This window comes from Polypterus senegalus, chromosome 16 (assembly GCF_016835505.1).
Source record: "Polypterus senegalus isolate Bchr_013 chromosome 16, ASM1683550v1, whole genome shotgun sequence".
NCBI lineage: Eukaryota > Metazoa > Chordata > Cladistia > Polypteriformes > Polypteridae > Polypterus > Polypterus senegalus.
Window position 1 is genome coordinate 103,896,870 of NC_053169.1, and position 288,358 is coordinate 104,185,227.

Here is a 288,358-nt window from a genome sequence, read left to right on the forward strand (position 1 = left end):
AAAACGAACAAAGCAAACCGCTTGGATGAGCACACAGGAATTGGGCGACCTTTAAACCCCATCGCCGGGGATCACGACCCTGGGGGACACACCCCCTGGTGACAGGGAAGCTACCTAGACAACGGAATACAATGTGGTGACCAAGATGGAAGCAAAATATCCAAAATATGTAACATCTGGTCGTAAATCAAATCAGAAAAACTTTCAGGCAGCACAAAAATGGTGGGCATGACACCAATTAATAAGTGAGACATACGGGCAGAGGGATATGAAAGGTGCTGTATAATAGACAGACATATATGAAAGACGCTATATCACAGACAGACAGATAGACGGATATGAAAGGTGCTGTATTACAGACGGATGGACAGACAGATATAAAAGGTGCTATATAACAGACAGACGGATGGACAGATATGAAAGACGCTATATCACAGACAGACAGATAGATAGACAAATATGAAATATGTTATATAACAGACAGATGGACAGAACTTTATTTGTCCCTCCCTGTTCAGGTTCATTGACTGAGATCCTGAAAGGCCTTCAAGCCAGTTAAGCTGCACAAGGCTCCTTGCCGCCGGCCCCCCACAGCCCCCCGTGTTTATCTCCTATGATATATATGCATTATAATAACTTCTAGAAATAGGGCCTAATACACTTCAAACGCACCGGAGGCACTGTTCTCCATAAATATGCATAAATACATTTTTAGAATGTTTTCTGAGTTCCTAACACCAGACGAAAAGGAAAGGTCAAAAAAAAAATCAAACAAGTAATCTTCAGCGAGTACAAAAAAACAAAACAGAGACGCGAAAGAGAAATGCAATGAGAGCCCACCCAGTGCAGAAACCTCATTTCTCTTTTCTTCCTCAGATCCTGTTTTGTGCTTTAAAGAAAAGCAGGGCCTGTGTGGCGTGTTTGATCAGCTGGGACACACACACACACTCACACACACACACACACACACACACACTCACACACACTCACACACACACACACACACACACACACACACACACTCACACACACACACACACACACGCATGTTTAATGGAGGGGCTTTAAAGTCAAAGAAATTCCAACAAGCTGGCGACTTTGACCAGACTGTCTTATTAGTCAAAGTTAAGCGTAAGGTCACATAAAGCTGTCATGAAGGCCACACAAACTGATTCTGTACGACCAAACCTGAGTGGAGGCTGATGAGAGAAGCAGATTGTAGTCTCGGCAGTGTTGGCGGCAGGCAGGCCTTACAAGGACTCTTGGGTATGAATTAGCATGTGAGACCACCACCTCTTCTGCTCCTCAGTGTCCCCCCATTCCTCCACACACTCCTATCTGCCTGGTCCTCTGCCGCTGGCTGGCACTGCGGACTTACGCCAGCCACCTGAGGTCCATGGAAGTGCCATCTGCTTGGTGAGCCAATCCAAGGCAGGATCCTCTGCGAGGCTTGTTGGTGCGAGTGATCGGGGAGTGATCTTCGTGTGATCTTTGTGTGATCTTCATGTGATCTCCGTGTTATCTTTGTGTGATCTTTGTGTGATCTTCATGTGATCTCTGTGTGATCTTCATGTGATCTCTGTGTGATTTTCGTGTGATCTTAATGTGATCTTCATGTGATCTTTGTGTGATCTGTGAGTTAAGTTCGTTAACCAGTGGGATTTGTACTTCAGCTTTGTGGGTGAATTGATGCCCCCTCTGCCCCCCCCCCATGTGTCTACTGTCATGATCTTTGGGTTTTTATTCATTTTTGTGGGGTGCCTTATACATGTGTAGACAAAATAGAAATCCGTTATTTAGGGTCAAGATTTTTAAAAACATTTTAAAAATAACCAAAGTATCAAAGTCCAAAATAAATAATGCATTTTAAATTAGATACTAAATATTCAAAGAGAACCAAACCTGACAAAAAGATAAAGCAGAAAATCTGAAAAGTCACAAAAGTCTCAAGCGGTAGATCCAAACGAGGCCAACACGGAGCGGAGCGGAGCGGCGCAGCGGAGGCACTCGGCTTACTTTGTAATTGTGGTTTATTTCACGATATTTGAGTAAAACTCCTGGGCAGCACATAACTGGACGAGCGTCAGAGGTTCTCCTGAGTGTTTCTGATCCTGCTGCCATCTCCATAGACCCCAATTCTATCAGAACTTTGATTCCCTTGTTCAGCAGGAAATCATGAGATTCAAAATCTCAATCGTCATATAAAAATATCATTTCTGAGCGGCGTATTCCTTTAAGTGAGATTTCCTCTAATTGTTTTGTTTTTTTTTTAATCTCATTTTCTGTTTCCTGGGATTCTTAAGTTAACGTCGCTGCTTTTTCAAATCATTTAATATTCTAAAAACCAACCCAGCGTTATTTTTAGTGGCTGCTAAGAGCTCTAGAGGACAGTAAGAAACGTCAGATAATCTGACTTGCTGTCCAAGTTTTCTTACAGCAGATACTGCATATACGTTCAGTCATCTACTGTAGTTCTGCCAAGAGGATGTCGATGGCCCATCTGGTGCCACATTGCAGGCGTCGGCGCATGCCAGTGCTGCTCAGTGTGAGCCGTCCAGCCGCACTTTCCTGAACGAATGCTTCCTTGAAAAGCGAGCGTTTGAAATTTTGGCTGCCAGAAGATTCCATTAATCTCTGGAATGCGCATTTCTCCGCTCAAAGCCGTGTGTGTAGTTAAGCCTATTTTCCACCGACACATGGTATACTTGGCATGTAAATTTGTGTAAATTAAGTACACGTTTGAGAAGTGAGAACAATGCGGCCTTTATTGAAATATGACTTCATGCATTCAAAGATTTCCACCTCTTTATCCTGCTATTTCAGTAACAACCGGGTGGTCCCCCATGTTTGCACACACACCATACACCCAACAGTCACGCAGTGAGTCGCCAAATGTGCCCGTCATGCCAACAGAGGGCATAGGCACTGTAAACTCATTAGCTACGAATGACGGCATGGACACCGTTCACACGTGTGAGTCGAGGAAGATGAAGATGTCACCAGCTAATGTTGTCGATGCCACCCGCAATCGGTAAAATGCAGGAGCAGAGCCAGCATTCAACATATGTTAATGCTCAGCAGGCCCAGGGCCGCCTCTTCATGTAACACATTCAAACGTATGCGCTGAATCTGTCAAGAAGAGAAAGAAAGAACATGCAGCAGATGACAGTGGTGGTGCGGCAAACGTGCTACGTAAAAGACCCTGTCAGGTGCCTTCCCTCTTTATATTAGCGGGCTAAATCATTCAATCATCGCAGAAAACCTGTCAGCGGGCGAGAGACCCACGCCAGGCGGCGCTTCCCCTGGGATTTCGCTCATATACACTTGACTCCTATTTTTAGCCAAAGTGACTTCATCTTGTGGGGGCTTTAATTATGAGGTGGGTACTTCACCACTGAGACAACAGAGGGACCAGTCCATACTGCTCTCGGCTTGTTCAGCATCCAAGTAAAAACGGGTGAAGTGGGATAAGAATAATCTGTAGGTCCATGGAGCCCCCCAGAACCAAAGTGCATTGAGGCTCCCCTGGCCTGACGCCATCTTCTGTTACCTCAAGACACCGGGATGTCTGTTTTATACTCAGTAGACGAGCCGGAGGTTACTAAGCTGCAGCCCAAGGAACCTCGGTCAGTGGATTCGGTCGGTTTTACTACCCAATTGCCACCTCATCAATGCATTTTTTGGGTAATGTTCATAGTACTTCTACAATTAATAGATAGATAGATAGATAGATAGATAGATAGATAGATAGATAGATAGATAGATAGATAGATAGATAGATCTATCTATCTATCTATCTATAGATAGATCTATCTATATCTATAGAATTCAGATAGATCTATCTATCTAGATCTATAGATTTTAATTTAGGGGAATATGGCTTTTAATTAAATTTAATCTATCTATCTATCTATCTATCTATCTATCTATCTATCTATCTATCTATCTATCTATCTATCTATCTATCTATCAATCAGTCAATAATATTTTTAAACCGTGCCAATGGACAAAGCCCTCTCAGTTAAACACCAGAATGACTAAAGAGGATGAGAAGCCCGCCACCCTCATTGTAAATCCATTTCTAAGTTGACTTTGTTTTTTTCCAGCTTTACAGCCGGTGACATTCCATGACAAAGAACATGTGAGTTTGAGAAGCCAGATGACTGTAAAGCCGTCAGAAATACATTTTGCTTTAGAAGTGAAATATTTTGGAGCACAGACGAGTTGCTCTCAAGAGTTTCTCCTGGTAAACACGAACCGCTCAAGACGTGGTGAAGCGGGACAAATGAACTCTACAGAAATGCCTTATGCCTTTATCATATTACAGTGGTGCTGTTTCCTTTCTGATAATTCAGGGCCGTTTGGCCTTTTTGTAATTGTTTATTTCTATCACGTTTTTACCGCTCAATTGAATGATTACCTGGAAGTGGAAGGCAAACTGCGGAGGGTGAGCTGCGGAGGGTGAGCTGCGGAGGGTGAGCTGCGGTGGCTCTCTTTGTCCTAACTGTCACATCAAACGTTTCTGCCGGAGCCTCAGCTCCAGCCGGGTGTGAACGTTCAGTTTTCTATCAGCCGTAATTCTCAATCGAAGTGAGACGTTGGAGCAGAGCAGACGGACGGTGGCTCAGACTTCTTTTCTGCCTGTTTTCTCTTTTTTTTATTTTTTTGTCATTTTATTTTGCCTTGCTGCTGCCTTTCCTTTTCTTCATGGATTCAAGATGGCTGCAGAGATGTGATGTTACAGTGGGCGTGGTCTGTTGCTCTGTGGGGCGTGGCGGCCATTTTCCTTTTCTATTCGAGTGCATGTTGGGCTCTCAATTTAACTTTGATTTGTTTCTTTCTTTCTTTATTTTTGAAAGTGTAGTACTTACGTACGTTTTATTTTGTGTTTGTGCTATTCTGCCAAGCTAATTTAAAGTGAATTTTAAAACAAAGGGCTGAAATGAGGCGTCTCTGCCGAGTTTAACGGCGGTCAGCCAACACGACAAACTCCGATGTTACCACCGATTCAATTCTTGTTGCGCTTTGTTGGGCTTTGGAGCGTATTTGTTGGTTAAGTTCTGCAAATTCTGTTTGCTTGACTGCATACAAGTTACTCTGTTAAAATAAAAGAAAATAAAACCAATCTAATTTTATGGCCCTCTTCAAGCATAAGTCTTATTCTTTCACTGCTGTGTGATTTCATTGGAGGGAGGGAGGTGACGCCATTAATTACAGCACTCTCTGAATGCCAACTGACCGGTTACTGTGAGACGCGGCGGCTAACTGTCTGTAAAAAAATCAGAAATTCTTCAATCGCGCGTAAAGCTACAAAGTGCCGTGCAGTGGTCTGTAAAAAGTGCACATTCGCCCCCTGCAAACGCTAAAACGGGTGGCCGTTGATGACGAGGACCTCAGACTGCCAGCTAATCCTCCGGGTGTTCCATCAAAACTACGATTGGCCGACTAAAGTCAAAGTCTTTAAAACCTTAACCAATGAAAATTACCGGGTCCACCGTGGGGGGTCCCCCTGGCTTTGGAGCGTCATGCTTGTGTGACACTTGAAATGTAAACTTCTGTTTAACGTTGGTTTTTATGGCTCTCAAAATCTCATTGGGGTCGTGTAGCGAGGATATTTGATGTATCGTGTCCTTGGGCATCCCGATGGGTACTTTTAAATAAAGTTTATTGTCACTTCTTCTTCTTCTTCTTTCGGCTGCTCCGTTAGGGGTTGCCACAGTGGATCATCTTCTTCCATATTTATTGTTACTAATATTAATATTCTTATTCAACAGCAGGCGCAATGCAAAAGGGCAATTGTCTTAAATATCGAGTCCTTCACTGAGTTGGGTTTAATAAAAGCAGAAGGTGATGATTGTCGAGAAATCCCTGCTGAGAGACGCATGCGTACGAGAAAGGAGAATCGCGTGCACCTCTTCGAAATATGGAGACTCCAGGACACCTCAAAAAATGTCAAGCCAGGCTTACTGTCACATCTCCTCAGTGGAAGGAAACTCATCATTGGACGTCTCCTCAGAACAGACGACAAAAATACGATACAAAGAGTTTGTATGCAACACATACATCAAAATAACACGAGCCGATTTGAATTTGCCAGCATTCCCGCTGCTCAGTTCTCATGAGTGGGTGGCACGAGGGACAACGGCTGGACGGGAGTTCTGAGTAAGAAACGCGAGTAGGCAGGTTAGCCCACTTCTCTAGTTGTCCCCCGGCAGGCATTGGGCGCAGAAGGCCGTGGAGTCGCCATTTATGAAGTTGGAACAAGTCGGGGCGGCGCCTGACGCTTAGGCCAGGGTGGTCCGACAAACCAAAGCAGATCCAAAGAAATCATCTCATAATCCAATAAACCGATATCATGCACTGCTTGTAATATAAAGTCACAGAGAGCACATGTAAAGCTTTGGAGTTGCGAAGCAGCGCCCAAATGCCATTAACGCTAAGTGAATGTTGGTTTTTGTGTGCAGCGTAATGTTCGATCGGGTTCCGTGTGTTTTTTGTGTTTTTAATTTACTTCCTCAAAGAGTCCTTTGATTGCCACTGGGAGTCACCGCCGGGTCTGCTCAGATGTTTCCGTGGTTTTGGCTTCTTTCTGACTGCTTTGACCATTGTTGCCGTTTTACACATATAATTATTGTCAGTCAGTCAGTCATTTTCCAACCCGCTATATCCTTACACAGGGTCACGGGGGTATGCTGGAGCCAATCCCAGCCAGCCCAAAGGCACAAGGCAGGAACAAACCCCGGGCAGGGTGCCAGCCCACCGCAGGTTATTATTGTCTGGTAAGGAATTTCTTGTTGGCCGTCGTCTTTGGCGCTCGCCTCTGACTCTGCCTGCCCAAGATGAGGTCCACGGAGATCACAAATGTCAAATTCTGATGTTTCCTCGGGATGGGGCTCAGCTCAGCTCTTAACACAGGTGACACTTTGGGCATGTCGGTCATGGTGGGACGATAATGTTCTCCCAGGGGTCACCAAGTTTCCTTCATTTTCTACTCACATTTCAAAGGGAAGCTGTTAAAGAGGACTGGGGTTTGAATTGCATGATGGGAAGATGTCATTACAAATATAAATCATGAGAGGAAATGAAAGAAGCAAGGCAACAGTCAATGACGTCACATCCTACAAAGGGATCTTCGTACTTCTCCTCCCACCACAAAACCTCCACGTGTTTTAATAAGTGCAGCACTGTGGACACGTGCTGCCTCTGTTGAAGGCCGTCACCCTGGTCACCCAAGTGTAATGTCCTCAAGAGCCGAATGGAGGTTGGCAGAAATGAAAGTGTGAGGGCCCTTCAAGAAGTCACGCCCTGTGATCTTTACACTGCATGTTAATATTAACATCGCTTACGCTGTGCACGACAGACACAGCCGCCAAGCGGCAACACGTTTGGCTTCAGATATCGACATCGTTACCGCTGATCTCAAAGCCAGGATTTTAAAAACGTAACCGATAAACCCTTTTTAAAATAAAAGTAAAATGTTCTGGAATGTAAACGGTCGATACATCAATAAAATGGCAAGTCCTCCGTATTTCAGGGGGCGCGTGTTTCTGCCTCTTTAATGGTGGACATTTGAGAAGATCCACACAAGAATGGATGGTGGCAATGGGCAGCAGTGGTCCACGCTGGCACCTCCCACCACCTCAGCCCAGTCACTCGGGCTCCTTAAACTCCCGATCATATTTACCCTCGAGTTCTTAAGGAGGCCAGCGAGTACAGACAGAAACCTCTGACACATACTCGTAGAAGTCACTGCACACTGGGCTGAGTCCAAAGGACTTCAAAATGGCCAATATGATCCCATTCTATAAAATGGCTGACTGGGCAGACCCAACTAGAGGCCAGTAAGCTTAACGTGCCTGACAGGAATTATTAAGGAGAAGACTGAGCAACACACGGCGAGTGCAGGAGTTTTACTGAACAGTCAGCGTGGGGTTAGACGAGGGAGGTCGTGGTTCACTAACTGGCTGGAATTCTATGAGGAAGCCATTAAAGGGTACAACCAGAGTGGAGCAAATGATACGATTGATCTGGGATTGATAAGGTACCACATGAGAGATTGGCATCAGACTAAAAGAAGTGGCACTTCAGGCTGTAGATGGATGCAGAATTGGCTCAGACACAGGAAGCAGGAGGTGATGGAGTGAAGAGCCTCATCAGAATTGGGAGAAGTTAAGAGTGGTGACCAGGAGGGGGCAGTGCTGGAGCCAGTGCTATCTTTAATGTAGAGATATATCAAAGTTTTAGATAGGAATAGAAATAACAAGCTGGTTAAGTTTGCAGATGATGCCAAGGTAGATGCACCGGCAGATAATTTTGAATCCTCACGGAGGGACGTGGACAGCAGACAGGCTTGGGCAGATGAGAACGAAGGTCCGTCAAAGTAATGTATTATACGTAGGAAGTGCACAGAGCTGAGCCTTTACAGGAGATGAAGAGGAGACCCGACTGAAGTGTTTAACATTATGAAATGAATGAGTCCAGTGGATTGAGATGGTGACTTGAGTTCATCAAGAACACGGGGACACTGCTGGAAACTTGTGAAGGGGGAAATTTGAGGAGTCCAGCACACATTATAACTGGGGATAAAATAAAAGTAACCAGCTACATCTAAAAAGTTGTCCATCACCCTGGATAAAGGCGTCCATCAAATAATCAGCAATAATAGCCGTGACTTCAGCAGCGAGACATCGCAGGCTTAGGAATTTATGATACGCGATGACATGGGAGAAGAAAACAAAATCGTCGATTCTCTGTCGTCGGGTAATGTGCTGCTGGTGAGAGAACCGAGGTTCAGGGTATGGTGGGTCTGCTCATTAGTGATGTGCAGAGTCTGTACAATGGACAATAAGGGGCCTATAAAGTGACAAACCTGTCATAGCTGACATCCCATCCGACACGTTTCTGTAATTTCTGGACCAGAGATGGGTGCCGAATATGATCTAAACGCAGAACAGAATCACAGACACCTCCGTTGGCTTCCAGACTTTTGTGGGGACTCCGAGGAGCGAAGCTGCCACCTCCTGCACCGTGTAGGCCGACCATGGAGAATTTCCAAACCGTTTACAAATGAAGGAAGCGCTCACACGGCCGCACGGCGTGGTCAGAAGGTTCACGGCGCTGCGTCTGTACCAACGAGGAGAAACGCGCCGCCGCCACCGTTGGAGTTCACAATAAGACACTGCAGAGGGACAGCAGTCAAAAGTGGAAGCTTGTTTAATATTGCTCTACCATCATCCTGAAAGGCATAATCGGAGTTACACATCTCATTTGATTGGAGTTACAGAATCATAGTTTCTCTTTTTCATTGAACAATATATACAATGTAAAATAAATACATTACACAAATGGACATCGTATTATCGGAACACACTGTATGATACACGTCACAAAAATATACATACAGGTCATTGTTCACCGATGTGGCGCACATCTACATCTACAGACATGGTTCTCACTAAGTTGATTTGCTCAGCAACTCCTGGATCCTTTTGAAGCTTTTAGTTCTTTGTATTTTACTTTATTTCATTTATTTATTTTATTTTATTTTTTTTTTTTTTTTTTCAATATATTCTTTCAGATTTTCATGTAAAGACTGCCATTAATTATTTCATTTTTGGCAGGAATACACATATGCATAAATAATTTAAATAGATCCACACCAACACCCATAATCTCTTCTATAAGAAAAATAGCAGTTGTTTGTACACATTTATATTATTATATTTATTATTAATATTATTATTATTATTATTATTTTTTCTATTAATTTAAACGCAGAATAGTTGAATAAATACAGCACTTTGATCTAATTGAAATACAAGTGCAACTAGTGAACGTTGCACAGTCATATTGCTTTAAATAAGAAGATCTACAAAACCCAGAAATGGACGAGAGATCGTTGAATATGGCGACGTGACACCTCTTTACAATGGAACTCGTTTTTGGTGTAAAACAAACACAGGAAAACAGGCAACTGAACCACTGAGCAGGATTTAAGCCGAGTGAAAGGAGATTCCCAGACTCGCAGATTCCTGCTGGTGTCTCATTATGTGATTTCCTTAAAAACAAAACAAACAAATCAAAAGAGCCAACGGAACGGATGGCTTTCAAACACAACGTGCAATGGAAGCGGACGCGGGTTCCTCTGCCACAGCTTAAATCCTGTCCACAAGGGCTGGCCCGTCTCCCCAGAAATGAAAAGCCAAGTGGAATTTCCTAACAAAAGCAGCACCTTTTATTCCCAGGAGTTGTCCATGGAATTTCATGGAAGTGCCGAGGTGGCTCGCGCCACAGCTCCGAGCACCTCATGAGTTGCTATGCATGGTTATAAAGTTCTAGAATCACAGTACGGTCACTTCTCTACTGAGAAACCACAAGCTACAATATCATCGACGTTTGCAGAGCTAATGAGAGATACACAGTATTTATAGACGGACGGACGGACGGACAGACGGACGGACAGACGGAGAACCCGCACCCTTTTCTCTTTACTTTTACATTTTTCTTATACAAGCACACAAAGTTCAAGCGGTAGTTTTGGAAACGGGTCTCTGCGTCAAAAAAGTCTTTGCAACTACGCCGAGCAAAGTCAATCTATCGACAACTGAGATGATTGAGGGGGTAAGGGTCGTGGGCGATTATTTACAGCGGTTCTTTAAAAATGAGACTTAACCGTTTGGAAATATTCAAAGTCCTTTATCGCTAAGATATACATTGTTATTCTACAATAAACTGTGACACAGATGCCTGCTGAAGTTCTCGTAGTTCTTAGGAAGAGCCTCGAATCCCGTGAGCTACAGGATGGACTAGTGGAATCTCCTGAGGAATGGTACATCCATTACTGTCTCTAAACCTACCCTGTGTCTAAAAAGAAAACGGGAGCAGAAGGAAAAATCAAGTAAAGCAATAAAGAAGCACAAGAACACCACGAGAACAAGAAAGACGACAGGCCTCGAACGCGACGTCCAACCAAAGAGAAAACAGCGACAGATGGTGACGACGACCGTGCCAAAGGAAAAGGCCGGAGAAGAAGCAGAGCAAACGTGAAACATTCAGAAAGCAGGAGTACGATATTTCCTTTTGTTCCAATGCGCGGCTTCGGCTTGGCTTACAATCTTTATTTTCCGGCAAGTGCACACACGCTAAGGGAGGGAGCCGACAGAAGGGGGCGCTCCTCGCCTGCTGCTCGACTGACGTATTCCAGATTATTAAGATCACACCACCGGGACCGCCTGGAAGGTGCTTGGAGGGGCTCGCTTCGCACAAACACGGCCGCGGCTCCGAGTGCTCGCCAGCCTGGCCAGTGCCATCGCCTTAACCGATCCATGTTGTCGTCGTCGCCGTCGTCCTCCTTGATTCGCGTGCGTTTGTGTGCGCGTTGCGACGTCGGCGTAATCTAACAGTGGGATTCAATCTCGGAAGAAGCGCGTCTTTATTTAGAGAAATGAACAAAAGGAAAAACAAACAAACAAACAAACAAACAAACAAACTGCGTCCTTGACTAGACTGGCACACAACGAAAATTGCATATCGCTTCATATGCACCTTCCCTTTTTTGTTTTAAGAACTATTGCTCAAGAAGAGAAAATTCACACAATTAATAAAATGGCTGAAAGTGTTAAAGCTGTTACAAAAAATCTCAATTAATTATCAACAAAATATTATAAAAAAATCTTTCTTAAAAGTTTTTTTTATTACTATTTTTTTCTTCTTTTTTCTTTTCTCCTTCATCATTGTTCTTCATTGCTTATGCCGCATTGAAAAAGAAATGCAGTATATTCGTTGTCGTTGTTCTTGTATTGCATGAGTGAATAAAGCTTAAAGTATTCCCTGAAAGAGTACCGATAAGTCACGAAAACCGATGAAGGATCTGGAAGACTTGAAAGAAAACAATGAAGGAATCGAATGGCTGTAACTGATCTAGATGGAGAACACAACGATAAGAAACAGCCGACTGACACGACACTCGGTCACCGAATTAGAGACTGCTCGTCGAAAACCCGCGTCTGGTCGATGCGCCACGCCCGACTGCAAGGTGAGACGCCTTCAGCTTGATTCCTTTCGCTACGTGGGGACGTTAGTGGGAAATTCGCTGGTATCCATGGCATGGACTTCCATCCTTTGGCAGGGCTGGCTTCCTTCTTGCGTCATGTAGAGACAACTTTCATGGAAAAAAAAAAAAACAAGTTTCAGAAGAGCACAAAGGTGCGTTCAAGTCCGACGAAGAGAGAGTCGAAAGCTGATTCCCAGTCTTACCGCTGAACACTCAGTGCAGTCGTTAGTTAATTGTTTTAAAGTTGCTGTTTGCTTAACAAAAAAAAAAAATAATTCTAATAATAAAAACCCAAAAGTTTCCATTGTCTTCAAGTTGTCTAACTTTGAATGTCCTCCCCTTGGAAGCGGTGGCGGTGGCCTGGCTCGTTCTCTGTGCGTGACAAGCGGAGGCCGGGGACCTCCAAGTCAGACCTTGGCCTCGAGCATTTCTAAGAAGAGTTTGTGCATGGGCACCTTGCCCTCCAGTTTGATGCTGTAGAAATGCTGCACGGCCTTGGTGGACGTCTGCCGCAGCAGCGGGAGGGTCATGAGCAGTTTGCCGGCCCGGCGGGGGTCCTCCACGTGCTGACTGGCCTCATAGTCTTGAAGGGCCTCGTGTAAAACATCCTGCAGTTTCTGAACGGCCTCCACGTCTTCTATGTGCATTGAATCTGCGAAGGGGAAAGGAAGGAAGAAGAAGAAGAAGAAGAAGAAGAAGGTTAGGATTAGCAGGCGTAAGACAGAGACCAGCAATGGGCAATGGCAATGGGTTGGCAGTGCCCACCCGCTACAAATGCAGTTGTGGCCTATTTTGGCATTAGTTGCATTACCCGCACATCCCCCGGGATGGCATCCTGGAAACGACGCTGACCGTAGCAAAAGTGACTCGATGGAGGCGATGGACAATTTCTAGCTGGAAACAGCGGCACACGTACGTCACAACTACAAGTCTGCCCTGCCGTCCTCAAGCAGGGGCACCCGAGAGTACCCTGCACAATTACATCCACTCTCTCAAACTCTCTCGGCTGCTCAACAAAAAAGTAGGAAGTGACAACGTGTGACACCGAAAATGCCCCCAAGTGACGCCACCCCAGCACATTTACCTTGAAATCGTCTTAAGGCCACGCCACATGAGCCGACTTTTCCTTCCTTTATGAGTCAGAAGTGGCTGGCAGCAGTCGACTAAGGGGTTAGGCTTGGGGTCTGATGTCTCGTGTACCACAATAGAATGGAAAAAAGAGCAAAAGAAAAAAAGGGCAGAGCAATGCCAGGCACTCCAGATGTCGAGTAAGAGAGGCGAGAGACAAGGCACTACAAGGTGTGCTGGTCCTTCATTGACTAATGGGACCCGCATCTCCATTTCTGTGGAAACTGTCAAATGTAGAAATACAGAACGAATGTTTGACGCGAATGGCAGCGAGCCGCAGCTGAGGCTGGCATGCAGGGCAGTGCCGCTGCTGTTTGGCACCAGAGTGGACCCCTGACTCGTCCCTGGCTGTACTGAGCTGGCGTGTTCTACTGTCCACGTCCTAAAGACCTGAATATTACAGAGGTAAGCTGGTCCGGGGTGGTGGAGGGTGCCCTGAAGGGGGGCTGGCACTTCCTCCAAGGTCTCATGAAAATGGTGTGGTTTTACCCTGCCATCAGAAATCAGGGTATGCGGGTACAGCCGTCAAAGACGTTCTTTGTTTTATTGCACAGCCTGTGGGAAGAGCTTCACTGTACACTGTACGCAGGAGCACACAGGCGCTATAAAAGACAGACACACGGCAGACAGCACGAGTGGGCAAAGGAAAGAGGAAGAAAAATGCCTGGAGGACCAATGAGATCCCATCCGCTAGCTGCAAAGCCCCGCCCCTTCTGGCAGGGGAGATCTCGGCCCCTCAGAGGGACTCGCTTTGTTTTTTAATTAAAACGTGGCATCGTATGGGACCCCACCCCTCATTCTTTTGTGCTCTGCCTTTAATAATGCACTGAAGAAAGGCACTATATAGAATCGGTGGGAGACGTGAAGGATTGAGTGTGCTAAATGGATCTTTCAGATCGAGATGAAAGAGGACAGCAAATAGAAAGGAGAGAAGAACAACACATGTGCCATGACTGATGGGCATGAAGAGCACAACATAATCAATACAGGACCGATGTGTAGGGTGAAAGGCACTGGATGACATCTGGACTGATGTGAAACGGGCCATGTATGTAAAAGCGCACTGTGGTGAGCGTGACAAGGCTGCTGCTGCTGCTGCTGATGATGATGATGATGGTAGATTTGTGTTTATGACATTACTGTCTATGGGGGCCACGTGATGAATTGGACATGAAACATCAGAAAGTACAAATCTCTCCTTCTCTTAATATATAGCGCCTTTCACTTCTACCTGTCATAGGCCACCATTGTCACGTGCACTGAGCTCCAGTGAAATTCTGACTTGCGTTTATATAGCGCCTTCTCTCTCACGGCAGCAGGATGCAGGTTGACACCATGTTGACACTCGTGACAATCTTAAGCCTCAATAAGAAAGTGACAGCACGAGGTGATCTCGAGCCGATCGGCCAGCGCGTCGCCTCCCGGTATGAAATGCCAAGCGCCTTTCGTCTGCGCCTCGTGTCCTTAGGGTTCCTGTCATTAATTCGCATCTGGGGAATTCATTAATGATGCTGCCCTTCAGAATGCAAATGTTATTTTTGTTGTCCTCAGCTGCATGGCGGCGGCCGGCCCTCGGTGGGGTCTGCCGCTTGGCGCTCTGAAAACACGTCCCCTCTAACCGGTGCCAAAACAGGGGGGAAAAAAAATACACACACTCAGGCCCCGTGTCTTGACAAGTCCCTGGGGAGCTATAAAAATAATTGGGAAATCATCTGAGTGCACGTTGGAAATACGGAGCGGGATCAGGGAGCGGAGAGGAAAGGGAATGAAATCGTAGATCACCGGCGGTGGCGGCAGCTCATCTTCTCGGCTAAATGTCGGCGCGGACCGGCCGCCCCACCACACTCATTTCTCCTTAGTCTTTCATCTCCATGTTTGTGAAGGCTTTTTCTATTTAGCCTAAGATGTCGTCTGCGTTCTTTGCCTTTTCAATGTGCTAATAAATATTCTGAATCCAATCAGCTTGTCTTCAGAGGCCAAATGTTCACTTTGTATGCAAAGCAGGACACTTAAATATAAATAAAATTTAAATATAACGGATGAGAAGGCCTGACATCAGAGAGCAGCCAGCCGCACTCCTCCAGGCCTGACTTCACGTACCAGAGCGGGTGCGTCCCGCCATCTGCACACCGTCTCGGGGCCCTGGGAGCTATATGAAATGGGGCAAGGGGGGTTATTAATAATGAGGGCACCTGATGACTGAGCAAAGGGCTCAAAGGGCCGAACGGGCACAGGGCGCTACATGAAGCGAATGGCCGAATGGGTACAGGGCGCTACATAAAGCGACTGGCCGAATGGGCAAAGGGTGCTGCATAAAGAGACTGGCTAAATGGGCACAGTTCACTACATAAAGTGACTAGCTGAATGGGCACAGAACGCTACATAAAGCGACTGGCCGAATGGGCAAAGGGTGCTGCATAAAGAGACTGGCTAAATGGGCACAGTTCACTACATAAAGCAACTGGCCAAACGGGCACAGGGTGTTACATAAAGTGACTAGCTGAACGGGCACAGAACGCTACATAAAGTGACTGGCTGAATGGGTACAGGGCGCTACATAAAGTGACTGGTTGAATGGGCACAGGGCGCTACATAAAGCGACTAGCTGAATGGGCACAGGGTCCTACATAAAGTGACTGACTGGCTGAATGGGCATGCTGAACGGGCACAGGGCGCTACATAAAGCAACTGGCTGAATGGGCACAGGGCACTACATAAAGTTACTGGCTGAATGGGCACAGGGCACTACATAAAGCGACTAGCTGAACGGGCACAGAATGCTACATAAAGTGACTGGCTGAATGGGCACATGGTCCTACATAAAGAAATGGATTCATCCAAAGGCCCCAGATCTCTGCATAAAACGGTGTGCTAACTAAAATGACTGAGGAAAGGGGCACCATTTGAAAGGGTTAATTGGAGGGGCACCATTTGAAATGTCCTGTCTCAGCAGGGCTGCCCCTCTGGCCGTGTCTCGTCTCCCTTTTCTTCATTTTTCATTTGCTTATTTCTGTTGATTCCATTCCTCTCTTTCGGTTTTGTCTCTAAGTATCCTTTGCCCTTGCTTTGTTCCGTCTGGTTGGTGGGCGGTCCCCCAAGAGGCAGGGCCACCTGCCAATCACCGTCAGACCCTATCAATCCGGGGGTCTCTTCCACAGTTCTGGGCCGTTCATTTTTGGTGGGTCTGCTTGTGTTTCTTTGCTTATTGCTCCATTTCGGACTGCGTTTCTGGACTCGGCACCTGCCCTCATTACTACTAGCTGGGGCTTCACGGTGATATCCCCCTCTAGTGGAAGTGCTCTTGGAGTTTTCTGGGATTTATGTGCTTTAGGACTTCCAGTTCACAGCATAAAATGATTAATTGATTAAAAGCGCATACGAAAGGCACTACATAAATAAAAGGACTTCTTACTGTTATTAAGATGATTGACTACGTGAGTCTAGCATGCTATATATTTGACTGAATAAAAAGGCATATGGCGCTATATAAAATGACTGAGATGAAGGAAGTGATTGAATTAAAACCCTCACACTGAGATAATTGGAATATGGCAGGAGTCTGGAGCACCCGAAGAATGCCCACATGGCAATTGAACCCGCACTCACGGGGCACAGTGGCATTCCCTGAACGGTTTAGCAGGGTAAGGACTGACTGCAGACATCTTCTGCCCTCCAATCTGCCTGATCCCACTCAGGGTCTCAGGGGCTCTAACCATGACTGGGGTGCCATGCTTTCTCACACAACTAAATGTCAGCAGCAGACGGCCGTGCCAACTGCTGACTGCTGGGCTTGGGATTTGGACCCGAGTTACTTGGTATATGAAGTGTTGCACCGCTGTGCCACACTACTTGGGATTGAAACCCCCCCAGTGATGACGAGGCCACTGGCGAGCCCAGCCACAGCAGTAAGATGCCACACTCTACCCACCTTATTTAAGAGGACTGCAAATGGACAGCCTGAGCCTGCAAAGCAGGGAGCGGTTCGATGTGAGAGTGGGCTCGGGGTCACTTACTGAAGCCCAAGATCACCCGCCTGCCTCTCTCAAGCCGACTCGCCTCCCATCGTCCAGGAGAAGAACCGTTAATTACAAAATCAATTAAAAAAGAATTCCTCAAAAGAGTCACGCGCTGCGGTTCTCGCGGGTGCAATTTGGGCAGAAGGACTCATCTGACTCCGGCTGGCCAGACTGGGTGCCATCATCCGCAAGCAAGCAAAAGCAATCTGGTTTTTCATTTTTCAGCGTGGCTGAGCCCAGCCTGAGATTGATCGTCACATATGGCCCCAGAAAACAAACTGTCAATACCGTGAGCGCCGCAGAATTGGAACAAATAGCCGGCCGCCCATTCGGGCCGCTCATTGCGACCCATTTAACAGATTTTATTGACAGTTTCCTTCTTGTAATTAAAGGGAAAACCACTGGCCGGCAACCAAGATAAAGTTCAAAGATGGGGTCAACACAAAAGGAGATGGAGGGCCGTGGCGGGCCTGTCAATGGCGCGGCACGTCAGAGCACCTCCACGGCTAATGACCGGGATCTGCCTCATGCAAATGCAGGACAAAGGGGCCGGGCGGGGGGCTACGGCTCGCCTCACTTCGGCTGTTTGATTGGAGGACGGCTGTGGGGAGAAGAGACCACCCATGAGCGATGGGGAGATGGGGCGGGGGGGTCATCGTCACAGGTGACGGCGTCTCCTTAAAATGAATGAAAATGACAAATTTGATGAGGAAACGCAGCACGCCGTCTGACCTTTGTGATCAGCTGATGTGAAAGGCGCTATAAAACGTAAGCGATAGAAACTCGCGAGGGGAGGCGCGTCCATCCGTTTGCCAGCTGAGAGCCAAGTGGGCCCAAATCTCTCGACATACGACAGCCTAAAAATGAGGACACAACGGAGCACAAGCGGGGAATGGCGCTATATAATATGGAGTGGGAGGCTCGATGAGACAGAGGCAGACACGTGAAAGGCGCTATATGACCACACAACTGGAAATGGCACATTAAAGTACTGAAGAGAGAAATGACCTCTAAAGTGGGCTACAGATGATGGGCACCCAGATAAACTTGCAAGGCACTATATAACAGAAACACTAATAAAGCCTCCATGGCCGCTGCACCCCTCATACACAGAGAGGGATGTGAAAGGTACACAGAAAGATGGCCGGGGAAGGCGCTATATTATACATTATACACTACATTATAGCGCCTTTCACATACATTTAACTAAGAGCAGTTTACACAGAGACAGCTGGACGGATATGAAAACCAGCTGGATCATCAACTCTAGTGGTTCAAAGCTGCCGAGCTGCCCATGGCGGCCAGCGCCCACCGTGAAACGCAACAGACATCGAGAGCATGCAGAAGTGCCCACCTGAGTTGGCGAGTGCGATCGCCTTGAGGGTGACGAATTCCTCCTTTTCCAGCTTCATGCTTTTGTATTTCTTCACCAGCTGCAGGATGGCGTTGTTGAGCTCCAGGAGGCCGGCCAGCTTGGACTGCTCCTCATCCATGATGTAGTCCTCGGCGTAAACCAGTTCGTCCTCAAAGGAGAGGGAGCGGTAGACGACCCCGAGGATGAGGATTTCCATCCACGCACTTTGTAAAAGGCTCATCTGGTCGGCGAGGGACAGAGTGGAGAATCCTGTGGAGAGAACAGAAGAGAGCACAGCCATGAAGGAGAAGTCCACCAGGGTCCGGGGACGAGGACTTGCCATCGTGTCATCCACCTCGTGCACTTTGTGCTTTGGAAACGTCCAGACAATGCGCTCGAGGGGGTGCGAGGGGGCACGAGGCTCAATACGCTTTTAAGATATTCATTCAGTTCAACTCTGATGTGCCCAGACAGGAGTTTGAGGGGGCATTGGCACTTTGAAGGGCCCGTGGAAGGCACCGCTCAGCCGTGCCATGGCGACGAGCACAGACACATAGTACAATGGTGCTGAAGCGTGGCGTATAGCGCCTTTACCGTCTCTAACGAGCTTCACAAAGAGCCCACCTTCACGCCTTTGCCTGTCCTGACCATCAGAAAGTCGGCCTCCCCGCTTCTCCGACTCGAGCTGATTTTGTGCTGACAGGCTGGGGATCTTCGGCACCATCTGAACATTGAAATTCAGATGGCGCGATCTCCTATAAAGTGTGACTCGGGGCGTTCGTCTCGCCCACCATTTGAAGCTGGGATGTTTCTGCTCTCGGGGAAGGCCTTATCTTCCGCAGCACACAGCCAGAATCAATTTCCAGCGTCACATTGCCGGATGAAGTCGCCGGGACTTGGGCTCCCTTTTTTGGGAGGTCAAATTAACCTTTTAAAGGCCATCAGACGTGGAGGGGGACAAAGGAGCAGCAGCAGCAGGAGGAGGAGGACGGGTCTCCATTTAATAAGATGTGCTGCGCTCATTGGCACGGACTGAGAGAGGAGCCATTCTCGACATTACAATGAATATGTTCATCCCGAGCAGGCCATTGTGGGGGCTCAGCTCTGCACCCTCGCACTCCCCTCATGGTTTTGTGTCCAAGTGTGACTCCAGTGTCACCAGTCAAAGTCACTGGACCAAGACACAGGAGGACACATGCGCCACATACATTTACATGCAATGCACACACACACACCCCTCCCGTGGATAAGAGAGTCACGTTTGGGGGCTGATTGACCAGCAGGCCAAGTGGAGTGGAATGTCAGGACAGAGCAAGTCCCGCGAGTCGTGAATCGGCCAACTTGGACCAGCGGTTTTCATTCGTTCTGAATTGTGGACCGGCTAAAGTCTGAGAAACTCTTCACGGGACCCCCTTTTGGAATTTCAGGCGTCCAGATTTCTTAACATAAGATTGGAGAGCAGGGAACGCTGAAATACAGGACCTGCCCGATCTTCACACCCGATGGTGGTACGCAGAGCGGTGGTCCACGGAGAGGCCGATGTGGATGATTGCTTTCTTGACTCGCCGGTGTCCTTTCTGAAATCTCCCTGTGTGTCAACATTCCTTCATTGTCACTTTTGTTCATCACTCATTGCAGCATCTGACGTCGCCTGCACAACTGCTTCAGGACATTCTGGCCTCCAATCTCCTGCCTGCTGTTTGCCTGACATTTCAGTTTTTTGGGGGTATTTGGACTTTGCCTCATTTCTCAGTCCTATGTATTCATTCTTATTGTTCTGCTCGTTTTCCTAAAAGTACCCCACCAAAGACGAGTGACGTCACTGCTTGTCCCCAAAGACTCCTCCCCTTCCGTTTCTCGATGACATAAAGCAGGATGGCAGCAGGAAGTTGTCATCATTTGTGGATTGTGCCGTTCAGCTTTTAGAGATTCCTGCCCACCCGAGCCAAACGGAATCGAAATGTGGCGTCCCCTGGTGGGAGATCAAGTCTTTATTCATGGGTATCACCTCTTATCGTACTCTGTGTGTGTGTGTGTGTGTGTGGATATCGACATATCTCTCTATACATACCGTACAGTCACACATGTCCACATAGGGAGCACCTGATGGTCAGACCCCTGACACATAGCCTGAGGGGTGGCATTTTTCACTGCCATCTTCCCTCTCACCCGCAGCCACCACTGTTGTAACTTAGAGGGTCCCACTTCTTCCACCCCACAGTTATTTAGGAAGCAGTGGCACCAGAAGTCATCTTTCAATTGAGAAGCTGCGTTCAAAGAGCTCGGAGCTCCTCGGAGAAGACGCCACACACTGGAGGGGCTCGAGGGTCACGAGGCGCCCACGATTCCCCTCGGGACTTTTCTTCTCTTTATTTTCTTCTATTAAATGGAGTACCTGGGTGGTCTTTCCTATGTATAATATGAGGACTTCCCATCGGTGACAAACAGCTGCTTTACAAACACCTGGGAGCACAATGAAAGCCTCTTCATCGACCTTGTTTATTTATTTGTTTGTTTGTTTTCCTTTGTTTCTTGTTTTGTTGTTTTGTTTCATGTCACAATGAAGCGAGATTTTCACCGTTACAACGACTAAGTGTAGGGCGATGTTCAAACACACGCCACTAGCGCATCATGGAAAGGGGAGGAGACAGGTGCGGTGGGGCGGGGCCAGATGTTGTCGATGCCCCCTCCCAGAACGTGTGCAGCGTTCACATGGAACGCTCCGCCCACTTTCACGTGTGTTGCTCATTTGTCTGCTCACATGATCGTGAGCACCCGCCCCCTAGAAAAGCCCCCAAAAGTTCAAAAGTTCAAGTGAAGAAGTGAGCTGTGCAGCCTTAGTAGGTGGGCTTCGTGATGATGGCTCCTGTCGTACTGGTCACCTTATGAGGGGGCATTCAGGAGAAACCAACGCGTGTGCAGTGTGTGTGTCACGTGTGTTTGTGTCATGTGCAGTACGTATGAGTGTAATGGGGACACGCACACGTGACACACACATAGTGTCAGCTATGAAAATGTTTCTTCTTCCAACAGATGGACTATTCAGTAACGTTGCCAAATGTGGATAGATGGCATCTCTGAATCGACTGGCATTTGTGCCAGTGGTCCTGGATGCAGGAGTAACATAGGTGACTCTGCGGGATGGCCGCCTTCTTTACACAGTCGTCATTGTCGATGGTCTTCATAAGGCTGACAGCGCTGTGTGTGTCCTGAACAGAAGGCCGCTGAGTGCCACCACCACATGACACTGGGTAGTGCCCCGTGACCCTGGACTGAGCAGGTGCTCAGCCAGTCAGGACGGACTCTCCTGTTGAGCTGAAATGGCCGCTCCAGTGGCTTTAGGGCTACTGAGGCCGACAGTCTGACTTCTGCTTCCTGCAGTCGCCACCCAGCTACTCGATCTTCCCGCTACTAATGGTGAGATTGTTGTCTGGGCACCACTGTGCCAGCCGGTAGACCTGCTCTTGGTTGCTGTGTCATTATTATTGGTGACCCGGCCTATGATGTTGGTATCACTGGCTGATTAAGAGTTGGCCCCGTGTCTGTCCGCGCACCACCCTGTGCAGTGCCAGCGTTGGTGTCAGGGAGGAGGATGCCAGCCCTCCCATTCCTGTAAGCCCATTGGCTCAACTGCTGACCGGTTTGCCGTGAAGATTCGCCATTCGAGGTGCTCTAGAATTGAAACGGTCAGCCCCGATCACCGGTGGTCCCAATAAAGTGCCTGGGCAGGGAGTGCTTGACGTGTCCATTGAATCCAACAAATGACGCCAATTCAGTTAATGGCTCCTCAGGCGAAAGATGGAAGCCAGCGACCCCCCGAGGAGAAGCCTTCCCAGGTCGCAGGTCAGAAGGGAGGAGGAGGAGGAGGTTTGAGGATGGATGTCGAGAAGGAGGGTGGAATCCATTGGTGAGTGGGCTCGTTCTTCTCCCTCCCCGGCTCATTATGTGTGTGTTTCAGGCTATTGTTTAGAACAACTGCTAATTTATTATCCCAAACTGTTAACATCGCTGATCTCATTAGGAGCGGGAGAACAGTGCCGAGCTTTCTGGCCTGCTGGTAAAATGCAAACAGAGTGCCAGTTGGCAGAGCCCACCACTAGTACTTAATAAAATCATCAAAAGGGATTAGTCGAGGTGTTCTTAAGGGGGTCTTAAACACGTGTCTGTGGCCAGCTCGGGAATGTGGCCTCATGCCATTGAAAGCGAGACCCCTCTGCACCTGCCGCACGGCACGTGTGGAGAGACGTTAATAATAATAATAATAATAATAATAATAAAATAATATAGAAGAATAAAGAGAAGAGAAAGGAAGGAAGGAAGGAAGAGTGCGAGGAGAAGCGGCGTGTGGCGCTGCGGTGTGTGTGTGTGTGCGCGCGCGTGCGCGGCTGTGTGTGTGCGTGTGCGCGCGCGCGCGTGCGTCTCCCAGCAGCGGCAGATGGAGCGAGCCGATCGCCCGAAGCGTCTTCCTGTGACAGAGCCATTCTTCCCTGGTAGACACCGCTGTTAGTAAATAATTAGATTTACACATTCCCCAATCTCCACACATCTTTCCGCCGAATAATTAAAAGCGGGATGATTAGTTTATTGAGTGGAAGGAGGAACTTTTTTTTATTGAGGTCCATCAATGATTTTATCAGGGGCAGCACTTTTACGGTTGTCATGCGAGTGCAGGCATCCAATTTTTCTTATCTGCCTGATTAATACAAACGCTGTTTCAGGACGCATTAATTAACAGATACAAATCTACGTTCTCATGGAAGGATCAATACGGAGAAGAAAAGAGGCATCAATGTGAATTTAGTGCTGATGATGGAGAAGGTACTCTATTGACATTTACGTGCATGGAAACTTGAAAGTTCACCCGGGCCTTTTTGTCCTGTTATTTCCTTTTAAAAAATTAACTATTTTAACCTTAATTACATTTCACATCTCCTGCTCCTTCGGTAAAAGGATCTGAAAGCAGCAAATTAACGCCGCGGTCCGGGACAACAAATGAGTTCCTCTTCTGCTTATTTATTTATTTCCACAATTAGCTGCCTTCTTTGCGCCATTCCTATAGAAAGGGCCTGCCAGGCGCTTTTATTTTTTTTTTTATAAATTTAATTCTCTTATCTATTTAAATGCCCCCTCAAACAATGCCAGGTTATCCGCTCGATCTCCCTGCTCCCGCCGTGTGAATGAGTAAAACACCGCAGATGGGGGCTCGATGGGCCGCTCCCGGGCGCCCGTCCAAAGCCCCCCGCTTTTCCATTCTGGTTTGTGGGTTGGGGGGTCCGGGGGGATAAACCGACGCACTTTGCAGTCAGCTTCCCGAAAAGACGAAGCATTCGAAAGTGTGAAGGGCGCGCGCAGAAAACGAGTCTGACGGCCGCTCCTCAAAACTACACTTTTGGCTCAAGAAGAATACACAGAAAGAGCCATGTGGGGTGAAGCTGCCAACCGGGCACTCGTGTACCCTGCAGGGTACGAGGGGGTCACCCGACCGCTCATTCCAAGCTGAAGCGCTCTGTCACCGTGCTGTCCATTTTACTGTCCCACCAGTGTTGAGCTGGGAAGTGAAACGCTGCCACAGTGCAGTCAGGGACAGAGCCAACCTGATGAAGACCCCCAGTGAGGAGTCAGAGGAGCTCAAAGTAAGGGGCGAAGTTTACGTGGTGGTTGATTTTTACTTAAAGGGCCGTTAAAGGGAGTCTTATTGGCACTGCCCTATGATGGGCACTACGTTCAGGACTGGTGCCGATGCTGCTGGGGTAAGCTTTGTCCCACTGTGACCCTGAATTGGATTAAGTGGGATTGATGGTGGGATTTTCAAGCTTACTCGACAGGATGCTACTCCATCATATGGCTTATGCCACCTCGGCTATTCCCATCGAGATGGCTTAGTGACAGCTGGGGGCGGCAATGACCAGGATGAGGAGGAGGAGGACATGCGGACTTCAAAGTGTAGCCACCCAAGGACAGCAGAGAGGGATTTTTAGAACCTCTACTTATTTTGTTTCCATTTTTTGAACGGAACTTTTTTTTTTTTACCTTCTGTTTATTTCTGTGGATGGCGTCATTTTGGTTGCCAAGGGGTGGGGTGGCACCAGAAATCCCTGTCCCATGATGTCATCGGCATTGTGGGAAACGATTTGCCCAGAATTGTGGATGAATTCTTGAAACAAGTCAACGTGTGGCAGTTTCTGGGTCATGGACTTGTGTTTTGGGTTCGGTGACACGTTGGTTAGTCCTTCCATTCTGTGACCTTTGCTGGGAGGTCCTTGTTCTCCTGCCATATTTTATCTTCTTGTTCTGTTGATTCTGCCAGCTGCTGTCACTGTTTCTTACTTTAACTGCTGAGGGCAGATGTGCCAGGCACTGTGAGGGACTGTGGGGTGACAGATGTGTCACCGTGTGAAGTGACCGCAGATGTGGAAGCGAAGAGCCTGCCTGGGCTGGTGCAGGAGGTGAGCGGCTCATGGGGTAGTGTGAGATGTCGACGACTACATCAGCCGATGCGTTTTAAAGAAAAGACGTCAATGACCCTCTGAAATATCGAGTCAGCAGCTGCCATATTAAAGGAAAGAACACAATGAGCAAAAGCAAAAACGTCCCCCTTCTGTCTACTGGACGTCAGTTCGGCCATTTCACCGCACGCTGCACCACAGTCGCCTCGGTGGAAATCCTCACTCAACACTTCAGCTAATTTGGGGGCTGAAGGTGAACCCACCATACCAATACTAGGCCAGTCACACTGGTCCACCCAGCACTATTCATAAAGGATCGAGCTCTTCAGGGGTCCTGAAGGTCTTCACCCAGCAGCGCCACAGTCGATGGACCCCATAGTGGACTTCTTTGTTCAGCTAGCAGCCCTTTAATGTTTCTTCTCTTACTGTACATTTCTTAAACCTGCTAAAGTGCAATAAATGTCTGTGCTAAACTGGCAGGGGTAGCTGGCAGTGCCCAGGGTGGGAGCACCAAGTGAATGTCGGAGAGTATGGTGCTAGACTGACACACTCGGTCTACAGTCGGGAATCCCTGCTAAAGATGGTTTGCCTGGTACAGTACACCACAATTAGAGATGTTAGGCTCTGTCCTATTAGTTGTGCTCCCTTAATCGGACCCAACAATGAGAATTAACAACAAGCAAAGCAAACAATACGGAGAGCAGAAAGGAAAGGGTTCGACTCCCTCGGCCATGTCAGGACACCTGCTGATCTTAAAAGGATGAAATGTTTTATAAAGAAATACCCCTTACACGCCAATAAAAATGTACAAACTCCCCTCTTTAGTAACACCAAGGCGCAGGACCCGGGAAAGAGCGGCGTCATCACCAAAGACGGAAGTCGAATTAATAGCAAAGGGACGCAAAACTGCAGCCAGGCACAGGGCTGAACCTGCCAGCCTTTAGTGAAAATGACAATAAAAGGTCTTAAGGAATAAATACTGGTGCTCTGTTACGGTTCAAGGTTCGAGAATATTACAACATTTTGATGAAAATCCACAACTTGATATAGAGGATCAGCTTCGGTAGGACAGACGGTCAGATGACTGCATGAAGAAACTCCCAGTCGAGTTCAGGTGGTCGTCCGTTGGTGCAGACCACCATGCCGTGGCTCAGTGTGCCTTCCCCGAGAAATGGGGGCTCACGGCTTCATGTTTGAATTTGACCCTGTTAAGCGCGCACCTCGGTAACTCTGAGGACGCCCAGGCCGGCTCTCTCCAGTCTGGCAGATTAGCGGCATATGTACGCATCCGGGATCGTTTTGGCCTTCCTTATCATTTCTTTAAGTCGGCCCAGAGGAGTGAAGTGCCGAAGGGGCCACACTGGAACATTTCTGGATGGCCCAGTAAAGGTACCCCACTTAGACACCTAAAGGGGCCAACTGCTTTGTGGAACTTGTGGTGGCACACCGATCAGCCGAGTTTAAAAATGCCACTGAATGTCGGCCAGCCTGCCTCGATCAAATGGTATCCTCTTAAGCCTTTGTCGAGGAATCCAGGAGTCCTGAGGTCGGAATACCTGGGCGGCATACGGCACCTTGCCAATCTTTACATTTGCCCCCGGGAGCGGGATGTTGCTTCACCAACTAATCACTAGTCTGAAAGAGCCGCTTGATTCTAATACACCTAATTAGCAATCGGCAGACTCTTAATTGCATACATTAGGACCAATTCGTAGTGGAGATTAATTCTAAATATACCCAAGCAGCTGGTTAAGATGCCACGGATTACTGTACGGACTGTACTTTTCCACTTAATTAGATATCAAAATTAAGCGGCAACAAGCAGTTTGACATAACGGGGGATTGAACCGCTGCTTGGAGTCCCAGGGCTACACTAAAGTGACCGCCAAACAGAGCCGCACAGATGGAGTGATATTAAACACCGCACTGGAAAGCAATTTCAAATAATAAAATATCAATATTTACATTTTAATTACCCCATCTGAGAGCTGCTTTGTCATTTCCACCGTTGCCACTGCAGTGCGGGGCGGCAGCAATGACATTGGGGCCTGGCCGGTGAATCTGCTTTGGCTCCGGCGTTTGCGTCCATCGAGCGCTCGGCCCACCACGGGGGCTCTCTTCTCTTTGTTCTGTTTGATCCTGAAGGATTTTCTGTTCGACTCGTGCAAACTTCCGTTGAATTCCCCGGGGAAGCCGCATCCAAGCAAACAAAAGTGGAACAGAGCTCTGCCTGGATACTAACAACCTGACACGCGGCGGCGGTGGCGGTGGCGGCGGCGGCGTCTTCATATCTGTGATAGATGAGCGTGTCCACATCGTGCTCAGGCTGCACAGGACGGGGCCAAACCTTTAAAAATTCTGGAAGTTCTCTCCCAGTACCAGTGCCAGTCCATCTGCTCATGTAAAGGGCTCAATGTTTACGGGCACAAGTTAAGGATTAAGGACACGCCATTTGAGGGAGTGGCGCCCCCTTTCTGCCCCTTGTGGCACTGGGTGCCATTAAGCTGAAGTTAGAAGATAGCGCCCAGCCCAGGCTCTGAACGTGAGACATGGTGGCACGACAAGCTGATGATCCACTGGTAGGTGAAGGCCCAACACACCCGGACTGTGAAATAAAATGGCCAAGCCACAAAATGTTTAGGCTTTGGTGCTTTGTCTGGGTCCGGCGAAGGCTTCGTTTCAGCTGGTGCCCCTCCTCGTGTTCGCCGACCAAATGGACATTCAGCGATTCCTACGGTGCTCGACTGTGGAACAGGAGGCCTCGACATGACCTCGCAGCGCGCAGCACATTGGATTTAACGACTCCAGTGGTGGAATCTGGTAGCCTCCAAAGGCACCCAATTACTCAATTACAAGCCACAGGGACGACTGCATACACGACTGCCCTGTGACCTTTCATCAGGGCCGTGTTACGTTATTTTGACACGGAGAACACTGCAATCTCGACCCGCCTTTGTTCTTCAACCACAACACTAAAATTCAGCGAGCCGAGCCTCCATTGGCGCGGTCCAGCTCACCTGCTTTCCTTGTCCCTGAGGCCACCATTCTCTCTCACTCTTTTAGGACACTCGACTCCTTGTACTTCAGTGGTTGTTAATGCCAATCCACACAAGAGCCCACACTTATGAGTATCAACTCTTGATGGGGGTGAGACATGGCACCACTAGCGCTAACTAGTTGCTGTGATTTTCTAAAGATTAAGTCAATGAAGGTTACGACTGAAAATCGTTAGAAAAGTCGGCGGTAAAGAACGTCTAATCAACAACTCCTCGCTTTCCGAAGGCCACCACCATGAACAGCCTGCCACAGGAGGAGGCAGGACAGATGGCACAATCGATTCAGAAATGCTAGCAATCTGAAGAAACATGTTGGTGAGGTACACAAAATGTCAAAGTCACCGTCTATGCATTGGAGAAGGACAGTAAAATGGCAAATGTCGATCCGGACCCCGCACAAGTTTTAATGGTGGGGAATAAAAAAACTGCACAAAAGCAAAGCATCTGCTTGTAGCTGGCATTTTAGTGACATGTCGTGTTTGGGCCGTCAGGGACCTGGACCTCTGGTGAGTTGTGCGAGTAACAAATCCACCAGCCCTACTGGCACGTTCGACTAGCAACACAAGGCAACGTCCACAGAGGTGGGCTTGTTGAGAACAGGGTGGGGGGCCAGCAGCGTATGGTGTTGGTGCCCATTTAAACTTTATGGCACAGAGACCTAATTGGGCAATCCGAGGGAACAAAAGGAGATGGCGAGCATGGAGCAACGGGGACAAGGCACAGCAAACATTCAAGTCCAGAAGTCTCCTCGACACCTGAGGAAAGAAGCTAAGGAATGGACTGAAAAGATGAAAAGCCCGGCCAGATCCACTCTGGCTGAACGAGTTTGTGTGCCAAGAGTGGGGCATAAAGCAAAGTGAACCCGAGCTAGAAGATGGCAGAACATGCTGGCAGAGCTCTTAACGTGTCAAGTTGACTGAGACCACTAAAACAACGAGGCCAGAACCCGGGCAGGCCCCCACCCAAAGGTTCACGTGCTCTCATAATGTCAACTTCATTCTTCCATCCATTTTCTAAACCACCTTAATCCACTTGCGGGAGGCTCAGGTCTACCCCAGCAGCATTACATGCCAAGCAGGACCCTGAATGGGACACCAGTCACTCATCAAGGTCACCACCCACACATCCCAATGCCCACTCAGTTTAATGTCACCTGCGATGGTGAGCTGCAGTGTCTGAAAATCATAGGAAAAGTCATGGAGGGTGACAGTGACTTTCAAGGACAGCCAATGCCCACCTTGAATGCCAGTGAGTGAACTCTTCTCCCATGAGAACACAGATGACCCGACCAGAACAGGTGGCACGATGAATCTGAATGAAAGGATGGGTCAAACTCGACACAGAACCAGAGACACTGGGTCAGGGCCAAAATGTGGGGACAGCAGCACCACCAAGGCACCACACGTTCAACACTGGGGTGCCACATGGACCACTTTCAATGGCTATTGTCACACTGAGTGCCCAGTTGGGCAGCACAGTGGGTCAAAGGTCCTGGTGGGTGAAGGTGGCACATTCTACCCACTCAAACTATTAATCGGATTCAGTGGGCCAACACCATGTTAAAGGTTGGCACTTGCCTTGTGCCCGAGGGTGCCAGTAGAACCTCTGGCTCAAGAGACCCTGACATGGATTGAGATTTTGGTTCATTTCCCTTTTAACTGATCTCCCCCCAAAAGACAAAGGGTCACGTCAACCCTTCAAACACAATCCGGGGGTCCACAGACTAAAAACAAGCCCCCACAGCCGGGCCCATCGCTGACAGCAAGTGAAACTGAAAGACAAGGCCCCTTAATGCCTTTAGAAGACAAGACACTTCCCCATTTCACAGCAATAAGCACCTTTTAATTTCTGAAAAAGCCATGGCTGAAAATCTTAATTAATTGTTCCATACAGCTTCAGGATCATTATGCAATGTAATAAAGGCCGTGTAATTATGAAATTTTACAGCCATTACCAGGGCTGATAGCTCGTATTTCATCATCAGCTGGACCCAATGGCTTTGGAGGCATTCAGCTTCCTTTGATGAACTACAGAGAGATCTATCAGGCCCAAACAATAACCGGGCCAGGCAGCGGTAATAGCCACCCCCAGATGAAGCCATAGATAAAGATAAACTGTAAATCTTGGCACAAACGCCACGCCGCAGCACCGCGCCACGGCCAGACGGGAGGAGCAGAGCGAGGAAGTGATGGAGGGCAGCTGCCAGCCAAGCACTCGGACCCCCTCGGCCGCTGGCCTTTCTAGTGTGACACCCGCGAGGGCCTCTTCAGACGCGCGAGGTGCTCAGGGAGTTGAGAGGGGGACGATGGCTTCAAATGACTATCCTAACCATCTCCTCCATGAGGGTCTCGCCCTGAGCAATTACGCTACAAGATGCAATATGTCACCGTGCCACGCTGCACTTCAACAGGTTCTGCAATCAGATTTCGCCGCTTCCAAGTATTTATCTTACACGAGGCAAGCGACGCAGGAAAGCCGGGCCTCTTTATTCTGCTCTCGGAAGGGAATTTGAAAACCTCCCCGAGTAGGACGTTGATGTATGAGGTTCAGCATTTGGAGCCCCTCTTCGTCTGGTTCATGGTGGCAGTGGGGCCCCAGACACATTTTGACAGAGTTCTAAGATGGGAAGTGAGGAGCCTGAGGACATTGAGGGGCCTTTTATAGGACATAATGGAGATGGGCTCGGCCCCCCAGCTGGCTCCTCACATTAGCTTAGGCTTATGTGCATCACAGACCATTCAGTGCCAGGATTGCTCATCTGGTTGGCCAACTATTACGTTTTCAAGGCTTCCGCTTGAGCTGCACAACTCGGTGGTTTGTTTCAAATCCCCACAATTCTGCGTAAGACGTGTGTCCTGACTTAGGCCGGGGGTGTACTTAACGCTAAGTGACAATAAGTCACATGACACTGTGACACGATGTGACGCGTGCACTTGAGGACGCTGATGCTACGCAAGCAGTGCACTGACTTTATGTAAATCTGGAGGATTCCAGCAGGTGGCAGTGTGAGAAATCATCGCGGTGAGAAAACGACATCCGTGTTCACCGTGTTGTGCGTTTAGGGAAGAAAAATGTTGAAGATGAAAATTCTTTGCATTCTGATGCTGTTAGAAAGGTGCAAAAGAAAAAATGAAAAAGATGGCACCAGTGACACAGAAGATGGTATGTGAGACCTTTAAGTGTATCGCGTCATTCCGATGGGCAATATGTGACGCTCGTACCGCCTGTGCAAGTAAAGGATGAAGAAAAGCAGCACAAACATTTTGGCATGAAGTGTGATTATTTGAGTCACCTCATCGGTGATCCTGTGGGGTCTGCCATGCGGTTTGTTGTCACATGTTGACAGTAAATGACAACGCTGACATTACCCATAGCGTTACTGGTACTGGCGAAGGATCTCGTTAACTTCGGACGACGTGCTCAAAATAATGCTGGGAACGCCATGATGCGTGCGTGTAACTCAGGCCTTAGTCTCCACCAGCACACGAATCACTGCTCGACCAACGCCATCGTAGTGTCACCAGCCAGAGCCACTGCTTTTATCTGCTCACACATCACTACACTTACTTGCTTTTTCTGATACTTTGTAAATGAAGGTAGGACATATTATGAGGGGCGTCTTCTGGGAAGCCCCATCTGTATTGGCCTGCCATTGTGACTTCATTGCTACATTTCTATGTATGGATGAGCAGAAGTGCGTGGCGTGTGGCGTCACCATGGCGACGGTTTAAAAGTCGGCGCCAGCCACTTCGTGTTATCCGTGATTGCGGATCAGGACTCAAAGCTTTGATGTGTGTGTGTTTCGTTTCAATTATCTGAATCACGACTTCGACATTCTGACTACGGTTGTGTTGTCTGTTTTCGACGTGACAGAAGAGACGATCGACTCTTAGCGTTGGTTATCTAGAGACGTCTCATCTTCTGCCCCTTTGCTCCGGTGGCACGTTGTTTTTCATCGGCTTGAGAAGTGCTGAATGTTTAAAGCTCAAAGCAGAACCTGAGCGACCGGCTCCCCAGACCGACGGCTGCACGTTGTCCACAGTACTTCACTTTTAGCCGCAGACACACAGCCCACCAAAAAGGCTGAAGACACGGTGGGACACGGCCAGAGAGTCACATCAGTTGAGGTGTAGGGTTCATGGAGCGTGATAAGTCGTCATCATGCCGCACCTCCTAGGGGGTCCTCCTCTGCCGATGTCGATTCAGAAAGTGGGGTAACGTCACAGTGCCGGTCACCTGCTGTATTTTGGACGGTCAAGTTCCCCCGTGGCTATCTGATAGCCGGCCACTTGCCCTCACTCTTATTAATGAATGCATACGAGCTTTGGCTGCAGTCCTTCAAGCAGCGGATTGCCGAACGTTAAAAATAAGTTTCAGGTTAGGGTCCGATGCGCCACTTTAAGAAGAAGCCCACCCACACAAGCCTGAGGCCACTTAGTCCACAGATGAAAATTGTGAAGTCCTGTGTCGATGTCACGAGTGCTGTGTAGCTAACGACTTATTAAGTGGTGACGCCATACTGCCCCTCCTCGTGTTAGCGAGGCGGCCTTTGCTCTTTGTCTTCTTTTTCTTGCATCTCCCCTGACGTTCCCCAAATTGGGATCTTCTGGAAGTACTTGGCGGTGTGTGTGTGTGTGTGTGTGTGTGTGTGTGAGCGTGTGTTGTGTGTGTTTGTGTTTTCCTGCCTCCTTTGTTAAGCCACATCAGCAAGTTATTTTTTCTTTCTTGTGTACCCCAGGAGTGTGACAGTTACAAATGTGTTGAACTGCGGGAATTCTCTTTGTTAAAAGTGAGACAGGGGAATACGCGGCGTATCTGAGCATCATAGCCGCTCTTAATGATTAGAAGCCAGGGATCCCCCAGTGGATTTCTGCCATATATTCATTCTAATGACTGCTGAACTCCAATGGACTTAAAAAACAAGAAACTCCAAATACTAAACGTTAGAACGGGGAGGACGAGGAGGAGGAGAAGGAGGAGGCTGCCAGACCACAGGCTCTTTAATCATCTCAGCTTTTCCACTTTCCTCTCTCAAAGCAGACTGGAGACCCCGATTTTGTTGTAGTCGCGCCAGGCTGAGTGCCAAGGTGAGGAATTGTAAATCGGAGCCAAAGGAGACGTCGCTCCCGCCATTTGTTTCCCTTTCGTTGCGGTTTGGGGTAGGTGGGCTTACCAAATGGACGGATGGGCTGTTGGTCGAGACATTTCTCTCGACTGTCATTTCGAGGGGCCCAAGGTGCAGCTGAAACCAAATGCCAGAAAACCCCTGAAGGGGTCCCGAACGTCTGTACTTGCGTGCCGTGGCCCCCTCACCTGCAGATAAAGCCAGAGGACCACTGGCCCCGCGAGACAGGAGTTCCTTTAGGTGCGCTGCGTGCGCGTCTGTGTGCCGGTGTTTACGGCCAAAGCCCACGGCATCTGCTCGTCTGCTAGGAGGCAGAGACCCCGTTTAATGGGCTCAGATCCGGTCCGATCCCGTTTGGGCTGGCTGGCCATTTCGTGCTCGTCTGTGAACTTTGCATGAACCGCCAGAAATAATGCAGTGCGCTGACAGGCCCGTTATACCTTCCACTACATTTGCTGTCTGGAATGAGTTGAAATAGTGTTTGGTTTGTGTAATTATGTCCATCTATCTTTATATTCCAGCAGCATATCGCAAATTGAAAATACTAAAAATTGACTGTTCATTCTGATATTTAATGATTGCCGAAGACACACCAATGATTTATTGGTTACTTACCGATGTGACACATTTGCATCTTATTAGATGGAGATTACTAGGCCTTCAAATTGCGGACGCGGCCCTATCGTGTCTGATGGATTGATTTGATTTGCAAATGTAATCAAACTAATAAGAGGGAAAAATGAGCAATAATGCCTTGTTTTTTCAACTGGCAATCACACCCCAGTCAACAAGGCTGATGGCCGTGACAAATCTGGCAAGCGGCTCCCTCCGTGCACTCAGGCGGGCGCCGGGCCCAGGGGCTGATGGCTCCGAGGGCAGTGAAATGGGCGCCACATCAAAGGCTGTGCGGTGACATCTTCAAAGAGAGTGGCAGGCCGTGGTGACACAGCAGCTCTCGGGGTGACCCAATTTAAAGCAAGCATTTCAACTGGGGGCCATGTATAGCGCTGTTTCACATGCCCCCCCTAAATGGATACCTGCTAAGTAACAGAACCATGAAGACTAAGAAATGGAGTTGGCCCCGGGACCCCCTGTGACTGCAGCTTTTGGCTCCAACCATTGACGATGATGATGGACCTCATTCAGTCAGCTGGGCTTTCTCTCTCTTCTCTTAGCACAGCAGTACGACGTTTACACTCCTTGGCATTCACAAATAGTTCTGCTTTCTATGGTGGTCCTGTCATTTTCTCCTGTTCAGGCCCCTTCATTGTATCCTAGTAGTGACAATTTGAAACGAGCAGAGCAGACGCCCGGTGATGAAAGGCAGCAGCTGCTTCAGCATCAGACCCTCCAGTTAGCCAAGAATGGAAATCAGGAGGACATTAACACACACGCACACACACACACACACACACACACACACACACACACACACACACACACACACCATATCACTCATCAGAACACACTCACTTTGGTCATTTCGTCATTGACCCCCAAATCATACAAACTGGCAAATATCAGCCCCCTTAATTAGGCTAGAAACTAAATCCTGCAACCCCAGGGGGTCCCCAGGGCCGAGTTAGGGGACTTACTGATGCAGGAGACACATCAGTGGGGAGCTGAAGAGAAATCAGTCCGTGCCAAACCACTAAACGGCCAAGCGGAACGTTCTGCTGGACCAGGCAGCCTTACGACGAGCTCGGCCCGGAGCTCACCCGGCCGCTCTATGGGTCGACTCAACGGGGATCTTGGGCAGAGTCGACCCCCGGACCCTGAGGATGCTCTTTTGGATTTGACACCAGTGGAATACTGAACGAGTGACGGACTTCAGTGGCTTTACTCCGAGAACAGGGACAGCAGGGACGTACGAGGAAGTGACAAAGGGACTCAACATAAGGACCACACGAGCAGCTTTGGCCCTCAGATCCTCTTCAAAGGTTCTCCTCCAAAGCTCGACAGACCCCATTGGACCCCTGCAGTCACTGGGACTCATCTAAGGACTGGGCCTTTTTGAATTTTTATTTTTTAATGGCGTCTCGTCCAGTTTTTGACTTCAGAAGGCACCTCAGACAATTTATGGGTTAATTGAATTCCCTTGGTGGCCATTTCTTCTGACACTCACTTTCTTTATTTCACAGAAAGGGAAACCCTCATATTTTTCCTCGGATGCAATTATTTAATGCACCCTCAATAAAGCTAAATACTTGGGGCCATTAACGTAAAGCAGATTACACGATTTGTCCGCTGTTAATAAAAATTACTAGGCAGTGTTTTACACAAGCTTTTATAGCCTGGTAATGGATATGGATGTGATCTTTTCCATCATGAAAATTTTCCAAATAGGTTTTGTCATCGGTAGTAAAGGATTTCCTCAAGATGAGCTTTGAGGGTGCGGGTCCTCCGACTGGGCCAGGGTGGGCCGCAGCGTCTCCTTCGAGTCACACCGGGGACCATTTGGGTTGTTTGTCACCACTTGCTTGCTTGCTCGCCACTGCTGATCTTCGTCATTTTTAGCGTAAACCGTTAAACGTCCTTTTGACTTTCGACGCAACTTCACGTACAACTAAAATACTGGATTGGTGAGTGAGCCCCCCAGAACTGACGTCAGCCATTAGTCGTGTGTGCGGATTGTCGAAGTGAGAGCTCTGTGATGGCCAATGGACCACCTGAGAAGGGTCTGACGTGACAAGCTGGTGCTCTTCATTCTTGGTCGAGGGGCTAACACAATCAGCCCACTGTTGATGTATTGTGGACTTCGTCTTCACTTAACCAGCTAGCTAAACCCACTGTGGGGGGGCAACGCTGCATCCCTCCCTAATTATTAAGATTTTTTTACATCGATTTTGGGGTTCGATTTGGACATCCAGTTGTGGCGATTTCTCCTTCGTTGTCAAGGTTAATCATGTTTGGTCGGTTTTGTCCTCCTCTTTGGTGTTCACGCTTGACGCCAGTTTGGAGCTCCTGTCATTTGGGGCAATGTGCCCGATGTTAGGGGTCTGCCCTGGGAGGTTGTGAGACGACAGGCGATCACAGAGTTGTTGATTCAGAACGCTCATTTCAAGTCGCTCCCTCAAGTTCTTTCCACTTACTGATCTTTGGTTGCTCTTGTTTCTCATCCCTCGTTTCGTCCTCGCCGCTCGTTCTTTCTGCTCTGCTGCTTTGGTCTCCTGGTACCCTCCGAAACTCAGATGTGACACTAGTGATGGTGCCCGCCTGTGGTCCTCCCTGTACTGACATGGAGAAGGAGTGAGGAGGCTCAGTGGCATGGACTGGCATACCAGGAAAACCCCCCAAACACTTTCATCTCCATATGTTAGAGAAGACAAAGCACACAAGGACCCTCTGCACACAACGCCAGGCTATGGTGTTGTCCTCTCTGCAGTCCCCACCCCTCCAGCGCTTTGACCAATCATCAACAATGTCACCGTCATGTGTCGGGCATGCAGCTAGCACTGTTTTTGGGGGGGGTGGTGTGGTGGGGGTCTCGCCGGTGGCATGGGACCTTTATTCTCTTGTTGATACTGAACATTTCTCATCAGGTGATCCCTCTTTTGTTTTTAAAAAGAATGAAAAACGATTTACAGAAGAACAAAGTCACTTTCGGGGGTGGGGGGCAAGCTGGGATGTCCAAGAGGTTCTTCAGCTTTCATTTTGCCTGTTGTGACATCATTTTGTCCCTCCAGACGTGGTTTTACAGTGCCCAACGTGGCTCCCCATTAATCCTGTTATGGGCCATGGAGGGCCGGCGCCAGTCTGGGTAGCACCAGGCGTATGACCAGAAGGAGTCACATAATCCACGTGTGCTGTTAAAGATCTGCCCTGGTCACATGGAGAGTAACTGGGACTGCCATTCTGGGCGCTCGGCATTATGGGGCTGTCATTGTCCACGCCGGTGCTGATCGACATGCCACACGTCACAACTCTCTGGTGCCACCACTCTCTGTGATTACAACTACATTCTGCATTCCCTAACTTTAAATGGATTTGATTGATTGTTGTCATAAGATCTTCATCTGAGTATCCGTAGGAGTTCGTCTGGCCAGGGAGGTGGAAGTCGCCCCGTGATCAACGGTGGGCCCTAAAACGAGGAGCACAGCCCACTGTGTGGCGCCACAGGGTGCGGAGAGTCGTGCGACTTCGGTCTTCTCTGCGTCTTCTCCCGCCCGTCTGCAGTTCCGTTTTCTGTTTTTCTCCCCATCTCAACTGGCGTAACGTGATCCACAGAAAATTGGCTCTGTTTTTGAATCGGGTTGTCTAATTCCGGGGAAGGCCCTTTTATCCCACCTAACTGTTTAATAAGCTTACTAAAGCTAATAATACGGTCAGGCGTGGATCTGGAAAAGTCGATATTTTTATTAATACAAACCGAGGATCATCATTAAGAATATACAGGAGACGGATAGCACCAGTAATGAAATTAAGTGTCACATTTGCTAAATCTCTTCAAACAAAATGTAATAATTGAATGTAAAACCTATGATTATGATAATTATACACCCATCACGAGTTCTGTCATAAAAAATATGCCTTATTATCATGTCACAGAGCATTAATGCTTTTAAATGACAGCAAATGAGGAAAAAAGTCATTTTCCCTTTGATAAGCAAACTGCAAGTTTAGCAGCGAGGGAGCCAAACCGTGGAGCTTCAGCGTTCTCGATATGACGACAAAGCTCAGCCACCGCGGCGTGCCTGCAGTGTCACCGGGGAGAGAGCTGTCCCCACGGCCGCACCATTGTCACCCACCGCCTCACTTTCACTGGTGTCTCAAGCACAGCTCTCTGTGGAAACAAACTCTCCTCCTAATGCGGGTTAAGTGGGCGTGAAGCCCACTCGAGCCACAGGGACATGCGAGCGAATAAAGAGAGAAGGCGCCGTGGGATTAGAAGCGCCTGCTTGGGTTGGATGTTTGTGTCTTGACGGCGCCAGGTCAGAAGAGTCGGGATGCCCACCGCAGCCACGCTATAAACGGCCTCCTCACAATCGCACACCACAAACCCCCTTTCTCTGTAGTAGAGGGAGACGAGTTTTTGGACTAAAAACGCTGCTTGGTATCACTGATGCCACAGCAGATTGGCACATGCATGGATTTCCAATCCCTGGTCGTTATCCCCTTTCCTACCCACTACATGCCAAATTCGTGTCCATTTGGTTAATATGGCAACTCCAGACAAGCCCCCCTTGGGTGGGTGTGTGCGAGTGGTGGCTCTGCAATAAGTGATTCCCGCCCAGTGTTTAGACAATGTCATGCTAAGGTGACGGTCCACTTTAAGGAAAGGGTCCCGGGCCTCCTTTCCAGATTCATTTTATTTCCTGCCTTTTCTCAGGCCCCTTTTCTCAGTACTGCCTATTCAAGCCACTCTGGATGCCTGTAGGGGGCGCCAATGCTCGTCTTTCTGGATGGGGGAGGAATCTGAAAAAACCCCAGGGGCAACTTGGAGGACAGGCAGTGGTGCCAGGAGGGCTCGTCCCTGGGCCTCTGTCCTTTAGTGCTGTCCCTGCACACTTACACACTCACACCCACACTCACTCTCACACATTCACACACTCACACACTCACACATTCACACTCACACACTCTCACACAAACTCACACTCACACACTCACACATTCACACTCACACACTCTCACACCCACACTCACACACACACACACACTCACACTCACACACTCTCACACTCACACACTCACACATTCATACTCACACACTCACACACACACTCACACTCACACTCACACAAACTCACACTCACACACACACTCACACTCACACTCACACTCACACACTCTCACAATCTCACACTCACACATTCACACTCACATTCACACACTCACACACTCACACACACGTGGCCATAAGACAGATGTCACGTCTTTGTCTCCGATAACACACACACAGTTGGGCGCAGTCTTTCTCAAACTTCACAGTTTGCTCCTCTCCTCTCCGCTCCAAAGCCTTTGCTTTTCCAGCCATTTTGCTCGAGTGTCAAAGTTAATTTAGTGTGTTTCACTTTGCTGAATAAATCAGGAGAGAAATCCTTGCTAAAAGTGAAAATTTGATTTGCTAAAAGGAGCTTAGGGCAACTATTAATCAATATTTCCAGAGTGTCAGGCCGAGGCGTGATAGACGTGCGCTCATTTGAAGATTGGCTCTAACAGATAAGAGCCAGCCGGCTGCAAGCAGAGGTGACAACGCGGGGCTCCGGGACCCAAGCGGCCAGCAGACGGGCCAGCGCGCCACGACCGCCCGCGCTCGTCTCCGAGAATTACAGCCGCCGTAAATAACAGCAATGGGAAAATCATCGACTTACCTTCATGGAAATGGCGAGCGCTACTGGCCGCCGTCACATGCACAACAATGAAAGGCCACCGTGCAAAGGAAGTCACGCTAAAGGGTCCTCGACTGAGTTTCAGTGTACAGGTGTGACGTTTCACTCGCCATCTGCGACCAGTGTACGTGTTCTCTCGGTGTCCCCGTGCCTGTGGTTTTTCTTCTGATTTACCCGGGGAGAGTGAGCGAGTGTACCCTGTGGTGCCCAGCGCTGCCAGCTCCTCCTGGCCACCGCGTCTAGGTTTGTGGCAGGAAAACCCACCCAAACATTGCAAAGTACCAGCCAGGCCAAGGACTGAAGTGCAGAGGGGTGAGGCGTTAACCCGAAGCACTGAGCACCCCAACGCATATCACTCAGGGGGCCCATAGTATCTCCATCCATTCTAGAGTATGTGGGTGACATGACGGGTGCAGGGCTGCGGTGGCACCCCTGAGCCTCACCGGCCAGCCAGGGCCACAGCTCAATCAGCAGGCAGGCGAAGGCGGCACCTCCAGCGCTTTGTTAACGAGGTTCCATGTGAATATTCTAATCCGACACTCGGCACAACAATACGCCTGACCACTGAGCTGATAATCTCCTTATCACGCCCCCGTGAAAACTAGCTGCGGTGTTTGACGGAGCTCCCGTTACGCGGCAGCCCATTCCGCACGCACCTGCCTGACAATGGAGAAGGGAAAGAGACCGAGCCGAAGGAAAGGGACGCAATGAAGTGGAGTGTGCGAGTGCCTCAGTATCTACATAAAAGAGATTAGAGGCGACAGGGTTCCATTTTACAGCTCAATCATATTGTGTTAGAATGCGCTTATCCGAGCGCAGACGAAAATTGAAAGAGAAATAAAAAAGAGCCTGGCAGATAGGAGAAGCGTGAGCAATTTCTAAGAGCATAAAGGCTACTAACCGGAGGGACCCTGTCACGCTAAAAAGGGGACGTCGGGGCGCCGCCTTTCATTCCTCTACCTGCTCGTTTCCATAAAGAAGTCAAGTGCTGCCGGCTGCCATTGTGCCTTTCTCTCCCAGATAAGGGACCCTCGCCCGCCCGCTCTCGGCTCCGCTCATTTATGCAGGGTTTGTGTCGTCAGACGGCCGTCGTCTTCACCTTTTGATTTTCTTCAATGCCCCCCTTCCCTTCCGTCGGCAGGGCATCCGAGACCGCTTAGGCCGAGCCTGTCTGGGCAGCGCTGGGCACGAGGCAGGGCCAGTCATAAGAACAAATAGTACATTTAGAGTGGTGTGAGAAAGTAACTGCCCCCCGTTGACTTTCTTAATGAGGCAAACAGTAGCTACAGATAAAGGAACGCTCGCCTTTTCAGTCATTTACTGTACTCGACATTAAATTATCAATAAGCCGAATGCTGGGGTGGCCCACCAGTGGCGAGATGTCCTGCCCATTTCAACATTTCAGTTGGGCGCTTTGGTGACACCAAACACATCAATAGCAAAGAGAGCCTCGATGTCGGGGGTCCATCTGCAACATCCCTAATCTGCTTGACCGACTTCTCATGTCATGCATCTGAAGATGGAGGGGTGGACTTGCTTTGCCAAATCTGCACTTGGGTTCATTTCGATTATGAGCAGGAAGGAACAGGCCATGTCAGTGTCCTCTGCCATTTGTTCACATACATCAGGTCAACCATGAATTCTGCATGGGCTCAAAGTGGGCTTGAGGAGAATGTGAGGCCATCAGTCCAGACGCTGACGCTGAACACAATAAGGACGTGGAGCACACTGGCAGAATCAGAAATGGAGGATTGTGGACTGGCCGAGGGTGGGCAGGACATGCAAGGAGACCCCGAAACGTCTTACAAGCGGAGATGTCAGAGAGTGCTGGGCAGTTACACAAAGTGCCAAGGGTGGCCCTTCATTCAGGCGGACCCCCTCAGTCTGTCGACTACTGGCAGGCGACATGCGGCCGTTGCACTGAGTACCCCGACATTGACCCGACATAGCCAGACAGGGCCCTCACGCACGCACGCACACACACCCTGATTCCAGAACGTTCCCCAAAGCTTTCAGGACCCAGAGGCCAAATAACCAACAGACCAATAAACGGCCAACCCCCCCCCACCCCGTGAGGCCTTCTCCAGAAATAAAGAAGACGGGCGTGCGGGCGGGCGGACGGGTGGGCAGGTGGCTCGGCTGAGCCCAGGCGGCAGCAGCAGCAGCAGCAGTGGCAGCAGCCGGCCGCTTCATTATCTGCTGGGTTGAGGCCTACGCGCCGCTGTAATCCTGAGTGATGTTTAAATTAGTTTACAATTTTCCTGTTCTCTGGTAGAACTGATCTTAAGCGAATGCGCTCAGAAATGTCAGCCGCGCTCCTAACCACTGTAACAAATTGTTGCTCGAACGCTGCACACCTAATGACTTCAAATTAGCTTCACTGCGATTGCCTGACAGTTCGTTACGACTGTTAGCAACATAGCTGCCGTATCATGACCAATAAATTGGTTTCAGTTCTCTCCGGGAAAGGGGGCCTCATCAATTTGATTAAGAAATTACTGTACCATACAGAGAGGAGAGACAAACTAGTTTAAGAGCAGACAAATAAGTTAAGCAAACCGCAGCCAAGTGCGGCCAGACGCCCGGGACGGGGCCACCCTGCGTGACGTCAGACGTCCGTTCATCGGAGGGGCTTCTCGTGCTCCACAAGCCCGGAGAGACCCTGGGGCAGCCGTAAGCCATCCGTCGACCACCTTCGGGTGGTTTGGTAGGTCACGTAAAGCTAAGGGTGGTACGGTGGACCCACGTTCAGCTCGTCCGCAGTCTAGGCTTGAACGGGACTGGCACTTTAGGAGCGAGGACTGCTGCGAATGTGCGTGGGCACCCCGTTGTCTCCAGCTCTGAGGACCCCGTAAAGTCCAGAAAGTGACGGGGCTGTGTGGAGCTTCTGCCAATGTATGGGTGGGCTTTGTCCTGGGATATCAGGAGGCTGAGTGTATTGTGTGCATGCGTGCCCTTCCATGGACTGGCACACCCGCCAGTGCTGCTTCCTATCAGAAAAGAACAGAACAGGCCACACTGCGGCAGACGGATGGCACGATGGAATCAAATATGGCAAACGATTACACTTTTATCAACTTCTTCTTTCTCACAGTGAAGGAAACTGGAGGATTAAAGCAGTCTTATAAATAAATAAATCAAAGTCAGGCTCTCGACATTTCTGTCAATATCAAAATTCTTTGAGTCCCAGATAGAAAATCCAAAAAGGAGCATAAAATCTCAAGCAAGGTCGGCCATCAGTGCCACCCCAGCCTCCCATCCCATGAGGCACACCCTACCAGGGCCCCCGAAATCAGATAAAAAGACAACGCCCAGAGGTCACCCGAACAATTCCAGACAGAGGAGAGCCGAGCGGGCGGGCAGGCGGCGGGCAGCCAGATGCTCACCTGGGATATGCTTGGCCCACCCGATGATGACGACGAGCTCCCTGTCGGCCAAGTCGCAGAGCGTCGTCAGAGCCTTGATGTCGCTGTCGGGGACCGTGGGGTCCGGCATGGCGTAGATCTTCTCTGGCTCAGCCACCAGTAAGTGGGACACAATCTTGTTATCTGCAAGGCAGCCAAATGGGACTGTGTTTGAACATGAACAGAAAAAAAGAGCAAATGGGTTTATGTTCGTATGCGGGCAAAGAAACGGCCGTCCGCCACACACTCTGGGCTCAGTCACTGGAGTCCATCTTACATGTGGCACCGCGCTTACAGTACACCGATGACAACGGCCACAGCTCTGCAAAAGCAACAGAAATGATATTGACATCAAATACAGTGAATGACACTTTACAGCGAGCAAGACGAGGGCTCGTCACCTAACACGTGTCACATGCTGCAGGCAGAGAGAGCTCGCCACGAGGACAAGCTGTAGCATTAGGACACGTGTGACGAACGACTCGTATCACCTGGACACAAGTCACCATTACTGGGATGAGCCCATTTCTCCCCCCAACTACACACCCGCTGGCTTCTCTGAGAGATGAGGTGGTGGCAGCCGAGAAGCCGACTGCTGCGTCCTGCTTTATGAAGTGACATCAGATGACTTCAGATGACAAGAGATGCTGAAGGCCCGGGTGAGAGGCGGCCATCTAAGAATAATATATCAGAGTGTACGTACTGCGTATAAATCAGTCGCTAAGTATATGTACAGAACGTGAGGCCAAGGACATCAGCCCCACAAACAGCGAGGATGAGAGCATCACGCAGACGGACAGATGGACTCGTACCTTAGCCATCCCACCAGCATGGGTAAAGTGGCATCAAGCTGGATCAGAGGGGCACTCACATATCGAGTCACGCACGCCATCGAGGCAGATGATCTCAGATGAGACGCCCATGCAGGAGTGCGGGGTACGGTGAGCTCTACTCAGACGGTCTTCGAGATGTCCAGATGACGGACCACCCGTGGGCTCCCCCTCTACAGGCCTGCACCGCACACACACTCCTATAACGTTGGCTTTTCCTTTTCGTGATTGAATGAATGTTTTTTGGGGGTCCAGGCAATTCCTCGGCTGACTGTGCGACTTCATATTTTCGGCATTAGAAAAGGTAAACAGGAGGCGCGGGTCGATGTGGACGGCCCCATCACTCAGGGGATTAAGGAACTGTGAACATTATCTGCTGGTGGATCTTATTTAATGTTTCCCTAATTACAATCAATAAGACCCAATTTTCATCCCCGATGACTTTGTTATACTTAAATAATCAATCAGGGGCCAAGGGAAACATCGCAAGCCTCCCTGTGGTCTTTTATGGACGCCACTGGAAACACCGCATAAAAACATGGGCACGCCGAGGGCGGCCACTCGCTGCCCGCATGTTAAGAGGGCACAAGCCATTCCTGGCCGTTTCCTTTTTCTGTACTGCAGCGTAATGAGAGATGAATTTCTAAAATCACAACGTCTAAGAAGGCCCACCTCTCATTTTACCTCCCAGCTGAGCAGTAAGGTGGCACACCGGGCGCTCGGTGACTCAGCGTCGCTCATTCTCACCTTATCGGCAGGGCATCACTTGTATAGTGACTTGGAACAGTAAATGCTAAACGATTGAACCGGCTGCTCAAACAGAGACCACCGTTTTACGTGGAATGGCCCCCTGAGCCGTCCCCAGTTTTTATAGTCCCACGGCGACTCAGTGACTCGCCGGCCTCCTGGTTTCCAGCCCAAGTTCATTGCCATGGGGCTCCACTGCCAGCCCAACAGGCCGTCACTGTAATCTAAATCAAGAGTGACAGGTCTGTCACAGCACATGGACTCACGAGTGCCATGCTAACGGCAGCTAAGCAGGTCAGGATGCACGAGGCCGAGGGGACTCGCGAGCGACACACTTGACGACATGAGGTCCGCTGTGAAGCAGTTCAGCGTGCCCACCCCGAGGAGCCCCGGCATGAAGAAGTGGCATGCTTACATGGCTTTTTGGCCGGCTGCACCAGCTGCGGGTTCAGGTACGGGCTGTTCTCTGCATCTATCCGTCGCTTGTATTTCTGACGGCCCCCTCGTACTCTGTCTAGGCGGACTCCTGCAAAGGAAAAGAAAAGAAGGCAGTCAGTCGAGAGAAGGATGACACGAGATGCCACCAGGCGGCCGCACCTCCCCGATGGCCGTCCTCAATGACCGCTCACCAAATGGATCCTCCGAAGACACAATGGGCCTTGGGTGGGGTTCTGTGCTACCATAGGAAGCACTCGGGCACACATCACCACCCGCATTTAGAAGTGCCAGTTCACTTAACAGAGTAGCCCAGGGGTTCACACTGCTGCCTCGCAGCTCCAGGACTTGGGTGCCAGACTGTGCCAGGTCACTGTCTGTGTGCTTGACAGTGGTGACTAGCGCCCTCTATAGGGCTCTTGCCTGCTTTGTTCTGTTGTGCCCAGGACCCCGTAGCCCCCCTATGGACCTCCATCAGAGGGTGACAAATGTCGAGAACATTGAAGCACAGGTGTCATTATTTCAAACACCTGATGCAGCTATTCACGTTTAGGTAGGTGGCCTTCTACCTCGCTAAGTAACCGCTTACAGATCGTACAGTATGAAGACCCTTCAATATCTCACAGACTAACCCAGTAACCTAGGGGGCTTATATAGCGCCATTTCTTTATTTTTGGTCTCTCTGTGGGGGCCCATCCTTGACCCAAGTGAGCAGCAGGCCATTGAGATGATGGTGGCCGTCATTTTGTCTGCCTAAGCAAACTGAGCTCATCACAAATAATGGCAGGCAGAGGAAGATGATGACTGGCATGGCGGCCAGCAGGCAAGGCCCCCCAAAGCCATCACGGGTTGAGTACAGCCCACCACCACTGCAGCTAGGTGGGAGTGAGCGCCTGCAGCCATTACGAGGGGCTGGGAAGAGTCCGACTGTCTCGAATTTCACCAGTAGACCGACGTGTAAGAAATGTCCGCCAGGCCTTCTGTTTGAATACGTTGGCACACACACACACACACACACACAAGCTCATCGCGGACATCCTCACTGATGTCCTTTCTGTGTCACTGCTGTGGGGGCAAAGCTGTCATCTGGTGTTAAAAGAAAAGGCAAAGAAGAAAAGGCGCCGGGCGCTGCTCTTATAAATCGTGCCGAGATTACGAGGCCCAACTTTTACTGTTTTAATTAAGCCTGAAGAGAGGCCCATTGTTACGGCGCCATTAATGCAGCGCGGCAGCCATTGAAATTCTCCTCCTTTTTTACTGGAACTCCACAGATGATCATAAAACCTTACAAGGCTTGTTTTGAGTTTCATAGGTGTCGTGGAATCCTGCAAGGCGTCTGCTGGAATTTATGGGGACTCGGTGGCAACAATCAGGATGCGAGGTCTTCTCTAATTAAAAGGCGGGTGATTAAGTAGACGATGCACCCCGAGCCTTCGTCATCCTCACCAGTTAGGCAAAGCCGCTTTACTTCTCCTTAGTGCCACCGTGGCCTTGGCAGCAGCCGTTGGGCTGGTCAAGATGAGCCCGGCAAACTGAGTTGGCACTTATCGAGCTGCCACTTACTGCAAAGGTGTACAGGAAATGACAGCGGGGCAGGGGGGGATAACATGGGAAGGCATTGGTACTGGTGCCCCCAAATGTGGTCCAGACTTGGAGGGGTGGCTCACCAGCCCTTTCCCCTCTCATTGCTGGCACACATTATAGTACTGCATTATATTGTAGCAGCCTTAGGGGTCCCGGCCAGAGAGGGTTACAGACCACTTTGATCACGCCTCATTACGTTGGTGTCAGCAGTGGGATAAGGCCGACCAACAACCCCTAGATGGAGGCCTGGTTGAGCGCTGCGGACCCCTCTTGATGGCGGAACTCTGGAGCTGAAGTGGGTGCTTTGTTTTGTAGAGGAGCCCTCGTGACGAGGTGCCTCCTGAGGGTCTGTCCTTAGTAACAGTGGAGTGCGGCCTTTACCACGACAGCGTGACGCATTATAAACTAAATAACAAGAACGTTCATATTCTTCTCAAACGAAAGAATTCTTCCATAACGCACACGCTCGTCTTGATTGCTGGATGAATATTCTCAATTAGGACATCAACGTGGGATGTCTAAGGTTTACAAATTCATCAACTCTCGCGTTTTCATGACACGGCGGGACTCGGCGCTTTTTAAAAGTCGACGACTGGGGGCTCTGAGGGGGTCGACGTCTTTCAGAACGCCGGATTTTCGGGTTACTTTCCCTTCCCTACCCCACAGTCAGTTGTCCTTCTTTTTAGCTGTCATCTGTTGTTGTGAAATGAGATGGAGGCGGAAAGCCAGCAGAGCCCGGAAGGTGTCCCCTCACATCGGGGAGTCGGAGGTGCATCTCCACCTGATGGCACTGAGCCCTTTGATTTTACCCTGGCAGGACGAGACATTCGATGTCATTCATCCATTCGTCCTGGCGGATTATGGAGGTCCATTAGCCACTGGGTCCAGAGGTGTTGTCACAAGGCAGGGGCCGACGCAGGGTGGGTGGAGGTCGTTTTGTCACTGGGCACGCAGAATGCTCTTCACTTCTGATTTACAGTTCACCTAAATTGAAACTGGCATTAAGATGTTCAAAGTAGGCAGCTCAGAATGAATGGGACAGCTGCCTTATCCAGTCGATGACAAGGACGCCATATGACGACGCACCAGTAGTACTCGAGAGTTAGAGGCCACCAGTGCAGCTTGGGGGGCTTGGTGACGTCCCATTCACCAGTGGATCTGCCTAATGCTCCTGCCACCAACTTTGGAGTCAGAAAGATCAATGGACACGACGCAGTAAGTGTCATGTAAAAAGATGACGAGGTGACGCAGTCCTGCGGGCCAACTTGTGCTTAGCAGACACATTCCATTTTCATGAAATGTTTCAAGAAGATCACTTTTGGGCGTCAGGGCCCACCCCACCGCCAGCCCAGACCATCCGTCTTCTAAGTGAAAAGGCCTGGGAAACGGGGGGGCACCGCTAAATGTGTGCTGAGTGCCCGTGACGTGAGGCGTGTTTAGTGCGCCAGTCTGCCTCGAATGCTCTCGCTTTAGCCTGATGAAGACCACCACCAACGAGCTTTTCATCTCTGCCACCTCACCTCACCCCCCCTGCCCCACTTGATGGGTCTCCTGCTCTCAGCCTGGTGGCCTACAAGGCCTTCAACAGCCGACGCCGGGCATTCAGAAAGGATTTGAATGAAGCTGGCAGTGGAACCCTGAGAGCGGCGACTCGGTGAAAAGTAAAACGCAAGGGGGGCACCAGTGAGGAAGACGGAGCCAAGTGGTAGGTGGGCCGCTGCTCCCAGAGGGCCTGTGCCCCGGCTGTGGGGCTCCGAGTCTCGATACGCTGACATTCAAAGGCAAAAAGACGCAGCGGGGGCAAGACACGGACCCCTTCTTCAAGACCGTCAATCCAATCGTGCCTCACGTCTTTAAATTTATAAAGAAACAAACACAATAGATAGTGCCCACTTTATTAAGGGGGCCAAGAAAAACATGCAGACCTGTTAGTCTCTTTCTAGTGGTGGTCTGAAAATAAAAACCACAGTGACGCAGTCCTGGGGTACCACAAGGATGGATTCGAGTAGATGACACTCCTGCTCCAACTGCTCAGCAAAGGACTTCAGTGCGTGAGACCCCTAGAGCTGAGAAGAGGGGAGGAGCCAACACAGTCCTCAGGTCAACTGATAGGCCCATCGATGACAAACTCAAAAGGCTCCTCCCACAATGCCAAATGGAGTTTAGGCGGGTGGACGCCACCCACTAAGCCGTAGAAAAACATTAGGGGGCCTCACAGAGCGATCGGTCACCGAATGTCCCCCACAAAGAGAGACAAACGGTGGAAGAATAAGGACAACGACAGACAGAAGAGGCTCAGCACCAGCAAGTTACCATTTAACAACGAGCAGCAGGCACCATGGCGGGGGGGCATATAAAGGCTGTCCACGATTAGGTCCATGATGTCATACAAAGATTCAATAGGTGACATCAGAGGGGACACCAAAGGGACAACTCACAAGGCCAGTAGGTCACCACACACCCTACTGGTGGAAGAAAAGCCCCCCACAAGCAATGACTGACAGCAGGACAGTACAGGGGGCAGAGAGGACGAGAATGAGAAAACTACCAGGGACACTGGAATTCCTTTGGTCATTCGGTCAAAGGCTCTGACCAACGTGCCATCTAAAGACTTCCCATTTTGTGTATTCAGGGGGCAATAAAAGGGGCAACTCCTGGAGTCCAAGAGACTCCCCAGTGATGGCTGACAGCCCAAAGACCACTAAAGGCTGGCAGTCTAGGAGGAGATACGATGGCCCACTGAAGAAAAGGAGAGAGAACAAAATTTTAAATAGCAGAGACCACTTGAGAACAACAATGGAGAAGATGGAGTTGGAAAGAAAACCCGTGATAGGCAGGGTGGTGGCGCAGAGGTGGGCCGACTACAGGACAGGCGGTGGGCCTCAGAAAGCCATGGATGAATGGCCTTGGGGGGCATCAGGCTGTCACCGCTAATAGGCCCAGAGTTGGGCACATTCCGAGTGGTAGCATAATGGAAAGATGGCGGGCAACAAAGGAGTCCTGCAATTGATGGGAGGGAAAGGAAGCTTTGTGGCTTCACACAGGGCTCCATGGTCCCCACTGTACTGGACTGACGACTCCAGACTGGCGCAGCTCTTTAACTGCCAGCGGCTCAGAGTTGTCAGGCACATGCCAGGGGGCTGGAAGGAGGTCTAGAAGAGCAGCGTCCCAAACCCCCAAGGACATGACTACTGGCTGGGACCAGAAAGGACCCCATGGATGACTGGAGGTTGGGGGCAGAGGGAGGAAAGTGAGACAGCCAGCCGGCCTCCTTGACTGACAGGGACTCTGCATTTTGTCTCATTTGTCACCCTTGGCCTGTCCCCTTCTGTTATCTTCATTTTTTGGTTATGTGGCTCTTGCCTTCTTTTCTAATCCAGCAATGTCAGTTTGGTGGCAGCTCACATGCACCCCTGCTTCCCCCCATAGAGCGCTGTATTAAGATTATAGAGAGTGGACAGGTGCTATAAAAATCAGCAGAAAAAAAAGACACTATACAAGAGAGGATAAATGGGAAAGGTGCTATATAACAGTTGAACAGAAAGAGACCTGAACTCGATACACTAGGTACACAGACAGATAGACAGACAGGTCAATGTGAAAGGCAATATGTAACCGAGGGCTAGAGAAGAGGATGTGAAAGGCGCTATATAGCAAGGTCGATGTGGAAGGCACTATATAGCAAGGCAATGTGAAAGGCGCAATATAGCAAGGGGATGTGAAAGGCGCTATATAGCAAAGCGCTATATAGCAAGGGGATGTGAAAGGCGCAATATAGCAAGGGGATGTGAAAGGCGCAATATAGCAAGGGGATGTGAAAGGCGCTATATAGCAAGGGGATGTGAAAGGCGCTATATTGTCCACACGCAGCCCTCCAAAGCGCTGCACAGTCGACAGACATAACAGATTGAAGAGCGGTCGATCAAATCTCTTTCACATTAAGACTAATCAATTTGGTCTCTAAGGCCGGCACTTCAAATTCCTGATTATGCACAAATGGATTTCCTTCAAACCCCCTCGTCTGCTCCTGAATTTGCATTTTCTGGAAGGTTGTTGAGGGGCTTCCTGCAACACAACCAGGCAGCTTCATGTCGTGGCCATTTCTCAGTGGTCCGAATGGCTGTCCCGCTGTGCCCCGGGTGGCCTTTGCCAGTTGTTTTATGCTGCTGTTTGGACCCTTTGTCAAAATTTCAAAGTGGTCTTTAAACTGGCAGAAAGACACCAAAGATGCCAGGAATGATTCAGGGCTGGACAGTCAAGGCACTACACAATTATACAATGAGCAGGGAGGACGGACAGACAGACACTTGGATGCAAAGGGGGCTGTGTAGTTTAGACACAGGTGGATCTGTGAAAGGCGCTATATGACTGATTGATATGAGAGGATGAGACATTACAGTGCAGCGTTGTGTGTGTGTGTGTGTGTGTGCCATGAAGCAGACGGGGGACTCCAACAATTTGAATGTCAAGGCAGACACGGGCACGTGTGAAAGCTGCCAGATGTCCATGCCCAGTTCAAGGTGACCATAAGCTGGACAACCTGGGATGGAATGATGGAAGGCCAATACATAATGGAGTGGGTCAGTGGAAGTTGGCGCAGTGTGCCATTGTGCTGATGGTATCTTTTATTTTTTCCAGCTCTCCATGGCCAGTCTGCACCATTTTTGCCACTCAGATGCCCTCTGGCTGTCTGTTATTCCAAGTGGCATCCGTCCCTCCATCCACCTTCAAATCCACAGAACCTGAGCTGTGGGGCAGGAACAACCCCTGGGCAGGGTGCCAGTCCATCAGAGAGTGAAGACAATGACATCCAAACACACATCAGGAGCCAATCCAGCAGTGCCAGTTCGCCTAACCTGCATGTCTTTGGACTGGCTGACATGGGGGGAGAACCCGCAGCTGGCACGCAGAGGTGGATGCCAGTCTCCAGTGCCATCCACATCCGGCCACTGTGCAGGTGGGGTTGGCTGGCTCTCCTTGTGTCTGTGTGGGATTTCTGCCAGTGTCCCTCGCACATCCTCAAAGCACGTGCGCCAGCTTGATTTGCAATTCTAAATCAGCCCAGGCGTGCGTGCAGAAGGTCAGAAGACCAAAGACAAGATGGCGAGGAGGACATTAAGAAGTAACAGCTTGGAGAAGGAATGCTGCTGAGTGGTGATAAATTAGAGAGGAGGCCAAGGCCCATCAAGGTGGGCCCTGTGATGGACTGGTGTCCCCTCCAGCCCACCGTGACTCAAAACTGGAGTAAGCAGATCTGAAGGGGTTACAAAATGAAGAGACTGAGCTGAGGAAGACGCAATGGTGGGCTACCTAGTGACATCCCAATTAAAAGGGACCTTCTCCAGCTTGCGGATGAATATTAAGCCGTTGACTGCACAGAAGGGCGGGCGGCCACTTGTGCGATGGCAGCGGATCAAAATGAAGGGAAAAGCGAGAAGCTGGCGCGGGCGCAGCCTTCAAAGCGCACGTCTCTCCTCGCGCCGCCGTACAAAGAGTGTACTTAATAAAGCTCAGCCTTAACAACCTCATTTATTTTCCAGAAAATTAACTCAGTTTCATCCCTGATTAATGATTTAATCTAAATGAATCAAATTAAAAATTGAAAATTATATTTCCAAAGCTCAAGAAAAGATTGACCATTTCCAGTTAATAAATGATCCCTTCAAATATTAAAAGATGACCACAAGCAGCCTGGGACCCTAATGAAATGTGTCTGAGTGGGGGCGGGGGAGGGGAAGGGAGGGGCGCTGTAAAATGTCCCCATGAGGAATGCCCCCCCACAACACACACACACACACACACACAGACGTGAGCGCGCGGCCTTCTGCTTTAATTATCGCGCCGTCGCTGTCACTTCACGGCTTACGCATCTCGTCGTCCTCTCGCCGTCTCAGTGCCAAAGCCGGACGCAATAATCGAAGGAGCCTCACGTGGGGGGCTCACTGGCCACAAATCCCATTGTGAGCTTTTGACAAATTTTGCTTGGATGCAATTGGCACCTCGATGGGAATTCCATTGCGTTTAATGGTTTATAAATGCACTGCTGGCAAATTGGCTTCGTCCTTAATGTACAAATTGATCTGCAGAAATTACAATTTTGACTCTGGAAATTATGCTGAATCGCGCTCTTTTCTCTTTTCTCTTTCTTTCTTTCTTTCTTTCTTTCATTTTTTTTTTTTTTGGCCTGACCTGATGATTAGATCAGCATTCAGCTTTTTTTATTTTTTATACATAGCCGACCTGCCGGGGGGTGGGGGGGGGGTCAAGGATTTAGATCTGAGGGTCAAGCACCCCTGAGTGCCACCCTGGCTCTCACTCCTCATCTCAGTCTGTGCTCTGCAGCTCCACTTATCTGACGCAAAGTCAGGAAATCCCCCCGTGGATGGATGCCGGCCAAGCGGTGGGTGGGCAGCGTTGTCTCTCCGAGGCCTCAGCTTGCTTTGTGATTTGTTCACCTCAAACCGGAGCAGGGTGCCCATGGGGTACAAACTCAGGCGATGGGTTAACATAGGGTGGGACAGCACTCACAATACCAAGTCACCCTCACCATCGGTGCCACTGCAGTGTTGGCACCATCCACATGTGGCTGTAGGTGGACAGCGGCAGGGTGGCTCTCTTTGGTTTTTACTGAAAATGCCCGTCCACCTGTTTTTAGAAGTCCGCTCTGGAAAGGATGCCCATCCATCACACCAACACCAATCAACTTTCCTGGCACATTCCTGGGACGTGGGAGAAAAAGCAGGCTACGTGGACACAGGGGGCTTATTCCGACCACGACTATGACCATGAGTGTCCTGGAGACGTGACGCCCCAGTGAAAATGACAGAGGTGTCACATTGTGAGCTCACTCACCCCTACAGTGGTGGCAATGGCTGCCAGGGCTGGGAGACTTCCAAAAAAGAGCCTCATCCGGCTGCCAGACCTTCAACGGCCATACGCAGAACATCATCAGGCCTCGTCAAACAATTTGCTTCGTTTTTTACAACAACTAAACACAACGTAACATTCTTAAATCCAATTCTGGGAATTTTAGACAACAACCCTCAATGGCACTCTCAGTCCTAATGAAGTTCTTTATTTTATGGCCACCATTGTTCACTGCATGTGGCATCACAAGATGATTTACAGACGACAACGCAGCGGCCAACTTTTATATGGCGACAGAACCAGAACCCTGGTCACCACTCGGGCACAGTGGGAGACTGGGAGTGTTCCCCGAGCATTGTGGGATTGATGCACCCAAAACCGGGATGGTTTTCTAGATTGTTCTCCACCCTGCGCGTTTCTGTCAGTGATTCTCATTCATAAAGGAACATCTCCAACGTTCTCAACTCACTATCTGACCCTAACCCTAACCCTAAATGTGGCTTTGATGCCCTTCGGTCCAGGAGAGGAGCACCGCATCATCACGCAGGTCCATCCGGTCCTTCAAAGGGCCAAAGGTGGTCATCGTAGTTTCTGTTACGTATCCCAAATCGTTTGTAGTGATGGCCAAGATAAAAAAATCCTCAATTTAATGAACATCAATTGGAGCCAACAGTGGTACACGAAATCAAAACGTCCGCGGAAAAATGTCACATGAGTCGTGTTGCATAATCTGCACGTCACCTGTTTAGTCGTATCCCCCAAATGTGCGTTTCTGTTGGAAAAGAAAACCCTCTGGGGGGCTTCTCAGACCGAGAGGGGGCCGAGCGCTTGACCTGAAGGCCTGCTTACCTCCTCGCTCGTGGGGCACTAAGACCACGTCCACATGCTTTATTTTTAAACAAACTGATGTCCCCCCGCACGAGCCCTTTGACATCGCATGCGCCACTTAAACGCCCTAAAAATGCACGTGACGTAGCCATTGGCCTACAAGCGCACATCGGTGCAAATTGAAAGAGGAAGCAGCGCCATTCTTGAAGAGGCAGGAACGTCACCAGCCACGGGATTCATCACATAAATTATGAGCCTCTCTACGCTTGGACTCAACGTAATTTAGATGTTTAGAGGTAAGCAAAACAGCAAGTGCCATGGAGCGCAGCTCCTCTTTGTCCGCCATGTTTGGAATGCGGGAGTGTGGCCAATCAGAGGAGGAGACGTCGTAAGGAGCAGATCCAATCAGGGAGGGTCACATCGAGGGCACAGACCAATGAGAATGTGACACACACGCTTAAGAGGCCCAGTTTTACGGGGCAGTCTGGACGAATGGCGAGGCTGGTGTGGATGCCACGGTGAGAAGTGATGTAGACGAAGCCACGGCTCGGGCCCTACCAGCAAATTGACCTTCTGCTTGTTGAAGAGGCTCAGATATGACGGCGACTTTCGGCTTATTTCGGTTTTCACTCGATGACCTTTGGCAGACCCCCACTGTAGAGGGAATGGCAGCCAATAAAATGAAAATGAATGAGCAGGAAGGCGGGTCTTCACTTCAGGGCACCCCTGAAGTTCTTTTTAAAACGACATTTTAACAGAATGACAGGAGGGGACAAGTGGACTGTGCCTCACATGTCATCGTGTTCAGTGTTGGCCCCCAGTAAAGGCCATCCCATCGAGACTTTTGACATCTCTGCCCGCCGCGTTAACGTGAGACTCAAAGTCTTTGTCGCTACAAACATGGAGTAGGTAAGAGAAAACAAAATGACTTCTGTCACTTTAGGCTTTTACTCCACAAATCAAATGATTGGCTGGGAAAAGTGGGCAGCACTCCAACGCCATGTCGGCACTCCGTCTCGTACAACTGGCAGTCAGTCAGTCAGTCGGTCATTTCCAGGAGGCGCTAAACTGCGATGGCTGGCCGCCTCCTCCCGTCTGTCTGTCTGTCTGGGCCCCCTTATCATTTAGGCACACGTGTGTTGCGTCTTTCCGGTAATTTCCAGGCCCATTCCGTACTTTAAACAACAAGTGGGCTCCACCCCCTGGTTTGGTTTAAGAGATTAATTTCATGTGAATTGTTCCAAATTCATTCTTTTCACTTTTACTTTACAACTTTAGTAAAATCAATCTTTGGAATGAACTTTTCTTCAAGATCGCATTGAATTTTGAGTCCGTGTTTGGACTTACATTGTGACAATGCAGCGTATATCTGCCTGTCAGTGAATATCGTTTCTTTCTCTCTAATAAATAAAATGACTTTCTCGAATGTTTGTCCACGCTCTTTCTTCTTCGCTTAGTCGTTGATGTGTCATCTTGAACTTATAAAATGATTGTCCTGATAAAATTTATAAGAGCTAAGCGAGCAGGACGTGTGTCTGCCAAAAGCATTCACATGACGATGACGGTCGTCTTGTCTGAAAGTAGTTGTAAGTTGGGCGTGACTTGAAAGAACCTCTCCGTCTCATGGGACTTCATACCGCGTCAACGTTTTTGGAATCTTTTAATTCTCGCTGGCAACGTAAATGAGATGATCTACAAGTCTCCGGAAATATACTCGATATAATATATTCGATCTCTTTTCGCCGTTCCGTTATTTCACCGAGTAATAATTTCCACTTGTTTGCGCTAATGCGATCTTTACTATCATTTTTTTGAGACTTTCGAATTTTCGTACTTCCATTATCTCTAACTTGCTCTGCATGTGTACCGCACCAACATTTTTGATTTCTTTAGGACATTCTACTGTGTCATCTACTCTTTGTCTTTTATTTCCAGCCCCGGGCCTGGTTAAATCTCTTCCTCGTGGGACATTTAAGTGTCTTTCCGAGAAAATCACGTCTCGTCTCTCTCTCCTTCCAAGATTTTTTTTTTCTAATAGAGAGACTAATTTGACATTGTTTTGTGTTTTTCCACTGAGGCAGCCAAGTAGTTTCCAGGTGCCTTGACGTGACTGTGCCAATGCGAGGTGAGAGTCGTGGACCGGGAGATGGAATTGAAATCAAGAAGTCGAAATGGAATCACAACCCAGGAAAACGAACTGCACACCAAATCCGAAACCCTTTGTGAACTTGAGACCAAAATTCACTCCTGCCACAGTGACAGCGGGCACATTTGTTTGTGATGCCAATGTTAATCAGGGCATGATCTTCATTTTGTTATCCAGCAAAACACACAATTAAAGAACAAAACCAATCTATTTGAGTGCCACGTAGTTGGCGCATGGAACAGAAAATTCTTTGTGCAGTGCCATAACCCAGGCAGTTCTAACAAGTGACGTCGCCTCCATTTGAAGTTCTAGTGGTGAGACGCCAGTCCCAGAGAGACACTCTGATGCTTGTGCTACCACAGGTGGGATTTCTTTTGGTGTTATCCAAACTAACTGAAAGCCAAATGTTCTGTTGGGTGACGTTGTGCTGATTCCTTTCTCAGCCCCCTGAGGTTTTACCCGCCATTTCCACAGATTTGCTCGTCCAGCCACAGTTAACTGGTAGGTGGCATCCATCTACAGAGTGCCAGCTGTGACTTAACTCGTATTTAGCAGGCAACATGTTAACTGATCCATAAGGTACGGAGGGTCAAGACGTCAAAGTCACAACTAAAAGCTCAGTAATGGTAACAACTACCCAGAATGCTTGCTGAGCTCCTGTTCTGAATATCCACAACCTCAGACTACCTGGAAGTGCACAGCACTGACCCAAGTGACGGTGACATTAATTACAGACATTTATGCAGCGCTTTTCTAACAAACTCAACGCGGCTCACATAGACAGTGGGGGTCCACTTCAGTCACCACCAACATGCAGCGTCCAACAGGATGATGGGACGGCAGCCATTCTTGTGCCCGTGTGCTCACCACAGATTAACTGTTCCGGAGAGTTCCAGAATTTGTGGGCAGGACATCGGGATCTCTTATGACCACCGATTGTGTGCCTGTTACCACACCAGGGCATTGGGATCCTCACCCAGACCATAGCATCAGCGCCCCCTGTTGACCTCACCCACAACTCTGTCAGCAGCAACTCAAGCTTTCCTGGTCGGTCTCCCTTCCCAGTGCTGGGTGGGCCCAAACATGCTTGGCTTCAGGTGGACTACCTGTTCTGCGGTGCAGGTGGCATGGCTGCTGGCAGGGATACTTGAAACTGCCAAGGGAGGCTCTGGGTAGACATCCTCAGGGGTGTTTATGGGTCTGAGGACCAGAAGTGACCCCAGAAGGATTCACGGATCAGACTTAAACTTGAATTTGGGAGAGGAGCAGGTATCCAGAGCCCACCAGCTCATGATTGTGAACAGGGATACCAGTGTCTGAGGAGGTCTGGTTATTTTAGGTCATGGTCTTGATGCCCCTCTGTATGGTACGTCACCCTGAGCTGCCGTTCTCGGTTACCTGGACCCCCTCAGACAGGCGGTTGCCATTAGCTCCCTACAGATTCCACAGGCTGGTCTCACAGTCCCACCCACACTGACTAGTCCACCGTCACCTGTCAGATAAACCTGACCATCTGAAGGGGGTCTGAGGCATCAAAAAAATCGAGGAGAAAGCCCACATAGAAGTGGAAAGAGGGAGAGGAGAGCTTGGAGCGTCACCCCGGTTATGGCTGCCCCTACTGAGGAAGATGGAGGAGACGGAGGGATCCTGGGGCCTGAGTTAGCCAGCAATGCCCGGTCTGCAGAGGGAAGTCCCCGTCTGGGTCGGAGCAGGGCCGCCGCGTCTTTGATTTTATTTGAAGAGAAATAAGCAGCCGTTATCTGTGCTCCTGCAGAGGCTCCCCATTGTAGATTCAATAATACGAGGGGCCGCTTATCGGCGGTCCAGGTGACTGATTGACAGGGCGATACGCTGAGACAATGCAGCGCGTTTAAGTGAATTTAGCCGAGCCCCGGCCGGGCCACGCCAGTAAATGCAAGAGACTAATGGCGAATTAAACATGTACAATGGACTCGCTCTGTTTGCACTCGCCGCCAAACTGTGTTTAGTTAACTTGTTTAAAGTGACACTCCATCTTTTTTTAATGGCACTACATCTTAATTTGGCCTTTAGAGCTCGAGAAGATTGAATCTCATCGAGGCCGCTTTATTCAATTTAGTTTGGCTTTGTTTTTTTTTCTTTCAAGGCAGCTTCTTTGCTTTCTTTGAAAGAACAAAAGTCGAAATCGGGACGTGTGGCGCTGCATCAGGCAAATGCAAATGTCAAGAAAGAAAGAGAGCAGACAACGAGGAGTGACGGTGGGCCGAGGAGCACTGGTAAAGCAGGGGCTGGAGCTGGAGGGAGCAAGCGTCACTGGACACGTGCCCTATTTACGTGGAGTGCCCCTCAGACTGCGGGGTCACGACTGTCCGAGCCCAGAACCGAAAGACCACCAAAAACCTGGATGGAACGTCTACAGAGTGCCGGCTATGACTTAGCTCGTATTTAGCAGGCGACGTGTTAACTGACCCAGAAGGCAGGGCGGGTCAAAGCCCACGCCCTACAAGACGTCAAAGTCGTAACTAAATGGTGGGTCCCAGCCACACTTCCTCTCTGCTTCCCTGTTGACCGCACCACAGTGACCACAGTGGCCGCATTCACACACTCTCTGTGGGGGGCACAGCGGCCACCACAATAAGACAGCTAGAGTGGCCGTGTTAGTAAACCAGTCAAATCCAGTGCAGTGACCACACCCCAGCCCAGCATTGACCGCAGTGGCCACACTGGCTGATCAAACCACCATAGAGCACAGTGAATCAATCTGTTTAAAGCTCCAGTCCACCAAAGCCTATGGTGGCCACCCTTGCTGAGCGATCGATCACAGTGACCACCCTCACTCACTCACTGCTTCATCTTTGGCCAGTCCACCGTACTCTACAGTGGCCACCCGTGCTGACTGATCAATCACATGTCACTTCGGCCTCATTCGCTAATCAGTCCAGTCCACCATCGAGCATTGCTCCCCAGACCACAGCGGCCTTATGTGCACCCCAGTCCAGTCCAACATTGGCTACAGTGATCACACTTGCCCATTACCTTGGCACCACATTGGCTCATCACTCCAGTCTACCTTAGAGCACAGCTGCCAGACTCACTAAAAGGTCCAGTCCACTTTAACCTATGGTGGGTCTCACTTTCTGACTGACCCACCGTAGACCACATTGACCTCACTCACTCACTGCTTCGTCATGGACCACATTAGTGACATTCACTTACCAGTCCAGCCCACCATCACTCACGGGGACCTCATTTTCTGACTACTTCATCATGGACCACAGTGGCCACATTTGCTCACCAGTCCAGTCCACCACAGACCACCGTCTAACCTGAACATGTAAGGTAAAGAAGGGAAAAGCCACCGAGATGCAGGGAGGACATGTGAACTCCATACAGATGGCATTTGAACTTGGGCACCTGGAGAGGGGAGGCAGCCGTGCTAACCAGTCGCCCACCCCAAAGAGAAAGCCATGTGTCCTAGGAAATGACGACATGGGCCAGAAAAAGCCCAAAATATGTAAGGACCTTGCATTGGTGTCCTAACAAGGGTGGCCCTGGGCACAGGTGGTCACAGAACTGAGGTGCGAACGAATGAATTTAGGGATGTCCATGCTTCACTATGTCTACACGTTTGGTCTCAGAGGTGGAAGTCAGACGTGTAAATGAAGCAGGACCGAGAGTGGAATGGGTGCCTCTTGTACAGAGCGTCCTTCGTGGTAAGAATCACCAGACCCGAGCGTAACTACAATTCCGATGCACATACTGTTGGACGCGGAGGAAGCGCACAGTTTGGGTGTCGTCACGAGACAACTTCTCCTAAATTGTCTGCACCACTCCATCTTCCTCGGGTGGAGGATTCAGAAAAGCTGCCAGCTCGGAGATAACCGAGAATTCTCCGGAGGCCTGCTAGTTTGCTCATTTTGGCACAAATCTTCAAAGGGGATTTCCTGGAGGGATGGGCTCGCTTTGGACCTCCACATTCAGAAGGAAATGGACGATCAGCTGCGCACTTTGTATTATGCCGCGGCCTTAGCGCTTGTACTGAAGGCTCAATTAGCAAACAAAAAAAGAGTGGACATCAGAGTGCGAATGCAGATGGCTTCGCGGTCAGAACATGAAGAGCCTCCTCTCGGGTTTGGGGCCAATGAAAAGGCTGCTCGCTTTATAAAGGGGACGTCGTCCTGCTCTGGCTGGGCCTCTCCCGCCATCGCTGAAACTCAAAAGGGAGGAAAGAGAAGAAAAAAAAAAAGCAGTCGCCCATTTCTGCAGGATCAAGGGGAGACGATTTATGCTTTCATCCCAACTGACGGGCGATTAAATTAAAACAGATCAGTGCTGCAGTCTGTGGGCAGGTGCTGTCGGCTGGCGACGGCCTCAGAGCGATTAAATTGCGGTGGAGATGGAGAGCCTTCCGCTCCCGTTGCCGCACTTACAGATCAAACGGTGACAAATGAGATGTTACTGCTCTTGTAAAGCAAGGCTACAATCTGTCAAAGTACAACATAATTTGTGACCTGATGTGGCACCCTCTCTCTCTTTTTGACGTCTGAATGCGGTGATTGTGGAGCAGTCGAGTCCACTTAAAAGAACACAGCCAGTTCTCTCCAAAGAATTACGGCTTGTTAGTTTAAAATGTGCTTAACTTCACGCTGTTGATGAGTTACGCAGGTCACCCGCAGAAATTAAAGAGGCACACGCCGCCTTCCTGGGCTTGAATTAACGGACGACTGGCATCCCTGGAATCAAACGAAGACCAATGCTCCGATAATGGCTGTCGATGGGTCTGACTCACCGCAGAAGAATAAATCTGCGACCTCCTTCGAAGAGCAAGCAAGGGTGGCAGGGGGCGATAGTAGAGAGGACAAGCCCCGCTGTGGCACACGGAGATGCCAGGGCCGAGGTGAGTTGAGCAGGAAATGTGCCATCAGGTCTGGTTCAGCAGATTCGGGTCTCATGTCATTGACCTGTTTATAGTACCCGATTCTAAAGCCGTGCTTTAGATGAAGACCAGCCTCCACCTCAAAAGCCCCTTTTACATGGCTGTTCCATCTATCTGCCTCCATCTTAGTGAAAACCCATGGAAGTAACCCCATTCATGGGCAGAGGGTGTGCCACAAGCAAATCTGAGGTTCATGGGGGTATCATGACCGAGTCCACAGTCACAAGTAATTGGGGCCATTCTAATGTTAGCTGGTCAGCTACCAAGGCACCAGGACGGGCATCTACCCACAATGCCCTGGCAGCAACGAGGTGATCAAGCCATTCAAGGCAAAGGTCATGGCCGCCTGAAGTGTCAGAATGTGAGCTCAGCAAATCGGCTAATTGTGATGGGCAGCTCCAGTCATCTTTTCAAATTTGTGCCACCATTCGAGTTCATGGCACAAAACAGTTCACTCCACGGCCTCCTTGTTGAACTGCCGCATCACAGTGAGCCGTATCCTGTGCTGGCATCGTCGAGGCAACTCTGAGCTCCAGGAGGTCGGGATTTATGGAACACAACAGAATTCTTTCATAAAGAATTTGGAAAAAACCTTTCCATAAGAAAACATCATCAGAGTTCTCAAATGGAGTCCATCACAGATGACCACAAGCAGAGGTCATGGTGTGTGTCAGAAAGGCGACACGTAGCGTTATGAGGTGTCCAGCAACCGTTCTGACAATGATAAGTGGATCACATTTAAAATGCTCTGAATTCTGTTGATCTGCACTCTTAGACCGGCAATGTCCAGGCTTCCATTGCAACTGTAGCAGCAATCGCGTTAACAACTTAACTGGTGCATCAACCTGAAAGTCCAGGACATCCTCTGAGGAGAACTTTCAACAGATTTGGCCATCGGTAGACAGGATATGGCATGCAGCCATCTGGCAGGAGATCTCTCCACTGGCCTGGAAACAGGCAGCCGTCACCAAGGAGAACCTGGACAGAGGGCCACAGGAACAGAATCAGGAGACGAGAGGAGATGAGCCAAGTCTCCAATGCTCTTCCTGCTGGACCCAGAGGATGCACTCGTTTGGTCTGAATGGCCACAGAAGGTCGACCCGCATGGAAGTGCTGCTCGCTTTCTAGTTATTGTGCTATTCGTGGTGAGCTCCTCACCCTAAACTGTTCTCGTTTTATTTCATTCTCGACCTACTTTATGGGTTTTCATAAAAACGTTTTTTTCTAACTTACCACTGGAAGATTGTATCAAATGTTTTCACATCCTGAAGTTTTGAGTGTCATTGTACCCCTTCACACAAACTGGGCACCACATAGGTTTACCATATGGTTCCCCCAAAATATTAATCACGGAGATGTAATGGTGGGTGCCTCCAAGTTTGATACAGGAGAGGAGAAATGGGAAAAACACCAGGCTGAGCGGCACAGGCGGCAGAACTCTAGGCACAGATTTCATAGCTGGCCAGGCTAATGTCCCAAGCTGAAATGGGCATACATTCTAAAGTTCAAAGGTTACGTCCTGAAAACACGATCAGTGAGATCAAACACGGGCCTAGGGTTAGGTTAGGGTTAGGTTTGGTTTGGTTAGGTTAGGTTTGGTTAGGTTAGGTTAGGGCTAACCCGTCATATTTGTTGAGTCACCAAAGACCTGCGGCCCCCTTTACCCCTGGACTTTGTGTGTGGATATCATTCTGTACTAACTCAGCAGGGTGGGACCAGAATTAAGTAAATAAGTAATCAATAAAGAGCTGAATCACGGTTTTATTAAAGGTCAATACCAGGAACATAACATTCTAATAAATAAACCTGGGACGAGAGACCAAAAACGTAATTCAAGGCGTCTAGCGGAGGAGTCAACAACCAAAAGTCATTTCACGCAACCAAAGCCAAAATGTAAAATGAAAGTCAATTCACAAAAGGATCTGCTGCCAAAATCAGATCAAAACACTAAGAGGAACTTTGAGTCTTTTCTTTGCTGAACCCACAGACGTGGACCACCAGGAGGTACACAAAACTGATCTTTATACCTTTGATCCCATCACATCACATGAGGCACACTTCGGCACAAGAAGGTCCTAAAATTGTGATGCCCACAAGAGAAACAACACGGCACAAAATGTCTTCAAACATCAACTAAACGGAACCCCCAAAACCCCACAAATACTATTAAAATAATTTGAGAAGACCGATGAATAGCTGCAGAACTCAAAATGAAAAGCCATCTCAGGACAGGTTCATCCAGCATCTGCAGACCTCCAGGTGGATTGCATTTACCGAAAACGCATGTCAGTGCCAACTGTGCCAGGACGAGAGAGTATGAAGCAGCAGTGGTCTCTCCTGTCATGTCAGGCAGCAGCTTAGCTCAAGAGGACCACCAGGAACGTTCAGTTCAAGTTTAGAAAGTCGGGCCACTCCTGCATTTGCTCACCAGCATACTTCACGCATTTTTACAAATTCAACTTTCACACAACACCACATAGTATTCATTAAGACCCAGGGGGGCGAACAAGACGACGGCTGCCATACACCGGTGTCGCCCCCTTTTAAGATCTCCGACGGTTGGCATCAGGCAGTAAATAGTGGAAATGAAAATGAATATTTCAAGCTGGCCGCCTGCAGCTGGGTGAGCACAGGAATGTTCGGCCTCCACCCTCCCACACAGCCGACCCTCGCCGCTCCGAGATTACCGTTATCTTGGCTCTTAAGCGGTCCTCGTGGGCAGCCAAAATTAGACTTTCATATCGCCAGCTGGGCTCTGGGACAATCAGCTTTCTTTTTTTGTTTCTTTTCCCTTTCCAAATATGAGCTTATAGGGGCGCTTACACGCACTTCACACGTCCTTTGTTGCACAAGGGTCCGTCAGGGGGTGACTGTCAGTAAAGAGCTGGATACGCCGGACACGTCACGTGAGAGAGTGTGCCAGGCGATGGACTGGCATCCTGTCTGTGGCTGCTGCTGCAGCGCCAGCGGTGGACTAAGCAGATTCAGACAAGAGGTGGACGAATGGATGGACACCTCAGTGGGTCCACTGAGCAAGACTGTAACAGCGGGCATCGTGTCACATCAGTTCAACAGAACATGCTGCGGACTGTAAACAGCTCTCCATTTTATGAATCTCCCATCCTATTAGGAGGCCAGGAGCATGCGAATGGACCAGGAGGGACTCCTGCCATTCTGTGCCACCATCCCACCCTATAGTACATAAAGAGGAGTATTGGAACTATGTGAGCTCACGAGGTGGCCTGGTCACCACATGTTCTCCTGGTGTCGAGTGCCATCCAGTGCTCTTCTACACTTTACCAAATGCCTGGGGACAGTTTTGGCCAGAGCTGGTGGGCTACGAGGCCCACCTCTAAGGAGAGGCAGAAGTCATCGTGGTTGAGATGTGCCATCTTAGCTGCTATGTGAGCGGCGGGGGTTCACAGCTCGTTGGCTCAAAGTGAAAGCTGGCATTGCGTAATGCAGCCGGCCGAATCCTGACACGGCGATGATTTATGCTCCTCGGCAGAGGCAGGCAGACAGCGAGAAAACCCCACGGAAAGAGGGGCCTGACAGAGACAGAGGCGCAGGAAGACAGATGCTCTCTGCAGGTCGCGGTCCACAGCCGGGCTCCAGCTGACCTCCACGCTCGCACGGAGGAAGAAAGGAAAACTCCCAACACCGATCCATCACAGGACAAAGGGAAAACCGAGACGGTAAGGCCCTCGGGAGAACCACCGGAGCACCTCTGACACAAGGCTACAGGTGGGCGGGGTGGACGGGCCCACCCAGCTGAAAATCGCTACAAAGGAAGTGTTGGCTTATTTGATGCCCACACTCCCAGTGATGCCGGTTCAGGCAAAGAAATATAAAAATGTGGCAATGAAATTGAATGGGATTCCAAATAGCGGCTTTGAGGTTCCAAACTGCACCTCTGACCAGTCTTGCCAATCATCCACTTGGAGAGAAAGCATTTGGGAGTTTTAATGTAATGGGGGGCACCACTGGGCTCAGTGCCCATTTGTTGTGCGGCATCTGTTGTTCTCTACTCATCTATGGGTTCTCTCCCACACTAAAAGGTGGGTGCAAGGACGTGTGCCCCAAACTGGCCCTGCATCCTGTGTTAGATTTGCTCTTCTGCCCAATGGTGCCCTGTGACCCCAGTAACAGAGTGCATGGAGGAATGAATGGCAGTCGCCAACAGAGTGCCTTATTCCTGATGTGATTGACCCTTCAGTCAGCAGTTGGCACAAGAGGATCCCGGGGTTACCCATTTCGGTGTACCCGATTTACTTTCTAGATTCCTCAGCTCCATCTTGGGCCCCTTTGCTTTTCATACACACACAACCATAAATTAAGCATCTCCCTGCTACAACCTTAGACGGGATGCCAGGCCTTCACAGGGCACACTCAGGCCACAAGCCAGAAAAGAGAGAAAAAACAGACAGCCATAGGAGGGAAGGTGGACGGTTGAGGGGCATCAGCGCCAACTGCTGTGCCATTCAATCCAAAGGGCCCTGTCACTGAGACGAGTCAAAGCATGTGGCGGCTCTGAGCCCGACATCCACATATTCTCACACATAAGAATGCAGGCTGGCATAAGGGGCGCGTCAGAACCGCTAATGGCACTCGTAACGGCCGAGCCTTTTGTGGCCGCGCTTCTCGAGGCGGCTCTGGGAATCCCTAAACTCTCCGTCTCTCGCCTCTAATCTTTTTCATATCGGACAGATGATACCAGGGCCAGCGAGTTATTTTCTGTCAGTTAAATCTGGATTAGTGGCATTGCGGCTGCCTCCACATCACCTCGCACTTTGACAGAAAACTGCAATATCAAAGTCCCTGAAGAAATTGCCATTTTCTTTTTTTTTCTCTCCTGAAACACAATAAGATTTGTGGTGATGGACGCAGAAGGTTTGTGCGACTTGCCTTGCAGTGGTGATTCAGTACCAGCACTGGCATGCCATGCACCGTGTGACATGAGGGTGGCGCTGTGGAGTCAAGCCAATGGCTGATCTTGAACGACAGCACAAGATGGGCAGGCACGCAGCGGGAGCAAATCAGGAATGAAGCTGCTTGCGTGGGCCGGGTGCCAGCTGCCAGATTTGGAAAGGAACAAGAGCAAGCACCAAGTAGCAGAGGAGAGCGTCAAAGAAAGCGTGTGTACTGTAGGGTGGCACCTCGCAGCTTCACGGGGCCAGCCCAGTCTCCGTGTAGTCAGGTTTTTGGTCCAGATCGGCCCAGTATGCGTGAAGGTGGGCTGATGTGTGTGGAATGGCCCCCCATAATAGCCCGATGTTCACCTTTGACACAGTGCCATCCAGCCACAGCATCCCTAAAACCTGATAAAGTGAATGTGCAGACAGACGTAGTTACAGTCAGCTGTCGTCTGCGTGTGCGAGCCCACCACATCTGGCACTCAAGCTTCCCTCCACTTCAATGAGGCCCTGGCAATGGTAAAACGTGCCCGAGGTGTCAGATTGTAGGTTTCTGCGTGAGTGTGACCATGCGTTAAGTTGGCATCCCATCCTGGCATGGGTCCTGCCTCAACCCCAGTGCCGTTAGGATTGGTTCCATGCTCCCAAACGGAGAGCAGCAGGTTGGTAAGATGGATGGGTGGAGCCTGCTAATTAAGTGACAAACTCTGATGGCCTCATCAGTGCATTGAAGTAGCGCTAAGGAGTCATCGTCATCGTCTGTCACATGACCATCAACAGCGCGGTGAGCAAGAGGTTCATCGATTAAGAGCAGGAAAGGTTCGCTCAGTTGAACCCCCCAGAGAAGGCCTTGCAAGTAACCAATGAATGGACCAGCCCACCGACCAATCAACTAAGAAACTAATCAACTGATCAACCAATGATTCAGTGCGCCGACCAGTCGAACCCATCCACTAATTAAATAGTCAGCCAATTAACTGGTCGACTTGGCCCAATCGGCTCAATGATCAATCAACCATTCCAAGCAACTGTGTCGCCCTCCAATAAAGTTCAAGTTCAACCCTACTAATCAGCCAATCAAATTCTCCAATTAATCAAACAACCACTCAATCAAGTAGTCAGACAAGTAACAGGTTGACTAATCTCTCCATCGATGATCGATCAATAAGCCCACTGACCAGTGAATCGGCCAATCAATTGACCCACCATCTAATTACTCAGTTGACCAACCAGCCAGCGAAGTTTACTTTACATGGCACCATGCCCATTATGCACCAACATAAGGAGCCAATACAATAAAGGAGGCAGCCCTAAAACATGAGAGCCAGTTTAGACTGGCATCCAACCACATGGCCTCTGATGCCAACAAGCTCCTTATATAAAAGCTCATGCAGCCAAATGTGCCAGCCCACACTGCAGACGCCCAATGCTCTAGGCAAGGTGAAGGAGCCCATTATCCTGTCTCACACATCGGGGGCACGGACACACAATGGTGGTCTTATAATACCCTCTCCGATACCCTGAGACACTCCATGTCAGTCACTGGAGAGCTTCATATTTTCCTGGCACAGAGACCCATGCCATGTCTAACCAAGGAGTAAAGCAGACAGGGTGCCCATGACAAGATTTGCACAGCTGCCGATTTCCTAGATAGTTGGTTAACTCTTTAGAAATTAACTTCATGCCAGCTATGAAGCTCGTGTGGTCTTTTGAACAGAAGATCAATGCCAGCACAAGCATAACTGGTCAGAATGGCTGTGAGACACCTGCACACTATGGGCACACTACTGGCATGGTAATTTATAAACCCCTTCATTTTTTTGTTTTGGGGAGTCAAAGCCATGCCAGCAGCATTGGGCACAAGTGCCAAGCACGCTTAGGTTTGCTTTTTTCATCCCAAAGACGTGCATGTTGGGTTAACTGGCTACACCAAAGTGGCCTTGTATGAGTGAGTGTGGGTATGCGGAGGACTGGGACCTGCGACTAACTGGCACCCTCTCAGGTCCACATTGACAACGCACAGAATATTTTTTGAATTGACTTGGTAATAAAAACAAAATAAATAAATCCTATTTGCATGTGGCACACGTCACTTGGTTCCAACATAACATGCCATTTGGCCCCCTTTGACAGGGAATGTCCTACGATGGACTGGTCATGTGCCAACCCAAAACTGAACGATGGCTTCTGTTGCTTAGACATGTTTGTATTGACATCCACAAGACAAATGAAAGTCCTTTTGCCAGCCCTGAGTGGGCAGGCCTCCCTGGTAAGACCACAGCTGGCAGAGCTGGTGGGTGATGGCGAAGCAGTCGCTGGTTTATCCGTTTTATACTCCACTCTGGTGTGTTTGCCTGTTTTTTAGCTGCATGCCTCCCTCTGCTTGGGTGTTTGGTTTGCCGTTGGCACAGCTGTGTTAACCCTTTGCTTGCCAGGCTTACTGTACTACATGCTGTATGTTCGTGTGTGTTTACTGTATATACTGTACATTGTATATATTGATATATACATTTGTCATTATTATATGGCCTTTATTAAGATACAAACTTTCAATTTATTCTCGGCAGAAAACTGCAGGTGCTGAAATATAATTAGGAGATGCCATAAGCAAGTGACAAACGGCACCAAGGCCCTGCAGGACCAGGGCCAGGGTTTTCTGGGTAGCACTCATAGCGTAAGAGCGGCACAAAAAGAAAATTGATGAAACAATTTCCAAAATGACCCTTATTCATATGTAGAGAGGGACCTCTGTATTAAATTCAAGCGCTTCCCAACAAATGGCAGTGCCAGGTTGATGTATGTGTGTATGGGTGGCTGGAAGCAAGAACAAAAGGCTGCTATTTGTCTGGGGGCTCCTGGGACAGGGTGCCATATCAAACAGAGCGCCACATCCTTCAGACCTGTCTGTGTCTCCCTCCGCCACCCGCGACTCTTATCAATTACCAGCCTGTCATCTTAAAGCGTCGCATACGCAAATGCCAGCGCACAGAAACAGGCGGCCGGCATGTCGTCGCAGAGATTCCGGGCAGTGGAGGGGCCTGCGCTTTGTAAAGAGGTCATCGCAGCTGTCTGTGTCACAATGGCCAAGACAGAAACGTGCCAGGCAGGAAGGAAGAAGGGAAAAAGTCAAACCTCGTTTAACCTTTGGGACAATCGCCTGCCTTCGTGTAATCAAAGTTCCACTGAATTTCAAAGCCTTCTGCTCAGGAAGAGGTGGCCGTGACTCGGTGGTGACGGGGACGAGTCACTTTGGTGCTCAACAGGCAGACGGCTGCCGCAGGTGACTCATGGAGAGCTCTGACTTCGGTGGCACCTTTTGCACAAACGTTTCCTAACGGCGGTCAGGCAGTGAAGTGCTCAGTGCCGTTTGCACCCGTGTCTGCAGTGCCCACCGCTAATCAGCAGCATCTGGAGAAACGCAGACAGCAAACTCTACAGGAAGGAGACGCCAAGCTGTGGCGAAGAATGCAAAGAAGAACTTTGTCAGGATAAGCGAGTGGGTGGGATAAACACCTGCAGCTCTGGGGGTCCACCGTACTGGCAGAGGTAGCGATGAGCGACTTTGAATTTGAAAACCGGTGTTTCAATTCTCAACAGATGTGCAAAATAATAATAACCATAATAGTAATCATCATAATAATAGTGATAGTAATCATCATCATCATCATCATCATACCTTTATTTATATAGCGCCTTATCATACACTAACTGGCAGCTCAAGGTGCTTTCCACAGATTCATCAACAAGAGCAGTAAAGATGTGCTGTCGCTACTTGGATATTACCATTAATTAATATTACAATCATTTCTAAGTATGTCTGTAATGTAAGAATACGAATAATAATTCTTTGCATTTATCTAGCGCTTTTCTCACTACTCACTCAAAGCGCTCAGCAATTGCAGGTTAAGGTCCCAACAGCGCAGAGTCCCTTTTGGCATTTATGGGATTCGAACCGGCAACCTTCCGATTGGCAGTGCAGATCTCTAGCCTCAGAGTCGCCACTCCGCCTAAATTAGAGTCCATAAAATCTGTAAATATTAAGCCAAATCCATGCAATTCAAGTCGGCTGTATCCACGAACTATACGTATAATAAAAGAAATATAAAAACACAAGAAAGTGTAGAATTAAGGCGAAGTTTGCGAAAAGTGGCGTTAACAGGGAGAAGCGGCAGCTAAAGGCGTGCGCCAGCGTCCCCTCACCTGCTAAGTAGAAAATCAACCCGCACTTTGTTTCTGGCGAACGTCGTGCCGTCCTTGCAGAAGGAAAGGCGTTGAGCCCCCCGTCCTGCGATAATCCCACATGCGTCTGCTTGTTGCTGAGTATTTCAAGCACAAATCACCGTAAGTGTGCATATCCTCAGCTAGGGTACGGGGGTCTGTCGGTGGGCTGTGCGTTCGACTGCGTGTTTGTGTGGAGACTGAGCCGCAGGTCGCGTGGTCATGTGATCGAGGGGCCTGCAGAGCACAGGTGAGTCCGCATGTGTGAATGAGGCTTCAGGGGCCAGCGTTCTTTGTTTCTTTTGCTGGGTTTCACATTCAAAGTTAACGTGACACCAGATTTGTGCGTTTTGTCCTCGCTGGTCCAAAGGAATGTCAATTCTTGCTCCAGAATTCGCTGAGAGCCGGGAGCGGACCGCTCGGGTTCGAGAATCACACACACACACACGCACGTCTTGCTGCCTCGGACTGAAGTTGCGGCGAGGCGTCTTACAAGTTGAGGTCACTACACGATGTTTCAAGCGTATTTTCTTTCACCCAAGTGAAGGTTCGGCCTCGACGCTTGTTGTGGAAGGCCGCTCAGTCCCACTGATTCTCCCTGCGGTGGTCCTGCCCATTGATGCTCCCCCCCTAACCTTTAGAGTTTCTACTTGTGGGCCTCCTCCCTGATGTCCTTCATAAGGCTGCTCGGCTGTTCCAAATTTCCCATCGGAGTCAATGGCTGAGAAGAGCCACTCGGGGTGGAAACCTCGATTTGTGGAGCGATAAGCTTCTACTAAAGTCTCTGCTGTCTCAAACGATACGTATCGATAATAACTTTGGACGACTTCGCTAACCGATATTTACGGGTGAACTCGTTCCCCATGTCTTTGTTGTCACAATTTCACCTCTTTAGCATCTGAGATCTCTTGCTCTGTTAGTGTGAGAGGCTGATGTGAATGTAGACGACAATCTAATTACGTGTTATAGACGTCAAATTGTAAAAATTCGGAAGGACGTTTTCTGAAAACAAAACCTAAATAAACAAGACGGCGGCCATGTTGAAGTCCCAGCTGAATTCTGCACTCTGCCTGCATGACTTGGAGTGACAATCCAGTGGGGTGACTGCAATGGGCCCCTCGTGACAGAAGAGTTCAGTCTGCTGTGTGTTCGGGTCAAAGGTCCACGTATGTCATAGATGTTGAATTGCCACGCACAGTACACACATAATTGAAACCGGTGACCAGAAACCACACAGCGTGGTGGTGGTGGTGACGTCTGCACACTTCCTGCAGTCACAGCACAAAATGGCAGGGCCCTTCATAACCAAACGACTACACAAAAGAGAATGGATAAGAATATGAAACCCCTCAAGGGAAGGAAAAACTGTGAGAAACAACACAAAACGAAAGGAGAAAGAAAGTGAAAGTGTGACGGAGGAGTGTGTGTGCACATCGCGAGTGACGTCACAGGAATGGCGGAGTGCAGCTCCCTCCTGACGCTCCTGCACTTTGATTTGTCGCTCAATGGCTTACTGGGCTCCGGTCCCAGCCGCTTATACGGGAGCGTATTTGTGGTGTCCGGAAGTGGCGCGTGCTGCATGTCGGTTACGTTTCTTATCGTCTCTTATTGATAGTTCTGATTACGCTGTCAAATCAAAACCTTCTCTATTTGAGAGAGGCAATGCCACCGAGCTCATGGATGTTGTCACCAACTCCACAGTACCAATCAGCACTCAGCAAAGAGAGAGGGACAGACGTGACATCGCTCACCACTTGCCATTCTAATGCTTCCTGCCTGTCCCTTTGTCTCCTAATTATTTTCTGCATAGTTTTCCAGATTTCGGAGACCAGGGAATCCGCGGGTCACGTTTATTTATTTTTAATGTTGTAACTGCATTTTGTTTTTCCGGTGGGTGCCACCATTTTCTGGTCCCATTGCCATACTGCACTGGCTGGTTGTTGGGGGCGTGTCTCTGAAGTGACATCGGGTGACATCTTCAGTGTGACCACATATAAGCTGGACCTGAACTGGGACGCTTTGTCCAAGATTGTGGCTTCGCCCCGTTCTCCTGGTGTTTGTTCTTTTGCTGCCCGCCGATTTGGAGTCACCCATTAGCGGACCATTCACCTCTGCGGTGATGTGGCAGGAGAACTGGAACGCCTGACAGAAATCCCTCACAGGCCCACCACCCAGATTGAACCCAGGATGTTGAACCTGCGAGACCACTGTCCGATGGCAGAGTGCTGACGACTGCCCCATCCTGCCACCCTGTCACTAAAGCTGTGCTTTTCAACACATGTGTGCCAATGACAGAGGGTAACAGACTCCCTGGTAATGTATTGAGTGAAGTAGCAGTAGGGTCCATCTGTCCCATAGCCCACACTCTAATTAGGTGGGTTTGAAACTGGATGGATGGGTAAAGCTAAAGGGCACTCTGAGCAAACTGACCGCACTGTGGTAGGAGAGATGTGAGATGCCCATGAGAGGCCAGGCGTGTGCTGGAGGAGAACTCAAACACGCACAGCCCGGTCTCCTCCGTGATGGTCTTCACAGTCCCTCATGCCCTGGTGAGCATGGCACCGCGCCTGCTATGGTCCAGATCTACATGAAGATAATCCATGTAACACCTTCAGCAAGGCTACGCAAATGTAAACTGTGCCGTCATGTGTTTACCCTGCTACTGCCTCTAGGTGCCCCTGGCACTTCAAACCTGCGCCTGTCACCTTTCATTCAACACACTGAGGCAAACATGAGGTGTGCCAAGTCACCCGACACGGCCGATGCCCGCATTCAATAAAAGAGAGCCACAGATAGGATGTCCACGGGACAGGAGCTGTGATGTCACCCTCCGGGCTCTCCTCACCACCTCTCAGCAGCTCTGCCCCCCGCCGCCCCCTCAAGGCTGAGCCCACCGATGATTACATGGCGTTTCAGACTCAAAGACCTCTTACCTTCCTTCATCATCCCGACTTTTAGACACTTCATGAAGCGACAGGCCTGGCAGGATTTGCGCCTGCGCTTCGTGATTTCACATTCATTGGTGGCCGGACAGCTGTACTCGATGTTTCCTGTGGCACAGAAGGGGAAAAGCCAAAGTTACTGAGGGGCTGGCAAATATGAAATAAACAAATCTGAACAAGAGCAACAACTATCATCATCATCATCATCACCACCACCATCATTGTGAGCCTCACGGCCATGGCCATGGGCAGCACTGGGCACAGAAAGTGGCCCAACCCACCCCACACCATTTAGGCTTTGCCTGTTGAGTCATGGAGACTGCCACATTGGGAGGTAATATCACCGTCCAGTTGCCCCCCTTCATGCCACTCTCAATGTCGCCTGCTGCCACTGAAGCAGGTCGAACCTCACTGAGTAAGTAAGGCTCTGGGATTGGCTGAGCTTCTTACATGACAAACAAACGAGAAGAGACCAGCAGGTGGGCAGGAAGTGCCATCACCAGAGAAAGGCCAAGTGGATGATGGAGATCCAGGGCTGGTTTAAGGCCGCCAGTCCAAAGCAGCATGTTGACTCGGGACCACCCAGGGTGACGCAGATGTGCGCCCACTCCCAGATTAGTCTTAGAATTATTAAATACACTTCAGCGACACACTCAAAGGGCATGAGACATGAACCTGGCACAGCACGGGGCACTAAGGCATATTCCTATCTGCCAGGATGGACTCTTCCCCTGAGCCCTGCACTGGCTTGGGCAGGTGGCCTCAGAGGTCAGCAGTCCCATGCCCACTTTGACCTCTTGGAGACTACAAGACAAGTGGAGGTGCCCAGCGAGATGGCGGCACATCGCTATCCTCGGCCCTAGTAATGTCCAAGGAGTGGAGGTTCATGTAATTAACATGGCGTCCGCGGGGACGCGGGTGCTGATGAGATATTTCAGACTTAATCAGACTTTGTAAACACTGATGTGTATTGACTTCCCTTCTCTTGGCCGGTGCTTCCTCATTAAAAAGCAGATTAGTGGGAATGTGCGAGCTGCAGGGCGCTAATGCCACACGCGAGGTCGGCCATTCAAATGGAGGCACAAAGCCAAACGTGTCTTCAGAACAACTCGCCGGGGCGCCCAGCCCATGCCCTGCCAGCACTCGAGAGTTCAGCCACAGGCGCCCGTCTCCATCCATCTGGTAACACTGGGCACTGCCATGTGGGCACACACTAGGCTGACCTAGGTGGGCAAGACGCCTTGTCAGTATATATTAGGTGGGCCAGAGAGGAAGACGCAACGACCAGATCACAAATGGAACGAGGGTCACCTCAGCGCTGACAAATGTGCCACCCTGCGTGGACTTTAAAGGAGAACAAACTTGTCCAGACATCAACTCAGTCCACTCATTGCAAACAGGTAGTGGGGGAATGGGCAGCACTGGAGACCCCCCAGGCCTACCTGGACCGATCAACTGGCCTGTGGGGTTTAGGTGGTCAGAAAGTGGAGCAGAACCCAGGACTGTGCAGCTCTACTCACTGTGCCACCAGGCAGAACCTAAAAGAGACACACATCGGATTTATCTGTCACAGGAGCATCAGGTGCAAAGCAGGAATGGGACCTACGGTGGGCACGTGGACAGACACCCCTCTGGCCCAATAAACACTCTCCTTGCATGTATTTGGACAAAACAATGTAGACGAGAGAACAGGCAAACGTCACACAAAACTGCCTCACTAACAGCTGCGCCGCCTTCCTCAAGACTTCTACGAGAATGAAGGTGTTGTAACATCAGGCCTATTCACTTAACCAAATACTGCTTTAAACAGCAGCGGCATCGGGCACAAGGCTGGAATCAGCCCTGGACAGGGCATATGGATGGGCACCCACTGGGCAGACACAACCGAACTTGCGCGTCTTTGGGATGTAAGAAATAAAACTAAAACAAAGGAGCAGGCCGGGACTTGAACCCGATGCCAGCAGAACGGACCACGGGGCTCATCGAAACTGAAATGAAACGGCGATATAATGCGACGGCAAAAAAGGGACCTGCCATTACCAAGCACGAGGATGACGAGGCGATGGAGTCAGTGGCTTCAGAGGCCGCGGCAATAAATGAAGAAGATGGCGTTCGGCGGCACCGCCAGGCATGTGCAGGAAAATGTAAACAGAAAGTCTGAGGGGAGACAAGGAGCGGCGTAACCTTGAGAGGAGATCTGAAGACGACCTGAAGGATAATCAAGCGCACGATTCCTCAGGTCATACGCAGACAATTCAGCATGAAATATGGCCGACACACACGCCCGACTCAATTCTTGCATACATTTCCAAACGGCTCTGAGATGTGACGCAGCGAGCGAGGGTCTGCGTGCTTTGCCGGTGCAGGAATCGGCTAATCCTGTGACAGCCATCACCACAAAGTGAAGGAGACAGAAGGCACAGCCACACGGCCATGTCCTCCTCGTGACACTCCCTCAAGGTGACCCCAAATGTCAGGTGTCACTCGCCACAACGTCGACGGAGTTGGGGTGGAAGGCAAACATGCAGCAGGAGCTTTCGGCCAATGGGCAGGCAAATCCACGCCCTCCTCGCTCTGTGCAGGAAACGTCTCAACTTTTACCCTCCCAAAAGGTGATGCCCAATGTCAGCATGCCAATGCACACCAACCCTGGCATAGTAGTGTCAAAATGACAAGAGCCCTTTCAGTGGCAGGATTCACCGGGCGAATCCCCCCCAAGACCCTGGCATTTCCCGACTGCGATCTCGGCAGAGGAAGGGGACGCTGAAAAGAAAAGATGGAGAACAGAGAACAGCACCCTACCTTGAATCGTCCGCTTGAAGAAGGCCTTGCAGGCTTCACAGGAGGCGACCCCATAATGGTAGCCGGAGGCGATGTCGCCGCACACCAGGCACAGGCGCTTGGGCATGGAGTTGAGCATGTACTCGCACTTGGTCTGGGAGTCCTCTGTGATGGTGCTCGAGCAGTCGTCGTACCGCTTCCGGGCCGCCCCGTTGGCCCCCAGGCCCGTCGTGGGGCCATAGAGCGTAGGCGAGTCCAGCCCGTTCTGGTGGCCGTTCATGGTCGAGCTATAGCTGCCGCTGGCATCCGACGAGCCCCCGGGACTGTGCTGGTTAATGCTGTCTGTGAGTGAGGCCGGACTGGACGGTTCAGTCTTGATGTACGAGGGACAGCTGGAGTCGATGTGCCGATCCTTGCTGGACATTCTGCAGAGGAGCCTTCGGAGAGAAAGGGGGTGGGGACAGAGACAGAGAAGAACAATTAAAAACACGGCATGGAACACAGGGGGACGCCACAGCAGCAAAGTGTCATCACCAGAACACATGCAAGGTGCAGAGCACGAGACCACCGTCGATTTTAACAGTGCAGCCAACAACAAGGGCTGGAAACAGCCAAAGAGAGTCGACCGAGCAGTTTAAGACGTCCAATGAAGAGTCAGTGAACCCCAGGGCCGCGTGTGTCACGGAGTACAGTGGGATTTAAGAAGGTGAAAACAGAGAGATATCGAGACATGAACACGCAATTAAAACGAGACAGGACATGATGAGAGGATGAAAAAAGGAGAGATAGATAGATAGATAGATAGTGTAGTAGGCAGGATTAGATAGATAGATAGATAGATAGATAGATAGATAGATAGATAGATAGATAGATAGATAGATAGATAGATAGATAGATAGATAGATAGATAGATAGATAGATAGATAGATGTGAAAGGCGCTATATAATACATAGACTGAAGGATAAGGAATGACAGGAATGGCTCATTTCTTACTTTCTAGAAATGCCTTTTGGATTTGGTGAAGTGGCTGCCCCCCTTTCTGAATTTCACAGACAGACTATTAGACAGATGTGCGAGGGGCTGTATCACATGAAGGAGAGGGGCTATATAAGACAGAGCTAATCTACACCATATATTAGGTATCTAGAGGACACCACTTGCCATGCCAAATCCTCTCTCCATCATCAGTGTTGGCTAATTTAATATCCCAGAATGCATTTCTTCAGTCCAACATAGATGCGCTCGGACTAAAATTATAATAAAGAGTAAAGAAAGCAGCAGCACTTTGGGCCTTGTTGATTTCGCTCTGTTGTCGCACATTTCACATGACCACACACATGCAGCACAGAAATGTCACGTTCTTTCTGCTAAGTCATTCAATAACGCAGCTCCAGGACCCCGAACGCATGCATTACTGAGCCGCGTGGTTAAAGATGGCTATCCTTAGGGTCTTACTGGAAGGGACACGCAGAGCACCAATCATCCTTCATTTACACGTCAATATCGACTTGTTCTACATGGTAATCGGCGCGAGAGGATGTCAGAGCTTTATCATGATCCCGTACAAGCAGTCAACAAAGCATTTACAAGGAGCGGTCATTCTCCGCCGTCACTGGCCACCCCCAGACGCTCTGGCATTTGAAAGATGTAAATGAGTCCTGTTAAAATATAGAAAAACAGCACTGGGGAATTATTTAGTTGAGATTACCACGTGAAAAGCGGCACTTCTGTGCATTTGTTGGAGGCGTCGCCATGAATGACTCCTGTAATTAATAGATCTTTCTCCCTGGTGACACCAGCAGTAAAGGGACAGGATTCTGCTCGTCCCAAGTTGACATTCGCTCAGCCGCTCTGTGTGGTCCATTTTTACTATGGGGTGCCTCTGACGCTTACGGTGGCTCCATGGCCTTATTGTCACAAATGAGTGGCAGTGGGTTGGTGTGTGCGAGACGGGACACACTGAGACAGGGCACGATCAAACCACGCTCATACCAGGCCCGACTTGGTACAACAGCTTGTTTTTTGTTAAGAAGTGTAAAAGAAACCTGCTCAGGTGATGTACCTGTGTGCGCATCTTCTGTTACTTTCCGTGCATAATGAAGACACATTGAAGCCTTAAACAGTATGGACGACAGAGCAGACAACAGCAGGGAGACCACAAAGCAACGAGGATCTAAAATCATGAACGCTGCCATCTGTTAGGGTGGCCTGATCGCTGCTTGACATCACAGGTGTACATGAGACGAAGACACCGCAGCACGTCGTGTTGTCCACAAGTACTCTAAGACTGCACCCTTCTCCCTCAATCCGAGTTTCCAAGTTCCGGTCATTTCAAGACATTTCTCAAGTAACGTGTTCTTCAGAACTCTCGAGGTCACTGCAGTTGGTCTCTGCGTAATCGCTAGTCCACTCACTTGTATCGCTCGCCCTTGGTGTGTGTTATGTGAAGATGTCCATGAGGTTTGAGGCTTCGAGTTTTGTCCCCAGTTGTACTCGTGTGGATGACTGAGGCCACCATCGTTATCTTATCTCTTTCTGCTCTTGAATTATGTAAAGAAAGATTTCTTGTGAAGGCTGAAATGACCATGTGACCTCGTCTACTTCAATGACATGCATTCAACAGGACAAATAAAGTGTTGGATTGGACACATTTTGTAGCGGTTTGCAGAGATATAAGGGGGTCTTTCACTTTAGCTTAGGCAGGAGAATCGTCATGGTGGGACACAGAAGTCATCAGGATATGACAACAAACCCAAACCTGAAGCCAATACCAAATGCCACGCAGAGCCCCTCACTCTTTGTGTGAAACCGTGACGCTGTGTGCCACCATCTTCTCACAGCGACCTCATACAATGCCAAGTCTGTGGCAGCGTTTTATCGGGGAGAATGCCAGCTCCCATAAAAAAAAAAACAGGGGTAGACGAAATCGGTGAAAGCAAGACGTCATTGGGAGGACAGGAACAAACTGAAATAATCAGAAATAAGAATGAAAATGAAAATGAATTCTTAATGTACTCCTGGCACACCAAACGAATGCAACAGCACAGGCAGGTCAGAGTTCAGGGTGCACGAGTGACCACCAAACTACAACCCGTTAATCTGCCATTTCAGGTGCTCCTCCTTTGGTCGCAGTTTGTAGTGGGCACATCAGTGGGCAGAGCCAAAGCAGCCAGACCCCCAAACTATTTATATAAAACACAGCAATGGTCGTGTTATGGGAACAACCTGCCCGTGAGACTTAGAGGTGCCCTCTGGCCCTTCCTGCATCTGGGCACTAACCGGCCTGACAGTCCTGAAGAAGAGGTGCTGTGGAATAATAAAAATACTTGGAGGTGAATCACACAAAACGGATGAGCGAGAGAAAAGGCCATTAGGTGGGCTCTGTAAAGTGTAGGAACAAGAGAGTCGGCGGCAAAGGTGGATTTACAGGCCACTGTGATTCTGGGCACCCTGGGCACAGTGGGCTTGAGCATGGCATGACAAAAAGCACAGCAGGGGGCAAAAATAATGGCGTCTTGTGCAGGCAATGATGGAGCGCCTATGTGTTTAGACAGAAAGATAAGCAGGGAGCGAACTTACAGTAGGTGGCAGTAGAGGTGCCCTCAACAGAACACTTGGGCCAGGTGGCCCCCCCAAGTCTGTCAGGGTCTTTATCTCTTTACGGCGGTTTGGAGCTGGAGAGTCTGAGATTTTAGGGCATTTCTGGCCTGGGTTTAGAGGCTCACTCCATCCTAATTGCTAAGTGATTTGATAGTTTGGATGTGGATTGAGGGACACTGAGGGACATTGAGGGACACTGAGTGACAGGCTCACCTACGCAGCTGAGAATGAACACGACGAGGACCAGAGACGCCATCTGTAATTCGTCGGGAGGAAAGTGAACTGATTTTGTATTACCCTTAACGGGTGCCGCCATTTTCACATCTCCATTGTGCAGATGCAATGATTGGTTGCTGGGGGTCCAGTCCTTTCCCTCAGAAGTCACAGAACTGGCATCATGCAGGCAAACACCGTCCAGTATGTGGCGTCCAAGATTACGGATACATTCTCTCCAGAACGGTTTTTAGTTTTGACAGTCGTGCTCTTGACTTCTTGTTTCTCATTTTGCCACCCCGCCGGGGACATTTTCTTGACCCCACACTCGGAACCATATTGAATTGCTGCGTAACATTCTCGCTTTCTCCAGTATGTCCTTGCGCTTTTCTTACCAATTTTAAATAGCTTTGATACATTTTTTCTTCCAAGCTGAAGTGGTCTGACATTTTCTTCACCATAACCGCACTTCATCCTGCCTTCTCATGGAAGCATGCCACTCTGAGACCACCTCAAGGAATCTCTTACAGGTCTTCTGTGCTACCAAGGCTTTCATTTGGAACAAGTTAAGAACGTGAGGGGCCATAGAGAAGAATATTAAGGTTTACCTGAAAATCAAAGAAGCGTAGAGCGAGGCCTGCCACACGTGTGTAGCCGTTCAGTGGCCGCACTCCGCACACTCTCACGCTGGACACGCGGCGCACACGCCGGACACTCCTTCATCGTGGCCTGTTAACGAGCACACGTCGGCGGCCTCCGAGCACTGAATGAAGAGACGGGTCTCGAGATTCTCCTCCTGTAGTAAGCCACACGTCGCGTGAGTTTAATCCCAAAGCCCCGCGTGGGGGTCCCTGTGTCAGGACCGGAGAAAATGTCCATAAAATGGAGCCTTGGGTTACGCACTTTCACAAAGCTGTGAAGTGTGCAGACTCGACAGGCCAGGACTGTTAGGGCCTGCCGCTTCCTGGGGTCTTCATGTTGTATGTTACAATTCAACTTTTATTGCACTCGTTCCACCAAATTAGATTAATGGCATCTGGCATAGTTATGGTAATCAAGTAAAGTAAGACCCCCGTGAGCCGGAGACGCGTTAGAAGAACAGGCCGACATCCTCTTAGCTGTAGGTAGACAAGCACAACAAAGCGCCGCACCGTATGATCTAATTGTTGTGTAAGTTGTGTATCTGGACTGGTAAATGCGCATTAGACTCAATTGATTCATCGCCTCCCTCCCTCCCTCCCTCTCTCCCTCCATCCGCCCGCTCATTGTCGTAATCCTCTTATCCTCTGCAGGCCTCTGAGAAGGGGGGTGGCAACGCATCACCGCCAATACAACCCACCACTCGCGAAGCGTCGCAACACCAATCAACCTGGCAGTGTGTCCCCCCAGTACGAGCTCTGCCCTCGGCGCCACACCAAATATTAAACTCCTGCGATGACGAGTCTGATCTCAAGGCTTGGGGGTGCAGATGTAAATCCTGTTTGCCCCCACAATTGGACGACATATAAAACGAGCCAAGTGTCATCAAGCGTCAGCGTTTTTAAAATATTCTCAGCAGGACTAAAACTGCCCAGCATGAAAGAACAAAACACAAAGGTGTGCCGTGTGGGGGTCTGAGGGCTCTGGTGGCCGGCCTTGTGTCGAGTTTCAGCCTAGGTGGGGTCTGCCATCCAAACATATGCAAGTAAACTGGTCCAGACTCAGAGGTCTATTACTCACTCGATCGTCACTGCCATCTAAGACGACATGTCAGTAATTGGACAGTACAAAGTTACAGAGGACGACATCTCCTCCATTTTCAGAACAAGGAGCCCATTGGGTAAGCTTTCTACCGCAACGCTACCAAGCAGTGCATCCAAATGCTGTGCTCAGTAGAAGCGTCCGGAATCCAGATACAAAAGATAGGGCTGACGCAGCCCACAGGGAAAAATCAGAAGGAGCGAAAACCACCAGGAATCAGGATGTTTGTAAGAAATGTAAGGATTTACGTCATGAGGTAGAAGGACCGAATAAACAAGAAGAACTGAAATATTAAAATGTGGGCTTCAACTCAAATGGTCCAAAGCTAAATATTCCCAACTGTGTCACCCTCTGACCCATCTGTCTATGAGGGAATTACAAAGGATCGATAATCACCAGCCCTGAAATAGTCCTTCTAGGAGAGGCTCTTTGGGGGCTCAGAACCCCTGGTAAAGAATCAAATCTCATTAGCGATCAGCAAGCCTCGACATCGGCGAAATTAGCGATCCCCATTTTCGTATTGACCCCTGGGGTCTGCACAACTTTTGATGAAGGCTCCTATCAGTCTACTCTTTGTCATAAGGATGTCATTTACTGCACAAAATATCATCCAAAAAACCAGGTCTAGAGGGACAAACGTAGGGGGCATCTCCAAAGAGCTCAACGTTCTGCATAGCCAGATATGAAGACGGGTCTGACGGTGGTACGCCATATGTGCACATCTCTCATCTCGAGTCAGGAGGCGCCAGACAGCAGAGACTTCAAAGAGTACAGAAGTCATTCTTAGGAGCACAACAAATGGCGGAGATGATAATCCCTTGGAAAGGCCAGGGTGCTGCCCCCTTTACCGAGGTACTCGGAGCTGGCACCCCGTTCTCCACTGAAGCCTAGGATGAAGCGGAGAACTTCCCAGGGGTGTCCACCATGGTGCTCTGCCGGCCGTGGGTGCGCGTCTTTGTCTTTTGATGATCTGAAGACGACAAGGCAGCCGCCTCTCAGGCCGCACACTCGACAGACCGTGGAGTGAGTGGAGCGAGGAGAGGCGCCAAGACATAAAAGAGGGCCTGCTGGTCAGTTTACAACTTTTAAGTTATTTCACAGCAGAAATGATGGCCTATAACTTTGGGTGAACGTTATTAGGCCCCCCGTCTCCCCCCAACACACTTTGAAATTCTATGACTCTATTAATCCAGGCCTGCAATATTCACAACTATCTATAAATTCAATTGTCAGATGGTGGGTTTTATTCTGGGCCACACTTGAATCTAAAATTAGAGGCACTAAAATTCACATTAGCTCTAAGAGGAATGGAATTCTAAAGCCTATATTTTAGAAGAAAAGAAAGCCTTTCTGACAGAAAAGAGGCTATTTAAGAGGTAATGATTTTATCTGGTTTCGCCAAGCTGAATGGGCCCAATTCCACAGTGTGCCGTTAAGGCAGAATTTTTCTATGAAAAATGTTGAAATTTAGTTAGGGTTTATGAATGGAAATAATAATTGTCAAGCTGAAAAAGATGTACTACAATTCATGTTAGGGATTATCCATTTGAAAGTCTATGGTACAAAAAAATAAATAAAGTAACCTAAAAAATAATAAGTGACAAATGCTTTTGTGGTTTGATGAATCGAGGAACACGTGTGAATTGTGAGGCAAAGGCGGAGGACGACTTTCAAGCCATCAATGGAGAGCGGAATGGCGTTGAGTACACAAGCGGGTTGTGCGATTACAAAGGATGAAATGTACACATTGGGAGACAATTCAACGGCGTGAACCTCGAAGCCCACCCAAGCACGCCATTACAGCCAAAGAACGACGCCGTGCACGTTCCCCAAGGCTCACCCTGGCTGAGCTGCGGTCGGTGGCCTGACGTCGGTGAGCACGGCTGCGCTCGAATGCAAGTCCTGTGACGGACTGGCGCCCCATCAGGCTGGGATCTGCACCTCCCTGCTACTGACATCGCAAGAAAAAATCCAAGGACATCACTGTGTGGTCATTGTGACTTTGTGGTCAATTATTACGCAAAAAAACGTATCATAGCTCGTGTGTAGGAGCGACCGGTGAAGCTCAAAGCTCCCAGGTGCCCCAATCGGCTGTGACCTCAGACATGCACTGGGGCGAATGTGAAGCAGCTGGGATGAGGGGCAGCACCCCCAGGTCTGAGCTCACGGTTCGCTGCCACAAAAGGTGGGGAGCCCTCTGCCTCAAGTAGGGGAGTTTAAGTATCTCGGGGTCTTGACGGGAATGGTAAACCGACCGGCAGATCGGAGTCATGAGGACATTCTAAAGGTCAGTGACTGTGAACGCAGTACGTCTCTGTCCTCACATGACTGGTCATGAGGTGTGGGTAGTGAAACAGAGCCAGACAGGACCAGAGCACAGGCAAGATGGGCTTTGAGCGCAAACATGATGGAGGAGACCAACGAGGAGCACTGAGAGGAGCCAGCCCAGCTGATCTGGGCCCTCCCTGGGAAGATGTTACCGTGTGTCCCACTGGGAGGAGATCTCGGGGCAGATCATATCTTGGCCTAGACTGCTACCCCCACGACCCAGTGAGTGGCAGAAAGTGGATGGATGGAAGGATGGATGGATGGAGATGCACACAGTTTACAGTCCATCTGCCCAATTTCCAAATCCTTACGCCGTTATGGAGACCTGAACCCTTCCTCAGGAGGATGTGCTGTGGGCAGAGGGAGGACATGCACTTAGACCTCTGACCCATGACTTGTGGCCTCAGAACCCAACGGGTCTACCACAGCCGTGGCCTTTCACTCGACGAGGTCTGAACACCTTGGCGCACCGCCTTGGTTACACTTCAGGTTAGATCTCCTTGCCAGTGTCACAGGGTACTCGTGAAGAAATGTCCCCAATTAGTCCTGGGGGTTGAGGAAAGGCGCTCCACAAGGTGCTGGCGTGAATCATCTCCGTCTCTGACAAATTGATGGGCTTTTCATATGTAAAGCACTTTGAGCTACTGTTTGTATGAAAATGTGCTATATAAATAAATGTTGTTGTTGTTGTTGTTGTCGCTGCCAATGAAAACAAAAAAGGTGCAAGAGAGGAAAACAAAGGGCAGTGCGAGGCTCCGCGCCGCTCTTTATGCCTCGCCGGCAAGCGTGACTTACGGTGTTAGTTTTTCCGCTTTGTAACATTAAGTGTAATTCATTTCACTTCCGCTCGAACTACCTGAACCCACCGAGCAAAAAAAAAAAAGAAACGACAAAAGTGGTCCCGAATCGTCGAATGGGTGGGGGAGGGGCAGGAAGACACTTTGTAAAAAGAGTCAAAGAAAAGCAAAGCAGGCGACGCGTCGCAAATCAGCAGTGAAACAATTTGGGCAAAACGTGGCTACTTGGCAGTGACAGGGTGTCATTACGGCGTTTGACTGATTCAGTGCTTTGACAACTCCAGAGGCAAACATGTAATCATTACATTAAGGTGCAGAGGCTGCAGGCGCGAGTAAGTGCCTTTTGAGAAGAAAGTGCTTTTAATAATGCGGCGAAAATGGAGCGTCGCACGAGGCGAGGCGGCCCGATCGGGCCAATCCCGAAAACTGGACAACAAGCAAACGGGAGGAAGGATTTACTGGGGACACCCGGCGAGCGAACGGCACAAAGTGACTGCAGGGGTGGCAGTGGCGGCGCCGGAGGTTTCGAAACAACTCTAAAGGGGCCCGGTGTGAGACGAACAGAAGGTCCCGCTTCTGTCCCTACTTGGGGTTGCACTGGAGCAGATCCCCCCGAATGACCGCCGAGTCGTGCCGTTCAGACGCTTCTCTGTAACACTTAACCGCCTCACGGCCCCACAGTCCCGGGTTCAAATGCCGACCAAGTCGCGGTCACTGTCACATTCAGGGTAGGTAAACGCAATGTGCGGCACGGCTCCCAGTGGCTCCTCATCCCCTGACGAGGCCTCGTTTACCATCCATGGACTTTGTGGAGTTTGCCCGGTCCCCCCTTTCACTGCCAAATTACTCAAAGGGCTGGTGATTCAGGCACACCTAACATTGCCAGGCAAGGCCCTGTCTGTCTCAGTGCTCTCAGTGAGCCCAGTAAATTGGGGTGAGGCGGGCACAAAGTGATGCCAAGCACAACTCTGCTCTACATAAAGCCGGGCCGCTCCTCGAGAGACTCTCGCAGGCACAAAGCGGGCGCTCCGGCTTTATTTACAAGCGGCAATTTTCCTAACAGGGGAAGGAGGAGCGCGGCGCTTGCCACGTCTAAAAATATCCCGCGCATCCAAATCCTCTCCCCGAGCGCCGGCAGATCAATTGTTATAACATTACCAGGTTGGAAAGTAGTAATTCACTTCATTGTCAATGACTGGCTGCAAAATAACACCTCTGATTACATGCAATCAATGTGATAATGGCAAAAACACATTTCTACAATGGGACTGCCGCCCATAAAAGTGTCTCTAATGTGCTAGGTGAGACAGGCAAATGTTCTAATCGGGAATTAATAAAAAAGACAACATTAATTTGAATGTGTACCTTACACATTAAAACGAGATTAGCCGCGGCCTTCCCCTCTCCCGATTCCTCCGAGCCATTGTCACTTGTGCTCTCGCATACAGAGACTCCCCCTTTATTACAGTAATCCCTCGGAAATCATATAGAGCCTTTCCTGGCAGCCCCTCGGCGGGCTCCAATTTGGATGTCCCGAAGCGGCGTCGCCAGCCCTCCGAGGCGAGGGCGCTATGTGCGAATATCGCAGGCTCATTTGGCTCGGCCGCTGTGAATTTCTCAAATGGCAGCCCCACGCTGGGCCTAATTCTATACATTGCGCCGCTTCGCCACACAGCATGGGCGGCCGGGAAGGGAATCAAGACCGCCAGGCCCCCCACCCCCCCAAAACACACATCTTATTGGCATTCAGACGGCTTTTCAATTGATTTGTTGGATTCTCAGGGATGCGCGGTCAGTGGGGACAAAGGCACGGCGGCTTTCAGTGAATTAGCTTTTTGGCTCGTGGGCCCGCGATCTGCTGGAAGCCGAAATGAGGACATGCTGAGGGGGACGCCAGCCTCCGTGTGTATCAGCTGGGATTTACAAACAACTGGGGATGGAAGTAAAGTTAAGGCCCCCTTAAACACGAGCCAGGCAGTCGGCGGTTAAGTGAATGTTTGTCCCTGAAATGTTGCGGCACGCTGTCTGCCAGCGGCAGGGGGTCTCCGGCTTGTTACGACGTCACATTTCATTTGACTCTGATTAGGAAGATGCCTTTTTCACTCTCTGAAGGCTCGCACTCCGTCCGTGGCTCTCTTTACAGATGGACCGATAATGGAAACCGAGCCGAATGCTCCCTCCTAACGCCGGACGGCAGCGTGACACGCAGAGTGACCCGCTCTCATTTTCCTACGCGCTGCAAGATGCACGCCGGCTACTTCTCCTCGGTGCTCGAGTCCCAGTCAAGCACACCGAGAGCGGCGGTGGCACGCCGGGGCCTCTGCAGCATATGGCGCAGTCGTCAAAGCCACTGTTGAGAGGGCACGCTTAAGACGACTCTCACCCCGAGTGACACTTCGCTTTTGACATCTGCTCGGCTTCACCTCCCTGACGTTTCAAATTCAGCTCCTCACCGGTGACTCCGTTTAACTGCAGAGCTTCTGCGGGCGAAGTCCTCCCGCGGTAGTGCTAGGAAGGCCTCCGTATGAAATGAGTGTGGACCCCTCATATAAATCTAAATATCGGGGGGTGTGCAGAGAATCTACAAAATCATACAAAATGACCGGCGATGTGTCGAAATGTCGGTGGGCCACGAGAGGCCAGAGAAGAACAAACACACACACCGTGAGTCCGACCGGCAGACGGCACAAAGGATAATCACCCCCCGAAAAACCAACATTAGGGTTAGAGGGTGACAGCACAACACACACGCATGCCAAGGCTGCTGCTGCTCGGACCACCGTCTGTAACGAAGCTCAAATGGGGCAAACGCAACTCGGAGGATCAATTCCTCGATGTCCGAGCTCGTGCTCAACCTTTCATTCATCGGGTGGGCATCGACTATTACACCTGACGTTGTTTTTCTCTGGTTTGCTGTCACCTGTACAAAGCGTTGTCACCAAGTGTAACTTCCGAGCCGTCAGTTTGGACTCGTTGTCCTTGACGCCACCAGAATGTGCCCGCACGTCTTTATACGCAGATTTGAGGTTAAATCCGTCTCACGACAGGCAGACGAATGTGAAAGTTATAAATGTAGCCTACGATAACATCAAGAAAATGACAAAAAGGACTGAGGATGAAGCCTCGAAGCCCCCAACTCCAATTAAACGAAGCCCCCCATTACGTTTAATTAAAGAGCACAAGCAGCTTTCTTCTTCTTTTCTTTTTTTTTTTTTTTCGCTTCTCCAATAAAAAATATGAGACGGCGAGTCAGGGAAAGGGCAGCTGTTTTCGGTGACTGGAGCAGGAAAGCCGTGTCTTTAACCAGATCAGATTTTTGAAATTGGCTGTCAAGGCCGGATTGTTGTGATTTATACCCGTCTATCAAGCACAGGGAGGGAGATGCTGCAAGCTGCCTTCCATTTGCAAAGCATCTTACAATTGCAGCAGCAGTGGCAGCGGCGGCAGCAGCAGCAGCGGCAGCACCATCTGTTACCAAATCTAATTCACATTCCCCTCCATAATCGGGTTTAGTTCTGTAATATTCATTTAAGCACTTCTCCTTAACATGGCGCCGTCCTGCGCCCAACACCTCAGTCACAAGAGAGGCACAAACACACAAGTGTCTCGGAATGCGATTAGCGTGCTGCACACGCCGAGGGAGGCAGGCACGCCAGGGGAGCGTCAGAACAATTCTTTTCTTTTCTTTTCGATATTTCGCCCTTCTTTTGAATGGCGGTAGCGAGAGGAGTACAGCAGAGAGGTGAATGGCATTAATGCCGCGATGAACTGAAACCAGCTGTGCGGAACCAATCCAACTGATTTATCAAAAGAGATAAATCCTCCACGATGAAACATTAACTAAAAAACAATCTGCTTCAATGCGCTGCACACAGATGTGCCGGGGGGCCCTAAACCGTTTGCGTGTCTCCCCTCGGCATTCGCCCGAAATGCCCTGATTGAAAGTCGGGCCCAAGTCGCTCGCCTGGCATTCCAGACGTTTTGAAAAAACGAAACCTCAGCAGACATTTAGTCAAGCAGGAGGACTGCTGAGGAGTGTGTGTGTGTGTGTGTGTGATCAGGTGGGGGTCAAGGCATCATGGGAGCTGTAGTCTGACTCCGGGGGGCTACCCGCTGTCATACAAGGCTGCTGTGTTTACAAGTCAATCTCTCGGCACAGCTGGTGGGAGTGGCTCCTGGCCAAGCACGTCTGTGACAACTTCATCTCCGCCTGGTAATCGGCCTCGGGAGCCACATTAACTTGGGGACCTCGGTGAAGTCCCATCCCTCCAAAGGTCCCCCGGCTGCAGACCCTCGTCGAAGTGTATGCTTGTGCATGCTTGCGGGCCGCCTTTTCCCTTTGCAGAAAGTTGGAAGCTTCTTAAGAGTTCAGGGCTAATTGGCAGGCGCTTACCCCTCTGGCACACGACTCGGCCACGCCAGTAACGTGAGCATTATTGGCTTAAAACGAAGAGGAGTTTGCATGCGAACTGAGCGTAATTGGTTTGACCCAGACTAACCCGAAAAAGCCAATTCACATAATTCCCTTTGAAGCCCGCAGTCAAAGGGAGAGCTTCCCGGCCCAGCTGTGGCGGCCCACCCGTCGTCTGCCGTCGGCACAGGCCAGGTCCATTCGGGGGCCGGTTTCAGAAGAGAAACGCACGTCCCAGGCAGGCAGCTTTTGGGCGAGTGCAGGGGTGCGTTAGGGAAGGTGAGGCGACTCCCAGAAAGGCCCCGATCGATTTGCGGCCCTCCTCTCTAGCATTAGCGTCTGGGAAAGGCGCATCCGGTCGTATTGCACAGGCCAATCGGCCACTCGCTGGCTCGCGAGCTCATCTCCATACATCTAAATCTATATGCTAATGGAGACCCTCCAACCATTTTAGACATTCCTCCAGACCCGGTCTTAGCTCCTTCACTCCCCCTCTCCCGTCCACGTCGGCTCAATCGGCTTGGCAGACAAAATCGTTCACGTTGCCTGCCTGCCAGCCTCCCTGATGCGACTCCACCACAGCCCTGCAATGAGATCCCGGAGTAAACCAGATGGACACACAAGTGCAGCAGGTGGGACAGATGGCAGGCCTTCCCAATTGACGCTCGCGGCTGCGGCTGGCTATGCCTCCCTTCCAGGTATATTAGCATCGGACCAGAATAAAAAAAACAAACGACGTCCGACGTGTAAGGAGAGGGAACTGTGAGCATTCGGCCATCAAACCATCTCGGACTCGTCCTGAATAAGGGCGTCCCTGGTGCTGGTCACGTGTTCTTTTATTGGCACGTTGGCATGGCACGTTTTCTGTACTGTTTCCTGGTTAAATCTCTTTAGCTTGTTAAATGTAAGAAAATCAAAATAAGCAAGAAAAGCTAAAGGGTCCCATGAACTGAGAACACAAGACCATCCAGGGCAGCGAGGAGCTCGGCACTCCGTTTGTATTTATTAGATTTACGTGAAATATGGCATCGACTTACGTGTTCCACTTTATTGGAGACTTGTCACTTTCGATCTGTCACCACTTTGTCAATTTGAGCCCGGGAGAACTTTCTTCTTCTCGGCTCCTGTCCTTAAACTTACAGAATAAAGAGCGGCAACGAGCTCCTCGTGGTAAAGGAGGCCGAGCCTTGTGAAGCCGCGCCGATGGGTCAACTTGTGCCGACTTTTGTCTCGCGGCGGGCCTCCCTGCCTTGTCTCACAGACGTCTTCACGGCCCAAGGCGGGGCGTAGCCGCTAATTTGTTTTCAGAGCACTTAAGATGGCAGAAACGATTATCTGCACAAATATAATAAACTCGCTCCAAACGGCACTGCCACTGTTTTTAACGTTTGTCCGCTGTGTTCACTAAAAACAAGCATCACATCATGTGCTTTGGAAGGCGGCGCACTGCCTGTTTGCCGTCGTTTAATCTCGGGAAATGTGCCGTGTCGTTATCCACGGGGTCCTAACTACGAGGACTCCGCAGTCCACGCTCCTTTCCATTCTCTCCTTTTGGTTACTTTATTTACTTTTGAACAAATTCACTGGCCGATGTTTCGATTTCTGGCCTTTCCTGTGACGGCGCTGCGACTGGTGAAGTTCAAGATGGAGAGGAGTGCAATGGCATCGACTGCCAGGTCAGCGTGAACACCCAACGCCTCCCTAGGCCTTACATGTAGGAAATGCGAGAGACGAGAGGCGTCCATTCAGTCCACCGAGCTCGTCTGCGTGGCTCAGGGTTCTTCAGACAGCCGGCCTACATATCGAGGGTCTCCTTCTGCAGGCTCTTATTTGTCTGTACAGAGTGTGAGAGTAACAGAGCCGCACGTTCCTAAAGTGTCCCCCCTCGTCACGATTTCACCTGTGACAGTTGCTTCAGGGTCTTATGGAGGATGGCTCTCGTTTTTGACTTTTTTTCTTTTTTGCCATCGCAGCGGCTCGGGTGGAGTGGTCCTCTTGTTTACTAAACGCGCCCGCCTGCCTGCCTGCCTGCCTGCCTGGCCTTGTTGTTGGTATCAACACCGGGACCCTGCCATTCTGGTTCTGTGTTGCTCCTGCTTGTTTCTGAGAGCTCACCCGTGCTCTTCATCCAGCTGTCACTAGGAAAATCAGCCCCTCGTGCTCGGCTTCATGGGTATTTAAATGGAATGCCTTCCCGCCGAGCGAAGGGGACAGCCAAACAGATAAAGGAGAACTGAAAGATGAATTGAGTGTCACTCGCGGGCCAGAGGGGCCTGCCGTCAGCCATCCCCGCGTGAGCAGCCGCCAGGCGCTATACTTGGGGTACCTGAAAACGGCATCACGTTCCAAAGGGACACATTTGCCAGGGCTGGATGGAAAAGGCAGGTTAGGCTGAACAGATGTTCAGATCTTTGGAGGAATTACGGCAGCAAAAAGGATTAAGAAATGCAGATGTTTCTGAATGCAGCTCAGCAAATAAGCGGCGCAGAAAGCAATGACGATTATCTCTCGGTGCGGTTAGGTGACATTTGACAGAAGCCTCACAGCAGGCCTAAACCCACACACTACAGAGTCCCCATTTGAGATTTCGTTCCCTTTTGTTGTCGTTGCCCCCGAAATGCACGGCGGGACGAGGTGCCCAACTCATCCGGCCCTGGGCACCCCTGCCAGCCGGACTGCTGGGTCAGACTGAGAGTCTCCTGCAAATGCCAAGGAGTACAATGACAAGGAACAAAAGGCCCGCTTCATAAGTTCTCTTAATCAGATCTTTTATCTCCGCAGCAGCCTTTGAGATATTTGTAATGGACGACGGTGTGCGCGTGACTCGTCCGTCCGTGTTAATCTACAGAGCAAATGTCTAAAATGTTTCCTCGGACTCGCATTTGCTCCGAGACCTGATAAGCCGCCTGCCTGTTGAAACACTTCGGCCCGCTCCGCTTTTTCGTTTTTGTTTTCCTAATTGAGGCTCGTATCAACATTTCAAAAGCTCCGTCTCTCCTTCCTTTGGGGTTATCATTACCTGATAAAGACGACTTCAAAAAATAAAATAAAGAACCCATTTAGAAATGGAGAGGTGGGCAAACAGAGAGAGCGGGCACGCGCTGGCATGATCGAGGCCGGGCTTCACTGTCCGAGAGAGCACAAAACGGCTCAGCCACAAATCAGGGACGGTTCAACTGCATGTTAAGGTTTTCCCTTTAAGAAGAAGATTTTTTGTCTAAAAAAGTCCAACAATCTGGGCACGACGGTCATTCATAGAAAGACTTGCAAATAAACAAACACCCCGAGACACTCGAGCGTTAAATGTGGACCTTCAGGACCCTCAGAGCGGCCGTCGGCAGCATTTAAAATAAAAGAGCAGCGGGCCACGAATGAAAAGTCACCTCTGCAGCCGCACGTGTAAACGGGTCGTGAAGTGAAATCATCACCGATAAAGGGGGACGAATTCATAAAGAAGTTAACAATTATGTAAAGCACAGAAAGTGCGCGCCGACTGCGCCGTGAGCCGTCGCTCCGCTTCTGTTCAGGCCGTCCGAGGGTCTTACTTCACATGCCATCAATGAAAAGCCACCACAATGACCCCCAGGGAGACGGGGGATTAAGGGACGGCCCTGATGGCCGGGCCGCCACATGCCAGCTCCACGAGGCTGCCGGGATCTGCGAGGCGCGGACATTTCGCCTAAAGCTGCTGGCGATCTGAGGAGATGTGTATTTGGGATTTCCACATTAGAACGTCACTTTTGTTTTATTAAATATCCCTAAACAGAATTCTGTCTCTGAGCAGACGATTCCGTCGATTACACGTGAAATCCCACAGAAGAGTTAAAGCAGTGACCCTTTGAACCTTCTGAACGTGGAGGGTGACCTGAGCCTGACCCACCTGGGTGTGTGTGTGTGTGTGTGTGTGTGTGTGAGGCGAGCCCACCGACTGTTGCTGTCCCATCTGTGAACTCTTTGATCGATTAGACAGGTGGCACTCTGGAGACGCGGCCATCGGGCCGTCTATTCTGCACAGTCCCCCGCGTGGGACGGCCCGTCACGGCCTGTATGTCGTCGTTTGACCAGAGGAAGATTCTCCTTCACCCTTTGGTCATTTTGCGTCTCTTTCACAACTCTTACTTTTCAGGCTAATTTCTGCAGACGGCCACTTCTCACACACCGAGGGTGAAGAATCGATTCCTGAGTGAAGCCTTCCTGGGCTTCTTTATTTGCCATCCCTTTAACCCCTTTGGAGCCCTTGTGATGGATGAGGCAGGTGTCACTTCATGCCACGATTGTCCGGCTCGTCATCCCAGATGGACGGGCTAATTGAACAGGACGGCTCGCTGACGGCCGCGGCGGCGACGCCATTCAAAAGGAGCGGGCCGCTCGGCTCTCCATCAGGCGGGGACAAAATGAAAGACTCCTTCCAAAAATGAAAATGAGCGAGTGTTCTCCGAAAGTGCAGAGTGCATCCTAAAACAAGTCAACTAAGTCAAATCGGAGACTTTGATGGCATTTTAATTTGTGTCAGAATGCTTTATGCTGTGAACAGTAAATGCCGCCCTTAAAATACACCAATATTCCAATATAAAACTGAAAATGCCCGTTACCATCCACCTTAGAATTACCAGTAAATGTCACCAATAAAACGTGGCGGCGGCCCTGGAAAAGAGAGAGGACTTTGGGCGAGTCGCTCGATTTTGGGATTGCGTTTTTCTAATCATCTCGAAGTCGATGCGAGGCAGGCACGCTTTGCGCTCTTTGTGCCGACTGTCTAATCCGACTCACGCCTGCTTTTCTCTCTTTAGATTTATAAAGTCAAGATTTCTGAATGCCATCCTCGTATCTCGACGTTGCCCCACATGCACGGATTCCGCCTGTCATTTCCACCGTGTGCCAATCTGAACCCACACCGCTTTGTTTCACTTCTTATTTTTATTATTTTTGATTTTTTAGTCCCCCCCCAGGTATGGCAGCAGATAAATGAGAGCGACTGTAGATTACGCTGAACGTGGCGGTCCCTCTTCGTTTTTAAGCCGCACATAACTAATTTGCCTTCTCCTTGGCCACTTAAGTGAGATTAAATAAACGATACTCAGTAATTAGTGAAGACACGGGATTTGTAAGTCGAAAGTGTCCTCAGCAGCCGGCGAGACCCTCATGTGTGGGAGCCTTTGGGAGGGCGGAGTGGGCCGCCGAGGAGCTCATCTGAAACGGGTCGAGGAGAGCTCAAGTTCGCCTCTGTATACCTTAAGGGGCCGAGCTGGTGCCCCTCTGCGCACACTGACAATTATATTAACTTACACCCCAGGAAGGGGCTGCACATGCCAGCAAAGCCATCAAGAGGAGAGAAAGAAAGAAAGAAAGAAAGAAAGAAAGAAAGAAAGAAAGAAAGAAAGAAAGAAAGCCTCCAAAAATGTCACGGTGGCCAGCCGAGAGTCGTGGGCGAAGTGGGCAGCACGTCAAGCCGCCGCAGAGAGACACACACACACACACACACACACACACACACACGTGAGGTATGATTGGGGACAGAGAGGCTGAATATTTCACTGTCACTCGCGCTTGAGAGCTGCAATTCATTTCTCCCCCTGCCGCTGCAGGACAATGACAATTTAATACAAGGCCAGCGGATGTAAAAGAGATAAAACTGCAGCAAGTAGGCCCGGCGTCCTCCGGAGACTGACACATGCCGGCCTCGGAGCGTTTTATTGTTGCCTTCCTCTCCTTCTCCCCAAGCGAAAGTCTAAGCCCCCCCACCACCCCCCAGGGTTGCCAATTCAAAGTGGCCACAACTTTCGACTCGCCTCCGATGGCAGCTCACGTACTGCCGGGTAGCACCGGGCCGAGTGTGAAAAGCTTTGACGCGTCTTCGTATTCCGGCTGACTTTCCACGATCCCCCCTGACGGCTTTTTTATTTACATCGCCCCCAGCCCCCCCCGCCTACTCCACGTATAGACTGATTCAGCATGAGCCTTTCAAACTGGTATCTTTCTCACATGGTGATAAAAAAAGCTGAAGAAGATATTAAAAATAGTGGTGCTAAAGCGGGGACTTCACTTTTCGATGGCATGGAGGTGACCGAGAAAGTGACACAGCTGATTCAACATGAACCTAACGCGGCTTCGCTTTTATCGCGGTGGGACATGTCAGGCATGGCACAGTGTAGGCCAAAGTGCCTCCTCTTCAAAATCTTAGGCGAGCCCGTCAACTTTTTATGTTTCCTAAATCCGCAGCTGGCCTTTCTGGCCAAACGCTAACTGTCAGGCCGTCGCGTATCTGAGCTGGCGTTCCCTCCCAGCACTCGTCTGACATGAACCCGAAAGCAGACGCGCCAGACAGACCCTGATGGACGATGGGTTTGGGAGGAGAGCCGGCCACCGCACGCTGACAACAAAGGGGGCCGAGCGGAGAATGGCCGCTATTCACACCGCCCGCCAGCCCGCCTTTCAAGTTTCCTTTACGACTCCAGTTTGGTTTTTTCTTAAATAGGAAAGGTCAATAAACGTTTTGACAAGAAGACCGCAATAAACAGCAACGCAGGGCGGCCGTTCCCAACTCCAGACCCCCTGAATGCAGCAAAGAGGCGGAATATTAAAGTGCGGCAGGGGCTTTGGTGTAGGGCGCTATACACGACAACGTGCCCAGCGTGGAATACACCACTGAAAATGAAACTTTGTGGCTATGATGCAGCGGGGGGCCACAGATTATTCATACAAGTCATTTAAAGGAAACCCAAGAAATTGTTGAGTAGAAACGCACTTGAACCTGCGAAATGACGAAGCACAAACGAGAGCTAATGGGCGGCCATCGTCTCGAGCAATGAAAGAGTCAGCTTAGCCAGACGAGAAGCAACAGCACGCGACAAGGCAAAGTCAGCGATGTGGAGAAGATGGAACCCCAGAACCTGAGCGGGTGCCAGCCTCTGCCCAATGTGGACCTCTCACCTGTGTGAGCCCCTGGGCGGCCCAGTCCCTGGCACTCGGCACAGGCTCGCTCGGGGGGTCTGGGGCGGCTCGTGGACCATCCACTTCCGTCGCCACACATCTCTAGGAAAATCGCATCGGGTTGAAGTGAAGGAAGCCAAGGTGGGCAGAGTCTCGAGAGCCGCCTCTGGTGTCATTTAGCAAACAGCCGACAGCAGGAGGACCACCTGCAGAAACGAAAAAGACCCTCTGCAACAGTTCAGCTCCTCACTCGAGGTCGTAGTGTCAAAATCAGAAGGCCGCGGACGTGCAGCAGCGTTTAGGGGTCTGACATCCTGCCGTCACGACACACACATCTGCTTCAGCTTCTCCCAAAAAGCTCTGTAATCGTCCTCGATGCCATTTTGGACTTTGTCATCACAAAAAGAAAAAGGGAATGAAACGAATGCTAAAGGAACAGAAGAAGCAGCCCCTCAGTCACGGACACGGTGCGGCAGGGTGCAGGCGCAGGTTCACAAATTCAAAGTCAGCAACGGCACCGAGATGCCCACAACATGAAACATCGCATTGTACTGCCAGCCAAAACTCGGGGAAGACCAACAGGACCACCAAGAGGGCATTTGTGAAGTAAAGGGGAGTGAGGCACGAAACTTTGGGCATTCGCTCCTGCGCCGGAGTCGGCCGGGGACACCGCTCTGGCAAGCACGGACGGATGGACGGACCGCCGATGACTGCTTCCATCCCCTCGAAGAGGAAGGTGGCACGCAGCGGCTCGCAGGTGAAGTGAAGTGCCCGTCACCCATTCCTGCCCTCAGCCATCAGTCACGCAGCCCGACTGTGGCTGTCAATTCACGAAACAGAAGGAGAGATGCAAAGTGCACCGGGAAGGAGAAGAGGATGAAGGAACGAATGGCCAGTCAGACCGGCACACGCACACACGCTCACACGCTCACACACACACACACACACACATACACAGAGTGTTACATGCACGCTATGGCTAGACACATGCTCAGAAAGGTAAAGGTACCTACTCTTCTTCGTAGTGCAGGGAAAAACACTCAGGCAGGCAAAGTTCTACCGAATCCATGTGCGCTCTGCAACCATAATTTGAGCAAACCCCTTCTATAAATCAAAGTTTTCCCTGACAGAGCAGTGCAATTAACACAAATGTTCTCCTGGTGACAAGCCTATAAGCACAGCCAGTTGGGACCAAAAGCTCTGGCACTCTTCTAATCAAGGACTTAAAGCCCCGATTGGAGCTTATTAATATGAAGTAGGGCTTTACATATGCAGTCCCTGTGGCCCAGCCACTTCCTAGATTGGTGGCTTTCTAGCCAATCATCACCAGACAGGACACTGGCTGCACCGAGTGAGGGGATCTGTGCAGGTGGAGTGGGTGGAGAGAGACAAAGAGAGAGAGAGAGAGAGAGAGAGAGAGAGCACAGGGGAGGGAGGGAGAGAGGGAGGGAGGGCGAGTGAGTGAGTGAGTGAGTGAGAGAGAGAGAGAGAGAGAGACAGCGAGCTAGTGTGTGTGTGAGAGAGAGAGAGAGAGAGCGCCTGGGAACGAGTGGCAGCCCACCACCTCAGGACCTGCAGCTCTCCAACTCCAAAATCAGATCAATTCATGAACCCTACTTGGGCTCGTTTTCTAAATACACGCGTGGGCTCGTTAGGATTTCATTAGCCGAGAAACTTTTAACACCGCGGGGGGCGAGGGGCAGGACGCCAACATCACAACAAATACCACAAAGAAAAAAAAAAGAACAACCTGAGCCTCCGTAGCCATCCGGCCCACCAAGAAGGGAAGCCGTCGGCATTTCCTCCACTGCCGACAAAGAGGAAGACTCCCGTCTAAACGGAGTGGCACGAGTCAAATTCAATTAAACGTAATGAGGAGGCCACCAGCCACCTCACAAAACGGCGGGCTGACCTTTAGCCTCACGCCACACCGGGCACCAACTGCAAAGGATTCCCACTCAGCCCCCCCAATGACTTCAGCGCCTCACTGACAGCCCATTTCTAAACTCTCGTGGAAATTTGGCTTTAGTTTCTCATTCCCTCACCACATCTCACCGCATCACGCAGAAATAAAAAAAAATACATCACTCAACCTGTTAGACGGTGGCTTTCATGTCATTTATTATGTCACCCTTCTATTATAAAGCACCTTTGGTACATATCCAGGTAGGCATCTGATGAAGATGGAAGACAGACAGGCCAGCAGAAACCCGGGGTCAGAGCGGGCCATTCAAGCCAAGCAGCTCATCACCGAGATTCTCCAACATAACGTCAAGTCGAGGTCAGGGGGTCCCATTCTGCTACCAAATTAGAAATGTTCTGACAGGAGCAGGCCATGCAGCCCAGCAAAGCCCACCAGAGAATCTAAGGTACTTAGACAGGCGGCACGTTTCACTCTCCACGTGGCATAAAGCGCCTTTCACTTTTCATATACAGCAGTGCACTACAAGACAGATGTGAAAAAGACTACGCTGTCTGTCCATCCGTCTCTCTGTCTGTCCATCTGTCTCTCTTTGTCCGTCTGTCCATCCGTTCGTGTCTTTCTCTGTTTGTCTCTGTCTGTTTGTCTGCCTGTCTGTTCATCTGTCTGTCTGTCTCTCTCTCTGTCCGTATGTCAGTCTGTCTATCTCTCTCTCTCTCTGTCCATCCATTTGTCCGTCTGTGTGCCTCTGTCTGTCTGTCTCTCTCTCTGTCCATCCATCTCTCTGTCTGTCCGCCTGTCTCTCTCTGTCCATCTGTCCATCCGTTCATGTCTTTCTCTGTCCGTCCATCTGTCTGTCTGTCCGTCAGTCAGTCTGGCTGCCCTTCTCTCTCTTTCTCTGTCCATCCATCTGTCTGTCTGTCTGTCTCTCTCACTCTCTCTCTCTCTGTCTGTCCGTCTGTCCGGACTTTATCGAATGTAGAAACCACCTTCCATATCCAGTGCCTTTCATCTGACCGGGAGACCACTATAATGGAGGACTATGTGCTCCCCAACACCACAGGAGGCAGTAGTGTTTCCATGTGTCCACCTGCAGGGCATGCTGGGAACTGTAGTCCAGTCAGGCAGCCCTGCTGGGTTCCATGGTTACCGCCATTAGGAGCTACGAGGAAGCCGTCCTTACTTGAAGGAACTTCTGCCTGACCCGGGAGGGCCTCCTGCATGCAATGTCCTGGCATTGGAAAAAACCCTGGGTCCTGCATAAAGGAAACCAGGAAACCAGCCTCAACCAGGAGTCGGGTGGGGGAGGACAAAGGTCACCTGGGAGGAGAGGAGGAAGACAATGAAAGAGAGGAGGACCTTCAGTGGTGTTGTGGTCCACAAGAAGCATCATGTTTTATATAAGTATATATATATATATATATATATATATATATATATATATACGGTATACACTTATACACTGCATATAGTGTTACTCCAACCTTTCCCAAATATCCATATTTTTCTTTCTTTTTCTGTGTTATTCTATGGTCTTTCTATTGTCTAATGTCTTCCACTTTTTTCTCTCCATTTTTTTACATTGTATATCATAACCCTCTTGCCTACCCTGGTATGTTTCTTAATGATTATGCTATATATGATATAGTTCACGTCTCTCTGTCTATCGTATAGGATTTCTCCCTCTTTCTATTATATAGTGCCTTTCTCACTACATTATCTACATCTCCCCTGTGTAGGTGTCTACGACTTCATTTCTATTCATCATACAACACAATGCAGTTTCCCAGCCTGTTGCCTCTCTCTCAGTCCAGTATATAGTGCCTTTCACGCTTATAGTGCCCTTCCTGTCTGCCCCCCTCCATGCCATCACACACCGCACGTTTGCGGCACACGGGCACTCAGGGGCGGCAGTTCAGTGCCCACCACGGACAGAATCAAAGACAGCAAATTCAGGAGCCGACGTCAAGCGCAGCTCCAGCTTCTCTTTATTAAAACGACGGCCCAGTCAGTCATTCTTATCCTCTCCACGGGGGTCTCTGATTGTGAACCCCAAGAGGTGCCGGTGTGTTGAGCCCACGTGCCCTGCTGTGCCACGCTTGTCTTTTCTGAGGGATCTCCTCCATTTCTGTCCACATTTCCCGCGCCAGCCCCTTTTTTTTTTGTCAGGAGCTCTCGGAGTTTTTCTCTTCTTTCCGTGAGGATTATAAAATAGAACAAACTTTGAAAAGTAGGTTACGGAAATCGCTAGCATAGCCAGGGTCTCTCCGTCCCACACTCACACGTCGCTGAAGATTCACGATGTTTGGGTCTCATCGCCGAGCCCAGAGCCCGCACCTCAGTCGCTTCAGTTCTTTCTGTGCTTTGTTATATTCCGGGGGTCTCCTTTTGTAGAGATTGAGGGTCCAAGCCCTGAGCGAGTCAACAGGAAAACAAAAGAAACGCAAGCGACTGCATCTGAAATGTTGAAAGTCGCCTCAGCCAAATAATAAGAAGTAAGCCATACGTCATTGTTTAGGCACCAAAGGCGCTATATAATTAAAATGTATCATTATCGTGTCACCCCACCGGTCACATCGCTGCTCTTTACGTGACATTCCTCTCTCCTCTCGATGGTCGCCGGCCTTGGCACAAAAGAAATCGGTGACAAAGAGAGAGACAACTTGACAACATGGAGGGGTCAGCGGTCAGCAGAGCCCCGGACGGTCAACACACTGGACTTTTGGGCCTGGCCTGACTCAGAGATGCCAGCGGATGTAGACGTCGTCAGAAGGCCTGCCGAGGTCATCGCCGACTTCTCGTACCCGTGTGCCTCTTCTGTACGCCCCACCTTGGCTTTGGGCCTTTCTCTGTAGTCCCACTTTTAGGATGAGAAGCAGGTCGTGACGCGAGGTGAGTGAGCGGCCGCTTCAACGCGGAGCTTCAGGGCTCAGAGCGTTAATGGAGCTGTCAGCCGCTTTATTTAGACAGCCGGAGCCCCCGGATAACACGGAGGACTGAAGTATGCGGAGCCTCCGGAATGAGAGACGGCCGTTTGCTCCATGAGAAGTCACACGACGGTCGCATCGGCACGTGGTGGAGCCTGACCCAGAGGCACCGGGTGCGAGGCAGGAGCCAGTCCTGGACGGGGGGCACGCGTCTGCATAACGGCTGAATCACTGGAGTGGAGCGGGCATCCTGCTCCTGCAAGTCACCTGACTGGTCTGGATCTGTACTTGGGCAAGGAGGGTCCGGGCAGGCAGTGCTGCCACCTGACTCAGCGTTCCAGCGGGCAAGCGTTAGGGTTACACATCTGGCCATGTCATTAAAAGGGCAAGCAGTTCCACTGCGGGATGACAGGGGGCGCCGTCACTTCTCTCCTGACCACACCCTGGGCCCCTGAATTGTCTGAAGGACCCCTTGGAGGGTGAAGGACGCCTACCGGAAAGGGAAAAGGAAAGCGCAGGGGAGGCGGAGGCGACTCCAGGCCATCTCCTGTTGAACGAAGGGATGGACGGTCGAGCTGGCCCTCCTGTCCTTGAGCCCGTGTCAGAGTTTAGAATCACATCCATTCATTCCTTTTACTTAACTCGGGGATGGCCTAAGCCAATTAACTAAAAAGCGGCCATTTTTAAATGAATCAGGGACAAAAATGGAAGAATCAGCCTTTGTGAACTCCGGCAAAGAAAAATAAAATAATGGTAGGCCTGCCTGGCCGCTCGCTGTTAAGCGCCCTCATTAACAGCAAGCGGAATGTTAATAAAGCCTGCAACTTGCAGGTCACTCCGCTCAGAGGGGATCTTCTGGGTCACCAAGGGCGCCGTCCCGTCAGTGTTATGGTCGGACTGGGCCTGTGAGAGAACCCCCCGGCCCTTAATCTAACAGTCCCAGAAATCCCGAGAAGCGCACAAGAGAACGGACCCCGACACCTGCCCGAACTGTCGCCAGCCGCGCTCAATCCACCCTCAACGTGAAGCGATTGCACCGAATGAGCGAGCGAGCGAGCGAGTCCGTCCGTCCGTCCGTCCGTCCGTCAATCAGTCAGTCAGTCAGCCAGCGAGTCGGTGAGCGAGCGAGCGAGCGAGCGGCGGCGCGCGGGCGGGCACGCAGGCAGGCGGGCGGGTGGCTGTTTGGCAACAAGCACAGTGGGGAGTGTGCTGTGTATGCGTACACAAGAGCACAATGTGCCTCCTCTAACGACCCCGCCGAGAGCCCGCTGCTCTCATCCTGCTCACGCCGAGATCAAAACTGACTTGTTTGTTGTCAGCTAGTTAATGCCGTAATTTTGTCTTAAGTGATCTGCTTGATGAGAGTTGTCAGACCTGCACGCCGAAGGAACCGCCGGCTCTCCGTTTGGAAATAGGATTGCAGGGGGCCCGAAGGCAAATGGCACGGGACAGGCACTATATGTGACACAGGAGGAGGTGACAGACGTCAAGCTACAAGAGGCGGAAGGCCCTGCAGGAGAATCGGTTTGAAAGGCGTTATATAACGCCAGACCTCAGCGGAAAACTGCGACGTTCAAGCTGCTAGGCAGGCAGACCCCGAAGGCACAAGAAAGAGGACGTGAAAGGCGCTATATGAGAGGATCCCTATAGGATATCGATAAAATGACAAGACCCCACATAAGATACAGAAAGAAAAAGGGGCTCTGCAGCAGACATTACACAAAAGGAGCTATATAACAATAGACAGACGAAAACTGCGGATATGAAGGGCACTGAAATGACAAATTAAACATAAAAAATGGAAGTCAAAGGTGCTGTGCTCTGCTCTAGTTATTACAATTGACATGAAAGGCGCTATATAAGGAGGAATGACAGACGGCTAGACGTGGGAGGCGCTATATAATACAAAGCTTCAATAGAAAGCTGCTAAATAACCAATAAGATTGATTGACATGAAGGGCTCGTTATACGATACCGAGATAGAAAGCCGATATGAAGGGTGCTCTCCAATAGGTATTGATAGACATTTATTCATCAATTTATATTAAAAAGAAAGGCTACACAGATAGAAATGAAAGGTGCTAAATAAACGATTTCAAAGCAACTATAAATAATAGAGATAGAAATGAAAAGCAGATATCAAAAATTCCATGTATGATACAAATAAAAATGAAAGGACCCAACATAATAAGCAGACATCTGGACTATATAATATAAAGATAGATACTGCATGCATGCCCCCGTATAACATAATGTATGACTAGACAGATAGCCAGTGAAAGGTGCTATATAATAAACATGGGAATGGTGGAGACAGGCACACTGGAAATGAAAGGCTCACGATAGATAAACAGACTGGACAGACAGACAGGTATGAATCATATGACCTGGACCCAGACAGACACGAACGGCGCTATACAACGCTTGGGGCTACACGTGCCTGCCCGGCTCGCTGCTGTCCTCTCCTCTCCTCTCCTCGCCTGCTATTCAGCTTTGACCAACAGAGGGCGCTGACGGTTCTTCGCTGCCCGCTCCGCCGGCTCGTCTCCCGAAGTCGTTGGCAGACGGCGCTAAACAAACGGTTTGCGCCTGCTGGACTCGGGCAGCTTCGGGCGACTTCGGCTCAGCTCGGCGGCAGATCGGCACGATGTCGCACAGACACCAGGCGTTTCTGTTTGACGTGCCGGACACGCTAAGGCGAATTCGCGGCTGCGCTTTTCTTTTTCATTTTCTTCGGGCTCCTCGGCCCGGCCGGTGCCTGTGCGTTTCCGCCGACTCCCGTTTTCCGTGGTTTGCGCCCGTTCTTTATTTACGTGTACAGCTCATTGCACTCATTTATTTCAAACACAGCTAAATGACGGCGACATCAGCAACTGGACTGGCGGTACGGAGCCATCTGAAGAGCATTTCTGAAAATCGGCATTGCGGAGGGGCCCCCAGTGCCCCGGGTGCTCTTTTTTTTCATGCCATGCTAAGCTTCTCAGACCCTCAGCTCTAAACGGAGAAGGCAGTGCACTGGTGTCCCGGTCAGGTTTTGGAGGCAAGGCCTAGCCGGACAGCATTGGGTGCAAGGCAGGTCCGGGATGCTAGGCCAGCACAGGGCCACAAGGGGCAGTTTTGAAACTGGGAGGACAAGCCAAACAGACACAGGGAGAACGTGCAGACTCCACACAGGCAAAGGGCCAAGTCCAGGGTTCAAAGCAGGATCACAGAAGACGCGTCTGTTGAAATGTCCCATCAGGTGACTTACAGTAAATATGAAGGATGGCAAACGAGGTGAGGGCAACCCTGCTGTATGGACAGCACCAAGGCAGCCATGGGGTATCCAGTGAACACTACACGGACTGACCAGAAAGGGCAGCTCAGGGCTCGCCTGGCATCAGAGCGTGGCCCCCTATTGGCAAAGCTGACCTCTAACGTGATATTCAGTGAGTCATAAAAGTGCCAGATCTGCATTGGCACAAAGAAAGACAACCTCAGGTGGGACGTTGGCATGGCTTATGAGGAGAAAGAGTCTGGATGTCATCAAATGACCATCATCAAAATTCCAACTCTGTGACACATTACTAGGAAAAGCAAAATCAGATGTTGAGAAGCCTGGTGGCACAGTGGTTAGTGTCACTGCCTACTCAGCTGGGTTAAGACAGTCAGTCATTAGTAACACAAACCGGCTTAGTCCAGTTGAGGGTAACAGCACTTAAACTCTCCTAGAGGGGCAGCCAGACCACTACAGTGATTCGTAACTGGCCTCCAGTGTTGTTGGGGTTGGTATAGTACAGAATGATTTTATATAGTGCCCTTCACAAAGCACATGGGGTGCCTACCTATCAGTCAATCTATCTTGATGATATATGGCGCCCTACAGTAAACAGAACACACAGGGGGCTGTTCTGTCAATCAATCAGTCATATAGATAGATAGATAGATAGATAGATAGATAGATAGATAGATAGATAGATAGATAGATAGATAGATAGATAGTGTAGTTGGCAGGACTAGATAGATAGATAGATAGATAGATAGATAGATAGATTTATTAATCCCAAGGGAAATTAGATAGATAGATAGATAGATAGATAGATAGATAGATAGATAGATAGATAGATACTTTATTAATCCCAAGGGGAAATTTACACAAGGGGCAAATATAGTGCCCTTCACAAGCTCATAGGGCAAATCAGGGATGCCACTTTCTCGGTCACTCCCAGTTGATACTGTAACGTAACCAGCAGGGAACAAGTCGGGAGGGGATGGCAGACTCACTCACACCACCGAGTAACCTGACATGTCCATCTCCGAGATTTGGGAAGAAGAACGTGATTGGCCTGGGATTTGGACTCGAGACTCCGGAGCGTGTCGGTGTGTGCATCAGTGTGGCTAAAACGGGGCCGGCATCCCGTCCAAGTCAGAGACTCTCCATTGGACTCAACCTTTCAAAACAACCCAGCAAAGTGCATTGTATATAGCGCCTTTCACACCATGGAGTATCTTCAAACTAAATATAGCGCCTTACATGTGATTTACACTCTCAGCACAACGGCTCTCAAAGCGGGCTCAGACAGGTGAGGTGACAGTGACATACTCAGGGTCACAAAAGATCATGCCCCTCCATGCCAGTGCCATCCTTATCAATGAAGTCCACACGGCTTAAGGCTGCCACCCAGAATCCCACCCGACTTGGCTTTTTCTCGTTTTTGCCTCCATGTCAGGTGAGATTTTCAAATCGGCCATCGGCCAGGTGTCAGTTGTGGTCACAGGTACCTCGGCTGAAAGTCAGAGCCCAGACGAGGGGTCCGAGGGGGCACTGGACTCGCTGCGTCCATTCGTTATCTGCCGGGTAACGAGGCAGCAAGTCTGTGGAAAGTAAAAAGCAGGGAGTCCACGCTGTAGCAGGCGGCTCCACGCCTCACAGTAACGTTCTGCTCTCACAATTAATGAAGCCACGCAGCTACAAACTCAGCAGGGACCGAACTCCGCTCCACTCGTATGTTCACAGTACGCTTCGGAAATGAAAGTCGTCCGCCGCTCGTGCGCCTCCATCCTGAGAGGCCACCGTTGAAGGCTGTAAAATGTCCTTTACGTGAACAGCCGCTGGCCCCCCCAAACCGCCCCGCCATCGCCCGCCGTTCTTCAGACGATCTCCTTTCAATCTGCCGAGCTAACTGACACCGCCTGGGCCGACGGCTAATTCATGTTTAATAATTCAGCTGGAGTCGGGCCTGGGGGTCACTTTGGAGCACCGAACGCCTCGGTATTTTTATACATTTGCTCGTGTGCAGCTGCGCGTGCTTCGCTTCTGCTGGGCTCTTCGATGATTTATTTCAGATGTCATCGAGTGCCCTCTGGCAGCCATGACAAAGCTCAAAGTGCTCCGGTCCAGGCAGCAGGTAACTGTTTGCTTGTTTCATTTGGCTTTATAAGCGTATGTGCGCGTGCCATTGGCCTCGGTGTGGGCACACAGCTCGCTGGCAGAGAGTCTGCGTTCACTTCTGCTGTCGCTCGCCATGCCAGTTCAGGTCAAAGTTCCAGTCCGCCATTGGCACCTCGTCTGGAACAGCTGACTCGGACTTGATGGACGCCGTTAAATGGAGGGGTGGACTTACTTTTTTCATGTTGCAAATCTGCATTTTTGTTCATTTAGATGATGACAGTGAATTGACCATGCCAGTTTGGTGTGCCATCTGTTCAGGTAGATCACCTTCATCAGTAGGCTTCGACTGTTTGCTTGTTCAAATATGATGGAGAAGTCAACAGTTTCCATGGGGTGCTTTTACTTTTTCACACGTGATATGTGTGACCCGGAGGTCACCGTGCCAGTCTCTTGGTGTCCATATTTAGGTCACAGGGCATCACCATGTCACTGTTATACAATCTTTTGAAGATGTTTATGTGGCCTAGTGGTGTTCTGCCACAGATTGGAAATTGGCAGGCAGTTGGCAAATGAACCACAAGATGAGGTGGCATGGGGTTAAAGAACTGAAAGCCAGTGCCAAAGTCTCAAAACAACGAGTCGGGAACACCAAAGCAAGCTGGCCTTAGTCTCTGCTAAAGTATCCGTGATCTCGGGCAAAGAAACACGCGTGGCGCCAGCTGAAATACCGTTAGACGGAGAGACTTGTGGGACGCATTGCATCGGGAGCTCCTGTTAAAAATACGATGGCAACATAGCGCTTTCAGTACAGGACGACAACGTAAAATGACAAAACAAAAGGGGAACCGACTTCTACGTAACGCAAAATCCAAATTACAAAAATCAAACATGGACGCCTCCAGAATTACCGTTCAAAGCATTGCAACTCGAAACTCGAGCTGTCTAATGTCTTCTACCTTTTGTGGGCCGGTGTGACAAGTGAGCCCACCTTTGATGTGCGTATTCCCATCAAACATAAGCCAAGGTCACCTTCTGGTAAAGTGGCACAGTCAGCCTTGACCGACACAGTCTGGTGGACTCTCACTTTAGGTAGCCACTGTCACCTCAGTGTAGCCTCCTGGGCAGGGAGACACCTGAGGTCCGTCATCATCCACCGTGGCCCTGGCGCTACCTGCTGAGGGCATTAGGCCTGCACACCAGGCAGGTGAACCACGGACCACTGGCTCTCCATTTCCATGTATTCATTTAGCAGTTTATGCAACGTGACTTTCATGGGAGGTCCACACAACAGTTAGGGTCTTTTTGACACATGACTTAGTTACAGGACTTGACCAGAACAAGTGAACATACTGAAGAGCTTGGAAGTAAGCGGCCATTTTAGGAGGCCCAGGCCCCTCATGGACCCCGTGATCATCAGAGGTGACAGTGCAGAGGGTGCAGACCTTTAAATACCTGGGAGTGCAGCTGGATGACAAACTGGACTGGACTGCCAACACTGATGTGCTGTGTAAGAAAGGACAGAGCCGACTATACTTCATTAGAAGGCTGGCATCCTGCAATAAGATGCTGCAGATGTTCTACCAGACGCTTGTGGCGAGCGCCCTCTTCTACGCCGTGGTGTGCTGGGGAGGCAGCATAAAGACGAGGGACAAACGGGTGAGGAAGGCAAGCTCTATTGTAGGCACGGAGCAGGACAGTTTGACATCCATGGCAGAGCAACGGGCGCTGAGCAAACTCCTGTCAATCATGGAGAATCCACTGAACAGGATCATCTCCAGACAGAGGAGCAGCTTCAGCGACAGACTGACAGACTGAGGAGACCCCACACTATGCGACTCTTCAGTTCCACCCTGGGGAGGTAAACGTTAACATTATATAAAGTTATTGTCTGTCTGTTATACCTTCATTGTTATCACTCTTTAATTTAATATTGAGTTTTATCAGTATGCTGCTGCTGCTGGAGTATGGGAATTTAATAAAGTATCTATCTATCTATCTATCTATCTATCTATCTATCTATCTATCTATCTATCTATCTATCTATCTATCTATCTATCTATCTATCTATCTATCTATCTATCTACTGTGGAGTGACTGGAGAAGGGGAGTGACACACGCCCACCTCAGCCATTTGAAAAGTAGATGTGATGTGGCATCATGGAGCTGCTGGACCGCATATGCTGGCACATCTGAGGAGTCGTCCTTTATGGGGGAACCTCAAGTAGCACTGGAGAGACTGCGAGGGCTGAGGTCTTTGAGCTTTCATGCCTTGTCTTCTGGTCAGCCAGTTGGCTTTTGGATAAGAGGAACCCAAAAGCCTCTTTTCATGCCGAGGTCTCTCAGCCCAACTGCTGATGACTTGTCGTAATGGACGATCCGTTTTTATCACTGTCTGCTCACCTGAATCCGAATCCAACGCTTTACTTGGAGGTGACTTGACAGGGAGGTGACGGGGATTGCGGATTGGAGCTGCCTGCTTGCAAGTGCATCGTAATTACATTCTGACCACGCGTCCTAACGACCGACGGACTGACAAACACGGGGAAGCGAGGAGCGCGCCAGGCCGCCTCAAAGAGGACGTTTCCACATGTTAAGACTCTGCTTAGGTCCACATTATAAAAACAATCATAAAAACATAAAGAGTGAAGCAGGATATGTCAAGCATGTCAAGCACCTACTTCATATGCTGCCTTTAAAAAGAAAGATTTTCATTGTAAAACTTCCAAATCCGCCATAACTGCAGTCCACACAGTGTCAAAATGGCGCAGGCGCCCTGAAGCTCCGTCTCTACGGCTTGATGTCGGTCACTTGAACTGTCGTCTCTTGAACCGTCGTCTTTTGAACGTCTCCACCGAGCAGGCAGGCAGGCAGGCACCTTGACATTCATTTGAAACTGCTGAGGTGTTTAAGTGTGTGGACAAGCGACACTCCTTGTTTTCTATAATCAATTGTATTAATTCATCTATTTATTTATTTATTGATTTATTTATTGATTGATTGATTATAGTTTATCATTCTGAATGTGTGCTGTTTGTGGGTTTATTTAGTGTGTCAACTCCAGCCCATTCAGGATGAGCACATGAGGAGGGACAGCAGGGCCTTTTAACTCGCCGGCCCTGCACTGAAGTAAAAAAGGTAAAGAAGAAGAGACCAGTGAAGTCAGACGGACAAACAATGGAGGACAGAGCCACTGGGAGACGAGTTAGAAACAAGAAGATGAGTGTGAAGTATGATGGAAGGACCGGGAGAAGAAAGCAAGGTCATCACGTGAAGATCAAATGATCGTCAAAACCAAAATACAAACCAATGACAGCGTTCAAAAGAAAGTCACATGACCGTTAGCCCCGGATCGCAAAATAAAGAGGCGAGCGGCGTGACGTCATCACTGGTGCCCTCCTTTACTAGTAGAAAGAATCATGGGAAATTGCCATAACAACAAAGCATGCTAAACTCTCCAACATGGTAATGTCCATGAAACCAGCTCTTCAATGAAGAAGTAACTCACAAACCAAACAGCAGAGTTCGATCCCCAAAACAAGTAAGTTTCAAATTTTACCAACAAATATAAACCCAGTAAAAAAAATCAAAACGAAGGAGACTGCAAATCATAGCAGAGAAAGGCCCGACAGGCAGGACGATGACGTCACACATCTTGAGGTTCCAGAAGCCAGCAGCGGTGCCCAGTACTAAATCTCACAGCCAAAAATGTCAGCGAGTGATAATCATAAAGCCCAAGGCCACCCACGATGTGCCACCGCCAAGGCCTCTTCCTGTTTCTCCGTCCTGTGGGGCTCCTTTTAAGGCCCCCGAGCCATCATTTGCTTTGCCTTGCGTGTTGCGCACATTTTAGAAACTTTTCGCCATATCGTATCCCACGTCTCTCCACTGGTCATTAAGATTCATTCTCCGAACAGAAATATTTGTTTGCTGACACACAGAAATGTTACTAATAGTATCGGATAATAAAAAATAAAAAAGCAAGAAGAGGTCTGTGAGCGTCCCCGTTGCGTGGCTCTAATGTGATTGCGGCGCCCCTGATTTTTGCTCATTACCATGTTGTAATAATAGTATGCAGACACACTTTCTAATCAAATTGCAATGGTGATTGTCCTCTTTTGCATAACAGCAGCCAGGGGCTCGTACAGTAATGACAATCCTTCAGCCTCATGCTAATTCGCAGCACCTCAAATGGCGGCTCTCGTGGCGCTAGCACAGACGGCACAGGACCACCCCAAGGGACCACCCCAGGCTCGTCGAAGAAGGTTCGGACAGGTTAGCAGGCAAATCCCACTTTAGTGCTGCCATCATAAGCACCACGAAGCTTTACGGCTGTCATTGCACGTCACAGTCAGCAATGACATTTTAACATGGCAGAGATGTTCCACTATGTTGCTTTAATTAATTGTTTGAATGAAACATGAACGGAAAATAAAAATAAAAACCTAACAAGCCCCCCGACATTCACTTGCACCGCTCGGCGTCAGTCGGTGCGGACGTCTAACTGAACTGACACGGACTTTAAGATACGCAGGGACTCTGCTGTGACGCTGACCAGACTGCCGTTTATAAGCCACCCAACAGAGCGACTCTTGTATATCGTTATATGACATCATTATGAAGCTGATTGCATTCTATTGGTCAATAACAATACATTTCCTTATTCTGTTCACCTGTTAATGACAAATAAGTCGTGAGATTTCAAGGTAAGGCAGTCCTGCTCCGTAACGGTGGCACCTGAGAGTGGCAGCACATCCTGGGGACGCGTAAACCTAGCAGCCCAGAGGGTGATGGTCAGGGACATCATCCGTGTCACATGTCGATGTGCAGAGTGACAGTTTTACTGGACTCAGGACACATGACAGTAATGACCCTATTGTCATTGTCTTTCACTCATTTGTACACCAACTAAACTAATCACGGAAAGAAGAAACAAAATAAAAGCCCCCAAAAGATTAAATAAAATGAGCACAACTGGAAAGCGATCAAACGAGTCAAGCTGAAAATGAATCGAGATGAGCCACCGGCCAAGGGGGACGTCACCTGCTGGCATACTTGGCCACACCCACTGCCCACCAAATGAAGTTGGAGTGTCACTGTCATAAAAGAAAAAGAGGAAAAGCAAAATACGAGTGAGACATCCGCTCAGGGGGCTGCAGAGGTCAATAAAGCCCACCAGGCGGCCTCACTGACAACAGGGAATTGCTTTGGATGAACCCTTGAGTGTCCAGACATCACATGCGTGAATATATTGACAAATGATAAGATGACAGTGACAGAGCGGCCCGGGAGACGCTCCACACTTACAGAGGGGCAGCCTTCACGTACTGAAGGCCCAGAGAAGCCCCTCTGCTGAATCCCGTCAAGCGCATCTTAGAAAGGTCCAGGCGGTCCAGAAGAACTGCTTCACCACACAGATGTGTCCTCTATCCGCCATCGCACGTTGGTGAAGCAGGCTGGCAGCTTCTTCCTTTGGCCCTCAAATATTTGTCTGCTGATCTTGAATTGCTGAAGGGTCTTGTGTTTGGCGCAAGTGAAGACCCTTTCACTGCTGGAGGTGGCACAGCTGCTGAATTGTGGGCCCTACAATTTCTTCCTGTACTTGCATTGGATAATCATTAGGAATGGCTCCTATACGACAGTGGGCATATGTGGGGCACATCTGTCTGGGCCCAGGATTGTGGGCCAGCCCAGCTTAACCCCTCGTGTTTAGGTGGCCTGCTGTTTTGTACCCCACTTTATTAATTCTCTTTATTTAAGATTTAAGTGGCTAAGTTATGGGAAGTTGTCCAAGCTTGTGTGCCCCTTCTGTGCGTCTACCGTGGTGCTCAGCGTGTACCGTACGAGCAGATCTCCTCCCGCATGAACCTGTGCTCCTCAGTCTGAAGGCTGGCCTGCTGGCATTAAGCTGCCCGCGTAACGGCATATTCAGCTACACTCTCGCCTTTCGCATGGACCGCTGATGGCCCGTAAACGACTTTCACGCATTAGCGGTAAGCAGTTGGCTCGACACCAAGATGAATGTCCTTCAGTGAGGCAGCAGTGGAAGGTCCTCCGTCCATGGGGAGCAAATACCACTGACGGAATGTGGCATCAAGCGTTTCGTTTTTGAACTTCTCCACAGAGCAGAGTCGCTCTCGATGCTTGCAGCTTTTAACGTACGGGTGCCGCTTCAGCTGCCCGTTGTTTTAGTAGACACAAACCCCGCGCTATTCAACATCTGACTTGAAGACTTTAGAGGGCGGACCAAGTGGAGAAGGGCGGCCGCTGAGCTCCACATATCAGTCTATACTGGCAGAAGTACCGATGGAGCCATCGCCGTGGTGCAGCCTGTCAATCAGCGAGCACCACTGCGGGCACTGGGCTTCGGTATCACAGACTGCCAAAGCGCCACACCTGAGCTTTCACCATCTTCTGCTTCTGCACTTGTGTCTATTTTGCTTCCCCACACGGGGTAGCATTTTGTCAAAGTCCTAGTAATGCTGCTCGGGTTATTCAGAGTTGTGCCAGTTTGCTTTTCGATGATATATTTTAAAGAGTTTGGAATGCTTGGTCTCTGAAGAGTCAACACCCACATACACTACGTCTGCATTCAGTTTACATCTTTCATACCAAGCGGCCATGTTTTACAATGCAATGGCAGACTCTGTGGTAAGTCTTATCAACCCGATAAACGTGTTAATAACATAAATGAGCGCACCTGGAGGCTGTCCGATGGTCATCTGTGCTGATGGCGCATTGGCGTGTACCCGCTGTATTTACTTTGAAGGGAAGCACAGACTACAATCAAAAGTGCAACATGCATCACACTAATGGAGGTTGCCACACATTGCGTTTTGCCCGGTCCAGCAGATTTCTGCCTAATTGTTTATTGAAATGCTTTAATGAGGCTTATGTACTGAGCTGCCACGCTGGCAAAGCAAGTGTTGTAACGTCGTGTTATCCAACATTGTGACGTTTCATCGCCACGGTCTGAGGCCACAGCCATGCCATGAGTAGAAATCGAGAAGTCGGCACGGAAACATCCGGCCACCACATTCTCATTCTGCTCAAATTTCTGTTTGCTTTGCTCCACCAACTTATTTTTTCAAAGCGTCCATCTTATTGGTTAGGTCCATCTTGAAAGAGATTTGATCCTGAAGGTCTCCCAAGGTGCAGTCCATCAAGAGAACTCAAAGCCACTTAGTCCAACGCAGGGTAAAGAAAATGAAACATTGCGTCACCAATGTATCAGTTCATTCATGTCTGTCACTCTCTTCATCCCAATCAGGTCAACATGAAGTTGGTGGCAGTGTGTACGGACATAAAAGTGGGCACCAGATCATCAGAAGAAGTAAGTGGGCACACAAGGCCAGATATGGAGACACCGCGGCACCTGAGAGGTGAAACTCCCATGAGGAAACCCAAACTCCATGGAGAAGCCAAGGATCAAAGCCTACCCACCGTGCTGCCTGTTAATCTGGAATCAAAGAGCAAAGCAGAAGGAGACATTGTGTTGGACTTGTGTGGTCTGAACGCATTCTGAGCTCCTGATCTGCGCCTTCGTGCCATGCCGGAGTGCTGGGATGCAGCCGAAGGAACGGCAGATGGGCAGAGAAATGCTGCTGTGTCATTTGTAATGTTGGTTAAAACCTAACTGTTTCTTTCTTCTGCATTTGGCACCGTACTTACAAGAGCCAACTCCATTCGAATTTTTTGCAGCGTCAGCATATTCGTTGAAAACACAAATCGATGGCTAAAAACAAGATGGACAGTAAAAATGAAAACCGGCAAACTTTATCTTCAGTTTGCTATCACTGCACACGTTTGTGAGAGCTGATGTGAGAAATGTAAAGGCTTACCCGACATGCGACACTTAAGACTGCGTGGTTGGCACGTAAAGAAAGAGAAGGGGGACCTGGCGATTTGCACAATCATCTGCACTGTAAAACAGTCAAAGAGTTTTCATGAATAGTGAAGTGGCCCAGCTAAACAGCACAATCGTTGCAGCCTTTAGACTTCAGCAGAAGTCTAACAAGTCTGTCATCCATTACCGTTACCGTGAGAGTGAGCTGCGGTCTCACTAAAACGTCAAGGATGCCAGCAAAATAAAGGTGTCTTTCAGTAACAGACAAGAATACGAATACAAATACGAATTAGAATACAAATTAGAATACGAATATGAATTGGAATATGAATACAAATTAGAATTAGAATACAAATTAGAATATGAACCTGAATTAGAATACGAATAAGAATTAAAAAACAAACACGAATATGAATTACAATACGAATAAGAATTAGAATTACAGTACAAATATGAATTAGAATATGAATGCGAATTAGAATATGAATTAGAATACGAATACGAATGCGAATTAGAATAAGTAATCCGAATACAAATACAAATTAGAATATGAATACAAATTACAATACGAAGAGCAATTAGAATTACAATACAAATACGAATTAGAATTCGAATATGAACACAAATTAGAATTAGAATACGAATTCGAATACAAATTAGAATTAGAATACAGCAGCAGCGGTGCTTGGCTGAAGTTTAACAGAAAGTGCCCAGACGTGTCTCAGAAAGTTCCATTTTCGCTAATTCAGCCACGCCAGGTGTTTGATGGCCGGCGTCCTCAGAACAGTTGAAGTCACCGTTCCTACTCAAGGAATTCAAAGACGAGACTCTGATTCCACCTTACCAGTCTTTAGTGGACCTTTCGCCACCACGTCAGATGTTTAATAAATCGTTCACACTTCCCCAAATCTGTATGTTCTCGTGAATTGTCACGACTTGAGCTCCTTGGCTTTCAGTCCAATTTGTTTACGTTGCCGCCCTTTGTTATAATGATCTCTATTTTCTTTTGTTTTTCCTTATTTGTTTGTTTCTTTGTTTCTTTCTTTCTTTACTCCGATGTTTCTCTGTCTGCTGCCGTTGCTCATCTGCACCTCCTGCACCCCTCTTTTGTTTTTTGCTTCTGGTAGTTGGTAGACCACCAGAAGTTTGCACAGTCAGACAATGGGACGGGTGTGTTTGCCACTCGTGTCGTGCCTGTCTGTCGACTGTGCGGCCCACCGGGTGTCGTCCTCGTAGCCACAAAGGCCAGTTAGGTGTTTGCATAGTGAACTTGTACAAAGCGGATTAGTAAAATGGATTCTGATACCCATTGCAGGCTAGGGCCGACCCCGGGGTCTACTTCAATGCTAAGCTGTGCTGTCCCATCGCTTACGGGACAGAGGGGTGAATGTAACAAATCCAAGGCGACGTAATTCGTCTCTTTGATTCCAAACGTGTACAAAACGACGAGGCCCGTTTAAATGAGCGCCTTTCAAAAGTAAAGAGGAGTAAAAACCGATTCCTCTTGATCCTGCCGCGAACGAGCAGTAAAACACGCTAAAGAGCCTGTCGAAAAAGCCTGTTTAGGGCTTTGCTTTTCATTAAACAAGTGGATTTCAGCGCATCCCAAGGAAGGACGCAAACCTTTAATTGCCTTTTCTTAGCCCAAACAAAACGCAGGGAAGAAATCAATTTGGCTCAGGTTTCCTCACATCTTCATATCGCTTCTTCAGTGGACGTGACGGGAGCAGAATTTCAATGAGCTGGAAGCGGCCCCTGGGATCCCGGGGTGAGTTTGCTCCTTCTGGTCACGGCCCATAATTGTGGAGGAGCCCACCGCTGCCACCCGATGACATGGTTTACAAAAATAGACGTACAAGCCATTTGATAGAGGAACAAAAGTCTTCAAATGACTGGCATTGTTGTGCTGGGGCCAAAGTGCAGCTTTGCACGATTCTTCTATTCATCAACAAAAAAAAAGAAAGAAAGAAAGAAAGAAAGAAAAGGCAGGAGTCGACTCGGAATTAAAGCCGGCTGCACGTGCTCTGGAATTTCAAATGATTCATTTGAATATATCCCAGTTCCTCCTGTATCAACCCGTCTTCAAGCCAAGATTAATAAATGATTACCATTCCTCCGAGAGAACACTTTGTCTGCTCACTCTGAAAGAGCGAAAACAACCCTCGTCGAGAAAAATAATCAGGTTGTTTATTCACAAGTAAAATCCCATTTCCAGTTTGTTTTAGGATACAATGGGATAAAGGAGACGGCTCTTTGGATGCGTGCTGTAATGGGATAGCCCTAATCCCCGTGGCACTCGAGGTGAGACCACCAGAGCCATCCTTTCATTTCTCAGCGATGTCCCGCCTGCCCCCTGCTAATTTAGGCTCTCGTAGCCCCTGAACTTCACAAGACCGCCTGGGGATTTGCTCCTGACAGCCCACTCTAGTTAGGAAGACCCCTACGTGACCCTTGCTCGTGCATTTCTCCAGTTGTCTTTCCCGTAGCTCATTTTCAGCCATTAACTTGCTGACATGAGCCCATCCAGGCCCCCTGGTGCATCTGTGATCCCAAATTCTGAGGGTCTGAGGCCTTGTGGTCGTACCATATGTGACAAGACCCAGAGAAGACCTCAGCTCTGGTGGCCTTCCACTTACAGAACTCAGTCAACACGTTTCCATCTCAGACCCTCCTCTCTGTGGTTTGACAATGGGGTCACAATGGCCCTGGGCCTCCAAAGGCTCAGCTCGACTGTCCCGATGTCCCATGTAGAAACCTCTCACACCACAACACCCCACCCAGTACACCGTCTGGGACAGGCGAGCCTGTACATACCAAAGACCGACCTTCTCAGATCCTTCACTCCACCGCGCACAACGTCGAAGCCCATCTGCGCAGCCGCCATTCACTTTGCTCTGATATCGGGCTGTTGGCACTGCCCAACACTGACGTCCCATTTCAATTTACTGATTGGCCGCTACCTTACAGGTTTCTGGGGTCCCGATTGCCCCACATCAACATGCCACACCTGGGCACTCGCTGGCACCATCATGAGTGAGCAGAACTACCATCTTCCTCACTTGAAAAACCTCACAGCTTATTTGTCATTAAGAGGAGGTCTATCTGGCTTCCTTGACCACCAACACTCTACTGGTCATCGTGTCCCCTTCTTTGTCCTCAGGCCCAGGAATACAATAACCTTTCAAATGATTCATTTGAAACTGGTAGTATTTCTGGAAATGTTGAAAATTTATGACCTGTGGATTATGAAGGTGCAGGATGGGTGGGATACCAAAGCCCCAAATGGCCGGGACCCACTGGGGAATCCTCCTTCATCTCAGGTGCGTTTTCTACTGAGGCACAAGGAGGGCACCCACATTCAAAAGGAAAAATCCAAAATATAACAAAAAGTAAAGACTAAAAAATATGAAAATAATATCAAAAACTGCAAACAGAAAATGTGGAGTGCCATCGAGAGCCCAGGCTGGTGAAGGCACCTGCGTCTCATTTCATCACTCCCTGGATTGTGGTCACTTTGACCAATAGGTTTGGTCCAAAGCACATTTAGCTGCAGCGCCACACTCATAATGTCCTCACCGTAACTTCTCGTGTCACAGGCCCGACTCACCGTGGATTATTGGTCTGCTCAGACCTCCATGGACCCCAAGGTGGTCTTCATGGAGAAAAGTAGCTGAAACGTCCTTGTGCTTCTGTCCCTACAGAGAACTTCAATACTCTGAGTGGATAGCTGCAGGAACTCACATTTACCAAAATCAAGCAGAAACTGAATTTGACCGGGTCCACACACATATGTTAATGGACACCAAACACCATTAAACACTTTTATATTTTAGAGTGAACACTCGCTGCTGCCACCAGCGGGACAAATGAAACAAAAGGCAGAAAGGATTTTATGTGACTTTCAATTTACGTAAAAGAATACTGGGATAGTGGAGACTACAACACACATTTTAGAGAGATCTGAAAGGCACTATATGATAGATAGATAGATAGATAGATAGATAGATAGATAGATAGATAGATAGATAGATAGATAGATAGATAGATAGATAGATAGATAGATAGATAGATAGATAGAAAGGCACTATAAAACAGATAGATAGATAGATAGATAGATAGATAGATAGATAGATAGATAGATAGATAGATAGATAGATAGATAGATATGAAAGGCACTATATGATAGATAGATAGATAGATAGATAGATAGATAGATAGATAGATAGATAGATAGATAGATAGATAGATAGATATCAGAAGAAACAACAGTGCACCTCTAAATATCATGTTAATTCATTTAGCTAACAAAAAGACCTCCACTCATCGCTTTTTCTTTCAAACTCTCGGGCTTCTTATTTGTTGTGTCTCATGAGAAACTCCCACCAACAGTGAGTGGGCACAGGATGGCAATGAGGGGGCAGTAAGAAGAATTAGAGCAGATGGGCCTGGCCAAAGCCACCTTGCAGAAGCACCTACATTAGAGGTAGGAAGGTCACTTCTTTATATGGCATTGTGGGTGCCACTCATAGAGGGCAGTATGGCCTGTAGTTGTTCAGGGTGCCCTGGCAATGCATTAACCAGGGGGTACCACTACTAAAGAGAGATCAGCGGCCTAGTTATCATGTATGGGCACTATGGAGCAGTGAAACTAATAGGCGTGTGGCCACTAAAATCTTGGAGAGATCTCCCCTTAAGCAGTAGATAGCAGCACTGGGTGCTCTGTGGGGTGGGTGCCATCTTGTGCCCTCCTACATGGAGCAGGTGAATCTATGGATGGTAAGGGTGCCTGTCTTTTTAAACAGGGATATCTGGGGCAAACAGAGGGAGCTGGTAGACCACAAGTGTTTGGGTCCTAAACATTTCCCCAGGCACGTCACTTGGATAACTTGTCAGGAGTCAGGAGGAGAGCTGTGGCGAGGGTCCACTGTGCCAGGGATGATGTTCTTGTTATTTTTGTTCTACACGGAGTGTGTGAATGTGGCCGTGGTGGGGCTGGGGTCGCCTGTGCAGTCTGCTCGGGCTGTTTGATGTTGAACCCCATGCTGTCTCTAGTAAGAAAAGAGAACCAATGAAACAGAAATGGATGGACAGAAACTGGAGGTGGCACAGAGAAAAAGGACAAGGTCTCCTAGAAGCAGCGTGGGGTCCTGCACCGTCACCGTTCTCACGCTGATTCATGGAGCAGACAGGGTGCAGCTGTTTCGGATGGAGTCTGATGATTCCACTGCAAAAACAAAATGTTTTCTGCCACGTAAGTGAAAAATCAGCTGGAGAACGCAATGCGATTCTGAAGGCGGCCGCGCGTGTGCCACTGTTACAGCCCAGGAGCCCACTCCCTCCTGTACGGCCGTGCGATGTCTGCTGGTCGTTTGACTCCCGGCTTGGTGTCGGCTCGGCTCATCTGGGCGGACAGGCCGATCTGGCGCCTCTAACCTCCGTGGACAACGGGCCATTTCATAACCAGCACTGCAAAGCTCCAATTATGTCTTCCCACTCGAAACTAATATTAGTTTTTATTGTGCCAGATAACAAATATTCACTCACCTAAATTAGAAATGTGGAGTAATTATACCAGGCACCCTCCTACGGGTTATTCATAGACTCGCCTGTTGTAAAAGAGCTTTCTTTATATAAATAGGTTACTTCAGAGTGTGACTTTAATTATGTTGATTTCAAACAGAACATGAATACGGTATTCCAGGGGGATTAAGTGTCTACAAGCTCATTGTTAACGGAGCACAAATGTATGCCAGTGTGGAGCGACTGCCAAAGCTGGCGCTTCAATTTATTCACATACAGTACTACACTGGCTGAATCATCCCGCTAATAATAAAGATTGCAAAAAGAAAGAAAGAAAGAAAGAAAGAAAGAAAGAAAGAAAGAAAGAAAGAAAGAAAGAAAAATAAAAATCGACACGTAAAAAGATATTGTTGGATTTCAAGGACGCACAAATGAACTTTAATCTTCACCTCACAAGAGAGTGGACATCACACACACACCACCGGTCTGTCCGGACACCGGGGGGCTCCTCATAAAGCCTAGGCAGGTCACATGAGCCGCTGTGACGTTGCGCTCGGTGATTAAGTGACATTCACAACCCAAAAATCTCGTCCTTCTCCTGGATGGCGGCATTGAGGGCACTGAAGAGGTTTATCTCGACTTTAGTGAAAATGAAGAGTCGTCGGGTGGGCACGGCCATGGATGCTGTCGGGTTATCGTCCAATTATTGATCAGACAGACCACAAGAGACCTGGCACTACGGCGACATATTCAATGGCATTACTGGGATGGGACGCTGCTAAGGGTCCAGGCTGTCGAGGTCCAGAAGGTGACTCCGATATGCAAATGTCCACCTCAGTCATATTTACTCTTATTCTTACCTAATTTTTCATTTAGTTCCCTTTCTTTCAAGTATTTCTTTGCCATCCCATAAAGCACTTTCAGCTCCAGTGCCTCCTGCTTATGAACATATGCTCTGGAGAGGAATGGCATTGTTGCTGCTGTTCTCTACCTGCACCTCATAACTGGGCAGCACCTCCGAAACTCGTGTGCTTCAAACAGACGCTCTGGGGACGCTGCATACGACCGAAGGGACGACAGTCGATGGGAATGACAAACGGAGATTCGAGAAAGAGCGAGGTGGGCCACGTAAAAGGCACAGCATAGATGAACACACAGTCAGTCAGTTTCGCTTGTCTGTGCGGCTGTCTGGTCCTGGAGGCCATCGTTTATTACAATGGACACCCACAGGTTTGACTTCAACACAAATGACACTCCAGTCAATGTTCTCCGGACATGAACTGCTGGTAAGAGGAGGAAAAAAACGAAACAAATGAAACGAAGTCAATCGGCGTCGGCTCACACAGAAACAAGACGACATTAAAGCAAGTCAGACCCATGACGGCAGCTGCGAATTTTTAATTCTCCACTTGAACTTTCCACTCGCTATCCTCACAATCCCAAATCTAAAAACATTTTATAAAATGCTAAGAGTCACCTGACTGTCACGCAAAACCTCACAAACTGCTGGGCCTTGAACCTTGACCTTGGTCTCCATCGAGATCTATGTTGTGGTACCCGTAATGCGATCCAAGGACTGGCCACGTGGGCGACTTTGACCAGAAAATTGGGTTTCAGGCCCTTCTCATAGCATGTGGCTGACAGGAAGTGTGGCACTGGTGACAAGTAAAGGACGGTGGCGAGCTCTGCTGACAGAGAGGCACATTGCATGAGACGACGGATTGTATTCCAAGTGCAACATGAAGTCATACATGACCAAAGATTTGGGATTCCTCCAGCATGTAAGTGGACTTTGGGTCCTTCACTTGATATGGCCAAGTGGCACATCTGTCACAGAAAGAGCTGTGACGGCAGTGACATTGAATGGCAGTGAAGGACATTGTAGTGAACTTGATGGATTGACCTAATGGGGGAGGGGTATATTTCATAAAATGAGGTCATCGAGGACCGGAGGTCCAAGTCTTCCTACTTATTGAAAAGGCGCCATCAACAGCTTTCTCTTGGGAACCTGAAAATGTGTCGTGAAACGAGGCAAATGTGGCAAATGACCGCCGACGCCTCTCCGATTCGGTGGCACAGTTTCGTCTTTCTTCTTCCCTGCTCTGGAAGCGAATGGATCAGTTCACTTGTGGGTCTGAAAAGATTTCATGTCCATTCAAACAGCTGCTCATTTTTGGTCACAGAAAAAGTAAATTGTGGTTTAAAGAGACGATCAGAGAGCAGGTTGAGTTCCTTTTCCATGACGTTTCTGGGCAGACATTTTGTTTTGAGCACACACTGTGGTCATGCCGGCTGACAAAGGCACACTATTGTCTATTCAGAAACAAGTCATTGTTGAGCATTTATGGAGTACTTGTGTTCGGCTCACGTCTGATCTTTTGGGCAACATCTGCTTTTGGTCCTTTGGGTTTTGTTTCAGTCCCTGTTTGTTTCCTTTCACGTTCCCCATCAGTCACTTGCCAAGTGTGAGAAGCTTTGCCTTTTCGCTCTTTCCAGGCGATTGTAGGCAACCCTGGATGAGGTGCTCTGACACTGAATACTCGGAGGATGCGGTGACAGGGATCTGCCCTCGCGCAGATACCTCTGAAGTTTTGTAACGTGACCCTGTGAACGGGAAGTGCGTCTTGTAAAAACGAGTGGGATTTGGTCATTTTTCTTCAATTATTCATGAACTTCATGGCTCTTGATGTTAAAAAGCTGATGGACTCCACACAGCACTGGTCCCTGCTCACACCAGGTGGTGCCTGAATAGGCTTGGGCCCCCGACGGCCATTTGGAAAATGGAGCCATGAATGAACCTGGCTCATGAAATCATGGGATTTGCTCTCTTGAGGTCCCCCGATGACTCCCCTTCTTTAAGGTTCGTCTCTTGATACCATTTTTGAAGTATGAGGCCATGTCTCCTCCTCTGTTTTCAAAGACAGATATGTAGCCGCTCTTTTCAATCACTCCTGGTCCCGGGATTCCCACTGCAGCCCCACAATCCGTGCTAATCAGTTAAACACTCGCGCTCTTCTCTTTGGATTCCTGCTCCCAGATGACGAATCTCCATTTCCTCACAGATACCATCCATCTTCTCAGTGGAGTTGTGTTTTTTGGTGAAAAGCTTTTCAATGACCGAGAAAGATGAAGCCTTCATTTTCAAGTCTTATCTTTCGCTGCTCCCTTTGATTTATCAGGCTCCTTCCCCGGTGCGGGTGGCTCCTCTGACAGGACCAGGCGCTGGTTTGCTTTCTGAAGAAATGTGGACTGACACTCTCAAAGGCTCTTGTGTGTCTACCATTGGTGTAGATAGCAGCTCGGTGTGACCGCCAGGACTCAAGTGACTGACAAGCGACTCCTGTCTGACGGACACGACTGGCTCGACCGCTCCTCTGGTCTCCAGAGCTCTTCTGAGGCTGGCCTGGTCACTTACCAGACTCCTGACGAGGGCTCACTCAGCAACTTTTGGACAAAGGATGTCGTGTGAAGCTCTGCCCATTTAATCTCAGCATTCCTGGCAAATTGATTTTCTGCTTCTTGTCATCGTGATATGGAGCTACCAATCAGTATGACAGCCCTGTATGTGGGTCCTCACCGGGACTGCAGGTCCTCCCATCTTGGCCATGGCGTGATCTGCAGTATGGGGCGCTGAAGACCACAGTCAAGTGCTACAACACAAACAGCAGGGATGCCAACTCTCGAGCCCAGCTTGCCAATTATTTAATGTCCATAAAATGACCCACCAATGGCGTGCTTGAGATGTTATGACGGCAGCTCTCGTTAGTTTGCTCTTACTTCTTCACTTGGTCCAGGCACTCAGGAGTGTAAGAAGCCTGACAGACGAGACGAGTACATTCACTGGGTGACTTGTGACTCTCAGATTGTGGTGTCCCCAGGCCTGACTGCATACAGAAAGTGACAAATAAAAGTAAAAACGCCGAGCTAATCCAGTGATCCAGCTCAAAGTGCCCCGCAGGACTGTGGCTGTGGAAGCCATTAAACCTTTTCTGACATTTTCCATTCTGTCTCTGCTCCTTTGTATGCAACTGCTCGGCATCTACAGGGGGTCTAAAGGAGGAGATGAGGGGCAGCGATTGGTCTCCATCCAGAAAAGCTTGGCACAGCAACCACCTGTAAAAGGGGAAAGGAAAAGCCATCCGGCATCGCAGAACATGAAGAACACTGCCGAGCGACTCTTTATAAATGACCTCGGCACACAGTCCATCACAAGACTCCTCGTGACACACTCACTCCATCAGAGCACCAAAACCAGGGTGATTTATAGGCCGAGGAGGGAGCCATCTGCCCAATTTAATCTTGCTGATAGGGCCGAGCTGGACTCTGCAAGATGGAGATAGGCTCGGTGATAAACTGCTAATACGCGCGCCGGACTCGACCTGGGCACAGACCATCACCCTTGGCAGCCGAAGAGCCGCGCAGACACAGCCCAGGGGAGGCCGAGGCCCAGATTCCCGCTTCAGATCTTCCTGATTAAGATGCTTTAATTGTATGACTGGCGGCAGCGAAAACAGATTGGTGAGGCCTTTCGATGAGGTTGTCATTAAATGAAGACGCGCACAGAAACCGCCCTGCTGGGTGCTTCTTTTTGGGACAGAGTGGCATTTAATTGGACTTTCTGCTTCAAGCCACCAAAGTTTAAGACAGGATGAGCTGTTCAAGGTATTAAAGTGGAGTTAGCATCGGGCCTGCATCTCCAAAGGTTAAGAAGGTTACTTCCACAATGAAAAGGAAAAAAGACCCCGTTACAGTAAAGCCTCCGCTAGATCTGAACAAATGGATGACTGTGCTCCAGAAGCCGGCTACCGCATTTATTCAGGACTTTATCATGTCTCAGGTTTACAGTCCACCGCATTTCAGACTTTCCATCCACTTTCCAGGACTTCAACTTCTGCCTCCTACAAGACCCCTGACTATCAAGCTTCCCTTCTCCACAGCTCCTTCCATTCCTGGCACATGAAAAACTCTCAATGACGACGCCTCCGCAGTGAAGAGGTGGGCTTCTGTAGTAAAGCACTAACACTGAGGAGTTTCTTCATTGATAAAGGAGACTCCTTTCATGTTGAGGACAGGGTCCTCAATCAAGCCTGAAGTAGACCTCATAACACCCACTCTAAGAGGAATCCCATGAAAGCCATGAGACCCCATCTCAGCCACAGGTCATCAAAGACAATCTCTCTATTTTGTAGAAAGGGCTTTCCACAGGAGCCCTTCACCCCAACCCTTCCTTGATCTCCTTCTGTTGACCACCTAACCTACCCAGCTCACCTCACAGAGAGAACCACAGTCCTCAGCAGGCCCAGAGAGACGTCACCGGGGCCTCCAGGCACACCAGATGAAGGCTGTACAGCTAAAACCTTATGGCTTTTACCTTCTTATCTTTCCAGCGCGGAAATAACCTTTAACCTCTTTTTTCCAAGATATAAAAATGTCAGGATAGAGAAGCTTAATAAGCTGCCTTTATGTTATATCAATGGTTTAACAACATCTGCAAAAGCCACGGTACAGCTGAAATGACAAAAGACGCCTGACGCTCGACTTATTGGACATAACAAAACGCTTTGATCACAGACTTATTGTAGACAGGGTCCACACAAACGCTCAAGATCACAGCCTGACTATTGATACTTGCTGATTGTGGCACCACAAGTGGTCTGACACGTCCTCTGTGCATGTAAAGATGATAGATAGATAGATAGATAGATAGATAGGTCCGATGATAGATAGATTGATAGATAGATAGATAGCTAGATAGATGGCAGATAGACAGATGGTCTGGCACTCTGTGCATAGATAGATAGATAGATAGATAGATAGATAGATAGATAGATAGATCTTTATCTGCCCCCAGGCCTTTTACAGAGGTGGAGGACATAACCAGTATGTGCGGGTCTACATAACAAAGAATCCAGGAGCAGGAATTAAAGCGTCTCAAGTTTAGGACAAGACCCTCCAAAACCCTTCCACGCGACCCTGAAGCAGAACAAACCGGTCTGGAGAATGGACAGGCCAAGACTGCAAAGTGTGTCCCATTCCCTTTCAGCTCCTCTCAAAGCCTAATGTGTGTCGAGTTGCGGCCCCCTCAAGCGGGCAGACACATACTGGACACAAATGTAACACAACCCTTTAAAACTTGTGGCACAAGGCTGACAAAGGTTTCTGATTGTGACACTTTCAAGTGACCCTCGCCCTCCTTACCTGATATCAAGGCTGATTAGAGGCGAGGTGGGCGTGCGTCCTCACAGACGACACAGCAGCTCTTCTGAAACATTCAGGACAACAACGCTGAGCTGTCTGCATCTAAGAGAAGCCAGAAAAAGGAAAAGCAGAAAACAAATAAACAACAATATAGACCTCACTGCCATTTTAGGAGGGCAGGTACAGAGGACTAGATGGCTTTAAGGGAACCCCCTTCTCGGCAGAAGAGGATGAGACAAGTATGACGATGAAGATCGGCCTCTCCAAAGGTTGTTTTGGTTTTTTAAACCCATGCAGAAATGCAACGCATAACCAAACTTCAGGAGGCGCTCTTTAAATCATTCAAGACCGTCGTGATGTACTGTCAAAAGACTCGGGACGTCCAAAGACAGTCGACTAGCCTGCAGTGCCAGTGTGGGCTGTTTGAACGAGTGGACGCCGTGAGAAAGAAGCCCTGGAATCATTTCATGGATCCCAAATATTCTGTTATTAGGCAGGATAAAAGGAATAAAGCATGTGGTGCGATTACTCAAAACACAAGGAATGCGTGGTCTTCACACAGGAAAACTCACAAGGCTTCAGTTTTGACCTCATTAAGAGAACTGATTTGATTCTTTTTCTTCTTACTGTGCTCAGGGGCACGTGGCCTTCCTCAGAGTGGACAGGCCGTCCCAAATGACAGACCCATTTTTCAAGGTTTTCTATTCAAGTGAAATTGTTGTCATTTGCTTATGCAGTGAATAATTATGGATTGCAGACTACAGGAGTTATGTGCCTCCAAGTCCACCCTGCGTACATCTGTGGTCACATAAACAGTCTGCCTCTTTGGAGTCCCAGGCCTGCTTCAGCCCTCAACTTGGAAGATGGTGTAGGGTGCCACCAAAGCCCGGAATCCATGCCTGCCACTTGTGCATGAACATTTCAAGAAACAGTACAGTAAAATGTTTAGAGAGTGACGACAGAAGAAAGAACAAAGCGCAGGTCAAACAATGGAAGAACAATACGAGGGCAACAGTGAAAATCGAAGAAACGCACCGAGATCAAAAACCAAAATACACAGCAAGAGAGTCGCAATCTAAAGGACAATGCTGTCCAAATCATGGATCGATTGAAAGAGCCGAGGCAAATTTGAAATCCCCATGTCGCCGATGTCATTGTCATGCTGCCCCAATGCATTCTGGGAAGCAAAGTCACAAAAAACAGCTGATGCAAAGTCCACAACATAGCAGAGCCAAGACTAAAAATGGTGTCGAATAGGCTTGGAATAAATGGAGGCTTCAGTTCAGAGAATTGGAGAAGGAAGAGGAGGAGGAGGTTGGGGAGCTCCCACTACATGACAAACCACCTGGATTGGGACCCGAGTGCAGCGGGTGACACCTCAGCACCACACTGAAGGACTCGCTGGGTACATATGGGTATAAGGTGGAGTGGTGGCTCTGTGACTGAAGAGCTGCACTCATATCTGGAAGGTTACCCCTCTGAACTCCATTGCTACCAGAAGGGATCCTCCTACTCCGGTGGGACCCGGAGCAAAGCCCTTAACCTGAAAATGGCTCCAGGGTCACTGTGCAATGGCTGACCCTGCACTCTGATGCCCAAAGATCAGGCGAAAAGACAATTTCCACTCAAAGATTAACAAAGAATACCCAAATCAAATATAAACCTCACAAGAACGTTTTATAGCTCAGGGGAGGTTCTGGAAAAAAGGAATTAAACGCTCCAAGCTCAACACTAGGAGAGTCCCAAAATGGTGGGTCCTCGGTGGTCTCCAGGTCTCATCTGTGGTATGAGGTAGAGCGAGTAATCTGGAGATACTGCAGACCAGCACCTCAGCCCCAAAGATCTCCTGAAGGGCCCTGGGGACCAGAAGGCTTTACGGTATCCCCAGTAAAAAGACCACCGAGTGCCGGTTTAACAAAGCAGACACACACCAACTGGAACGTGGAGCCGCCGTGTATTGGCAGCGTAGACGAAGGGAGGACCGGGGGGCCGGCAGTGGTCTCCTGATGCTCTCTGCCATGGGCTGCAGCCACACGCTTTTCTTTGGTGGCCTCGTTGTGGTCGTTTGCATTAAACGTAAGCCACAGGTGCAGCGGCGAGGGAGTAAGGCGCTCTTCATAAGTCACACACCAAACGGCACAAATTCTCCTTAATTGCAATCACTCGGGGCAGGGCTTAAAATAATTGCAATTAACTGGCAAATGCAATTACCACAAGTAGCCGTCCCCTCCAACTGACTTTCAATTTGCGACCGGCCCTCTCTTTGTTAATCAACAGGACTGCGGTAACTACAGGTTTTTTTTTTTTTTTAATAGAGTAGCATAAAAGAATCTTAATTTTGATGTTCGTCTTACTAACTAAATGTAATGATTCTGGAGCACGTGCCTGGTCAGACTTCATACACCTTTTTATTTTCGTGTCACACTTCAGATGACCTTTACCATGGAAACAATGAAGTGGACATGGTGAATACTGATCACTTTTGTCCTGAACTGGTTAAAGTGCGTGTGACGCCGTTTTCTGACCCACGAAAGTGTGAGAGCACTTCACGTGTAACTTGCTGCTCCAAACTTAAATCTTCCTATGATGACATAAAGCAATAGGCCATACAACGTTCGCGCTCCGAGGGACTACCTGCTTCAGTCGCTTAACTGTTAACACCGCCACAAAACGTTTTATTTCAGTTTTCATAAAAGGCCCTGTGAGGAACACACTGAATAAAGAGATTTAACACAGCGTGTGTTTGCCTGCTTGAAGCCTGCACAAACAAGTTTCTAAGAAGTCGACAGAGATAAATAGAAGACTTTCTCGATAAAAGACAAACAGAGGCCGACAAGCCGCAGTGTATTTGTACACGATAAGACGGCCGCACAGTAAATGAATACAATCACCACTCTTAATGTTCGGAGAAGCTAAACCCATTGTAGTAATTTGAAAAGAGCCCGATGCATTGAGCTTAACAAGTGAAAAAAAGCAGGAGGTGAGGGGCGTCTGGCAGCCCAAATGCCGTCACAGCCCTCATGACCCCTGCTCTTTCCAGCCATTAGCTGTTCTTTAAGAAAGCGTTAGTCACGAAGGTGCGGCAGAAACCCAGACAAGCCTCAGAAGATGGAGGTGCCAATCAGGGAGGGGGAATTGCAAGAACAGGGTGGGAGACTGCAGCAGAGCATTGTGAGGGGGGCTAGGGGTTCAAGGGCTAAGGAATGATATTTAGGGGAGCAGGCGACCACACTGCCGTGTGCATTTTTGGGGAGTTACGGATGTCTGGAGAGCCCACAACCAAATTAGGAGACGATATTGCATGGGTGCTGCCCAAGTATGCCCCCGTAAAGGGATGCACCACATCAATTAACACGAAGATGGGTAGCAGTAGTCAAGGGTTTATCGGCAGGGTGGAACAAAGAAGAGACAAGAAGCGGGCAGCGTGGGAGCCGAGGAAGAAGTGGGCTAGCAGAGCATGTGAGGTTTAGTCTGCCAGTCCGGGTGCCTGTCAATGGACTAGCATGTTGTGTACGTCTTAGTCACTTTTTAATCAGCTGAACAAAGCAACCATCACAGAAAAATGACCTTCATCTTGAGAGACTTACCTCCCTGCTGCCTTCAACAGTTAAGACTTCACAACCTGGAAGAAAAACAAATAATAGCATTTTAAAATGGTGTTGAGAACTTCCGACTAAATCAGATCCAAAACTGCCGTCATCAGCAGCTCATCACTCACAGGTTAGACTTTACGATCAGATTTCCAGTTTAAAAATATAAGCAGAGTCATGTTTCTCATTCAAGATGTACAAAGAAACAGAAAGTGAAGGTCCATCCAGCATTCTTCCCCGTTTTCTTTAATGGCAAACACTACTTTTATGAAATCAGTCATCCACCATCAAACCCACTGAACCTGTGGCCTAGCAAATGTGCAGCTGCCCCTCAAGATGGCGCCAGGTAGTGACATGCTTGTCTCTAAAAACTACAGGAAGAACCACAGAATCTGCCCAGACTGTGTTAACTCTCCACCTCTTCTCTTTAGAGCTTCTGAAAATACCATTTGGGAGAAAAGATTTGGGAGTGAAGATGTGGTTAGGGAAGCAGTGGCTTTAAGTCCCCGATCAGCGTTTCCGTCGGCACTCGGGAGAAAGGCGCAGAGCGGCCGGCGGGCAGAAGCCAATATCACAGGTTGCTAGGGGTGACATTTGGTTCCATTAACCCTGGCATGAGACTTGTCTTTATCAAGCAGAGATAATGTCGCAGCACCAGATACCAGGCTTTGTTTTTCAAAAACGGATACAGGGCCCTGGAAATGGACGTTTGGCACAATAGAAGACTAAAGCAAATACAGAGGCTCATTCAGTCGGCAGTCCAGTCGGTATTTTTAGAAGAACTACACGCTGGCACTCATAGCCACTAGACTCGCAGGAAGGAGGCCCACAAAAACAAATGCCACTCTGCCATCCATCCATATGGTGAGCCCACTTCTTCTAGTAGAGGGTCACCCGCAATACAACAACACTTATGTGTGAAAAAGAGAACTGTGGCTCGGATTTGTAGGTTAATAAAATTAATTGGACAGAACACAATGGGCGCGCACGCCTCCGCTGCGAGCTTGAATGGCGTCAGTAGGGCAGTGCAGTGGTGTGCCACCCCAATCCTGGAATGGAATAAGCAGATTTAGGAAAGGGAAGGATGGATGGAGCTGGGGAGAGCTTTGGCAATTGTGCAGATGTGCTCTGCAATAGACTGGCATCCCACCCAGAAATGGTCCCAGGTGGGGTGGCTTTAAGTTCACACAGAAGAAGGCCATCATATAGAAGATGGTCTGGAAACCGTAGCAACATTCACGGCCAAAGAAGACTATGGCAGCCAAGAGCCTGACATGGAAAACTGAGAATGATGAAGAAAACGGCGCCTCTTACTGTACCAGCACGGAGAAGGGCACATCGCCTGGAATGACGATCGGTCTCTGGGGTGTGGAGGGAGTCGGACACGACTGATCAGAAGGCTACGAAAGTTTCAGATTTGTTATTAACTTGTATTTCATGGATTGACGCGCACTGTGAGCCCGGTGCTTACGCCTGCCTGTAGAAACAGCAGCGCGGTTGTCGGAGCAAACCTCCATCACACGACCACAGGCCTCTGGGACAAACTATCTGAAAAACAAAAATGTGATGAACATGAAACCAGAACGCAGAGCGACTTTCAAATGAGCTAATCAAGTCGCACCCGAATGTCACACTCTGTGCACATTCTCAAACACTTCACCGTAAGAAAGAGCTTTATTGACACAATTAAAGTAAATTACGTAGAGAAGTAAAACTGAAACACACAATGGCTTCTGGCATTTCGATATCGATAATGATATCTGTGTCCTTTCTCGGGAAGACGACTGGCTTATAAGCCGACTTAGACGTCCCAGAGCCGTCCTCTTAGGAGTCGCGTACCTGACAGTACAGAGAGCACCAGGCAGAAATCACGAGATTACTGTTTCAAGTTTAGGAAATGGATGGATGGACATCAGCGTGCGACTGACGCGGCATTGGAACCCCCAATGAAACGACATTTTCTGTTCACTTCATCGTCCTTCACCTCATTTTGCCAACACCAAAAAAGTCTGCTCAGAGCTTACAGACTTTGTGTAAGAACTGAACTCCGCACGTAGTGTAGTTTAAAAAAGTTTAATACAAACAGCGAGCGTGCTGGGCAGAAAGGCCCGTTAATGTTAAAAATTAGGAGGGTGCCATGTTGGCATGAGATGTGATGGAGCGCAGATTTATCCAAAGCGCCATCGGAGGCAGAGATGGGCTTTGGGACTCAAATAAATGTCAAATAAAGCAACCATTCCAAGTAATCATTTTTATGTAGTTAATATTATTATTACTATCTTAAGTCTTCCCAATCAAATACTAAAAGCCCAAATGCTTACTTCTTCTCTTCCACTTTCTTTTGCCAGTTTTTACACTCTGTGGTGCTTTATATTAAATGCTGACTCGATGCAAGGGGCCCTCTTTTATAGCCTGGCTTCAGTGATGTCATGGGTCACATGACAAGTGGTCACATGCCTAACAACCACACAAAATGGCCGCACCCAAGCAAACAAGAGCAGAAAATGGTGGTGCCCACTGGAAAGAACGACACAGAAGGGTGGCAGCATAATGACAATCAAACAAAACTAGCTAAGGTGCTCCTGTTTTTTGTCCAAAAAAAATAAAAATTAGAAAACCTTACAGAATCCGTTTTTTTTTTTTCCAAACATGCTATTCTTTAATTTTCGAAGGGACATGTAATTTTACAAACTCCCGCTCCTGTTCTCGTGCTTTAAAAAGCTGATTGCGTCCAACTAGAAGTGGCGACTCTTTGATTTCAGAAAACACGACTCCCAGGCCTGCGAGGAACGACAACAAAAGGAAAGTGGAGGCCATACGTCTGATCACCGATCCTTGGCACTTCTGTTCACTCGTCTGGGCACAAAGATCAGCGTTGATGGAGTAAAATCCGTCGAACCTCCGCCACATTTCTGTTCTACTGAAAGACCTCAGCAGGACAGGAACATAAAATAAAAAACAAAGTGCAACTGTTTAGCGTTCAGTCGAACCCCTCATGGCAACCGCATTGACTTCAAGTGAGGGTCTGCTTCACCAGAACTCTGCAGGGGGCTCCGGCATTCAAAGAGGATGGCAATGCAAATAAAATCCACGATTTCGATTCACAACGAATACCTCGGAGAGTGCGGACACCAGAGACGTGCGGCACCAAACCCACTTCAAATGATGGCGGGCAGATGAGACAAGAACACCCAGATGGCTCTTAAATGGCAGATTTTAACAAAAGTTTTTTATTACTCCAAAGGAAAGGTGGATACACAGATTAACAACTGAGACCCTCGAGGAGGACAGGCAACGTGTTCGCTAAGTTTTAAGGCTTTGCTTTCATGTTTGCACCCTTTGGCCACATTTTAAATGAGGCACAATATTTTTAAAAGAGGTCTTAAAAATGCTTCACTTAAGATCACAATTTCCTGTGGCAAATAAATTTATACCATAACTGTGACATGTAAAGCACCAAACTCATCTTTAAGAGTCTCAACAAAGAACTGCGTCTGTGCCTTTTGAGGTTGGCCGTAATGGTGGGCTTTTGTACCGCCAGCAAGGCAGACACTGGGAAGAAGGAAAGAGGGCCAAGAAGAGGACAAAGAAAGTTCACATAGACGACCAGGAACGCAAACACAAGAGAAACAGCAAACGCACACCGAGAATCGAAAGGCAAAGGAACGCCAGGTCAGATTTTCAAATATGTCGCAATTCCAGGTAAAGGCCTTCAGATGATTGTCTGATGAACAAGCGGGCTCAAATAATGTCGCCATGCCCTGTAGCAACCTGTAGGTGTGTCATGATGATGTGTGTTCAGAAGGGCGCCGTCCATCGAAAATTCAAAATGGCGTCGCAGTAAATGATAAACCAATAATGCTGTGGAATCCATCATTGAGACGCACCAAAGCAGTAACAGAACAAGATGCAGAGGACAGAAAGATATGGAAGAAAATGATCCGCTGTGGGAGCAGAAGAAGAATACAGCAACAGTCTTCAAGTCGTAGGCAGTCCAAGACATTTTAATTCTGAAATCAGAACAATTTCTTCAATGAGCAGAACCAAAGTCATGTTTATGATGGTTGACCCACCAGAGAAGACACGGGTGGGCACAGCGCCGTGCTCATTGATGTGCTCGGTTGATCTTTTTCACTTTGGTTATGGACTGGGGGCCATGGGCACACTTTGGACAAACTGATGATTTGCTGATGCACTCGTGTCTTTCTCAGTCTGTGTTTGTTCTCTTCCTCGCTTCCCACTTTTATGTAGGGTGGATGTTTTTTGTCAGGCTTCTCCAAACCGCTTGGTCCTGCATCTGCCAAACTCAGCCTCTGCTTTCCCTTCCCCACTGCCATCCCTCTCTTGCCCACGTATTCATTGTCTCTCCTCATCACGTGTCCATACCACTTTAACCAACTTTCCTGCACTTTCTTAGGAATCTCTCCCACTTTTGGAGGATTATCTCATTTCTTGTTCTGTCTGTTTCTGTACCTCCATTGTCCATCTTGACATTCTCATTTCTGCCACATCCAGCTTCTTTACTCAGCTCCATACATCGTTGCTGGACTCGAAATCCTTACTCATAACCTCTGCCTTAATCCTTTGATCACACATTACTCCCGATACCTTCTTCCAACTGTTCCATCCACTCATCCTAGACATTTCAACTTCTCTGTTCTTTTCAGTAGCTCTCCCACCAGCTAACATCTGAATCCTAACCACCACTAAACCTCCAGTATTCGGCCTTCTTCCTATTTATTTTCAAACCTCCGCCATCCAATGACCTTTGCCACGCGTCCGATTCCTCTCTCTGAGTCCTCAGCACGAAGCCTGGACTGGACCAGGTGGTCAGCCCCTCCATAAGCAGATCAGGGGCTGTAAGGCTTCTTACGCCACTGGCTTACAGCCCATTGAATTAATGAAAGCCATGGGTGGAGTAGACTTTTCAATCTTCGCACTTCACATGGCGTTTTTGGATTTGAGGTAGGACCCAAACTGTTCATTTCATTTCATTTTTTTTTTCATGCCATGGGCTCCTATTTTCAGGTCCTTACCCTTCTGCTGATGGCGGGTGATCTCTGTGTTCCCTTGGCCTGATCACCCAGCTTGACTGGTGAGGCTCCCTGGGTTTGTCTTGTTGGTGTTCAGTCTGCCGCGTGCCAAGGTGGCCTTCGGGTGTCACTGTGTGGGCCGCCTTACAGCCGGTGGGATTTGCTCTCCAGCCGCCCTTTGGATTGGGATGAACACAGGAGAAGGCAAATGAAGATCTTTTGATGGAAATGCAACCCACTTCCTTTGAAGGCCCATTTTTCAGAGTTTGGGCGCCATTTCAAGTATCTGTCGGCGGGGCGCAGACATGCTGAGCTCACGAGGTCGAGATGGAGGTGCGCTCGCTCATTTGCTTATAAGCCACCCGTTCAAGTCAGTTTCGTGATCTCTTTCTGAGATGTCTGCAATCTTCTCACCAGCCGGCTCCTTGTGTCCTGCCCAGCCTCTGCTGGCTAATTTGCATATCTATTTTCATGTTCCTGATTATTAATTTGCCGCTGATTATATCCTCTTGTTAGACTGTTTTCGTCTCATACTGAATGTAAATTTTCCCTCTCACTGAGGCGCCCGACATACATGATCTGGTGTGCTCCCTTGGCGCGTCCCTGTAAATATTTTTTGTTTAACCTGATTGTTATGATAGGAAATATCTGGGATTGGAACTGACATACGACACAAAGTACACGGAAAAAGTGTCTTAATAACGGCCAGAACAAGAGCGAGACATTCAGCTGCTGAATTGTGCTACACGTGTGTGTTTGTGACTGAGCGTGGCAGTGCCACTCAATCCAGAGCACGCCGTCATCGATGCCTAAGGCTGAAAGCACCAAAATACAAAGAGAAGAAAGGAAACACCAAAAGAAGGAAGCAACAGCACACACACATACAGCAAGACCACCGTATTCTGACCACCCACTACAGGTTTTGGAAGGAGCCACACAAAATAATGGGCATTGTCTTCAGGGGGCGCAACAGACTTTATACAAAAGCTGGCAGAGCCTTAAACTCATTAAAGTGTTCACCACAGAAAAGACAAAAACAAAAGTCATTTGAGATTCAAAAAAGTCAGGATTTACTAAAGTGTCGTGGAAAGACCCCAAGAAAAAAACGTCATCTTGTATTGTCTTGAAATTCTAAAGTGCTAAGAATCAGCCATTGGAATAACTGAAGTAAATGTCACACGACCGGAGCACTCAGTGGACCTGAAACCACAGGTCTCCCCGGCACGTAGCATTCCACGAGCGTCTCTGCTCACTAATGATTGAGTTTCTGTACTTCTAAAGACCCTCATTTGGGGGGGTTTGTAGGCAAGAAGTTTATTACTTAAAGAAATTCATCTCTGCAATGTCCGCTTTCGGGTTCTCTAATGACTTCTGAGCCGTTTCCACCGCCATTTGGATCAGGACAGGCGCTGCCATTTTGAGCACTCGCCACCATAGTAGCGATGGAGTCATGGGGCCTGTGATCCTGACGCCGACAAGAATAAAAGGTCATCGTTTCAGACCCTTCTGACTTTGGCTTTTCCTTAAATGGTCTCAACCTCCTGGTTTGAACTTCAGTTTTGTTTTGACGACACAAGCACATAGGAAATGTGACACACGACAGGAGACCATTCAGTCCATTTGTCACTCCCAAGATCTCATCCTGATCGTTCTTAAAGGTTAACTCCATGTCTCGCTCATTTGTCCCAGACTCCCACAGCTCTTTGCATACAGAAGGGATTCGTGAATTCAGTCCTAAATGCGGCTCCTCCTAATCTCCACTGACATCCTCAAGTATCTCATTCAGAATCCTGCAGGATCTTCTACCGTAGCTTACTTCCCATTTATACACCAGTGAGTGCGGACACCTGCCTAATTCAACTCGCTCCTAAATAAGCCGAGAAAAGTTAAAGGCAATGCCCCCAAACAAACCGGCAATTCACAACACGCAATCAAGAACATAAAGGAAAACAATGGCAGATGGAAAGAGTGAACAGGGGAAAGGCAAGGGCCATAGCAGAGCCACTGGCAGCCAATCCGCTTCTGTTCTTAGAGGAGAACACTTAGGCTCCACCCCTCTCCTCCCATTTCAAAGTTAACCATCGAAAGACGCTGACTGGGACCCCAAGAATGAGTGGACAGGTTGCATATACGAGGTAGCAGCTGCCTAAGTGGACCCTTCAAGACAAGCACAATGGATGCACTGGTGGACCAAGGGGTTGCGGTCGGCCATTTTAGACATGAGCTGCCAGAGCTGGGGGGAGGATGTGGTCATGGAGACCAATAAAAAGAAAACAAGATGGTGGTTAGTCGCTTGGCTTCAGCCGGCCATTTTCTTGACGTTCTAAGGTGACTCATCGTTCTCATTCTGGACTGCTTTGTACTTCACACCCACCATAGCCAAGATGGCTCCTTTGGCCCAGAGCCTGAAGATTGACTATACTGCTGTTGTCATCTTCAAACTCTAATTCAGGGTCACTGAGGCTGCGGCGACGCAGGTACCACACCTGAACAGGGTGCTATGTCCGGGGCAGGCCTGTGTGACACGCCATGTTGTTTTCTTTCCAGTCACCCCACAGTAGGTGCCAGTTTTCTTTCCATCTCCTTCCAGTCTCTTGATTCTCAAGTCAGATAATTGCATTTCTTACTTGCGGTGAGCCAACAGTACGTATTACGCCACCTGCACATGGCACGCGTCTGCCTCAAGTGAGCCAACTGTTCTTTAGAGAGGAGAACAAGCAGAAATCTGCAGTAAAGAGAATGCAAAAGCCACCATTGAAATTCGAAAGGAGAGAAAGCCAGAAGGATTCTTTTTGTGTGATCTGGCCTGACGCATTTGTAAGCACGTGCAGCACGGCTGCCAGGGACGCATTGTTTGGCCAGCCTTGCCTGACTGTCTCTGCCATCTCTAGTTCAGGTGTAGCAAGGGAGCCGAGAGCTTAACAAGCCCGGGCTTTGGGCCAAGCGCATCTGTGAGTGACGCTCACTTAACTGAGCGAAGACTCCAAGCAGGAGCGCCGGTGACAGCCAAGCTGCACACTTGAATTCCAACGACGCTTTCCAAACGCAAAGTGCGGGCAAGCGGAACAGACACGCCTGGCGCATGCTAACGGGGTCCGGTCGGCGACGTGTCTGTGATCTGAAGTCCGTGCACACAAACATACAGCGCGGTAGCAGGGCAGGAGGACACAGTGCCGGGGAGTCACATGGCCGTTCCGTGCTCACGTGCTGTGAAAACATACAAATATGTGCGGTGCCCGCCCGGTCGGTCACAGGAGGATGGCAAAGCTGTGCAGATAGGAGTGCAGGGGTGAATGGCATATCCACATCCACTTCCAAGACAGCTGGCTGATCTCTTCCTCTTGAGCACCCATGGACTGCACCAAAGCTGGCAGAACGGAATGGGTGGGGAGTGGGGTGGTCCGGTCAGTGCTTTATGTAGAAGGGTGTCAAGATAAATATCAAAAAACAGTCAAAGACAAAGGGAGCAGAGTGAAGAGCACCATCGGCGACAAGTCCCAAGCAGGATGGATCTGTGAGTAGAAACATCGGCTTGTTTGGCATTTATACATTTTATATATATATTTTTTTTTTTTTGTTTTTTTAAATTCCATGTTGTTATGCATTAAGAGGCAGTCGGGCACAGCTCCACCAGATTTTGTGCAAAAATAAGGAACCCTCTGCTCCTGGTTAACGCAACTTCTTATTAAAAAGTTTAGAAGAACCCCCAGCTTTGTCTTCTTCAGCAGTTCTCTTCTAATGTTCTATCGTCGTTTCAATGGAACTCCTCATTAAAAATCTGATTGGTTGGAGTCTTCCTGCTGACGGGTGGACCAATCAGCCTGCAGTACTCATGTAAGAACATACCGGGTCATTCAAATCTGGAGTGCCTGTTAATCTTTTAATTTTCTGTTAGTCTGTGCTTCTGATTTGAGTTCTCCCCATCAAGGCCATGCAGCACAAGCCACAGAAAAGGTACAGAAAGTGCAATGCCATTTGCTCCTAGTAAAGAAAGAAAGAAAGAAAGAAAGAAAGAAAGAAAGAAAGAAAGAAAGAAAGAAAGAAAGAAAGAAAGGCGATCAACATAAGAAATGTGTCTTCCCAAAAACATTACGCTGTATCTTAATTTTCACCCACATAACAATTGAAAACGCCACCCAGGACGCCTACTTGTACTCCTCCGTCTTTGTGAAGATGAAGCCTGATGTTCCATTTTCAAAGAAGTGCGCACTCCTGGTGTAGAAAGGACAGTTCTGTATGTGGAAAGTCAAACTCCTGGCCACATGGCACTTGGTGCTGCTGCCAGGGGTGCGGTGGGCAGTTCATGTCGTCCGCATGTTCTCTCCTTTTTACGGTGCTTTGTCTTTTTTCACCCCAGAGCTGTCTGATTCGCTGTCTGATTCACCGTTTCAATGCAGGCAGTTCATAGCCATGAGACCCCCCTGAGTTGCAGGCGATCGCATGGCGCTCACCTCACTTAGAGATGTCAGAGGGTACAACGACAATCTGATGCCAACCAGCCTAACCAGGTGCCAGCATCCCCTGGTTGGATTGTTTTTATGACATTCAAAGGTGCCTTAACTTGCAAGTCCCACTAGTTCTCGGACATGTCAATGTTTGAGAAGTCTGCACACACAGAGGAACATTCATTTATGGCTCCATTACAAGCTTTATGCCAAATACACCGCTGTGGTTACGGCTGCTGCTCTCCTCGGTGGTCCATGCTGCCTACTCTTTGTGCTTACTGATTCTGCACTTTTGATGTGTTTACACCCTCAAGATGAGTAACACACAAATCAATTAGCTCAGATATTTTGAATTTGCATAAATGATGCGATTCAGCAGCATTTCATAAAAACCAACTCATCTAAAGAGGCAGACAGCACTCCTGGTGGGCCGCAGTGTTGGTAGGACAAGCACAGAGGGTCACGAGGGAGAAGCTCCAAAGCATTGTGGAGAGCAGAAAGCTGCATTTCGTGGAATGTCCTTAGACAACCCCATACGTTACCCCCAAAATAACAGAAAACATGGTGTGCCCACCAATATCCCCAGTATGTATGTAAGTACAGACCACCACAATGCTAAAGTCAAGTCAAGTCCTTCCGTGAGAACCCTAAATCCAAGGAGGACTGCTTCACTTATGTTAGGTAGAATGCCCAGAGGGCACTGGGCAGTCTCATGGTCTGGAATCCCTACAGATTTTATTTTTTTCTCCAGAGTTTTTTTTTTTGTTTTTTCTGTCCCCCCTGGCCATTGGACCTTACTCTTATTCTATGTTAATTAATGTTGACTTATTTTATTTTCTTATTGTGTCTTTTATTTTTCTATTCTTTATTATGTAAAGCACATGTGCAATAGAAATAAATGTTGTTGTTGTTGTAAAACAAAGAGAAAAGAAACAAAGAAAAGTGGCCAAGGTGATGAAAACAGCCTGCAAATGCAAACAACTACTGCAAAAGAGGGAGTGAGAGACGAAACTTAGGGAGGGAATGGGAGGCCGACGATCAAAACCGTGTAGAGGCAGGGCGACAGGATGATTGACAGCTTTAACTCTGACATCACTTCTGGGGCCTCTCCGCCTGGACCCGCCTCTTCCTGCCAGAAGGACATACTGAATGAGTGGAAGTCTGGTCATTTTGGAACTCGCGTTTGAAAAGGCGTTTTTGCAGTTATGGCTCGTTTTTCTTGTTTTCGCTGCATTCCAGTCTCTTTATCGCGGTCTTCCTGATCTCTTCAAAGTGGTCACACGCACAGCATCATGGTGCCAGGTCGGCGTGACTTCACCATGCTACAGCAGCCACCTTAGATGTGTGTGTTTTAATCATTCCTTTCTGGTTTACTCCTCAGTATAAGATTGGCTTTTATTTTATAGTGGATTGATTTGATTCATTTTCTGTTTCGAGGCACCATACATGTTTCACATTCTTCTGTGTGCTGCTACTCTGGAGATGGTTGCACTCCTTTTAAAATAACAGTCGGGATCCACCGGATCCACTAGTCCCCTTCATCATTTCAAACACTTGAGTCAGGTCTCCTCCTAATCTTCATTTGCTTCAGTCCCCCTCATAACTTATCCCCTGCGGTCCCACAGTTGGCCCGGCCTGCCTTCCTCTGGACTCTCTCTAGTGCTGCTATGTCTTTTTTGTCACATGGAGACCAAGACTGCACACGGTAGTCCAGCATAACCTCCATGGACTTGTCCTCCACACATCAGAGCGCTATATAACCTCTCATCCTGTCAGACTCCTGAATGGCTTCTGCACACTGCCTGGAGGTTGATGGTGAGGAGTCCACGTCCTTCTAATAAGGTGGACTTTCAAGCCTCAGACTTGACCTTTGTGACCTTTTGACTTCCTACGTGTAATTCTTTACCTTTACTGCCATAAAATGTCATCAGCCACTAATCTGCCCAGGCCTCCCTGTGACAGTTTAGCTGATTCTCCATTATCTGCCCTTCCACCAACTTGAACAGGAGCTGACCACTGGCATTGACGAGAGCCCCCCGTCAGACATCTAACCACTTGTCAAAGGTGTGCCGCCTTCAGCACAGGCGGCCTTACGTGTAAGTGGCGTGACGCCCACGGGGGTCTGCTGCACACGCGTTTAGGCACAGAGGACGTCCAGACTCGGGGTAAGCTGCCAAATATCATACGGCGCTGTGCTGGTGTGTCCTGAATATCAATCACCCATTTGTGTTTTTCCTTAAGTTGCCATCGATTTTTCTGTCTTGTTCCAATAAGCATCACCTCCCTGCCAGGTGAAAGCCATCAATACCTTTTACACACATCTACAAATGTTTTCTTCAGAGTCCTTTGATGAATTTTCAGACGTAGTCTGATCTATAAATGAACTCTTTTCTTTAAAAGTCATTGAGCAGCGGGGCTGAGTAAGATGAATACGTCTACACGAGTGTCCTTCATTTGGATTTATTAAGCCACGTAAAGTAAAGAGAGCACCTCTGTATTAGCTGCACAAGATTAATTGGCTCTCGATTGCAAAACACTGAGGTGGGCTTAATTTAAGGTGCACAAGGCAGGCCCGCATGTTAGAGGAGCTCGGTGTATTCTGACGTCTCAGCAGTGGGCTCTTTTCTTTCACCATTTTACACGTTCCCTCCATCATTTTGAGGAGGCCAGCACTTTTCGTATGAACCAAAGCAAAGTGAATCATTTTAGAGAGCGTCACCCTACAGAATTTAGATGTCGGTGTGATGGCGTAAGCCCAGTGGAACACACGGGACGTGCAATTTCAATCTATGGCGCGTCTCAAAATACCTACACACACACACACACAATATATATATATATATATATACACATAGCAGAGGAGCAGGAGACAACAGAGACATCGCCATATGCCATTAGAATACCACAAAACTCAAAAGAACAAGAAACCAGAAACCCCAGAAATACCCAACAAGTCGCTCGCCCACTTTGATCTAACAACTGGGACTACTGCCAGTCAGTGCCACCATCTTTTATAGGGGCTGGGTGGTGATGTCTCAAGTCGCACATCATGTGATGAGCAGCAGAGGTTGTTTGTATAAAGAACATGGCAGTGTCTGGGTATGAGCAGCACATAATATCAGTGCCCAGGTAAAAAAAAAAAAAACAAACAGTGGTTTGCTGATGTCACCAACGGAAGAAATAAGCAGAAAATGGAAACACCAAAGCAACTCTTGTCAACCTTGGACAAAAACTCTTGTTTGCATCATCCAGCGTTGATTTCTAACTTGTGAGGTTGAAGATGTGAGGCGGGTGAGCGAGCGCGAAGGCAGAACTGGCACCATGCAGCACCAAGGTGCCCCAAGTGCTTCCCTGACTTAGCTGTCATTACCAGTGCCATCACTTTGAACGTTTATTTTATCGACTTAATTATTAATTTCCATAACGTAACTGGAATGCAGGATTTGCCCATGGATGCCACATCATGAAAATTATTGATTGGTGCCAGGCACTTTAAAGCGTCACGGCAAAAATAAACAGTTAGGACATAAGTCATCCCTGAAACTAATACAAGGAAAGAGAAGAAGTGTGGGAGGAGAAGCCAGCACAGACATGGGGAGAACATGCAAACCAAGTCTGGACAGTGAGTGGGCAGACCCTGTGCCCTCGGGCTTTGGAGTATCAACGCCCACCACTTTCAGCACAGGAGTTAATCACTGAAATAGTGAAACAGGGTATTTTGAATTTCCTAAGCCACTGATTAAATTCTAGGCAGCTCTTCTGGTGAGTTGGAATGAACACAGAAGACTCCATAAGCCTAACGCCAGTGGATGAATGTTTGCCATGGCAGCTGTGAGGGCCATGAAATTGGCCATTTTGTGCTTTCTCAATGTTGCCACTCTCAGGTACCTCTCATTGCCCAGTCACCCCCAGTCATGTCTTAGACTTCCCGTAATGAGACGCATTCAGCCAACCTCCGCTTCGGCAGGTCAGTTTGGGAGTCCTGGGGCAAAGATGAGGGCAGATGCCCTGCCTGATGCCAGCCTGACCTCTCTACCTGTCCCACTGACCATGCAGCAGAAAGACGACTGAATAGCAGAGCTGCTGTTGATCGGTGAGGTTGGGGATCACTTACCGAGGGCCTGTGAGTGACATTTGGAATTATGCAGATCCCAGTCTGCCATTGCATGTAAGAAACAAAGATGACAATTAAAGAGCAGAGTTCATTAAGAAGGAGACGGCGGCCTCGTCGTCGTCTGATTGTATTAGTATGCAGTGGTCTCGCCAGCGCACCTCTCATGCAGAATCATACCCACCCTTCGCCACACACTCCTCTCTGTGTGCCCGATGCCGCATTTGAAAATGTCTTCATTACTGCTGCCATGACAGGTAGGTAGGTGCCTGTGCTCTCAGTGAAACCCGGACTGTTCTGTGCTGGAGAAGCGAGGAGCACACAAGCAGCCGGCAGCATCTGCGATGTCAGAATGGCTCAAGGCTGTCTTTGCTCTGTTCACGATGGTTCAACTGAATCCTCAGCACCGTCCCACATCTGTGCTCGTGTTATTCTCCAGTTACGGGGACTCTGGGCTTAGGGCTTCACTCTGCTTTTTGGATTCTTCTTCTGGATTACATCTTTGGACCGGTTTACCTGAGACTACTTTATAGGCAGCTCCTTACTGCTCTGTGGTGTATTTATCTACCTGTTAATATTTTATTATAAAGATTCTCTTGGGACAGGTCTCACTACCAGCTGGAGTTTTCACGGTTCTCCCTCTTTGGAGGAATTTCTTGATGCTTTAAAAGCCTGCCCCCGTTTTCAGGGTTCAAAGCCTCCCAGTTGCCTAAAGTCAGGTTTTTTGGATCGGACCCATTTTGGGGCAGACCACTGTAGATGTTGGCCTGCTTTGTGGGTCTTTTCTCAGGCCTTTCCCATTTTGCTAACACTGGGTGTTGGAACGAGTAGAACGGAATTCACAAATCCGTACAAGTAAACTGGGGCGAGACTGCAATGCACAGAGCGTCTTGAGCATGTGAAAGGTGCTACATAAGTAGAATGTGTTATCGTTATTATTATTATTATATTCTTATTATTAGAAGGTCAATGTTCACTGGGCATCTTTTGTGTTCTGAAGTGTCACAACATGGCTTTGAGATTAAAACTGCACAACAGGATGACCAAAGACAAATGACTTCTGAAGCAGGACGTGTCACAGGAAGAAAAAGAAGAGGAGGTAGAAGTACGTACTGTTTTACTGTCGTCTTTAGGACAAGCCCGTAGTGAAGTCGATATTCATATTTGTTCTGATTCATTGCTACTGCTCAGCTAAGATGGGATCAACACAAAAGCAAATGAACTCATCAGGCGTCAAAGAGGACGTCCCGCATCTCAGGCCCGCGTCCCTCAGTCCCACATCTCTCGGCTTCTCTGAGATGTGAATCACTTCAAAATATAATAAACTTTCAAATAACGTATCCAATGAAGACATGAATATCAGAAATGGATTCTCTGCTTATGAAATTCCCCCAAAACACGCAGACTGTGACTTACAAACACACAGAGAGAATGCAGCGAAAAATGATAGAAAAATGGAAATCACGACAGTTTCCTTGAGAGAGTCTCCAGGACGTCAGGCACGGCTTTGAGAATTTTATTAGGAAGTGGCGAGGAGAGGAAGGAAATGTAAACCGACAGACAGACATGCCGCAAGTTTAAAAAGCAGAAAAATCGAAAACCAAATCGAGACAAAGGGACAAAAACAATGAGGTCTCAAAGCCACCGGTCATCACGCACTTCTGGGGCTTCTGTCCCCCTAACTAACATTGTTACTGTGTGCTGTTTGTTTGGAGAAGGACATTAAATGTGTGCGCTGCCATCTTTTATAGGCGGAGCAGATTGGCACACAGCGTCACATGACCAGCTGCTATAAACAAAGTGACCGTAGACTGTCAGAGAGTCACAAACCCACCAAAAACTGAACACGCCACCATTAGAGAAAAACATAAAAACGAGCAAAAAATGGAATGAGATGACTTTATAGAAGCCGTAACGCTGGGTTATATTATTTTTACCGGACTATCAATTATTGAATTGTTTCCTCTCTAAGCGACTACTGAAATATCGTACACAGATAGCAAATGGTAGCACTTAGGACTGCTAGCTGCTCATTAACACGTGTAGCCATTAACAGCACAAGAACATCATGGTGTGAAAGCCTGACCAGTACTCGGCAGGCCATGTGGTGGAAAGGCCAAGAATTGCTGTGCGGACCAAATAAAGCAGGAGATGAAGTCAAAGAGGGTCATGAGGGGCCGCGTCAAAGTCACGCAAGGCAGAAAATCAGGGAAACCAAACAGGCAGAAGGTGAAATGGAGCAGCTGGTCCGGATGGTGAAGCAAGCCAACGCTAAGAAAGAGTTGTCTATCTGATGATGGGATGCCGAACTTGAAATGTACTGAAACAAAACGACTGTGGATAGAAATGTGTTAGCAAGTCGATGGCATCTTAAGAATCGACTCCTGAAATGGCAGCACCCATAAGGGTAACTTCAGAGCCTGAAACACAAATTAAAAATTAAAACATACACGTCACAGAACCATATGAAGAGAAAAAGGTGAATCACAAAGAAAATGTAAGGAGCCTAAACAAAATAAATAAATAAATAAATAAGTAAGTAAGTAAATAAATAAATAAATTAATGAATGAATAAATGAATAAATAAATAATGCAAATATCGAGAATCGCCCCAGGGGTCAATGACCCAAAGGACGTGTCAGGGGTTGATGCCATTGGACACACTTCAAAATGGGTTATAAACTGAGGCCCAGCAATAGTTAATGAAAGAAGAAAAGAAAATGAAACCAGTAGCTGAGTAAACCAATAAAGGTAACAAACATAACAAGGTTGGCACAAACTGAATTACACAGAAAGAACTTCGAGGAAAAGAAACAGCAAACGCAGGAAAGAAGGGCACTGCGACAGTACAACACTGAAAAGGCCCAACGTCTCAATGAGGGAGAGGGCACCAAAAATCACCAGAACAAATAAGCAAAACCTTACAATTTCAATGGAATTTGCTTGGGATTACATTCCATAACTAACTAAAGTTCTCAAAAATTTTCAAATATTTAAAATCATTACAATGAACAGAAAAAGTCAATCAGCTAAAGACAAGAACACCAAAAACCAAAACCAGCACATGAAAGGCAAAGGTCAAAAGCAGAATGTTAGAACAAAATAAAAAAGAAGACACGGGACAGAAAAGCCAAAGCCCAACAAGGGGCTGAGGCCCACAATGAAAAGCCCCCGGAGCAAAATCACAGAAAAGCAAAGGATGGAGTAGGGGAGCCATCACAAAATGCAACTACAGGACGCAGCCTGAGCTCGGAGCTCTCGACAGTCTACGACGATGTCAGGCCTGTAGGCCTCTCTGCTGGCTCCGCGAGTCAAACCGTGAGGGCGGACCCTGGAAGGCCACGCCCACATTTCAATCAGTCTCAGGTATCTTGAAGCGCCATTTCCTCGTTCAGGTAAATCCTAGTAGGCTCCTTTACATCTGATGATATCTCGAGCACATTTTGAGATGTCACCCATACACGTTCCGCACCTCCTAGGATTTCTGTGGCACCGACTATTTTAACATACCTTGAAATGAGCTGGAAGTTGATTGGAGATATCTGGAAATGCACCTGAGGTAGCTTCAGTCCTATTGTTAGTGTCTGAAAATGAAGTTCCCGTCTCTAGAAATGATGAGTTAATGTCTTTTTAAAGGCGACCTAAAATGTACTTGAGACACTCGGAAGTAAAATAAGACTCCAGATATCGAGAGCTGAATGGGGGCAGTCAGGCGGCTTCAACATAAAAACGACTCTCTGATTGGCAAGTTGGCTCAGCTGCTGCTAATGGACCAATCGCCTGTAGCTGGCGTTCTACTTGACTCCCTCTTAGGACTCGGAATCTCTCCTGACTTTTCTCCTTATTCAGCCATCAGATAACAAAGACATGCAAAGGGAACCCAGAAACAACCCGCTAAACTGATCTCGTCAGTAACTGTGGCCAATGTAAATCTCCATTTCAATAAAATATGTGAAAAATGAAAAGTGAAGGTCTGAGGAATGCTGGCAGGGCACTCCCAGGCCTCCTCCACGGGCTAGGAAATGTCTGCTGTGGCAGAGCGAGAGCGCCAAGAGGCCTCAAGAGCAAAGCGGCTAATCTCGGCTGGATGAATCGATCAATCATTGTGGGCGCTCTTTGGAGATTTGAGGGACCGACTCCAAATCAATCTCAAGCAGAGAGAAGAAGGTTTAAAATGAAACCACGTGACATGTGATTAAAGTTCATCACCTCGACTTGAGCACAGGATAAGCTGCAGATGGGATTGTTTGAAATGGAAGGATCCTGTAGTCACTCGGTAGTCTTCCTCCTCTCTTACTCCTCTTATGGTGTGTCACTGTGTCCAGTTACCGTGCCATGGCCTCCCTCCACCTTCCGCTGTGGTGTCTGTCCAGTTCAACGATGTCCTGTGGAAGCTCTGGCCGTCTTCATCTCCCACCTTCTCCTGTGGACTGTTAAAGATAGGAAGAGAGAAGCCCCTCGACTCATTCCTTACAGTTTTCTGTCTTTGTATTCCCAAGAAGAGTGTGGCCCAGGATCTCAGACCAAGCTCAATCTTCAGATTTCTTTTTTGTTATAAATTGCAAATTTTGGTTAAAGACATTTAAACGTCAACTTCTTCTCGTGTGGACGATGAAAGGGCATCTTTCTGACATTCTACGTTAAAATCCCTGACGATTTTGAAGGAATAAGAAGACAGAAAAATATTCAACAGCAAAACGTGGGCAGCAAATCCATGAATTTTGGGTTCCTTCCACCTAAGCAAACATTAACAACGAAGACGTCTGCCATTTTGTAGCTCATAATTTACATCAAATAATATTCAGGACATGACAAAAACGTCTGCCATTACAACAAACGTAACTCATTTTTTTAAAAATCCACTGTTTTGTCCAAACTGCTGTTTTCCACTGAATTGAAAATCCTGCAGAAATGACTTGTGGTGGAGAAATTCCACTTTAAAAACTGGATTTCGCACACCAATCTCGATAAAGTTCACTGAATGGCAAGACCCCTGAGCCCATCGTCTCTTGGCTGCCTTGTGTTTTGAGGCTCAGAATCTTAAAAAAGAAAGTGAAATAAAATGAAGGCCATAAACGCACACAGAGATGGAGCCCTGGGAACGGAAGAAACACATAAAAGGGGGACGTCATCGTCATCGGAGGGCTGTGCTTAAGACAGACAAACCCATAGAAATAAAAACATGAGAATAAAAATCAAATGAAATAGTAGAAATCTTTGCAAAGTCCAGAAAAACACAAACTTTAGAAGGCAAGCAATCCAACAGAGCGGAAAAAATGACAAAGTCCTTGAGGCTCCGCGAATTGCTGCCATTTTATGGACACACCCTGTGTAGCCACCTGGTCACGAAAACTCAGCTGCAAAATCTGACATTAAAGCCGGAAATCTCTTTAAACAACAAGTACAATAATAATAATACTAATAATAACAATAATACTAATACTAATAATAATAATACTAATAATAAAGTCAGTAATGTTCAATCAGCTCAAGACCTCACACACCTAACGGCCAACATGACGTTCTGCATTCCCAGTCCACCTTCTGTCCAACGGGCCCACCCTTAGGAGAAGAAGAACAACAGTGATTAATATTATTAATATTATTATTATTATTATTATTATTATTATTATTATTACGTTTATGTGAATGCAGCACAATCTGTTTGAGACATAAACCTGCAGTTTATGTAAAAAGTGCACAGAAAGACCACAATGTGTCCCAAGGAATCAGCAGTGTTTTGTATTTTTGGCTTGAAATGACAATGAGATCGCTGTCTTTGTCTGAGGTGGTCCCATGGGAATGTCTCATAAATTAATTTTTGTTTTTTTAATTCCTACTACTTTGCTTTATTTCTTCTTTTGTGTTTTCATTCTGAAATGATTTCATAATATTTTTGACGTCCCTGCAGCACCGTTTTGCCTTCTTTAATTCAACGACAACAGAATTTATTTCTATCGCACGTTTTCAAACCAATGCTGGAGCTCAAAGTACTTTACAAGATAAAGAAAGAAAAAGAAAACTATAAAAATAAGATTAGGCAATGCTAAGTAACAAAGAATAAAGAAAAGTCTGATGGACAGGAGGACACTGCAGGGGGTCCGAGACCACGAGACTACCGAGCCCCCACTGGGCCAGCATTTTGTTTAACGGCCATTTGTGGTTGGACGCTGCGTCGCTGTGCTGCTCCTGTTCGAAGGGTCCGAGGTTGCGGATCAAAGACTCTTTGTGACTGACGATTACCCAGGAAACACGGCGCTTGGTTTCTCGCGCTCGGCTCCTTGTTGATTTGATGGTTTGGGTCTTGACGATTGCTGTCTCTTTGACTTCAGCCAGACACCAGGAGCCCCGTTATGCTCCATGAGCAGGCGTTTAACAGCGGGCTTCGGGAGGATTCTGTCAAGTGCGCCACCACCAGGCGCTCTCGAGGATGCAGCCTGATACTTCCTTGAGAAAGCCAGTTGGGACCGGATCGTCGTGTCATCTGAGCACTTATTCTGCAAAGTTCAAGTTCATTTATTTTATTAGATGATTTAAGATTTGCGTGATGAAAAACCAGAGTTTTCTGCACCATACTCAATCGAATCGTATTGATTCTCTTGAAGAAAAAAGCTTCACGTTCAGCCATTAACGCCTGTCGGGCCCACTGTGACGACGATGGGGGACTCTGTTAGCAGTGACAGCAACACATCGAAAGCAGGCAAATCGGCCAAAGGACGCACGTTACACGTGAACCTGTCGAGCCAAGTCAAGTTTATCATCACGTGTCCACCTTACGAGGAGATTCTTACTTGCAGTTGACAAAAGCAGACACGAGTCAGCAAACACAATCACTTTACGTGGACTTTTTCGATGTTTGTTTTTCCTACAAATAATTAATAAGTCTTCTCTTTTTTTTTTGTTTCATTTTACAACATTTTGCTGAGAGCTTCTTTACAGTGAGGAGTTACCTAAAAACTGGCCAGGTGATTGCTTATTCATTTGGGTTGCTGCTTTTTTATTTATTGGGTTTTCATTTTCATTTTGTTCTGTTGGTCTGGTGATGTTGTGTTGGTTTAGAGCTCCACTTGACATCACGTGGCTCACTGTAACTTCAGCAGGTGACATTATTCACTCTTGTCATGACGCAGAGTCAGGGCCATAGCAAAAGGGGGCACGAGGCATCCAAAATGGCTCCACAAGCCAGGCCGACCTCCTCTGCTTATCTTCAGTAGGCCTCACTCCAAAGGGCCTGAGCCCCAGCTCTACTACTCGGGCCTAAAGGAGGTTTACTTCCAGAAGTCCTTTCAATTGCCCAAAATCTCAAAGAGCTTCTCAAGGGAAAGTAAGAAACCGTAGAACACCTTTGACTTGAGAAGACAGTCCACCCAATCATCTTTAGAAATGAAATGATGTGTTTACAAAGAGGGTGGCACGGTGGCGCAGTGGTAGCGCTGCTGCTTCGCAGTTAGGAGACCCATCAGGGTTCGCTTCCCAGGTCCTCCCTGCGTGGAGTCTGCATGTTCTCCCCGTGTCTGCGTGAGTTTCCTCTCACAGTCCAAAGACATGCAGGTTAGGTGGATTGGCGATTCTAAATTGGCCCTAGTGTGTGCTTGGTGTGGGTGTGTGTGTGTGTGTCCTGCGGTGGGTTGGCAGCCTGCCTTGTGCCCTGTGTTGGCTGGGATTGGCTCCAGCAGACCCCCGTGACCCTGTAGTTCGGATTCAGCGGGTTGGAAAATGGATGGATGTTTACAAAGAGATGTGTAACAAAAGGACTGTGGAGGAGTGGCCTAAACGTCAATCCTCAGCGAACCAATCGGCATCGAGCAAAAGAAACGAGAGAAGTGGTGAGGCCCCCAAGGAGGGCTGCAAAGGATCACTGCTGAGGGGGGAGGGGGCAGGCTACATGAGCCCCGCCCACAAAACACAAGTGGCGTAAAAGAACGCCACACGACTTACAGCTCAGAAGCGAGAGTAATAAAACATAACAAACGACAAATAATCGACTTAAGGCTGGGCAACGGCTCGCCGGATCTTTTTGAAATGCCAGGCTCGGTCTTTTTAATTCAATTATCACTATTGTTTATTTTGCATTTTCTATTTTTTAATTTGTTTTTTGGTTATTTTTTGCACTTTGATGTCCCCTTCCTGTTGTGTTGTGTCTTCATTTATTCTTTCTCTTTCTGAGGTGGCTTGTGTCCGTTAGCCTGAAGCCATCGTGGTCTCCTGAGAGTTCTAAATGTCTTCCATGTGCTGCTCAGTGTTTTGCTGTTGCTTTGGACTTTTCTTCAGCATTTTGGTTTTGCTGTTTTGGATTTTCACCTAGAACTTCAGCCCAGGTTTTTGACCGTTTTTTACCTCACTGCTCATCTCCTGCTTGCTTTTTCAACTCTGTTTTTAGTTCAGGCCTTTATTAACAATGGTGGTGGTGAGCATCAGGAGATAAAAAGGGAATCACCAGAAACCACAACATGCATCCTGACTGAGACCCTCCAAATTGGTGGTCTCTGAACATATCACAAGTGAATGTGGGCCGGACATCCTCAAAGGTGACCCAAGGGCAGTCCAATGTCCCACAGCCATGACAATGTACCTGATCCCCAACTCTGGAGGTTCATCCGACTGAAACAGGAGAAAGAGTCACCAAAGACTTCAAACTATGCGAGGAGTTCACCTTACATTAGGGTCTCGTGCTTTGTTGGAGGACCACTAGAACATTTGTGACAAGAACAGGCCATTCAGCCCAACAAAGCCTGCTCACTCCATTCACCTCAATAGTCCAAGAAGAACATCAAGTAGACATCTGACCGTCCCTAAAGTCCGACTCTCCACCGCACTGCTTGGTCACTCATTCCACGTGTCTGTGGCTCTTTGTGTGAAGAAAAACTTTGTAACATTTGTGTGAAATCAGCTCTTCACAAGTTTCAATGGTGTCCCCCATTCTTGTTGCAGAACTGATTTTAACATAACAACTGGAATCCACCATACTGATCCCTTTCATCACCTGAAACACTTCGACCAGGTCACGTCATGATCTCCGTTTGCTTTAACTGTTAAGGTCCCACTCCTTCAGTCTTTCCTTAGAGCTCCACAACTTTGGATGCTAATAACAATGTAGACCACTGGCACCCGGTCTCCTGTCATGGAGGAGGGTGGCAGAGTGGGCCTCAGAAAATGGCCACAGTCAGGGGATAGCAGCTACCCTCTGTGTGTCACTCTGGGAATTTAGAAGAAGCCCAAACACTGGCAGTGTCATCAATGGACACCAGTGTGAAATGTGTGTGGTTTAATGGTGACTACGAGGGAAACTCTAAAAATGGGCTGTTGATGAAGACGTGAAAAGGAACGGCAGGCTGATGGGTGGACCATCATGTGGGAAAAGGTGGCTTGCCACCAGGACTGCCTGAGCCAGATAGTGGCTTTCCACCAGTGCCAAAATGTGACAGGCACCATGCAGCATTAACCTGAGAAACCTGAGGTGCCCCAGTTTCATTTGCAATTATTGAATGCCAGCTACTTTACATCGGATATTTTATGATGTTTGCCAGGGTCATCTTAAAATGCCATGTGAAGGTAGAGCAGTTTAGGAAATGGAAATGGCTGATTGATCGATCTAATAGCACTTTACCCATCTATTATATAGTGCCTTTCACATCTATCTAATCCTGCCAACTACGCTGTCTATCTGTCTATCTATCTGTCTATCTATCTATCTATCTATCTATCTATCTATCTATCTATCTATCTATCTATCTATCTATCTATCTATCTATCTAACTATCTATCTATCTATCTATCTATCTAATCCTGCCAACTATGCTGACTATCTATCTATCCATCCAACCCCTTTTCTATCCACATTTCTGCTCAGCCCGCTATCTTCTAACCCGAGTCTCATCATCTGCTCCCTTTTGCTGTCTCCGTACCATTCCAAGTTAACTACACCAGCTGACTGACTGATAGCCCTGATATGGACAGGAAGTCCAATGAGACGGTGGCCATCACAACATGAAAGGCTATTTTGTAACTGCTGATTTCAAAATGGAGGGCAGCTGACAGTTCTACCAGCGAGCGTTTCCCGTTTCCGATTGGACGTGGGGCAGTTTATCTATCAGTCAACCGTGCACTAAAAATTAGAAGCAGTGGTGAGTCGCGGCAGGACGCCGCTTGGTGCGCACGCAGAGCCTGCTGGGGGCCGATGCCTTGATCTCCCTTGGCCTCCCTTTTCCAAAGGCTAACACGGCGCAATTAGTCTAATTAATGTGAAACAATGAACTGTGTTGCCACTTATCAAATTGATTGTTCCCTCTATTGAAAGAAAGCGAGAGGAGCTCTCTTCGTAAAGCCCAGCTAATTTCATGAAATGATTCGAGTTGTCATGTTGCTGTGAGCCAATTACCTTATGACTCGAGTCACGGTCAACAGAATAGATAATTAGCATTCGTTTAGGAGGGCCGCTCGCTGCTTGTGTTGTAATTAGCTGCCTTTTGTCATAATGAAGGTTGAAAGTTCAAGCTGCAAATAAGTTTCAATATTTGTACAAACGGTGCCCTCTTGAAGCAATAAGCGCTAATGTGGTGCCGTATGCAGGTGGCGTTGGCGTGGCCTGCATGCGCGTTGGGTCCTCCTCTCTCGGTGTTCACTTCCAGCTTTAAACAACAAGTCCACCAACATGAGACTTTAGGATGATGGACGTGTCCTCCGAGCGAATCGGCATCGTCTGCATGGCTGCCAATTATTCACGCCCTCCAGGAGGGCAGTGACCAGCTTAGTGCCATCGAGTGTTCGGCACAGCATTGGCCAGCCCTGTACCTCGACTGGATTTGAGCTTTAGTTAGCCGAGGGTCTGACAGCAGAAACTTGTTTGTCATTCTGTGGAGAACAAGAAGACCAAAAAGAAGGATAGAAGAGGCGACTCCCAAAGAGAATCCCATATCATAATCCTCAAAGTGCGCAATTTCAATTTCACACGAGTCCCTCATGCCACCCAGAAACTGGTCTACACCCTAATTCTACTGGCACATAAAGGGCTATTTGAGAAGGCAGCAGGCTGTTAAATGGCCATCTGCCTAAAAAGTAAGCAGCCAATTAGAATCAAGCTTGGGAACGACACGCACACACACAACGCTGGATGTCAACGATCGCTAAATGATGATGACGATGGCAGCATCCGCACCCGCTTGTCTCACCTAAATCTTCCAAATTGCCGATTTTGCACATCTCAAGACAAGAAAAAGAAAAAAGTGAAAGGTCGCACTGTGAAAGGCTGTCTAACACGGTGCTGAGCACCAAAGCCCCGGGGACGGCCACTCTCTTACCCCACAGATTAGACGGCAGCACTGATGCAGGACATGGCAGGGATATGAAGGGACGTGACTGGCGAGAGCGGTCCCAGCAGACCCGGCAGTTGAGATGTCAGTCAGCCGCTCTCCGCCGGCACCTCCTTTCACTGAGCTAAACATCTCTTTATGTCAGAACAAATTGGCCGAGCCTCAAATCTTTTACTTTCTCCTGACTGGGATGAATAAGCAGAGAGTTGGGCAACAGAAGAAGGACAAGCAGCGAGACGGGGGGGTCGACAGGACGGGGCAGGGGGCACCACTTGAATTCACAAGAAAGCACCGAGGCGTGTTGTCTGGAGAACGGCGTTAACGGGGAGCCTGCCGTCTGTACGCGCGCGCCGCTGCTGGAGCGGGGCGGCCAGGGCACGAGGAAAATAAGAGGGGAGGATCTGCGTTGAATGCCAGCGCTTGGCTGGAACTTTACAGAGAGCTGTACACACTGAGGGGCCACTTTATTAGGTACACCAAAGGGGCAGATTGCTGTGTCTCCTTTGGCCTCCACACCCCGTTGTACGTTGAACGTTGTAACAAGTCGGGCTGGCCTGCCGGACTGTCCTGTCCGTCACTTATAATGTGTTCAGGCACTTTTGATGACAACCCAGTGCTAGGAGGATCCCGCACGGTAAATATTCCGGCGTCGTGTTTCCATAACAACTGAGAGGGGAAAGGATGTTTCGGCAGGAAACTTTTTCTTTTTAAGGTGAATGGCGGATCAAGGAACGGAGAAAAAAAGGAAGGAAAAGGCTGAAGGCAAGGAGGCGACTATCCACACTCTAAGAATCATTCAGGTTCTGACTTCACCCAGGGACATCTGCTATTTGTGGGTGGCCACCCCAAAGAAATAGTCAGGTGACGAATCCCGAGAAGAGGCCAGGGTCAGGTGTTCTCCGGGTGCTCCCGTCTGCCGAATCGGATTCATGAGTGCGTTTCTTCGTCATTGTCAGCGGAGAAGCTGTTTCTCCAGAGGACTCTTGTGTGTTCCTCATACCTACGGTAGGAACTGAGCTGCAGGGTTTTTCTCCTTATATGTGGACTACGTTAAATCTTTCTTTTCGCTTTCTCTGAGAACAGTTCTTTTTATTTTTTTTTGTCGTCTGTGTCAAACCAGGGGTTAGGATTTGGCCGCTAGGGAGGGCGTCTGGGGAAAGGGTTCACTAACAAGCACTGAGGCACCGGGCAAGTAAATGCAAACAGCCAATTTATATATATATATATATATATATATATATATATATATATATATATATATTCATCAGTCCCACTTTCTTTTGCATGTGATTTTTTTGCCAGTTATTTAAGGACAGGTATAGTGGACAAGGGGGGCCGAGGACCGAATATGGTAATGCTGTTTTATCCTTCAAATATCGTCCACTTCCCTCTCAGGTTGTGAAGTGTTGGAATCACGTTCCCGTATCTGGCGGTTGCTACAACGTTATGCCATGCAGAAGTGCCGAGAATGTACAGAGGCTGCAGACTGGACGGTCTTCCTGCCAACTGTCCCTTCCACCTCTGATAAAGCCATGAAAACTAACCATCGTGTTCCATGAACCACTGGACATTCGTAAGCTAGAAGTGTCCTTCTGAGTGTGGAGAATCTGCAGCCATGAAGGGATGGACTTGGTCAGCAGTTCAGTGGGTATCGGGTGCCCTCATGGGTGCCACTTGTCACCACCGGCCTCTACTGCTTTATGTAAATATTCCTGAATTCTTATGCATTGCTAATCAAAGCTCTATTTGTTGTTTATTGTGGGTGGATCCAAAGAGGCGGGGCCACCATGATGTCACTGCTGTGGGACCGCCCCAGGCTTTGTAATGAGTCCAGCAGAGCATCATTGTCTGTTGTGGACTTCTGTCAGGTCAAATGCAGGATCTTAATAAAATAAAAGTCATATTCTTCACACAGAGCTCAGTAACAAAAGTAAGTTCAACAGACAAAAGGAATTGGCTGAAGCAATCCAAGCCAAACAAAGTCCAACCACAGAAATCCAAGGGACGGCCAAAACAGCAAGCTGGAAATCCAATGATGCACAAAAAGCACAGAAAACGGCCCAAGAACTCACCACCACCAAAGCGCATCCAAGATGAAGCAGCAGGAACTAAGGAAGACCCTCCAGATTTACAGGGTGGCAATGATTGGCAGGTAGCCCCACCCCTTAGCAAAAATAAAGAAAGATGCACATAATCAGCACTAAAAGAACCCCAGTCAGGGGAGGAATCCTCTTTTAGAATTTTAGAATTTGGATCTCTGGCTGACTTTGATTGTGTTTGCTTTTGTTTTTATTCTGTTGCTCTTGAATAAATTCTAAGATGTAAAGAAACCTTGTTTTGTGTTGTCCTAAGGCCAGAGCTTTGTGGTTGCCCTCTCCCCTGGATTACATTTGTGAGTATTTAAGGTATTTTTTAACTACTTTGGGCCAGTCTAGGCCTGAGAACCTGCCTTTTGACTTTGAGGACAGGCTGCCAGGGGTGAGGCCTACTTCTGAGGTCTACTCTGAGTGATCGTGAAGCCAAATAGTTTTGAGGAACAAGCAAAGGTCAAAAGAGCCAAGTGACTAAGGCATGGATTTGGCAGGAATTGGGCAGAGTAAAGAAAAGTCAACGTCAGGGCAATCACAAGATGGACACTTGACATAACCCCACCAAAATAATTGAAAGTCTTATCAGATAATCAGATAATCTTAGAGGTTCAGGCTATTCAGAAAAGAGCCCTACCTTCAAAAACAAACTTGACTTGCTAAAGTGCCATTCCGGTATGAGCTTCACCCTCAGGTGCTTCATAATCACACATCCACGCAGTGAGGCCCCTCACGTGCCTACAGGTGATGATTTTATATAGTGCCTTTCACAGTGCAGTTCTTATGATCCTGTAGTGTGGGCACAGGCAGGTGTCTCGGGTACACTTGGTCATTCAGAACTGAGCACTAAACTGGCACTTGAACCCCAGTGCGGTGTCAGATCAAACAAGGGGTGTCACCGGCCAGGATGAAATATCACGTCATGGCAGGGCATACTGAAGTGCACACCGACAACACGCACACATTGGGCCACTTTAGGGACCTTGAAGTCTTACATTGAAGTCCATCCTGCCATCCAGGCTGATCTGAGGAGCAATGAAAGCAATATTAATGCCAGCCATTAATGCCCACCGGTGAGTGGCTAGAAGGCGCTGTCTGTGCCTCTGACAGCTTATGGAGGTGGAGGACAAAGAGGCTCGTTTGAGGCCCGCTGGCAGTCGGCTCGGTCTTCATACTAATCGTATGGTCAGCGCCTCGCAGGCCGGCAGGGCTCAGGCCGGATGGCCGTGTGTGCTTTTGGCCAACAATTCGAGGGCTCTGCCCCTGTTTGAAGGAAGTTATTTCTATCATTTTTCACCACTTTTATGCTGAGTCAATGCGAGCCTCCAGTAGGTGTTGCCTGCCGTCAGCACGAAGTCAGCGTACGTGACAAGAGGTGGTGGGCAGTGGCGCTCGAGTCTGTCGCCCTTCTCTGGCGCTCTGTGTGTGCAGTTTTCAAAGTTAAACATCACGTCGCTTCCTGAGTTTTCTACTGCCATCCGTTCATTGCTTCTGCATATATGCGTAGACATTTCTTGAAATATGGCAGGTGACCATGGCCCTTCGGTGGTCAACACCATGGCCAGCTGTCCAAGCTCACACTGAAGGTTAAGGCTGTGAGGTTCAAATGACCTTCATGAAGGACCTCTTCACAGCTGCGCCTGGCTGCTGTCATGTTAGGACCTCTCAGATGTCCAGAGCAGTGCCCACCGAGATCAAAGGCTGCCCTGCTCCTTCCAGCCCACCCAACAGGGCACTTTAAACACACAAGCCCTGTCTTAAGGACAGGGACTGACAGTAAAGTCCCTTTGGTTATGGCACCGTCACATGTCTAGTAGCCAAATGCAGCCACGCAGATTTAGACCCCGACCTTTATTCTCAGCCTCCCCATCGGCCTCCATGTGCACACACACGTTTATCCACTAAACCAGTGTCTTAATGCTCGGGACCCCCTAAATGGCAGATTTTCAAGGTCGATCAGTCCCAGTTCACACCTCCAGCCGTAGGCCCCTGAATGGCGCCACAGCCACGGAGGGGTCTGTCACTGGAGGTCTGCAGCCAGGCCCTTCTCAGCTCATCAGATCTGTGTGTTGCACATCTGTGTAGTGTGAAGTGGGCTTTCACATCCTTAGGAGGTGATGCTAGAGTTAGGTGGGCACTGTGGCTCAGTGCTGCGGGTTTAGAGCTTGAACCTCCCCTCCTTGTGCCCTGGTATTCCCCCACATCTCTAACACATACTCAGAATGAGTGTGAACGTGTGTGCGAGAGCAACACGCTTGTGTCTCAGCTTGACTCCTGCCTTGTGTGCAGTGCTGCAGGGAGAAGCTCTGTGAGCTCAAAACGGGATTAATCCGCTTCAGTAACTGGACAAGCTCCTCCGAAAGTGGAATTATCTGCTTCCAGACTGAGAACATCTTTGAGAAGGAGGAGATGTGACAGAATGAAGATGGCAGCAGCCTTAATGTGGACCTCAAAGGCAAAGCGCATCGTCCCCTCAAAAACACCAAAAGCTCCCAAAGAATGAAAGAGACGGTCACCTGCCGCCTGCTCGTGCCTGCTTGTTCCTGTGGAAGTTGGCTGAGGTATCTGTTTGACAAATACAGCGACGTGCAGAACCCAACAGATGGAGACCTTCCTTAGAGGAATGAAAGTGAAACTTCACTCTGTGAGCTTCTTCATTACAACACGAGCCCACCCAGACTGGAGACTCGAGTGAGAGGTGGTCTTGGATTTCCTTCCACCCTGCGTCTTACCAATGACTGTTCTGAGCAGTGATGGAGTTTCATGTGTGACTTCACAATCGGAGGAGGACAACAGGGACTACTGCACCCTAAGGCCTCATCCACACGTCTGCATGTACCTGCAGCAGTTCTGATTTGTGGAATGGCGGACTTATTAAAAGTGAGACACTGCATGTCTTCTACACATTACTGGACTTTTCTCTCGGCCCCTTCTTGTTACTGTATGGCCGCTCCATCATTTCTGCCTCCAACATGTCTTTACAGTTCTCACCACCATTGATAAAGCAGGCATCGGACTACCAGAACAAGCACAACTCCACAATATGTCTACCTGCGACAAGAAACGACTCTGCTGATTTTTAGTTTCCGTTTTCATTTGAGAGCTTTATCAAGCCTAAATGGCAGACACAGAATTAGCGTCTAGATGAGGACTGAACGTCCCTGTGTCACTGAGCGACAAACGCCATTGTCATCTCCTGGCTTTCTTGTGAATCGAAGCTCTACGTTTTCTGCCAATTCAATTGGACTCAAGTCTCCGGCTCATCACCCGTCCTGACTGCTCAGATTGCTGGATGGCACTGGGATGTCCCGGGTTGCCCACAGCCTGGCGTCTTCCTGTTCCGAGAGGGACAGACGAGTGCATAAAGGACACAGACAAGCAACAAGCGATGTAAATGTGCAATGTGCCGTTTATTCAAATTAAAAATGTAAGAGCCCAATAAATGAAATGCTGCGCATGTTCTTCATTCAATAAATACGCTAATCTGATGATCAACTCCAGTGATCATGGTGGGAGATGAAGGCCACCAGTAAATAAATAAATACAGAATAAAAGCACAGGCTCCTCCTGTGTTCTCTGAGCCTCGGTGCGTCTTTCCTTCGTTTGTCTCCCTGCTGAGTCAACCATTAAGTGGCCAGTCACTGCTGGGATGCCCAAAGCCCAGCTCCGTCATTCCAGGGGTACGTCAAGATGATCCGCGAAGCCCCCTGGTCACTCCTGCTCCTCCCCTCTCGACCACCTCACTTCCTGTCCACTGCCCCCCCCCCTCACTCTCCTGATCTTACTCCTCGTTCTTCTCAAGCTCTCCTCTGTGATTTCTTGCCTATTTCTCTTTCTTTCTAGATCTTTCTTGTCTTTTCTTATCTGATCTTTCTTGGTCCTCCTCAGACTCTTTATACTCGTGGTGGGCTTCACGACCGGTAGAGTGTCATTGAGGAAGGCCACACGACTTTTCCGTGGCACACACTCACGTCCACCAAGTCTGAACTGGGCTGCTTTTATTACTAAAACTCACGCAATGCCAGGGACCCCAATAGCACCTCACCAATGCCCTCGGCTCGCTCAGAGTCTTCACTTCTCTTTCTTTTCACGTTCTCCTAGTTTGGGTGGACTTCCTTCTCATAGACCAATGTCTATGTCATTCAGGGCTGGCTTGTTTTGTGCCCATCGCCAGCGACAGAAGCTTTGGCTTCCACAGAGGGTGGGTGAACAGAAACGCTTTGATCTGCTGGTGTACAAACAAGCAAAGGAACGGACAGGTAGACGTAAATCGCTCTGATCACGACCTGCTGACAACTCTGTCACCAAAACAACAAAAGCAGTACATAAAACAATTAAAGCCTGGCATGGAGCAACCATTGAGTCTTGCCGGCCATTCCCTCCCGATGTCCCAGAACAGCCGATTGCTTCCCTAAGACTACTAGAGCGGAACTTATCCCAGAGAAAATAAGAAAGCGACAAGACGCGGGCTTTGTGTTCAGACAGAGAAATTCCCCTAAAGAACTTGTATCCCAGTCAAAGACGCGCGGGACGCGTGCGAGACGCCTAAGTGGGTTTATCGGTTCGCAAACATCGTGTTTGCAGGCCTCGCATTCATAAGCAAATGGGCTTTCCGGCAGACGGCGGTGCAGAAGCTACGAGACCTGCTAATCATCCGGTGGGATTACCGGGTAGGGAAGCAGGCAGAGAAACGAGACGTTTCACCCTCAGGATTAGGGTTCAAACAGATCCAGTTTTCCGGCTCCTAATTCCATGCTTTTTTCCTTTTGCCTCTTCTAATACCCAATATGTTCATTATCCTAAAATGTATTAAAAAAAGTCGAAAAAGATCATAAATTAGCTGTGATTTGGAAGGAAGCGAATGCGACAGCACGCAAATAATACGGGACTCAAGTGCTCGGCAGACTCTCCGAGTGCCTGGCTGGCTGCAGAAAAGCTGACTTTCTGGCAGATTTTTTTTAAGCATCGAGTTGCAATAAGAAGATCAGCAGAATGGACTGAAATAATAGAATATTCATCCCCCTAATCCATATGCAATTCGAGCAGGCCTCTCTTAAACAATGCATATGAGGCCTGTCTGTATTCCCGATTTAAATAAGTTGTCTCCCCCGTCCTCTCGCTGGCGCGCGCGCCCACTAAAATATACAGATATCATTTCTGCACTGCTGCACCCACGATGACAAGGTTAGCACTTTTCCTCATTTGAAAATGAAATGGCAGCTCCCTTTAAATCAAAAGATTAAAACAACACACACTTTCCAACACATTCCCAAGAACATGAGAGCCGTTCTCCCTGCTTTTGTAAATCTCGGCTCTCCCTGCCAACGTGTGGCATTCCCCACCATGCTTCACTGCCCCCCGGGTTCACAAAACATCCTGGAAGGGTCTATAAACGCGGGGAAAACCGGACAGAGAACAGCTTCAAAATAAAATGGAATGATTGGCAAAAGGTCCGAGGACGCGAAGTGATAAAGAGACCCGGGCAGGCCTGGTCCAATCCCGCATATGATGAGGAGGAGATGGGCACAATGGCACTGATGCAGCCTCACAAGGGGCACACGGGAGACCAGAGGGGCAGCTCACCACCTCCGCCATAACGGATTGTCATTAGACCACCAGTGACATTAAATTTGTATTTCAAAAATGGCCACTTTATTACTTGAAACAGAGAGCTGGCACACAAGGGCACCAGGTGTGACACTGATGCACCCTCAAAGTCACTGGCACTAAATTTGGTTCCTCACCTTAGGTAAGGGGCTCTATTGTATTTATAAAGAAGGTCCTCTGCCCATCCTTCCCTTTTCCAAGTGCCCATCTAGCTGTTGGCACCACTAATTAAAGTTTGCTACTTGGCTAAATCAAAATGGGAATTTGACCCAAACATTCTCCTCCTCCTCGTCCAGTAACTCCTGCTTTGTCCACGTTGTCCTCCACCTTCGTCAGGGGAGAGGGGAGCTGCTGCTGCTGTCCCACTGACATTTCAGAACCACTTAAACTACAGCAGCCTCCTATGGCACACATGCCCGTGGGTCACTTCTAGCACTTTCGTCATTTGAACTCGATATTTGCGTCAGCCGGCTTTTGGCCTCTCCAGTATTGTGGCGTTCACCAACTCCATGTGGAGTCCACACCTTTTAGTTAACATTCAAAATTTGTTTTAAATATGCGCCAGTTCAAAAGGTGGAGGAGCTGCCCTCAGACAGACTGCCCACCGATCGGTGCAGCAGCCTCGCCCACACGCCAGCGCTTAGTCACATGCTCATCTTTGACACATCAGACGTTCACAGTAAAGCGAGGCAGACATGGAGACTTCACACAGACAACAGGCTGGCGCTGAGTTTGAACCCAGTCATCTGGAGCTCAGCGGCAGCTCTGCCAGCCACCCATTCACAGAGCAGCAGCTTGAGGAGAATAAAAACGGAACTGAGCAAACAGTTTGAGCTTGAGGGGCACTGACCTAAACGTAACGTGTACCTCAATCCAGAGAAATGCCACCTGGACCAACGGCAGGAGGGGCTCACATCCAATTAAGAAGACGCCGCCACACCCGGCGCTGTGAAGGACCAGAAGCTGAAGCCAGCGGCCAGAGGATGTCGTGTGACCCGAGAGAGAAAGAAGGTGAAAGAAAGACGTTGGGCCTCCATGTCTGAGAAAAGTGGAAGACGTCTGAGACGCCTGAGTGACGCATCTGACTGGGTGACAATGACCCCGATGCTTTAATATTCGTAACCATATGGTCCACAGATTGTCATGTGACCAGGGCTGCTGCCTCACAGACTTGGGTTCAATGCACTGTGGGTAATTGGGATTCCTCCTGCATGGTGCCACTTCATTGTCATGGCGTGTGCGGGTGTGCCTGTGTGCCCAATGATGGACTGGCCCTGCTGTTCCTTTCTTGCCACTTCTTTGCTCCAGGAGAGGAGTCCATACTGGGCTCAGATTGGAATAAGAAACTGAGCGGAATGCCTAAGGTGTCTCAGTGCCACGCGCCAGTTCGCTGTCCTTACCATTCAGTGCCACTGATGTGGCCACTCTTGGCTCGTGTGTCCTTGTCACACCACATCTGAAAGGAGCATTTGACGCTCAAACGAAGCCCACCCACTGCTCACTCTCCCAGTTTATAGTATGAGTGACCTTCGTGTGTAAACGACCACTGGGCAGCCCCTGTGTGCCACTCACTGTGCCCAGCTTCGCGGTCACTTCCACCAGGCCAGTGAATGACTTTACTTCTTATCTCCATTACAATTTCTGTGCAGTTGATTTATGTAGATTTATTTAAAAGGAGCAGGCGAGCCCATGGCATACTGATTCTATAAAGTCTTTAGAAGAAAATAATACGGAGCAAGATAGTTGGAGGAGATAGCCAGGGAATATGCATCACTTAGACAAATGGACATCAGCATTATTGATCTGCCTGCATTAGGCCGCCGTCTCGTGCGCAGCAGTCGCTGCTACGTGAACAGCTGCATGTTGTGGCGGGACAGAAATGTCGACCGATTACTGTACGAGGCACGAGTGGGGACACACAGCGGGGTTCAGGAGGGGCCCACGGCATTCACTTTGTTTGCGTCTTCGTTTTATTTTGTAAATGTCATCTCGCTCTGTTAGTTTTGGTCTGTTGATTGATTAACGTTCACGTTACCGTATTATGTTCATGACGTATTCGTTAGCTCGCCGTCTTCAGACACTCCAGGCCTTTACGTGATTGTGGAGGCCTCAGCGCCGGTGCTGAGCCATCAGCTTGTCAACTGGATGTCTGCATTTTGGGCCTTGAATCTCGCTGTTGTCGTTTCTCACCGCTGAACTTCACTCTCGTCTCAGGTTTGCCTTTCCTCTCTTTCGTCTTGTTCTGTTTTTACTCTTTTTTATATAAATTCTTTGTCTTGTGAACTGGCCCAGCGGTTTCACAGGGTCTCTCCCTCTCCCTTTTGAATTTGCAGCTCGGTCTGTGAAGCACACCTCCAGATTCTGTCGCAGGATCTCATTGAAGCTCTGAGGCTTTGGTTTTCAGTTAACATCTCATTTTGAGCTTTGTAACCTGGACAAATAACAAGACCCCCAAACCTCCCCCCAAGCCCCCTGGTCCCACTGCGTAACAGGCCTGTCTGTCATCTTCAACAAAAAGACCCACAAATGAAAAGGCAAAGTGCTCTTTTTAAACTGACCGATGTCCAAACTGGAAAGCACCCGTCTTGCCTGGTGAGCCGATAGAAAAGATGACAGTCAAAAGATGTCAAAACCCGGAGAGAAAGACGTTCAAGCGTCAAAGACAAAAATCGCAGTCAGAAAAGCATAAAGGGTTTGAAAGAGCGATTGGAAAGATTCGGCGACTCAGGCGAGGAAGTGAATTCAAGGAGGACCTTTGAACCCGTTGTGTCACGTGACCACTTCTGAGGACACGCCCCTAACAATGGGAACTCCAAAATGGTGGCAGGAATGAAAACCAAAATGGCAGACAAAACAGTTCAAAAACTACTAACAATCGAAAGAAAGAGGAGTCACCGCAATTAAACTCAAAGAAACCCAAAAGGAGTTCCACACAAAAACGTCTACAAATCTGACAGAGGAAACCAATCCTCCCAGCTGCAAATCCCAAAACACAAGCAAACTCAAGAAGACCCCAACACAGTCACGGAAATGGTGGCTTCTGCAAGAAACAAAGAGCAGTCTGAATCACATCGACAAAGATAATGCAAAAATATTACGTTGCAAAAAAAAGGACCCAGAAACAATAATTGTCGATAAGAGAGCTGAGCGTCGTCACCCAGCGGGCGACGTACTCGAGCAGAGCAGGCCAACAGCTCACTCCTTCTCAGCTGAACACCCGCCATCCCAGCCCCTCACCATTTCCATGGAATCTCTTTGAGACGACGCTGAACTAATGAAATGCGCCACCTCGCCCCAAGGCCACCGCTGCCACCTCAAGTAGCAGTGCCAAGAGCGCGTGACTGAAACAGCAGCGTCGTACAAGTCGGTGGCTCCCTCCTCCGGGCCAGACGCGCACATTTCACTTGTTTTCTTACAACTGCTTAAGCCTGCAAGGTAAATGAATGCTTTGGGTAATGGACGGCATTTAGAGCCTCCTCGAATGGTGACAAATTGGGATACATTTCTGTACCAAGGAAGCCACTGAGGAACAATTTGGTAGATTTCATCAGCAGCTCTAATTATGTTGCTGTCAAGTCAAGAACAAAGTAATCCATAACTGGGGTCTGCTCAGAGAGGAAGTGGCATGCCGTGGTAATTTATGCCCGGCACACAAGCCGAGTCCCCTTTCGTATTTAGCGTACACAACACTCGACTAACAAGGGAGTTCAAAGAGGAATTTATGAGCAAAACTGCAAAGTGCCAGCCCTGGGTGGTTCATCAACGTTAAGACGGCAAAAGGGAAAAAAGCTCTTCGAGTGATAACAGACACTGAGATAACACAACAATAAAAGAAGAAGAGGAGGATGAAGAAGAAGGCTCAATTACATTAAAACGGAAGTTAGAAGGCCGAGTGCTTCAAGGAAAGGTGGGATTGAGGATGCCAGGCCCAGTCCTTCTAGAATATCCTAACATCCTCAATCCCACTGACTCCATGTGGGGCCCTAGTCCACTGTTAGTGCCCACCTTCACTGTGCCAGTATGGAAATCTGCACAAACAGCAGCAGACATGAGCACAGGGAGAACATGCCAAGTCCATGTGGACAGCCATCGGGCACAGGATACAAACACGCCACGCTGGAGCCACGAGGCAGCAGCACTAAACTCGCCATTGTGTTCACACACAATGTGTTCACTTGTGAAGGAGCCACACTGGGAATCCAAACTCAGCCAGTGACACTCCAGTGCATCCCCCAAAAGAAGGATTTGTAAAAACGAGTCAAGACTGCTACTCTTGGGGACGTTAGCAAGGCCAAACCCACCTGACTCACTTCGTTAGGTCACATCCCCACCTGACCCATGACTTGTTTTGAAACGAGATGGAGATGCCCGACTGTCTTTGTGTATTCACCACTAGCAGGCATCATTCTAGAGAACGGCACTCTGGGGACTGACTGGCATTATGAGGTGTGAGGTGACGGGGACACGGTGGTGGCTTGAATGGCTCAGTCTTTTGGAAGTTTCTCAAGAATTAGCCAACGGCCTAAGTGCAGATGGTAGCAGGCAGCTCTGAGTCCACTGAAGCTGGCTGGAGGAGCCAAGGAGAGGTGGGCTCCTGCTCTGGCAGCTCCACCAGGCGTGGCACAGGTTCTGCCCGAGACCTCCATCTTGAGTTGGTGGTTTGAACACCAGTTCTGCTTGTGCTGTTGAATTATAGCAGTAGACAACTTTACTTTCAGTGGCCAGGGTGCAGTGTGGCCAGGGCAGAAGCCCACACTGGAAGGGACGCCAGTGATTAACCGAATCCACAGGTTTTTGAGATGTTGGAGGAAAGCTGGAGAGCAGCTGTGAGGAGAACGTGTGGAACTTGCACTGAAGGCCCCAAGGCGTGACATTGGGCCCAGGACTCCATGGGGAACATGTCAAAGTGACCTCGAAGTGGGGTAACATTTGAAATGGCCCTCATAACGTGACTTCACCCACTGCTTCGTGGAGGTTCTTTACAGGTGATGGGGTGAAGTGCACTGCTAAACTTGATGTCTGTCAGGAGCAGCAAGAGGACACTGAGGTGTCTTGGCTGTTGGTGTCTTCCATGTACGTTGGCATCACCTTAAAAATGGACGTCCTGAATGTCATCAAAGGTGCCGCTCACAGGTTCCTCTTTGTGGGACTGAAGTAAGGGTGACATCAGAGGCAGATTTTGACTTTGCAAACCATTTTATTGGAGGATAACTCCTGACTCCGCCTCTAACTCCACCCCTTCAGGCGTCATTTGCTGAGCAGACGTCACGAGAGGCACACTGGATCCCAGAATCGCCTTCTTCAACTCTTAAGGGGACTTTGGCCTGCTGGCCTGTGGGCACTTTGAACCTTCACCTGGTGTCTAGAAGAGCACAACCTGTAAAGAGACCTGGTGGCCGTGGTTTGTCTCTACTTGACCACAACCGAGGAGTGTCAGGGGAGCCTGCGCTGTAAAAAAGTTAAATGAGCGGAGCGTCAGGAGGCAGTGGGCTGTGAACCCTACGGAGGGCTCCGCCATCTGATCTTGTAAGTCGCCATCAGCCAAATACGCGATAATAAGAGGAGAAATGCTTTTGACGTTATTTAGTGTCGCTCCTCGGCCTGCAGATGAAGCTAAATTGAGAGGAGAATGGCTCCAGTTAGCGTAATACATAAAGCCAAAAATCAATCGGTCTGTCTGCATTCGTTTCTCCTCGGAATCGGTGCTTCATTATACTGGCGAGTGGATTCTCTTCAGTTCAAAGAAATATCCAGACTGGCACTGGAGGTCAAATTGTCATTTCTCTGAAACTGCAACTGACATCTTCTGATAGGCAGAGGGGCTCCGTCTGTGGCCAAGTGGGCATCCTGTCTGCACCTCGGCCTCCTTGCTGCATTCATCACTTTCCAGACAGTTTCTAGATTCCACCTGACCATTCCGTCTCCTTCGTTTTTTGGGGTCCATCGAGTCGTTGTCGGAGACGGCAGGCTGTCACGTTTTCAGGTTCACGTCGCCGGCTCCAAGATGCCCAGATGCTTCGGTGACCTTGAGGTGCACGACATAAGGCGTTGAGTCCAATGGTCAGTGTCACTCGGGCCATCGAGAGCCTTGTAAGGTGAATTGTCACAGACATACAGCACAAGGGGGAAGACAAGAGGATGACAAGAGGCAAAGGTGAATCAGCCCGACGTGACGTGAAGGACACCCTAATAGAGGTCACGTGACTCTGCGTGACTTGGACTTTCCACATGCTTGCTGTCCCCGTGTCCACCTGGGTTTATCTGCAGGTCTGCCACAGGATGAGCGGTGTGAGTGTGCTCTGGCATGGGCATGGTGTCATCAGCTGGTTTAAACTGGTTCAGGGGTGCGGCCAGGTCAGATGTGACTTTTGCGCCTAAAGTGATAATCATGTGATTTGTGTCCTCAAGACAGCAAGCATGCCAGGCCAATTCAGACCAACAAAAAGCTGGCCACTCAGGTGAGTCGCCCTCCTCCTCCTCCTCTTCTTCTTCTTCTTCTTTGTCTGAGCGTTGACTCAGCAGCCCGTGTCAAGAAGTGCGACAATAAGAAAATGAAAGTTGAGAGTCGGCGGCGCGTGCTGCCCCTCCGCGGCCCGCCCAGTGCAGGGGGAAGCCCAGCATGTGAATTTCTCGCTAATTTGGAGCCGGTGTGCCGCAGAATCAAAGCTGACAGGGCGCTGGCAACACAGAAGCTATTATCCCAAGTGAGAGCCGGCGGACGGCTGAAATTGGTTTGAGTGGCAGAGACAAAGGAGGTGGCAGAAATGAGAAAAGGGAAGAGAATGAGCGCAGGTAACGAGAGGCAGGAAAAAAGAACAATTTGTCAGAGACGGGCAGACGCTTACGGGGAAAATGAAAAGAAGGCCTTGGATCCTCGGGGCCTGGCACTTCACTCGTAGCCAACTTTGCCTAATGAGATTTATGTTGATTAATGGTGTCAATTAGAATTAAAACAAGACAGCTTTCTTCTCAGCTTGCTACGCGCAGAGATTTCCAAAGAAAACTGATAGCAAACAGCTGTCATAAAGGTTTTTCCCCCTTCATAATGCAATTTTAGCAACTTGTCAAATGGACAACAACATTTTCTTCCCATTAGCAGAACGCGTCTTTGTCAATAATGGCGGGGGTCCGTGTCAGCGTCTGCAGATAATTTCATTAGCTGAGTAACTTTACAAACTTGTCTGAGACGATGAAGACGCAATTAAGACGTTCAGTGTTGTCATCGGTCAGCGCGTCACTCAGGCCTCGTGCCCCGTGGAGCCCGTTGGACTGGAGGGTGGCCACCCCTGGAAGAGAAAGCAACCCAAAAGTGGGCACAGAAAGGAGACTGAGGCTAGTGGCCAGAGAGGAGGCGGTGGGACTTGGCCTGTTCCCGTTGAGCATCAGGAGCCGGCTGATGTTAGGAGAGGGCACATGGATGCCCGTGGTGCCCTGTGCCAGGGCCTCCCGCATGGCCTTTCCGATTCACGGATTTCAATTTCTTCGAGACCCCGGTGAAGGCAATGAATCAAAATTGGCTCAGAGCATGGAGGCTGCTGTTATGGCGCCCCCTGTTGTGTGCAAATACGGCTTGACGCTTCCCCCTTCACCCTCTTAAGGAGAGGGCAGCTGAAGGAGACTCCACAGAGGGCAATCTGGGAGAAAAGTGGCCGACCTCTTGAGATTTAAAAGGGCAGCCTCTCTGCAGGCTGAGAAAGTAAAGGCGGCGAAGGAGCTGAGCTGAGAGATCGTGATGCTTGGCATGGGGCTTGGTGCGCTTTGACAGAAGAAAGACCCACAAGTGGAAGAATGCCAAGACGCCAGGGGCAGTGTGATGGCGCTCACTGACTGCTCCACATTTCCTCTTTCAGGTGGTTTGTGTTCTGATTAGCGCTTTGAGAGGTGAAATGAGTTTGGAAAGGGTGGCGTGGCTGTGAGCGGGCAGTGCGGGTGGGCTCATGGTGATTACTAAGTGTCATGCACAGTGGTGTCACCCCTCCATGAAGCTTCATTATGTCTCTCGGCCTTTTACACAGTGCACATGCTCAGTTTGGCTCACTGATGGTTGCCATTTTTAATTGGATTTAATTCATTTTCACGTGAGTGCCCATCAACTTCTACTTATGCCACTGTCCAGAAAGTGATGCTGCACTATATTATTATTATTATTCTTATACTAGACAAGAAATTGCATTGAGGACATGATGGATTATCAGGCAAAACTCATCATGATGACTAAGTTGAGCTTGACGATGCTTTGAATTACCGAGGTCAGATTGCTGCTTACTACGGTGGGCTGGCACCCTGCCCAGGATTGGTTCCTGCCTTGTGCCCTGTGTTGGCTGGAATTGGCTCCAGCAGACCCCCAGGTCTTCAGCGGGTTGGACAATGGATGGATTGCTGCTTATTTGATTTTACAATGCAGGGAGGTCACCGCCTGAGTGACGGATGGAGTGCCCTGTGCTGTGCCGCCCACGTTGGGCTCCTATTGGGCACCCAGTGGTCCTCGGACTCCCTGTGATCCCACGGAGAACAAATGGCTGGCAGCGTCTGTTGTGAGGACAGCATAAGCCAGATGGAGCTGTAAATGGTAACGTCATCGGCACCTCACCTTCACACGGGACGCAGGAGCAGGACACGGTCATCGACGGTTCTTGCTGTTTCATCCCGTGCTGTGGTCCGTCCATCCATTCCTTGAGTTCCCTTACCCCAGATCGGTGACCCGGCCAGTCCATCAGAGGGCACTGCCACTCCCACTGGTGCCCTACAGAGTAAAGTGACGCACGGCACCCACCTGGAATGGTTAAAAATGACGAGATGGCAGTGCAAAGCGGATGCCTGCTAAACAGCTGAAGTTTGACGGACAGCCAGGGATGCGGGCTGTTTGGGTTGATGGACAGCGAAAATTGACACGTCACAGGCTGTCAGTTTACTTGCAGTTTTTGACAGGGGGATAGAAATCTGACTGCTTGCCGGTGTGAGACAATAGATAAAGGGCTGAAATTAACAGAAGCCTCTCGCTTGTTCTATTTTTAACAATCTCAGGTATATCGGCTTCATCGAAGGAGCCCAACCGGTCTGAAAAGGAAGGAAGGAAGGAAGGAAGGCAACCCAAACCACATACGCAGCACTAATTCATAAATAAGGAAGGCTCCAAACCAATGTCGCCAGGCTCGGACCCCTGCGGTGGGCCAAGAAGACCATTCTGATGATCCAATTAGGAGAAAGAGAGGAAAGCGAGGCGGGCAGCAGATTGCCAGCCTTGCCCGTCAGTTTCTTAAATGCCTCTAACGGATTACAAATGTCGGTCATGGCCACGCGTCACGAGTTCGAGCAGCTCCTCGACGTGGGACGGTCCAACGAGGGGCACAAAGTGGAGTGAGCGCGGTACGAGATCGTGTTGACGTGGATTAGAGGACAAGTGCAATTGCCTGAACGCGCTCGACTAATTTGTCTGAAATGAAAGGCATCTCGTGTGAAAGGAGAACGCGTGCTCGATTAAACCGGCGAGTAAATTACCTGGGATCCACACAGGCCATTTAATCACTAGAGCAACGGAGACCTGAGTGGGCTCCATCAGCCGCTGCCGCCACCGCCGTTCTTCTGCACACCCTCGTCCAAAATGGCGCTTTACAGCAAGGGAATTAATTAGCTTTCCTCAGTCAATATTTATTTCTGTACTTGGCAAAAGTCAGCAGAAAATTAATTGGAACAGATTATTGGGAAGGGGCCTTCAAACAGATGCATGTATGGAAATGTCGGTTACATATAATTACGGCACACGAGATTCCAGCAAAGGTCCGACTGGCATTTCAGCCCACAAAGCAATTGAAGGCCAGCCAGCCGGCCGGCCGGCCGGTCGGACTCTGATGTCTCGAATGTTTTGTGCTCTCCTGTAGTGAGTCGTCTCAAATTGAACGCACATCCCTGTAAGCTTCGACTGCGCACAGTAATAAATATCTAATCCCATGGTAAACACTACTTCCCATAAATAAAATCAAATTCCAGCCGCAGACACTGAGGCATCTTTCCAGGTGTCAAGCCGGGGGATTAGCCTATGCTATAACACTTTGGCATGGCGATCAAAAATTTATAACCTCAGCCATTTTCTAACTTTTGATTGTAAGTTACAAAAAAACAGAAAAGCCCAGCTCTGCGATAAAACTTGCATTTCACGTTCCATAAAGCAGTGCCACAGCAGGATAAGCGTCCTCCTCCTTACTGCTGCTACCATGTGCGGCCCCTTCGTCGCCTCCGTCCATACACTCAAGTCTCCAACGAGAGTACAGGGCATCCTGAGGCAGCCCGCTATGGGGCACCAGGCCAGGGTACCGGTGGCACACAAGTGCCGTGGAGACTTCACTCCAGAGGGTGAAATCTGAGGGGCTCCATGACCCCCTGAAAGCGTCACAATTAAAACCACTTGGCATGGGGCCCAAATTTGTGTTTTTGAAGTTCACAAATTCAGAAGAAGGTCCTCCGTTTACTTCAGTCTGCTCTGTGCTGCGTCTGCCAACAGAAAGAAGGGCAAACTAGAAGTAATGGAGGAGAAAAGCAGAAAAAGAGTCGAAAGCAACAGAGAGTCCTGTCTTTCACCTAAACCAAGCCGTCATCCATCCATTTTCGGCCGCTTATCTGTGCAAGACTAAGAAGAGATGCCCAGACGTCTTTATTCCCCACCATCTCCTTGGGGATACTGAAGATCTGCAGATGTAATCTGCCCTGAGGTCACCTCCAGGTTGGACTCCCTGAAACGTCTCCCCAGAGAGGCATCCCAGTTAGATGGCTCGTCTTGGGGTGGAGGAGCAGCGGCTTGACTCTGAGCTCCTCACCCATCTCCTGCTGCTGGGGTCTCAAACACGCGGCCCGAGGGAATTATCTGCGGCCCGCGAAGACCTACTTGAACTGCCAAAATCTACCCCTAAAATCCATTTTACTTTGCAGCACTATCCTCACAATACTATTTCCAGTCCGGCGGTGACAATTAAAATGCCATTCTTCTTACTGACCGCAACATTCGGTGACGTCGGTTAAATGTAAACAGACGACGTAAACGACGTTTGCAAATTACTTTGTAGTACTCTTGCTGTTAATTGTATGCCTCATTGTTGGTTAAACTCGTCTGTGTCATATCTGACGAGAAACGAATATTCCACGATAAATGGGAAAATGTTGGAGGCAGAGCCCAGTGTCTCGTTTGTTTGCAGTTTATCTCGGTGTTTAAGGAGTGCAATGTGAGTCGACATTACAATACACTGCATCGAGAACAGTACAGTGTATGGTCCGGCTTTGCATTGTTCAGAAATTAATGTGGCCCATTTCTATAGTCCACTGAGTTTGAGACCCCTAATCTAGATCTTTGGGTCTCCACCTGAAACACGTGGCCACAGGTGAGGACACGGACATCGATCGAGTGGCACATCGAGAGCCTCATCTTTTGGCCCACCTGACGGGTACACCTGCATGGTTGCAGATGCTGCTCCGAACTGCCCGTCGACCTCCCGCTCCCTTCTTCTTTCACTCATGAATGAGACCCCAAGATACTTCAGCTACTCCCCTTGAGTCGCACCTCATACCCGCCCTGGAAAAAGCAGGACACCCTTTGCCAGCTGAGAAATGCCAGGACTTCCGACTTGCCCACCACTTCCTACTCAGCCAATAGTCACAGTCCGATGAAGCCCACAGGACCTCATCATCTGCAAAAAAGCCAAAATGTGACCCTGCGGTCCCTGATCTGGACACACTGTCCACTCCCCTGTCCATAAAACCAAACCGAAGCCAGAAAACGGTCCTGTAAGAGTAATAGTGAAGGTTAACAACCATATTGATAATTGACAAAATTTAACTGCAAACTCGGATGATCAGGATCTGTCGACCTTTAATCCTGTCGTTCCATCCGGAAAAAGACACAAAGCATATGAAAGCATTAGAAAATGAAGTCTACTCCCAAAATGGATGCCAAAGTTGATTTCTATAATCCCAGAAACGTTCATCCAGATACGTAATGTAATAGCAAGAGCTCCAAGAGCCAAATAATTCATTTGAAACGAACTTCAGTCATGACAATTGACCCTCGAATGGCCCTCAAATGGCCCTCCTGACTAATTACAGCTGCAGTGCCGCTCTGTGTTGCAGGAGGGCGCCGTATCAAATCGCCACGCCATTTCCACTAGTGCCACTTCAGTTAGCACAACCCCGCGCTGAAACTGCGGTAAAAACTGAGAGCCTCACAGCACACAGGTCCCAAAATATCTCAGAATGCCACTAGAGAGGAAAACTGTCAAGCCCGGCTAGTGACAAGGGCAAAGTGAAAATCCTTATGAATAAACAGGCGTATTCTTTAAAATGACACAAAATAAACCCCCGTGGAGCACAAAAGGCAAAAATCACAAGAATAGTCACAAGTCCATGAAACTCCACAACTAAAAGGGCATTCGAATGAACTGCAAGGCACTGTAGGGGGTCCCTGCCCTTATAGGCCCCTAGCAGGACTCTTGGGGGACCACCCAGCAAACACAAGGAGCAAAACTCTGGCATCGAGAATGAAGCAAATAACTAACAAGGGTGACAATGACATAAAGGAAAGACTCAAAAATGAGCGACACAGACATAAAACAAGAATCTGAACCCCTGAAACATAAGAGAACCGAAGAAAGGGAAAAGCAGTTAGCCGTTCATATAGCAGAGGGCACGCTGCTGGCTCTCAGAGAAAGGGGCGAGCGCAGCTGCGCGAGAACATCAGCGCTCAGTCGGTAAAGCGGTCAGCCATTAAAGGTGACAAGGACCAGCAACGAGATCAACAAGAGCAGCTGTCAAGTCTGACATCCCCTACCAGTCGTCGCTGCATGACCCTAACACTAATCTGGACCTCACTGATCTGGAGCAAACAAAGTTCACAGAATTAAAGGGCAAGAAGATCAAGAAGAACAAATAAACAAAAGAAAACTGGAATCATTAAGAGAAAAAACAAACAATTTACAAAAATGAACAAAAGAACTCAAGAGCCAGCAAGCCCTGGCGCCTATTAAGCACACCAAAGCCACATTTGAAATGGTGTCAACCATGTGATGTCATGAGCCATAACCCTCCAGGTGGCATGTGGTGGCCATAAAATGGAGGCGTCCATCATCTGAAACAAAATGGCAGAATGATAACGTTATTCCACAATAAAGGAACTGGCACAAAATCTGGATTTAGGCCATTCTGAAACCTGAGAAGAGTCATGAGCTGCTTTCCAATTGCCCTGATCGGCCACTCCTCGGTCCCCGTCCTCCCTTGTCTGCACTTACCTGTGGCTTTGTTTTGTTTTGTATTGCTCTTCTTCTTCTTCTTCTTCTTGTCCTTTCTCATGAGTCAGAATCACTGCCATAAATCACTCAGCGTTCCTCAGGTGTACAGCAGGTTATAGCCCTGCAAACCCTGAAGTGGCATCAGCTTGACCAGCGTACCTCCATGGATGATGCGCAGGAATCCACCACACCGACCTCAGTGGCCAAGGGGCGCCCCAGAGCACTCATTGCTTCTCTGATTTGCTGTCAAGGCCTGATTGAATAATGACTGCGCCCCCCACTGGAGAGGATGTCACTCCAGATGGCTTCTGGGTGATTTACAGTCTTCATTTGCAAGAGAGCAGCAGGGGTGTGGCCATCTGTTTTGGATCAAAAGTGAACTTGACAGAAGTTCTTAGTGGGGAGGCCATTTCCTCTCAGTGCATCATGGGGGCATTTTAACATCTCAAGGATTTTCTTGATAAGAGCTGAAGGAGCCCCGGCCTGTGCGGTGAATCCTGGGCCTGGCCTGGCCAGTAGCACACGTCCGACTGAGACGTTAGGTTTGAAACTTTCTTGTCCGTCTTCCTCCATACTTTCTTCTTCCGTGTGAAGCAGAACCCTCTGATGTGCTGGTGGGTGCCAGTCAGACCGGTGCCTAGGTTGCATCGTCAGACTGGTCACTTCCTCTGTGGTGCTGGCATGTTCTCCGCACGTCCAGATGGATCTTCTCCAGTTCTACTCCCCAAAACACTTAAGTTAATTGAGGGCTCTGAAATGGCCTGCTTTGTGCGACTGTCTATGGAGGTTCAGTGCATTGGAATGGCGTCCCATCCAGAGTTGGTTCCTGCTGGTGGGAGTAGATGAATGGATTTCTTATTATGAGACTGGAAACGTCCGGCCACCCCGACCTACGTGGTCTGATTCAGGGATGTAGAGAGTCCAAGTAAAATGACTGAAAACGGACATGGGATCAAACGGTGCCGACTGAATCCTGTCCATAATAAAAGTGCGGGGCTGTCAGAATGACGCAGCCAACAGCGAAGACCAGCGAGGCTCAGAGACACGGGTTCAAGCCCAAGTCCTGCAGAAGTCATCAGATGGACAGGACATGCTAGGACCTCTGAAAAAACTCCAAGGAGATCCCCACTGCGTTGCTAATGTGCAGGGAGACTTGGGAAAAGGAGACAAGAAGAGGCCATTAGGGCCGTGACTTGTAAACATTTGTCATTCTCCTAAATTGGCCACTCTGCTCTGCAGATGATGATGCTCATGAAAAATGAAAATGGATTCGAATGAAGAATGAACTTTAGTCCGCTGCTATTTCTTATAGCATTCCTAATTTTTATTTTCACTCAGATGCCATTTTTGGAAGCAAATGGAAGCTGCATTAAGCCAACACAGACAAATGACCTCAATATCAGGGGCATACAAAGAGGGTAAAGACGAGAGCGGGCATGGAATGAGGTGCCATCAGGCCAGGCGAGGTCAAAGGTATGAGGAGCTGGAGGAGAAAGTCATCTGGGACAAGGACCAAGGGCCATCTCGGGGGGTCACACAGCTAAATGAGTCACGATGACTTCGGACCATCTGCTGGCCACAAGTGCTTATGGGGCTACCATGGGGTATCCAGCAGGGGTCTCTAGCTCCCTCACATCTCCGTTCTTCAAAGAGTCGAAGCACTAAAGGGCCCTTCCCTCACTACAAGTCTACAAGCAGCCACAGTGAAGAAGAGAACTTCGCTCGTAATGTCGAGCGCTTACAGTCACCTGCAAGAGGCCCGTTTGGACGATTCCTGCTAATTAAAAGTCCGCAGCGGGCAGCGTCAGCACCAAGTGGGCCGAGTGCAGTGATGAAGAGCACGAAGACCAGTGACGTGGCCATCTTGTGTCCTTCACATCTCGGTGGACCTCCTTTTATCTCAGACCTACATGGCACAGGCCGAGGCTTTGAGGGTCTTTGACCAATCAGACAGAAGCAGACAAGTTCCCCTCAGTAAGGCCCCAGTGCGCGCGCACTCACACACAAAGATCAACACAACCATGCTTGTAACACTTCAGGACATCGGCTGTCACAAACAAGTGGCCACAGGCTCCAGCAGCAGCCCAAACACTGGGTGACATACTGACCACAACAGCCAGTGGCCCACAGAAGAGGGGCACGAGGCAGACCAGGAGGGCCTTACGACACTAGCCGGGCGTCCACTTCATAAATGACCACAAAGGTGCATGTGGCCCAGAATGCCACAAGCCAATGACAAGCCATAGTGCAGTCCCATAATTTAAAACGCGACAGGTTTACGAATGCCAAATGTTCTTCTCTGCTCAGTTTTCCCGTCCCTTTGGTCTTCCGCTGATCGTCTATCTGAAGTGTCCACAGCCCAGAGAATCCTGCTAATTTGCAAGCCAAAGAAAGACGACTCAGAACTGTTGGATGTGGCATTTGAGTGACAAGGACCTCAGAACACGAAGCTGAGTCAAAGGACTTGTCTTGTCACAAGACGTACTGAGCCTGGAAGAAAACGTAGTGAGAAAACAAAGAAGAACTCAAACTCAAACCCGAGGCTCAAGATGGTGCCATGAGCAGCCTGCCCGTCTCCTCTCCAAGATGGAGGCCAGTCGAAGACGTCCAGTCAGGCCTGGCTTTTGGTTCAGGTGTCTTTCTACGAGACATGGCTGAGTCCAGTGACACGTTTAGCTTCTCAAAGGCACTGGAGATGGAAGACGACTCACTGGACATTGAAATTGACACGAAACCCTAAATGAGTGCCATCGCCCAGGCAATGGTGGCAACGTGTCCAGGGGACATGCCACTCATGTGACCGAATGAGGAGCCTTAGACGCTGCAGGTGACACAATTCTGAGCAGTAGTCCAGGGGCCAAATGTGTCTGGGGGGCTTGTAGTTATTAATTGTTTTGTCGTAACCCCCTCTGTCCTGAGTCATTGAGATCTGCTAATCTGGAAGCACCCCAAGGGGACCCCCGGCCCCTTAACTATGGATGAACAGGTGGAAGGGAGGGTCCCATACAGGACAAGTTCCAGACATGGCACAGGCAGCGCTCCACGTCCTGGTGTGGCACACTCTCGAGTCTCATGGTGATGCCTGACATGTTGAGTGCCCATCCAAGAGTTTGACTGAACAGTTTAAGTGTGACGACGTCTCTCTGTAATATAGCGCCTTTCACATCTCCCCAATTACCGACTCAGACCTGCTCGATAAAGTCTAATTGACTGTTGGGCGGCACACCGTGATGATGACACATTCGTTCAGTCAGCTTGTGCTCTGGGTGTCTACTGATGTCCGAGACCCCCACAGTAAGCTCCTTCAATCAATATAGTGCCTTTCTCTTTCTGCGGGGCAGCTTGGTGGTGCAGTGATGGCAGGGCTCCAGTCCTGCTGCTCATTCTCCTTTTCCCACCGATGCCCAAAGATGGGCACATCAGCTACTGACCTGTGCCCCCCATTGCCTGAGCTGCCTTCATAATGAGCTCTTATGCCCCCTGCACCCTTCCCGTATTCCTTCCAGGAAAAGCGCGACATCTTTTATCAGAAGAGAGCTTTGTTTGGGTTTCACTGCTGCCAAAATGTAGTTTCAAGATGGCAAAGGGACGACCTTTCTAATTTGATCCGTTGGCAGCTCTCACTCTATCACTTAATGAACTGTCAGCAGCCAAAGCAATAAAGCCTCCTCGGAATCTCTCAGCCACTAAAATGAAAACTTTAATTAATTAGCAGGCTTATTCCTTGACACCTTCTTTTATTCTGACAGCGGGCGGTGAATTAAGGGGCGAGCGGTGAAGCGATGTGACGAGCCCCGTGGCCCGAGGGTGAGGCCAGTGCAGGTCATTTGGCACCTGACGATGGCAGTGAGCTGGCCAGAGTTCTGGGGGTCCGGCTGCCCACCACACGACTTGCTCCCTTGTTCCTTGGGTCTGCAGTTCTTTGCATGAAGCTGCACTAAGCGGGTCATTTTGTGGTTTGGTGGATATCCTCAGGCGTGGCGTAATACAAACGCATTTAGTGTCCATCAGTGGGTACCAGCTGAGAGTGGCAGTGGCACCTGAGATAAAAGGGCCTCTCGTTACAACAATAAAATGTTCAGGATTTATTTTCTGTTTAGGGCAACAGGGCTGGCACACAACACAACACCCTGTTCCCTATGGTGCCCCATGGACAGTAGTGGTCACTCATGTCCACCATGCAGTCTATCTGTGGCTGCCCGCTTCAGAGCATGAAATGATTGCACATGCAAGTAGTGGGAGTGTCATGGTGGGCAGCTGCTGCCATTGCCTACAGGTGGGTGTGTAGTGGTGCCCTGCGGGCACAGAGCTCTCCAGGTTTCAGGGCATGCGCATCTTCAGGATATTTACTCTTTCAGTCTTCTTGAGCCCAGTGACTGAGGCCAGCAGATGGGTATCGGGGCTTTGACTTAAGAGAACATTTGAATGATTTCTAAAGCAGTCGAAACCTCAGAAATACAAAGAACACAGCGAAAGCAGGCAGCCAAGAGGGGCTGGGGGTCCATAACATTGGGTTACAAACCGATGAGGCAGAGGCAGGGGGTCGTCTGTTCACATGGCCGCCAAGTCAAGGCGCGATTGGCACCCTCGCCCTCCATTCACACCTCAGCAGTGCCAGCACATTCGGCGCAGGGCACAACATCCTCACCCTGAGCTTTCCGGCCGACTCCCGCAGATCCCACATTCGATAAACAATTTGAGTTTGCTAACTTAAGACAAACATAAAACAGCAGTGGCCAGAGACCCCCGAGCTAAAGGGCCTATTTTAAATATTTCTTGTGAACCCAATTAAAAGCCGGTATCTGTTTACATCCGAAATGCCAGGCACTCTGACCCGCATCTGCTGGCATATCTGAACCTTTGATTTTAGCCAGACGCCTGACTCCTGGGAACAAGAGCGACTTCTGGTGCGTTATCAGGGAACAAAACGGCTTTAAATGTAAACTGCCGAGGGAAGCGAGATGTGTAAGCAGAGAGCGTGACGTGCGTACGGGCGTATTATGTACGTCGGCCGGGTGCCCCTCGCGCCCGGGCGCACACAGGCAGGCTGATATGGACGCCACTGCAGCGGGATGTTAAATCAGATCAGCAAACACTGCTACACTTGTTATGTACCGCAGTTATCTTCAATAAACCATTTAGGAAAAACTTCCTTCATATCAGAAGAAAAGCCACGTCGTGGTCCTCGCTATCAGCCGATCTCCCTTTTCTGGAAGGTCTGATAACGCAAAGGTCGCCCTTAAAGCCGCTAGAGCTAACAGAATTAAAAGCCTTGGGCTGCTGAAATGACAACAAAAGCTCAACGGCGAACTCGTGAATGGCCCTCAATCCCCCTTTGTTCGCACTGCGTCGCCACCTGAATCAAGTGCTTGACCAACAATTTGCCACATTCTTCTGATATCAGCGCAAAATGGACAGTCCGACAATCTGCTTGATGAATGTTCACCGTGATCTGCTGCTTCTGGACAGTAGCGATGTCCGTGGAGGTCTCGCCTGACCACACAGGTGGGCTGCTAATGGACGAGATGAAAATGAAATGGCAGTGGAGGTGTAACTTGGGCTGGCCAACCAATAACATGGACGTAAGCCCACATTGGCTCAAAACCGCCCCTTGACCGGCGCCCGCTCGTACCGCCCACTGTTACCCGCCGCTCCGCCAAGGCCCGGTAAGTTGGCTCGCATGGCTACCTGATGCTCCACGTCAATTAGGGGGCATCTCTCAAACAATGTGGCTGACACCTTATTAGGACGACCTAAAACGGCGCGCTAAGTAAGTAAGAGGCCATTAATATTACATATCAGACGCCATTGCCGGGCCGCAAACAAATTCCTGCTGCATTCCAATTAATGCGTCTCTAAAATAAATAAATAAAATCTCCCCTAACGACTTCCAGGTTGCTAATTTCACAGGCTAATAATAAAAAAGGGCATTGCTATGCAAGAACGGCCCCCTTTTATCGCGCCGGCATGGCACACCAGAGAGCCGCTGCCATTGTTCACATGAAAGACAATTAGACCCAGGAACATCAAACCTAAAAATGACAATCTGCTAACCAGCCCTGGGTATTGCCGCATTCTTTCTCTCCATTTTCTGGACTGATAGACAACAATTCTCCAAAGACCCTTTTTTTCCGAAAAGAAAAGAGAAGAGGGCTGAGAAATGCCCCGACTCGCTGATTTATGCGTCTCTTTTCAGAATTTATTAACCTGGCTCGTGCCAACTGCGGCTCCGCCACTTTTACTGCCTCGAGCTTGGAATTCACCACGCGTCGGAGGGCATGCACTAATCATGGAGATCACATATTGTCCTATTAAAAATAAAACAACAACCGGCCGGGCTGGGGGCTTCCATGTTGCAAGGAGCTTTACTGGGACGATCCCACCGCGGTCTCGTGTATTTATTCTTCATGTCAAAATGTGCCCACGACAGCTTCTCTGGGTTTTCACACAAATAATTCATTTGTTCAGGCAGGGAAGAAATATTTGAAAAAGATGCGTTGGGGGACATCGCCGGGGTCCGCACCTCGTTTCCTGATTCGAGATAAACTTCAAAGCCACAAAAGAGTTTAAAGGCCATTCTGGAGATTAACAACAGCACAGTCACCGACTTTGACCACCAGGGGACCCCAAATACGGAGGATCCTGTGGCATAGCTGGCCTATAAGGGGCCTGAGGATGGTGCTGCGTCCAAAGGAACGGACTTCTGCCCCCTAGGTGGCATCTGCCAGTGGTCACACAAGTCAGTTCCTCATATGAGAATCAGCTTTACCAGGACGGTGTTGAGTGGAAAAAGGCGCTATATGCACAGTAAATGTTCTGGGACGGCAGGCCACCTCCATGATTTGATTTCAATTCCTGAGAGACCCCCTTCATCTGCCAGTGACCATGCTGTAGAAATACAGAAATAACGATAAAGCACCGCGAGATGGTGCACATGTTAGAAAGATGCTATTCACGGGCGGCGTGCCCCCCAGTACCATAAGGTCCTCACAAATGTCTCCACTTGAATGATTTGGGTTCCATTGCTGGCAAGTTGTCCAAAGATGGCCACATGAGTGACTGTGGCACTCAAAGGATTGGCACTCCACGTAGAACTGGTATTGAAGACCCCCTTGAGGAGTAAAGAGGGTCAGAACCTGTCCAGTCTTCTTCTGCTTTACATGGACACCATTTGGATGTTCAGGGGAGTCTTCTCAAGTCCTCTTCATCCCCAGCATGACCTGCTCATACACACCTGACCTCATGAGACATCATGTAAGCCAGTCGCTCTGTATGGCACCTTGGGTGAGATGACCGATTTTCATCTAGTTTCCTGCCCACCTTCGGGAGCCCAAATTCCTGGACTTTGCTAGTTTTATTTTCCTTTTCTCTGGATTCCCCACCCTGATTAGTATTAAGACCTTAAACTGCTGATGTGCCCAGAGATGGACTGGACTGGCATCCAGGATGTGGGTTGCCACCTGATCTGTGATCCTGTAATTGATAGGGCTGGCCGTTCTGGATTTTAATTTCAAATTAGCCAAAAAGACAACTTGGTGATGCCATAGTTAGCAGGGTCTCCGTCCACGCTGGGGACCTGGGCTCAGTTTCCAACTTCGGGGGGGCTCCTCAAGTGCCCATGAGAGTTCTCTTCTCACGTCCCATTCAGCAAGTTGACAATTCCAAGGAGGTCTGGCATGAGTGACAATGTGGTGGCCCTTCATGATTCTTTCCTGCCTCGTATGTGATGCTGTCAGGGTAAACCTTAGCCAGCCTTGACCTTCATAACATGGATGGATGAGTGGATGAATGACGGTGGTGGGCACAATGTGGGAGGAAGACAATTAGAGCGAGCAATGGCATGAAGAGGATGCACAATGAAGAGCGACGCAAATCCAAGGGCTGAACGTCGAGTTCATTTCTTTTTAGATGCAACGGGAACAAACAAGAAAGCCAAAGCATCTGGCAGGCCGAGGTGCTCCTGAATTCTTCGAAGAGGATGTGTTTTGTCTTCCCGATATGGGACGATGATGGCAATCCGAGAAAATAAAAAACACCTCACCAAAATGGCGTGAAAGCTGCCCAGTTTCTGCCCGTTTCCCTTTGATTCATTACTGTTTAGCTGAATTGCAGTAAATTTCTCTTCTATGAATACCAAATGAAGTTGTGGGAATCATCGAGCCGGAACGAGCCGTAAGCGCGCTGCTAAACGGACAGCGTCCATCCATACAGAAGAGGGGTTGAGCAGGAGGAGGAGGACTGCGCGTCACATTCTGTGCCATTAGCTGACACCAAGTAGCACGGCTCAATCAAAGAACTGAACACAGGATGTAAACGAGGGCTTCCTTTGAAACTCTGAGCTCGTCAGAAGCACAAATTCAAACCACCCGACTGACAGAAGATGTGATGAGATGTGAAGAACCCACTAAACAAGAAGGTCGCCTCCTTCGTAGGTCTTCTCGGAGTGACGTCGTCCACACGGGGAGGCTCGTGCCGCCCAAACCCACCGGACGACGCCTTATTCGGACTTTTATCACTTCTATTGTGAAGGTGCCGGCCAAGAGGCCACAGCAAAGGTGCAAAGTCCTTCAAGGTCCCGGGCGCTAAAGGCGCTCGCTCGGACACTCGGCAGCGTTGCATGGATTCATATCCCCATTTCTGAATTAACTCTTGCCTCCGAAACCCAACCAGGGTTTGATTGAGAGAAATGGAAGGCTAGAAATAGCGCGATCGATAGATTTGACCGAGAAAGTGTTTGCATTCTCCTGGGTAGAGATCATCGTGCGCCTAAGTGGTCGTGAGATCCGATCCTCAGCCACGGTGAATGGAGTGGAAACTGGATGCCAGCGGAGGGAGATGCAAGCGCTAATGTGGTGAGGTAATGTGGTGAAGAATAGAAACTGGCAAAGAATGCAGCCGCACTCTGGAGGAGCTTAAAATAAAGGCTGTTTCCATTTCAGCGCGCCGGGCAGCATGCTCAGCCATTCAAGACTTCAGCTCAGCGGCATAAAGTACCAGGGTGGGGCACAAGGGGACTGAGATGCGATTCGAATCCCAAACTCGGCGCAGTCGCTCCATTTCAGTGTTGATGACATCTATAAAGTCTGGCCCACACATTTTAGACACTTCCCGACGTCAATCAAGGCCACCAACGTATGTCCTGTCGCCTTGGAGACAGAATTCGGAGGTGTTAAAAGTGGGCTTCTTACCTGAGCGTGCTAATCGCCCCTCTAAGTAAGAGCAACAGCAGGAGAAAGACGATGGCGATGACAACATAGGACGAGCCAAACCATTACAGGCGGACCTGAACAGAACACGTCACACTGTGAGATGTGAACACACGAAGGGAGGTCAGAAACTCAAATGTTCACCTGATGAGGAGGACCTGGGGTTCACGGTGGACTCTTGACTGCCCACATCCACACAGCTAAACTAATGGGATGTCAGGTCCTATAGGGAGGTCTAGTGAGGCCTCGCCTGCAGTGCCCTGTGAAGGTTGGTCTAACATAACAGCACCGGAGGAAGTCCACAGAAGGACGGACAGAGTGCAAAATAGACAACAAACAAATTAGTCTCAGAGCAAACCCCAAAATCGACCTGCACCTAAAGGCCCGACGGGGACACGAGCCACCCAAACACACACCCTGTGATGCCAGGTCCCTTTCACACGCTCGCCTTCTCGCGTAATGCCAGCCCATGTGCCTATTTCAAGAATGGCCATTGCCAATGCATCACACTTCACTCCCGAGGAGACGCCAATAAACCTCCACCATGGTGGGCTCCTCCAACACCTGTGCCACCTGCTTCACCGCCCTTGCAGTTTGGTGATATTCTGGACAACCACAAGGGGGAGCAAGAAGGACAAATGCAATTGAAGGACCTGCTTAAAAATGTCCTGCCAATGGGACAGCAAGAGCAAGAAATGTTCACTCAGGAGCCGCCATCTTAGGGACGGCGGTGGCCCTGCAAGTTAAAAGGCACTGAGGGGTCTTAAAAGTCTCATTTTAAGGAAACTCGGATGAAAGAAAAAGAGCCAAGTTGCTTTCACGGGCTTGTGCCAACCCAATTTGGCATACAACGATGATTTCTATCAACTTTTGGGCTCTTTCCGCTAAGCAGGCGTTGTACTTTACCTTTTATCTTATGATTGATTTTTTATTTATTTATTCAGCTTTACTTTTCGAATAATTGTTCAATATTTTACGAATTTGATTTGGTTTGTTGTTGCTGGTTCTCCAATGTACATAATATAAAAATATAATCCTTTTCTTGTGGTTTACTCCCCACATTTCCATCCCCGTACAAATACAGGGAGGATGCGAGTCCTCTACAGGGCCGCCTGGCGTTTCGGACGCACCAAATGCCCTGTTTTCATTGGATGAGCGGCTCAGATGCCGTCAGGCTTGTGGTGAGTCGGGACCCGTCCCGGCAGCGGCGTCCACTCATTCCGTTATACTAGCCGGTTCAGGGCCGCCCTTCAAACTTCACTGCACGCCTTCTAGGAGGGGCTGACAGACGCGGGGAGGATGGACAGCAGCGCCCCCTGGTGTGTGCGTGAAATGAAACGTACACCCTCTGATTCTGCCACTACTCAACCCTCCATTTAGACCCCTGGGTCTGGGAAAGCCGCAAGGCACGGAGCAAAAATGCGTCATCGGGAAATGTTTGCAGAAGTAGCTTTAGGTCCGTGACCTGGCGCACGATTTTCATCGAGCGCTGAATGGCACACAAAGTGCCAGCCAAGCGACGGGCCAGGGTCTGCCAGGTCTGTCTCTCTGGCTGGCCTTCTGCCTCGAGGCTCCTCTCAGCCGCCCCACGTAAATGTATTTTTGTTTCAGGAAGAGATCTGATGCCCTAAATGGCAGCCTGTTACGGGGCAAATGAAAACGTAAGGTAAATAAGAGCAATCAGAGATAATTTGGTTCTCTGGGCGCTTCTCACTTTGCCAGCGTATTTCAAGTTATCTCAGGGGTCCTATCCTCTTTAACAAGCCGGAATGGATTTCACGGAATATTACTTAAGCCGCCGCTCTTTGTGCATAGCACAGGTTAAAATGCTACCTGGAGGGTTCAAAAAAATTACATTTGCTGGAGACGAGACATTATGAAATGTTGAGAAGAACTCCCTGAATTACTTAAACCAAATCTCCCAAACTGTCGGCCAATTTGAATCAAATGAAAGCCAGCGCTGCACATTATTGCACACGCGTGTCAATTAAACATGCAGACGAGGGATTCTCGGGGGAGCCGCGTCTTATTCGAATAAAAAGGAAAGGCGACTTGGCGAAATCGGAGGGTCGGCTCCATTCTCCGAGGCTGCCCAGGGCCTTTGGAAGGCGAGCGGTGCCCACTCGGGCCCGTGGCAGGCTGGCTGGCTCATTACTTCCTTTGGTGATTTATAAGCAGAACGCATCTTTTTTTAACCCCCGATTCTTCTTCCTCCCCTCTTATCTCTCTCCCCTGCTGGGAATGGCGAGATTAACAAAGTAAACTTGGCTTTACTTATCACATTGTGCTCAGGAAGCTCTATTAGGAATAGACGATGAAATAATTCGAATGCTAATGCTGAACTTTGAGGCCTAAACATGGCAGCGATTTAACAAGCCCCCGCTGACGTACAGGATGTACAAATTTCTGAAACGCAAATGAAGGCCTGGCGACTCTACAACCGACTCCAGGATTCCATCAAATCATCGCCCTAAACAGTAATCCACGGCGGTGGGGGGAAAGACGACAAATACCGTAAGAAGGTATTAAACGGCAAATCCGCTGCGCAGCTCTTTAACCCCGGCAGCTGCATCAAAAGCAAATGCCCTGCGATCCATTAGCGGCCACGTCTGGGCTTCTTCTGCACCGAGAGATGAGCCGGGACGCGGCCCACGGAGCGCTGATCCCCTCGCGCGGCTCACGCTCGATAACGTCTTGCCGACGGTGCACTTTTGACGCTCAGCACAACCCGATGACTTTTCCTGAGCTGCCAATATCATCGCTGCACGCTGAAGCCGAAAAGAGAGCAGAAGACAAAGTCCAGAGAAAGCGAGCCGGTGGCACCAGGATGTCGGGTTCGACTCCCATCTCTGACCTACCTGCCGCCCTTGGGAGTCGCGTTGCCTGCTTGGGCCGCCATTTAAACAGTAAAAATAAATGGAACCAAGTGCCCTGCCTTGGTGAAAGACGCTATATACAATTACACGGTCACGTCACTTGAATGCCCTCCTCTGAATCAGCAGGGTGCCCACTGTGCCCATCGTTCTACAGTTCTGTGCTTGAGAAACACTTTACAGTTAAAAGGCACTATATAACGTCAAACGACAGTGCCAGTTCACAGTCCACCGAGCTGGGCACCTCGCCTTAACTGAAGCTTTACCAGTTAAAAACTGGCATGGACTGCTGAAAGGCGCTATATACAACTGCCTTGTCGCCATCTTCAGAGTGTACCACTTCATCTCCTTGTGCTCCAGTTATGCTGTAAGGGACTTGGGATGACATCCATAACTGACAGGCGCTATATACTGTTACGTTATGCAGCTACGTTCATTCAACCCCCTAAGCTGCACCTCCAACTGCATTGGGGTTCTGAATCTGCAAAACGCTTGGCATTCATCGCTGAAAGGCACTATATAAAGCCATAAAGTTACCAATGGAGAAGGTGAGCACTGCCACCTGTGCCACTTCTTACACACTTGGCAGTAGTGTTCACTAATGAAGGGCACAGGCCCCCACGTCTGAATCCCGCGTCACCACTTTACCTGTTTGTGCTGCAATTGTCCAAATAATCATAATAATCACAATAGTGGTACCAAAGTGTACGATTTGTAAACAAACAAACCTCAAGGTGGCACTGCCCCCCACGCCAGCCTTCACCCCCCTCCCCGATGTCCACTTCACCTGTCCGCGGCTCAGTTTGTAAGGACAGCGTGAGTGTGGAGACACCTGCAGCCTTCTTTATGAGGAACCTTAGAAGAGAACTTCAAAAGGGCTTCAAGAAAATGGAGAGTGACAGCGCCTTCATTGGTATTCGGCGTGACGTTACACATCTAAACTGCAGTCTTAAGAGTTTTTGAACCGTTTGTCAGGGGAGGCTGATTGTTCTTTTCTTTCAGATCTCAGTTTTAAGACGTGTTCCTCATTTCACTTTCCAGTCCCCCCTGCACGCCGCCGGCCCGCTTTGATGGAGCAGTTGCAGCACATAAATGTGAAGCCGAGGATGGCCGGTGTCTTAAAGCCTTGAAGCCCCGGTTAGGTGGGGGGTTTTGGGTAGTGGCACGACAAAGACGCGGGTTCAATTGACGGGACCACTATATTCATTTATGACCAGGTGCACACCTGCGGAGGCCCAAAGCTCTTCACGCCCTACACTGAACTGGTTAGGAAGCGGCCCAGTAATGAGGGCAGCCGTGTTCTGAGCCCACTGGTGTCCTCCCATCAGACTGGCACCACAGTGAGGCCGCACCCAGTGCCACCAGGGCCAATGGCGATATGGGAGATTGGGGTTGAGATGTTAAGGATGTTGGGCAGCGTCGCAGCAGTCCATGTCGACCAGAAGGACAGTGCGGGGACCTTCATGTGAGGCGTCAGAAGAAAAAGACAAAGCAGAGGGATGGCACTCGAAGTGCCACGGGGACCCAGCTGTTCACATGACTGTCCAGTGCATTCTGTGCCACCTGCTGCCTCCTTCTTCACGACTTTCTTGTGGGCTTTTGGCCATATTGCCTATAACGTCCATGTCATTCATGCTGCTCGTTTTTCATCCCATTTCCGCAATACAAGAGAACCTTACGAGCCCCCCATCTCCACTCACAGTGAGATTCGACAAGACCCCCTTTATTTGACAGAGCACCCTCCAGAGACAGACCCCTAATGGTCACCCACCAGAATGACAGGGCGGTGACTGTGGGGACAGGCTGCCCATGAGATGATTCACCAGAGGGAACAGCTTCTAATCCCTACAAAATGGTGAGAGATGGTCTTTTCAAAGTGGGATCCAAATCCGCGCGGCCCGTCGTTTTCGTGTCTAATTCTCTCCGAGCGGCCCAAATGAAGAAGACCCCGCTTCGCTCCCGCTCGGTCATTTGTCACAGGTGCCTCTTCGTCAGGTTAGGCTGAATGCGGCCCGTTGCTCGGCCTCCACGTGCCCGCCGTTCACAAAAGGCGCCCTTTGAAGTGCGGCCGAGCCCGAGCCGGCGTGTCACTGTTTATTACAGATAACTAATGCTCTAAGTCTTTATTTACTTCTATTTATTGCCGTTTTATGGAGGAGGTCACCAGAGAGTGGCTGGGCTGCTTGTCTGCACGGGCTCTTTAATCACCGTTAGTAGGTAAAATCGTCTGTGACAACTAATCCAAAAAGCAGATTATATTTATTTTGGCGACAGCGCCTGGTAATTCGTTAAAATCAACAAAGCCTTTTCATTAGCCCCCTGCTGATGTCCTCAAAACAGACATTCTGCTCCTCTCAAAGCCCAGAGCCGCGCACGTGCTGCTAAGCCGGCGGCTGGCGCAGGCCCACGTCCCTCCCCGGTGGTGCCGACGTTACCTGTTAGGGGCGGGGGTGAGGGTGGGGGGGCCGTCCCGCTACTGCACATCTAATCTGCCTCCAATCAGACTACTTAACATGAGAAGAGAAATCCAATTGCCGAGCTGAGGCGTCGGTGCACGGGGACCAGCCGCGGTATGAAAGGCCGCATGTCCCCTCCACTTTGTCTGAACGCATTAAAACAATCAGCGCGGTAAGGCAATCATGTGGACAGGCGGCGGCAGAGTGGGGAGGTGGAGGAATGAAGGACTGGGAGCGGACTCAAAGTTGGGAGCGACCGGCGTGTCGATCCATCACAAGGGCACACTCACCACCAGTTAGCATCACATATGCGGCTGCCGAAACACCAGGAGAGCGTGCCAACTCCACACAAACAGACTTTAACATTCCCGGTCACAGGGGCAGCAGTCTAACCCAACGTGCCAGGATGTTCCCCTCGTAACCTCCTTAAATGGAGGCATTCCCAGCGCGACTGAGAGAGATACAGCCGTCTCACCAGCGTGTCCCCGGTTCACCGTGAGGTCTCCTCCTGGTTGGCCATGCCCCCAAACGCCACCCCAGGGGGCACCCAGGAGGTCTATGTGAATGAAGCCATCGGGACCACAGCAGAGAGTCCACCGCCCTCCAATCGAGCCCCGGCAGAGTCCCATGCCCACCCAAGAAGAGGCACAGAGCAATGGCACAGCAGTCAACCTCGGCCTAGTCCCGCCGGCAGATCAGGGGTCAGGCCCGCTCCCCAGGTGCTGTTGCGCCTTTTGATATTCTGCTCTTTTGAACAGAAATCCTCAAGCAGAATCCTTTTGCTTTTCATATTACAAGAACTGTTTACTTGAGCAGCTCATCAGTTTTTAAAGCTGCATTAAGCAGTCACTCTGCATTTGTTGTGCATGAGCAGTCGGCCTCCTGCGCGCCGAATCCACCAAGAGATGATATCCATTTTCTCCTGCAATTTGGAAGTTTTAGAGGCACTGAAGCTCGGCGATGATATATTCTGTCTTAAATGAGCTGAAAACTGTCCTCGATTTGAATTTCAAAATGCCGACGGAGATGTGGCCGAGCTGCATTTCTGCTTAATTCCCTGCATACATCAGTAAATGAATAGATATGTTCACCAGAAGAAGCTTCAATTGTGTTAAAAGTAGAAGAAGAGGCTGTGAAAGGGAGCCGGATTAACAAGTCCGCATGGCGGCGCGTATCGGGAGAAGAGACGGACAGGCACGCCGCCGTCGCCACCGGCACATAAATTAACCCGCCACGTGTCGTCGCCTGGTATGTCATAATGGACGTGGCAGATAAATTACACGTGAGTAATCGGCTCTTGGCAATATTAGCGTGTTTACAGTGGGCGTTAAGGTGTTTTTTAATAACTTCTCTTTCTCTGAAATCACAATGTCTGTTTTAATCTTGAAATGGATGGCACATTAATCTTTGGGGGAAATCTTATTAAAATGCAAGGCTAGCCGGAGAGAGTTAAGCGCGTTACTTCGGTCCAATGAATCACAGAGCTAGAGGTGTGACTGACAACTCCTTCTCTCGAGCCGCGCGGAGACGTGACTGTGACGTTAGCGTCATAAGGCGAACCTCCCTGTGCCCACACTGCGGCCGGCAGGGTCACTGTGACACAATGGCGTCGGGACGCTGTCACGATGACCTCCGGAATATGGAGACTGGCTTGGCGCCATTGTGAGAGTCTCTGGCCTACACTTTCAGACCCTTGCAAACTCGGGAGGACAAGTTGTCTGGACCGGCGCTTTTCAACCTTCGTGGCTCCTGTAGGATGAAAACAAAATAAACATATTCACGCTGCATCATCATAACGTGTCCAGCCAGTGGCTGCAGTGGGAATCCAAAAGTCCACATTTACTGACAAAAGACCCTTTGGAGTTTCGAGTGTCCAAAATCAAATGAGAGGAGTTTCCCCCTTAGAGTTTTTATATTTAATAACATTTGTTTGGTGGCCGGTGGGTCTTCCGTGGAGTTTTGACTTTGAGTTTTGAGGGTCCACATTGCCTAACACTAGATTGGAATGGCGTCAGGTTGCCCCTTGGAGTTTCAAGTGTACAGACAGAATACGACGTCATTCGTTGTTCAAAATGTTATCTGAATAAACTTTCCCATTGACTAAAAAACATCACCAGGGAGCTCACTGACTCTGGCAGACTGGCAAAACTTTAAAGGGACTGGTACCAGTCTGTAGACCACTGGTTGGAGAACACAGTGAGACCTTTAGGAGAGCCCTGCTGACCACTGGGACTCTCAGGTTCCTCAAAATGCATTGGGACCACCCAAATGGCATCACATTTCATGATGTGCCACTGTCCCTTCTGGGGTTACATTTTTTTAGTCACCACTAGAGGGCGGACCAGAGTTTTGGGAGGTTTTGGGTGGCCTGTGAACCCATTAGGGTCTCAGACGTGCATTTAAACAGAGCTGGAGGGGTCTTGTTGGGAGGAGTCTGCGGATTTGTCAAGGGTGACAGAAGTGTGGGTGGCTGCCCTCAACACTGAGGACTGTAGGATTTTGTGGCTTTGTGCTCAGCTTCCCTATGTCTCCCACCCGTATGCCACTGTACCCCAACAACAGATGTAATGAAGAACAGGAGGGTGGGTTGAGGGTGCAGGACCCCTGGAGACAGCGGAGAAACTGAGTGCACCACAATGAGTGAGCGGCAGAGGAGCATCCAGAGCCCCTGATTCTTAAATATGACCACTCTGGCCCCCTCATAAAACCCACCAATCGAGGACAATGCTAGCCATGTCACCAAAGACATGAAAAAATAAAAACAAACACAAATCCAGAAATGAATTACAAAGATTAAGTCAATGAACGGGTCAACCACTTCAGCCAGCATCGGACCCATCTAACCCAACTGCCAGGTTCCACGTGGTGAGGGTCACCTCAAAACGGGTTGCCAGCCCACCACACTCCTAGCAGCCACTGGCTGAGCAGACGCGCACGTCTCGGAACGGCATCAAAGCCCCCTCGCCTGCAGGGATGTCTGTGAAGCACAACTTTCTAGCCGGCAGTTATTGCTCATTACGGGGGTCCACACTCAACCACCAGGCCCATCTGCTTCTGGTGGGCATCACCCTTGGTAAAGTTTCTTTTTTCTTCAATTACCAAAAACAACCTGTAAGCAAGAGCAAGGACCGCCAAAGTTGGAGGCCCCCTGTGCCAATGCAGTTAGGCGCTGTGATGCATAAAGAGGCCGACCAGTTCTGACATTAATACACGAAATTCAAACTCGCTGTCTGCTTTGAAGACGCTTAATTGGGTTCACTTTATGGCATTCAGACTCTTTTATGCTACCAATCAGTAAAAGAGAAATCGATTTTCTGGACGTACGCGTCGGCCTTTTTCAGGTCACAGTCTGCCTCCTCTGGCTGGAAAGAAGTTTTTCTCTGTAAACGCACTTCATGGTGGGGTGAGGCAGCTGGCAAGAGGTGGGCACCTGTGTCATAACAGAAAGGTGAGAATCCAAGTCCTGATCCATCAGGGCTTGTGAAAAGACCCCAGTGGAAAGTCTCAGCATGCAAATGGGAACGTTTGGGTGTTCACTGTCTTGTCCGGCTGATGCTGGGGGCTCTCCCTGTTTAGCCCCCCAGAACTGGCAGTTGCACCTACTTTGATAAGTTAGCCATAAGTCGCTTATGAGAAGCTGCCAACAGGACGCTCCTCACTCACACATCGCTTTATTCTGTGGCTGTAAAGGAAAACGAGTCATCGGTAGAAAGGATACATCCCAGACTGGACAGCAGGAGGCGCTGTAAGTGGCCAGTTTATCCATGTAGTGGAAGGCACGCGGAGGACATTAAGTGCCATAATCTTAGTTTCCCAGCCACCTAGTGGGCAGCAGGTTTAAGATAATTCCACATTTTTACATGGAGTCTGGGAAACAAAAGCTTAAAGTGAGACCTCCTGCGCCCAGGCTGGTGATCCCCTGAACAAGAGAAAGGGACAGAGCAGAGTTGGGGTGTTGGGGTCAAAATCTTTTTGGGACTTTAGATCTTCATCTTCTTGTGTTGGCGCTGTCATTTAATAATCTTATTGGTTTATTTTGGGGGCGTCATCATGCCACCATACTGTGGTCTTGTTTGTTCTTCTTTGTAGCTTGCAGTTTGAAGTCAATCAATACCTGCAGTCACATGACACATTATGGCATCATGCCTTGCCCATTTAAGATGGCAGCTTGTAGTCCTACCCCGTTCATTAGTGCTAATAAGTGTCTTCATTACTGTTTAGACCAGCGACTTTTGTCTGACATTTCTGTTTAGTTGTTGGCTCTCTTGGTCTTCAGTTTAAATGGCTGTTCTTCTGACCTTCTCTGGGCCTGCAGTCTTAATTGTCCATTCTGGCCTATTTACCACTCTTTTGGTCACCTTAGTTGGACAGCTTTCCTTTCGATTGGTGCACTCGGCCTGTTCCTGGCACACAGGCTGGCACATCATATTGTGCCCGGCCGGCTCAGCTGGCAGGTCATCAGCTCCTCCAATCTGTGAGCGGGCAGCAATCGCGGGTGTAATGAGGCCAGCAGGTTCCTCCATTGAATTTGGCTTACAAACCTTGACTTTTAACTTGAAATTTACCAAGAGTTCCAAAACTGAAAATGGAGGATTTCAATTCTACAGACTTTCACAGGGGAGGCTCCTCCATACCTCCCACTCTGCCTGCAGTGAGCCCGTTAGCGTTGTGTTGTTGGGCTTTGAGCGACACAAGTCATCGGCTGTGTGGACGTTAAAAGAAAGCCATCGAGCGCATTTGTCCATCCATCCATTATCCAACCCGCTATATCACGGGGGTCTGCTGGAGCCAATCCCAGCCAGCACAGGGCACAGGGCAGGAAACAAACCCCAGGCAGGGTGCCAGCCCACTGCAGGGTGAGCCATTTGTCTTCTTTAAAATTGTCCAAAATGTTTCCAGGGTGAGAACCAACCTACGAACATTGAACTCGAGCTCCAGCCTCACTGGGTGGGCACCAAATTAACAACATTCTGGACCCAAAGCTTTGCCTGTCTTGGTGTCCCAGTCCCTCTTAACCCATTAACAGCTGTGTATGGGGGGCACCCAGAGGGGCTTAAAGTGGAGAAGGACAAACAAACTCTAACGGGCTTCACCTCACTGCTGGAACTTAGACTGGAGGAATCCCAGCCCACTAAAACTACGTGAAACTGGAATCACTTAGAGGGTCCGTTCAGAACTTTTTGAATATATGGCAGGACTGAATCGATAACACTTTAGGATAAACATTTTATAGGGGAAGAGGACACCCTGCCTTTCTTGCTCCTTTTACAGAGTAGCTGTGGCTGCAGGCCCCTCTCTCCTTCTCTTGGGTGGGTCAAATTTTACTTTGATTTGTTAAATTTGAGTTGACTCTGTGGAATGTTATCTGTTTCTGATTAAAATCAATTCAAATAATAAATTTAAAAAAATACAAACCAGCGGCTCAGGGCCTGCCCTCTGCCATTGAAACCTGGGACCCCGAGGCCGTTTAGTGTCATTATAACAATGTTTATTTATGTAGAAGTTATCAGTAACACTTAACAACGCGCTTTACGCTACGCTGGCACTGCAATACGATGAGACACCACCGATGTGGCATCTAAAGCCAATTCATTTATAATAAATATTAAAAGAACACGTCAAGAGAACCAAACCCTTTGAAAAGTGATCTGCACCTTCTGGTTCAGCATGTTGGCGGGGGCGTCTGTCCATCCATCCGTCCGTCTGTCCATGTTTTCTATCGTGTCTCTCTGTGGCGATGCGCCATATTTACTCAGTCTGTAACTATTTAGAGATTTTTGGCCGAGTTTCTGTGAACCAAAGGGCATCAATTATTGACGAGAAGTAACGCGATGCTTCCTCTGGCAAAGCAAATCTGCCGGCCTCTCTGGGGAGAGAATCAAAAATGAATTAGGCAGAATGTTTGAGTGTGTTTGAGTTTAACACAGCAGCGGGCAACAAGGCTTCCACTGGCTTTAAGGGGCTTTGGGGCCTCACAAGACCAACGACCGGGCAACCTGCTGCTCCTCGCCACCCTTGGAATGTGGCATAGGGGCAAGGCGCCACTCCACAGTGGGGCACAATCACTGGCCCCGGACCAGTCTGCGGCATGCAGGTGTGAGACAGTGGGGGAGACTGGAGTTGCCTGGATGAGAACACAGAAAATCCTCTGAGCCAGTAGGCGGACTGGGACTTGAGTCAGGAGCTGTGAGGTGGCAGAAATGACATCCATTTAAATCATCCAAAGAATAGTCGACATGGACACACTTCATCACTTGGGGGTACTCGGCCATGCCGGGCTCAAACTGCACCTGCAACCCAAGCGGCAAAGCCTGCTGTTAGGCCCGTTTTGATGCCTTTGGGAGATGTTCATGAACCGCCTACAAATGTAGCTCTCCTTCTTCTTCATCTGTAGATCTGCTTGCTCGCATGTAGGGAAACGCTGAATGGCTTTGTGCTTTTCTCCTAATATTTCATGTTTCTGTTGCACTATGGCTTTGGTCAGGAAATCGGGAGTTTTGTAGCAAAAAACTCCACAAGTGAATGGGGGGAACAACCTTTGATTTGTAAACCAAGATGGACACAAGAAGATACTTTATCGACAATGCTCACTAACACAGAAAAACTCCAAGGAGCCCAAAAGGCCTCAATGAAGGTGTCTTAACACAAAAGGCCATCAAATCCAAAGAGAAGGGGAGAAGCAGAGGTCAAAAACCCAAAGAGGGCACAATAAAAATCCCAAGAGGGTTCACTAACACCACCAAAGCACCTTCAATGAACCACAAGGGACTCAAAAGGTTGGGGTGGTGCCAATGGCATGAAAGACAGGTGACCCCCGCTTCTTGGGGAGTAGTGCCATGGGTGAATGTGTGTGTACCCGTGCATCCTGGCACCTCAGCCCACTGCCAACCCGTATTTACAAAAACAAAATTGGAGCCTTTTGCACTTCCAGGGAGAATGATGGAGAGAATGCTGGAAGAGCCAATCTTAGAAAGTTCAAGTTTGGAGTTCAACTCATATTAATGTTTGCTTAATTTGAATAGAATATAAATAAATGTCTTTCATAGTCATAACTTATGGTACAGTCTTTTCCCCCTATAAGTTATCAAGAGATAGAACCTTCTTACTATAACTGAGACACAGTGTGATTGATAATAAGCTCAGTTGTGGTAACAACTGGTCCCAGTAAAGAGGGACCTGAAAGACCCATTTTAAAGTTAGAAATGGGATAAGCATACAGTTTTCTGACCGTTTAGAAATGGTTCTGAAACGTTTGAAATGGGAACGATTTGAAATGTAACAAGATTAAGCTTAGAACTGAACTTTTCTTAACATTCATTTTTCTTTTTTTTTGTTACTTTAATTTTCTTTTTGTGTGGACTGTTTTTACTTTGAAACTTAACTAAACCTTTAAAAGATATTTGTCTGTGGAATCATTTCTGCGCGTCAGGCTTTTGTTGAATCCCATTTTTTGAGTTAAAGCTGCAGAACTTTGGGAAAACGCAGCTACAAATGCAAATCCAATTTGTGCGTAAATACAAACATTGGATTGATTTCTACTTCTCGTTTATCTTTGATGTTGAAATGGCCCACTTGTTAGTGCCAGTCATCAGGTGTGTTTCTTTGTAAGCTCTGCCCTCGCGTCACTGGACTCCCGTGACACCAAGAGACTTGAATCTGCACCACCTCATGCCATGGGACAATGAATTCTCTCACGTGAAAGTAAAGCAACATCATGTAAAAATGAATTTAAGAAATATCAGGCTGAACCTCAGAATATAAAAGAGAGAAAAACAACTAATGGAGGAAAGCAGAAGAAAAGAAAAGCTCAGTCGAAAATGTCACTGGGCAAAATACACATGGAGTTGGTAAAGTGCTGAGTGCCACAGACCCTTGGAATAAGAAAGGCCATACTGGTGGTCAAACATCAGAATGCGAACATGGAGCCAACGCAGGATACGCTCCGAACAACTGAGTTATCCGCCATTTACGCAGTATGAGGTGTGGGACTGAATGCATTGCTGTCCAAGATTACAAACCTTGAAGTCTGCAACGGGGAATCGAGGGTGCAAATCCATTGATAACCAAATTTAAACTGGTATGGGGCGGGGGGGACTGGGTGCACCTTTTCAACTCTCCATGACCCGCTAATGACGTAAGTAGAAAAATCAAGATAAAGCTCATCCTCTGCCACCTGCCATCGAAGTTTAAAATGAGCCAAACTGTTGAAACAAAGCCACCAAAGATTCAATGTGTTCTGATAGCTCAGGTTGAAAAGTGGAAAAGGCGCCCACCTGAACAAGGACAAGCAGCGGGAAGGAGACTCGGCTCCCCACTCTTGAGAAGAGCCTAAGCCTGGAAATCACGGCCATCCAAACCAGAGACGCGTCTCACGGCTCCTGTTCTTCTGGTCGTATTATTATTGGGCTCCCAGCGGGCCTAACACACACTAACTAAGCCTGGCCCTCCGACGTAAGAAGCAAATGGAGCCCAAAAGGCAGTAAGAACCGTAAAGAAAGTTCATTTTAAAAAGAGTTCAAAACAAAAGAGACAAAAGCATTGCTTTTCAACGTAAGCCTGAAGCACGTCCAAATCCAAATCCAAATCTAAAGAGTAAAACCGATAACAAGAGTCGAGAAAAATAGAAAAGTCAAAAATACAAAAGGGAATCCAAAGGGAGCCAAACGACACAAACTAAACAGTGATGCTGGGGGTCTCAGATCTTACCCAACAGCAGCGTCAGGTGGTCCTGCCCCACTTGGTTCAACCTACAGACAACAAGGCAGACAACTAGAAGGACCACAGAAAAGTTGCATACAAAACTAAAGACAAACAATGAAAACAACAAAAAAGGAGAAAGTAAAACAAATTTGACAAAAGAAAATCGCTGCCTCGTTTACGGCCGGTTGGCCATTCAGAACGGCTTGATAGCCGCCGTCGTTGCAGACACCAACTCAGAGTCAGCCCTGCTGTCTGTTGTCGAAGCCGCAGGTAAAAATGGCTGAACAGAACCCAGTGGGCCAGTCAGGCTGCGTTGGATCACATCCTCGATGCTTCATTTTACCCAGTGAAGGGTGAAGCCACCGAGCTGCTGATGTTCAAAACAAGAAGAGGAAGAGGAGGAGGAGGAGGAGGAGCACTCGCAGAGTCAAACCGGACCCAAGCCGCATCCTTCACTCTATACAGAGATAACTATTTGAGCTCACTGCTGTTGTGTTATCAAAAAAAGGAAATTAAAATCAGCCCGGAAAGAAGCTGCACACGTCAAACAGATACACGAACCCTTTAAAGAATCCAGAATGGGCGAGAGCCCACCTTCCAAACTCAGGCCGGTGCAGACGCTGCAGAGCTCACCCCACTCTCTTCTCATTCACATTCAGATCCACAATGACACTCCACTTCACTCCACCTTGCAGGAAATATTATATCAGACCAAACTTTACTGTGATGACAGCAAACTGACAAAAGATTTAAAGGAAGAAACAGGAGAAAGACGTGAAAAAGAAAAAGTTCAAACTGACAGATCGAAAAGAGCCATAACAACGGAAACAAAACGGCAGGACAAAGTCAGAGAAACGAAGCGAAAGTCCGAAACTGAAAACAAAAGCAAGGAATTCTCTAGGAAGGTTTGTTGTCGGCAGCTCAGATAAAGACACGGTGAAATGAGCGAACATTTAAACCCGTTGCCACAATTACCACACAGGTCACGACCTTGGGAGACACGCCCCCTGAAAGCTACACAGGCCATGGAAGCAGAGCTGCAGCCATCCAAAAAGCACACAAGGTAGCCACGAGGAAGGAATGAAATTCACAAAACCATACCGGCTACATGGAGAGGCCGTTACGACGCTTCCTCTACTGCTTACCGTACTGTGTTGGCATAGCAGTGAATTCTTCAGGCCTTACAAAATCTTTTCTTCAATTTGATTAATCGTAGATATTCTTAAATCCAACAGCGCACAGCTTTTCGCTTTACGTGAATTAGTCATTAAATGACAGAAAGCATTTTCCACTTGAGTAGCAGCCATTGTTGACTGCAGATTCCTTTCAGTGTTACTCAGGGAAGGCGACGCCACACTGTGCTAATCCTTCTCGAAGCCTGCAATGATATAAAAAGACGGTAACCAGCACTCATCATCGACAGGACGCCAGAGGTCACAAAATCCCATAGAGTCGGACTGCTAATGTGCTTGGAATGGTTGGTCAAAACCTCGTCGAGTCACACGTGGAGAGCATCAGACACAGCGAGAAGTTTATAACCCTAAATAACCCTAAATAACCCTAACCCAATCTCTGAGCAAATCACAAACAAGGCCCTAAAATTCAAGTCAAAATGCGAAGCTGAGGATCTTAAACCAGAGACTCAGCACTCAGTCTTCAGGCTCGATCCGCAATCTCAGATGAGGAAGTCGTAGACGTTCTGACCTTCACATTGATGACATCACCTTCAAGATGGCCATGTCCATAAGGAAACACCATCCACTAGTAGTAAAAGGACACAATATTTTAACTACTTCAAGTAAATTTTTATTCCCAAAATAAATGTGGAAATTGAAGTCTGCATGACTCAAACCCCCTAAAGGTAAAGAAACTATTAAAATAAAACTAAACAGCCATAGGAAAAAAAATGAAATGAAAATGAGATCCTCAGACTATTTAAAGGCTTCTCTGCGTTTCCAGTCTAAACTGAGAGTTGCCATCTAAACTCTGCTAAAAACGTATTGGCTGATTAACACACAACCTGCCAGAAATGGTTCAGTTTAGGTTTGTTGTAAAAGTCACGTTACAGCTTTCTGCTCACACGCCAGGCTCCACCCCACTCATGAATATTGATGAGCTACCGCGGAGTGGCGAAATACTTAGAAATATTCCCAGTTTGTTTGCAGCTTGATGTTGTTTTATTCACTAGATGGCAGTGTCCCGAGTGTCATTTATCTCGTAACGCGAGAGGCGCTCAGGCCTAACCGTTTTTACATTGAAGTCCAGATGCGTAACATTCAAAGTGGATGAAATTATAGAAATAACTTTGAGAGGAACTGATTTATTGTATACTTGGAACAGCAAAGGTGACAGAAACCTTGAAGATTTGAATTTTAGTCTCAAGATACACAGAAGCAAACATGGCTCTTACAGCACAGATGAGCTGCAACCCCACACCCGTCTCTGTCATTCTGTCACCCTGTCACTCGTTGTGCACCACAGAAGCTGAGCCCCCGCGGCGCAGCACTCATCTGCAGTTCCCTTTCTGATGCCGTCCTGTGTTTGGACCCGTTGGGGCAGCGACACCGCTCCTGTGTCACTAATGAGGTCACCTTGACGATGGCCGCTCTTTACAGTAACTATGTGCAGGTAATGTGGCCCTGAGCTCTTTCTGCGTATAGCGCAGCCCTTACAGAACTCATTTAATTCACTTCAAGCAGCAGGAGATGTGAGGTGGCATCTGAGTGCCAATCAGACACAATACACAAGAAGAGGAGCCTCCTGAGTAGACTAAGCCAGGACTTGTACAGAATGCTTCTCTGTTTTAAGTTTCCAAATTTGACAAAGCTTTTCAGTGGGAGAATTTCAAAACTCAAAATCAAAATATCCTGACCTGATTTGCTCGCGGTGTTTCTACAAACTAGACGAGTAGCTTTGTGTGGACAGACAGACAGACAGACAGACAGGGCCATCACAGGAGGTGTTTGTCGCAGTATTCGTGAACGCAACTATAAAAAGAAAACTAAGCAAAAGCCCACGGACTTAAACAGAGGAGTGGACGGAGAGCAGCGGGAAAACCAAAAGTATAACTCGTGCTCAAAGTCAGACACTGCAGCTATTAGTCCTTTCTCTGATGCAATGGCAGCTTTACTGTTTTGTAGAAAATCCAAAAGGTACCATTTAATCGATTTCATCTTCTTTTTGTAACTTATGTAATAATCAAATGTCAGAGCCATTGCAAACGTCTAATTTTTAGTTAAAGCCGTGTGGCTTTTCCCTAATAAATCCAGGGTCAGGTTGTCTTTAAGTTTGCCGTGACTTTCCAACACGCGACACGCGGAGGGAAGTGCGCTTCATTGATAAAAATACAAACACTGAAGGTTTCCAGCTCTCAAATTAGCGTAATATACGCTTTACTCCATCAGTTTATTCATTTCTTGACTTGTTGTTTTCATGTTCCCAAATCCCAATGGAATGATGCAAATTAAAATGAGGAAGATCAAGAAACTTTGACTGGGGGCCATGCAGCCTGAGAGAGGCAAATAGCTAATTAATGTGATAGCACAGCCAACAAATATTACGAGGCGCACAGCAGGAAATAAATACATAAAAATAAATAAATAAATAAAAACTCAGTTTTGAACCTTGCAGTGGGGATTTGTGTTGTTTGCTGAAGGGCGTCAGCTCCCACAGTGCCTTTTTCTATCATTTTACTTTTTTTCATTTTTCTTTTGTTCTCTTAATTCACTCAAGATGGCTGCCTTGTGGTGACATCATGGGGCGTGGTCACAGAGTGCAGTGGGTGTAGCTATGCAGGTTAGGGTGTGACATCATGGCAGCCATTTCCCCCTCTATAAAAGCAGGCCTCAAAGCCAGGTATGCATTCAGCTTGTTGGCTTCTTTTAGAGAGTAGGGAGGTTTGATATGTTAAAGGAAAGTCAAAATATTTTTAATACTAAATGAATGTAATGAGCAAGTTAAAGAGTAGTTCAGCAGCAAATCAAATGCAAATACATAGAAAGAAAAAAGCTGTTGTGCAGTTTTTGTCAGCTTCTGGCAGCAAGTTTAACGTCGTTTCGGTTTGCTCTCATGCGTCTTGTGTGGTGTTTGCCTTGCAGCTCCTTAGTTTTATTTTATTTCATTTGATTTGATTTTTATTTTTAGTTGCTTTGATTCAGTAATGGAGTGCTGGCTGAGCAGCATGGCTCTTGTGTGCTCTCCCTGGGCCTGGCCTGTCATACGCCGTGTCAAGTCCCCTGTCACTAGGGGGACCTCGAGGGTCTCTCTTGTGAGTTTAGTTCCAGTTGATCCTCAATAAAAGCTCTTTGTTTGGAGGGAGATGTGCCAACTTTAGCAAGAAGGTCAAAGGGCAGCCTGACACTCAGGCCAGTGGAGAATGTGTGGGGTTTTTTAAAAGTTAACATTTACATTTACATGTGCTATCTTGTCTTTTCTGTTTCAATATAAATCATTGAAGAAAACCGTGACATCTGAATATGTAAAGTAAGGGAAGAATGACAAGAAAACAAAGCTGAGAATTATTAAGAAAAGCAGCCAGTTAGAAAGGTGAATGGCTGGCTGCATTTTAGCCAAATAGTGAAGGGGGGGGGGCGATGAAAAATAAGAGAAAAGGCGAAATACAACACGTGAATGGGAGCGATTTGTGCGGAAATATCGCCATAGGATTCCCTTCATAAATTTAAAAAGGAAACGTCAAAGTAGTAAACTAGAAATGCTGAGCTAACAGGTGGATTTAACGTCTGAAGAAGACGGCTGAGCCATTTATGTCTGACGCTCCACTTGTTTTTATGCACAGCTTTATTTTTTTCAAAACCTTGGAGTTGGGATTTTGGGGGGTTGCTGGGGGGTCTGAAGCCTAAAGTTGGAAATGGCAGAGGAAAAAACAAAATGCAGAAAAAACCTGTCGCTAAGTATAATGGCATCTGACTGCCTTCCCCTTCACCTTTGGCACAATAGCTGGCACACAGTTCTTCTTGTGGTGTGTGTGTGTGTTTTACTTTTTGTCACTTTAATGCTAAAGGTCATTGTTTTGAAGTTTAACCTTTGGCCACCCACTCCCTGTGCGGACAAAGAGCTAAAACCAGCTTAGTGACCCTCCTCAGGCCACCACCACCACCACAGCCCCCCATTATGAAGTGGTCAGCTAAACACAGCGGTCACTTTCATAACGAGAGCCGAAGCACAGCTGCCACAGTCTTAGCCAAACTGACCAGGAACATCACCACCTCGCCACTCGAGTGGCTGGACAGCTGGCATTCAGCGGGTACCCAAAACAAGGCAGGATGTAGCAGCCCCTTGGCCAAGTGCCTGAGTTCTTCACTGAGGCTGGCGACAAATGGCTAGTGGAAACAAGCCAACTGAAAATGAAACCAAGAGCTCTGCCAGACTCCTCCTTGCCGCTCAAGTCGGCTCCAGATTCACGAAACTAAAGTAGGAACAAACGTCACAGTCCTTTTCATGAATATGGCAGACTCTTCTTCTTCTTCCTCCTCCTCCTGATTTGTTGGAGGGCTCATCTGCCCTATCGCCACAAACCAAACACCAGCTGCAGTACTGTGCATCCCCCCACAGCCTGATAAAATGGTCTCCAGGGTGTTAGGCACCAATGATATGGTGACACATGCCAACTCCATGCATGATGCAATGACCGCCAAGGAAGACCCCCAAAACAAGAAAACCCCCTACAATGGGTGAGAAGGTGTGAGAACCTTGGGATGCAGATTGTGAAGACCAAACCTACACACGCTTGTAACCCTTGAGCGATTTCTCACCAAACGTGGCACGTTTCATGGGTCTTCTCTTCCTTTACTACCAGAGCTAATTCTTCTCCGCTAGCCCTTGTCCTTCTGATGATTAGCTTATCACATTTAAAGTTGTAACCTTTTCTTCTCCCACATTCAGCCCTGATTTTGATTTACTTGTGTCTTTCAACGTGTAAAGAATTCCAAATCAAAGCTTCCCAGCAGCTCAGAGTTTGAAAATGTTGTCCAATTTCTGGCACCGCCATGAGAGGCCTCCTCCTTTGCTCCTCTACAGCAGGTGAGATGGCCCACCGTACATCTGAACAGCAAGCTTCAGTTTCCAAGCAGCAGAGGAGAACCTTTGAAAAGTTCCCTTCCTAACACTCCATCGCTGCTCATTTTACAGGAAAAGGCAGATTTCTGCTGTTCTCGGTGTCGTCGTCTGATGACCTCCAAAACCAAACTGGGAGGTCAGTGACACTTCTATATAAAACCAAAGTGGAAGAGCTGCTCGCTCCTGTCTACGGCGAGAATCCATAATTGTCCAAGTTAAATAAAGAGACTTTTTGCAGCAAAATCTCCTGCAACACAAGAGATATGCATATTTATCAGGCCGAGTTGATAAATAACCTACCTAGAGGATTCCTGACAGCACTTCGAGGCGGGAGATACGATGACCATAGAAAGCAGGCGAAGGCAGGCATAGTCGCTTTTCCCAGAGTAAGACGAGTTATTCGATGCACGTAACAATTATTCATCCATCTCGTTTGCACTAAAGGCATGGCAATGCAATTTTCGCGTTATAATCAAGACCATATGACAAAAGGCAGGGCCATTAGGGACCAATTTCGAGTGTTCTCTGCAAGACAATGATTTTCGAATTGCACTTACATATGCTGAATAGTTACCTCTGCGTGAGTGCACCTGCTCTCATTTATGTAACCCCCTGTTATTTTTCCGGCTTCTGGTGAGAAAAGTCTTTCTGCTTTGGAAGAATGTCTGTCTTATTTGGTTTATCTGCCCAGGAAAGTAATGAAGCCAAGCGCTCCTCCTGAAACGCGAAGATCTAAAGTGTGCTTGAACCTGCTTGTAACGTTTAATCTCATCCATCGGGTAAAATGAGCTGAGCCTGCCGGCGAGGCCGCGTTGGGCGAATTACAGCACAGCAGGCGCTCACCAAAACTCCACATCGGCTGTTAGGAGTCGGGACAGTCAAGCGGGCGGCCGAGGGCAAACTTGTGATGGAAGGAAGCGTAAAGCGTAGCCTGCAGGATGTCAGAATGTGAGAAGTTTATACACAATGGGAGGTCTGAGACTTGAGAGAAGGACCTGGCCTTCCCAGTGGACATCCAGGCAGTGGGCAGCCGCTATTAGAGTGGTGACTGGGAAGTTATAAAGCACGCTGCTGTGTGCAGCACAAGGTAGGGAAGGTCATACTGCATCTGTGTAATGCCGCATCTCCATGGTCTCCATCTTACAAGAAAGACATAACAACACTAGAGAGTCCTGAGAAGATTAACTAGGCAGATTCAGGAAAATGACAGTGGGGAAGAGAAAAACCTTCATGGTCGAAGCAAACCGAGACTAAGAGGTGACACGAATGAAGTGTTTAAATTATGAAGAGAACGACTACAGGGGACCTCATTTGTAGAGATGGACACTAATTAAGGGCAAAGTTCACACAAATGAAAGTCATGCTTTCAGATACGCAGAGTCCTGTTACGGTCCAAATTAGGCATGACGGACCATTTAGGTTTATTCGATCCACAGAGCAGTTGATGCCCACACAGTGCAGTCAGCTGTCCTAACTGGGAGTGGGCAGGTGGGCACTTTCTGTGCGTGGGTCTGCTTTTTTCTGTAGCCCTTACATCAATGCCACGGTCTTGCGGCTGCCAGGTAGAAACCGATGAGTTACACAAACGACATGTCTCTTGGATGATAGCCTCTTAACTCTCTGCATTGAGTGGCCTGACATTCGTGGTCTCGAAGTCGGCATTCTGAGTAGAATTTGGTGTTCCATTAATTTTGTTCATCTCACTTTATTTAGAAGTAATGTGTTTAAGAAAACGGCAATAATGCATCACGTATAACATGCGACTCTAAGGTGAGGCACTTGGTGTCAGACTCCAACACCAAGGCAGTGTCCACGGGCCCCATCTACTTTAAAGAAGTCCATTACGAGACGACGGTCCACTCTATCTGAAGGGGTCTCGAGTCTCCAACCGTGGCTAGGCCACATTTTATTGTGCCAGCTTTGAAAGACGCCCCACTTGTTTAAGACCTTCAAGCGTTTTGAGATCTTTGTTGTGCATCCTGCCTTTGTTTGATTAGGACACACAAGTGGAGCACACCGGCTGAAGCCTGCTGGGTAGTGACAATGTTTGTTTATTTGTTTATTTATTTATTTTTTATTAATAAAGTCATTGGCTCTTCAATGCTTCTGGCAACTTCTAAAACCACATTTAGTGTGTGCTTCAGATATCAGCTTAAAAAGAAGGTTTGGCTCAAGTTCCTTAACTAGAAGGCGCTTGAGATGGGCACCACTGTTTTCACATGGAGAAGCCCGCAGCATCACATGGTCTGGCACAAGTGGGAAGTCAGAGTTTGGGACGTGAGGCCGTCCTTTAGAGTCCGGGAGTGTTTAAAGTGCTGTGATCGGAGAGAGCCGAGACAAGCCCTTCTGGACAACTTGCTTCTGGCCCAAATGTGCTATCAAACCGCTGCAGGTGGTCCAGAATGCTTGTATTTAACCAGCCGAGACGGGCCCACGCCACTCCTCTCCTCAGGTCGCTACATTGGCTCCCTTTAGCCACATGCATGGAGTTCAAATCCCTGATGCTCGTCTAAAGAGTGGTCAAGGGGTCAGCACCCGAGTGCAAATGGAGACCCTGGTAAAGTGCACCTCACCCACTCGGGTCTGCCAGTGAACAGTGTCTGTGTGGTATCGCGAATGGGCTGCCCACCTCCATGTGAACTGCGGACTCCCTCATTGTATTCAGCAAGCAATTGAAGACCCTTCTGTTCTGTGAATATCTGGCTAACTGATTGAAAAAATCAAAGTTGCTCTGTGATCTTTCATATTGTTGGTTAATTTATTAGTTACGATTAATGGCTTCATTGAGTGTAATCTTTGATTGTAAGTAATTATTTATTTCATCTTTTTCACTTGTGACAATCAACTTCTTGTTCCCGGTCCTATTACACATTTGCTGAACAAGCAGCCCCCTGGCTAACGTTACTCGATTACGTTTACCTTTGGATAAAAGTGTCTGCCAAGCAAATAAATGCAAATGATGAGCCGTTGAAAGGCCAACCTGACAGTCGGTTTCAGCCTGTTATGTGCAGTCATGCCCGCCTTCCAGATTTGCTGGTTCCTTGTATTTCTGGTCCACAGCAGTGCTAGAGGTGTGGATGTTGGAGTTTCATTCCTGGCAGAAAGTCCGTCGCTTTGCTGAATGTGGCTGTGGATGAATTCGGACAAGCATGAGGAAGTAGGAGTCGACTCGTGGCTATTTAGGCCTGAGCTGTGTCTTTGTAAAACTGATGTATATGAAAAGATTTGAAACACATTTTTATTTTATGTACTGTATTTATCGCCTGCCATGTCGCTAAGATTAACTTTAAAAAGCAAATCTTTTTAGGGAGTGCCTATCCAGTCCAGGATTCCCGGACAATAAAAATTCACTTATAGAAGTTTATGAAGTTACACAACAGAGTAATGGTGCCTTTGGCGAGCTCGAGAATGCAGGACTGGTGACATGTGACATTCTGAGAGGGCCGTGACATTGCCAACTCTCGGAGCTCCTGTCCCAAGACCCTCTCCACCATTTGATGCCTCACTCAGTGGAGCATTTAACTCCTGGTTACTTTGTGTGTTCTTTTGTATTAAAGGTCCATCACCATTAGTAGGGTTGAGGGATGAGTCGGCCACTTGTGCTAGCTGTCCTTGTCATCGTCGACGTTGTTATTTTTATGTTTAGGAGAGGTTAACCCTTTTGGGTTTTGCCGTCTGAATGTTCTCGTTGAAGTTTCTGGCTCTGACCTCTGCCTGCTCGTTCCTGTTTCCTCCGTTTACCTGCCCTGAAGGGTTGAGCTCCTTCATTCTTTTATGATCTTCATGACAATGAGTTGTTTTAGAAATAACTCACGAGCCACAAAGCTGCAGAAGACTCCGTGAAGTGCAGAGGGCACACAGAGATGTTTTAGAAGGAATAATCCCAGGCCATTTCCCCAAGAATTTAATTGTACTGTAAAAGTCCCAGCCCATGAACTTTGGAGCACGATTCTATTTGCGTGGCTGCTATTTTTGGTACAAAATGCTGCCAGATGTTGTGAGAGATGCAGAAATATATCATGCAGACATTAGCACCATGCATAAATATAATTTTATCGGAATGATGGCAGTTGTGACGGTGCTTGCTTATATTCTTGCATACATTTGCCTTTCAATCTTCTGCAGTAATTTCACTGAGGAAATCAAAATCAAAATCTTTACTGTGGCCTTCCAAGTTAATGGGAAGCTTAATGGGAGAGCGGATGTGTAAAGTCAAAACCGAGAAGATCAAAAAGTCAAAATGGCAGTGCGTGATCTGGACACCACATGGAAACAAACCTTCAGAAAAGCTGCCTGCCTACCCACCTACCAGTAAAAGGCTTCTGAAGGTTTCTATTCAATGCCTGGACGAGTCACCATCTTTAATGCCAGCAGTGGAAGAACGTCCAGAGAACCGACTGGTGGCATTACTAACAGCGTTAACGACCACAATCAACTCAAAATGGTGGAGCTCTGCTGGAAAACAACATACAATGGTGCCATGAAAATACCTAAAAAATGATGATGGAAATGTTCATATCATTTAAATTACTGGAAATACACAAGATATAGAAATAGAATTGGCGTGAATCAAACCCCTCGAAAACCATAACTCAGGAAAATGTAAAGCCCTCACAAAGCAAGGGTTACAAAGGCATCCCAGTCCTACAGGGTTAGGGTCCGTGAACAGGAACGACCTGGCACACTTGTCAGGTGACAAGACACGTGCTGCAGGTCCTAGAGGTCACCCGGAGATGGCCAATCCTGACATACTGACATTAAAACACGTCAGCACTTTGTGTTGAGGCCGATCCCTGGACCCGTTTGTAGGCCGAGGTGGATCTGCAGCAAAAATCTGCCCCTGTGAGGATCGAAATGTGTCTTCTTGGTAGGGTGGAAGATTTTGTGATAGGATTGGCCTCTGTTCAGGCTCCCATCACTACCACATTGAGACCAGCACGCTTTGGGAGGTGGCCGGGGTCTGACGCCCTGGAGGCCGATTGCCTACATGGGAAGTTGGACTCGAATGGAATGAGCCCACTTTGACGAATGGATGGTCAGGAAATCCTTGTGAGCCGAGCGACTTCTCCTTTGGCTCGACCTGATAAGATGGTCTCTTTCTGCACTCGGTGTGGGGTCTCAACCCGAGGCTGCATTTAGGAACCCAGTGGGGACAAACTGTGCAGGAGTGCCACCGGAGCAAAGAGCACTCGAGACCATTTAAATAGCAGCAAAAGGAAACGTCATGAGGCTGCTGAAAAAGGAAAATGACGGGTAGGATGAAAAGCAGCAGAGAGACGGAGGTTGTGCATCTCGACATTTCCTCGCTTCGTGACGTGGATTCACCTTTCAGCTGTGCTTAATTTCTGAATGTTGAGCATCGTAACGGAGCAGGCCTCTCTCTGCCTCTGCTGTCTAATGCGTTCTTCATATTCTATGAGGCACATCCTTTTATCTTTTTAACATTGAAATGTGGTCAACAAAACTCATGTGGCAAAATCTAAAAATGCCGAGTGGATGTCAGCAGGCTAATGGCTATTTCACATTTTTCTTTTTCTTGTTTTCAGGCAGCCCTGTGGTGATTTACCCCACGTGTTTCCTGCCTTGCGCCCTGTGTTGGCTGGGATTGGCTCCAGCAGACCCCGAGACCCTGTAGTTAGGATATAGTGGGTTGGATAATGAATGGATGTTTTAGATAGGAATGGCTTGTGTGTTCTGATTGATAAATAATAACGGCACACCATTTGGGCCTTAAATGAGGCAGGGTGGCACACTGGTAAGCAGCTGAGCTCCACCTGTCTGATTTGAAATCCCACGACGAGCCACCACCTCTCTGATGGCCGCAGATCTGTCGAGTGCCTTGGGATGGTGTTTGGTTGTACAACATGAACTGCATGGCGTCCCTTCTTGATTCGCATTTCAGATGGCGCAGTGACCCAACCGAATCTCGTGTTCTGAGGAGACGTGCAGGTTAGAATTTCATCATCCTGACAAACTTGAGCTAACACTCCAAGATATTGTGAAGTATTTATAGTGAACAGGGACATATTGAAAATCCCTAAATGTAGTGCCGAAGAGGGCAACGGTAGGCACAGGGCACAGTGTGTTCTACTGCTGCCCTGGGTTCAGTGCCCACGCTAGTCATGGGCCGAGTGGACCCTACACCTACACCTCCTTCCTATGACTCCATGGCTTTTCCTCCAGTATTCCAGTGTCCTTCCACCTGCCAGAGGCCTACATGTTGGCCCACATTGGTTCAGCTAGGACTGGATCTTGTCCTGCACCCAGTGTTGGCACTGGTTCCAGTTAGCAGAGCCCCCTGTGATGGAAGTAGCAGGTGAACAGGGGATTTGAGCACCAAAGTGCAGTGGAGGTCCACCGGAAGGCCTGACCCTCTCTGCCCCTTCTTCTTCTCCAAACTCCCTCTAATGGACTGAGTGGTGGTGTAACGTCCGAGTCTTTGTTTCGTCTAGTGCCCCCACACAATGTGCCATGGCAAGGCGCTTTACAGAGCTAACAAGACACCAATAAAGCGCAGTCAGCGGAGCCGCAGACGGAGAATTGGAGCTTTATGTGTTAGGATAATGAAGCCTGTAAAGGAGATCGGGACAGAGCAGCCCATTGGTTTAATATCACTCATTTGAACCATTCGGCTTCAGCACTGCTATGCATACCATAAAAGTGTACGATCATTAGTGTCAAACGGCGCTCGCTGTTGTGAACAAGCAGAAAAAATGACGAGGCGCGCCAGACTGCAAGTTCAAAGGAAGGTAAATGAAGCACAATATTTAGCCAAGAGGTTAATGTTCTCATCTAATGGTTGCATCAACATTCGAGGTCCCCAGTCTGATTCATGCTACATTTGCTTCTGATTAGGCAGACACACTCCTCACCGACGATCTACACAATGAAAGCTTTTAATCACATTTCAGAAAGCCACGACGGGCCCTCTGCTGATTCCGGGCCTTGGCCATTTTGATTTTCAAGATCCCAATTGTTTGGCACGGTTCTGAACTCTACGGCACCTGCAGCCTCTCGCTACTCGCTTTACCGTCTGGGAGACTTTGTGCTTTCACAGACCCACCGCTGTTTTATGAACGGCTTGCACGCACGTCAAGATTAAAAGCTGGTAGTGCTGCCTGGGCATTGCCAGCAACAAGACGCACACTGCAAAGGTGCACTACAATGGACAGAGGCCCAGGAGCAGCAGTGAACATGCAGAGGGGTCCATTCATCAGGTGTACCTCCCATAACCCTAACCCTAACCCTAACTCCCATGGACTCGACAAGGCGTAACGAGCACAAGCGGTTTGTGTCACATCCACGCACCTCCAGGGCCTTGTGATTCAGGAGCTCCACTGAAGAGCCAACCAGATTTCATGCGAGTCGCACCACAACAGGGACATGGCCATGATAGGAATTGTGGGCACGATGTATGGACGATATCTTAGAACGAGGTACACCTTGAAATGTGCACGTAGATCACGGAGGGCGTCGTGATGCCCAAGATGGAGCACTGCTTATGGCACAAAGTGTAACCTCAACCCGTGTCTTTAGTCTGGAGGTAAAAGGATGATGAGAGAGTCACTGCCACCTTCATGGCACCGTTCACATGGGAGAGGCGAACAATAGCCAAGTTGGGCAAGTGAGGTGGGACTTGGGGAGGGTTCATGATGACAAAGCAATTGTGTTTTCACAATCTCAGTTAGAGCCCAGCCCACCCAAAACTCTTGGCGTCACCGACCCCGTTTGTGAAATAAAGAAACTGCAGCCTTGGCATAACAGGGCAGATCATTCACAAGGCAGCTTAATCCAATTCAGAGTCTCACAAGTGGCACAAAGCAGAACACCAGTCCATCACACCCGCCCACACAAACGTACATACTGGGGTCAAACTGGAATTGCCAATCCATCTATCCTGCACCTCTTCAAGGGTTTTGGAGAGAGCCGGTGTGCCCCAAGGAAAGCCAGACACGGAGACCCCACTCAGACGACAACTTGACCTTGGGACGCTGGAGCCATGAAGCAGAAGTACAAACCAGTCCACCACTGTGCCACCCAGTACCTTTATCATAGGTGGCACCTCAGTGCTCAACGTAAGCACAGAAGAAATATGGGTAGACTCGATGGTGGGGTAAGCAGAAGTGCAGACCTCAACGATGCTTGAGTTCAGGGCTTCATGGAGGAGGAAATCCAGAAGTGTGATGACCCATGTGGTCTTGTGGCAGCTGCCATCCTCGTGTCTCTCTAGACCGGAGCTTTTCTTTCATGTACAGCAAAGGTTCCTTCTTCCTGACTGAAGGACGTCTCTTCTCCCAGTGAAAGCCTTCCTCTTTCTTTTATTTCTTTGGTTTGTCTTCCTCCTCCTGGGATTGTACAGTGTGTCTGACGTGCTGCCCTTCTGCTTTGGGCCAGTTACCCCCCGCTACAAAGCACAGTCACCCACCGATCTGGAGTGGCCAGGAATGCCCACTTTGGAGTGGAGTTTGACTTTTTCACACGTCTGTAATCCTCTTCCAATCAGCTAATTAAGTTGGCAATCGACATGAAGTGAACGCACGCAGGAGCAGCCATTTGGAGATTTTAAATCTGCTGTCTTGCGCTAAAGCAGCATAAAAGAAAAGCATTTCAACGTCCTAAATGAAGACGACGGGGAAGCTGCGAGCGAAATGGGAAACTGTGAGCCTTTAAAACAAACGGTGGGCATCTAATTTGAAGCGTTAAAACCTGCTGACTCTAAAGCACTGCCATCATTGCCAATGCGCGCCCTCCGCTCTTTTGCTTTTTTTCAAACCGTTTTACCCGTACTGCAGGCCAAACGCATCCTCGTTTTAAGTGGGACGCCAATTCAGTATTCGGTCGTTTCAATGCGAGGATCGTCCTTAATGCTCTATAAAGTTAATTACTCCTCATACCTCTGCTGCTGCACCTTTGGAAATGACGACGTCCCCGGGCCGGACTGACTCGCAACACTGAGCTCCTGACTATCGGGCATGAGAAGCACAAAAGGCTGACCCCCCTGAACTCGTAGAAAACCATAGAAAGGCGAGTTAAAAATAAAGGCCTCCTCACAGCGGGCACCAACGACCATACATGGGCATCTCCAAGGTGGCACCTTGATATGTTGTGACAAATGCCATCTCAGCCTAGCGCTTGAATCGGAACAGGTACCAATAACAGGCCCGATTCAGGGTCAACTCGAGCCCACCATGAGAACGTTTATCTATCACCCTCTAAAAATCACGAAAAAGGAGAATTGGGTTAATGATGTTGCACAGCAGCCATGCCACAGATACATTTGTAAAGACAATCCGACTCTCGCTTGTCCTAACTGTGTTTCACACGACGGGCTATTCTTTTATTTTTGGCTTCGCTTTGACGGCTTATCCACTTCTCACATCTCGTTTTTTGTTGTTCGTGGGCACCGCCATTGTTGCTCTGGTGCCTTGCAGCTGGGGGTGTACTGTGTGACATAATCAATGCGGAGACTCAAAGGCTGCCACTTGATGTCTACTGGCGGTCCTGTAGGGTTAACCCCCCTACAATCTAGGGGTGACAAGCAACAACAAAAGAGTGACATGCTGAGCCCATCTAAACGGTAGTCGTCCTGGACTCTTGTATCTTCCGTGCATTTCCTGCTCTCCTTCCTTCCTCTTTTCCATATCATCCTTGCCTCCATCTTCTCCCTCTGAACTCTAAGCTCTCTGAACCAAAGGAAAAGATGGCTTAATGAGCCACAAGAGGTCTGCACACCCAGGTTCCTGGTAGCTGGCATTTCTGAGGTGCCAGAGTCCACCATTAGTCCTTTGCAGCTGGTCTTCATAGCACAGAGGCACTAGTGAGGGTCCGATTGGTAGCCATCTCTAAACTGTTTGCCCGTAGGTGTACTGGAGAACTCCAAGACTACAAGTTTGACTCTTCTTACTCCACCTGGCATCTTGTATAATCCCATACTGGAGCAGAAGTCCCACCTGTTGGCCTACATTTGGATTGCTGCCCATTCTTTCCTTTCTCTCCCCCCGTGGTAGATCTGATGGCATTGAGATGATGGGTATGTCTTTCGGATACTCCTCTGGTCCATATGTGAATCTGGTGTGACATGCTATCAACAGGGCAGCCAGTTCTCCCAGTGACTCTGAACTTACCTCTCCGTTCTTCTCCCACATGTAACGCAGGCTGTGGCCTTCATAGTATGAATCTCATTTAGTAGAAAAGCTCCTCTCGCTCTTCCTGATGTTTTGAGGACTGGAGCTTCACTCTCGTCTGGGTGTTACCCTCTTGGCCTCCATACAAAGCTTTTTCAGGGACGAAGGCAGACGCAATGACCGGAGACTGTAAGCCATTTGGCGCAGCTCTCTCCTATCACTTGACGTCTTCATTCCAGCTCCAGTTTCAGATATTCACATCTTCCCCGGTAGTAACGGTACTCTGTTACTTCTAAGGAGCACATTCTCCTCCAGTGGTCTCGGTTATCACCGTAGTCACATCAGAAGTAGAAGTTGGGACATTCACAGCCCATCCCTGAGCTCTTCGTACTATCACACAGGGAAAGGAAGAGTTAAAGGGAAATTTCTCCTAAGCCTGGGTTCAAGTCCAGCAAGAAAAAGCTTGAAGCCTGAAGACGATGTGGAAATCCTAGTAACTACGGCACTTTGGACTGGAGGAGATGCTGCAGAAGTTTGCATATTTTGAAGACCACTTACAACGTCAGGCCCTGGGGGCTTAAGTGATTTGCAGGATTTGAACCCACAGTCTGGTCAATTGCAGTCCGCAGCCTATCGGCTGTGCCACACTGCCTGGAGGCACTTGGGTCACTCTCGAAGCCCCCAGCTATGACAGGGGGATGACCAGGACATCCAGCCGCCCACAGCCTCTAACGGAATGCAATGTCGGGAAAGTGCCGTGTGAAGACTCCCCCGCCATCTGAAGATTCACGCATTCTGAGAGCGTTTGGAACCAAAAAGGATTTGTAAGACCTCCAATGGATGCACTAAATATGTTAATTGAGACAGAAGAAGCAGCCGAGCGGCACACGAATGGCCCGCCGCATCTCGGCCTTGCAGCAGACTGAGAGCAGAAATCACAGCTGCGAGCTTCTGGCCGCAAGTCGGCATTCTGGCACTTCTGTAACAGTGTGTGCCCCCTGTGATTTTTAATTTAAATTAAGAAAAGACACACTACGTGCTCAGCAGCTGATCAACATTAACAAAACTAACAAGTTTTGCCAAATAGAAGTAGCAGTTCATGCAATGCTGTTGGGTTTTAATTAAGTATCCGCAGTAAATGTGAGACTCCAAAGAAGGCTCAAGGACAAAATGGTGCGTGGTCATCCTCAAGAAGGGTCCGGCCATCGGGTTTGTGGGGAAGAGGGAGTCTGTGGACCACCTCGCGAAGGACCCTGGAGTGGCACCCTCTGCATGTCTTCACTGCGTCCATCATCGCATACGGGATGAAGACGTGTGCTGAGTGCCTCCGTGTAGCTTCACCTTATATTATTAGGAGGGTCCTGGGCATCTTGACTTGTGCCAACAGAGTGAGTGTGCCAGGGGGGTATCAAACAGCTCAGCAGGGCTTTACACTCTCTGGTGTCTCGGGCGTAACACGTGAGGTGCCACCCAAGATACCACACTAATGGCGTTTCTGTGCTGGCTGGTGACAGAGATGGCAAATGGATGACGCAACTTGAGGGGACAACCGGCCAGCTAACGGCCAAGTAGGACGCTGGTGCCAGAGGAGAAGACGACACAAACGACTTCCAGTTCTGTCCATGAGAGGTGCAAGACCAGTAATCTGAGGAACACAAGTGTGACTGGACGCCACATTAAGGGGGAAGATGCCACTTTGTTATGATTTGGGGTACTTAAAGAGTAACTAAAAAGCAGAAGAGTTAGGCAGCCAGTGGTGCAAAATATAAAAATAAAATGTGTGGAGGTCAAAGAAAGTAATAAAAATAGAAGACTAAAGGAGTGACGCTAAAGCACTAAAAGATCTGGGGGTCCACCTCTACAGACCACTCACTGCTGATCCCCCAGCCCCCCAAAGGTGATTCTCCTGCCTAATTCAAATCTCTGAACTTCTGCCATTTGCTGCATTTCTCCAGTAGGACTCTTCATGGCTATGTGGATGTCTTCACACTGGCAATACGTGCCTTTTGGTGGCCTCTCGGGATTTCCTTCTGTCCCCAAAAGTGCAGTTTGTCAGCGGCAGATGGCTTTATGGGGCGTCCTCTGCCTTCAGTTCTTCACCACTATGTTTATTTCATTTTGCTTATCGCGGTGTCTTGGCATGTCCAAACCTTTCCGTGATGCCCCTTGACGTACTCGCGATGGCCATCTCATATTGGACAGGGTGAGGTGGGGCACTTTTGATGCATTCTTATCTGTCGCGGTGCTGGAGGGTGATGAAGTGTAGCAAAGTGTTTGAAGATGCCAGTAAGAATTTCCCTGTACTCTGGACAATATGCCTATGGCTCAACACAGACTGGCATCCCAGTGCCACACTTTCTGCCCCTCACCAAGCCTGTGCCCCTTAACTTTAGGCAGCCTTGGGCTCAAAGGAAGGACCAATGAGCTGCTAGGTGAACTGCCATATTGGCGCCCCTCCTTGTCAGACACCCCAACTGGAGTCTTCTCGCTTTCTTAGAGGCCAAAAAGTAGAAAAGAAAAAGTGTGAAGAATAAAACCAAGTGGAGTGTGCAATTCTTTAGGACATTACGGACACTACGACATGCACAGATTTGAAAAAATTGGTCCCCGGTAAAGGGCAGAAAGTGGCCGATGTGAAACTCATGCAGACAGAATCACTTTGCCAGTCACTTCTGCAGCCCAGGACCCTTGGATAAAAGGCAGGAAACGACAGGGCACAGGATGCCATTCCTCTGCCAGTCGCTCTCTAAAACACACACACACTCATTCATAGGCGTCCATAGACGTGGACTGGAGTGGCCAGAAAACAGTCGGGTGGGCGGCTGGGGTATCGGTCATAAGGCAAGTAAGGCGCTATATAAATAACATTGTTGAGGCTGAGAACAACGCTGGATGGGGGGCCCTCTCGCGCACTGGGACAGCTGCCCATCTTTGGGATGGAGGATAAAAGGCCGGCAGTCGGGTGAGAAATGACGCCATCTTGTAGCCGCAACTAGAGAGCACAGACTAAAGAGAGAAAGACGGCAACCGCGTTTAATTCTCCGGCATATTTTCATACGTCATACCTTCACTCCTGCAGTGGACTTTGGGGACAGCGATACGTTAACTGTGTGTGCGCTGCATCCAAATTATCTTAAATGGGACGCTTTCTTCATAATGTGCCTCATTACTGAGGGGGCCCCCATGCTGTAGTTCACCAGGCCACCTGACCCGCCATACGTGCGTTTTCTTCAGTTCATTTCTGCACAGGCGCCGTTACTTGATGGAGTTTTCCACTTTGCATTAGTGACTATAGATCATAATGATCAGCTAATTATTCACATGTCACTCAGGAGCGGGTAACCTGATGAATGGATGACATCGATGTCTGTGTGCAAGAAATATGAAATAAACAGGGAAGGGGCGCGCACACGAAGCAAGGTGCGCAATGCAATCCGAACAAAGAGCAAACCAAAGCTGTGGTCGAGCACCGATTACTACGACCCAGGAGCTACCTGGTGCGAAAACGAGGCGGTGAAAGTTTACGGAGGTAAAGGACAGCGGGCAGCAAACTCTCGGTCATGAAAGCATCTTGGGGACACACCACGCCTCAGGCACAAAAGATTAATGGAAAAACAGCGGGCCGGGGGCCTTCCCCATGACAGTCTGTTTAGATTCTTCTTGCAGTACGGATTTAGAAAAACCGCCTAAGCAGAATGCGAAAAGTTAGTTGAAAACGTGTGACCAAATTTAACCGTAAAACAGAAAGCGTACAAAAGGAGCCCTCGGGCCCTGAATGTAACACCGGTGGATTACCCAAAGTGCTGTGCACTTCAACCTGGGTGGTAGCCGCGTCTTGTGCTGCGTTTGCTGGGCAGTGGCGGCAGTGTTAGCGAGCGAGCGAGAGAGCCGCTCTGCTTTGATTAGTTCAAGACAACCCGCCATGGAATCCATTTGAGTAGCGAGCCTTAAGTGAATTTTTAATTACACCTCAAAATGGACATTTAGCCAGACCACAGGCTCCTACGCTGCTCCCCTCCGTCCGTCCTTTAAACGTGTGGCATTTTCATGATTCTACTGCGTTTGTCTACTTCCTGCCTCGGGCAGATTTGTGAAGCGCTCCCAAGTTACGTAAATGCAGCCCGACACGCTGCTCCTGCTATAAATGCTCTAGAAATGGCCATCACGACCGCTTTTGATCATTTTAGGAAGATGTTGATCCAAGTTTAATTTTCAGTGAGGCAGAAGAAACAGAGCTGGTGTCGAGACACAAGAATGTTAGAAATCAGCAACCAACTGATGGTAAAAGATGAGTGCGAATTCGAGAGAAATGAGTCACAGACCGTGAAAAGAAACTACCAGAGAAACGAGAAACAAAGTGGAACTTCAGAGCGTGTGCATCAGCCTGGGATAAGGACACGGGGTCCTTAGCGTCACACCTATGGGGTACGGTGAAGTTCAAACTCAGCACGCACTGGTGGCTGCTGAAACAGGGTGACCAAACCTGATGATGAATGATGGGCACACAGGAGAAGTCATGCCAGCCAAATACTAAAATGATGACACTTGATGGCATCACCAACAGGCAGCTAAATAACCCTAAAAGTACTAACGCAGTAAAACTCCCATCTTTAGTGGGTCAGGACCCCCGTTACCGAGGTCTCGGTCATCGACTGTTCAGCAACAAGCCACCTCCTTCGGTCGTGTGCTACGAGATAAAGCGACAGGACCTCCATGGCACTCCTCTACCCAGAAGTACCCACAGCACACGCGTCCACATTGGGGATCTCTCAAAGCCTTCCTTCCGCTGTTACAAACCGCTCGCTGCTAACCTCTCGTTTCCAAACACCCTGCTGATTAAGGAGAACATCCCGATTTGCTTAATGTTAAAATGATGAATTTGTCCAATCCGAATCTCTCCAATAAAATCCAATCCCCTTTTCCCAAAGCAGGCTCTCGTCGCTGCTCTACCACGTGTTGTTCATGGCGGTCTGCTGCTTTGTATCAAACTCTGCTGACTTTTTGTAAAATTCCTTGTGATGGCACCTTATAAAAGGAAGGTGGCCAATGCACAAGCCCAGCCGCCCACCCAATAAACAAACCGTGAAGCAGTAAGCGTAAATGCAGCGTGGCAATGAACGAGGAATAAAATGAGAAAGTGCGCAGTTAGTGCTTGTATTTGGCGACACATTTCTTTCTGAATAAATCCTTAATTTATGTGTTTATTTCAGTGACACCCCACACAATCCACCATCTAACCTGTCATTTTCACCCATCAAAGCAATAGGGCGGGCTCTTGTGACTACTGTGATCTGATTGGTGCATCGCCTTCTGGGGGCGGAGCAGGTGGACGTAGATGTCTGGCCATCCAATGCCACATTGTCAGCCGGCACTTCCTGGATGCTGACGGCGGTGACAACAATGAACTCAGAATTCCTAGAAAGTGGTCACTTTGTGGCACCAGTCTGGGCAACGCTGTCTTGCACAGATGGTTTGAGGGCGGCCATCAGAGTGCCCGTCCACTTGCAGATGATTGTGCTTTGCTTGCCTTGGCCATCCTGTGGCTCGTCACCTGATTGCTCTAAGCTGTGGGCATCAGGGGCGTGGCTCTTAAAATCTCAGAACCAATCACTGAGCTCTCACAGCTTGAAGGGAGGAGGTGCCCATTTGTACTTTAAGTGTGCCACATTTCACATTTTATTTATTTATTGTCCCTTTACAGCCTATTTCATTACTTACTTTAAAAAGTCTGAAATGTGGCTCCGCCAGATCAGGCCCAGGAGAGGCCACCCCGCGGATAGAAGCCCGCTCCCTCTGTCCCTTCAAGCTGTCTGATCTGCTGGCACCCCCTCCATCACGTCCATGTGGGTTTTCTGTGGACACTCCATAGCCAGACCATTTGGGCTGGTGTGAGTGACTGTGCCCCGCAGTAAAGTGCTGCTCCGTCCAAGAGGGGCAGTTTGGGGGCTACAGACCTCACTATGACCCAAACTATGCGACTGGTGACCAGTGGTGCAATGCGTGAATTGTCACGGGTTAAGAGGAGAGCAGGAGCCCAGCCGAAGGACGGACGGAGGTGAGGCTCCGCTGAAGAAATGGGAGTGTGAGCGAACAAAACACCGGAAAGACGGTGACACTTGTCACTCTCAATTTGTAACGGAAGTCCTCCAGCTTGAAATGGTCAACCGACGAGAACTCAAAGTGTGAAAAGGAAAAGCAAAAAGGATTCCAGCAAACACCCTTCACATTGAACTTTAACCAAGCAGCCGTCCAAGAACAGACAATAAGTGTCCATTAATTAACAAGGTTGTCAAGTGTGTGGGATTTGCTGCCCCGGCGTCTTAAATGAAATGAGAGGCAGCAGATGAATGATGTGAGCTCCGCTGTGGCTCTGGGGGTCCTGGGGCGGCTTGTTATTCTGCTTTTTCTCTGATGCAATGTAGAGATTTGTCTTACTGCACAAAGCAGCAGACGTGTGATCCTGCCTGTCATCCAATAGACTCTTTAACCTTCGGTAATTTGCCGAGGACACTGATTTTATTTAATTAAAACCTCAAGGATCTCAAACTCTCCTCTGTCGTTCAGAGCGGATTTTTGCAGTGGGTCTAATCAGACTAAGTGCTACTGGCACACACAGGGCAGGTAAATAAAGCGTCAAGACTCTCTAATCAACAGAGAGGCTTCTTATTGGGGACCGTGGACCCTAGGCCGCTGGGCGTCTTGTCAGGAAGACTTTGATTGATTTGTGCCAGGAATGTGCCAAGAGAAAGCTGAGGAGGGCCAACAGCTGTGCCAGCCGGGTGCACCGCCAAGTCTAAACTGAATGCCAACAAAGGCCTGCTGTGCGTCCCGGCCTCGGGACGATGACGATGTCACGTCCTCCTCCTCTTCCAGTGTCTTTCTGGAGGCCCCTGGCTTCTCTTCCTCCTTGCCAATGAGCCTTCACCCCAAACTCTCCTCCCGATTCCTGGCTCTAAATACAAAACTCATTTTGGCCCCAAATACGCCAAGTTTGTGTCGCTCAGTTCCACCCTGCAGCTAAAGTGACACTGAAGTAGTTTAGTGGCCCCGGTGTCCAAAATCCCAGACTAAACCCTTGAGGTTTGGGGGCTCCACCCTGAAAAGCACCCGCGGCTCCTCTAGGCGCCTTCAAAGTGGCAGCAGGGCAGTGGAACTGAAGTTACCATCAAAGCACCTGTTTCTTTATGATGAAAGAGCGAAGCGAGATGCACGCTGCTCTGTCTGGACAGGAATCTGAACACGTCACAAGTCCGCGATCACCTGTGTAAGGTGAGAGGAACCCCCTGATTAGCTTGGTTTGGAATGCCAGCGCTAAACCCCAGTGAAGACCTTCACGTTTCCATCCTTCCACCACACATATAAAGGAATATCAAAATGTGTATTTGTGTCGCGACCCGTAATCTGTAAGTCTCGTCATGATGTCCACTCACTCGCACACACACCTGCCTCATGTACCTGAAAACGTACAGCAATGTCACAGAAACACAAATCGTCAAATAAGTACAGGCTGGTGAACAGGAAGGCGTTCAGAGCGCTGATGTTGACGTGACAAGTGAACTCTCTTGTCCTATGGCGAATTCCGAGTTATGGCCCAGAATGCTTTAGCAGTGCGTCTCTCACTGGAGTTCACTGCCCAAAGGTCCGCTCATCACTGCAGGCTTTCTTCACAACAGAGAACAAACTCACAAAAACTAAAGTGACCAAAGAGTCCGCTCCAGACGCACGTACACAGATCGGGATTCACGCCTCCTGCGGGTTAGCAGTCTCCCCCCAGACCATCACGCCACCCACCTATCCATGGAGGGGTACGACATTGTACCGACATGAATGACATCAATAAGAGCGCGTCCCACTGGGCCATCACACGTTTCCTTACATTGTGAAATTTAGGGATGAGGGCCTGCATTAGGACAAAGCACCAGCATGCTCCTCAAGTCCTGCCCCAGAATCTCATGGGGCTCCATGTCACAAACCCATAAGACCCAGCTGAGGTCCACTCCATTCTTTAGCCGGTTAGGCAGTAGGATGTGGCCTTTCAGCTAACGTTGACCAAAACTGCACACGCGTCTCCAGACGAGGCCCATGGAGGAGTTCCGATGAACGTCCTCTGATTTGTATGTGGCTCTACAGATGAGGTGTCCTGACAGGAACGTTCTTCGGCGCTTCTCTCTGTTAAGCAGCGTGTCCCGAGTGTTCACCCAGCCTCCTCCTTGTGCAGTAACTTGACTTTATTAAAATAAACCAGAGAACTCTGCTGCCCTCCTCATCCGTGTGGACCCCAATCCCTGCCTACTGTCCGTCTCCAGCTTCACAAGGACGTTCAGTGGGCGCATGCCAAGGGTAACGGTGGGGGGCATCCCTGGCATACACCATCACAACAGGATAGATGGAGACAGTAAAAGGGTGTCTGAATGGAGACTGCGTGGTGTGTTTTCTGATTTATTGTCCCAATATTTATAAAGCGCTATGAGCTTTTCTAAGTTACCAACACCACCAATGGACCCAAACTCAACATCATGGCTTTGATCAAAGACGTAACAACATTAAAGATCAAAATAAATTAAAAAGGGGCAAAAACTATCATTGTAAAGATGCGGACAGTGGATGCTACTCAAAGGAAATGCGGACATTGGTCCAGAGGCATCACGCCAGTCCCTGCTGATGGCCGCGTCCGCTTTGCGTAATTAAAAATTCTGCTGCCGTTCATCGATAGATTTGCTTATCAAGGCTAGGACGGTGTCTGATGTCAAGCCCTGCATAAGCTATGCACAGTTTTATCTACAACTCCAACGAACGATTTCACTTCAAACGTCGGAGGAAGTGGGCATTCAGAGCTCTCTGGTCAAGTGCGATAGCCCCTAGAGGGGCCGTGATGGGCCGAGCCCCATTGCTCATTTACTGGGGCATGCAGATGATTAAAGCCAAGGTGTTTAAACTCGGCCTTTCAATCAATGAGTAACGCAACTCTCAAAATGCTCTGAGCATTCATTTCCTTTTGGGCTATAAAACGATAAATGGGCTTCTTACCCCCCAAAATGAGGTCTGTGCCCGCTTTGACCTTCAGTTCCATTTAATGGAGCCACAATCGCCCAATGCAGGGCCCTGCTGTTCCCATTCCTTTATTTACTTCTAGTCTAAAACCTGAGGTGCCCCCAAGCCCACCTAATATGTCAGCCTCAAAGTCACAAAGAACGACCCAAATGTGTGAAAGAGGCAGACACATTTCAAGGCGCTTTGTAAACCAACAAGAAGCACCGAGTGCCCACCTTGTCAGAATTTAGGGGTGATCAGGATGAAGCCCAAAGGATGCCATTTTATGCCTTTATCTGAGTCCTATGCCAGCCCGTCCGTGTGGTGTGTCGGCACCCTGCTGGTACCCATTGGCCAGAGGCATTCACATGCGTGTAGTTGGTGGTGATGATAGACTGGCATTGTGTCTGCAGTTGCTTCTGCCCTGTGGCTGATGTGCCAGGAGGCGGTAAGGATGTGGGCGTCTCTTTGGATGAATCCATGTAAAGGACCACGGTGCAGTGACAGACTGTGTGCGGCAAACGACACATTTGAAGCCACGGCTGTCCCGAAGCCATTTTCATGGAGCGGTTTGAGAGCGGCACGCTGAGGCTGAAAGGCGCCCTTTATTAATTTCGTCTTTACCTTCCTCGCCCTCAACACCTTTGACCTGCCTTACCTGTATAAATAGAAAGAAGTAATTTACTACAGAAAAGTGCTCTCGGGCAAACATGTTCTGGCTAATGAAGTGTTCAGATTGTGCATGATTAACCAGCTGGTGGGGGTGGCGCAAAAACCACAGGGCATGAAATAAGGCAAGAAATTGATTAGCAATTTTCATTTACACCGCTAAACAAAGCCTGCTTTGCATACCGGCCCGAGAAGTAAACAGCCCCTCACGGACGGGGCCAAAGAAGACCACCGTTTGTAATGAAGGCCCGGGCCGCTCCAGTCCAGGCATATTTGGAGCGGGCAGGACACCGTGCTAAATTCTGAATTTAAGCCATGATGGCATAAACAAGTTGTCTTATTTCAAAGGTGTGTGTGTGTGTGTGCGTGCACACTTTTAATGGTGTAAAACGCAGGGACAACGTCACTTTAAATGCACAGCACAGGACAAATCCAGGGAAAACGTTGACAATGGAGCTGAATGTTAGTTGGCCTTTTGTGTATAAAGCCTGAATTAGAGTTCTAAGGAATGCAAGTCGACAACGGACCCCCTGGCAAAGTCAACAGATAATCGTAAAGAAGAAAGAACGCAGCGAAGGTGAAGTAGAAACATAAAGGCAATCTCCCATAACATTCAAAATGTAAACCCTAACACTAACCCTCCAAATGGCCTGAGACTCGTGCACAGCAGGACCTGGAAATGTCCAGAAGCACATCCACAATGCACTGCGGTGATGGGCTCAGCCTTAGAGACGGGGGGGTACAGTCTAAAGACAAAAGGTGGTTTGGGCATCTGATTAGGGTGCGCTCTCATGGAGGTGTGTTGGGCACGTCCAGCCAGGAGGTGGGGGTCTCGGGGGCAGGCCCAGCATTATAATCTCACAGGTGACTTGAGGGGGGCGTCTCTGCTTACACCGCGGTCCCTGTGATAGAGGATGGATGGTCGGACGGACGGCTCTTCAGTAACAACTGGGCTCAGCTGCAGAGATACAAACCAAGACGCACATAAATTGAGCTCAACGTATTATTATTATTTATGCTCATCCGGCCATAAACCTGCTTGTGCAGAGTAACGTACGACGGATATGACGCTAGAATACGATACTCTCACATCAATTAACATTTACAAGTTGGAGTATTCAGACAAATGTTTAAGAGTTCAGGTAGGACCTTTAGGATCAGGGTTGGGATTTGCAGAACAAATGTCACTGTCACAAGCAGCTGGCGTTGATCACGACAAAGCAGGAGAACATGCGGAGAACAGGACGTGCCGTCACTGCCACGTGTGCTGGGCGCATTCAGCACCATCTAAGAATGCAGCTTGTTACACATGTAGTAATAAAATGCCTGCATTGTTCATTCCAACAGATGGTGCATGACAGCCATTAATACTGCTAATGAATCCTCTACCTGATGGCATATAACTGACACTTTAACTTAAATTAAAAGGACAAATTTAGAAGAAAGAAAAGAATGTCAGAAGGGCTGCTGCAATAAACATTCTGGGGATCTTCTCTCAGTAACAAATCACAAAGAACTGCCATAAAGAAGGCACACTGGCCTCCCAGGACCCCTGTCTGAGACCCCCAGCTACTTCCCTCCATGTGACTGCCAATGGATGAGCACTTCCTCTATCAGCTTTTTGTTACTTCATGTCTTTTTATTTTGTTTTATTGTTGATTAGGTAATGGTGTTGGTTGTCTGCGTCACCTGTTGGAATGAAAAACGCAGTGTGTTTTATTAGTACACACAGCAAACACATCGAAACGGGCATATCGAGGCTGGGCCCTTTGAGTGAGTGAGTCACGAGTAATGCAGTAGGGTATCGTGGACTGCAGTTCCACTTTGTTGAATGCGTTTCAATTAGATGGCGCCTTTGTATTCAGATTTAAGTGCTTGACCAATGGCCCCCGATTCATGCGAATAATCTTGATGTTTTATACCTGTCGTCATGACGTTTCCATCGCTATTTGTGATACTTTCTGGACATCAGACAGAAATGCGGCCGACTTTGAGACGTTCTGCCAGCTGCCTGACAATCGGGATGAGGCGAGTCGCCAGCTCTCAAGTGGCATGTGTGGTTGGCGTCTTGATGATAGAAAGTCCATCTCCTGGCCCAGCCCCACTGACGTCTCCACTGTCTGGCTGGCCTTCCCGGTTCCACCTCTCAATCCTGATATGTTGGACTTTCTTCTTTTTGACGGTTCATCTTTCCCAAGCATTCTTACAGCAAACAATGGATGTGCTCCACATCACATCCCACAGATGGACAGAGCAGGACTTTCATATCCGCCATCTTCTGCCTTGAACTGCTTGGCTGAAGTCTCTTGTGGTCTTGTTGTGTTACTCCAATCCAACGGAGTTCCTTTGCGAGGACAGGCTGCTACAGGAGCACTCCTTAAGGCGAGGACTCACTTGAGCAAACCCGGGAACTTTCTGAGTTGGGTCAAGTCGTCTTAGATATCGGTTTAGAGAGCAGCACTTCAAGGGAGCAAAGAGAAGGCACAACACAAGGTGTCCAGTTATGGATGAGGCCACAGGGCATTGTGTGTCACAAGGTATTTATGGAGCTCAGGGCTCCAAATGAACAATGTGGAAATGCAAGATGGTGATGGAGGAGTTGGGGTCTGCTTCATTCAACCAAATCCAACCCTTCAACTAATCGTCACTTATTTTGAGGCAACGCCTGAAGTTCGCCTGCTAACGTTTAGTCATAAATTCAGCCCAAGTGAGCTCGTCAGTCTCTAATAACCTAACTGGTGATTCTGCAGTGTTGTCAGTATGTCTGCCCATGACGCTGCCCACTGACCTGTCCAAGTGTCTGTGGTCCTCTCCGTGAAGAAAACCACACTGACGTTTGTGTGAAACGGAGCCTTCAGTACCACCATCTCATTTTAAAGTAATGGCTGGCAGCCACTGCACTTCTTCATCACCGTTTGCTTAAACTGACAAGGCTCAGCACATTTGGTGTCGGCCTGGCCACTCTTCTCCTATTCTGTCCCACTTACAGCTGGGAGCCTAACACTGCCCACGAGATTCCAGATGACCTCCTGTTGGCGCTGTACATGCCCTGCTAATCACTTAGGTCCTGGACCCTTGGCACTGCCCATGTGTAGCTCATGTTTTCCCTTCTGCATGTCACACTTTACATGTACCCCCATTAACCTTCCTCTGCTGCCTGTCAGCTCCACTCAGAATTCTCTCCGGGTCCATCTGTAACGTCTCGACTGTTCTTGTGAACGTCGCCCACTCCACCCGAGTAGAATGAACGTCCATTGCAGAGCAATCAATAAAAAGCCTGGCAGACCCCAAACAGAAGACCAGAGGACTCTGCAGAGATGACCTCAGACTTGAGCGTCTGTGATGCGAGGCGGCTCTGCTGCTCCTCCGTCTAAAACAAATCAGAGTGTGGAAACGTTAGGAGAAGAGACCTGCTGAGATAGGAAATACAAACGGAGGTAGTGCTTTGAAATTCTTAAATGTATGGAGGGCCAGATCAAAGATGGATTGGCACTTGTCACTGACGCTGCCCCCACGCTGCCCTTAGACTGCAGTCCAACGTGCCCAAGCTGCCCAGCCGCACCACTTGGAGGGCGCCTAACCTCACCTCGCCCCGCCCAGATATCTTTGGGAAGCTCCTCATTTCTCGGTTATCCTTTGTGGGTTTTTTAAAGGAATCTGCTGCGGGCCTTCGATTTGACGGTTTTGCTGTGGTATGCAAAATCCAGAATTAGTGGGCCAGTACTGGTGATCTATGCGTAATTCATTTAAAACATTTTGGTTGCTTCTAAATAAATTAATTGCTTGTTGTAATCTATACTGTTGTCTTTGAATGATGAATAATCAATTTTACAATGTGTTTTTAGGTTTTCACTTTAGATGATGATATTTCTCTCTTAATTATTGTTCTTTTTACAGGACCTCCAGGGTCCGTCAGTTCCAAGGTCCTTCCCCACTTCATCAGAGGCCTCTGGCATGTGTCCCACCTGCACTCGGATGTCACGAGGTGCTCCACCCAGAAGGCGAGTGGATGACGACTGTGACAACAAATGAAGGCTGGAAAGTAACCGAAGAGATCCGACAAGACCGCCTTTAGTCGCCATCCTAAGATCCGACAAGACCGCCATCCTAAGATCTGACAAGACCGCCTTTAGTCGCCATCCTAAGATCTGACAAGATCACCTTTAGTCACCATCCTAAGATCCGACAAGACCGCCATCCTAAGATCCGACAAGACCGCCTTTAGTCGCCATCCTAAGATCCGACAAGATCACCATCTTAAGATCCGACAAGACCACCTTTAGTCGCCATCCTAAGATCCGACAAGACCGCCATCCTAAGATCTGACAAGACCACCTTTAGTCGCCATCTTAAGATCTGACAAGATCACCTTCAGTCGCCATACCAACAAATAAAGTCTGTGGCCAGAGAACACAGCAGACACAGATGGATTACAGGGGATCAGTGAAGAGATGGCCGAGTACAAGGATGAGACACCCACAAAAAGGGGTGCCAAAGAGCTTCATTACTGCCATCCGCACAAAGGGAAGCACCCAGCACCACCTGACCAGTCGCTGGCAGCGCCACAGTGAGAGCTCAGCCAGACTGATCCATCAGAGGGCATTTGAGGATCCAGCAGCCCGCAGCAGTCGCGGTATGTCCAGTTTGACCACTGACCTCCCATAAGCACGGAACGAGTTGGAAACGGGGGCTTCCTGCCAGGAACAGACCAGAGGGGAGTGGGACATCCGCTTTTGGTCATGCTGGAGAGCAGATGAGCCGTCCCTACTGTGGCTAGTGTTGCCCATCCTAACCCTTTATTGATTTGGTTTGTTTTTTTGTAATATTTTGTGCTCTGATGTGTTTGTTTTAGGACCTCAAGAGGTCTCAGTGCTGGTCATTGTTGAGTTGGTCTTCTGTGAAATGACTAAACTGAGTAATGGCCTGGACAAACTGAATCGCCCCCTAAGAGCACATCTTCTGCAATTAGCGATCAGTATTCCTACCTGATAAGCATTGCTGCTCTTTCTCGCTGTTCTTGTCTGAGTGGAAGACCCCCATAACTGAGCAAGCACAGGGTCAGCTTGGACATAGTCAGCTTCAGAAGCTTCTACACTGTTCTGTAGATGGCAAGAAGTTTAATGTTCACTTTTAAAAGCGCCAGCAGGACACGGCCTTTAAACGCTTGGCTTCACGGCGTTCCGCTTACGTACGTCATCCAGTTTCTGACTTTCGAAATCCAGTAGCTCTAACCGTCTTCTTCTCCAACGTGAAGCTGACTGGAGTTGTAAGTTGAACTCCATGAATTTGATTGGTTTAAATGAAGCACATGATCTTGGCTGTCCCCTCCCGACATTCTGCATGTACGTCCGCCGATGTCCGCTGATTCGCCTACGGCTCGTAAGACTCTTCTCTTTACCATTTTTTTATTCTGTTAATAATCCTTTGCCCTCACATTTTTGGTTATTTGTTATTTTCTATGAACATTCATTTCTTTGTTTTTTCTTGTTTCTGTTTTACCGACTTGATTATTTATGTAAATCAGTTCCTGTCTCTTATCACTTCGCACTTCCATGTTTCTGTGTTTGTGTACATATGCGTTTATGTTTAATTGTGTTCTTTTTCATTTTTGTAGTATTGTTTCATTTTAGGGGTGGCATGGTGGCGCTGTGGGTAGTGCTGCTGCCTCGCAGTAAGGAGACCCATCTGGGTTCGCTTCCCGGGTCTTCCCTGCGTGAAGTTGGCATGTTCTCCCCGTGTCTGCGTGGGCTTCCTCCCACAGTCCAAAGACATGCCATTGAGGTGCATTGGCGATCCTAGTGTGTCCCTAGTGTGCGTGTGAGCTTGGTGTGGGTGTGTGTGTGCGCCCTGCGGTGGGCTGGCACCCTGCCCGGGGTTTGTTTCCTGCCTTGCGCCCTGTGTTGGCTGGGATCGGCTCCGGCAGACCCTTGTGACCCTGTAGTTAGAATATACAGTAGTGGGTTGGATGGATGTTTTATTCTTCTAAACATATTCTGTTTCTATGCTTGTTTGATTATCGCTGCTTGCATTTTATGTACCTTTCTGTTTTTGTGTTATCCGCTCTAAATAAATTCCCTGAAGTCATCAGCAGACTCTTAGCTACGTTGATGGCCTGCTTTGGTGGAGATATTTCACGCTACATACGCATCTCGTCTCTGAACACGATAAGATGAAAAGTGGGAGCAGCGGCCCCAAGGCTGTAAGGGGGACCTGCTGCATACAGTGCCTTGTCAAGGTGGCCCCTCCAATCGGTTCACTACAGACACACATGCCACTTGTGTGCCCTACTGGATGGTGCCAGGCCAGGCTGGTCTCCGTCTGTGTGGAGTTAGCTGGTTCTCTTCTGGGTGCTCCAGGATCTTCTTCTCACAAGCAGGTTAAGTTCCTTGACGACATTAGGTGATCTGAATTAATAATAAGGTGGGCCTGGTGGACACCAAAAAGACCCTGGAGGGTTATGGGAGCCGGAACCTTCTCAACATGTCGGTGTGGATAAATGGGGCAGTCCAGAAGAGGGCAGGCAGCCTGAAAGCCATCGAGCCTCGCTGGCCCTTTTTAACTCACGACTACTCAGAGCCGAGTATTTTAGGGTCCACAATGAGTAAGCTCTTTGAAACGGGCTCTGAGGCTGGAAGGCCAATCTGGGCAAAGGCACACTGGTGAGGAGGACTTGCAATAGCAGCGGACCCCTCGGGACTCCTTGTGCTGTCGTCGTCACCTGTGATGTTTAGTGTGTGGACAGACTTGGTGGCCTCATAAGTCCCCAGGCTCGACTGGCCACCTGCACCTCCCAAACACCTCAACTTTAGGCTAAAGCGGCCCGGGCTGAGCCCTACTGCTCTGTGATGCATGGCCACCTCATCCAGCAGGTTAAGTCCTGCTTTGCCAGCCATGAAATCGAGGTCAGGACAGTAAGGAAATAAACAAATAAATAACAATGCTTGTTTTTCTCTTGCATGAATTAAAATCGTGTGTCGTGTTTGATCAGCTTTGTGCATCCCACTTGAGACCGCTAATGCATAATCAATAATCCGCTAATCAATCGCTGTGCAGACCAATCAATTCCTCTCCTGCCTGTAGTTGTTTCTGCATGTAAAAAGCATTTTCTCAAAGTAAACAAATAAAAGGTTTACTGCGTCAAAGACAAACCCTCCGACTCATCCAAAGAGCCCACCGTGTCTACCAGACGGCAACATTCTGGGACACGGTAGGGTAGAGGTTCAAGTCTGACTGGCCTGCTCCTTTCTTTTCGGATTTGTACCTTGATGACCGTGCGGCTATGGAAGCAACGCCAATCAAAACTGCGCCCTGACTGATGGGCCTGCCACCACTGTGAAGTCCAACCTTCTGCTCCTCACCACAGAAGCAGCTCCAGAGTAGGAGATGAGACCAAACACCAAAGGGGGGTCTGCTGATAAAACCGGACTTTTGTATTCATTGATGGGTTTGCTTCATTTTGGAATCCTGTTATCGAATGTAATGATTGGTGAGACCGGGTGAATGTTGGACACAAAGGAGTCTTCTCTTTGCTGCCCGCCGTGTTTCCAGCTCATCCTGCATAAAAACAAACTTCAGATCCTCCTCCAGGACGGGCCCCCCTCAGTAGCCTAGTGCTTCTCTAAAATGGACCACAAACCTTAAAAGTAGAGCTGACTGTGTTTATTACTCTGTCCCCCATTGCTGCTCCACTCACCCTTTGCTCTCTTTAGTTTTTGGAAATAAGCAAATTTCTGCTCACGCTTGGACTCTACAGGAAGACCACCTCAAAAACACCTGAACAAGAGCGACCTTGGACTTCAAAAATCTCACCAGACTCATTCTATTAAAGAAGAGCCCTTTGGGGAATCGGAAAAATGGGCTGACCACATCCACCTGGCCCTGGTGCCACAGAACATTGGCACCTCCACAACCGCCATAGGTGAGGTGGGCTTGGTGCACATCAGATGAGGTCACTTGGATGCCAACTTGAGAAGTTGGCACTCTACCTGATTTCACAGTTTAGCATCGTCTTAGTTGTGTGAGGCATTTGGCTCAGACTGCTGCTCTGTAGGGATTCTGCACCAAGATGTAGACCCCGCTATCATCGAGTTGCATCGTAATATCCACAAATACATCTTTGGTAAAAAACAGCACTTTCAATGGGAAACCTGATTTAAAGAAGTAGCTTTATGTTTAAACTGGAGATTTTATTACCTGGTTCAAAGAAGAGCCCAGTCTCAGCGCGCCCATCCCCAAAACCGACACTCAGCACGCTCCAAACGAGGAGTTTCACTTCTCAAAAACATTTCACAACGCTATGGAGTTTGACAAACAGTGAAAGGAGGCTGTGGAGTTCCTATCCCACTCCAATCGCATCTCCCCCTTTCCCTTCATAGAGGAAGACAGAAGGCTGGAGGTCGCTAATCGTGCCATTGTGTCGATGGGCACATGCATGTACTCTGTGAACCCCGTAAGCGAATTCTGACTTTTATTTCTTACAATTTGTTGTAAAACTGGAGCTCCTTATGATATTGTGAGGTGGTGTCCATGGCTCCACCATCCTGCGTCCTGCTGGCATTGATGAGCAGCACTAAATCGGCTGTAGCGGTCAGGTGACATGGTGGCAGTGCTCTAGCATTGTGCACTTCGCCATTGTCAAAGCCCTCTTTGCTTTGCCCTGTTTTTGCCTCTGCCTTCTGTTTTCACACTTCAATGTGCCCACCTCCATTTCTGACCTTCTGACCCTTCCTGAGGTTGCTCGTGCTTTTATGGACACCAATGTGTCTACTTGGCTTCTGTCATGGCTTCTCCTTATTCTGCTGAATCCAATAAAACTCTCTCAAAAACACAAATTTACAATAATCCACGAGACTGCGGTAATCCAAAGACGTCAGTCAGACAATAACAGCTAATGCCACAGTGGCCTGCCAACAGCCTGCCAAATCCCATAAATGGGGGGCAAGCAATATAAAATAGACATCTGACACAATAGTAATTCCTAATACTTCATATAATAGCATTCAAACAATTCATAAACAAAATAAAATTCACAAAACAGAAGACAAATTTCACAGATCATTCAAACCACTGCCAGGTGACATGAATTTCAAAGGGTGGCATACTTTAGGCAGCAAATGAGCAGTCTGGTCTTGAGGGGGACATGTTGTACAAACATAAGGATCTGAGCGACTCTGACAAGGGCCACACGACCGGATCAGAGCATCTCCCAAGCTGCAGGTTCGTGATGCTGGCCATGATAGAAAGGTGTCAAAAGACGCCGTGCATCTCAGCTTCCACTGGTCAGAGTGCCTACAATGGGCACAGGAGCATCACAACTGGACCATGGAGCAGCAGAAGAAGGAGAAGGTGGCCTGGTCTGATGAATTGCAGTTTCTTTTAGATGAAGTGGACTGTTGGGTGTGTGCATCATTCACCTGGTAAAGAGATGGCAGCAGGATGCACTATGGGAAGAAGGCAAGCCAGTGGACGTAAATTCATGTAAATGTCACTTTGACACAAACCACCCACCTTAAGATTGCTGCAGACCACGTAAACCCCTTCAAGACGATGGTATTCCCTGATGGCAGTGGCCTCTTTTATCAGAATAATGCACCCTTTGTCCCTGCAACAATTGTTGCGGAATGGTTTGAGGAACATGACAAAAAATTCAAGGTGTTGACTTGGCCTCCAAACTCCCCAGATGCAAATCTGATCAAGTACTTGTGGTACGTGCTGGAGAAACAAGTCTGGTTCAAGTAGGCCCCACCTGGCAACACCAAAGATCTGCTGCCAACGTCTTGGTGGCAGATGTCTCAGGACACCTTCAGAGGTCTTGTGGAGTCCAAGCCTTAATGGGTCACAGATGCCCTAGTGGCACAAGGTGGACCGACGTAACCGTAGGCAGGAGCTGTGATGTTTTGCTGGATCAGTGGACATTCAACAACAAAATATTTTAAAGAAAATGGACTAAACGGGTGGGGACATCTGAACCAGGAACACAACGCTGCCTATTCTGAAAAACTGAGGGAAGAGTAAAACAGACGAGCAGAAGAGGAGTGTAGTCGGCAGGATAGGTGAGAGCCCTGGGCAATTCAGTGAATTAAGGGCAGAACTGATTTTTAGACACACACACATCAAGGATAACAAGGAGAGATTTAGTATGGAAGACGGCCGAGTCCAACACGACCGCAGCTCAGAGCAAGTGAGATGGAAACTTGGTAAACGCGAGCTTGCAAGAGAGAGAAATTGCATCCTGCTGCTGCGTTTCATTTTTTCACATCCAGGCAGCCCACACAATTTATTTATCGTTTTGCCTAAGGCTGGGTAGACTTAACAAGAATTCATCAGGAATTGTGACTTGCGACTGTACATTTTGTTTGTAACAGTTGTACATATTTCTGCAAGGTATTAGTTCAATAAGGAGCACTGATGTGAGTTTTACTAGAAACGGTAAGTAATAAAATACAACAAGAGGCAGGAAGCCTACGGAGCTCCGATCTTCGAAAGGCACTGACGTGACTGACGGCTTCAGCGCTGATTTATGGCCTGCACTTACTCCGTTGTTTGCTTGTTAATTATTCACACTGGAAGGATGCAACTGCATGAGGGCATCTTAGAAAGCACTTAAAGGACGTTTCCTGGGAGGCAGCACTCCAGGTCGTCCGATGGATACCCTCAGGAAACGTAACAGACTGGCCTCTTCAGCGGCTTTCCCAGTTTTCAGATTTAGGACGGAAGTGTCCCGGAAATGATTTGGGAAGTCGTTTAACACGCTTCGTTTTAACGTCCATCCTATTAAAGATCCACCAGAAGGAGAATTCGGAGGGAATGGCACCAATTAGTCTACCTACACCAGTTTAAGAATTAAAAGAGCACGGGATCGGGAATGAGCTCTGGGAATTTGACTGCAGGACACAACCAACCAGGAAAAGCAAGCAATTGATGGATTTGAATCAGTCCTGAGCTGAACGGGATGAGACGCCAATAAACGAACGTTCTGAGCAGCCATCTTTTCCAGGATATCGCAATTTCAAATGTTACCTCCCCTCAAACTGGGATCAGAAGACGCGGCACAAGAGGCCCATTCAAACAGCCACACCACATTGGGCTTCCTCAGTCGTCTGCCGTCGTCTTCTTCACGTTCTTCAGTTTGATGTGAGATTCCCAAGAAGCTCCAGTGTGTCCTGCTCGGCTTTAGTAACAGCGATGAGCAGATCTACGACGGATCGCGATGTCTAAGACCCGGCGGCACAGCCTACTTTTCCTCTTTATCATATCGGTTAAGAGACTCCACACTCAACGACGGATTCCTTTTGTCCTCGCAGTGTCTCTGCAGTTTTGGGGGCGCACGTTAGACAGTTGTCTCCCCAAAGAACATTAACAGATTTACACTCACGATTTGAATTTCTTACTAACAAAAACCACGACTTCGAAACAGACGAGGCGAATGACCGTCAGCTTCAACTTGCTTCAATAGTTTGTGTGGAGTTTAGTGGTGAAGAAACAAAAAAAATAAAAGTGTGGATGAAGCCATCGCCAGGCAGAGCGAGTTCTTCCACTCGTGTCAGTTTCTCACATGTAACTTCAAAGTGGGTTGCGTATTAAAAACGTAACGTAGAGTCCCCCCATACTGTCACCAGCACGGAACACGTTTCGTTTTTGTGGGGTTCAGATTAATGGGTGCAAAGCGCCTCACATTACAGTAAAATCTGAGCAGATAACTACAGATTTACAGGGTTGGCAACTGATCTAGTCATGCAGTCCCTCGGCGGGCACTATACCAGTACACAGACAGACATTTCAGGCACGTGTCACAATCAGTGACAGTGACGTGGAATGCCACCATTCAGGCCCAAGTAAGACATCAAACAGTAATAGTGGCACTTCTGTGAAGCCCCGTGCCAGGCCAGGGTGCACTAGCTTGGCCAAAAGCTTCAGTGGCACCCAGAACATGTGGTTAAAGGCATCAGACAGAATGGCAGAAACAACGAGGGCGAAGGCAACTTGAAGATTATGGAGTGACTGCAGTGCAACACGTCCGCCCCGCAAAGGCTTGTGGGCAGCTTGAACACGCAGAGCGCGGCGCTCTGCCATTAGACTAGTGAAGCCGAGGTCAAAAGGACACGGGCGCTCCACTGCGGGGTCGCGCCATCCCTGAACACAGCCACGGAAGTGAAGCCTGCTGAAATGAGAGGTACTAGTGACTCATTGGGGCAGAAGGAGGATCACTGGAAGGAATGAACTCCACGCTAAGCATCAATATGTCGGAGCACATGAACTGAACTAAGTTATGAAAACAGAGAAGCCACCACAGGCAAGGCCAACGTTGGCACCCCTACCAGCGTCAAGCTGTTCAGCTCTGACGTCCCAGCGCTAAGATGACAGATGTCCCAGCCATTATGGCCGGGAGTTCAGTCCAGCCCAGTAAGGCTGCTTCTTCTAACGTTATCCAGTTACTCCAAGTTGAGCCACAAGGGGGAGCTACAGCCAATTCAAGAAACACCGAGGATGGCTTGCCAGGTCAGTGCAGAACACACACATGGACTCAGCTTGACGTCACCAACCAACATCATCTGTCCGAGTGGACACAACGTGTAACTGAGACAGAGACGAGCCTGGCACCGAACACTGCATGAGCCAGCCAAGCAGACGTCTGTCATGCCAACCCATTCTGCGTTAAGTGGCAGCTGCACCTGAAGGAGGTTTGATTACAGTCAGCTCAGCGCCTTTGACCCACACAGTACCCGTGTAGAGCAAACACAGCCCCAAATTGTCCAATATGCACAGAGGAACATCACCACAGTCTTCATCAGTCGTCTCTAACTGACGTCCCTCTAATTCCCAGTCCGACACCTTAGCCACAACACCACACTGCCTACAACATTCCTCCAAAGTTCTGCATAGCGAAACATCCTGGGCGACGCACCGCAGTCCATCATGACCTAACCACCACCAGTGGGCACAAGTCTCACCAGGGGGGTGTATAAGTGGCGCCCAGCATTGAAAGAAGCCTTTAAACGTGTTAACGCCCTCCAGTAAGGAGCGTCTCTCGGCCTGGCACTTACTCAGTTTGGACCAAAAAGTAAAACTCAGTTCTGTCTTCAGTGTCCTCTTAGAAACTCAACTCACGCCAAGTTGTCTCATAACAAAGGTGCCAAAGTGGCGCATCAGGCCGATGCCACAGGGGAGCCATCCATGTGAAGACTGCAGAAAGAGCTTTCATTTATTGAGTTCCATAAAGGGTAACATGAGGGGCCAGGAACAGATGGCTCCAGATTTCTGAAATGCCAGTGGGCTCCCACTTTTAAGAGGACTCTTTCTGCATAACATGGGCAGAGTTTGGGTGGCCTTGGTCAGGTAGTTGCCTGTTCGACATGTTCTACCAGACATCAAAGATGTTTAGTTTTCGAAGCACAAAGAACCAGTTTCACGAGTTAAGTGGAAGGCCATCTCGGTGAAGCGTTCACGTTAAGAGTGTGCTTGTGTCCTATCTGAGGCTTCTTGTCACCACGGCCAACACTCGGCAGACTATTGAGCACAGTGTCCTGCTGCTCGAGGTCACCTAAAGACTGCGAGCCACGCAATTGAATACCGAGACGATTCTACCGGCGTGAGAAGGAGGCGCCCAGTCAGGAATAACGAAGTCCCCTTCAAGTGATGAGCATGGAACTCCGAAATGACAGCACACCTTCGAACGAGCTGCCTGCCGTGAAACGTCATTTGTGCCACATATTAGAAAAGTGAGCACACTTCGTAATAAACAAGCAGAGCAGGAAATGGGAACACGAGGAGGCGTAAAACATGGACGAGACCAGAGAATCGGCGACGAGCAGGCGAAATATCGACCGACCCCTTGTGACCCCTTGTGAGCCCAACAGTCCATCCCATTCAGAGGACCAGAGCTCTGGATGGGACGCCAAGCCATCAGCGGTCTGTTCTTATATTTTAAAGAGACTTCTGCGATGAATGAACCTGAGCGCCAACCTGTGAATACCAGGCCGGGGCCACGGGGGTCCGTCTCTCTTTAATCAATAAAGATTTGGAGGCTTAACATTAAGCTCACTTGGTACGACATGAAGAAGCCGCACTTCACGTTTGGTGCACAGGCTCTCTGGTGCATTTAGGTTAGATAAATGACAATGGCACCCAGCCTAATTCCTATTAAAAATAATTTCATGTCTGATTGCTCTTGTAGGTCTGCTCATTGGCTCTGTTTACAGCGGCTGAAGCCATGGTTACCCGACTTCAGAGGCGCTGTGCAAATGACATGACATGAGCCTCACAGCTCGCGTCGCCATTTGTAGCGGCCGGCATTCCTCGTCTCGCCCTCTTGTTACCCCGCTTGTACGCCAGGTCAGGGTCCCCATAATGTCGTGACCCCGACAGCCTACTGGGAATCTCCTCAGGTGTTCCAAATTCTCGGGGTCAGGGTACAGCTCTCTCTTACCAGACCCCCCTGTCATGTCCCACCACACTCTGCAAAGTCAACAGCACGGCAAAGAGCTCAGGGCACCATGAGGCACAAAGCAAAGGTGGAGCACAACATCACATCACGTCACACCGGCACCGTAGAGGCTGCCAGTGCAAAAAAAAAAAACAAATCCTGAGGAGCCCCCCTTGTGCCCACTCATTCCATACACACGCTGGGCAGCCCTGCCCGATGATGCCCTCCTTCCTGTCCTTAAAGCAGCTCTTCCTTTCAACTCGAATCGCACTCCCGTGGTCAGTGAGGTGCGGCTGACAAAGGCCGGGGCGCCGACCCCCAAGCCCTTTAACGGCACACGTCACCTGCACTCGCCTCGCCGCGGCACCGGTCCTCTCCAGCCTGAAGTGAGCTCACGGGGATCCGCACCGTAAAGTTGGCGCCGCCAGCGAGCCAAGTTTAGAGAACTTTGGAGTGAAGACCCGGGAGAGGCAAAACCGAAAAGTTTCCGGCGCCCTCGTCCCCGAGAATGTCATTTGCCCGGGACAGCCGCGGCTCGTCCCCGCTCGGCCCCCGGTGTAGATGCAGGTGCAGGCGGCGGCACACGTCGCCACAGACGAGTCGCAGCCGGGCGGTGCCAGTGCCACTCCAGGCCTCTTTCTGCCCACCTCTCAATGTTAGCCCAACATTTCAAGGACATGAGCGCGCCCTGCCAGACGGGAGCATCCCGCTCGCCTCTTCAGCAGTTTTCTCGGCGCCGAGCGCTGCACGGCTCATCGGCGTCGGGATTGTCCTTGTCACTTAAATCAAGGCGGCGGCGGCGGCGGTAGCGGCAGCGGCAGCGGCAAGCACCCGAGCCCAGCAGCCCCCGCTGTGACTTCGAGCAGAAAGCGCCTCGCCAAAGTGGTCCATATGCGGAGCTCGTCGCTCGGCTCCATCTCGGGCACACGGAGAACTGTCGTGCACTTCACCCGGCAACAAATGACAGGCGAGGGCGAGAAAACAATGACAACAAGGCGAACGTGTTGCGCGACTTCGCAGACGAGAAAGGGGTTATTACCTTGGAAGTGACATCTGTAGCAGGTGTCCAGGTGAATTGTCATTTAAAGGGACAGAAGCCGCTTTCTCGGTATTAAGGTCCATTCCAGGCAGGAGCATTGCTCTCTTCCACACTCCCCCTTAAACCGGACGCCGGGATCGTTCAAATAGGGGGAGCCGCGGCTGACGACACATCTTTAAAACGAGTAATCGGCGAGGCGGCCCGGTGTCCGTGTCCTGGGTGTAGCGTACAGCCTCTCGCACGCCATTCTCCGCTCGAACATTCAATCCCGTATTTGAAGGGCTCGTTTAAACCGCGATCCCAATTACTCGCCATACCCACGTCTACGAAATGCCGCAGTCCGCACTCAACCTGACCCAAAACGTCATCCGCGGTGCCCGTTTTCTCAATGACAGCAAGACTCGAGATTACAGCTCTCCGCCACGGCAGCATCATTAGCAGCCCCTCAATTAGCGCCAGGTCCCGTCCTTTTTTAAAAAAAGCCGCCGCTTACGCGTTCGCCGAAGCGGGGGGATAGCAGAGCGAGGCGCGGGCTTGCAGGCGCCGCAAGGGGCGGGCGGCACGGATGTGGCATCTTCTACCCGCAGCTCCGTGTGCCCGAGCCGCTCTGCTCCGGTGGCGCTAACGAATCTCCCTCCGCTGTTTGTACCTTTTTCACCTTCCGTCGCGCTTTAGTAAAATGCGAGAGACACTTTGGTGACCGTTTGGTGGCGTTCTGTGTTTAAGCGGTCCTAGGCTTGGGCACACCGGGTATCGCCGCGAGTGTGCGTCACTCAGGTGCTTGGCCCCTGCCAGGTGAGCGCAGGGAAAGCAAAACGGGGTTGTTATCAGAAAAGTGGACGGTGCACTGAAGCGAAGACAGGCGACCACCCTTTGGTGGCTTTGGAGGACAACCAAGTTTTATGGGACTTAATGTCGCTCGCTCGCTGGCTCCGTCCATCCATCCCTGGTTCATCTAAAGGGCACTTCAAGCGCACTGCTGCCTAAGCAGACGGCCTTTCCAAATGAACCCGCTCCCCTCCAACCTGGCAAGTAGTTGCATTAAATGTATTGTTGTAGATTGGCACACTTTTATCAATTCGTTTAGTTGTTTTAGTCGACTTTACTGTAATTGCAACTAGCAGTACATGTTCAGTTCTCATAAATCTTTAAAAAACATAAAATGGTCTGGACAAAAAAAAAGAAAGACAAAACACAACTGAAGACAACTAAAGTTGCAACACCTCCAACTCGCTAAAAATGACAGGGACAGGGGACATGGTGACGTCACTGTGGGGTCTCGTTACATGGACAGGGGGATGGGGTATGGGATTGGGACTCTGATCTCAGGGGGCCACAGGTTTTCATTCCAGCCACCCCCTTAATTAGGTCCAAATTACAGTGGCTTGTAGCACCTCCTGCTGTTGGCGTTATTTGAATTCAATGACATTACTTGTTAGCATTCCCAGCCTTTGATATTTTATTTCTTCTCTCTTAACCAGCAGCCCCTCGTTAAACTGCTGGTTCCACAACGGGGCTTTACTGGATTGTCTGGTTCCTTGCTGAACCATTGCATTCGGGGAAGGTTTTTTTGGGCTTTGAAGAAGCTCTGCATGTGCGGATCTCCAGTGTCCAGAAGGCAGCCTTGCAGGACATGGAAACCTGACCTGAGCCAGAGTGGTCGTGTCCAGCAGGAGTCCTTTTGAAATGAGAAGCCATCGGGACTTCACAAACGTGTTAGCATCTCTTCATGGTAACTTATGGAGCCCCCCGTGGATCAAAGTAAATAAATGAATGTCCTTTCGAGACCCTTTATGTCGATGGTGCTTTTGAGGACTAAAAACAGGTCCCCTCTGGCATCGCCCTGATGGCATCACATGTCTGGCACCCTCATTTGTCACCCACTGAGTCGACTTGGGGCTCTCGGCCTCCATCCCCGGTGGGCCACCGTTTTACACCCACACTCTGGCATTACATCAGTTTTATTTAACTCCATGGCCCCTGACTGCTCTCATTCTTAGGGGGGGCAGTGCTACTGGTTTTGAAGTGGATACCAGTACCAGGAGGTCAGGAGGGCAGAATGTCTGTTATGAATTGTGATTGGTCAGTCTACTGCATATTTAAATGAAGTCATTACAAAATAAAGATTAATCGAATGAAGTGATAACAGGACAACAGAAGCGTTTGCGTTTCCATAAAGATTTGGTTGGTTGTTTAAGAGACGTACAGGCAGCCATTTTACAAAAGTAATTCAATCGATTCCCGTAAAGCAGTGACGGGCACCAAAACAACCAGAATTCGGTGTCTGCATTTCCTGTCCTGCTGCCCTCCTGGTTTACTGCGTCATGTTACCTTAACTTTGAGCAAAGTTTCAGATAAAGCAAAATGTTGACACTTTCAGACTTGATCCTATGTCACCTCTGTGGGCACAGGGTAGGACAACATGAGGTGAGGGTGCCAGTCCATCACAGACAAGAAGATGACATTACATTTATATAGCGCTTTACGTAGGGAGTGAGGAGCTGATGTGTGGCAGCCATCTTGTGCCAGTGCACTCACCACTCCTTATCATGACCAGCCTTGATGGGCAACTTAGTCTGGGCATCGGGGTACACCCTAATCTTTTATGAGCCCACAGAGTCAGGACCTCAGCTTTACATTTCATCAGAAGGATGGTGACAGTTTTAATAGCACAGTGTCACCGTCACTGTACTGGGACATTGTGAACCCCCTGCTGGCCTCACCCACACCTCTTATAGCAGCAGCCCAAGCTTTTCCTAGGTGGTCTCCCATCCATCCATCCATCCATCCATCCAAGTGCTGGCCAGGCCCAAACACACTTTGCTTCAGGTGGACGGCCTGTTGTCAAGTTCAGGTGGGATGCTAATGGCACATATGTCAATTTAGCATCACCAGTCCACCTCACCTTTGGACTTAGGAGGACATGGGAAGAACATGCAGACGTCGGGCAGGGACCACCTGGGATGTCAGCTCCAGTCTACTTGCTGTACCCCCATGATACACTAGGGGCTTTTGTTAATGCAGCATTTAAAATAAGTTAAGGGCTTACGGGGGCTTCTCCCATCACAGCACGTCTGCTCATCCCAGGACATGTCAGCAGAACGTGTGGTGTGGTAGGACATTCAGGGTCTCTGAAAGACCCTTACTGGTGTATCATATGGAAACAACTGTACCGGTACTCAGTACCAAATGATTGCAGTCTGGGCATCAAAGCATCCATTACCTTCATGACAGGACCATCCCAAGGCAGATCAATACGCCTCAGACTTCCATTTTGTTCTTATCATTAGATGACACACAGGTGCCAGCACACCTAGGTGAGCCAGTTATCGATAATTCACAGGACGGAGTGGTGGCTCTGTGTTGGTAACTGGAAGGCTACTGGTCCAAAGTCCAAAATGCCAGAAGGCCGGCTACTCCATTGGGCCCTTGAGCTGCCATTGCTGCAGGGTGCTGTGCATACAGCTGCCCCTGCGCTCGGACCCCAAGCTTCTCAGCGTCTCTGAAAAACAACAAATTCCCAATGCAAGAAACTGTATGGCAGATAAAGCGAATTGTCGTTTCCATCTTGTGGACGTCTGGAACAATGAAGGTTTTTGAACTTTCAAAAGCAGGTCACTTCAAGCGATCACAGAAGAAGGTGTTATTAATGAATTTGACACCCGCGCTCTTAGGGGCTCAGAGCCGGACCACCCCAGGCATTCCTCAGCGCCCACCTCGGCTTTGTGTAGAGAAGGACGCTTCTTGAGTGTGAATTCACTTTAAGAGTACAAATACGATACAATTTATGTGTTGTGTAGCCCAAATTCACACAAGAAGTGCCGCAATGGGCTTTAACAGGCCCTGCCTGCCTCTTGGCTCTCAAATCACGTCAGATACACAGGAGCAGCACAACCACAGAAAGAAACAAGAAACACCAAACGGTCTGACCTGAAAGAAAGACCGGCCACCCCGGGGGCTTCAGGCCCACCTCATGTGGCAGTAAAAGCCGAACCCACCTTGCAGTGCACAGAACGTCTCACGCAGAAGCTTTAAGTGAGCCGAGCGACGGCTTTATGAATTCATTAGGAGTGGAAAACAGCAACTGCCCTCAGAAGGCAATCCGTAAAAAAGTGGCCTGTTGGCAAATAGAACCAAAGGCTCGCCATCCCGTCTTTACGGCTACATTAATGGCTTTTTACCAAAATCGGAGAACATTCTGAAGAGGCCCTCGTGAGGAGGACTTGACTTTATTCCAGTCTGAGGTCTAATGGAAGTCCCCTCAGAAAGACTCCATGAAGTACATGACAGTGTAAAAGTCACATGGCCAGCTTGTGGCTTTTCGTATTTATTAATTAGCAGTCCTAAAGTCAGCATACCTCAGAATTGTCACCGTAACATTTTCAAATGCCACATGCTCTGAACTTCTTCCCGTTCATATTGCCACACTTCCAAGACTTAAAGAGCAAGGCCCTGTTTGTTTAGAGAGACAGACTGGAAAGGCACTATAAAATGGATCAGAGCTTCGTTAATCCAAGGGACGCTCGGGTAGATTAGCAGTTTAAAGGGCACAAACACACACGATCAGGGAACTGACTGGCATTGCCTGATCCATTCCAGCGTCACAGTGGTAATATGAAACAGTAAGCTGGCACTGGCACAGTACCTTGCACAGAGCATCATTGTCCATTACGATGGGGGCACAATGCCATCCTGGCCGTGATGTGACTACTACAGAGCCTGATGCCAAGGCTAGGTACAGTCTCCTATGGAACTCCTTGGAGCAACGTAGTTTTCTCAGTTTTCTGCTAATGATGGTGCTCCTCTGTTTAGCCGGGACCCAGTACAGCGGGTGACAGTCACCATCCAAAATGGTGAGCAGCTCCCTGAGTGACCCCTGCTTCCACTGACTGCTCTGACTGCCAGGACTGAGCTGACCTTTTGAAGCAGTTTGCTTAACCCGTTGGCATTGCCCCACACACTACCACAGGCCACAACAGACTGGCAGAAAACACATGAGAATGACCTGCACACACCAGATGATCTCAGCCTCCACGTGGAATCAGAAGCAAGTCGGACCCTTCTTGTCTGCAGCCTCCATGCTGGGCTTCACTTAAGCTGCTCATTCAAGGTCCTCAAACCCTCTTTGTCTGGAATATGTGAGCAGAGGGTCCCCGGACCTCATGGAGTCCGGGCATGGAGATTGTGTGGGCCCAGCAGAGGTAACCCGAGAGGCAGTCCTGATTTAAACGCCTGTCACCGCTTCGGGGTCTCAGCCGGTCTCACGTGGTCCAGACGTACGAGTTGTGCTTGACGGAGGCACGCGCGGGCACAGTGGAGCCACACTCTGATTAGAGTGCACTCGTTCACATTTTGAAGCGATTACGATGATTGCAGCTCATCAGGATTTCTGACCATGGAGGAGAATGTGAATCGGAAATACTTGGAAGGAAAAAGCCGAAAATTACACAGACACAGGAAAGTGGACTCATGTGATGCCCAAATGCCAGGCAAGCAGATCCACTTTTATGGAAATCGAGCAGAGGGGACACATCAAGAGGCAGAAGCGAAAATGCACGGCCCTGTCAAGCCAGGTGATTCGAGTCATGCAGCATTTATGAGACATTAAAAAGTGATGACCCTCACTGATGGCCAGCCGGTTTAATGCAAGTGTCACAGAGTCTGAGGAGATGCAAGTGTGCCGAAAACACGAAAAAACAAAATCCGCATAGTGGTGTGTTTCTGTGCAGTCTGACATTAGTGGTGCCCGTTAAATGAATAATACATTAAAGCGTCACCGTCCAGACTCTCAGCCGGTTCATCTCCATCACCAGCTTGCTCAGGCTGGAGCTCAAATGACAAAAGAGACAATTAGGTGCCACAACGTAACACCCGCAGCCCCATTTTACACCTCAAGAGGAACTAAAAGGAAGCCAGTGAAAGAATCGCAGTTAAAGAGCAGAGCAGAGCAGACTCCAGCAGACGGGTCTTAACCCAGAAGTGCTGTGCCACAGCTGCCACCGTCCCTGTATGTCACAAGGAGTGTCTTCCCCCAGTGCCAACTCTAGTGTCACTCGCGTGTCACGTGAATCCTCGTTTGCATGTCCGCATTATCGACCGCATGAGACGTCTGGCGTGTGGGTGACGGCAACTAGCACTGCAGGAAGGTGGCCGCTGTTTGGAAGAGGTGGCCCGACGCCTGGCCTCGCAGTTTCCACTTGTGATTGTGTTGTACTTTGTTTATTTGATCCGCTACCCGTGTGTCTTTCTTAAATGAGGGGTCTCCATACTTTGTTTCCAACTGCCGGTGATTCAGAGTGATTACCACTGGTGTCCTCTCCAAGCCCCCGACTGGGTGGACCCTCCAAAATCCCAAATGTGCGCACTTTAATGTGGCTGGTGCTTCTGCCATATTTGTTTGGATCCTTCAAACCCCAACACTTGTGACGAGTTGTAATCGGAGACAATGAAACCCAAGAATTCACCACTGAAGGACAAACATAAAAGTGGGCAGATTCAGAAACAACGAAAGGGCAGCAATGAGAGAGAATTACAGGAGAACGACTGCAATAAGAAAAGAATCCAACTGACAGAAACGACTCGTGTCTCATTACGCGGCTCTCTCAGCTCCGTCAAACTTTAAATATTATGGCACAGAAGCCCCTCAAAATCAGGTGTCCAACCACCGCACACAAGAAGACGTGCCCACCTTGGAGGTGTCTGCGCAGGTGACCAGGTAGGCCAAGCAGCTTCATTGAACGTTTGAGTGAACTCCTCAAGTCTGCTCTCAGAACAAGGTGGGCGCCGATTCCAGTGGTTCAGATGCAGCCAGGAGTCCCAGGACTTGACCTTAAAGTTGATGGAACTTCTGGTCCCAGTCACATCTCGGGGAAAGAAGCTAAAGGCTGGAGGAGCAGCCTGTGGCCAGACAGTGGTCAGTGTCGCCTGCTGGGCACTTTGATTTTGCTGTGACTTTAATTCTTTTCTCATTGCAGTATTTCTCCTTGAATTATTTCTCGTTTTACGTTTATTCATCAGTCCTCCAGTATCGGGCTCTCCGATTACAAGCGAGGCCGAGATCATCGGAAGCGGGGCTTCAGATATGACATTTTCACCATTTGGTGAGAACATCTCTGGATCATCATGATAACCGATGTCGGTGGACGCCATCGTTGCCTCCGCTGAAAGTGCCATTCGAGATCTCGAGAGTCGTCACTCGTCAGTTAGTCCGACGCGTCAATCCCATGTGCTGCCGCAGCGGCCGTGGGTTGTACTCAAGCCAGAGGACAGCAAGTTCCAGACTCCAAAGGGGGTGAAGAAATACACAAGTGACTTTTGTAGGAGAAAATGTGTTCACGTCGTCATCAGAATATTAAAACGACTCCGTCAATAAGGCCTGTCTATGATATTTCGTTTAATAAAGAATGTTTTGAGAAGCAGACGTTGATAAAATGACTTGTAAGCAGTTTTCCACGGCGGCATTGTTGATCTTCACACACTGGGTCCGATGTGACATTTATCATTCATCATCCGTAATTGCCATGTGCGCAGGTCATTGCACAATGGATGCTTTATATTATGCAGGAAAAATGAAATAAATCAGGATAACTGAAGTTGCATATTCCTACATCCCCATCAGAAAGGGAAAAGGTGCATGGATTAATTACACAGAAAAGCTCAAGTTGGAGAAAATAAATGTCCGTTGATGAATATTGTCAATGCACTCTGGTGAACCTTTTAAAGACAATTTTATGAAATTATTGGATAAAGAAACACTCAAGGACTTTGGAGAACGTCTACTGCCAGGTGGGTACTGAATTATGGATTTCATTTTGAGGATTAGCCTACTCTGTCTGCAGAAAGGCTGAGGGAGGCCACTCACTGCACTGTGGTGGGCTTAGGGGACACGGAGTACCTTGGCAGCAGAGGGCCACTTGCACTGACCACGCTTAAGAGGTCAATGAGCCACCAGATGCACAACGGCAGTCCAAAGAAGTTGGCGTTTCACGATTTGTTTGCTAGTCTCCCTTTGAAAGCAAATAACAGACAATGGTGTGCCAGGGTGACGCATCTAATCGGCGATGACGGCCCTGAAGTGCACGTGAACAGCTCAAGGCTGGCGATCTTTTAACTGACCATTTGTTGTAGGAGCCTTGACTACGTTGTCTTTGACCCGCCAGGGTGAGGTGTGCAGACGGCCGTCGTGAATCCGCTCGCTCACACACAGATGTAGTCTTTAAGCGCCACACACTTTGGTGACATTACCACGGTAACTCATGGAAGGAAGTCACGCTTACCATAGTGTGCCATCAGGAGCCGAGCTGAAAAACAATTTGAGCAGCTCCTACTGCGTTTGTTTCAACGATCTCCTCAGGGCTGGCCCTCGAGTTTCCGTCCGTCTGTCCATCTTTTTTCGGAGTCATGGGTAAAAACAAGCATTCATTTCTTGGTTTTATGCCTCCGTTCTGCAGTCTGTCCTGACATCCGTGGGGAATGAATGGGCTGACCGGCTACCACGAGATCGTGACTGCATTAAGTCAGTCGGCCCATCTTCATAACACGCACCACCACAAGACCTTTGCTAATACAAACTCGACTTTAGTGGAATGTCACTCAGCACAGTGACGGCAGCCATCATGGCAAAGCAGAACATTCCCAGAGAAAGCTTTGAGCCCAAACTCGAACCAAAGGAGCCATCCTGCAGGGTCGCCGGTATGAACGATGGAGAGATGAATCGATATGGACGCTCCAGTCAGGACTTCGTGAAGACACATTTTGTACCTGCGACGTCTGGTTGCAATCAGACTTTTGGACTTCAATGTTGTTTGCTTGAAAGTTCGACAGGCCGTTCATCAGACACTTTTTTTTGTCAGTTTTTGACTTTTGCACATTTTGCCGTACTTTCACTTTTGGAGGTCAGCCCTGAATCAGCCGTCCACTCTGGACTGGACATCAGTCTGTCAAAGGCCTCTCTGAAACACGCTGATGTTTCCTCTCATACAGCAGCAACGTTAGGGTGCCATTCGAGTGAAGGGGATCAGTGATGGGGACATCAAAGTCACGGTGGGACACCCACATGCAGATGACAATGCCGCACAGACCGAGTTAGTCAGACCCACCCTGGTAAGGACCTCAGCTGCTGAGGTGGTGCTCCTCAAACGAACCATTTTGAACAAAGAGCAGCCAGCCAGACGCGTGTAGCAACACGAGTTTTGTGAAAAGGCCAGCTTAGGGTCGGAATAAATCCCATTTCTTTCAAACTTTACCACGTTAAACCTTCAGAGGAGATCTGAGTGCAGCCACTAGATGGCACTGCTTCTCTGCGCCAGTCACCAGCTCCTCGCATCGCAGTGGCATGTCAGCCTCTCCATTCCTGCATTCCCTCGGCGTACTTTTGTTGGCTCGTCTCAAGACCCCCATGGGGTCTGTGATAAGATGACTCCAGTTTGGAACTGGTGGCACTGCTTGAGTTCTAGTGCCTTACAGGTTGTACTTTTCCTAGACTGAGTGCCCCCGTTTAAGACTCGGCCTCCTAGGTGTCTTCCTCTTCCAGGCCAGTGGCAGTAACCACCTGGCAACGGGTCAGCTCTGTGCTCGCACCTCCCTGCCGCCTTTGGTCCATCTAAACTGGGTTACCACAGCACCAGTAATGCTACTGGACACTGACCAGCTCTCCTTCCATATTCCACTTTTGTTCAAACCAGCAGGGCTCCGGTACGCCATTTCAGGTTTTGTTTGGATTTTATTCAGCCAGTTTTAGGACAAAGCGTTTGCTTCCTTCTTATTTGGGTGACACTTGGATTATCCAGTGAGGGTTTATTAACAGCGTCAAGACAAAGTGACCTCCCTGTCACTTGAGAGCCGGCTACTAAAGTGACAGAGGTGCCATCTGTCCATAAGCAAGTGAGCTGAACCCAAAACACAAAGTGGCGGGCACTCGGGGCAGTGCCAGCAGTGAGTCCTCTTGTGAATTCGGGCCTTAAGATGTCAAGAGGGATCAGGGTGTCTTCAAACGACAACGGCCCTTAACAGCAGGACCCGACTTCTGGTTAGGAATCTGGTTGGGATGAAGAGCTGGAGTAGGACATGGACGGATCTTCAAAGAGACGACAAGTCTATCAAGAGTGACCCCTGTGAGACTCCACATGGGATGGAGATGACATACCAAATGACCAGAGCATGCTCCGGGGGCACAGAGGCGGTAACCCGTAGGTGGCAGCAGAGAGTTAAAGCTACACACCAGCCAGGGCCACCAGAAGGAGCACTAAGGTGACAGCTGGGGGGCTTCCAGAAGACACTGCTAACCCGACCCGTCAGTACAGAAATGAACGCCATAGGAAGGACTTAAGTGCTCCTTCAAGTCAGACCTCGGATTTGGCAGAAGAGAAATTGGAGAGAATTCAATTGGCAGAAGGAAGAGCGGCCATAGGATGAGACCAGAGGGTGTGGGAGGCTTCTGCGTGGCCCTAAGGAGGGCAGTGGGCTGACCAGCCCACCCTATAAATTGGGCACAGCCCGGTAACGTTTTGTCACAACTTTATGCAACTTAAATGGAATAAAAAATGTGGACCTGGCCGACTGGCAGCAGATGTAAGACACTGAGTCCCATTCCATGACAAAAGGGGCCCAGGGTTAAGAAAGCAGCACCGTGAACGCTCATTAAAGACGCTCCAGCGAGCCCCGGATGGGTGACGGTTTACTGCTGGCCTTGTAATTGATGAGACTGTCTGAATAGTCGGCAATACAACCAACCAGTCACCATTGTTGTGGGTCACGGAGGGATCTGCCGATGTTTATTACATCCATCCATTTAATAAGAATGGCCGTGGCTCAAGTAGGAAAACGTGGCATCACACAAAAACAAGGGTGGTGGCCCTGTTCCTTGTCTGTCACCATTCATCTTGTCACAGTTTATATATTGTCATCAGCACCACAACACTGCCCTGGATAGGTAGTAACAGGAATGAATGAATGGCGGCCTGTGATTTTTAAACTGGTACTTTTTTGTATCACGATTGAGTCATATTATTAAAGCTATTATGCAGTAGATTCCTTCTTTGTTGTTCTCCAATCTTGGAATGTTAATTAACTTTAAATTCACATCTGATTCCAACAGAATATCAGTTTCCCACAGTTACAGGGAGTAAAAGACTTGAATACGCCATAATCTAAGTCAGACTGAGCCAGTTAGGGTGGGCTCAGCGCCAGCTGCACGGTTTGATTGGCTGATCAACAGGCCAATGGCGTGCCGTTTTCTGACCGCGCGTAACGCGTAACGCGACTGTGTGACTAAACTTAGAGAGAAATGAAAGTTAAGTCAGCCTTACACAGAACTTTCTTTAAACAACAACTTTTCTTTTCTTTGTAACTCAGTTTTCTCTATTTTTGTATGAATTGTTTTGCTTTGAATTTTACTAAAACTTTCTAAACGAAGATATTTGGATTGTGAAACTGCCTGAACAGCGTGAATTGTAACATGAAGCCAGCTGAACGCTGCAGATTGTTGGTTATTAAGAAACAAACGCAGCTACAGTCCCTTTGACAACAGGCACCCCTGCGCACTGACTGACGTGTTTTCATTATATAGTGCCTTTCCTAACCGACAGCAGGATTAGATCGGCCAAACGTCCGAAAGTGTGTCGAGGTGGACGACGCGCCCAGCTGTCCACTGCACTCGGTCCACGTTGATGGCACATCGGTGGTTTTGTCCCGGTTTTGACCCTAACCCAACCCTGAAATCCCCCCTACATCAAAAATCCCCCCAAACCCCCCATCCCAAGCGACTAACAGCATTCGTCCATTTTTTTTAAACACAGAGCAATGTTCGTAAATGGTCGGCTCGTTCACAAGCTTGAAATGCGCGATTTTTATTCACAGGGGTCGCAACAGTCAAGACAGGGATGACGTGTGCGTCCGATTGGACCTCCATTGAGTTTCCGCAAGCAGGGAGACGTGGACCCCCAACCCATGAGACCGTTAACGGCGGGTGGCAGCCCCTCTGTTTTTATCTTTTTTCGTTTTTATTAGCTTATTTGCATAAGAGTGTCGCCTTTAATTGATTTGAAGCCTTTTTTTATTATTTATTTAAGAATATAGTCGCAAGTCTCCTAAAGTCCATTTTCAGATTTCATTCGATCGATCGAAATTGAACCGCGTGGAGTGGCGGACGCAGGCGCTCGTGAAAATAACGTAAACGAACGTAACTCGGTGCTCCGCGTCATCTCCCCAACAGCTGACCAAAGAGCAGCTCGAGCCGCTGCCCCGTTGACAGGAGAGCCGCGCCGCTCTTGACAGGCGACTGTTCCTGGAAGGCCCCGTGACAGCTACCTGCTGGCCAGGTGACAGAGGTGTTGATTCGTCCCGGCTGGTCCCTGTCATCGTATTGACATCAGATGGCTGTCACTTCCATCGCTCTGTCCGCCAATATGCAAATGACATGCCTTCAGACAGAAAGGGGGCCGGGGGAGGGGGTGGCATCGGTTACCAATAAAATGGGCACATCGGGTTCAAGCGAGCCGCCAACGGGAGCCGCGAATCTCGTGTAGCGGGAGGCAGCAGGGCGGGAGAGGAGACTCGTGCGGAGACCGGAACGCAACTTCTTCACATGCAGTCGGGGGCAGCATGGCGGGTGTTAACTTGTGCTTTAACGGGTGGGCTTCACGGCTGCTTCGCTTTCTCCTTTACAGGCTGCACGTGTTCTTCGCCGGGAGTTCGGTCTTGATGAATGGGGGACACGCCGCGTCCCTCTCCGGTTTCATATTGCTATCTAATCTCATGGCCCATAAACTAATAACAAAAGGATCGCATTATGTCCTCGCTATTTTGTAAAGGAAAACGGCTGTTTGTGACGCGCGCTTGATTTATGAAAAAATCTGAAAACTCCCGACGTGCGGCGATGCTTCATTTGATTTTCTCTTACGGTCTTTGCATTATTATTATTATTATTATTATTATTATTATTATTATTATTATAATAATAATAATAATAATAAGGAAGAGTGCTTTTTACAAACGTGTTTAAAGTAAAGGCCATTGCTTTGTGTTCATTGTGGGGAGAGAGAAAAAAGAATGCTGAAGCCATCTGAGTTTCTAAAATGGAAATTACAAGTTCAAAATGCCCCTCCGTTCAAATAAATGGCCGAGTTCAACAACGAGAGGGTCTTGCAGTTGTGCGACGATGTCGACGCGCCCCGACCGTCCCGTCCAAGCGCAGACTCGTTTTCAGATCGTCGCCGCAGTTAAAAATGGCACAGGAGGCTGTAAAGATGCACTTGACGTCCTTTGACTCGCGGTGACATTAGCATAAATCAAGCTGCCGATTTTAGATTTGTCGGTATATTTAAAGCACATGGCGTTCGCGAATTCCCATTTCATTTAAGTCTTAAGCACAGTAGCTGGTTATTTAGGTAGCGCACTGAGAAAAAGAAAGCGAGTGTTAAATTTAGGCCTGACCTTGAAAAGAGAGCGGCGGGAGTGCCACTTGGACACGTCGACATCTGCAGAGAGGAGCGGACATTTGCAGCCCCTGAAGCACAAGGCCGCTCCGGATGCCCCGTCACCTTCCTTCATCAGAGGACCTCCCGGTCGTCGTCGTCGTCAGTGTCAGCCTCTCCAGATTATGGCTAAACACAGCGGCGTTACTTTTAATAAGTGACAAATGACAAGCGCGTGTGTGCGTGCAGTGGACACCGAGGCGCAGGGTCACAGTGCGGAGACAATGACGGAATGGTCAGAGGTGTCACGAGGACCTTCCATCCCCTTTAGCTCTTTCTAGCACCATTTTGTATGAAATATTTGGAATGATTACACAAGAATGAGAATTGAAGAGCACTTTCACGTTTCACTTTCTGAGGACAACTGTTCATCTCAGTTCCACCTTAGGGCACGCTGCACGGCTTTAACCAAAACTGAAGCATCAACATAAATCCATCTGCTGTGCTCCTTGTCAGTAAGGCGTTCATCTCAACAGTCGCCTCCTCAATTTAAAAAGAAACTGGATTATCATTGGCATTCCTAGACCAGGCCCCTCAAAACTGTGGCCTTCGGTGATGTGCAAAAGGTGGCACACAGACTTGGGGAAAAACAAGGGGCAGATAAAGGTGGCAGTCGACACAATGGTGATCTTCTCAAGGGGCCAATACACCAGTTGGTGGTGTGAATGACCTCAGTGCTGGGCCCGCTTTAATGCCAGTTAAAACAACCTGAAAATCTGCCATCGTGTAGCTCTGGTGAACATGGAGCCATCCAGCCCACCCACCTCCAGTGCCAAGCCCGTGTCTTGGAGGTTTTGGGTGGCTCCCCCAACTGTTTTCCAGGGCTTGCTCCATTTTTGGTTGCTGTTGGTTGTTCTTGGCACCGTTTGTTAAGGAGCTCTTTAAACTGTGGGATTGTCCTGCCATGCCAGGGTCATCATTGTGTTTTTTTTTCTGTGAGTGCCCTCACACTCAGCGCTGTGGTCATCGTATTACAAGTCCATGTGGCAATCAAGTAAATGAAAAAGCCTGCTTATGGTTATCAGAACAAGAAGCTGGGAATCCATGAAGACTAACAGAAGAGTGGTCCTTATTTAGAGATGAGTGACCCACGTCCACTCCTTTATGTTTGCCGTTCACTTCTCTCCATCAAGTCCTGGCCTGGGATTCTCTTTGTGTGTGCACAGCAGGTGTTCCACCTTTCTTGTGCCCACTGAAATGGACACATCCAGTATCTCTGTACCCCAAAACAAATCAAAAACAACCAAAATGGCGCAGCGAGCCCATGAAGCTGTGCCCAGTATGACAGCCCCGTGCCCGACACAGGAGACTTGCAGCTCCACAATGACTTACGGCTGGAGTGTTCACAACAAGCAAGTGAAACCATTTACAGCTGGCTTTACTGGAGGCTTTGATTCAACCCAAACTTGTAAATGCCGCACTTGTCACGACTTGAGTTTCTGCCCAGATTTCTGGAAGTCAAACCTGAAATTCCTGAAGGAGTGCTGGTCTTTGAAGGGGTCCTGACATTCTGCCATCTTCCATCTCTCTTTAGATAACCTCACTTCATCGTAGGGCTTGTTTGGCGTCAAACACTGATAAATATTTAACGCTTGCTGTAATTCAGTAACTGCAGTGGACTGGCACCCTGCCCGGGGTTTGTTTCCTGCCTTGCGCCCTCTGTTGGCTGGGATTGGCTCCAGCAGACCCCCGTGACCGTGTAGTTAGGATATAGCGGGTTGGATAATGGATGGATAGATGTAATTCAGTAATGTACGGCTTGAGTCCGAGTTCTCTCTACGGTTACACTTCACTTGTGTTGGCCTGATATTTAATACACAAACACAACGTATGTAAGCACTGAAGTCAACCTGCAGTCGCTCCAAAAGGGCAGGACGACTGGCTCACCTGTAATGACATTTGACATCGACAGCTGGACTTGGCAGCCCTCGTTCAGAAGAATCACCCTGTCAGTCCACTGTCCGTGAGATCGGATGAAATGTAAAGTTCAGCTGACAGGTCGGGTCAAAGCGGTACAAATGCAAATTACTAAAGCACACTCTGATTCGGCTGTGACTTTATTAAGTATAAGAGTGTTGATAAGCAAGACTTTTTACATTCATTTACATTCTTGTTGAGCAGGCTGTGCTGACTGCAGTTAGGAGGACCATGACGTGGTACACGGTGTACCATAAGGACCTGTTCTGGGCCCATTGCTATTTTCAGTGTCCACGCTGCCATCAGGTAGATCCGAATTTGAGCTACCACGGCCACCTACGGTCGATGACGTGCGGCTTCACGTATCTACACCACCCGCTGAGCCGGACACTTGGCCTCACTCTTTCAATGTCTCACTTCTGTTTCCAAACAGAGGAGTACTGATTTTCTCAAGCTGAATAAAGAAATGAACAAAATCTTAGTGGTTGGCAAACATGGAAACGATGAGGGTTTGAGATATAAAGCTGACCCTCTAGCATTAAAAGTCAAGGTGGCTGTAATGGAGTTAAGTGACACAAAGAGCCTTTAATCAAACTTTAAACTGATTCATTACTAGGCTGCATTTTTCCAAATTCTGAAACATTTCAAAAGTTCGGCCTGTTATAAGACTGCAAGATGCTGAGCAGTTAATTGATGTTTTCAGTCGGCTGGATTATCTGAATGCAACCTAAATGGACTTCCTAAGAAAGACGCAGTTAGTCCAGAATGCATCTTACCTAGAAAAAGAAAATCTGAGCACATCACCCCAGTCTTAGCGTCGTTACATTGGTTACCTGTGCCATTTTGAACTGACTTTAAAATACTGCGAATGATCTATAAAGCCTTAAATAATCTGCTCCCGAGTGCCTGTCCCCCTACATTCCAAGTCCTAACTAAAGATCATCTAATGGTGGTCTCTTAATATTCTAAGAGCATCCAAGAAGTGGTGAGGCGGCTCTTGTGCACCAAACTTCACCAATGCAGATACACCGGGCTAACACTGTGGATCATTTAAAATTCGTCAAAGCCCCCTTCTTCTTTAATTTGGCTCCATTTTAGGTCTATTCTTATTAATCGCCTTAGTCAGTGGGTAGGCCTCTCCGACAGGGTCTTAAATTGGTTTGACTCCTACCTGGCAGGTAGAAAATTCATTGTTAGCTGTGGTAATTATACTTCAAAGACCCCTGATATTCTATATGGTGGTCCACAAGGCTCTATCCTGGGTCTGCTGCTCTTTTCGATTTACATGCTTCCGTTAGGTCAGATTATCTCGGGGCACAACGTGACCTACCACAGCTATGCTGATGACACACAGCTGTATTTATCAACAGCGCCTGATGACCCCGACTCTTTTGATCACTGACTTCTAATGTCTTACTTGTGTTTCTGAGTGGATGAATAGTAATTTTCTCAAACTAAATAAGGAGAAAACAGTAATTTTAGTGATTGGCAAAAACGGATATAATGAGGTTATTAGAAATAAACTTGATGCATTAGGATTAAAAGTCAAGACAGAGGTAAAGAATTCACTTAAAAGAAGTGGTGTGGTGGCCTTCTGCTGTTATGCACCTCAAATCAGGAATAGCTTGCTAATAGGAATTCGCCAGGCTAATACGGTGGAGCAGACAGCTGAAAACACGTTACTTTAACATGGCTTTCTCACAGCTTCATCTTAGTTTAATCCTGATGCTCTGTATGTTCAATTAGTTATCACTACTATTCATGGTGGCTCCACACTCCGTACTAGCCCCTACCTTCTCTTCTGTTCTTTTCTCGTTTTTCTGTGGTTGTGATTGGCGCCACCACCACCTGATGAAAGTCCTTCCATTGTTGGGTTAAAGGCCAGAAGTCCACATGACCGTCATCATCAAGTTCATCCATGAGAACCCAGAATACCATGAGGACTGAGTGAGGTCATTGATGTTAGGTGGAATGCCTAGAGGGAGCTGAGCAGGTGGTCTCTTGGCCTCAGACCCCCTGCAGATTTTCTTTTCTCCAGCCATCTGGAGTTTTTTTGTTTTCAATCAATCAATCAACATTTATTTATATAGCACATATTCATACAAAAAAATGTAGCTCAAAGTGCTTTACAAAATGAATAGAGAAATAGAAGACACAATAAAAAATAAACATAAGTCAACATTAATTAACATAGAATAAGAGTAAGGTCCGATGGCCAGGGTGGACAGAAAAAACAAAAAAAAACTCCAAAAGCTGGAGAAAAAAAATAAAATCTGTAGGGTTTTTTCTGTCCTCACTGGCCATCGGACCTTACTTTTATTCTATGTTAATTAGTATTCCCTAAATTTATTTTGTATATTTTGTCTTTTTTTTCTCTTTCTTCATCATGTAAAGCACTTGGAGCTCATCATTTGTATGAAAATGTGCTCCAGAAATAAATGTTGCTGTTGTTGTTACTCCTCACAGTCTACACACGTGTCGAGTTATCGTACTCTTTAGGCGTTTGCAGTCATTACTAATGTCTGCATTTCTCTGCTTTCTTTTCCAGTCTTTCTGTGTTGGCGTTTTGTGCCACCACCACCACCACCTGATCCAAGTCCTGTGCATTCATCTGTGATGATTGAATGATGGCGGCTTCTCCAGCTGACCACAAGAGCCCTTTGGGTGAAGCCTAAAATGCAATGAGGAAAGACCTAAGAGCATTTATGTGCATTTGAATGCCCAGTGGTGGTCTTCTGGGACCCCTTGAACCCTTGCAGACTTTGTTTTTGACCTTATCATCGGACTCTTCTTTAGAGATTTAAGGTGTAATATTATATCTGTAAGCACTCTACTCTTTTACTAATTATATTTCTAGGTTATGTAAGCTTGTATTGATTTATTTTTGTAAGTTATTTATAATCTGGTTTTAATTTGTTTTGCTTTTCTTGTTACCATTTCTTTGGCATCTTGTAAAGCATTTTGAGCTCACCCATTAAAATAAAGGGGGTTGTTGAACTTATGGCTGTGCCCTCAGGTGAGCTGCCCCCTCCGCTTAAAGGTACAACTGTGTGGGCACCCGTGGAGAGCCATGTGTGGTGTTCATGGGGTCTGGGAGAAGGACGTCATGGGAGGACGTCAGCAGGCTGGTTGCTGGGCCCATCAAGGGAGGCCCTCTGTGGCCCTTTGCACCAGCATGCTGCTGGCATTGCCCCTGGCATCACCAACTATTATGTTCTATTAGAACGTTAGAAGAATCCCACAGGACAGCTCGATAGTGAGAGGCAAAGCAAAAGAGTAACTGTCACCATTTACAAAGGTCAGAGTATCACACAACCACAATAGTGGACAACACCAGGGACACAGTTGAAAGTCCAAACCAGGTGTCTCTTTCCAAATTATTTGCAGTGTTTCTCATGAGGCCTTCCCATTGTAAAATGTATGCCATTCTTACAGTATGTGTCATGGCTGCCATGATGTCACAGGTCTCCTGGCATGTGCCTAGCAGCCACATATCTTCATAGTGACATCCAGAAGCACAAATCCACAAAGTATTGTGAGTTGACGACATAAAGAAGTCAACACAACACATAAATGAACAATGACCAGGTGGGTCGCTCTTATCCTGTGTACAGAGTCAGGTGGAATTCTTGCTCACGTGTGGTAATCGACATGAAACACACCAACCCTCTCTGGCTCCATCACTGATGACGGTTAGATGTGAAAGGCACTCTGTAATAGATAGCGCGAGATAGCTGGATGTGAAAGCTGCCATTTAAGAGGGTTAAAGGGTCCTTACTGGCCCGTGTGCGGAGACAGAGGAGCTCTCACTTGCATGTGCTAATCGTCACGGGGATGTACATCGATAATACATTTGATTTTTATTTATATAGCAGTAGAACGACTTCGCCTCAATTCGTCGTCACCCTTAACTGAAGGTTCTCCAAACCAGGCACATTCGTCACAAGCAGACAAGCAGAATCCGCGGGTGTACAGCACACGTTGGCATGAACTCCTCTGGCTGTGTCAGGCTTTGCAGACCTTCATCCTCGCTGCCCGCTCCCATTTCTTCCATGCGTGTATAACGTGGCTACAGTCGGATTCACGTAGTTCTATACTTTGAGCTCCTCTGAACATCATGCCCTGAATACGTTGGATATTTTATAGTAAATATAAATAAATAAGCCCACGATCTCTGTTACTCTCTTCAGATCTCCTGTGCTTGGCTCCAAGTTTTCTTTGATGGTCCCGCCGTCGAGCCCCCTGCTAGGGGGTGAAGCCTGAATGGACGTCTCTGCACGTGGATCTTGACAAACTCGCTCTGCGATGGATCCTCACCATAACTAAGAAGCACAAACCAATTAATTCCCTTTTTGATTGAATTATAGAAGCATTTCTAACGTCTCATGAAGATGGAGCTTTTCTGAGCACCTTCTAGCAGCTTTGCCTCGAGTTCAAATGCCTTTGCAGGAGGGGACATTTAAATTGCATCAGGCGCTGCCACCGGGGTCTCTGCGTGAGCGGACGTGGACATTATGCATTACATACTGATGCCTATCAGCTCAAAGGATGTTTTATTCCAAAGTGCTTTTGTAAGTTTGGCAGCATGGCACCCAGTTAAGGCCTAATCATATTAATTTATGCCCCCTATCAATTATGCATTCACATTCCCCCTAGCTTGTCACTTTTTATCCATTATTTTCTGGGAAAAAAAAAAAGTCCACCCATTAGTGGTGCAGAACAAATGTGGGCTCTGTCATTGTTCTCCGTTACTTGAAAGGGGTGGGTTTCTTTAATTCATGGGCCTTGTAGAGGAGCTTGGTACATTTGTTCATTTTAAAACAGGTGGCGCCTCTCAAAGGGAGATGTCACATAAAGGACCTTGCAGAGAAGATGAAGAAGTCTTCCAGAAATGACAGCCTGCTGGAGAAGATTTCAACAGGGGCGAGAAGGGGCAGAAGAAATTGGGAAGTGTTTTCCACCAGTAATGCTAAGCCTGAGTTTATTCAACGATGGGCTTCATAAGCAGAATGACGACGAGCCGACAGGGAGCATTTTACAATGGCAAAGTTTGATTCTCCTACAGTTTCACGAAACTGGCACTAAAATGAATTTCCCAGGTGAAACATGAAACTCCCTAAAGAGCGTTTTGGGGTTTTTAATGTTTTTGGTGTTTCTTTTCCAGGTGGCTCCCCAAAGCCTCCTTCACGAGTCCGTGCTCATCCATCTTCTTTTCGACAGCTTCGTTACTCATGGCATCTGAACCGCGCTGGTAAAGTCCACTCTGCTTGGCCTCTCGTTCACATCACCGTGGTACGCTTTTGTACAAAATATGACCTGCTGCATGTGATGGCCACAGTGGCACATTAGAATGCAGTTAACGTCACCTGCATGGCTTTGGGGATGTGGAGTAAAAATGGAGCTCCTGCAGAAAAAAGGAGACCATACAAACTCGACAGAGCGCAGGGCATAAACTCAGGACGCTGCCTGCACGTCAGGCGCTTGAACCGCTGAGCTCGCATGCTGTTCTGATTTGGCAGAGAAAAAGGCAAAAATTGAATGGAAAAAGTGAACAAAATGACGAGCTATTCAAAGAGTTATCTGAAATTGTTCAACTGCAGATCTTCAGCGAGAGGACTGACACTGGGACGTGTCACACTTGGGATGACGGTGACGGCCGCTCAGTCGTAGCACGGGCTGCAAGCATCTCCCCATTGGGTCTGTGCAGACAGACTGGCCGAGAACCCCCCTTGTGTTATGTCATCTCTGAATAAACAATAGGGATGACTTACCGAGGAGGGTCTGTTTGCTTCTCCAGAAGCCCTGACAATGAACACGTTGAACGTTTTATTTCTGAAGGAACCTAATTATCGTCAGCTATAAGTAGCAGAAAACACAAAGTAAATAACATGGCGTGGCTGCTTGGAAGCCTGTGCTTGATTTGCCAGTGACACGGTGAGCGTGTAATTAACACCAAAATAGACTTTCTTCCCATAGACGCCATCTAAAAGGCCCTTGTCACTTGACGGCCGTGGCTCTTTATGCTGCTTGTCTGTGCGCTGGTTAGCTGTCCTCCTAAAATAGCTGGAGAAGACAATGAACGCAGGATCACAAGGTGCCGCAAGAACTAAAGTAAGCGTGGCATTAAAAGGCTGTTATGCCCGCTTCGCATTCTGGGCCACACAGGACATCTCAGTGAGCAAAGGCTGCTTGAGCCATGGGGGTCTGATGGACCGAACCCCAAAAATGCATGCGTCACGTGATGTGCTACCATGCAGCAGCTCACTTGTACGTACGGACGATTTGATCAAATGAGAAATGAAACCACACTCTGCATGTAAGCAGCTCTTGTTCAGCATGGAGACAAGTTCATGTTGATCAGACCCCTCTGTGCTCGGCACACGGGACAATGCGCCGACTGCTGAACCTGCTTAGGCACGACAGGCTGCTAAGGGAAATCATTGAAGGGAGAGTAGAAGTCACATGGAAGAAATGATGAACGGGAGTGGACCGTAACAGACATGAACGTACAATGGGAACATCCGACAAGGCAGGAAATGAAAGGCTGCACAGGCAGGTGCGGGCACAACACACGGCGATCATAAGCAGTTATTGTCGGCGGCGACACCACTTAGCCCTCACAAAGGGCACCGTGCAGAATGCTTTCAGAAGGACATTGAACTGTTCAGCTCTGACCAGAAAGTTGATGGTCAGCTGCAGCCGTGGATCGTGAGCGAGTTCCCTGATGAAAGGTGAACCCTTGACGGGGTGGTCCAATGCCACATCAGCAGACCACCAAGATGATGTGTTTATGAGCCTCTGCCTTGGAGAGATGTCTGAAAAGTTTAAGGGACATCAGGAAAGAAAGACCATGAGCAGCTTATAGTGGGCCAGAAGTGGAAGTCATCTGATTGGGTAGAACCACAGCTGGCCACCTCACAGGTCAAGAAGACACCAAAGTATTTCACGCATAACACCCCCGTTTCAATGGATGTCAGAAGGGCTTCTTTGAAATTAGGGTTTTAGGTCAGATGAACGTGGGGGGCATTCTTTATTATGTGATTATTTATTATTCACGTCCAAGGTCCTCCCTGCATGGAGACGGCATGTTCTCCCCTATGCTTGCAGTGTTAGGCGGCAGCCCCCCATGACCCTGCTCAGAGTTCAGCTGGCTTTTTTAAATGGCATGGCATGGCTTGGTAGTTTAATGCATAAGCAGACCTTCTCCCACACAGCTAATCAGATTTAACAAACACGGACTCTCTCGGCCAACGGCAAGTAGACCAACTGGCCAGTTGTGCCACCGACCAGTAACGGGCTATCGTATCCAACAAATGAAAGATTCCAGCTGAAGTCCCACATCCTGCTGCTGCTGTAACCTCATTGTCTGGCCCACCTGCGCCTGATTATTCAGCGTTCAGCTGTAAAAGGACAGCACGTCTTGGCCTGAAAATGTCGCGTGCCAGCTGCAGTGAATGACTCACCATCACCTGCTCCACTGCAGACACTGAAGACGAGCTGCTTCTCTGAATGATGCTGATGAGTCATTTCAGAGGGTTTCTCAAGACGTCACTCATGGAATATTCATAATTTCAAATTCCCTGCCAACTTCTGTTAACTCCTTCAGCTGTGGTGGTCTTCACCTATTGGTCTTTTCACTTCATTGCCACTTACAGACCCTCGCCATTAAACCCTGAAACATCCTTTGGCACCATGTGGTGAGCAGGTAGGTGAACAGCGGGTACAAGCAGAGGGCACAAACTTCATCAACTCTGAGTGGCTTACATGTTATGCTTTGCAGTTGGTCAAGAAAAAGGTGAAGAATCTGGACACGTCTGGAAGGAAGAGGCCCAGTTTTAAGATGACGATAAACAGTAATGGCGTCCTGGAACTCCATCTTCACACTGCAGCTCTACTTGGATTTCACCCCAGGTCCGTGCAAATGAAATCACTCATTTTTAGGGTGACATTTTGATGCCACAAAATTTCAATGCATGCAGTAAAAAGAAGTCAAGCAGGGGTGCCATTTTAGTTTTGTAGGCAGAGGTTAACAATAACACTAATGTTAGGCCACTGAGCCGAAGTGAAAATGACCAGGAGTTGAAATCATTAACTAGAAAAACAAGTCAAGGTCAAAACCTGAAAGCAAAATGATTGTGCGACAAAACCCTGGCGTGTCGCCCTGGCAAAAGTCGAATGGTCGGTCCTTAAATAAAGCTGGCGCTCGCAAAAACACAGGGAATGACCAAAGGAATACAGGAAAAGGTGAGAGTGGATCAGGACAAGGGACATAAAACGCAAGGCAGGCCAGGGTCGAAACCAGAACCCCAGAGATCTTCTGTCAACGTTCAAAACGTTAAACAAATATTGAAGTCCTAATCCTGGCCTGAACATCGCCATCTAAACACTAGAAACACACACACAGACTCGATAAACAAGGAATCCATAATCTCGGACAACCAGTCACTGTAGAGTCACAATGATCACATCGCACATTGCTCAGCTAACAAAGAAGCACAAAAATGGAGGTACCCAAAAAAAAGTGGCATCGTGTAACAACATAAAATAAGACGATACAAAATTGCAAAACAGGTAAAAATAAAACCAAGAGGGAAAGATCAAGGATGGAATACAAAAAACTTCTAAGTGGAACGATCAGTCAGTCATCATCCAACCCGCTGTGTCCTAACACACGGCCACAGGGTAAGTGGAACAACACGACACGAAAATCAAAATGGTGGAGAGCATATAAATAAAAATTGAATTGTGACACATTTGGACAACCATAAGCTGTGTGACCCTTATAACACCTTCTCAATAGCACCTGATGACCCCGATTCTCTTGATTCACTAACACAATGTCTGACTTGTATCTCAGAATGGATGAATAGTAACTTTCTCAAGTTAAATAAAGAGAAAACTGAAATCATAGTCATTGGCAATAATGGATACAATGAGGCTATCAGAAATAAACTTGATGCACTAGGATTAAAAGTTAAGATGGAAGTAAAAAATTTAGGGGTAACCGTTGACTGTAATCTGAATTTTAAATCGCATATTCATCAGACCACTAGGACAGCATTTTTTCACTTTAGAAACATAAGTAAAGTTAGACCTCTTATATCATTGAAAGATGAGCTGAGAAATTAGTTCACGCGTTTGTGTTCAGTCAACTAGATTACTGTAACGCACTCCTCTCAGGACCACCCAAAAAAGACATAAATCAGTGACAACGAGTGCAGAATGGAGCTGCTAGAATCCTAACTGGGAAAAGAAAATCTGAGCACATCACACCAGTCTTAGTGTCACTACACTGGTCACCTGTGTCATTCAGGATTGACTTTAAAATACTGCTTATGGTTTATAAAGCCTTAAATAATCTGCTCCGTCTTATATATCAGAGTGTCTGACACGTTATATTCCAAATCGTAACCTCAGATCCTCAAATGAGTGTCTCCTTAGAATTCCAAGAACAAAACTTAAAAGAAGTGGTGAGGCGGGGCGGCCTTCTGCTGCTATGCACCTCAAATCTGGAATAGCCTGCCAATAGGAATTCACCAGGCTGATACAGTGGAGCAGTTTAAAACACTGCTGAGAACACATTACTGTAACATGGCCTTCTCATAACTTCACTTTAACTTAATTTAACTTAATCCTGATACTCTGTATGTTCAATTTCCTCATAATAACTATTCATGGTGGCTCTAAAATCCGTACTGACCCCTACTCTCTTTTCTGTTTCTTTTTCCGGTTTCTTGAGTTCCTACTCAAAGCTTCATGATGCTCCAACAACGATGGGTGGATTTAAAGGCAGAAGTCTACGTGACCATCATCATCATCAAGCCCTTCTGTGAGAATCCTAAATCCAAAGAGGACTGTTTCATTTATGTTAGGTAGAATGCCCAGAGGGGACTGGTCAGGCGGTCTCATGGTCTGGAATCCCTACAGATTTTATTTTTTCTCCAGCCGTCTGGACTTTTTTTTTTTCTGTCCCCCCTGGCCATTGGACCTTACTCTTATTCGATGTTAATTAATGTTGATTTATTTTGTTTTATAATTGTGTCTTTTATTTTTCTATTCTTTATTATGTAAAGCACTTTGAGCTACTGTTTGTATGAAAATGTGCAACAGAAATAAATGTTGTTACACCCCAGCACCCCTGTGCATCGTTACGATCAATGAAGAGCACCGTAACCAAATACAGGGCGGACAAAATGGCATCATGTAAATAAGAAATCTAAAATAAAACTAATCGTCCAAAACTAACCGAAGAAAAAGACAAGATTCCTGCTCGGCACACTCACAGACCTTCAAATCCTCAACTGCAGGGTTCATTGGAAACATGAAGACTGTGCTTCACATAAACGTAACTCGGCACATTTAAGCGCTCAGGTCATTCCGGTTTCCAAGCAAGTGCAAATAGTGAACTGCATTTGATTCTTGACTAACGGCCTGGCGTTGCTGAAGGACAGTCGTGATTCAAGATTACCGAACGTCTGCTTGATTTTTTTTAACCACGTCCTTCTCCAAATATAAAATATTTTCTGTCTCCTTGTGAGTCAGAACAAAGGCCATGGCAGCAGACCCACGTGAAGAGGACCAGGACGTGGAGATCTGCCTCAATCAAAGGGGCCAGGAAGTTTAATCTGAAATTCCTAATTGATCTCACAGACTTTATACGCACCACAGATTAGCTAACTGGTGTTTTGACTCATTAGGGCAGGAAGCTTTAAATACTTAAGGCCAAAACCAATCTAAGATGTTTTACGAGTGAACTGTCTTTTGGTGGATCCGTCACGTTTGACACGTACTAGTCAGACGATGCCATATAACTTGAGTCTGTCGACCCCCAGATTTCTCTCATCTTGATTCAAGCGAGCGACTCAGGACTAAAACGAAACAGCAATGGTTGGAGTGCCAAGGCAAACAGCCTGGAGCCCATTGCTGCAATTCATGACTGTCACTCTAGGAGAGATGCTGGGTACATTGGGAGAAGGGTGCTAAGGATAGAGCTGCCAGCGAAGAGGAGAAGAGGAAGGCCTAAGAGGAGGTTTATGGATGTGGTGAGAGAGGACATGAAGGTAACAGGTGTAACAGAACAAGATGATGAGGACAGAAAGATATGGAAGAAGATGATCTGCTGTGGTTACCACCTAACGAGAGCAGCCGAAAGAAGAAGAAGAAGAAGACTCTAGTTAGTGGATTATGGGAGAATCATGTTTATTTGTGTGTTTTTGGTGTCTTCTTCACCGCCAAGCCATGCGCTGTACCTTTCCCATTTTTAATTTGCTGTTGACGTTTCAGGTCTGCGAAGCCCTCTGAGCGGCATGTGAAGCATATGTTCTCTGGAAATACTGTACAGCGCATCACATTAGAAAAATGCACGTTGAAATATATGAATACTAATCAGTACTATAATTAGCTGTAGATGTATGCTAATGAAGCATTAGCATAAAATCAATAATTTGATATACACGAGGAAAAGCTTTTCAAATAAGTTTCTCTTCGGAATCCATCCAGCATTTGATTGCTCGGCTCCAACCATTCCCTGTCGCCAAAAGAGCTCGTTATTTTTAAAACAATATTCAGCTTTTCCCTTCAGCTTTTTTATTGTTAAGGCCAAACTTCACCTTGACCTGAGTAAAAAGGGACAAGTCAGCCAGACGTTCTTTTGAAAAGCTGAAAATAAGCATTGCCGTTTCTTACTATTGTTACATTTATGTTGTAGCTTGGGGGAGAGATTGTTGTAGTGAATCTTTTCGGCATGCTTTCAAAGTGAATTTGATGATAATTGCCCGTGTTACATAAGTGAAAGCTGACAGGGATGTTTAAAGGCTAGGAGGAGTACAACAGTTATACAGTCAAACATAAAAGCTTCTGGCAATCAAAAGCAGCTGACGCTAATTAGTGTGCTGCAGGAGATTTGCGGGTGGTGAATCTGATAAAAACTGATGTTTTGTGGGAGCTCGGCGAGCTTCTCTGTGCCACAAGTGAAAGCCTCATTTCTGCACTTGTCTTGTGCACTTCCATCCAACAACTTGCTCTTCCAAGCTCCTTCTACTAATCCACAGAGTCTTTTGTCATCTAAGCATCTCACTGGCCCTTTGAAAGATCTGCAGATCTCCAGATCAACTTCAAGCCTGAAGCAGACCTCTGAGTTCTGCTCCTTCAAGACCGTCAGATTTGCTTGAGAGGAGTAAGAATGGCCGTGCAATGGGTGCCTTGTGCTGCCAGGCATTTGTGAGCCCACCATGTTAGCTCATCAGACGTTGGATAATCAGAGACACTTTAGGCGGAGCACTCAGAGAAGTCGTTGACGCTCCCATCTCTGCTTGTGACGTTCTCTCCAGTTCTCCTGCAATCAACTTCATGCTTGCTATTTACCTTTCCTTTGCTTTGTCTTATTAGTGGCCATCTTGTTTTTTATGTACTTACATTGGAAAGTTTAGCAAATATCACAACTTATAAGGAAATGAAAATAATAATAATAACAACAAGGACCAGGGGCCTCATGTATAAACGGTGCGTACGCATAAAAATGTTGCGTACGCCTGTTTCCACGTTCAAATCGTGATGTATAAAACCTAAACCTGCCGTAAAGCCACACACATTTCCACTGTGCCTCATACCCTGTCATACGCAAGTTCTGCGCTCGGTTTTGCAGACTGGAGGCACCCAGCGTCAAAGCAGTGCTACTGTTCCAGTGTGGTTACCCTTTCTTTTTTAGATCCACATCCCTGACGCAGCTTTATAAATACACTGAAATTAACCGCCTATTGTTTATTAGTTTAATGTATCAGATTGTAATTAACCAGTAACAATATAATGGTGAAACTATTCAAATACCATAACTGCTTTAGCGTTGTTACTCTCACTGCACCTCCTTCTTCTTTCAGCTGCTCCCGTTAGGAGTTGCCACAGCGGATCATCTTTTTCAATATTACTCTCACTGCACCACTCGGAGTATTAATATTACTGTATCCGAGTGTAAATCACAGCTCTACAGCAGCTGATCGGAAAGGGAATTATCGGGATACAGCATCAAGCACACGCTGCCTCAGCCATGCTGTCTATTTGAACTGCTGCCATACGACAAACGTTTCAGAGCCTTTCCTGTACGGACCTCGTGGTTCAGAAAGAGTTTCATCCCAAGAGCTCTAAACGCACTCCGTCAGTCATCAAGTGCTCCTCGTATACCTGTCTGGACTTATAAGTCCAATCACCTCACTGTAAACTTGCACTACAGTTATAATATCGCACAACCTGAGCCACTTTATAAAGCACGTAGTCACATATGATGACGAGATCATTTTTAAGATGAAATGCAGCAAAATATGTTGATTAAATTATACAGATAAAACTTTAACTTCATTTAAATAATCTGTATCGTTAATAATTAAACATGTGAGGACACGGTGTCGCGGTGCTAGCGAGTCACTGGCGCTCCGTTCACAGATTGTTCCTGCCTCACGCTGTATTCTTGCTGGTGCTGACGCAGCACTGGATGGAAAGACAGATAGAATAATTAAACATGTACTACGAAGATATTTCAATGTTCTTTAAAAGTTTTGAAGAAATCGGCGTTCTAAGCTTACAGATGGCGTAACGTCCATTACAGAGCTGATTGTGGGGCGATTGGGTATTTGGAGAAAGAAAAGTAAGGACAGGAATTGGACGTTAGTACATTTGAAAGAGACAGGACTGCTGCAATAAAGTATTTCATCGACGGTCGCGCACGGCACAGCAAGCATCATGCGTGAGACATGAACAATCACTGAGCCATCGTGTTCCCATGTTTAATAACGTGCTTTAACTCCTATCATCATGAAAATGATATCACGTATGCATCTCAGTATTTAAATTATTCCGAGAGCTGTAATATCACAAATGTAATGGACTCTGTGTCCTGTCGGAGGAAGAGAAAGCCTGTTTAAGAAGCACAAAGTGATTCACACACATTAAGTGGAAATTTCTAGATTAAAGTTGACATTTCATGCTTTACCCTAATTTACCCTGTACCCTAATAAGCTGTCATGTGACACTCAGATGGTGGGCTACGACTCGCCTTTTCACGGTGACTTTGATATCTGACAACTTCATTTTTATTTCGGGAATTGTACGACTTTGTGAACTTGAGCTTTCGAGTTTCTCCGACACGCTATGTCACTCGATCAACTTCCTTTTGTCGTTTATTCCACTGTTTAAACCAACAAATTGTGCGTTTCCTTTGCCTCCACTTGGTATTTGCTGAAATTCTATTTTCCCTCGTGCTTTTGCCGTTGCCTTTTCACAGAACACTGAGCTTAAGGGCTATTTATATTGATTTGTATATTCAAATAGGCCTGGCGTGGGGCAGCAGGCGCGTGCACATGCGTTAATTTTCATGCTGACCAGGATTTATGTAGCGGAGGGATGTGGAAGTTGGCGTTCGCACAGATTTATGCATCTGGATTTTTTTGTGCGTAAGCACATTTCCGCTTTTGTGCTTACGTCATGTTATAGTGTGAGTTCTATGCATGGCATTATGCATGAGACCCCAGATGGGCCGCTGAGAGACTCAGTTAAAATGTGACATGAGACACAAAGGGATCAGCATGCAGAGCAAAGGGAACTAACCGGCCCTGGCAACAACCTCTTTATTTCTGCAGGTCTTTTATTTTTAATTTTTTTAAACCATCTTGGCCTGATTAGTTAACTGTCCTCTTGACGTCAGAGGAAGTGACAATATAAGTCAGGCACCATTCCCATACTCCCTTATCCCTTGGTGGATTTAGAACTCTTCAATATTCTTGGCTCTTAACGTTAGGATTTGTCTTCTGGTTACAATCTCTTTTCTGCTTTTGACCTTTGTGGTCGTATTGCCACTTTGGTTGCTGGTTTCTTGGTTTTCTTTGGCTTCCACAGTATTCTGGCCCTTGCTTGTCCTGACTTTACCGATTGCTACCTTAATCATCTCCTGGTTGTATTGTACTCACAATAACCCGTTGCCATCTCTGTATGTCCTTAACACCTGCAAGCCTGAAATGTGAACTCCACGATTGAGCTTACACGCCTGTTTACGAGTCTAACTCTGTCCTGTCGGTGAGCGCGCCTGCCTACATCAACTAAACCCTAATGAGGGCGCACAGTCTAGCACAGATCAGGGCAGTGGGCACCTGACTGCTCTGTAACCGTTGTGACAACCAGCGTTTAATCACTTCTTTACCCCACAAAATATGTTCAATTGTAGTCCCCCATACGTAACATAAGGCCACATTTGCTCAAATATCTAACTGACAAGAACTTGTTAAAGATTTAATTCCCAAGACTCTCAACACACTTGAACTCCAACAGCAGAGAATTGTTTGCTGGCATTGTTGGTAAGTAAATGAGGGGACTCTGAATATTGCCTGCCCCGCCGTTGGCACCGCAACAGGAGTGTTTCTCCTGGAAGTCGTCCACAATAAGACAGCAGTGAGTGTAATGTTTACAACACGCTGATGGAGGACGTGGGTACGGCACACTTAGCTGCTTTTTGAACTTGCTGCTTTGGAACCAAGGGCAAAAACGTTGGCAGCATTGACCAGGATTTACATGGGCAGATTATTCTGTGCCAGGACTGTCCACTATCAAGCGAAGTGCGCAGTATTTTTTTTCTTTTTTAATAGACCATCTTCCTACTTACAGGGCCATCATCGACAATATGGCTTTCTATAAAATGTAACTTTTGTGTTTCTTTTTAGTTCGTGCTGTAGCTTATTCTCTTCTGACGTCCAAGGCCCAAACTGCTGCACCCATGCAGTGACATTGGCCTTTATTGGAGCCCCCATTGACATCATCAGAACACGAGAGAATAAGCACAAAACCGAATGAACAAATGTAACACCAAACTGAAAGGTACAAAGGCTTACAAAAGAAAACAAAATCCTAAACGCTGCCCGGGTATCAAACGTTCCTATTTGCATTGAATTGCATGCCAATCAAGGCCTTTTGTCATCGGCGCCCGTGTGTTCTTGCTGTCTGCTGGTCACTGAAGTTCTGAGAACACAAGACTGATGGCTTCACTCTCAGGTCACAATAAACAACAAATACAGACTTGACCAAGAGACGGTAAGCCTCGCCCTCGCCCCGGGTCAACCAGGTTGGCATCACCGTGTCGGCAGGCACCTCATTTCCTACCAAAGCCTCCCATCCACTTTCTGGAATCCTCCCGATTTAGAAGATGCCAGATGGGCCGCTGCCACCCACACATCTTGCCCTGCCCTGCATGTGAGGAGCTGTCTGGCCGCTCTGCCTGTCAGGGGCTCTCTGTCGGCCACTTTAATGTTTTCTTACGACCTTCATAATGTGCAGCAATGCTAGGACGTGTTTTTGCATTTATTTTCAGAGACCCTCTACAATTTGGATTTTTAGGATTTCAGGCTGAATCCCCACAACTCCCGGGATTTGGTTTTCTACTTCCCTCATCTTCTCTTGTCTTGTACGTGTTAAACGTGGCTATTTAAATGAATGATTCAGACCCTACAGAGTTCTTCATACCTGGGCGCTAACGTATTCATAAGCCGGTTCAAAGAAGACGTAAAAGTCAGGATGGAGAGCTCGGGGCCTTTGGTTTCAGTGATACACTGGGCCTGCTGTGCTTATGTCAGTCGGCCTTGGACCCGAGGCGCATTTGCCGCAGTCAGACTGCGACTAACATTGTAATCACCTGCAGACAAGCGTGACGGCGACAAGTGCGGGCAGAAAGCAGCGGGCACCTATATTGTCATGCATGACTGACCAGTGACCATCACAAGCGCTTAAATTCCACTGGCGGAAGATCTCTTTCGACAGGTCTGCTCCTCCTGGAGCCCCTTGAAGTTGATGCTGAACTTGGATTGTTTGCTCATTTTTTAACGTTTTTTTTTCCTCTCTTTTTTTGTCCAACATGTTTGCAGTCTCATTTTAAAGTGAGGTCCTTTTAGTGACGGCTTCTTTTAATGTTTTATTTTCATGCTGAAAGTCATAAAACTGCAATTAGCTCAACATGTTCAAGTCAAATTTACTGACAGCAGAACAAAAAATAGGAGCTTGTGAACAATGCACGAGCTGATGGGTCTTTACAAAGAGAATGGAGGTCTGTAGAAATCTCAACTCTGCGATGCAGATGACCTCTTTAGGACCCGACAACCGAAAGGAAGACTTGGGAGGTCCAGAAGAGAAGGCAGGCAGATGCAGTCGGGTTGAGAAAATGAGCAAAACGAGAGACACAATGAGCAACACAAACAAACGAGCTGGAGGTGTTCAAGAAGACAAGCCAGTCACAACAGGAAGAGAACGACTGAACAGGCCGAACACGAATACCGTGACGTCACACGTGTGCCCTGCGGTACGGATGTGGCGCCATCACAGCCACAAAAAAACGATGATTTCAATCTAATGAATACCCTCACACTTTGAGAGTTTAGTGATTCTAGATGACTGCTTGAAATGGCAGACACATTCAGTGAAACCAGTCAGACACGCATTAAAACAAGAGACGGACTGAAGGAATTTGAGCCTCTAAGAACAAAGAGGTTTACTGCGGTCGTTCATTTGATGGTGGCAGCCGCTCCCTGCCTGATGTCGCCCACATTTTCTTTGGCCCTGCATTTCTAGAGCATTAAATCACAGATGCCAGAGTTCAGATGGGATGTTCTCACACGGCCATTCAGCATATCTTTCTGGTTAGTGAGTTGAACACTCTAATGGTGGAGGTGAATGTGAGGACACAGCCTCAGCCCAGGGCCATTTCCTGGCATCAACAGTGCATTCTGTTCCTACAACCTAGAAAATGGTAACAATAAAGCTAGAGGTGTGCCACCCGATCGATCGGCTCATATGAAGCTTCATCAGTTGTCAGGAGGCGAACATCTGACAGGAGACGTGCTGGGCAAATAGCAAACGTGAGCCCTCAGTGCGTCTGTAAAGTGATCCCCCTGGGTGGGCTCCATGATACCCCGCACACCTTGGCTAAAGACTGGGCAGGATGAACTTTCTTCATTTGCTGACCATTTTGGAATCCACACTGGGCTCTGTCTTCTGTACATTTGTGGATGTTCTCTGTCTGGATTCTGCATTTTCATCTTTCGTTCAGATGCCCCACTTGCACAGAGCCTCCATTGATCCCACTGACCAACAGTCACGGCTCCCCACCAAACAACACTTTGTATATCAATTCCAGTATGTGATGTGCAGAGGATATTAGAAGAAGAAAAGGAGAACCACCTTGGAGTATACAACGTACATCCACAAAGCTGTGCAGTTCAAAAAGAAAGAAGTAAAAGTCCACAAGCTCCTTGACGTGTTCAACAAAACACATTGTTCTTAACTCTAAAGCATCTTATTTGTCCAAATTATGGAGACAAGAATGGCCTGCTTATCTTTTAAAAGCACAGCAAGCCCAGGATCACACAGCCCTGTGCCATGCTGGCATCCTGAAGAGGAGCTCAACAACAAGAATCGAAAGGCAGAAGACACCAGAGCAGGACAATACAATGCAATTTATTTTTGTGTAGCCCAAAATCACACAAGAAGTGCCACAATGGGCTTTAACAGACCCTGCCTGCCTCTTGACAGCCCCCAGCCTCGACTCCCTAAGAAGACAAAACTCCCAAAAAAAACCTAATAGGGAAAAAATGGAAGAAACCTCAGGAAAGGCAGTCAAAGAGAGACCCCTTAGCAGGTAGATTGGGCATGCAGTGGGCATCAAATAAAGGGGGCCAATACAATAACACAATACACAGAACAGAATACAAGTAATCCTCAATACAATAGAATAGAAATGCAATCAAAATATTACACCTGCTGTCCAGAGCAGAATTCAACAGTCGACGATATCACAGAATACGACGACAGTCTTCACAAGGCTTAATAGTAAAGTACAGAAGTGACGGCTTGTGATTATTCTGTCACGTGCGAGTGTCAGCCCAGTCCGTGTCCTCAGCAGCGGTGGGCACAGCACAGTGCCAGTCCATTGCAGGTCCTCTCACATACCTGCTACTAATTTACAGTCGCCCATTAACTTGTCTTTGGGGCCGCGTGTGAAAAACTGCAGAGAAAGTGCAAAGTCCACATGACAACAACCGAAGCGCCCACCTTATGGAACCAACATAATGAAAGGCAAGGACAGAAGTCACCAAGTGCTTTTTATTTCTTAATTGCAACATGCAAATTGTTTTTAACCTTTTTTTTGGTCTTTTGTTTGTGGTAACAGCACTGAGTGTCATTATGGGACCCTCATTGACAGAGTCCCTCGCTTTTTTTCAATCCACTTCAGCCTTTACCAGCTCCTTGAAGATTTTGGGGTCTTGGACTTGCTGTGCGTTACTTTGATTTGGACTCTTGTTTTGTGTTTTGCCTTGGACGATTGGTTTCTTTGATTTTTGGTTTCAACCCCATCTCGTTCTTCGACTGCGAGTTTGTTTGTCTTCCCCATCGGTTTTGACCGGTCCTTTTTTGAACACATCTTCTCCGAGGTGTTTGTTTCACAGTTATCTACAGCAGTGTGACTCCAGTCTGTGGCTGTTCTCTCCAAAATGATCCACCATCTCTGCTCCAAAACAATTAAAGACACAGAGGAGCACTGAATGTAACTATCAGCCCACATGAGCCGCATTAAACAGCGCTGCACACTGACATATTAGGGCGCTTTTAAAGGAAAACAATGCTCCTCTCGAGCCCCCTAAAATCAGACTGCTGCCATTATCCTCCAGGGGCAGTGGAGTCACAACAATGCTAAATGGGGATTTGCCTTCCACTCCATGGGTGTCCATAAATTCACATTTCTCCAGGACTTTGTGTGCACCTTCAAGTAGAATTGCTCCTGGCTGGCTGTCTGGCCTCAAGGACCTCATCTGGAGGCGTCTCGTGGTAAGACCATTTGTACTTTGATACGTATCCCTCCATCCCTCCCTCCATCCACCCGTTTTGTCAATATCAAGGATAAAGAACTTGGACCACCTATTTGACGGCCATCAATCCTCCACTGTCCTCAAACGGCTTAGCAGCTCAACGCTTCCCAACACTTCACACTTACCTTATTATCACTGTGGAGAAAAATCAGACATGACAAGGCCCAGGGAAGCAGTGATCCCAAGGCCTTGGCTCAGATGGGGATGTCTTTGCTGTTTCATCTCCACATTTGCGTTTCTGTGTCACACTCTGCCCCTTTCCTTATTATTCCAACAAGAGAAGCTCCCTGGAAGCGTAGCAGAAGGAAAGCGCGCTTGTGGCGACGGGCCTTTTGTCGAGCGTGTATCACTTTAATTTTTTGTGAAGGGGCCACTTTGCCAAGAGTTCTAATTAGAGGTCACAACGCAGGCCGAGATGAGACTCCACGCGGAAGGCTCTCCAGTTTGCTCGGGTTTTGAGCTCGCCACTCCATTCAATTCTTCATTATCATGATATTTTTTGATCTTAAATTCCAAAAAAAAAAAATTAAAGGAATTCAGGCGCTTTCTTGGCAATTCTACAACTGAGGGTTTCATTTCAAATTTGCATTTTGAGTTATGAAACTAAGAAAAAGCAGCTATGCCACGCTCACAAATTGCAGCCTAATACGGTGACACGATGGGCCCTGATGATTGGACGGTTGTCACGTCCTATGCCAGCAAATTCAAACGTTGTGGTAGCAAGCTGTCCAATAGATTGCGGACATTTTCAGACATCTTCTTCCATTTCTTTCATTCTTCCATTTTGTCTAATTATGTGTCATGGGGTCAGCGCTTACCCGCACTGCATTTGGCATAAATGTGAAGAGGATGAAACCCCCCCGAGTGTAAATGAACCTTTGATTAAGACGGGGTGGCATCACGTGCAGTACAAATGTTGGACAAAGGATGTACAGTAAGCTTTGTCAAATGTTAACGGCCACTAGAAGACCCTCCAGGGCATGGGAGAAGACAATGAGACAAGAAGAGCGAGCGGAAAGCAAACCCGAAAGCCGTCCCTGATGTACAGGCCAGTGGGCCCAGGGGAGTTTGTGTAGTTGCACCTTTTTTTGGTAATCCCTGTCCCCCTGTGATCATCCCTCCTATCTCTCTGCCTCCTTGCCATTCTTCTGTGTATCAGAGACTCGGTAAGTAATGTGTGGAGTTTGCAAAGTCAAAGCAGAAGCCCAAAGGTTTGGGTATCTGTGTAAGACCTGCTCTTTGGCGTGTGTGTTTTAGTGCATTGCTTCTTCTGCACTACACTGACACTCCAGAACAGGCCACAGGCCCCCTCTTACTCCTGCTGTCCACGACATGTTTATTCTAGGTTGGCCTCCTTGGAGCCCCAATCACGCAACACCAAACGACCCACCAGCCTCCGCCACTTCGGGTCACACAGAGTAGGACACGGGGTGGGAGGTGCGGGGACAGCCACTCACTCGGCACTCCCGAGAAGGGAAGTTTCTAAAAACCAAAAAGCAGCACGTGGGACTTCACTCAGAGAGTTTATTACACCAAGCGGAGGAGTGCGGAGTAAAGACGGGCGGCAATGGAGTAGCACGGCATGTCACAAACGGCACCGTGACTACAACCGGCAACTTCATCCTCTTCAAAGTTCTCTTTTCATTTATATTTAATTATTGTCATGGCTTAGAAATCTTGTTTCACATTAAGACAATTGCATATACCTAAGGATAAAACCAAAATGCAGGAATCGGTCAACTTAATGATTATTTTTTTCCACCTCTTACAATTTTAAATTATCTGATTAAGTAAGAAACCCAGAGTGGTGGTCAGCTTTGAAGTATTCGCCTGCCGGTGGGCAAATCAAAGAAACCTCCGGAAATCTGACAGACAAAACAGTAAAACGTGTCATAAGGCGGATGGAAATGTTTGTGTCGACATTCTTGCTTGTGGACGTTGTGCTGCTAGCCCAGAGGTAAGCGCCAGGACTGGAACTGCAGACCACCGAGAGAAGCAGGAGGTCGCCTCTCCAGCATCGGCCTTCTGTACACTTCTGATTGATAGCAATGGACAAGCCGCTAGAAGCCGACATGTCAACTTGTCACACCCTGACATATCTGCTGTTCATACGCAGTCACTCTGCTCAGATAGACTGGCATCATCGGTGCCTCACAACTTGAGGCGACGCAAACTCCGCAAGTCTCCCTAAGCCGCTCGCTGCCCCGTACAGCTGTCCTGGAGACAAACAGCAACTGCTTTTGGATGTGGAAACTGCTCAGATCTGACATCTCCGCGTTTCCTTGTCATCGCATGTACACTTCGCACACTTTGGAAGGCTGCATACAAGTAAACACTTGGCTTGGTTTGTTTGTTTTTACGGGGGAAAGCAGAGAGTGACATTCGCCACTGTGAGGCCTTTACCTGAGAAATAAAAGAATACTAACAGCAGCTCAGTACTGGGACCAAGGGCCAGAAGACCAACTGCATGTCGGGATTGGAGGTTTTACACTCTGGGTTACAATTCGCTGCCTCCATTTTGAGTGTATCTGCACGGCTGTCCCCTTATCGTTTATGACTGGGGGGCACTTGTGTCATGAACCCCCACCTACAGCATATAAGATGGTGACATACTACCTCCTGCGTCCAGCTTTGTGGATACCTTCTCGGTCAGTAGCTTTAAGTCTTCTCAATTGTTGGCTTACCTTCGTTTTCCCGCTCCATTGTCATTACTTTGCAGATGCAATGTCACACGGAGTGTAATTAACACGTATACTGTAACTGCCATGGCCGGTGTGCGGGCTCCGCACACTGCACCAGATTCAGCTGGATGTCTGCTCCTTTCATGGTGGGCTGCTGCATCAGTGTGCTGTTTGTGCGATTTTAATGATGTGCACCCCACCAAAAGGCCAACTCGCCAAGAGCTTCAGGAAGGAAGCAGACTTGGACGGGAACCATTACTCTTGTCAAATGTGCTCTGCCGTTCTACTGTATATGCAGTCAGTATACCGTAAACCAGTCACATGACACAACCACGCGTTTATGGACAAATGCCATACGTAAGGCAGAATCTGAGCTGCGATGACATGTCGAGAATTTCTGGAGACATCAATCAATGCTTATCTACAAATGTGCATTTCAGGATCTTGAAACGAGGCCAAAGACTGATGGAAAAGCGGGAGAACCACACATGAGCAGCCAGGCGAAGGAGAAAACTTTCAAGAGGACACAAGAGGTGAAAGGGCATTGGACCGGGCAAGTGAACCCATCCCTAGTGTGCCTTGCAAAGGACTGGCAGCCCGTCCATGGATTTGTGCCACCCTCGGGACTGGCTGTGTCTCCCATGACTCCAAGTTAGAAATGAGCCAGTTTAAGAGTGTGTGTGTGTGTGTGTGTGTGTGTGTGTGTGTGTGTGTGTGTGAGATCCGTGATGCGGCCAGAGGCAAAGGCAACCGCGTCCAGGCTCCACAGTCACACCACACGTCAACAAACACTGGGCATCATCAGGTTTTGTAAATGAATTTGAGGGTTTCATTAGAGAAAGGCCTGCGGTGGGTTGGCACCCTGCCCAGAGTTTGTTACCTGCCTTGTGCCCTGTGTTGGCTGGGATTGGCTCCAGTAGACCCCCGTGACCCTGTAGTTAGGATCTAGCGGGTTGGATGATGGATGGATGGATTATAGAAAGGCACTCTAAAAAGTTATTTGCCTGGATGGCTTATGGCTACCACTCAGCTCTCATGGCCTGGGTTTAAGTCCCAGCCTAAGCACTTGCCCACATCCTTGTTGTTGAACAAGTCTGAGTGACAGCTCTGAAATGGCAGGGTGAAAGTCTGCCCTCTAAAGGACTGGCACCCTGTCTAAGCTGGCTCACACCTTGTGCCTGATGCCATCAGGGTACCTACCCTCTGTAAAGGCTGAGAAAGTGATGGATAAATGCCTTGAAATGGCCTCCCCAGGGTCGGTGCCTGCCTTGTGCCCAGTGTTGGCAAGGTAGGCTCCAGAGCATGAGCAGGATTATGTGATTCTGGAGATGGATGGATCAATGTGGTTATTTAAATACTTAATTAGAAATAAAGACAATCATCAATTTCTAGCTTCTTGCAGCTAATTGATTAAACTTTACAAGTCAAAACAATCAAGCAAGTGAGAGGCCTTGGAGAAGAGCGTACCACAGAAGATAGACTGGCAGAGGGGAGCTAGCCGGAAGGGCAAAAGATGCCAACCAGAACACTTGAGATGGCACGAATGATGTCAATTATGGAGGGCAAATGACCCAAAAGCAGCCACGTCTCGCCATCTCTTAGGGGTGCTGTACCTTTGAGGACCACCAGAGGGCAATGAAGCCTAATGGGCCTTGGCTTTTAAAGGCAAATCCTACAAGAAAATAAAAGAAAATTGAACTTCCTAAAGAGAGCTCGCTGCCAGAGCCTAATCACCCGAGTGGTCAACTCTGGCAAGGGTTCAATTCACAGGTGACAATATTTTAAAGAAAGAGGCTGAGAAATGAGAGTTTAAAAGCTTGGAATGGTTGGTTGATTATTCTGAATGATTCTGAATAGCCACCCTGCCAACTTGCTAGTTCAACTCATCATCGCACAACTCCCAGCATGCTTCACCAATTGTGGAATGTGCTGCTGGCTTCACCTCATCTCCGCTAGACACAAAGGTGCCCATCTTGGTCACAAAGTTCTCCTTCAGAGTTTTGCTCCTCAACTCTTGATGGCGTCTCCATAAGAGGTGTCATCTTACGGCTCCCATTCTGTGCACATACAGCCTCACTCAGATGAAGCCTGAAGGAGCAGAAGTGGTGGACGTCAAGCAGTCCAATCATTTGGGCTGAATTCACTCAACTACTCCCATCATGAATTTCCTCAAACTCCAAACTTTGTATTTTCGCCAGTCCACATACGTACAGCCTACCCAAAGATCCATAAAAATCAGAAAGCCAGGAGAAAAATACTTTCTCGCAACAGGGACTCCTAGTGTGGTGCTCTTGTACTTTTTTCTGACTATCAGACTCCTCACCTTTCATCGTTCATCAATGATGGATCAGCTCTCATCACGTCACTTACATTATTAGCCATCCTGCCAGTGCCGTGGTGGGATGGGCACTTGCAAGTCTGTGGACACCAACTCCATTTCTGTTCCTTCCGTGTGCCATATTCAGACTTTCTCCATCTCCTGGAAACTTAATGAAATTCTAAACCTTGAAGAGAGACTCCATACTGTAGGAGTGGACGCGTTTCAAGGTGGCACATGTAGACACAAAGCGAACTGCCCAGTCCACAGTAGCAGATTTCATTCTTTCTTAATTGTCACAACCTGGGAGACCCAAACCGAAAACGACGGCCAAGATCTGCCAAATGCAAGAGACCCAGCTTGGCATGTGGCTGTTTACTGGCCTGCCATTTGTATAACCGAGCTGTAATGCTTACACCTCAACACACCGGCTGCACCCTTCATCCCAAATCGGTAGCGTCAAGCCTTATCAAGTAAAGTCGCTCGGGAGCAGATCTCCTCAAGGAGCCATTGGACACATCCGACACTTCCGGAAGGAGTCGCCAGCAGTGAAGTATTGTGACCTTGTTAGGCTCATGCATGAGTGAAGACTTGTGTGAAAGCAAAGCTCTCGGCTCGAGCCACAGGCATCGGCGCTTTGGGGGCCGTAAGGTATAATCAAATTAAGCGACAGATTGCTTTACAAAGATACAGGATGCTTTGGGGAGCTCCAAGCAGAGTCACGTTTCAGGGCATTAAGCTGGGAGAAGAACGCAGAATCGGCGAAGGAAACGGTTCTTTCTTTCTGGTTCACTTATGAAGCACACACTGAAAAGGTGGGGTAAAAAAAAAATAAATGAATCTGTGGGCCAACACAGGTGTCTCTCATTCAAGAGCGGCAGCACAGCTCATGGCTTGACCGAGACCCCTGGCTTTGATCTTGCTGGGCCATTGTCACAAAGGAGCGTCTGTTGATTTTCATGGGGGTCCTGCAGTGAAAGGCACCTGAGGACAAACATTCATCCCAGTTATGGCCTCCCTCCACTCTCATGTACTGTAAAACGGTGGCTAAGGATTCTGGGGCTTCGTGCATGATACGTTTGTTTCTTTTGTGAACTTCTGTTTCTGGTTGTAATCTTGTTTATTTATTCATTTATTTGTCATAGGCAGTGCCAATTTGTTCATCAGTGGCCATGTTGTTGGTGGTAATACATTGCCAGTGTGGTAATGGCATCATCACTACGGGGTATTTAAGAGGGTGCTGCCATCCTCCGAGTGTTCAAGACTTTGGACAGTGGCTAAAAGTTCTCATGCAGCATTCACTAGCTTTCATTTGTCCCCAGTTTTTGGACTTCTGCTTAACGTTGTAGTGGGGCTGCGAAACACAAGGTGGCTTATTTATGGCTTATTAAATGTATGTAAATGGACGCACGCTGTCTATGTCATCTGCTCATTCTCAAATTGTGGAATCGGACAGCACGGATACACAGCATTCGTCCCTTTGGCTGGTGGGATTTCTGGCTTTCCCTTTTGTGCCAGTTCTGGGTCAGAGGGATCTAAAAATAAATACCACCTGGAAAAGCATTTTTTCTCGTCTTGTTTTTGGGTGGCCCACTTATCGACCGTTTTCAGCCTTTAACCTAAAAGCAGTCAGATGACAGACATCTGCTGCCCAGGAGTCTCCCATTGTACATTTCATCCATTCACTCCAGGATTCAGCTCCAGCAGTCAGTATGGTGGCCTCCAGAAAAACGACCTGTGACCAACACTTCGGCGACTATGGCGTATCTACTACCCCACACACGCAGAGCACTAGGGCAGGCAATCAGCCCGGCATCTAAGAACCCCACAGCTGCTTCTCCCACAATCCAACATGGCCGCGCTGTTAGGTAGAAGGTGCTCCAGGACCTTGACCTCCATACTTCTCTGATTTCCACCAGGTGTATGTCGATTCTTGCTAGCTCAGCTCCAATGATTTTTACTGTCCCTAAAGCCAAGCGGCGCACTTTGGGCATTTCAGGTTTCACAGCAGCTGTTTTCAGTGCCATGGAACAACCTTCTGCATGCGTCATGAGGCAGACTCCACTGGATTTTGTCCGTCTGGGTTTAAGCCTCATCTCTTCTCACTCGTTTCTCATTCACTGCTGTGTAACCATCTTTTGTTCTCTTCTCCTCAGTCACAGTCTGCAAGTCCAAACGTGTGTGGCTTTCTTTTGTTAATGTATCCTCATGCCCTGTGGTTATGAAAATGACTCTCATGAAAAGGTGGCCTGAAAGTATTCAAAAGGCTGCTGCTTCATAAAAATGGAGAGCAGAAGAATTTTATACCTGGACTAGAGATTGGCCAAATTCACAAAGGCATGGCATCTGTAAAATGGAATGGGCAAGGAAGATGGACCAGGAAGAAGTATCAAATTCAAAAGTATAATCTCAACCTCAATGGCAGACTTAGAGCAATCAGAGGCTTTTGAGTAAAATAAAAGGCAGAATCTACACCAAGACACCATGATGATTTGAAAATCTCCTGATATAAAGAGTTGAAGTCATCTCAACTGAAAACGTCGAGCATGCGGCTAGCAGCGTTAGCAGTTGTGACAGACGTGGAGGGAGCGGGTGGACTCAGAATGGAAGAGAACTGCGCAAAAGTGTATGACGAGCCTCTGTTTTACTTGTATTTAAATGCAGGATTTAATTTAAACAAGCAGAGGAAAGTGGATTGTTGAGCACCAGGAGGTGATCCTGGTTTCAGAGGGCAGATTGAAACCCAAATATCCGGGATATGAGGACTTCACAGTCGAAAAGAACTCGAGAGATGGAATCACACTTCACAAATGAATGACTTAAACCACAAGCCAAAGCCATTGGACTACCACATGCCTGTCTAAAGCTACAGAGTGTTCAAGGAAGTCATCTGAAGACATGCAAGAACCTAACAAAACGACGTATCGTTCATCTTCTCCATCCAACAGAGTGTGGTGGGCAGAATGAGAGACTAGGCAGTGATTAGGAAATTCAGAATCTTACCTTTTTAATATTAGATTGCTTGTTGCACATCTTCAATGGTCTTACCATTCAGAAGGCCGTGACATGTTAACGACACGTGTGATCGGGTTTGGGAGGAGAGACTATGCCAGTGAATTAAAAATCTGAGATCTTTACATCGTTCTCCAGAGATGCCCATTTGTGCACCTCCCATATACCGTATGTGTACTGGCAGGGGTACCCAGCCCTGCCCAGGGTCACTAAACAAACTCCCCATAGCCAATGGTTCTGCTGCACACAATTCACCAGGCATGGGTTCAACGATGTGAATGTGCGGAGAGGATAAACAGGCCTGAAGAAGCTTTCTTGTTTGACTGCGTGCTGCGTTCCTGTTTAAATGCCCATATAAAGTACATTTTGTGAAGATACAAATGAAGTGGGCCTTATGGTAAACTTGAATAAACAAGGTCAATTACTCAAACCAAGGCCAGTGCCCATGCACCGAGGAACAACGGTGTATCTCCTGACCTTTTTGCAATAGCAGGTTGAAGCATGAAATTAAAACGTATTTTTGGCAGCCAATTCCGATTCTGCACATCTCAGCAGTGTACATGCAATACACCCGCTTTATGCTAACTTAAGCAGTTTATTGTCTTTATATTTGGAAACCTCGGAGCTCTGAAAGGTGGCATCCAATGTGAAAGGTAAAGACTGAGCCCAGGTTTCGTTTCTGCGGAAGTCGCTGGCACAGCACATTAGCCAAATAAATGAAGAAATGCCCCCCTTCAATGCTGGTGCCTGTGAGTCCCAGATGGGAGTAAAGATTTGGATGAGTGACGTCTGTCATCCACTTGATGGCTCAAATGCCTTGTCCTAATGTGGTGACACTATGCAGAGGCACAGGCTGGGATTTCCTTCTGTCCTTAAAGTGTTTCAGGAGTTTTAAAGCATATGGTGGGAGCAGGTGCCTGGTTGGGCAACACTAGGACAGTATGGAGCAGGGGGTCCCGAGAGCAGTTCTGCAGATGCCAGTGCTTTAGTGGGAGCAGGGGAATTGGCGTATTTAAGGTGATATGCGGCCTAGATGGAAGGATATAATTCTGTCAGAACTCTAAAGTTTGCTAGGCACCCCAACCCTCTGCACACTCTATGTGAAGTGTCGTCTGGCTCTTGTTTTACAGCTTCACACCGTGACACCACCAGTCACGTCATCGTATAGAGTGCACAGCAAAGCAGATCCAAAAATATCCACTTCCTAACTCAACACGATATCCCCAGAGACGGACGTGCATCCCAAGCTCCAAAGCCAAACTAAAAGGCCATGCAGGTCCAGTGAAGATCCCAAACTGTCCAGGTGCATTGGATGCTCTTTGCCGATCACCAGTCCATGCTGTCATTCAGATTTAAGCTCCTTCTTCAGGCATTGAACCACATTGGCGTTCTCAGTGGCATCACCTGCTGAATTGTGCCACGGGGTAAGAGGTTAGCCTGATGTCATTCACAATGCGTGAGCACCTCTAGTGGCTCAGAGTGACTGAGAGGCGTTGCACTATAAAGAGAGTATGGTGGCTAGAAGCTCCACGTCCGTCTTGTCTTTGGCTCATAGCCTCCTTAGCGTTATGTTTACACCTGGAAAAACGAATCAGAAATCTTTCCAAAAAGATAAAATGTTATTGCATGGAACAGAAACAAGTTAAAATCAAGAGAATATCATAAATACAGCAAGACTGGTCTGTCTAATGTCCACTGCTGCACTGATGACGATTTAGTGCACGTCCTTCGTGTGACATGTTTTGAAGTAGTGACCAACACACTACTGTGGCCCGATCACAATTAGGACAGCAGACGTGTGTTTCTTTGCACACTTTCCTTATATTTTTTCTGTGGCTTACACATGAGAGGGTAGAATGTCAGCATTTGACCTGCACGACTGTGTCACACACGTGCTCATGGGAGGCACCTAAAGGGACTGAGTGAGAGCAATTCCACGCCAGACCAGGAGGTGGCAGAGTGTACTGAGCGATGACAGGAAATTCCACCTCATCCCGATGACCGCCCTGATGACGTCACTTCCTCCTCTCTCCCTTAAATCCGCCATCTTTGCTTCATCAAGACAGTTGTGTTTTGGACTTGAACCTGTACATTTACACAACTCTGCACAATTCAACCATTTTGCTACCAGGATTAATTACTGGTGGCTACCCCAAATCTTTTTGTGGCTCTTTGTCTCGTCTTTGACAACTGATACACCCGTTGTGTCACTGCGGGCTACCACAGCACAAGGCTTAGTGACGTCCATATTTCCCCTGACACCAACATCAACTGGTGCTGCACTGTGACCAATGCTTTGAGGCTAATGTCTTTCTACTCAATCGCAGTCCTTTAGCCACTTTCTCCCGCTGAAGCTCCCTGCAAGTGAATTTCCTGAGCACATCGTGGAGATTTGGTCGTGCGGTGCTGTCTGCATCAGTTCTAGTACCTCTGTCAGTGTCTGATGACCCTTTCACATCGCCGTCACGATCGCTCGATTCAAGCAGTGGTTCAGTTTGCTTGTTCTAAAACCGCCTTTACGGCTTTTTGTTTGTCATTGTGTTTTTTGTTGGAGGCCCCACCCCACTAATGAATATTCATGCGATATCTTGGAGTTACTTGAGCTTTACACTCCAAAGCGTTTCATTGTGTCACCCCGAGAGTGACTCCAGTTTAACCGGAATTGTATAGAAGTCTGAGCTCAGGTCACACCCGGGGTTAACGTCAAGGAGGTGAAGTAGTGTAATGGCCTGGGAGTTTGCATCCAAAAGAGTTTATGGAAGTGATTAAGAAAGCTGATAGGATGTTAATGTTATTTATTACCGCCAACATGTGCTGTACACGTCAAGGGAGGTTATACTTCACTTATTAAAAATACTGGTGAGGCCTCACCAGGCATTCTGTGTGAAGTTTGGTCACCATATCGCTGAAAAGACATAGCATCACTAGAGAGGGTCCAGAGGAGAGCAACCAAGAAAGCAAGAAAGAAAACTTGAAGGAAACTTACGAACACACAGAAGTGAAGATTGAACATAACTGAATTATGATGCATCCCTGCTTTTACTTTAAAATGAATTATTCCATAAGGACATGATGGGACAAGATGGAAATGTTGGGAAATTTGTCTTCACGCGCAAAATTAGATATGGATTGATTGAGGAAGTTGTGTGGCAAAGTCCATAGAGACCCTCAGAACTCAGCTCAGTGTTATTTGGAAGAAAACAGGTGAGCTCTGTTGGGTTTAACGATCCGTTCTTGTCATAGCTGTAAGGATGGACGTGCATGGTGAAGTGTCCCTCGCTGCCAGTCCCACCCCATTACATCATTGAGGGGTGCCTGGCCGTTGGCACCACATGGTATGCTCCTCTGGTCTCTTAAAGTTGTGTCGTGGGGGGACCTCCAGTTCATCCATGCGAGTAAAGTTTCCTCCATTTTACTTTTAATGCGCTAACACTCAATAAACGCTAAATAAAGTCGTGAATGGTGTGACTGGCGGAGTCGCTCAGTTCGTGAATTACGTCGTCGGTTTCACCCTCAAATGAAAATTGTCTCCAAAAATTTGTCTGTAAATCACAACAGTTTTGGCAGGACAAAAATCAATGAATAGGAAAGGATAATGAGTTGACTGGCGCTGCTCAGACGCCTTATTTGCCCCATTTATGCAGTTCATTCAGTGGAAAGGAATATTTATGGCGTGCCTGTTGAAAATGAAAGGCTTTTACATTTTAATGAGCACTAAATAGGCACAGAGAAATATTGTTCATTAGCTGTAATCTCCCGAATTGCTTGAGTGAACTTCCTTCAGAGACCACTTTAAACAGTTCGCTCAACTAAAGCAGTTTGTATGGTAATTAAGGAAGCATTTTGTTGTTAACATCTGTGGTACTATTTATAAGGCTGGGAGCATCTGATTGCTTCACGAGAAATGTGCCTTAGCAAAGAAAATCTGTTCTTTCTTATTAGCCCTCCACCCTTCAAAAGCAGGCTGTTCACCACTGCATATTACAAAGGATTATCTTTGTGACATTTCTTCATTAATCATATTATGGCTTCTTATAGCAGGAAGAAGCAAGCTGCCTGGCAGAGAGGAGCGCCATGCTGTGCAGGCAGACTTGCCCCATACGTGCCGTCCTGAAAACAACAGCTGCCAATGCCACCGTGCCGCACACATATGTCTGCCGTGTCACGTGGCGGCGGAAGCGCAGCTTAGTATGCGGGTTAGCGCTCCGCGTCCGTTAGACCTGTCATCCCGTCACCGACGCCAACCCAGGAAGGCAAACCCACCGGTCCTAAGGTGGGCAATTTTACAGTGCGCTTGCTTCTGTGAATGACAGACGATGACCGGGATAGGATGACTGCAGCGATGAATTCAGGTGTCGGCTGCCTTAGCTGGCAGTGTACTCGAGCGCCAGAGACGCCAGCCTATAAAAAATGAAGATGGCCTGGTGAGCCCTGCCACTGACTCCCCGGTGACAAACCTCTTTACCTTTTTCTTTCCAAATTGTAAAAAATACATTCAAGCAATGGAATTTGTGGAGGTGTCCTCCATGGAATAACACTACATAAAACAAAGTCTGTTCATTCATTAATTAAGCAAACTGCCCACCAGCTAGCAAATCTCATCAACAGTCACATTAGTTGGCATTTTACACTGAAAGAAATAAAGAAAAAAATATAGAAATCTTCAAAGGATTCTGTCAAGTCCTAGCGTACTGTCCCATGCCGAGTTACCAAGAAGAGAACATTGTGCCATAAGAGGGCACCACAGGTTTGGGACCATCAAGGTTTGAGTTCTGGTGATGACAAGTCAGCCCCACGAGCCACCAGAACAAAAGTAAAACCGGACAAACATAAATAAACCTTTAAACGGTTTGAGCCAATGAGACTGGGGGTTCACATTGTGTCCCATTAGAACCCGGTGTGTTTCTTTGTGCCCTTTAACACGTTACCAGGCTGGCACACCGACAGAAGACCCCCCACACCGTCCTCTGGGAGCACATTTGGGGGTCATTGACATGCACACAAAACAAATAACATCCTAAGAAGGACAATGTCCGTTATATCCCTCAGAATGCCAGGGAATTCTTCTCTGGATGCCCAATTTTTTTCTGATGTCTAAGGCATCAAC

The 288,358-nt window shown here is 48.3% G+C and overlaps 1 protein-coding gene across 4 annotated transcripts; it reads right to left on the minus strand.

Annotated features, from left to right (window-relative positions):
* Positions 1-9,190: 9,190 nt before the first annotated feature.
* esrrga (estrogen-related receptor gamma a) lies at positions 9,191-240,175 on the minus strand. Of its 4 annotated transcripts, XM_039738280.1 has the most exons (9): positions 239,964-240,175; positions 129,507-129,541; positions 125,920-126,021; positions 76,141-76,556; positions 73,330-73,446; positions 44,906-45,016; positions 42,896-43,078; positions 18,551-18,820; positions 9,191-12,704 (listed from the first exon to the last, which is right to left on the minus strand). In XM_039738280.1, the coding sequence occupies exons 4-9, from the start codon at positions 76,541-76,543 to the stop codon at positions 12,460-12,462; spliced, it is 1,329 nt and encodes a 442-aa protein (XP_039594214.1). In that variant the 5' UTR covers positions 76,544-76,556; positions 125,920-126,021; positions 129,507-129,541; positions 239,964-240,175; the 3' UTR covers positions 9,191-12,459. The 4 variants fall into 4 exon arrangements, with proteins under 4 accessions (XP_039594214.1, XP_039594213.1, XP_039594211.1 ...); XM_039738279.1 differs by lacking the exons at positions 125,920-126,021; positions 129,507-129,541; positions 239,964-240,175 and adding an exon at positions 97,153-97,421; XM_039738277.1 differs by lacking the exons at positions 125,920-126,021; positions 129,507-129,541; positions 239,964-240,175 and adding an exon at positions 96,140-96,928.
* Positions 240,176-288,358: the final 48,183 nt, after the last annotated feature.

Bases quoted from the DNA above. Each gene is read 5' to 3' on its own strand.
- esrrga (XM_039738277.1), bottom strand. From the start codon at position 96,315: ATGACACCAGAGGCGGCTCTCGAGACTCTGCCCACCTTGGCTTCCTTC. The intron at 43,079-44,905 runs GTAAGCATGCCA...GTTCAAACACAG, and splicing joins GCAGCCGGCCAAAAAGCCAT to TCCCATTTGGCTGCCTTGCA. The intron at 12,705-18,550 runs GTGGGCACTTCT...TCCCCTTCGCAG, and splicing joins GATCGCACTCGCCAACTCAG to ATTCAATGCACATAGAAGAC.